Source organism: Calonectris borealis, chromosome 3, assembly GCF_964195595.1.
Source record: "Calonectris borealis chromosome 3, bCalBor7.hap1.2, whole genome shotgun sequence".
Taxonomy (NCBI): domain Eukaryota; kingdom Metazoa; phylum Chordata; class Aves; order Procellariiformes; family Procellariidae; genus Calonectris; species Calonectris borealis.
In genome coordinates this window covers 37,439,278-37,727,635 of record NC_134314.1, presented here as the reverse complement: position 1 = coordinate 37,727,635, position 288,358 = coordinate 37,439,278, and the positions used below count along the sequence as shown (strand labels likewise).

General features: G+C 39.7%; 4 protein-coding genes across 19 annotated transcripts; 3 read left to right on the top strand and 1 right to left on the bottom strand.

Moving 5' to 3' along the window:
* The first annotated feature begins 57,639 nt into the window (after nucleotides 1-57,639).
* On the top strand, nucleotides 57,640-83,575 carry HMGN3 (high mobility group nucleosomal binding domain 3). 8 transcript variants are annotated; one of them, XR_012672912.1, is made up of 7 exons: nucleotides 57,640-57,817; nucleotides 72,423-72,473; nucleotides 78,597-78,626; nucleotides 79,257-79,304; nucleotides 81,631-81,741; nucleotides 81,858-82,043; nucleotides 82,255-83,575. XR_012672912.1 is itself a non-coding variant. In XM_075145360.1 (7 exons), the coding sequence occupies exons 1-7, from the start codon at nucleotides 58,334-58,336 to the stop codon at nucleotides 82,266-82,268; spliced, it is 405 nt and encodes a 134-aa protein (XP_075001461.1). In that variant the 5' UTR covers nucleotides 58,150-58,333; the 3' UTR covers nucleotides 82,269-82,744. The 8 variants fall into 8 exon arrangements, 3 of the variants coding, with proteins under 3 accessions (XP_075001463.1, XP_075001461.1, XP_075001462.1); XR_012672911.1 differs by having other exon boundaries at nucleotides 57,641-57,817; nucleotides 81,628-81,741; nucleotides 82,255-82,744; XR_012672910.1 differs by lacking the exon at nucleotides 57,640-57,817 and adding an exon at nucleotides 58,150-58,381 and having other exon boundaries at nucleotides 81,628-81,741; nucleotides 82,255-82,744.
* A 16,776-nt stretch (nucleotides 83,576-100,351) lies between these two features.
* On the top strand, nucleotides 100,352-220,683 carry PHIP (PHIP subunit of CUL4-Ring ligase complex). Of its 9 annotated transcripts, none has more exons than XM_075145355.1 (40): nucleotides 100,352-100,670; nucleotides 100,809-100,867; nucleotides 101,038-101,067; nucleotides 101,223-101,282; nucleotides 111,636-111,786; nucleotides 111,897-111,995; nucleotides 122,829-122,989; nucleotides 134,786-135,007; nucleotides 135,621-135,721; nucleotides 142,616-142,686; nucleotides 143,491-143,591; nucleotides 143,695-143,735; nucleotides 144,796-144,894; nucleotides 146,940-147,093; nucleotides 148,030-148,164; nucleotides 163,276-163,404; nucleotides 168,437-168,662; nucleotides 171,656-171,793; nucleotides 172,844-173,027; nucleotides 173,724-173,847; nucleotides 184,371-184,511; nucleotides 185,367-185,443; nucleotides 186,178-186,409; nucleotides 189,690-189,809; nucleotides 193,410-193,517; nucleotides 193,926-194,050; nucleotides 194,251-194,333; nucleotides 197,899-197,911; nucleotides 198,224-198,285; nucleotides 199,824-199,964; nucleotides 201,928-202,048; nucleotides 204,091-204,216; nucleotides 206,183-206,255; nucleotides 206,660-206,710; nucleotides 207,012-207,161; nucleotides 208,796-208,948; nucleotides 211,110-211,273; nucleotides 211,748-212,028; nucleotides 212,346-212,507; nucleotides 214,356-220,683. In XM_075145355.1, exons 1-40 carry the CDS (start codon nucleotides 100,625-100,627, stop codon nucleotides 214,997-214,999), a joined length of 5,358 nt encoding a protein of 1,785 aa, XP_075001456.1. In that variant the 5' UTR covers nucleotides 100,352-100,624; the 3' UTR covers nucleotides 215,000-220,683. The 9 variants fall into 9 exon arrangements, with proteins under 9 accessions (XP_075001456.1, XP_075001454.1, XP_075001453.1 ...); XM_075145353.1 differs by having other exon boundaries at nucleotides 197,899-198,010; nucleotides 214,359-220,683; XM_075145352.1 differs by having other exon boundaries at nucleotides 197,899-198,010.
* Nucleotides 220,684-230,361: 9,678 nt separating this feature from the next.
* On the top strand, nucleotides 230,362-241,610 carry LOC142080257 (uncharacterized). The gene is made up of 7 exons (XM_075145349.1): nucleotides 230,362-230,427; nucleotides 232,516-232,683; nucleotides 233,934-234,023; nucleotides 235,953-236,023; nucleotides 236,794-236,957; nucleotides 238,831-238,941; nucleotides 240,925-241,610. The coding sequence occupies exons 2-7, from the start codon at nucleotides 232,559-232,561 to the stop codon at nucleotides 241,018-241,020; spliced, it is 657 nt and encodes a 218-aa protein (XP_075001450.1). The 5' UTR covers nucleotides 230,362-230,427; nucleotides 232,516-232,558; the 3' UTR covers nucleotides 241,021-241,610.
* Nucleotides 241,611-241,668: 58 nt separating this feature from the next.
* On the bottom strand, nucleotides 241,669-254,050 carry IRAK1BP1 (interleukin 1 receptor associated kinase 1 binding protein 1). The gene is made up of 4 exons (XM_075145347.1): nucleotides 253,766-254,050; nucleotides 246,745-246,810; nucleotides 243,008-243,138; nucleotides 241,669-241,990 (listed from the first exon to the last, which is right to left on the bottom strand). The coding sequence occupies exons 1-4, from the start codon at nucleotides 254,048-254,050 to the stop codon at nucleotides 241,720-241,722; spliced, it is 753 nt and encodes a 250-aa protein (XP_075001448.1). The 3' UTR covers nucleotides 241,669-241,719.
* Between the last annotated feature and the right edge of the window lie 34,308 nt (nucleotides 254,051-288,358).

Below are 288,358 nucleotides of genomic sequence, written 5' to 3'. Positions count from 1 at the left end.
CGTGGTCTCCCAGCTTGAGGCAATGCACTGTTCAAGGGGAGTCCACAGTGATGTAAGCAGGATAATTGCGTAAATAAATGTCTGCTCCACAACAAAAAATGAGCTTAATTTTAGAATTGAACCCTCAAAAGGATGTATCTCATTTGTCCAGATAATTATTCTAATTTAATGGAGATGAAGGAACATCCAACAAAATGGTTATTCAGATGCTTACCTTCTCTCTCACTCCTTATTTTCATTGCTTATACACTCTTCTGTGCAATTGCATCAACACGGTCCTGATAATGGGGGGTTATATTTTATACCTATGCAGTTAATTAACTGCAGAGCTGCAGCGAGCCCATCTCTAACGTTGCGGATGACTGGGGACTGTTCAGCGCATTTGCAGCCTCTGAACCAAATCTTTGATCATGCTCTTAACGTTGTCTTCTTCACTGGCTTAAAAGGTACCTATAGCCTACAGTGGGAGCACGCTGAATGGCACAGAGTGGGAGGATTGGGTTGAAGGAAGAAGAAAAGCTCAAATGAGGGTGGAAAAGCCATCCTTCGATGGCTTGCAGAGGGTTTTTGCAAGCACCATGAAGCACTCATAGGGCAGCAGCAATAGCTGGCAGGCAGCCCAGCAGACGTCCATAGGTATGTAATCCTATGAATCTCACCAACCCATCACTTATCTCTTCTTCCATCGCTGCCACAGGTGATTTTCATAACACCCAGCAGATTAAGCCTCCTGGGTGGACCTGATATTCAGGAAACTCAACATAAACTTACCTTGTGTTAGTGGGACTCACTGTTATGGCTTGATCCCCAAAGCTTTGCAACCTCACTCTTGCAACATACTAAAAACTCCTAATCTCTTCTAGAATGTTATAAAATGTCTTTTTTTTCCTAGTTAAATCAGCAGAACCAAGTTGGAAGAAAATTTAGTTCTACCAAACTTCTAGCTTATTTGGGTAGTCCTCTATGGCAGGCATGTTTACATCTCTGTGATCCCAGACCTCAGGGAATTGCATTTCATTTCAGGGCTGCTGAGTCTCTGCAAATCCCATGAGATTTTAAGCTTTGATTTTTAAAAAAACAGGGTGTTTTTTTCCTATGGTTGTGGAGAAAACCTTGAAAGATAGAAGCTAGAGCCCTCAAAGAAAAAAAGAAATAAAAAGTACATTTAAGAAATAAAAATACATTATAAAATAATAAAAGTTACAAGTGCATATTTCATCTTGTACTTTTTTTTTTTAAAAATATTTTCATTTTCACGACAGAAGGCGACAATTCATGATTTTGGATTTGCTCAGACAAACCGTTCTTCAAGTCTCCATTAAGATGACCGTGAGTTTCGGGCTGGTTTGTGCCGTTACACTGAATACTGTATTCTTCCTAAATAAGAGAGGAATTATCCAATTAAATCCAATCCAATTAAATACGTATATATTATCAGTATCTCTGCCTTACAGGAAGAGAATGAGCACACAGAATCTGACTCTTCCAGAGCTGCTGAGAACATCTGGCTCCCAGGTACCTTAAGGGAGGCTTAGCCACTCAGTAACTGTAGCCACTTGGTCCAGGTTCAGACTTGGAGTGCTGTGTTTTAATCTCAGTTCATATGGGAGCCAGTGGGGCCGGTGACAACCTCTTGGTAACCACAAGTTCTTTGTATCTTTGTTCCTCCCTATTCTAAAAGGTGAGAACAGTGATCTGTTTCAGAGGGGTACTAGTTAACTTACAAGTGTTTGTAATCCTTTATGAGATCTTCCTCCTCTCATAGTGCAAGAGTCTGAGACACCTCAGCGTTGAGATCATTCCAGTGAAGTACAACCCAAATTTGAAGAAAATCAGTTACCTATTGATCTAAGATGTTTTCACCTGCTCTGTTTCAAAACCATTTATAAAACACTTTACTCTTAAAGGAAGGTCAAGAGCACTCAGGCACCTGATCTGCAGGGACAGCAGTGGACAGTAGATCCTGAAATACTCCTGAGCATCCAGGCCACAAGTCTGGAGCACCTCCCAGTGCGATGAGCCTGGCAGGCTGCAGCAATGTGTGGGTGGACCAGGGATGCTGTATGGGATATCTCGGGTTTATCTCACTAGCTTGCTGCTTGTAATGATTCTTCATGAGATGAGCAGGCTCCCAGCTGTCAAAAAGCAAAACTAGCAAAGGAGAAGGTGGCCACAGACACAAACTAAACCTGAGCCTGGAGTTGATTCTTGTGCTGACTCACTGCCCATGGCATAAGACATCTTCCCCTTTCAGCGCAGCTCCCTGCCGCGGGCTCAGCTATAGCATAAAAAAGGAAAACACTTTGGACCCCGGATACTTAGGCTCCATATTCACCTTTCTACTGCAAAGCAGCATAAACAATTCTAGACCTGAAGAGAGGTCACATCTCAGTTGCGAGAGAGGCTTTCAGCAGCAGAGGAGGTTACTTCTCTTCTTACAAGTACACTCTTGGCTCTTCTGTTTCTGGAGGCTTGGCCTAAATACAGCAGTACGTCACCTGCTTCAGCCTAAGAGAGGTCTTCTCCAAAAGGCATGTGCTCCTGATCTTCCTCTTTTGAAGGCCAGTTACTGTGAATGCTGCCACTGGATGGTCTGCAGTCATTGATGCACAATTATGAAATTGTTCCTCTGTCACTATGTCTATAATGGGTTCTGCTTGAATTTTAAGCTAGACTTACCTTTCCAAAACACAGTCAACTTCCTCCCTGGAAAGTCAGAATTCAACTATATTTTCTTTATTTAAAGGGAGACTGTAGTTAATACAGCAATAGATTTGTGTCCTATATCAAAGACAATTTACTCCTCGTACTCCGAATGTTGTCCCACAGCTGTTCTGTTGGTCAGAAGCCCTCAGTGAAGAGAGAGCCGTCAGTTGATGAGACTCTTCAGCGTGGGGAAAAATAAAAATCTCTGGGATGGAGTGGGGGTACCACAGAAGTTATAAAACAATCAATGACACGATGTGTCAATGACACAATGACGGTATTATCAAAACTGAGACAATGATATTAAAGCAACATATATAAATCAAATGAAAGGAAGTGGGTTTTCTGTGCAATGTTTGATTAAATTCTAGAATTGTTGCTAAAGGACGTTGGGTAAGCCAACGTAGAATAAATGTAGTTATAGCAGGACTAAATACATCCAAGGAGGATTGGTCCATAAGAGTTATCGGAAAGGCCCTCAAATGCAAAATATTTGGCACAAGGTGCCATAGGAAAGATTATACTGTGGACACAAAGCTCATCCTGTTCCTTGTAGCCTTTCCTGAAGGGTTTGGACAGTGATCGATCCTGCCTACTGCTCTCAATCACTGCTGTCACTGTGGTACTTGGTTTCAGCTCACGTTAGCATTTGTTTGGCTGGGCTCAGTACCAGGGCTTGCTGGGATTTTTTGCATGCCCATAATCTGTGTGGAGCCACCGGTGTGAATTTTTTTTTTTTTATAATGTAAAATCATCTTATTTCTGAAAAATAATGTTGACTTCTCATTTTTCTCTACACTACCAGTAACATCCTGTGTACTTGATACACGTCTTCTTCCCCTCCCCCCCGTTTCCAGTGGCACACCATCAAACCCCTGTTTGCTCAAGCCACTAGCTTTCCCATGGATTGTAAAAGTGATGGTCAAGAGCTTCTGTTGCAGCCACCCCCCATTGCTCCGAAAGATTTAGCTATTGCCCAAATGGAAACATTGGACAATATTCTGTACACTCTTCTGAGGGTTCAACTTCCTTCAGACAGCATTGTATTGTTAGGTGACTTCTGACTTTTATAATGGAAAATAAATGGCTGGTTGGTATGGCTGTACCTTTAGGAAGTCCATTGCTTTAAAGCAGTGCCAGTGTCGTATCTTTTTTTAATCTTTTTAAGCCTTCTGTTTCTCTTTCTCTCATTTTAGACGTTCTCCAGTTCGCCTCGATCCTGACACTGTGCCCCACTGCAGCCATGCAAAACGCCATAGCACTCCAGCCTCCTAAACCTCTTTCACTTTTTTCCAAATATTTTCTTTTTATTCCATTTTATGACCTTCATATAACTTTCATAGAAAGTTCGGATGCACCCACTCCTACCCCCCTCTATTTCAGTGTAACAGCAGAGAAGCAGAAGGGACCTCTTCATCATGAAACCCAGTCCTGCACTCAGACAAGAAAACCTGTCATACAATCCTTGACCTAAGCTGATTTAGCTCAGTCTTAACGTAAGTTGGCTCTTGTGCCCCATGCTTCGTTCTAGAAAGCTATTCTCGATGCTTTAGTGACAAGAAAGCCTCTTATTTTCAAAATTACCCAATGGTACTTTTCTGGTTCTCCACTGGCTCTAAGGTATTTCTGAAAGGAGCTACTCTCGCTTTGCTTCGTGATGCTAAACAAGTCGGGCTCCCCTTACCTCCTCTGGAAACAGAGGCTCTGTAGCCCCTTTACTGTCCTTATACTCTCCAAGTTTGTATGGACCCCTCCCCTTAGGAGCTTGTCAGGCAGAGGTAATTTGGTGCAGATGCCATTATTAGATATTATTCTGAGTTGAAATTGATACATAGATGTGAGCAGCTTCAAAGCTAAGGGAGCTAGGACCCAGGCATATGATCTGTGTCTCATCTCGTAATAATTAACAATGATTATTTATTATTGATTATAGTACTCAGAACATTCGTGAAAATGTGTCTGCAGTTCCGAAAAGCTGATAGCTTGATCAGGAGCTGTATTAAAACTTTGTGAAAGTTACTCAAATGTAATGAAATTTGTCATCCAATGTCATCCAATATCAGCATCCAATGCTGATAACTGATGAGACCTATAGATAAAGTATGCATCCAACATACAGCCACAACCCCTGATATTTTTCAGCTTCACAGGCTAACTGCCTTTACACCTAGCTATCATGAAGACAAAGGACTGATGTGATGAGGGACAATTTCCCATTGTTTCTGCTTAGGCCAGAAATGTTATTTTTCAAGTAACCGGTGTTAAATACAGAGCTCATAGAAGCCCCTGCTCTTACTAGTGTGCCATCCCTTATGCATTTAAAGATCGTGTTAATCCTTTAAGCCAACACCTTGTGCTGGAGCTTCATGATTAACTCACCATCCACTGCGACTCCTCAACTTCTTTTCTTTTCCCCAGGGCATAATCTCTGCTCCCATAAGCACAAATGTTCTTTTTCCAAGTATGTAACTATTTGGCTTCACTGTAAATGAATTCTGTTTGCTTGTTTGTGCTCAGTTTATTGCATCTGCTGGAGGGAAGACCAGTCCTTTTTGTTATTTAACAATCCTCCCATTTTTGCTTTATGTGCAAACTTTATCAGCAGTGTTATATTTCCTTCCAGTTCATTGATAAAAGTTAAATAATGTGAAAAGACACAGCAACACCCTAAAAATGCACTTCCTTAGTGAGGATTCCCTAGGCATGCTTATGTTTGAGATCGGTGAGTTAACTGGATTTATCCTCTACCGTTGTAGTGATGATTCAGCAGAAATATAATCTATAACAATTGAAATTTCCTATATATACATATATCTCATATCATATTGGATTGGCATTTTTGTGTTTTTCAAACAAATCTGTGACATGACCAAAAAGGTACTGAGTTGCTTTGGAAAAAATCTGGTTTTCTTATTTTCTTACTGATATTGGTTGTATGTCTCTGCTTCCATTTGTTTAATAATGAAGTCCTGTATCTGCTCTTTTGTTATATTTACTAGAACTGATATTAGGTTGACAGAAGAATGGTTAATTTTGTAATCCTTTTAATGCCTTTTACATTCTTGTACGTAGCTACATTTTTTTTCTTCCTGCTTCTCTTATTAAATGCCCTTTTAAATACCAAAAAATGTATGTCAAAAGATAGTTGCCATTGGCATAAACCAGCATATTGCCTTCTTTTCAGTTTGTGACAGGATGAGACTACCAAAGTGTTTTTCTGTAATCAGACACAAAAAGGTGAGAGAAGTCTCCAGAACAGACAGAGCGATATGTATTTGTAGACTGAGTCCATCTATTTCCAGGGAGCATCCTTTAGAGATGAGAGAATTAATTCCCTTTGCTTCTCTTCATCTTGTGGGTATGGTCACTGCTGCTGCGCTTTCACACTGACGCTTCTCCACCTTGACACACCTCTTCTTTCTTCATTAATTTTAGGTGACTGCTGCTCTTGTCTCTGTTCTCGGCATCCTTTGTTGCTATTTAAGGAATAGGAAGGTTGGTTTGCTCTCTTGAGGCTTTATTTGTTAATCCTAGACCCCATTTGTTTATCTGAGAAAACAGTTGGGATCTCATTACTTTTCTCATCAACCCATAGCGAGGTTTTCCTTTCACATATAAATGTCTCAGACACCTGATAAGACTGGAGCTAGAGATGGGTAGGAAACAGTTTCCCCTTGCTGCAAAATTATTTCAGATTTCAAAAGCTCTCCTATCATGTTCTGGGACAAACCCAAGACTTTTCCAGGTATTTTATGTTCACACACAGGGCGGGAGAGATGGAGGTGGTTCAGCACGTGGGACATGCATTCAGGCTCTGCAGCCCCCGACCAGGATGGGAATTTGGTCAGTCCTCTGCAATGCCCACATGGCAGCTCTGTGGAGAAGGGGCTGGAGACAGGTACAGATTAAGAAACCTAAGTTTACGTACCTGGCTGTAGGTTATAAATGCACATCAGATGTCTGAGCTTCTTCAGTTGATGAGTATCAACGGAGCCAGTTCAACTCCCCCTGAAGCAGGCGCCTCATGCCCAGTCAGCTGAACTGTGTTGATCAGGTGCTTGATACAGTCACCTACATATGGGGCTTTGAAATGCCATGCGTTGCCTGCCTGGCTGCCCAGCTTCACAAGGGTGCACATCTCTCTTACCTCGTGATCTCAGATTTCCTCCGTGGCAATGTCCTAACTTAGCTGTTGTGATTCTCTATTAAGCAATGATTCCTCTGTGATTTCTCAAGTTCAGCATCATCCTTCATCCCCTGTTGAAACCACTCTGCTTTTGAGGTTCCTGAGTCCAAAATGGCCTTGGTGCTGCACGTTAGGATACATCTCTTTTCTTTTTCTTTTTCTTTTTTTTCCCCCTCCCCTTCCTTGCTGTCTGGGATGACAAGCTTTGGATGAAAAATGTCTAGGAAGTTATCAGCCCAAATACACTGCTATTATACATCCACCTACCCCAGTGCAAGTCCTTTCAGTGTTACTACTTGGCTACAGTTCTCTGTTAACCATCAGAAGACCTTCGTTTTCCTATTTTTGAGGGTTGAATAAATTCATCATCTTCTTACATCTATACCCCAGAAAATCTGGAGTTTCCACTTCCAGAAATACTTTTGAGAGGTCTCAGCTCAGAAAACAGCTTGATTTCTGATTCTATTCGCAGGGAACATTTACAGAATTCCACTTCTTTTATGAGGTCCTTCATTCAGGTTCTTCTTCAATATTGGGGCTTGGAAGACTGTGTGCGCTCCGGGTCACCCAGTGTTCAGAGCAATTGACATCCTTTGGAAATAAGAAATTTAGGAGTTGTTGGTGAATGTTTCTAACAGAAGTATGAGGATCTTTTTGTGTACATACAGTGCTTGTTAAAATTACTGCAGGGAGGGATTCTCTTTTGGGTTGGGAGTGGCTGACAGCAAGGTACTATGGTTTTGGCAACTGTTCTATGCACACCTTTTTTTTCTCTCATTTAAGAAGTATGCTGTCTATATATAGCCTAAGGGCATAGCCTCTGTACTGAAATGAGTTGAATTTTTTCCCACCGTTTTGTTCCTCCCTGACCCCATTCCATATATGCTTTGTCCTAATGGCAATTACCATCTGGAATGTGCTCTGCTGGCAGAACCAGTCCGTAAGGACAAGGCCAAACCAGCACCCCTCCAGATCCACTGGGAAAAGGGAGAGTATTCGGGTCAGGCACAAATATGTGGAAGCTGGTTTAGCAGCTGCAGCACCCAAATGAGATAATTCTCATTGCAGAACAAATACTTCCTTCTACAGAGAGATACCTTCTTGTTCTCCCCCAGCTTCCAGGCCTCTTCCTTCCTGCATCTCCTTCTATTTTTCAAAAACCTTGACATGATTTTCAGGCCATCCTCCTCACCCACTTCTCTTTCTGGGATGCTCCAACAGAGCTCCACTCTCCTTTTCCCTCCGTGTGTGGCTGTTGGCTGATCCCATATACAGCAAATATCTCTATGCAGGTGACAGAGCTGGTTTAACTTTCTTCTGGACCTCTCTCCTCTGTTCAATCCAGGCCTGTCTTGCTGACATGTCTAGGATAATTATCAGGTCCCACAATGACTGACACAGATCTCAGCCAAGCCTTCTCCTGGCCTCCTTTCTTTGTGGGGGAAGATTGTGCTGGCCACCCCGTGCTGCCAGCAGTCAGGGCCCTAGAACTGGGGATATGCCTCAAGTCACGCCTCTCCTCTTCAGACTCTTCCTGTAACTTGCATAAATATAGATATAGACACGTCAGACATCACATGTATCAAATATATTTATTTGTGGCTTAACTCTTCTAGGAGATGCAGTTTCACTATCCACCACTTAACCAGAACTGCTGCCCAGCTCACACCGACCCCTGCAGCACCCTTTTCTCTGGCCTCAAATTATCTGTACCCTAGCAATGCTACTTGGAGAGTGGCTTTTGCATTAATCTCGCCTCCTAGCATCCACTTCGGACAATGGAGGGCCGATAGCGTCCTTTCGTCGCAGGAAAGCCACCTGATGTGAGTGGAAGGGCTCTCAGACCCTCCATGGCGAAGCCGGGAGAGAAGTCACAAACAGGTGTCAAATGAGACTGCCCTTTCTTCCTGAGGCCGTTACGCAGAACAAGATATTTCGTCATTTTCTTACCACTTACAAAAAATCTTTGTGCCAGTTCCGTGCGAGGAACTGGCATGGACCAGGCAGGGCTGGGAGACGCTCATTGCTCTTCAGGACTGGGGAGGCTGTGGGAGTCGGGGCAGAGGAGCACCAGGGGACTGACGCTGCTGTGAGTAACGGGATTGCCTCAGCCTGAGGATTTCCCTGGGGTCAGCTGAGTGAGGATAGCTCCTCGGATAGCACTGGTTCCTAACAGATGTTGCGAGGGCAGTTTGAACGCTTGACTTGTCAGATAGCTTGCCTGGGTTTTGGAAAGGTGAAAATTCAAATCCAGGCTCCTAAGCCAAGCAATTCCACTAACGACCTCAGATCTGTAACAACTAAGGAAGTAATGGCCTTTTTGTTCTGGCTTTGTGCATCATGCAATGAGGTCTTGATCCATGACTGCAACTCCTAAGCAATAAAGTAATACAAATAATTAATAATTATAATGAGTTGGGTTTCATTACGTGTCTTGCACTGCATAAAATCCCCTGTGAGCAGTTACCGCCTGTGAGAATATTTAATGTCTTGATGCAGTTTGAAAATGTAGTGCAAATGACAGCGTAATAAACCAAAGAAATTCATCAACTTCTAATTGAAATTAATGAGAACTGAACTACTGCATTGTGCATAAAAGAAGAGACTTCTTCCCCAGCCTTAAAAGCCGTTGGCTCCAGGGGTGGCGTGGCTCAGTTTGAATTATCTTCTTTTTCTACCTCAAACACTGCTTTTATTGCAGAAAACTAGTCTTACTTCAGACAGCCCGCAAATATCACATGGAGTAAAAAGACTTTTCTCTCGATTCCTGCAGAAGTGTTTTCCCTATATATGTATCAGATCTGTAAGAAATGGTGGCCATCTGTATTTTGGGAGAGTAGGAGCCGAAAATACATTCCCTACCTACAAGACCATTTTCTACAATACTACTTCAGAAATTTATGTATAGACCAAATCTTAACAAAAAAGACTCTGTAATTTCAAGGTCATTTTATACCTCTGCAACAGATGTGTGAAGGTTAGAAACGGCATCAGGCAAACGCGTGGTGCACTGAGGCATGCCGGTGTGTTTGTCAAAACGGCTGTGGAAGCCCTTTTCCCATCCCCTGGCAGCAGAAGTGAATAACAGAGATGGTTGGTACTGGTCATTGCATTTTATTACCATGCCATAACACAGGCAAATATGATTCTCCATGCTAACATTTGGCACCGGTATGATTTCACGGACCCCTAATGATTGCAGTGGGGCACAGCTCAAGCCACTCAGCTTCAGGTAACTGAATTATTCCTTGTCTTCAAAGTTACATGTAATATTTAGTTTTCTAATAACTTTTTGCTATAAAACCTGCTAAAACAAGAATTAATCTTTTTTATTTTTTCTTTACTAGTTTGCGCAGCTTTGCAGAGCTTTAAGAATGTCTAACTTGCTGTAAGCTTTAGCACAGCCTTTTAAATCATTCTGCATTACTATACTGCAGCTGTTTGCGTTACATCTTGTGGGTCACTTGCGAAGAGAAGAGTTGTTATGATGTATTGTACTTGCCGACAGCAGGCACAAATCAGGAGAATTGTACTTGGAGGCATATCATTGAATTTCAACAAACAGGTTTACTGGCGAAGTCATTCTTCTTATGAGATCACTAAAGCTGCCATTGTCCATTAACTATTTAAAAGACCTGAATAAAGGGCTACTTAAGGTCTGCAGCTGATAAGGCTTAATGCTGTGTTTTCTTGTTCCTTTGTTTCTTATTCTCCTACTTAATAGTTGTTTTTTTCTCAGTGTCAGAAAAATTTCTGCTCATGGACACCGACTTTCAGGGTTGTTGGAGAAATAGGATATTTAAATACTAGCTCCGTCTAGTACCTACAGAGAGACCTAAAGGTCTCTTAAGTTTTTTGGTGGCTGCAACATAAATGGATAGTTAGCTTGTGACAAAAGCATGCCACACGAGCCTCTAAGAAGCTGAGTTCAAGGGAGTGTCAGTCTTTACCTCAAATACTGTCGTTTTATTTCTTTACATAGCAGTCATAGCAGTTATGTATACTGCTTCTAAAAAGAATTTTCGTATACCATCAGCCTGCACCCTGGGTCTAATTCAAAGACTGTGAAGTCTAAGCAAAGATAACAAAGATTCTCTAGAAATAGGACAGAACTTGTGATATTTTGTTCTATTTTACTTTATCCAAATGTGAAGACATAAAAACTACAACTTCTGTTTTCTGAAAATGTGGTTAGTCTTCACCTTCCAGAGACTTAGAAAGCAGTGCCCAGAGTCCACATACTCTTCTCCAAAATGTTTACTCTCTTGGAACTAGAAGCACCTCATCAAAATGCCATCTTTCATACTGGAATTTACTACTACTTGGTGGAGAAGGATGCTTTCTGCAGCAGTATTTTGCACTAACAAGGCATGAATCAATTTACATTTTAATCATAGGGGAGCCAATACCATCAATTGGTGAGAGTGCTTTTACTTTACCTGAACTCACAGTCACTGGACTGATCCCAGCAGATTTGCCTTTACAGTGACACTTGCTTAAAAGCATCCCTTGAGTGCCCAGCCTCCATAAAAATAAATAAATTCTTCTGAAACTGTGCTAAATTCATTACCAATGAATCTTCTTTCACTATGTGAAATTCTAAATAAAAAAGACAGGTTTATTTTAAGCTTTTAACAGACTGTTGTAGTTAATCGTGTATATCAGGCAAGAGGCTTGGTTGCTAAGAAAATCTTTGGCATGTTTCCATGAAATTTGTGTGTTATTGACAGAAAAAGTACCAAATGATAGGAAGTGCATCTGTTAATTTGAATAGTGAAACAAAAAAAAAGAACAGAACAATTTTCTGCCCAACTTTTGAGTTAATGCAAGCCTAGGCCAAAAATAACATACTTCCCATCAATTTACAGAGTAGATATTTGGCTTTAAAGACCAGATTAAGAGTAAAAAAAAATTAAATCCCCATTTCTATGTGGATGGAACATATGGACCTCTGGTTGTCAGTGGTTGCCCTTACACTGCTGCGCAGAAGTTCCTCGGATGAGGTCAAAGCTAAAACACGTTAGTTATTTGCAGAAACACCCAGTGTGCTTGTTACTTCCAGAAGAAATCTCAGTTGCGTTTACATGTAATGTTCTCCAGTGTGCAGTTGTCTGCCATGTGATCAGGCAGAGCTTTCTCCATAGTTTTTTTAGCTGTCGCAATTGCCACGGTCCAGAAGAGGGGGAGAAAAGATGGCCTGAGATGGGGAGAGAAGACAGAGTAGGACCTCCTGCTTGCCTCAGGAACAGACACAGCAGTAGGCATCCAGGGCTTTAGCTGAATTAAGTCTGCCTAGAGGAACAGACGCCTGGTACTGGGTCATAGCCTGGAGCTCAAAATGCTGCCAGGAAAGTTCTGCCAGGTACAAGGTGGACGCCGCCAGTGGCAGAGACAGCCAGGATCCCGGCATGGACATACAGCCCCGCACAGGCCAAGGTTTAAAGACTGGCTGACCATGAAAACCATACTTAGTCCACTTTGAAACTTTTAATTTTTGTATTTAAATACAGACTGGAGTCACTTGGCAATCAAGAATCAAGCAATGGGATTAGATCTTATTGATATGTTCTCAGAAACTGTAATTTTAGTTGCTCTGTATTTAGACCCTTGGCTAAGCTCCATAATCAGTACATGACCCCATAACTTACAATTTTGGAAAAGGAATGATTCCCACAGGTCTACAGGCCAAATAAAACAGTGGATGTATTGTGGGAGGATATATTATTTAGCAGGATAGCAGAGTTCAATAAAGTATAAAGTAGCGTGGTGGCCAAGGAGCCTATTCAGAGAATAAAGTTTCCAGGCACACTGAGAACACTGATCTACAGTGCATGGTTCAGAAAATCCTGTGGAAAGTGAATTATTCTGTGAGATGATAATTTTATTTTGACTTCTTTAATTCATGTTGGTTTTAGGTATCATTTTTTATGCCTGGACAAGGAAAATCAGCCCTACGGCTGAAGCCTACAGCCATATATGGCACGTGTGTTGCTCAGGAATTGCCTCCTACAGTGTTTATTTTCCTGGTGAGACAAACCTTGATTTTTGGTTCTCTCTCATTTAAATGATTCTTTCTTATTTCAATTTAAACACAGGAGGATTTTATAGGCTGAGCAACAGGTTCCTGCCTCTGCTTACCGTTGAGCTAATTAAGCAGCAAAATATTACTGGACAATGAGGGAATCCTATTGGAGGTAAGAAAATTGAGAATATAAGACTCTCTGTTATAACTCAATAATAGCACTGGAGAGAATTATTCATTTGCTGTGGGAGATAAGCAGCCAGGTTTTTTCTGTTTTCTTTCTGCTTCTATTATTTTAGCCACTCCGTGACTTTGGGCAAGTCCTCCTAACTTCTTGGTCCCTCAGTCTTCCCTTTCTGCAAAACAACAAATCAAACTGCCTTGCTGGAATGCTGGAGGAATGGATGCAGTGCTTTATAAATATGTAATGAGCTCTATTTTTTGCTAGGAGGCAGAATGGACTTTTCTTTTTTTTTTTTAACGTTTCCCAGTGTTCTTGATATTTTTTCAAGACATGGCAATAAAAGAATAAACTTAAAAGCACTATGACATATCTCATTGAGTATCAGAGGTTTGTATCAAATATTTGATTCAAGGTTCTCTATGAGTCTGTTTTAAAGCAGCACTGAGGCAAGGCACATTTGCTTAGCCTGCATATCCCTAGAAAGAAATAAGATATACATTTTTTAAAACATCTTCATTTACTTATGAGAAAAGTATCTATCTGCAATACTTCACATATAAAATGTTTCATGCCTGCATAACATATGCACAGAGCATATATTTTAATTTTAGTTCAGTACAATATTTCAAATTTAAACAAATCAGCCCAAGGCATAAAGCACGATCAACCATTTTTTTCTGTAGAAGCATTACTAATGAAAAGGGCAATCATATACCTGAGCATATTTTATTTACTCGTCATTAAGGACACGATATACCTGTCTTTTTTATTTAGAATTTCATATAGTGAAAGAAAATTCATTGGTAATGATCTTACCTTGTTATTTCCTCACAGATTTTTGTAATCATTGTTTTAAGGGCTTTTTGAGTTGAAGGTGCCATTCAAGCTTTGTTATTCAGGGCTATTCTCCTTAAGCTTGTCCGGTTTCCATGCTCCATAACCAGGGAACGTGGACACCATGGTCTCTGAACTACTTCTAAGATAGCTGCTAAAGATAACTAGGAAAAACAAGTCAGAAGGCTTAAATCTACTGTTGCAGAGTCCACATTTTTAATCCTGTGAAATGGTATCTATTATGTATGTTGAACATGTACTCCCGTAAACCCTCTTTCTCCCACGGAAGGCTTAGCTTAACACGGGATGGTATTTCTCCAGTTATAAATATTCTATGGCAATGCAACCACCAAAGGTCATTGCATTGCTAGTTATATAAAATTTTATGATGAAGCCCCTTTAACTTAATTCAGAAGTCAGTCGTCTCCTCCTGAGAATCCTCTCATTGAAGGGAAATTCAATAGTTAATATTAGTGCATGTTATTGAATACTCAGCTATTGCAAACAATTGTGTAAGTCATTTGAATAGAAATAATGAACAGACCGCTCTTTTTTTTGTGTACAGCAAAACGGCCATTGCTAGAAAAACATTAAAGACGAGCCCAGGTTTAATGCCCGTGTGAAGCAATACCTTTAAGTCTCCTACCAAAATTTATTTGGATATTCCTTCCTCTGTCCACTCTTTCATCACTGGCAGGGCTGCCTACACAGCCCTCATGCTTTAAATCTTCTATCTGACTTGCTCATATGAACCCTCTTCAGTTTGTCTTAAGTGCAGTTATCTGGGATAGCTTGAGCAGAGTTAATTTAGGTCTTTGCCAGCTTGACTCCTGTGGTCAGGAATGGCTTATAAGCAGCTCAGCTGGGAGGCTGAGGAGGATGGAAACCTCTGGTGCAAAGAGATAGGGAAAGGGAGAGAAAGGGAGGTGTGTCTGCATTGAGGGGGCACGCAAAGGGGAATGAGGGTGGAAGAAGCTAGCTGGGGAGTGAAACCTCTCCAGTTGGCTCAGCTGGAACTGGAGGCAGATGCGTCCATGGCGAGGTAGCTCAGAAAGGGATCCAAAGGATGAACTTGGTGGAACTTGCTTTCAGGCACTTACCTAAAGTTGTCACATTCGGTGCAGCACCAGGTAGCACTAACATAGAGGAGGTGATGAGTACAGCATGTGTGGCTGCAGTCCCACCCCTTCTCTGTTCCCATGCCTCCTGCAGAGATGCAGGCACCCACAGCTTACCCTCTGCAGGCAGACTCCTACACTCCTTTCACTCAAAGAACATCTCTCTCTCTCCCTGTTTCTCACCTGAAGAGGAGAAGGCCGTGGGACTCACCTTTTACAATCGTCTAACAGTGAGAAACATAAACCAAGCGCTGGTTCCAGATCTCTCTCCAGCTTGAGAGAATTTCAACTCCAATCACTCCTCTCAGGACCTTCCAGCCCTGTATGGATAAAGAAATGTTTGAACTTGATGTACCATTTTCTGGAAATCTTCTGTTTCTTTCTCTATAGCAGCACCTGAGTACCCTCCAGCAGGGCTCTGAAGGGAGCCCAGCCGTGTCAGCACGCCTTCAGAATGTGCTGACAATGCCTGACAGACAAACCCCCCCTCAGGGACAAACACTGCCTCTTCCCTGGGTGGTCTTATAGTTGGGCAGACCCCATACTGCTCAGCCTTGTTCAAAGTAGGGCCGCTTTCAAAATAAAAAGGACTGTGTCTTAGGCGTACAAGGAACTGAAAAGCATAACAGGATTGAGGCACTCCTGGGATTAGAGAGAACAGATTCAGATCCTAAATCCTGTATGAATCCTGTTTTAATTTCCCTTTTTTTTTTCTTTTTGAGATCTGGTCCTAAAAGTCTTGCCTGGCATCACATTAAGATGCTGCGATGGAGCAAAGAACTGGAATTATATGTCCAGCTCTCAGACTGTTTGACTACCTAATTTGTGTTTCAGAACAACTGCAAGTCCTCATTTTTTTATTGAGATGCATCAGTACAGCAAAATAAACTGTTCATGTGGGCTCCCACAGACCTGTTCTTGATTTATGGCATTATACTAGAAGCTGAGTCAAGCTAATATTGTTCATCAGATATCAAGGGAACAAATTTTAAGTGCTCTGTTGAAGCGCTTTTCTATTTTGAATTTTATGTGAAAACCAACAGAGTCTACTTCTACTTATTCCAGTGCAGCTCAGAAGATAGTCTACTGCAACTGTGGTAGATCAAAAGCAGTGTTTTAAACAGTCATTTCTTAACATGGCAGTCACTTTCTCATTTCTCTTTGTTTCTGGGTTATAATTAATCTTAAAAAGAAGAATGGTTTAAAATTTAAATGAACTATAAAATCTATAAAAATATAAAACGAAGTATGCAAAACCAGGCACTTGATAATTACATTTATTACTGCACACTGACTGAACAAGATACTGCATTAGATACAGAAGGACAATTGACATCAAACAGGCACTCTACATAAAGTGCAACAATACATATTAGAGAGGAAAGGCATTTGGGGGGCATTTGATTAATGTACTTTTAATTGGACTTTCCTGCCTCATTGGTTTTATTCTCTCAATTTAGCTCAAGCTGCTCAAATACATAAATAGCCAAAGCACCTACTATAATTAACAAAATACACTGTTTGCAAATTACCAGATTTGTCAGATTGTGTATAAACAAATAGTATATTATGCAAATGTTGTTGAACTCCTACAGAAATACAAACAGGCAAAAAAAGCCCAATATTCACTTAAAAAAAGCAAAAAACAACACCCTCCTCTTTGAAAGCTCTTTGGGACACTTGATCTTTGTGGTTTGTTTTCAACTGCAATTTTAACTTTAGTTCTATGTTTCATTAAAAATTTGTAGGATGCTCTGCCAATGCCATTCAAGCTGGAATTTGAGTGTACTAAGTTATGCCCCCCATGTGATGCTCTCTGGTCATATAAAGAATGTGTGAGACCATATTTGTATCACAAAATTCAAGCAACAAAACTGAAAAGCAAACATATATTGAATAAAGAATGCCTACAGCAAAGAAACCCAACAGAAAATCTTAGCTTCTATTGCTATTCATAACTTTGAACAGATTCAAGGATTTTTAAGAATCCCATGGTATGTGCTATAAATCTAGGATGTAATTCAAAGAGAATATTTAAAGTGCACAATTGCTAATAAAACAGATTAAACATTTAACAACTGAGAAAACCATATAGGTAATTTGGATTTGATACTTACATTCTCCGTAAACATGAATGACATCTGGGCAATAAAGCACATGGACAGAAATTCCATAGTCAGGATATAAGTTGAGTGAACAATTTGTTGCGTGAATATTTGGAAGAAAAAGAACAGACTGAAAAATGCGCATCTTCCATGTTTGTTTGAGTGGTCATGTAGTTGTTGCACAGGATATAAAAATCAGTTAGTATAATATTTAATATCTTTTTAGAGATTTTGCACTTTAAATACTCTTCAGTCACCATATTAAAAACCCCAAAGAGCTCTCCTTCCTCAGTAAACGCTCTTTAATTTGCATTTTAGACTATGTACGTTTCTACCCTGGGAGCACCACCTACTGTTGAACATCTACATGTACAGTGTGTGGGGGGAACTCCTGCCAAGCTGATGGTTCTTTCCAAATTTAGATTAGAAAAATACACAGCTGTTCATTTAAAACAAACATAGAAAATTAGAGACACATTCCACAAGTCACCTATATATTATATGAGCCAAGAGGGAAAGATGTGATTCTTTTCATTACATTCTTACAAATTAAGTAAACATTATTCAGGAGGAATCAAATATTGGATTTATTACATATTTACTACTCTCCACCCCTTCTTCACTACATTTTGCTGCAGAAAAGTGTCAAATGATTATTTGCTTTTTCTTTATAGCGCTTTTCCATTTCACCCCACAAATTCAGTCAAATAGGCTTGAATAATTATTAAAATGAATATAGTTTCCCTCATTAGGCACTCACAAATCATTTTACGAACATTATTGGGGTCCTTGCATTTTCTTTACTTCACAGTTACACAAAGCTAATAGTATCTAAGATGTTACCATTTTCTCATGGGGAAGGAGGATTTTTGAACTGATATTCGGTCTGTGATGCTGATATTTCTGGGGAATACCTAGGTGATTTGCAGACTGACTGGGCACTGGGTGCTCCTTATTGCCCCAAAGCAAAAGGCTCTGTAACATACATGCTTAGCTAAAGAATTAATTGTATAAGGGAAGGAATTTAAATTGAATCTCCCTAGCTATCTCACCGAGGAAAACAGTAGTAAAGCAAAGTAGATGTCCATTAGGAGGTAATAGCTGGAGTATGCTCCACCACTGCTGTTTCTGTGCTGATTATGTAAAACAGCTGTCAGTCAGGAAATTCCTTTGGGAAAACTGCTCTCCCTTCTTTCCAAATTAATTACATTAAATGTGGTGAATTACATTAAGGAATGGGAGCATGGAGGAATGGTTGTGGGAAGTTTGCTTCCATGCTACCGAAAGGTTTCAATCAGCTGTTTTCGTGGAGGTGCACAGTGTAACTGAACTTCCCATAATAGTTTCTTCTCCAGCTGGGATAAATATGGAAAACACTTGGAGTTTTTATTTTAAATGCATGCAATGTTGCTTTATTTTGAAGAAAAAATCCTCACCTGCTTCCTTCTCATGAGCTATGAAATGATACATACTTCTGAATGATTGCCTGTAATATGCTTTCAATACACATATTAGCATTGACGTTCCTCATATTTATATTTATAACCTCTTCAGACTCACAGTCTTTCAATACCATTGCCTCCGTACATCTAAGATACATGTTCCTCAATGGTCCAACATCCTTTAAGCTGAGCATAGGACAACAAACTGATACAACTATTTACGAAATATTTAAAAATCTAAATGCAGCTGCATGGCCTGTTATCTCTACATCTAGCTATCTCCTTTAGCAAAAAAAAAAAAAAAAAAAAAAGCTTTTCTTTAGTATTCTCTGTCCTCTTCAGTTCCATGTCTTGTGTCCAAGGAAGATGGTATAGGCTAGTTTTACTCGTCCATACAAAATTTTCCAAACAGATTCTGAAGGCCTCTGAAAAACACATCATTCTGTTTGCTGAGATTTGGGGTTTTTTTCAGTGTACATGTTTGTTTTGAATTCAGATTGCCATAGCTATTTCCTATTACCAATAATAATTTTTATCACTAAACTCTCCCATTAATTTACTCGCTGCTTCGCTTTGTGGTCCAGTAGTTCAATACGCTGAATAACTCCGATTGTATATATTTTTTTAAGTTAGCCATTACTTTTCGGATCCCTGAAAGGCTGGAGGCTGGATCTAAAGACATCGTTGAAATGTATGTCACTGTAGTTATTTAACGTTTATCAATATCATTGTAGCATAGTCTTTACATGGAGGCTGAATTAACTCAGTCAAGTTGGAGGCCAAAATGAGTAGAATTTCACAATGTTTGTCACTATATGTATGTTAAGGTTTGCCATCTTACCAGTCAGTCATTCCAAGCTGTGGATGTCCTAAAGTTATGGCATTAATCTTATGTTATGAATTTTTCTTCTGAAGTTAATGAATATTCAGGAGAAAGGAATGGAATTAAATATTTCAAATATTCTCTCAGTACATTTGGAACTGTCTGAAATCAGACTATTCCTGCTAAAAGAGTTTTAAGTGAGTTCTAACGCTAACAGTTTTCTTGACCACCCTGAGCAAACTCTGTAAATATTCCCTTGTGAGAGATCTCCAGTTTCTCTGCACATAGGTCCCACCCTGCAAGCACAGGCAAGTATTACTACTGTGTTCACCGTAATTATTCAATGTTCACAAAAATCAGAAATAGTGGAGAGAGTGGATGAAAATCCACCTCCACTGAAGATAATGTATTGACTTCAGTGAGACAGGATTTCACTCAAAGTGCAAGAAAGATGGTTTTTTACTATATGGTCTACGCATCTGCAATATGCCTGAGGAAAAGCAATACTCTAACCACAGAGCTAATTTATGTCATCAGAAATATTTAAAGAAAATTGCTGTTTCAGTTAGAGACTTGTAATGACTATACCCAGCTGTTAAAATCGCTTATGATGCACCAAAACCAAACTCACAAAGCATCTGTGATGAGAGATCAATCATTTCCTGGTATTTAATTGAGATGTAGCCAATTAGAACAATAAACAGGATCACACAGATTTTCTCATTGTATCCGCAATTCATCATTTACGACACATAGCTTTGATTCTAACCAACATTTGTTTCGCTGAATTCTGTCTAAATGTTCTCTCAGCTTCTCAATTCAAAACTCCTTTAATGCATTTCTAAAAATGTTCTAATTTACCTGTTTCTGCTGCTGAACTCACCCAAGCCCTTGAAAATAATTTGCAGCGTATTAGCTTCTGTAACACATTACCTTTGCCCTTCATATCATATGGCGGGTGCTTGTGGTACAAAGTACATTAATTTCAATATTGTAAGTTCTTTTGGTCTGGAGGATCACAGACAGCTCCAGGGAACACAGACAACCACTTCAAACCATTTTAACAAGTATTGTCATTTTATCTGGACTAGAAAGAAAGCTTAATCAACTTCAGTGCCAGATAGTCTGATCACCATTTGCACTCAAAAGGATTTGTGGTCTCTAAGTATGTCTACAATTCCAGTTACCAGGCAGGATTCATTTTATTCAATTTTAGCTCTCAAAAAAGAAGGGGCTTAGTCTAAGCCAGTTTCTAGATTTCACTTTCTCTCAGTGAAGAGAGACAGGCTCCTCCAGAACGTGTTTCATCCCGTCTGTCCTAGAAACTTGTTCTGTGTTCTTCCAGAAAGAGTCCAGCACTGATGAGGCTGCTAAGGGTAAAAGAGATACACACCGCAGAGAGTGGGCAGATGAAAGCAGGTTATAGAAAAGCTATTTCTACGGAAGCGAAATCAAGAAATCAAGAAAGGGGGACTAAGCAGTGCAGCAATGCTACCCAAGCTTTCTCACCAGCTTGCACCACGAGTTATGACTGGCCACAGTCAGACTTCATAGTCATGTCTTTGCAACTCCCACCCACCACTTCTTTTCACAGCCACTGCCCAACAGGACAGATTCCCCCATTCTCAAGTGTTGCCTACATTTTCTGTCCCATAGATGTACAATTTCCCTCAGAATGTCCTGAAGCACAAGTTCAACACACTTGAAGAGCAATCCACACTGCTGTCTGCCTTAGTCTCTTTGTTACTTAATGCTTTCACACCTTCTTGTGTGATCTTCAAACATCGTTAGCATCAGAATTTTGTTGCAAGTCTGGGCCCCCCAGCTGAACCCTGTGGCACCTGTAAGAAGCACTAGGTCACTGGTGATTCCAAATTTATGACTACATTTGGACACTGTCAGTTAAACAGTTTATCCTTCTTTTATTACATATCATGTACATATCAGCACACTTCAGATGTGTACGATTTCTCAGTCAAAGTGTTGTGACATACCACGTCATGTATTTTGTATTTTTTCTATTACCTTTATAGGTTAAACATGAAATCTCATTTAAAAAAAAAAAATCAACATAGTAGGATTCAATCTATTTTCAGTAAACCCCTGTTAGTTGGTATTAATTATATTCCCCTCTTTTAATTCTTGATTAATCAAGTCCTGTATCAGTCATTCCATTAATTTGCCCAGGATTGATATCAGGCTGTCAGAACTATAATTAGCTGGGTCATCCTGTTCGGATTTAGTGTAAAAACTGGTCACACTCTTCTAAAGTTGTTATAACTATATTATGCTTATTCTCTTCAATTAAAAAAAAATTCATTAGCTATGTGATTACTTGCTGTAAATCAGAATTGCTTCAAAGCAATCTTACAAAGCAGGCTTTGTAAAAGTATTAAAGTATCACATTAACTCACAGTTTTCTTGCGGCCAAGGGAAGCATTCAGGAAGGATGTTCTCCATGCTTAGACAGACAAGGACTTGGCTGTAGCTTCCCTTCCCAGCCTTTGTAAACATAATCATTTGTGGCTGTTTGTGTGGCTGTTAAGGCAACCTCATCAAGCACAGAGACTTGTCTCCTCAGTCTAATGAGAGTAGGGCCAGTCCCCACAGGCGCAGTTCCAAACTGCAATCCAGCTGCTGCCACAGCTGTGCTTGGCTGCTAAGCAGAAATCAGAAGTTATCTCAGACTCCTGGTCTTCAATGGACAATGCTTACAATATCATAGAATCACAGAAATCATTTAGCTTGGAAAAGACCCTTAAGATCATCAAGTCCAACCATTAACCTAACACCGCCAAGTCCACCACTAAACCACTAAACCCTAAGCACCACATCTACACGTCTTTTAAATACTCCCAGGGATGGTGACCCAACCACTTCCCTGGGCAGCCTGATTCAAGGCTTGACAACCCTGTCGGTGAAGAAATTTTTCCTAATGTCCAGTCTAAACCTCCCCTGGTGCAACTTGAGGCCATTTCCTCTCGTCCTATCACTTGTTACTTGGGAGAAGAGACCGACACCCACCTCGCTGCAACCTCCCTTCAGGTAGTTGTAGAGCGCGATGAGGTCTCCCCTGAGCCTCTTTTTCTCCAGGCTAAACAACCCCAGTTCCCTCAGCCGCTCCTCATAAGACTTGTGCTCCAGACCCTTCACCAGCTTTGTTGCCCTTCTCTGGACATGCTCCAGCACCTCAATGTCCTTCTTGTAGTGAGGGGCCCAAAACTGAACACAGTATTTGAGGTGCGGCCTCACCAGTGCTGAGTGCAGGGGCACGATCACTTCCCTACTCCTGCTGGCCACACTATTTCTGATACAAGCCAGGATGCCATTGGCCTTCTTGGCCACCTGGGCACACTGCCGGCTCATGTTCAGCCGGCTGTCAACCAGCACCCCCAGGTCCTTTTCCTCTGGGCAGCTTTCCAGCCACTCTTCTCCAAGCCTGTAGCATTGCATGGGGTTGCTGTGACCCAGGTGCAAGACCCAGCACTTAGCCTTGTCGAATCTCAACAATATCATGTGAGATGTATTCTGAAAACTGTATCTCATACCAGCACTTTGCAAGTGTGGGACATGGTTTTCAGGTTCCTCCGTTGCTATTGTCCTTCTAGGTATGAACATAAGAAATGGATCACACCAGTGGTCCACCTAGCCCTGTACTGTGTCGCTGAGTGCAGCAGTAGGAGATGCTGTTCAGAGAGTGCACAGAAGCCTTGCCACCTTCTGAGTCCATTCCCTCACACATGACCATAAGCCACACTCATTGTATCACAGGGTACATCCCTGCTCATTTTCTTTAGTATCTGGCTATCAACCCATTGGCCATGAATTTGTCCAGTCCCTTTTGAAACTGCTGATACCATCTGCCCTCACAGCCCCCTGTAGCAACAAATTACAGAAGTTCACTATTGTCCTGGTTTCAGCTGGGATAAAGTTAATTTTCTTCCTAGTAGTTGGTATAATGCTATGTTTTGGATTTAGTATGAGAATAATGTTGATAACACACTGATGTTACGGGGCTTACCCTAGTCAAGGACTTTTCAGCTTCCCGTGATTTGCCAGGTGCACAAGAAGCTGGGAGGGAGCGTAGCCGGGACAGCTGACCCAACTGGCCAACAGAGTATTCCATACCATATGACATCATGCTCAGTATATAAACTAGGAGGCATGGGTCCGGGAAGCAGCGATCGCTGCTCAGGGACTGGCTGGACGTCGGTCAGAGGGTGGTGAGCAATTGCATCATGCATCACTTCCTTTGTATATTCTATTATTATTATTACTATTATTACTATTATTACTGTTATTGTTATTATTACTATTTTACTTTATTTCAATTATTAAACTGTTCTTATCTCAACACACAAGTTTTCTTACTTTTACCCTCCTGATTCGCTCCCCCATCTCCCCAGAGGTGGGGGGAGTGAGCGAGAGGCTGTGTGGTGTTTAGTTGCTGGGTAGGGTTAAACCACGACAATTATCCACTGTGTAAAGATGTTCTTTCTTATATGTGCTTTAAAATGCTCTATCACTTGTTTCAGTGAATTTCCCTAGTTCCAGTATTGCAGGTTTCGGTGAATAACAGTTCAGTTTATCTACCACCTACATGAGTTTTTTTAAATCCCCCTTAGCTTTCTCCTCTCCAGATCGAAGAGTCCTGTGTTTTTGTAGTATGTCTAGCCTCAACAGGGAAGAACAGAAGGTTTTAAGCCTGCCACCCTCTGTCTCATCCTGTTTCCCACTCCAGAATGGCCATCCTTTCCTCTCATTTCAAGTGTGATGGAAAAATAGATAGCGCCGATGCTACTGGAGGGGAGTGGGCAGGGATTGGTAAAGAGGTTTGATTTTGCCTATCGTTGTGGGACAGCCCTGTGTTGACAAGGCTCTTGCATATATCCCAAGCTCTGTACCTAAGCCCTGCAAACAACTATCCCCACAGGACCGCTGCTCTCACAGGATTTGTGACAAAGCAGTTCATTAAACCCATAATATTGACATACCTATGAGTGAGAGGCTCAGTGCACTCTTTCCCCATCCACACTCTGACTGCCAGGGCTGGAAGCTATTCATGATGGTGCTGGTGTAAAGCAGTTTCTTCAAGGGTGACATTGAGTGCTAGTGAGGCTCCTCAGCAATAGATCATCTTTTGAAAGTCCATCGGTTGAAGATGGATGTGCCTCTTTGTCTTTACAATTTTTTAAACTGCTAGTGCTTAACACTGTCTAACATGTGCTTAGTAATATATATTTGGCCAATTTTCTGCTTGTCAGTCTGGAAAATCAGCATGGAGTCATCTTTCAGTATTGAGCTTTGTACACAGCTAATGTTAAGGGAAAACACGGGATTGTTAACAAAGACAAAGAGCATGAGCTGACATTATTTCCTTCAAGCTTCATTCAGCAGGAATACCCTGTCAAGTGGAGCACATTATTCCCAAAAGCATTTTGAAAATGAGTGGGTGAACATCCTCTATCATTCTGTAATACTTGTTAAATATCAACAATTCTGCTGGGAAGGACGTACAGCATTGAAGGTGTGGCTACAGGCCTGACACTCCCAAGCAAAGGGCAATACAACACTTTTGTAATTTTTCAGTTACGTCTTTGTAAAATAAATAAAGAATAGTTTAAGTGGGTGAAAAGCTGGACAGAGCCTGGCCCAAGTTTACAGCTGAAACGTATGCACATGGAAAATAGAGGACAGAGTCTTCTCCAAGCAAAATAATCTGCCTATATTTGTCAATGGATCTGTAGTACATCATTTACAAAAGCAAGAGTCTTACAAAAGTTTCCTTAATGGCTTCCTTAATTATTCTATTTAATGAGTGTCTAGGAGGTTGCTTCAGTCATTGGTGAATTCCAGTGCTGTGTTTCTATTCCTGCCTTGTCTTCAGGAATCCTGTAAGACAAGAAGTCAAGAATACAAAACAGTGATGAAGAAGTGGTCAGTGGCTGGAACTTGAAGGAAAATAATGAATAAAAGAATTACCATGATTTAATATGTAGGTACAGTGCTGGAAAAAGGCACTGCTCCCAAGAGCAGAGGGAAGATGGTTTACTGTCCTACTGCCCGACACGATTAGTTGGGTTGTGGATTTCTTCCTTTTTTTGCTGGTCCTAGTGACGAGAACATACACTTGATAGAGCCTTTTCATTCAGTATATATTGAGCTGTATCCTCACATTTTGAAAACAGCAGAGAATAATGTATTACTAGGCAATCTAATATCAAATGATGAGCAAACAATTCAGGAATAAATTAAAGTCCCACTGAACCCAAATTGCTGCTTAAGCTGAACAAGCTATGAAAATATAATTATGTTTCGGGAGTTCATCTTGTCTTTCTGAATAACTCTAAATATTTATTTCACAAATCTGTTCATAGGTGGGTTTTTTTTAACTTTCCTAAGTCAATTAATACAATATAACATGAGAGTACGCACAGTATAACAGTGCCATAACACTAGAGATGCAAGTTCATGTTTCTTTTGTTAATGCAGCTCTAGAAAGAATACTCTAATGTGTTATAGACTACTAGGGCATCATTGCTTTGCAATGAAATCCTGGTTGTCTGAATCAGGTGACATCAAGGATTTGCAGCTAATTGCAAATCAATACAAAAGTGGAAGATAATAGTAGAAGCAGCAGCTTGTTGGAGAGAGAAGTTTGGGTCACAAGTTTTTAAATACTGAGGTTCTATTGTGTAATTAATCTTTCTCTTCACAATGTAAAACAGGTATCTGCTGTAAAATAGTACTATTCATTTTTTCTTTAGGAAGAAAAGTATTCATGGTGGGAGTCAAAAGAAGCAGGAAAGTTATTAAGAGATGCTAACAAGGTGGTTCAATGGGCTTTATTCAGAACATGCCAGCAGAATCCTTTTTGCTTAAAAAGAGAAATGCTTTTTTCCTACTGACAATGTCTGAGTCCCTAAAAATCATAGACCTTAACTGTACAATCTGATCCATATCAACAGAGTGTTATATGCATGAAAAATGCTCCTGAAATCCATGCTGCTGACAGGGGTCCATTATGCTGATCACCTTAGAGAATCTGCCCACCAAGGTTCATTTCTAGTTCACTAGTTTAGGCATGGAAGAGAGACATGATTATATCTGCAGTCAGCCCAAAAACATTAGCAGCACTGATGCTGTTAGTTCAAAAAGAAATTATTTGTAAACAAAAGTAGAGTCTCTATGATCTGATCATTAATGTCAAGAGAACACAGTAAGCATAGCTGCAATTTTAGAGCAGGCAATAGCGCTCTACAGCTCACTAGCGGAATTATTTTCCTTTTAATGTCAAACCAAATGTGCTGCTAGAGGATGTTCAACACAATAACACAGAGCACTGCATTAATTCTTTGCTTAGCAAAGGTTGAACTTCCCAAGAAAGGAGGACAGCAATAGCCAAGAGCTAGAAATCCATCCCAGTGAACTCCTTCTGTCTGTATTTCTCCACTTCAGCAAGAGCTTTTGAATTTTAATCTCTTGGTCTCCATTCCACATACTTTTTTTCAGATTATAGAATTAATGCAGGAAATGTAGTATCTTAATGGCTCAATGTCCAGATGGAAGTCGGTGATGAGCGGTGTCCCTCAGGGTTCTGTATTGGGACCAGTACTGTTTAATATCTTCATCAATGACACAGACAGTGGGATCAAGTGCACGCTCAGCAAGTTTGCAGATGACACCAAGCTGAGTGGTGTGGTCGACATGCCTGAGGGACAGGATGCCATCCAGAGGGACCTGGACAAGCTCGAGAAGTGAGCCCATGTGAACCTCAGGAGGTTCAACAAGGCCAAGTGCAAGGTCCTGCACCTGGGTCGGGGCAACCCCTGGTATCAATACAGGCTGGGGGATTGTCGCGAATGAGTGGTTTAGAGGCCGCTGAGATCAACAAGCGGCCCAGATCAGCAAGTGGCCCAGGGAAGAAGGGGGGTATGAATGCACCACCACAGGGATGAAGGGATTGAGGGCAGCCCTGCCGAGAAGGACTTGGGGGTACTGGTGGATGAAAAGCTGGACATGAGCCAGCAATGTGCGCTTGCAGCCCAGAAGGCCAGCCGTATCCTGGGCTGCATCAAAAGAAGCGTGGCCAGCAGGTCGAGGAAGGTGATTCTGCCCCTCTCCTCTGCTCTGGTGAGACCCCACCTCGGGTACTGCGTCCAGCTCTGGAGTCCTCAGCACAGGAAAGACATGGACCTGTTGGAGCAGGTCCAGAGGAGGGCCACAAAAATGATCAGAGGGATGGAACAACACTCCTGTGAAGAAAAGCTGGGGTTGTTCAGCCTAGAGAAGAGAAGGCTTTGGGGACACCTTATTGCAGCCTATCAGTACTTAAAGGGGGCTTATAAGAAAGACAGGGACAAACTTTTTAGCAGGGCCTGTTGCCACAGGACAAGGGGGAATGGTTTTAAACTACAAGAGGGTAGATTTAGACTAGATATAAGGAAGAAATTTTTTACAATGAGGGTGGTGAAACACTGGAACGGGTTGCCCAGAGAGTGGTAGATGCCCCATCCCTGGAAACATTCAAGGTCAGGTTGGATGGGGCTCTGAGCAACCTGATCTAGTTGAAAATGTCCCTGCCCACGGCAGGGCAGTTGGACTAGATGACCTTTAAAGGTCCCTTCCAACCCAAACTATTCTATGATTCTATGATTCTTCCTCATAGTCTGTCTAATGATGGGCTGTACATGGCTCATTCTGGACCCCAGATATAATACATGGTCTTAGAGACCCACATCAGTTTTCATTTCTCTCTTTTCCTTTCATAATTACCGCTGAAAATATAAAGTGATCCTAGGAGTGAACAGAATAAACCACTTCATTTCTGCAAGAGGACAGGAGGAAACACTCAGCAATCTTTTCTCCTCTTCTCAGGTTTATGTGTACAGCATTGCCAAAGCTGGAGACTTTCTGTGAGGCATCAGCTTCTAGAACTGAACTGCGATGTCGCAGTTGTTCTTTTTTTCTTTGTTTGTAATGTATATTTCTTATACTCATGTTTGGTACAGAGAAGTCTTCAAAGCAAGACCTGAATGCATCCAGCAGTCTTAGAAACCTTTTTTTTTTTTTAATTTATTTCTGAATGCCACAAATTGGGGGACTTTTACATATGTTTGGTTAGAATTAACTGCTGTTAAAATATATGATTCTTGTTCCAAATAATGATTTCACAAATGTTCCCTAAATCTTCAGACCTCTCCTGTCCACAGTGGTGAGGTCACTGTGGACAGGAACTGGTTAAGATAGTATTGGAAAATTTTGCCCTAGCCAAAAATGATAAAACTGATTCTACAAAAATCAAAACAGAGGAGAGAAAGGGACACCCTGTATCTTCTAGTTCAACATGGAGCACATGATATATGAGGACAGGCTGAGAGACGTGGGTTAAGCCACGGGAAAGAAGGTTTAGGGGACTACTAGGGGCTTATAGAGAAGATAGAATCACACACTTCTTCAAAGTAGTCAGAAATAAAGTTGAGAGGCAACAGGTACAAAATGCCACAAAGAAATTCTCACTGGATAAAAGAAGAAAAAAAAAATTCACAGGAGAACGGCCAAGCACTGGACCAGGTTGCCCAGAGTGGCTGTAGAATCTCAGTCCCTGGAGATACTCTAAATTCAACTGGACAAAAACCTAAGCAACCTAATCTAACTCTGAATTTAGGTCTGCCTTTGAGAAGCAGGTTGAACTGAGTGACCTCCAGAGATCCCTTCCAAACTCAATTATCCTACAGTTCTGTTTGTCTCAATTCTCATTTCGCTAAGCTGCACATGCCAAACTTTTTTGTCTCCTCTCATAAAAAATGAGAACCTCAAACTTGTTTTCATCCAAAGTGGTAGATTATAATCTTTTCCTGTGTCAGTCAAGAATCCATAATGAATGGGGTGTACTAAACTCATGTAAATGTTTGTAAGAAGTACATTATCCTATTTACAGATTGATATAAAATAGAAGCTCAGTACATGGAGACACTTCGCACTGAAATGTACACACAGATTTACGACAAAGGAAGATGTTTTACTCCATCTGAAGTCAAGATCAGCCAAGTACAGAAGACACCTGCTCTGGCAGTGTGACATTTCCATCCTTGAAAAGGTGAGTTTGTTCCTAAACCAACAGGAGGGAAATCATTTCTCAAATAACTAAGTGCAACTAATTTTTTGGGCAGGATGACTGAATCTGAATGGATTCCATGGAAACCTTTGAAAAAAACAGTATTGGCTGTAGGAGTTAGGATGCTATACTAGAATGTGGTTTCCACTGTGGGACACAACACATGAGAAGGGCAGACAAGGAGACAGAATCAGTTGTTTTCTCACAAAGTCTCTGAAATAACTTCAGGACTATGTGGCAGCCTATCACTGTCATATCATTGGAATCTGAAACTGGAGTCTGGAGGATTTGTGTTGTGTTGTGTTCTTTAGGAAGCAAAAGGGTACAAAGGAGACTTTGCTGGAGGATTGGGTAGGGAGTTGAACCTGATCGTCTCTTTCTAACTACCTGCTAGAATTGGTTTCTGGATTGAGCTACAAAACACTGACTGTAGAGAGGGAGAGAGATTTTTTTTTTTTAGATGTTGAGCTTGGTACCAGCAGTTTAAGCAGTTTCTTTTTGTTTCTACAAACTTTTGCAGTTGTGACATCTGCTTTACATTTGGAAATAATATTTTATCTCTTTCTTTTGACTTAAGCATCATCTCAAAGTAACGGGCTAAGTGGCATTGGTCCCAAAACTCTCTTATTTAGCAAGACATTTCTTTAGATTGGCAAAGGGACAACGAATCATTAAATTGGGATTTTAGCAACTGTCCAGCCAAAGGAAAAAGGAGTGTATCCTCATGGTAGCTGCAAGAGCTGCTTTGAGAGTTCACATCACAAAGATCAGGAAAGGAATTAGTGTGTTCGAGTGACAGCCAGAAAAGCTGCCTAGACAGTAGCAAGGTAGTAGATGCTGGTCCTGAATGTCCACAGGCAATTTGTGTGCTTGCCTGTGTCTGCAGGCATCCTCCCAGATGACCTTCAGACACAGTGGTGCAGAACATCCACACTGTCCAAAATGAAACCTCCTCAAGCACAGACTGCTCATGTACACATGGCACAGTACTTGGGTCTAAAACATAAAAATAATAATAACTCTGTGTGTGTGTGTGCTTGTGTATGTGGTGGGATGAAGTTTCAGTTCAAAGTGAATGTAAGGACTGTGCTGGATGGAGCCCACCAGAGTGCTGTTTTTATAGCATGATGGTGAAAGTATGTATTGCTTACTCTGGGGCCTGGCATCAGCCCAGTGGAGTTTAAGGGTGTCTTAAGCCTTCTGGGCTAGTGTTGGAGGAATGTGAAGGCCCAAGGAAACAAAACCTGGCAGCTAGAAGCCATCTCTGTCTGCAGGGAACAATCCCTGGGACAAATGATTGCCAGAACTGCACCAGAAAATGGTGGTCCATCCAAAAGAGAGTCCAGGGATAGCTTTGTGTATGGTACTGACACTTCCTGACAGGTCCTGGAATCACATTTGCCTCTTTCATGGTCATATCATCTTGGCACCACATAGTTCTCCTGTGGTCATCTGATGATAACCTGTGAAATAGCAGAGATTCCTGTTCTTTGTTCCTAAGTCTATTGCTTTGCACTTAGCATTGTTAAATATCATTCCATCTTCAAACTCTTCTCCAATCCTCTTTTATACCCTCTGATTCTCTTTCATACCCTCGATATTCAAATCCTTTTCTACGTTAATGTTGCCTCTCAATTTTGCATCATCATCAGATTTCATTAGGATATGCACATTTTCCCATGACAATATATACTACACGAAAATATTAAATTAGAGATCAAGACAGACCAAAGCTGCTCCTGGAGGAATTTTACTACATACTTCCCTCTAGTATTATGACTGTGTTTTCAGCACAAACTCCTGTCATCTGTGTTCTAACTATCCTCTTTTCAGTTCTTATATATCCTGTTCTTCATAAACTGATGATTCTCTGTGTGGCATAGAAAGTGAGTATGCAAGATCCAAGTTGATTAAAGCTATTGTATTTCGAGGGAAAGATAACACAGAGAAAATATTTTTGTCTTAAAAAAAATTGTGTTGTTATCGTGTAATCTACTTTTGGTGAACACAAAACAGATTTTGTTCCATTTATCCCAGACATACTGGCAAAAAAGCAAGTAATAAGCTCAGCTTTGCTACGTAAGACCCCCTTCTTCTTTTCTGATTTTCTTTTTGTTTATACAGCTAAAATTAAAATCTACTATTTTAATTGCCTTTACAAGATCTAATTCATCTTAAATTTCAGCAATTCTTAATTTAGCTCTACACTTTTTTCCCTCCAGGAAACTGTTCTGTCTCTTTTTGTATTTCACTAAGGGTCTGTATTTGTTTCTAATATCCTTTTGAGCGGTTAATTGTCCAGCTTGATTCTGAACCTTTTCATATCAGTTTCTGGACAAAAATACCATACTATTTTTTGCAGTTTTGACTTCAGAAAAATCCAGAAAAATCAAGCATTTCCTTCCCTAAGCACTTCAGTCCATCCTGCTTCATTATATAGTTTTCCCATCTTATCAAAGATTGGCCATTTAAAATCCTCACTGTAGGTACAGATCACTTTTGTTAATCCTTCCATTTCATCACCATTCTTTGCCAGACAACAACGAGCTCCTTGGTAAATTCTCTTAGTCTAAAAGATTATGAGCTCTGTTAGTTTTGGCTATGGTTTACATGTCCAGATGAATGAGTTTGAATGAAGTTGTTTTACCTGAGGCATTTGTTTGTAGAGAAGATGAATGCAGTGCCCCTGGCTTTCCTGTCCTACCTGCATGTATAAACATTTGAGTGTTTTAAAAGATAAGGTCCTGTGGAGGGAGTCATGTAAATGTATATGTCTGAGATAGTCACTGCAGGTTCCTCTTACAGTCCCTGAAAAGAAGCAAACATTTTAAGGTTGCAAATCAGAAATGAATAATTCTAGTCCTTTCAGTGCCTAATTTTGGATAGGGAGGCTACACAGTTAGGTCAGATGTAGGCATCTACACTGCAGATAACTACTGTTAAAGGAGATGAATCAAACTCCTGCTGTGCTTTAACCAGTTGTTTCTGAAACAAACTATTGCACCCATTTCAGTGCTAATGATGTTGTGGATTCTCTTTGCTACTTATTACCACTGCTGGAGACAGGATACTGGGTTACTGGGACCTTTGATGTGATACAATGTGGCATGTTCTTATTGCAGACATTTTTCAAGATAATTATGTCACTTAGATTTTAGTTCACTGATAATTAATAGTAGTGAGATTCACTTGCTAGATAATAATTAGTATTATCCTTCAATAGTCTTGTATATATTAAGTACAAAAGACAATGCTTGCTTAAAATGAAGTGCTGGTCTGAATATCTGCCTTAAGTTATATGGTAAGTTTTGTACAGAATACAATAGTTTCTGGAGACCTCTACATTAGGTAGTGCATATAAGTTGGTGTATGTTCATACAAGGTTATCTACTAAAGATAATTACTCAGTTATCACGCACTGCAAAAGTGATGTGCTAATAAACATACACATATTTGTCTAAAACTATACAGTTCACTTTTAAATTTGCATGGCCATAAAAGAAAAGCACACAATTGCTTTCTTCACACTGAGTCACCCTGATTAACCTTGCTTTCCTATATTCTTAGTGACGCAGTCAATAAACGATTAGAAATTCAACACGTCTTCCTTCAAGCCAGGAATGGCTTTTCCTCTGATTGCCCATACAAAAATTTACTGATTTATTCTAACAGCAAATAATGCAATTAGGTATTTGCTTTTTTTTGGTTATTTAATTGTTAGGTCCAACATACCTTTTCTGTAAATGTATGTCCTGGTTTGTTATTATATTAATCAGATATGTAAAGTAATAAATTATTTCTAAAGAAATATTTCAACTTTTACTGTAAGGCTAAGGAGAGCAGAGAAAACTGCACTGACTATTATATAATAATGAAATACCTTGACATCTAGACCACTTTATGATACTATTATATCTTCAGGCTGACATATAAAGGAACAATAATACCGATATTAAGCAGTATAAAAATATCTAGCGCTACTGACATTTTGACATAAGAAAGCTTAAGGTGATATACAGATACTCAGTGCCAAAAGATTACCTGATTTCCACAAGCTCAGCTGAGGCGATAGTCTGGTGAGGTGGAAGTGAATTTCCCCTAGAAGGTGGTGTGCAGTGATGGAAGGAAAGAGTACCACTTCCATTTCAGGAATAGGAAGTTCTGCATCAGGAAAGTTGCTCACGGACTACTGAGCTGTACAGTCATGCCATTTTCCAGGTAATCACATTTCATCAGCTTAATCCCTTTTTGTCCTTGGGAATATTTCAGCAACATTCATGACAGTGTTTAGGTTTGTAATATTCGCAGAGGCTACTTATTTTAAAATGCTTACTGATTTTTTTTTGCATCAAAATTGTGTCTGGGTTTTTCCACAGTATTATAAGCTCAGCTATGCTCTGGTTTTCACTTGTGATGGGTAACTCTTCACATCTTTTCTATTTATTGATCAGACGGTAAATTTTTAAAAGAGTTAGGTAGTGAACAATAGATAGTAAGTACTATTTGTGGAAAAACAGACTTTCCTTTTATAAATACACAGCTACATCAATGAGGGATAATCTAATGATTGTGGCGAGCATTTAAAACCCATTACATAAAAAAGACAGTTGGGGTACAAGCATAGTTGTATGAGGCAGTTCTTTGGAATTTGAAAGATACATGCCCCTTACTGTAGTTTTTCATGTAAAACTGGCACAAATTTGAATATTACATGGGATGGAGGTGGTCAAAACAGATTAGATTCTATATTTGGTTATATCAAAAGAGTCTACACTGAATTACCTGGTATTAACAAACAAAATCCAGAAGCTATTTAACATATACATGCAGCAATTCTATTACAGACATTACACTGTATTTGCCAGTAACTGATCTTTGAACATTAGCAGCAAGGGAACTTAACAATCAGATGCATTAAATTCAGCTGTCAAGTCATATAGTGACTCACAAGAACTTAGAATGAATTTAGGAGGAAAAAACCTCAAGTAATTCCAGTTCAGTACTTGTGTGAGAAAGAGCAGACTCCTGCCCATTGTGGCTATGATCTCAAGAACTAGTCTGAAAACTAAGTTATTCTTTATGAAGCTCCTGGTTAGGAACACAGGAGGCTGAGAGGAAGGAAAAATAAATTAATTATGAATTTATGATTTTTTTTCCCCTCTTTCTTCAGGTTTCCTTTGGCTTAAAACATAGCAGAAGAGCCCCAGTGCTCTGAGCACCCTGTCAATTATCTTGAAATCTAATTAAACCAAACTTAGTACAATCAGTTCATGCTGTACTACCAGGTAGCTGTATGCATACTCCCCTATTCATCTGTCTGCGTGTTACTCCTCCAACCACTCTTCAAAGAGCAGCTAACACAAAGAGGTGCTGGACAGGGGGAAGGAGGCAGCATCCCAGAGTCTTCATAGAGAATATATTCCCGACCCACCTCCTTCAATTCTGTTGCACTGGATCTAGCAACAGTACGTCTGCAGATTGCAACCTAGGCTCTCTTAGATATTGCATGTAAAGATATCCTAGGACATACTTGGCTCATGCTACTTTTAATTTATCTTACTACGCTAGTTCAGGAGAGCTTTACTGAAACAGACTCATGTAGATTTACCCCCAGCTGTTTGAGGATAGAAAATAATAATGGAATTGGTAATTAGACAAATGCCAGTTTCATTACTTCTGACCTCCATATAGCAGTTCGAGATAAAAGAACAACTGCTCCATACTCCTAGATGAAAAACCATTTAGATCAAGGCTCGGCAAGGAGCCTTGGACAACCTGATATATCCATTCAGAGCCATGACAGAGAAGACCGATTTATCAACATCAGTAAATCCTGATGAATGCCAAGACACACAAGCCTGCTAAATCAAATAAGGGCCTCAACCAGGTTGTGTCTAATAATTGCTTGCTGAAAGCTGAATGCGAGGTAGGACATAATTGATTGGATTCTCCCTCCTCATAGCATAGCATAGCATAGCACAGCCCTAGAGCGAAGGCTGTGAAGGTTTGGGATGTCGAGCAGGAACAGGAAATTAACTTGCAGAAGATATAGGAATGGAATTCTCACCTTCTCCAGCAGGCAAGATCATGTGGGACTTGATGGATTTTTTGACCAACCTTTCCAAGTCCCACAACCTGTTTTGAAAGTGAGGAGCTCTGCACTCTGCTATCCCTACCTGTCCCATTTAGCCCAAATACTGTGAAGTTTCTGTATATACTTGGCAGATATGAGAAATCTGTATTTGTTTTAGGTACTATATGATACCTAATTTCACCATAACAATGTACTGATCTAGAGACGAAAGGGTTAAGTCGCTATTTTGGGCTTGTTAAACAAATCAATGCCCTATTTTGGCTTGTGAAATAAATCAAGCCTTGCTCTGCCAGGGAACAAATGCGATTTTGCGTGACCATGGATATATGTAATGTTGGGCAAGTCGTTTACACGTTCTTTCTCTGTTCCCATTTTTTAAATGGGAATACCAGTGTTAGCCTGACTGCAATGGATTTATGGAAGATATATATGTTAAAGTTTATGACTATGCTGTAATAGTGGAGCTATGTAAGTATCTTCCAACTAGAACAGTGATGCTAATATTCCTCCCACATTTAAGTGAGGTATAGAGCATGTGGATGAACCTGCAGGACCTGTGGCATCCAGCAGGTAGCAGGAGTAAGTGGCAGAGGGAGAGCCATATTTATCTAGCTTCCTGATGTTTCCTTGAGATATAGGTAATATGAGAAAAGAAAATGCTAGGGTCTGCACCTGATGCGTTTGAGTTTTGCCACTGGGATAAAAGTATCTCACACACACAAACACACACGCGCGCGCACATATACACAGAAGAAGAATTCACAGGAATAAGCGAGCTTCCTTTCTTTTATATCAGTTTCTTCTGTGCAGGGGGAAATAGGATCCTGAAAAACTCCATTTCCTTTAATTTGCCAGAAGACAGCTTTCCCTGAGAAACAAGCTTTCAAGCTAGAAGGCAAACCAACTCTAATATTCATCCATCAGTAATCTCCTGTAAGGATTATACATTTTTAAAAGAGAAAGGGATGTATTCTGTGATGATCCTTTTACTTCTCAGCATTTTTCATAGTTTTTCTGTCAAAAAGTACTGCTTCTTTGAGAACACAGTCCTCGTGCAAGTGTGTAGGTGACTAAGATTGTTGATGTTTTTCAAAACCTACTGGTAAAAATCTCCAAATCTCAGAAAAACTAAATCGCAGGCATCAAGGCAATGATAGCCAAGATGCAGCTTATGTAGTTTTGCTGTCTAACATAGAGGGCTTCCCGTTGTAAAATAAGTGTTAGTCTCATTCTTGTAAGTGATCATCTTTGGGGGGGAGGGGAGAAGGACAGAGGAGATACACAGGAAATACAGCCTAACCTTAACAAATATTGAATTTCCACTGACTTGTGCCAACATGCTGCTTGTGCCAGAAAAATGACAGGTGATATACAACATAATTAGTACCCAGCTAGTGGAAGAAAAGGTAAGTGAAAAGAAAATTTAGGGAATGAGTAACCTGTTTCTTATCCTGTGCTTGAGAAAACCCCATGAAACCTGGATCCTGTAGCCACATGAGAAGTCACTCAAAATTCATACGTCATCAGCTGCCACTGTCAACAACAAAGCAGGGCTGCTATTGACATTTCCACAGCCAGAGTCTGTGCTGTGAGCTGCAGGGCACTGACATCCTGCCATAGTGGATTTAGTGAAACTTATAGTGAGACTGTCCCCCTGAATGGGGAACTCCCCGAAAAGTGTTCGGAGCTCAGCATCATGGCTTCCCCTGCTATGAACTACAGTACCCTTTTCTGGGTTCAGTCAGCTGTAGTAAGCAAGAATGAACACTTCTTAGGTTGAGTAAAACCTTGTTGAAACAGATGAATATAACAACTGCTCTTTGTTCAAGTTCATTGTACGGAACTGTGCAAGGGGCCTCATACCAAAACACAGCCACTTGTTACCACTCTAAACAAATGTGTGCCCTGTGAGATCCCACTCAGGAATTTGAACTATCTGGGTGGAGGGCTTAGATAGGTGGAGCTTCTGTGAGTGCTCTTGTGGATGTGTGTGGGTGGGACAGAGAAAAAGAAAAAGGGAGAGGGAAGGAGAAAGGCAGAGGGAGGAAGCAGGAAAAGAACAGAGAAGATATGTTTACACTTTTTTTTTTTGCAAGCTGATGTGAGCTTGCTTTGGTTGTGCTCCAAGCAGACACAACTTGTTGTGCCCACGCTATCAGCAAAGGCTTAGTAGCTCAGGCTTACTAACCATGGCTACACTGTTTATGATTTGGAGCTGACTCATGCCCATCCAGAGTAAAGGGTCACAACTGTGCAGTTAAAACCAGAAGAGACCAGAAAAACAATTCCAGGCACCGACAGAATAAGCAAGTTGTGTCTCCTCCGAAAAGTATATCGATTTTAGACTTGCAGCAGGGTACTGTCCATAAAAGTCTAAATTAATACTAGCACTGAGCCATGGAAATTCATCTTGCAGTTCTTGTTCCCCAATCTAGCAATTCAGCACTGGGCTACACATACTTTCTGGCAAACTTCTATTCTTGGTTTTGAAACTGGAGGACATACTCAGTTACCTGCTCCATAAGTGAGCTAATCTGCATTGTTAGTTTGCTGACTTCAGCTTTCAGCTGTGAGATTGTGCTTGTCTCATTTTTCTATTCTCTGCCATCTCATCCATATTGTGCGACATTGGCTAAATCCAGCTGATATCCATCAAATCAAATACTGATATGCACATTAAAAAAAAAAAAAAGACAGCAATGATTTCAGGCTCCAAATCTGGAGCCTGAATGAGAGTTCAAAATGACAATCTGAAAACCTCGGCTCATTCTGAACATATCTCTGCAAATCTCTCAGCTCTCTTCTGCAGGTGTATGTGAAGCATCTCAGCAACTATTTCCCACCTGCGCCAGCTGAGGTACCAAAAGATGTTCCAAGAGGTACCAAGATGTTCCTCTATCTCCCTGAGAAGAAAGAGGAAATATACTTGGGAAGACTGGTTGGCCTTAGAGAAACATCTGGGAGCTGAGTTCTTCTTTGACAATTTCTGCATTTTATAAGAAACAGTCCATGAAGAAAATTCATGAACAGTTCTTGGAGCAAAAACTAAAAAACTAGATCTCCCCCCTCCTGGGTAAAGGCCCTAAGGCTGAGAAGCCTAGGATCACATCCTCTTTTCCACTGGGTGGAACTCAAAGACTTTTTTCATTCTTCTGGTGCTGATAAATTATTGGCAGTTGCAGCTCCAATAGGCTGCAGATGTCCAGAAATCCTAGCCAAAAGACTACTGATCTCCAGTTTGTAGATCTGCTTCTATTCTTAAAAAGACATTGCTGCCACATGGCCTGAGGAGAGGAGAGGTCCCTCTTACAATGTTGAATGCCTCAGTCCCAGAGCAGAGCTGGAATTACAGTCAGCATTGGTTAGGTATAAGCCAAAATTTTAGGACTGTGCTGACCGTAAATGCTCTCTTAGTGCTACCTTCCTCTGACCACACATAGTGTAGGGACCTGAGCTGACTCTACACAGAAATTTCATAAATCCTGCATGGGATCAAAGGGATTGCAACTTTCAATGTTGTGATGTTCACTTTTAGACATAGATGCAAGCTCCCAAGGAAGACACTGATTTCTCAGCGATTGGTGGTTGTATTGTGTTTATCTTGATACGTATCATTTCAAGGGCAATGACTTCAGGTCTTTTCATGTCTTGATATGTCCTGTGAATGTGTCTGAACTCCACACTGCAACAATCTTCTCCAAGGACAATAGGATGATCATTTCATGTCTTGTGTTTTGAAATTTTGACCCTAAGTAATTCAATGAAAGGTTTTGGGTGTTTTTTCCCTTAGTTTCAGTAAGGATAAGATTTCATTCTTCATACACATCTCTTTTCTGTGTCTCTCAGTGTGATGGCCAAACCTGGAAATGTTTTCAGTCAGCGGTGGAAAGCATGTCTATAATACATAACGATGGGTGTTACAGAGGGCTACCAACCAGAGCTGACTGAAGCTGGTTGCTTCATGCTGAAGTGAAGCTGTGTGTTCTGTGTGTACTGTGAAGTACATGCTGTGTGTTACAGCACCATTCAGGCACACTGGTTCCACAACAGAGATATTACATCTGCATTACAAGGTAACAGTAATTCTAGCAAATCTCTTTCTCATAATCTAGCGTACGTAGATTTAGATAAAGTATTTAAAGGGAAAGAAAGAAGCAGATGAATAGCAGATGTGTGAAGCTGCAGAGGTGGGCCTGAGGCAGTTCCTCTCTAAGGACCAAGACAAACTTCCAGGGAAGAAGCCAGAGAAACCTTAAATCAACAACGTAACTTTTAAATGTATCTCTTATTCTGTATATAAAATATAACATCATATTTAACATATATTACAGTAATATATTACAATATATAATATATGAGGTAATGTATATTGTCTTATATTTTTTATTATATTATATTCCATGCCTATTTGTCTTATATTTTGTATTACGTTATATTCCATGCCTATTTATACATTTTATATATGTGTGTATATATGTATAATTACATGTATAAGTATAAAATTGAATTTACTTCTTAATTCAAGGAAAGATTTTAACATAAATAGCACCCAGTGTAGCAGAACCACCCCACCTCTCCTCCCCTTCAAAGACATGTCTCTGTATGTCTCTGGCGTATACAGATACTGAGCAAAGCACTGAGGCAGTTTAACTTTACAAAGTACAATGTGGAAGTGTTTTCAGAGTACATTTGTATACTGTGCTTCAGCAGTTTTGATTTCTTCTCACAGGAGTTAAGAAGAAATTCACTTAATCAGTACATCTAGGCTCAGCTTACCAACTTATTTTAATACTTCAATGCTTTCGTTGGAGATATACTGTGAACCCTCAAAAAACAATCATCACAACTTCTGCTGGCAATTAGGATGAAAAAAATGAAACCCAGGAGACACACTAGTTGTATGCACAAAGCTGATCCCCATGGGGGTGATTGCCTCACCTACTAGAGCATGCCAGAAACATCTCTTAAGGCTTTGACATCATCACCATACTGGAAAAAAAAAAAATTACTCTATAAAGTGGCAGTATGTTTGATATATGTTGTAGATCTCTGAAGTTTTCAGTTAGAATGCTCTGACTTTGACATTGCTACACCAGTAAAGGCCATATCAGATACATAGCCTCAGCTATGGATACCTGTTTGGTAAAAAAAAAAACAACAAACAAAAAGCGATCTTCAGTCAACTTCAGCTAACCCTCTTCTCACTCAAGCTCTCTACTGTTTAAATTCCACGTGCCTAAATTAGCACCAATGGGATCCCTTCAGCTCCTCACTGAAAACACTTGTTACTGTATTTGCTGACTTCCACTGTTCACCCAGCTGTACAGGTTCCCCTAAGATAACAATGCATGCAATACTTAATTGTTTATCATTTGGGGATTAGAAGCAGCAATATGAATTTTCAGGAAGATTGGTTTCTTTTTAGCTCGGTTTGTGATAGGGCATTTACAGAGTTAGCCATACAGGCTTATAAACATTTTAAGTATAATACATATTTTCAAATGGTTTTAGTCTTTGCCATTGACAGGGAAAGGATTTGTAGAAGCGCTCAGCTTTGGCCTAACTTGGCTTCTATCAAAGACAATGGTTTCACTGTTTTCAGTGGCAGCAGATAGCTGACAAGCAAACCTTTGGGAAATCCCACCAGTGATGTCTCCTCGGTTTGAAGAGGATGCGTGATGTAAAGAGTTTTGTGGTCTTGGGGGGTGGTGGTGCTTGTTTTATTTTTGTTTGGTTTTACTTATCTTAGGGAGTTAGGAGCCACCTTGTAGCAGAAATGGGTGGACTAGTTATATTCTCATATCTGTTTTTACTAGAGGGGATAATTATAAGATTAATTCAGGGAAAAGAAGGTCTGCATTTAATGAAAAAATATGAATGGGTGCACAAGTACGCTGTAATGAAAAAAAGGGTTTTGTAAATACAGCCGTATATAACTCACTGTGCTGGTTTTGGCTGGGATAGAGTTAATTTTCTTCATAGTAGCTAGTACAGGGCTATGTTTTCGATTTAAGCTGAAAACAGTTGCCAACACAGGGATGTTTTAGTTACTGCTGAGCAGTGCTTACACAGAGTCAAGGCCTTTTCTGCTTCTCACACCGCCCCACCAGCGAGTAGGCTGGGGGTGCACAAGTTGGGAGGGGACACAGCCGGGACAGCTGACCCCAACTGACCAAAGGGATATCCCATACCCTATGATGTCATGCTCGGCATATAAAGCTGGGGGAAGAAGAAGGAAGGGGAGGACGTTCGGAGTGATGGCGTTTGTCTTCCCAAGTAACCGTTACGCGTGGTGGAGCCCTGCTTCCCTGGAGATGGCTGAACACCTGCCTGCCGATGGGAAGTAGGGAATGAATTCCTTGTTTTGCTTTGCTTGTGCGCGCAGCTTTTGCTTTACTGATTAAACTGTCTTTATCTCAATCCTTGAGTTTTCTCACTTTTACTCTTCCGATTCTCTCCCCCATCCCACCAGGAGTGAGTGAGTGAGCGGCTGTGTGGTGCTCGGTGGCCGGCTGGGGTTAAACCACGACAGTCCTTTTTGGTGCCCAGCCTGGGGCTCGAAGGGTTCAAGATAGCGACAGGTTTGATTGGAATGTGCTAGATGGGATTTATAGCTGTTATTGCTGTTTAGCTATTAATTGGCAGGCTCCTGTGCTTGCCATGGGGCTTGCTTGCCTTCCTGTATATTAGAGTCTTGTGCTCGTTAGTGGCTGCTTTTTGCTTTCGCTGCTTGCTGTGCTGCTGCACTGCTGATCATCTTACTGTGCTGTGCCCGGGAACATTTTAATAACAGCAATGGCGATGCGCCTGGGCTGGTGGATGGCCAGTGCTGCTGTACTGGACAGGCTGGAACTCCAGTGTGAACTCGAGTCGAAGGGATTGTGACCTGTGGATTAGTCCACATGGGAGCAGGACACCCCGAAGCGTCTGTGGCCATGGATAAGCCCATGCCAGAGCAGGTACATCTCAAAGCGTCTGTGGCCTTGGTTATGTCTGTGCCACAGCAGGTATACCTCTGAAGGGATTGCGGCCCAAGGGTAAGTCCACGCTGGAGAAGGTACACCTCGAAGCATCTGTAGCTGTGGATAAGTCCATGCTGCAGCAGGTACACTTGAAGCATCAGTGGCTGTGCGTGAGGTCATGCTGGAGCACCTCAAAGCATGTGGCCATGGATAAGCCCACAACAGAGCAGGTACACCCCTGGAGGGACTGCAGCCATGGGAAAGGCCATCTTGGAGCAGGTTTACTTCTGAAGGGACTGTGACTGTGGGTAAGGCCATACTGGAGCAGGTACATCTCTGAAGGCATTGTGGCCCATGGAGAAGGCCACGCTGGAACAGGTGCACCTCAAAGCGATTGTGGCTCTGGGTAAGTCTATGCCGCAGCAGGTATACCCCTGGAGAGACTGTGGCTCATAGATAAGGCTCCACTTAGAGCAGGTACAACCCCAAGGGACTGCAGTCTGTGGATAAGTCCAAGCCAGAACAGGGGCAAGGGAGGAGTTCATTGCAATGTTCAACCCTATAACCTGGACCAAAGGGACCAGGGGTGGAGACTGTAATGGAAATACTTTTAAATTGTTGTAACCTGGGATTTGAGTTACATGTCATAGGAATTACTATAGCAGGAACCACCTGACCCAATGGAGGACAAGCCTTAAGAGAAGCAATGCAAGTGCAGCAGTGACCCGACCTGAGCTGGCTTTGGTGTCCAGTAACTCCATGCAACGCATCACCTCTCCTGTCCTGAGTGACCACCATAAAAGATAGAGCCCAAAGTCATGGACTAAATGAAATCAATGGACATTTTGTGGGCATTTCTGGACATTTTAAAGACATTTTTTAGGGGTGGTCCATAGACTAAGGGAATGATATCTGCATATTATATCAAAGGATGGGAAGGGTGGTGGTGGTGAATGAGGATGTATTGGATAGTGTGGAACCTGAGCATGACGTAAATGATATGGAATAAGGGGTGGAGAATGTGCTGCTTTTGGCTGTGATAGAGTTAATTATCTTCATAGTAGTTAGTATGAGGCTATGTTTTTGATTTGTGCTGAAAACAGTGTTGATAACACAGGGATGTTTTCGTTACTGCTAAGCAGTGCTCACACAGAGTCAAGGCCTTTGCTGCTTCTCACACCCCCCACCAGTGAGTGGGCTGGGGGTGCACAAGAAGTTGGGAGGGGAAACAGCTGGGAATGAATTCCTTGTTTTGCTTTGCTTGCGTGCGTGGCTTTTGCTTTACCTATTAAACTGTCTTTATCTCAACCCACGAGTTTTCTCACTTTTACTCTTCTGATTCTCTCCCCCATCCCACTGGGGGTGAGTGAGCGAGCGGCTGTGTGGTGCTTAGTTGCTGGCTGGGGTTAAACCATGTCACACACCAAAATTTTTAAAAAGGTACCTTATTAGAATATACCATAAACATCCTGCCTGCATGCATATACAGGTTTTGTGATTTTTTTTTAAATAGTGACAACATTTCCCCAACAAATGCTTTTTCAGTACTATGACTATATACTGTTTACTGTACAGACCCAAGCACTCTTCCAATAACAGTTCTATAATGCATTCCTGAACTTTAAGCATTCTTTGAGCATTAATGCCTCTAAATCTCCTAAGTGGTTAGGTCTAATTGAGAACAAAATGTATTTTTCAATGATGATTCTAAAGCACGCTCTGGAAATGTTTTTTTAAAGAAGTGTTTAGAAGCCGTAATTTATAAAATCCATAAAATGATACATTATCTTTATTTCCTGAGTTTCATTAACTGTTCCTTATGCCTTTGTTGACTGCTATGACTAGACTTCGATGTATCAACAAACATAATTTATGACTTTGTGGCTGGTTAATATGTTTACTTACTGGTTAATAAGTTTACTTACTACATTATCTAGCAGTTGATTTAGGATTTCCCATTTAAATTACACTGGCTATTTAAAGGCCTTATTTGACAAGGTTTCCATTGCATTGTCTTTTTCTTCCTGTCAGTTCAATCAATTATTTATTGGCATATTTATCATGAAATATACACAAAACAGGACAAGCACAGTTAGCCCAGGAAAACATATGCAAGGAAGATGGAAAGACTTAATTAATATATATTTACACTACTTCCTTGCTACAAAACAGCTAATAAACAAACCTCTACATCCCTAGTGCAAACTTACAGAAGACTGATTCATATTTAACATCTAACAGCAGATTCTTACCCAGTAGCGGATGCAGCCTCAGTGTAAAGGAGGGACGAGAGCAATCTCATTGCTGTAATCTCAGGAACTCTGTACCAGACCATTGCAGCTACAGTTTGTGTTCTTTTGTATGCTTCCTACCTTTCCAGTTTCAGGAAGATGAATTGATTGCAGAAAAACTCTAAGCAAAGATTGAAAAGAGCTAGTAATAGGGGATGCAGAAGGAGTGCTTGTTTTGTTTAGCTGGCCCAGAATTTCAGCAGAACATTAAGAGCATTGGCTTGAGCTGTTCAAAGTGTTATTAAATGACAAGCTCAGAAATATTATTGTTCCTGTGTTGTAGCAGCATTTTGTCGTGAGTCAAGATGGACTCATCACATCTTCAGCTAAGATGAACTTTACACAGTGTCTACACCAAAAAAACCAATTGCCTTTTAGCAAAGTAAATAAATGTATACTCAGCACATTTAGAGTATTTTTTAAACAACTATTAAATTTTAGCTGATCCAGTTAGGTCCTTTATAATATCCCCCACAGATAAATTCTTACTGATTATTGACAGCAGGGCTTAATGCTGCGGAACAGAAATAAGTCAGTAGTTTTTGGGTTTTGGGGGATTTTTTTCTTATTGCATGTTGACAGAAGACCTATCACTTACCTAAACTTGCCTTAAAAGTAAACTTGATTTTAAAGTTTAAAAGAAACTCTTCCCTGTTTTTGTCAATCAGCTGTAGTATTTCAGAGAAGTGTGCTAGTGATGGAAAAGGTACTCTATACTATCAGGAAAATATTAATCTAGATTTATGAATCTCCTCCCAATATTTATGTGGTTTTTGCAATTTCAAAGAGTGATTCAGAACCTTAGCAGGATGAAGTACCTCTTATAGCTACCCAACTCTCTCCGTCAATTGAAGAGGATGCTTAGGGCAGCCCGTTTTCTATGTTCACACAGCTAGCTCTGGCTGTAACTACGCTGAGTGAAGAACACTTGGGGCACCCCCAGCTGCTCATTACCTCCCCCACCATAGATTTCCACCTCCCAGGTTCTGCCAGTGTAACTTGTCGGACTGCTCCCCAACCTGTGTTGAAATGAGCCAGGCCCACTCACTTTCAATGACAGGTCTTTGCAGGTCCACTTTGGTTTGCCTAAACCGAAATAGAGAGTGACTGTTTGAAAGAGTGGGACAGCAGAATTGAGGGCAGCAGCTTTCAGAGTATTTTTATGGTCAAGGGGGTGGAGGGCTCCCTTGATGTAGCAAAGCTGCAAATGAAATGGGGCATCACCACAGTTAACTGTCTGAAGGCTAGAAGGCAGGACAAACGCTGCAGTACAGCTGCAGTCAGACAGGCTGTTCCAGCAGCAGACTATTGTCCCCAGCTACAGATTACTGCCCTGCCTCATTGACTGGAGGGTAGCATTTGCCCAAATCCCACGCTGCATCTGTGATTGCTTTCAGACTTGGGTCTATTAAATGGTTTTATTAATTAAATATCTCTAATATTTGTGTTTCTAACCCAACAACTTTGCTAAGTAGTGAACTACGGTGTGGCCACATAAGTTGGTATATCAACAGACCTGAGAGGAACCTCTAGCTTCACCTGGTTCAGTGGTAGGTGGAGCAACACGTAAGACCTTCGTTAAAGTCCTCTGAAGATGAGTCAGGTCTACTTTTGCCTGCTTGATGTACACAACAATGTGGAAAGCACTTCAGGGTGCTTCTCTGTTCTCATTTATTAGCTACTTCATTCTAGAAAAGCTTAGGTGTGCTCAGAGTAAATGCGGAAATCAATAGTGGAAAGGAGTGTATTCAAGGTGAGTCTCCCTCATTCCTAAAACAAATATTAACACCACACTGGAAGTATGAGTATATACTTACAGGTATGTGTTTGCAGGTGCTTTTAGAAAGGGCTGGCATAGAATTACAGACAGAGTTCTGAAGACAGGGTTACTGCAAGTAGAATGACTCAGGAGAAGGTTTAAGGTGACAGAATCACTTCTCTGGAATTCTTGTCTAACTGAGACCAGAAAGGCTCTTCCCCTGTCTGTGCAGATTAATTGAAGATTTACTACTTTTAATACTACTTTATCTCAAAAGGTGGTATCTTTCTTGATCTAGCTTTTGTACACAAGGCGATTAGAAGGTAAGAAGCTGAAACAAGGAAGAGAGAAAATACTGTGAAAATATTGTTAGTTGTGACAATTTAGTGTCTATGTTAGTATTTAGAAGGCGTCATGGCTGGAGGTGTTGCTGAACCTGAGACAGATGAAGGCCTTTGCTCTTGCTTCAGCAAGTCACGCAAAACAATGCGCTTGTATAAATAGGTCATAAGTTGCCTCATGGACTTATGCAATAGAGTAAGAAAGCTAGAACGGCAGGCGGTTGCCTGCCTTTGACAATGGGCTGGATAACCATGTAGTGTGCTTCTCATTTAACTTCAATATGCAGTTGCCTCTCCAGGGTGTTTCTACTGTACTACTGCATCAAGGCTTAACAGATTTGTTAGTCATAGAACCCTGATTGTCCCCAGCTTTTTATAATTCATTTTCCTGCAGTCTTTATTTTTTTTTTATAAGTCACAGTGAATGTTGGAGATATCTAACTGATAAGACTTTTCTCACAGCAATCTCTGATATGTGAAAAGAGTTGTTTACTTGCTCAACAAGCCCTCAAGAATTACCTTCTTAAAGGCTTCATTTTTTTTTTCACTATTTCATTTCTTCTTGATTCTCTGGAACCAAAGTAGTTCCAGAAGATTCCAAAGAAGTTTCCAAACAGACTTGCTTTGCTTGGTGTCCTGGTTTCGGCTGGAATAGAGTTAATTTTCTTCCTAGTAGTTGGTATAGTGCTATGTTTTGGATTTAGTATGAGAATAATGTTGATAACACACTGATGTTTTAGTTGTTGCTGAGTAGTGCTTACAGTAGTCAAGAACTTTTCAGCTTCCCATGTTCTGCCAGGTGCACAAGAAGCTGGGAGGGAGCATAGTCAGGACAGCTGACCCAACTGGCCAAAGGGATATCCCATACCATATGACATCATGCTCAGTATATAAAGCTGGGGGAAGAAGAAGGAAGGGGGAACGTTCAGAGTGATGGCAGGCGGTTTTGCTGGTCCCCCTCCTTACTTCACTACATCACTCCGTTACGTGTGATGGAGCCCTGCTTTCCTGGAGATGGCTGAACACCTGCCTGCTGATGGGAAGTAGGGAATGAATTCCTTGTTTTGCTTTGCTTGCGTGCAGCGGCTTTTGCTTTACCTATTAAACTGTTTTTATCTCAATCCACAAGTTTTCTCACTTTTACTCTTCCGATTCTCTCCCCCATCCCATTGTGGGGGGAGTGAGCGAGCGGCTGTGTGGGGCTTAGTTGCCGGCTGTGGTTAAACCACGACACTTGGATATTTTGAGAACTCACAGGACTGGGGTGCTGCTGTGGATGGATACAGGCTCTTCAAGTGGGGCAGGCAAGGATGGCAAGGAGTGGGAGTTGCCCTTTATGTAAGAGCATAGCACGAATGCATGGAGCTCTGCCTGGGGACAGGTGATGAACCAGCTGAGAGCTCCTGGGTGAGAGTTAAAGGGCAGACCAATGTCGGTGACATTGGTGTGGGTGTCTGCTGCAGGCTGCCTGGAAGGAATAGATGAGGCCTTCTTCGGACAACAGGAAGAAGCCTCATGTTCACAGGGCCAGGTCCTCCCGGCAGACTTGAACCACCCCGGTATCTGCTAGAGGGGTGACATGGCAGGGTGCAAGAAGTCCAGGAGGTTTCCACAATGTGTCGATGACAGCTTCCTGGCACAGGCCATTGGGAAGCTGACAACAGTAAGTGCTCAGCTGGATCTGATAGTTCCTGTACTGGGTCTGGCTGGGACAGAGTTAACTTTCTTCATAGCAGCTCATATGGTGCTGTGTTTTAGATTTGTGACCAAAACAATGCTCCTAACACACTAATGTTTTAGCTATTGCTGAACAATGTTTGTAGAGAGTCAAGGCCTTCTCTGTTTCTTACTCTGCTTTTATCCCATGGCCCCCCTGAATAGATTGGGAGGGGACAGAACTAGGCAGATGACTCAAACTAACCAAAGAGCTATTCCATGCTATATAACGTCATACTCAGCAATAAAAAGGGAGAGGAGTAGGTTTAGGGAGGTTAGCCATCTAGGGAACTGACTAGACATCGGCCTGCCTGTGGGAAGTGGTAAGTGATTGCCTTTGCATCACTTGTTTTGTTTTCTTTCTCTCTTCTTCTACTTCTCTTTTGCTTATTAAACAATTCGCATCTCGACCCACAAGCTTGCTTGCTTTTACTCTTCCTTTTCTCTTCCCCTGTCCCACTGGGGTTGAGAGGGGAATGACCAAGCAGCTGTGTGGCGCTTAGCTGCCTGCTAGGGTTAGAATCATAGAACCATAGAATCATTAAGGTTGGAAAAGACCTCTAAGATCATCAAGTCCAACCGTCAACCCAACACCACCATACCCACTACACCATGTCCCTAAGCGCCACATCTACACGTCTTTTAAATACTTCCAGGGATGGGGACTCCACCACGTCCCTGGGCAGCCTGTTCCAAGGCCTGACCACTCTTTCAGTAACGAAATTTCTCCTAATGTCCAGTCTAAACCTCCCCTGGTGCAACTTGAGGCCATTTCCTCTCGTCCTATCGCTAGTTACTTGGGAGAAGAGACCAACACCTACCTTGCTACAACCTCCTTTCAGGTAGCTGTAGAGCGCGATGAGGTCTCCCCTCAGCCTCCTCTTCTCCAGACTAAACAACCCCAGTTCCCTCAGCCGCTCCTCATAAGGCTTGTGCTCCAGACCCTTTACCAGCTTCGTTGCCCTCCTCAGGACACGCTCCAGCACCTCCATGTCCTTCTTGTAGTGAGGGGCCCAAAACTGAACACAGGATTCAAGGTGCAGCCTCACCAGTGCCGAGTACAGGGGCACGATCACCTCCCTACTCCTGCTGGCCACACTATTTCTGATACAGGCCAGGATGCCGTTGGCCTTCTTGGCCACCTGGGCACACTGCCGGCTCATGTTCAGCCGGCTGTCAACCAGCACCCCCAGGTCCTTTTCCTCTGGGCAGCTTTCCAGCCACTCTTCCCCAAGCCTGTAGCGTTGCCTGGGGTTGTTGTGGCCGAAGTGCAGGACCCGGCACTTGGCCTTGTTGAACCTCATACAGTTGGCCTCAGCCCATCGATCCAGCCTGTCCAGGTCCCCCTGCAGAGCCTTCCTACCCTCCAGCAGATCAACACTCCCGCCCAACTTGGTGTCATCTGCAAACTTACTGAGGGAGCACTCAATCCCCTCATCCAGATCGTTGATAAAGATATTGAACAAGACTGGCCCCAATACTGAGCCCTGGGGAACACCGCTCGTGACCGGCCGCCAACTGGATTTAACTCCGTTCACCACAGCTCTCTGGGCTCAGCCATCCAGCCAGTTTTTTACCCAGCGAAGAGTGCACCTGTCTAGGCCGTGAGCCGCCAGCTTCTCTAGGAGAATGCCATGGGAGACAGTGTCAAAGGCTTTACTGAAGTCCAAGTAGACCACATCCACAGCCTTTCCCTCATCCACTAGGCAGGTCACCTGGTCATAGAAGGAGATCAGGTTGGTCAAGCAGGACCTGACTTCCATGAACCCGTGCTGGCTGAACCTGATCCCCTGGTTGTCCCGGACATGGCTTGTGAGCGCCCTCAAAACGAATCGCTCCATAATCTTCCCCGGCACCGAGGTCAGGCTGACCAGCCTGTAGTTCCCCGGATCCTCCTTCCGGCCCTTCTTGTAGATGGGCATCACATTGGCAAGCCTCCAGTTGTCCGGGACCTTCCCAGTTAACCAGGACTGCTGGTAAATGATGGAGAGTGGCTCGGCAAGCTCCTCCGCCAGCTCCCTCAGTACCCTCGGGTGGATCCCATCCAGCCCCATAGACTTGTGAAAGTCCAGGTGGTGTAGCAGGTCGTTAACTGCTTCCTCTTGGATTATGGGGGGTTTATCCTGCTCACCGTCCCTGTCTTCCAGCTCAGGGGGCTGAGTATCCTGAGGATAACTGCTCTGACTATTAAAGACTGAGGCAAAGAAGGCGTTGAGTACCTCAGCCTTATCCTCGTCCTTGGTGGCAACATTCCCCCCCGCATCCAATAGAGGATGGAGATTCTCCTTGGCTCTCCTTCTGTCATTAATATACTTGTAAAAGCACTTTTTGTTGTCTCTCACGACAGTGGCCAGGTTGAGTTCTAGCTGGGCTTTTGCCTTTCTAATTTCCACTCTGCACGACCTAACGAGAACCCTGTACTCTTTATGAGTTGCCTGCCCCTTCTTCCAAAGGTGATAAACTCTCCTTTTTTTCCTGAGTCCCAGCCAGAGGTCCCCATTCAGCCAGGCCGGTCGTCTTCCCCGCCCGTTCTTCTTACAGCACATGGGGACAGCCCACTCCTGCACCTTTAAGACTTCCTTCTTGAAGAACGTCCAGCCTTCCTGGACCCCTTTGCCCTTCAGGACTGTCTCCCAAGGGACCCTCTCGACCAGTGTTCTGAGCAGGCCAAAGTCTGCCCTCCGGAAGTCCATGGTAGTGGTTTTGCTGGCCCCCCTCCTTACTTCACCAAGTATTGAGAATTCTATCATTTCATGGTTGCTAAGCCCAAGCCGGCCTCCGACCACCACATCTCCCACCAGTCCTCCTCTGTTTGTGAACAGCAGGTCAAGCAAGGCACCTCCCCTGGTGGGCTCGCTTACCAGCTGCGTCAGGAAGTTATCTTCCACACACTCCAGGAACCTCCTCGACTGTTTCCTCTCTGCCGTGTGGTATTTCCAGCAGATGTCCGGAAAGTTGAAGTCCCCCACGAGAACCAGGGCTAGCGACTGTGAGACTTCTGCCAGCCTCTTGTAGAATATTTCGTCTGTCTCCTCGTCCTGGTTAGGTGGTCTATAACAGACTCCCAGCAGGATATCTGCCTTGTTGGCCTTCCCCCTCATCCTTACCCACAAGCACTCGACTTCGTCATCACTATCATTGAGCTCTAGACAGTCAAAGCACTCCCTAACATACAGGGCTACCCCACCGCCTCTCCTTCCTCGCCTGTCCCTTCTGAAGAGCTTATAGCCATCCATTGCAGCATTCCAATCGTGAGACTCATCCCACCATGTTTCTGTGATGGCAACTAAGTCATAGCTACCCCGCTGCACAATGGCTTCCAGCTCCTCCTGTTTGCCGTCCATGCTGCGTGCATTGGTGTAGATGCACTTGAGCTGGGCTGCCGATTTCTCCCCCGACATTGGCGTGCCGCCCCTAGGCTCTTCTCTAGTGAGCCTGGTTTTATCCCCTTCCCCCTTCAAACCTAGTTTAAAGCCCTCTCGATGAGCCCCGCCAACTCATACGCGAGAATCCTTTTCCCCCTGTGAGACAGCTGAACTCCGTTTGTCGCCAGCAACGGAGTGGGTTAACCCACAACACTTACAAACCATGAAGAACTGCTTGGGGTTGTGAAGGTCAGGGGCAGTCTTGGCTGCAGTGACCATGAGGTGAAGGAGTTCAGGATCCTGTGAGGAGGGAACAAGGCAAAAACCAGGATCACAACCCTACACTTCAGAGGAGCAGACTTTAACCTGCCTGGGGGCCTGCTTGGAAGAATCCTGTGCGATATGGTCCGGGGGAGAAAGGAGGGGTCCAGGACAGCTGGCTGTACTTTAAGGATCACCTCTTCCAGACTGAAAGATGGTCCATCCTGATGTGCAGGAAGGCAAGCAAAGGTGGCAGGAGGCCTGTATGGATGAGCAAGGAGCTCCTGACAAAACTCAAACACAAAAAGAAGTGTGCAAGAGGTAGAAGCAGGGACAGGTGACTTGGGAGAAATACAAAGGAATATGGAAAATGTGGGCCTGCTGATGAATGGTGCAGGACACCTGGTGACAGAGGACATGGAAAGACGAGATGCTTGACTGTCATCTTTGCCTCAGTCTTTAGTGGCAAGACTTGTCTTCAGGAATCCCAAGTCATGTTTAACATCTTCATTTATGATATATTAACATCTTATGTTAACATTAGATGATATAACAGAGTGTTCTTTCAGGAGGTTTGCAGAAGATGCAAAACTGGGATCAGTGGCTGATATACCAGATGGGTGCACTGCCATCTTTGAAGGATGGCCTCGACAGCTGAAGAAATGAGCAGACAGAAATTCCACAAAGGGAAATGCCAAGTCCTGCCCCTGGGGAGGAATAACTCTGTGCGCCAGTAGACACTGGGGGCTGGTGGACTGGAAACCAGTCTGGCAGAAAAAGTCCTGGAGTCCTGTTGTTCAACAAGTCAGACATGAGCAGTATTGTGTCCTTGTGGGCAATGGTGTCCAGGGCTGCATGAGGAAGAGTGCTGCCAACAGGTCAAGGGAGGTGATTCTTCTCTACTCAGCCCTGGTGAGACATACCTGGAGTGCCATGTCCAGTTCTGGGCTACCAAGTACAAGAGAGACATGGACATACCAGAGAGTCCAGCAAAAGTCCATGAAAATGATGAAGGGATTGGAGCACCTGATGTGCAAGGTGAGGCTGAGAGAGCTGGAACTGTTCAGTCTGGAGAAGAGAAGGCTCAGGGGGATCTTATCCATGTGTATAAATACCTCATGGGACGGAGTAAAGAAGCTGGACCCAGGGTCTTTTCAGTGATATTCAGTGGCAGGACAAGAGGCAATAGGCACAAACTGAACTACATGAAATTCCATCTGAATGTAAGAAAACACTTACTGTGAAGGTGGTCAGACACTGGAACAGATTGCCCAGGGAGGTTGTGGAGTCTCCATCCTTGAAGATATCCAAAATCTGGAATGGGACACAGCTCTAAGCAACCTGCTGTACCCCTCCCTGCTTTGAGCAGAGGGTTGGACTAGATGATCTGCAGAGGTCCCTTCCCACTTCAATCATTCTGTGACCTTAAATGTTCTGTGATTCTGTGATCTTAAATGTTAACAACTCATAAGCTGATCATAGCATGGCAGTGTCCAAAATAGTCCAAGTTCTCTGGGGTATATGGTGTTAGCCAAATTATGCTCCAAACTTCATTGGTGTGGTTCCTGTTGACTTTTATGGAAACTCTGTATACCAGCTGCTCTATTTCTGTATATAATCAGGAGAAATTTATGGCAAATAATGAGAATTATTAGATTTCCAAATTCAACTGCCTTTCTAATATGCATGTGGAACTGATTGTACTTTTACTGATTAGTACGGTAGAAAAGTTGGCGTTGTTTTCTGTTTTGTAGTAGCTAGGGACTTCAAGTCTCTGTTTTCTGCTATTCCTCGCAGTATTTGTGCAGAGCACTTTTGAACAAAAGTTGCCTTCCTTATAGTACAGGAGTGGTTTAAAGTGTGGTTGTAGTTGTTCAAGGTGGTAGAGATATCCCTGAATCAATGGTAGAAGAAGCTTTGCTGAGAACCATGACATGTTCCAAAAGCTTGATAGCTTGGAAACCATCATGATAGTAGTGTGGTGAATGTGGAGTGCTTGAACTTTTTTTCTTGTTCAGAGATAAACCATAAAGCTGTTCTGAAACTAATTTTAAATGCTTTATGGGAATTCCTTCATACCAATTGAAATGCCTGACAGGTTTCTTTTCAAAAGTAATGTCATAGATTGTTTTTGCTTACAAGTAACAATTCTGAAGAAACAGAAATTTCTAAATAGCACCAGATATTAATAACGATAATAAAAGAAAATAATTACCAGACTTCAAAGTGTCTATGTTTGAAAGAGTGGAACTAACTAGAAGTGTGTTGATTGCTTAGTTTGTATATCCATAACCCCTTACCTCCACCATTTTGAATTATTGCCCTACAGCCACATATTCATTTACAAGGAACTGATCACAATAATGTCTTTTTTAACAGTTCCAAGGCTGGGTGGCTCCATAATACAAGTGTCATCCCTTAGACATGAAACGTGATGTAGGGCTACATTACTTTGGTCTGTGTAATTCCTAAATGTTAGTATAGAAAGGTGGTACTGTGTTACAGTTGCATCCCCTATTTACTTACAAATAGAAACAGTTGTGAAGTTAGAATAAGCTATAAACTAATTTCTGTGACAACCAAAAATATGGTCAAAATATGGCTTTTCTGGCATAGCCTACATCTGTGGTATAGAAGTTTTCATTACATATTGGAAGAGAGCATTTTTGCATTTTCCCTACAGATCAGCGTTTTTCTTGTTAGTGACAGGGCTTTTCAGACGAGGCATCTTTTAACACTAGCAGGTCAGGTACGCTCGAAAAAGACAGCAGCAGCAGAAAGAAGAAACTACCAGACAATTCCCATGCTTTTTAACTGAAAGCTGCAGCAGCAGGCCAGCCAGTCTGAACATAAATTCTGTCACAGAAAGAGTGTAACACAGACACAGGAGGGCTTAGTATATGGATAGTAGAAAAACAACTTGCTGCTATTCTCATGTCTCTCCGAATTTCCCCTACAATCTGCCACTGCCCAGAGACCTGATAGGACTTGCAATGACAGAAAGTGACTAGAAACAATTCTGTACTGACCCAGAAAATACTGAGGGAGTGAAGAAAGAGACCAACTGGACTGTTTTACAGAGCAGCAACTTTCCTGAGTGATTTCATCCTGAGGTGCAATGTTTCCATTGAACCTGAGTTTGGTTCAGTGGAGGAGAAAAGACATCAGCAAATAACTTATCAGCTCCACCTGTTCTTTCTCTCACTATCTTGCTGCTAAAGTTTTGCTTTTCCTTCACACTGCTCATTAGTTTTAGCAATTATAAATGAAATGTCAACAGGATTGCTTCTCCCCTTCCCATAAAGCCAGGAAAAATTACCTCTTCAAGTGTACTGGACTTTCTCTCTGCCTGTTCCCAGGCTCCTACTGCTCTCATAGAACTGCTGTTGTTGTTGTCTTCTAGCTGAAAGTTTAAAGAAACTGGAGTAAGTGACTGTGGAAAGAAGGTGAGGACAGTTTTAGAATTGAATTATGCATAACCAGGGAAAGAATCGAGGAGTTCGCGTAGGCTGCCCAGAGTGATCATGGAATCTCTGTTTGCAGAGACATTCTGAACTTGATGAGGCCCTCAGCTGCCTGCTCTAACTGAGCAGAGGGTTGTATTTGGTGACCTCCTGAGGTCCCTCTCAACCTGAATTATCCTATGAGTCTAAAAGTAGAGCGACAAGATGAAACAGGAATATACTAGAATGAGGAGGAAGGTAGTCATAGAGCTAATCAGAACTTTTAATACATCCCCACCCAAAGTTATTTTGGTTTGGAATTAGATGTGCGCTTAATCCAAATTTTTGTGTGGCATAGGAAGAAATATTATGGTTATGCTCATCACTGCAGTTATGTGCAGCTCTCTCAATAGTATCATCTGTATTGAGGTGTAGCTCTGGTTTCTCTTTCTGAACGGACAGCCCACGGCAAAGCTGTAGGGGTTGCTTCCATCATCCATACATAATTAAGGACACATGGGGAAAAATGCTGGAGAACAGGGGAAAAACAAAATAGGGAAAGGTTAAGCTATAGAGTCATTCCAACTTGTTTTCCTTCCTATGTTAATCAACATCTAGGCATTACACTATGTAAGGCGGGACTAAATCTTTGATTAGAACAGGCCTCTCCTGCTGAAGGACGTGTTTCTCAGTCTTTCCATGTGGAACTATACCACTTTGTATAAACTACTTAAATGTATGGAAGTAGCATGCAAACAAGTGGGTGTGACTCCCTAATTTGGTGGTTTACACACTTAACTGGGGGCAAACTCAGCTGGGTTCCTGCCCTGGTGAATTGTTAGTGCAAATTAATACATACAAATTCAACAAAGCTGTTGAAACAGTATCAACAGGAGAATCTAAGCTCTCCTACTCCAGAGATGTTGTAGTTTGTTGTCAAAATAATGTTATGGGAGAACAAAAGGGATGAGCTCAAATCCCCTGAGGTCAGGAGGAAAATCAGGCCTACGGCTGCCACATCCTTGTGTGCATCCTAACTGCTTAGCTCCTGGCTAAAAGGCAGGTGGCCAACTCCTTGGCAAACCTCTGGTTTCAGTTCTGCTTCCTCTGCAGGTGCTCGAGAGGGATCATTCGGTTTCAAGGTGATAGCAAGTCAATCACTTATTTTTCTCCTTAAAATTTTTAGAAAAGGTATTTGCTGGCATTTGAACTTCATTGAAGAATTGATGACACCACCTTATAACTGGAGTGTTTCTCCCAGCAGCACCGTTTCGTCTTGCTCGTGATTTAACAGGGCATGTGGAGAGGAGACTTGAAAAAACCAGCTTCCATTACATTGGAAGGACTGGAGGATAAATGGATTTACACGGCAAAACAAACCCCCGGGTTTCAGAAGGGAGAATGGTCACGATGGGGAAAGGCTGCAGCGGATTTCAGCCGAGGAGGAGAAACCGGAACCGGTGGGAGGAGAAAGTGAAGGGAAATTTAAACAGGTTGAAGTAATTCAGCTGCACAGCGAGCGCTGCAGCTGTTTTGAGAGGATGCTGTTCGCTGCTCGCCGCACGCAACTTGCCCGATGCACCCAGACCCCCGCTTCGCCTTCCCAGCCGCTAATGAAGACCGGCAGCACCGGGCGGATGGCCCCCCCCGCGGCGCTCGGCGGCGGCCCTGCCCCGCTCCCTATAGGGCCCGCGGCCGGCCCCAACGGTCCCCGCGCGCCCGGCCTCTGACCCGCGCGGGCTGCCCCTGATTAGCCCGCTCCCGCCGGAGAGGGGGGCGCGACGCAATTGGGGAGCCAATCAGGAGCCAGGGCTGCCCCGCTCTGCCCGCCCCGTCGGCGAGGCGGGCGCTGGCGGTGGGGGCTGCCGGGGCGCCGGGGGCGGCGGGGCGGCGCGGCGGGCACCGGGCGCGGGCAGAGCTGCGGGCACCAGCGACGCCGGTGTCGCCGCCGCCGCCGCCACCACCGGGCGGATCCGCGCTTCTGCCGGAGCTTCTTTCGTCGCTTTACTTTCGCGGCCCGGAGCAGGGACATTATGCCGAAGAGAAAGGTAAGGCGCCCCGGGCGTGCGGCGGGTGCTGCCTCCGCGCCTCCCCCCGGCAGGGCTGGGGGGCCGAGCGGCGGCCGGTGGGTGAAAGGCGCCTGAGGGGCCGGGGGCGCCTGCTGCTCTCCCGCCGCCGTTCCGTTCCGGAGCCCGCGGATTGCTCCCGAGCCCGGGTATTTTGCTGCCTGTTGCAAGCCCCCTCCCCGCGCCGCCACCCCCTGTTTACTTCCCCGCTGCCGCGCGGGGCGGCGTCGCCCCCGTCCCTGGGGGATGAAGTCGCTATCACAACTCCGGCCCCCCCCCCCCCGCTGCCGGGGAGAACCGCTGCAGCAGCTGCGGCTTCGCCCCTGGCCCCCGGCGGGAGGAGTTTCCTGCTTGCAAACTCCGGCGCCGCCGCCGCCGCGGGGGGAGCGGCGGGGAGGGGGCAGCCCCCACCCCGGGGCGGCCGGATCCCGCTGCCGCCACCTCCCGCCGTGCCCGGGTGATGGCTCCGAGGTAAAAGGAGGAGGGGAGAGGCAAGCCATGTTTAAAACAAACTACACCCTTCTCCTCGCCTCCCGCGGCAGACCCGTATGTACCAACTCCGGCGCCCATCCGGGCAGGGCCCCCGGGGGCGGGGGGCGGCCGCCGGCGCGGGGAGGGGCGGGGAGGCGCCTCCTGAGGGAGCGCGCGCGGCCCCGCCGGGCCGGGGAAGCCATGGCGGGGGGCCACGGCCGGCCCCCGCCGCCGTTCCTTTTTTGCTCTCCGGGCACCTCGGGGCGGGCAGCCTCCTCCGGAGGCAGCCGGTGGCGGGGGCCGGTTGTGAGACCGCGTTCCCCAAGGGCGAGAAACTTAAGGCGGCCCTTCAACGGCCGGGCTCGCTGTTGCGGGGTTTTTTCTATCCCTCTTCTTTCCTGCTTGAACCCGGAGCCTTCGCCGCCCGGCCGCGGGGAGCGCTTGCGGCGCTGGCGGGAGGCAGGCTGAGCGGGGACGGGGGCAGGCGGCCCCCTCCTCTGCAAGGTGCGGGGCGGAGGGGGCGGTCGCCCGGCCCCCAGGGGTGGGCGGCCGAGGGAGGCCCTGCGGGAGATCCTGGTCCAGAACTTGCTGGCGGCCTTCTGCCGGCGCTGATGGAGTATAACGAGAGACCTGACGCTAACACACTGTTAGCTGTGACGAAAAGTAATAGCTGCAGTCCTTCAATTTTAACTAGGTCAACCAAGGCAAAGCAATCTGTACTTTTGGGGATTTCCCAAATGTCACCTGAGCCTCCGAGTCTGGGCTGGGGCTCAAATTTTTTTTTAATAAAGTTACAGGTAGATGATGACTTACAGGTAGCTTTTGTCCTTTCCTTATTCCTTGTAGGAGGTATCAAAATGTCAAACTGTCAAGTATGCTACTGAATTATTTAATTCATAGTTAAGAACCTGGTTCCAGCTCTGAAAATGGAGATAACCATGGGGTTGATTGCCTTCATTGGGATAACTGGGCTTGAAGGTAGGGAATGTTGGGCAGTTTTTCCTCTTGCTCTTCTGTCATTGGACCTTGCGTAGACCTCACGTGCTTCTGCTCTTTTAGTGTCATTGCTTGTCATCAGGAAAAAGTTGAAAATTAGCCCGTGCCCATAGGACTCTCCACAACTTTGGAAACCTTGCAAACTTCCTACCCTGTTTCCTTTGCCCTTCTATGTTCTTACACTATGGATGGTGTTTCAGGCTGCCCTTCCTAAGAGGGGGTAGAGTTAAAGCCACTTATGTAGGTTTTTGTGGTCTGTTGTGAAATGTTTATTAAGAGAAACTATCTTTGAGTAGTAAGTCCACGAGAACGTGTCTTCTTTCTAGAAGATTATAAAAAAGTAATGAAAACATTGCATATGGGATCAGAGCAATGGAGATTAATTTTAATGGCGCAGTAAATTTTAATTCACTTAGCGTTGTATGGGTAAACATTTAAATTTTAAGATTGTATATGAAGTATGGGTTTTGGGAGGCACTCGTTCCAGGAAAAGTGTATGATTAATGGCTTTGCTTTTTGAAAAAAGTGGAATTGCCCTAAGTATTCTACAATAGTCAATTTTATTCCAGAATAACATCCGTAGAGTGAGAAGTTAGTGATACAGCAGTAGCTGAATAATTACACCAATCAGCTTCTGCATGGAGACAAAACTATCATGTGCAGCTAATAGTCAATTCTTCTATCAAAATTTCTAGCTTATAAAAAGGCTGCTAACACTGAAAGTTTTATAAGGAAATAAACATCAAAAGTCAAAATGAGAAATATTCACAGTTATGGGGGTAAGTAAATAAAAAATATTGCAGAAAGGGCATGAATCCACCTGTACCTGTTTTTGTGTATGCCTTAGTTATCTAAACTGGCTGGTCCTTTTTGTTTGCTTTTCTTTTAATCTCTGATTTTTTTTGTCTCTATGTAAACTGAATTCAGTTGCTGAGTCCCTGGCCTTATGTTTATTATGAATATGATGAACAAAAAATGTAGGCTGTCTCCCATTCACTAGAGGGCTGTGGCCTAAGGTATTGTGGTATCATTAGTCATTGGTTGAGGGTCACGGGGGGGGGGGGGGGGGGGGGGGGGGGGGGGGGGGAGGAAGGAAAAACTTATTGTGTGTTGAGATGGTGTTAAATGCTACACTAAAACAAAAAGAGGTTGAACTCTGGACTCCTCCTGTCAGATTTCTGCACCCTTTGTCTGTTGTAATAACATGTTGTGGTGTGAACACGGCCTTTAACAAGAAGAATGGCATGCCAGTGTGGGATAAACCAGAATGCTTGCCGTGGTATTGATAGCAACGAATGCCTTGAAATGGATTGGGATGTTTTGTTTTGTCGCTTGTCTTGCTGGAATTAGCTCTTGGGTCATACTGGAAAACTCCTTGACCTTGAACAGCCCCAGTAAAAACGTCTCAATTAGCCATAAAAGGATGAAGGACCATTCTGTACCTGATGACAAGGAGAATCATGGTATGGTCACATACACCCATGTGCATAAGCATACATACGTCAGCTTTAATGTGATCGTCATTAAGATGAACAGCACCTTTATGTAGAATGTGCACCATCTCTGAGGGATATTAATAGGTCAACTGGTGACTTGTCCCATATTGAATGGGGAGCCTGTCAGTGAGTTGGGGTTGCACTCCAAAATGACCCAACTTGTTCTTTAATCTGACTCTGTGCAATGCGACCTGCACCTCACATGTTTTGAAAACACTTGCAGTTGAATCAGATGTGAGGACTAGATGCAACTTCTTCTTCTTAAGTGTTTTTTTTTTAAATATAATATCTTTGAATATTGCTGCTGTTTCAGAACAAATAAAAAATATCGTGGTCTAGCCACTTCAGTAGACTATTTGCCGCTGCCTTGTAATCAGGTATGTTAGTTTCTGCAGTAGAGTTGATGCTGTGAAAATGTAATAGAGAACATCTGTGGCAGGTTCCTGTTCCATTATGCAAACTCACTGTCTTTAAAGTCAGAGAGACTAGTTAGTTATATTTACTACAGAAAAACAAACCCTCTGAATATTTTGCCTGTAATGCTGCTTCTTCAGTGGAAGTTAGAAGGTGCCATATTCCAGAGTTGTCCTATCGTAATGCATTTAGTTACATGATTGCATGATAGTTTTTTTGTGGGACTCTTACCTTACTAGTTGTTTTGCCAACCAGGTATCTAATCAATGTATTTTCTAATCCTTGGGGTTAAATGCATGTTCTTACATGTACTAACCTAGAGCTGTTAAGTTCTACTTATGCTTTTTTGTCTGGACCTAAAGTCAATTCTCTTTGTGAAATCCGTCTGCACGTTTGAGTTTATGTGTCATGAGTATTCAAAGAGAAATGTTGTTCCTCATCCACTGATAGGGAAATGGGGCACAGAAGTAATAAATGGTCAAGTTGTTGGAGTGGTCCCTTCATCTTGGATTCTCAGGTTAAGAAGTCTGTCCCGATTTTTTATTCCTTCTAATAAGCACCTCATGCACTCTGAGTGGTGCATTTGTTGTTGTTACTTCTCCAAATTTGTATTCTTGCTTTGTGGTGTGAAACTGAGGAACTTGCAATAGTAACTGGTTCTCTAAAATTTTGTTGGAGCAACTTGTATGTGATCATACACCAATTAACTGACGAAGCCAAGGGTCCTGCAGACGGCAGCTGTTTGTTGCGGCTTTGAATGATCCCGCTGTTGGTCTGTGGAATGAGGAGTAGATCTTGTGCAAAGAGTAGCAGGTGAATTTGTGTTCATAATGCAGCAGTATAAAGCACACTCAAGTGTTGTTCATACTGTTCAGCTCCATTTCATGTCCCTTTCCATGTTTTGATACTTCAACTGTGTATCAGTCCATGTCAATTCAACATACCATCATCAATGTAACATAGTGGTTTTTCTGCTAAGGTTATCTTCATTTTGAAGCTACTTGACAGGAAAGAAGTTGCAGTGATGTTGTGGGGACTTGCACCTTGCCAACAACTTGTTTCATCACTGGGGTTAGAAGCTCTTGGTCTGTAGCAGAGGCACTCTTCAGTTTATCCTAGAACACAACTAACAGGACACGCACTGTTAGCGGTGGGACACAGAAATGGGGGAGGTTTGTATTTTATTTCACGCTCTGGAGGTGATTATGAATTAGAAGGGAAAAGAAGGTCAGTACCAGATCCAGATGTCTTGGCTGCTGCCCTCTCCCCACTCCCATTCTGTCCCACTTCTCCCTCCAGACTTTCAATTGAACTCCACCTGCGTTTCATGCTGACTGCTTCCTCCGTTCTCCCCGTGCTACATGAGGACTAAGAGCAGAAGTCAGAGCTCTGAAAAGGCAGGTTCTCTTTCCACTTTTCCCATTAGATCAATCTCAGACCATTCGGTAATTACTGGAAAACAGGGTAGGCAACAGCGGAAGATGATCTTTGCATCTGTGTCCCTGAGGTACCTCTGACTTTGACAAACTCCTACCTAACATGCCAGCAGAGTCCTCAGGTGGGCTTCAACCTTCAGCATCCTTTGCAGGGACAGGTAAAACGATTGCTATGCAGAGATGCACTTAACATTCAACCAAGGCAAACAGAATAGAGGTGCCAGAGCATCTTAAAAGGTTGCAGGAGTCTTCTAATCCAAGGGAAAAGGATGTTTTGTCACTTACCAATTTTAGAAATGGTACCATATGTACTAAATTTGTAACTATTGAGAATTTTAAACCTTGATGTATTTAAACCAGTTGAAAACGGCTTAGTTGGCCGATTCCAAGTATCTGTTGACCAGACTGACCCAAAGGATCTACATCTTTCATAGAAAAATTAAGCAGAAAAGATGAAAAATTTTATCTGCGTATGGTACACTTAGATGCAATATGATGTAGCAGTGTTGAGTGGCACTGAAGAAAAAACACGCTTGAGTAATGCTGCTGTGCCATGTTGCAATAAATTATGTTTACAGGGCTATTAAGTGCATGCAACAAATATTTGTCCATATTTTATTTTAAAGATACACTTTAAAATAGCTTGGAAAAAGCTAATTCTATAATTTTAGCTATGACTGGTTTTTAGAGTTATGGAGATTAAAAGCTCATTGACCAAGGATTTATAGATCTAAAATGCTTCTGATCATTTTATACAAGTTTGTAAAAATTGGACCCATTTATCAGCAATTGATAACAATGCATATAAATTTTCTTCTTAGACCACACTGAAATACAGTTGGATTTAATGAATGGGCAACCTAAAAATTCTTAGGTTTTCGCTGAGTTGTCAATTAAAAATCATTCTTAATGCTCCTTGGACGCATTAAAGTGTGATATCTGATGAGGTGTAGCCAGTAGTACAATCTACTTTGTAAGTCATCACCTCTGAGTTCGAAACTAACCAGGTGCAGGTAATCTTCTTATATACAGTAGTTCAACACGCCGATGGGGGTAATATTATTTGTATTCTGGAGTATCAGTATTGTTAAGTTTAAAAAATAAAAAAGTCCTATGTGTAAATGGAATGTAGCAGGTATACGCTATTTAGTTTAAGGCTGCTTTTTTTCTGTCTTACTTGAAAAACTTCACTTGCTCTGCTGTTTTATATCCAAGCAGTAGCTGTGTATAGGCCTGGTATGTTCCGAGGTGTATCCTTGTTGTTTCAGAGGAATTGTATGAAGTTGAATTTTTCTTGACATGATTGTAATACTGTCTTTTGTGTAGAGTGTAAGTAAACCAGATCCAGAGATTTAGCTTGGAAATTAGCACGTCATATAATGGCCACCATCGGTTCTTTAACTGCATTAAGCTAGCACCATGATTTATCCCATGGACCAGTAGCGAAAAAGGTGTTTTCAGGTGCTGGACTTACATTTCAGGCCATGATCCTCTTAATGGTTGTTTACTTAACAGGTTTGAACGTGCTTTTGACTTTTTTTTTATCCTGGATCATTTTACTGACGCAATTTTAAGATGCTGCACAGTGGCACAATGAATGTGTGGTACCCTGTTAGAAGGGAGTAGGGCTGGGAATGAGCAACTGCCTGCATGCAAAAGTATACAAATTTTGTTGTGGCAAAATTGGCAGTGTGGGGCTTTACAGTTTGGACTGTAATTCAACAGATATTTCAAGCTGGCATGTACAAGCCAAAAGAAACAATTCCAGGTACTCATTCCTGTCCTTTCTCTCATTTAACCTGTGTGATATCATATGTGTTTGAGGTAGTTTTTGGCCAGACCTGTCTGCTGATCTACTTTCCCATACCTTGGCATAAAGAGTTAAGCTGGCTTATTGGCAGGAATGATTAGGTGGGGAAGGGCAGAACTCTTCTTAGCAGCAGCTAGGCATTAATCAGACGGCAGCCTTAGCCAGCTTTTCTTTGATTGTCACTAACTTAGAGTGCATAGAGGAGTATTCTTTAATTCGTTAAAATAATCAGAACAACTCAGTGGTCACATTGGGTCCTTGCACCATTGGGGTGGAGGGGGAGAGGCATTTGGCTTGTTTTTTGTTTTGTTTTTTTTTTCCCCTTGGTGTCTTTGGAAATTACCGATTTTCAATTAATTACTCCTGTAACTTGGAGATACAGCTCCTGTCTTCCCGTAGTAAAGAGTGGGTGTACTTGGTAACAGTGAAAGCTGCAAATATAAAATGCAGTGTTCCCTAAGAATGTTGGGATCTGTCTGCACAAAAAAATTGCGTATATTCCCATCATCACCGGCTTTGTTGGGACTGTTGGGTATGCTTGCTCTTCCCACCTAGCTTTCTCTGTTGTCCTAATGCTACCCGAGTTAGTAGTTGCAGACAGTGCTTCCATAGTTGGAAATCAAGTCTCTAATGACATTTTTACCTCTGCAGTGTTTTGTTCCTCTCAAGCAGAGTTGAGCAGAGGTGTCGGTGCTCTATTTGTAGTAGGAAGACATCCTTTATCTCTGCTGCATCCTTTCTTCCTTATCCCACCTGCACCCTCTTGGAGACATTTTACTTTTTTCTTTTCTTGAAACTGCATTTAGGTTGTCTGTGAAGCTCTCCATTCTGGCTGTTGTAATAGAGCAATACTCCTGTTAACCCCAACTGGAATTATTACCGGGATGTAAAAGGTTGGTGTATCTAAGGCGTTGTACCAGTTGTGCCTTTGGTACATACCTCTTATTTGTGGACCTGCTACCATCTCCTCAGAGGTTTGATATTCTGTGGCACCAGTTAGTTGAAACAATAACAAAAAAGGTTCTTTTCTAGATTATTGTGGTTTTATCACAATTATGTCCTCTGTGAGGGGAGGAATTATACACCTTTTTTTAGTCATTCAGAGTACTTTTCTTTGTCAGAGGTGGCTATTTTCAGGAATCGGTTGTTACTGAAAATAGTTGTCTAAATTTAATCTCTAAGTAGATAAATTTTTTTTTCGTATTTTTTTCAGAAGTACTTTGTGCTAGTTTTGCTTTGTGGATCCGATCAGTTCTATTTAGATACAGATTTCAGAATGTAATCTTCAAGGTTTTAAAAACTCTGGCTCTGTATGTAGACTTGCATGAATTGGTCAGCTTCATCTCACTTGCAGAACTGGCATCAGCTTTGAAAGATCAGAGAAATAATATTAGGGATTGGATTTCATCCATCATATTCTTTGAATCTGCCTTTTTATTTTATGGTGGCAGTAAAATGGTTAAGCAAATACTGAGACAAGAATTTACTTACTACCTAGCTGAATTCTCACGTTTGGTGTTCAGGGGAGACTGAACAATTTCAAATGCACTGTGCTCACTGCTCCCATGGCTGATCTGTATTTTTCAAAATGCAGCTGATTACTTCACTGTCTGAAAAAGGAACTGTCTGTCTAATTTTAAATTACAATGCTGTTTTTTTAAATCTGAGCCTCTAGAAACTGCTCTTACTTCTTCACTCTGCTGTAGGTAGAAGATGTCATATTCAAAAAACTGACTACAGGGAAGACAAACTTGGAAGGAAAAATAAGAGCCAAACCCACTGTAAGACTTTTAAAATGTCCCATCAAATTTAAATGTGTTTTAAATTGTATTGGTCAATCTTTGACCTCTTTTCAGTGGGAATAGCAAAACCTCAATCTACAATGAAGGAATTTCCTCTTTTGGAAAAGCATTTATTCTGGCTGGTTTTGGATATCTAGAAATACCCCAGGCCTAACTTGGTTTATGTCTTTTCTGTCTTGTCTGGAAGAGCATAAAGCTCACAGAAGTTACCTGTTAAGGAATTCAATAAAATGCATTTTCTGAACCTACTGATTTTGTTTATAACCAGGCTGTTTGTATTCTTATTTTCTCATATCTTCTTTGAAAATGCAATGCATGTTAACCAGTCACTCTGTTTGGCTTGAATCTCTAAGAATGGAGAATTTGATCAGGAAATGTTTTCCCTGATTTCCGCCCTCCCCCTCCCTCCAATTGCTTATTAATACCAAGGTATATTAATGGTCTTCTTTATATTTAAACTTCTAAGTACCATTTGTCTTTTCAGAACTTTATGATCTTGACATTCTTCCCGACAGAATTAGAAAATTAAATATTCTGCTCTTAATAGACGTAAGATGGAGGGATTTAAATTCTAAAAATGACATGTTGTATAATATTTCATTGTAATACTTCTTAACAGAAAAGATTAAAATATTATATACTTAAAGAATAAATATTTAAGCAGGTTTTTTGTTGTTGGTTTTTTGGGGTTTTTTTGTTTGTTTTGTTTTTGTTGGGTTTTTTTTTTTTTTAGTGAAGAATATATGTACATATATATACAGTATATACAAAAATAAAACCCTCGGATTTTTTGGGAGAGAGCAAGACAGATGTCATTTTGGATAAGTATTTAAAAAATCCAGCCACTAACCAGATTTATTCTGTACTTCACTCATGGTTCTGGCATAATTACTTGGTTTTTAAATTAGTGGCATGCATTTTTTTTTTCCCCCTTCCAGGATCAGGTTCTTGGTAGAAAAAAGAAATGAAGATGTCTAGTAAGAAGAATATGTGATTTCTTAAAGCATTTATTAGGGAGAATTAATTTTACTTGCAAAGTTCATTCACATTGGCTTGGCAGTGAGCACTGTTCTATCTGCTGAAAACATCAAAGATCTAGCTATAAACAAAGGTTAACAATAAGATGCTGGAGGAGAAACAGTGGTTAGAAGGGTGTTGCAGGAGTTGGTTGGTGTTAAATTAGTCATCAGGTAGTCTTCATTAATCTAAAACAAGAAATAAACAGCATTTTAATTACATTTATGAACTGGCACAAAATTCAGAGCTGCTCTGAATACAAATAATTAGAAGATCTAGCATGTGTGGGGAAACAGTTCAATGAATTAGATTTTGTCTAATGCAGAGTTCTACTCACAGGGAAATGAGGGGAGGAAAAATTTTAGGAGAATAGTGCAGTAAACCCTGAAAAACTTTTCTTGCACTGTGGTTTTGTTGCAAGCTTTTATCGTATTTTGGTTGGTGAAAAAAGTTGTTGGAGGAATGACCAAAGCATTACATCATGGAAATTGCAGTGAGCCAGGGAAGTATCTACAGGCAAATCCCATTGCAGGCAGCGTATTGAGATGTGGCTGAACAAAACAGCTTGCAAAGAAGGGAGGACATGCTGTAGAGAATACTCAAGTGCTAGGACAGTTAAGGCTTTCTGCCTTTCTAACTTCTTAACGTGGTAGTTTGAATTGAATTGACATCTGCTTTTTCATTCTTTTCACGTGGGTATGGAAGGACTCATTTCTGTCCCATCAGAGGCAAGGTGTTGAGTTTTGGCTAGTAATAAGACCCTTCAGAGAATGAACGATCTGTTTCATTTTATAAGCAACCTGCTGTACTGACTGTTACTTCTCACATACTTGTATTCTCGTTCTTTGTGCTTTTTAATGTACTCCTTAAATGAATAGATTGTACTATTACAAAGTACAAACAAAATATTTATACGGAAGCTGGTCACCGCAAGTTCAGACATGTACCTTTGGATCTCTCAAACAGACATCAGTAACTTCACTACTTTGTGTTACTGTACTCTAATTACATCCCGCTTATATTGCGGGGTTTTGATCAGAAAAATTGAAGCTTTTTGTTTTTTCTGTGGAGAATCTCCACCAGGTAACCCAGCCTTAAGAACAATAAAAAAAGGAAATTTGCCCGTATGTTCTATTAAATGTTTCCTTAAAACAGTTATCTAGTTTACTGTTTTCAACTTAACAGTTCTGTAATGGTGTTGGCATTGCAGATACTGCAGTATTGTCCTGGTGTGTGGAAACACCGGTTCTTATGTATACTTCACAGCTGGCGAAATGCAAGAACTGTGTATAAAAAAAACCAAAACAACAAAGGAATATTAAAATTGAGCTTGTTTGTAATGTTCTCTATCATCTATTAATATTCCTTTGTTTTTTCCAATCCTCTCAAAATAATTTTCTAGATTGTCCTTAAAAAGGGGTGGAGAAAAAGAAAAGAAAAAAAAAGCAGATTGCTGATAAATACAGGGAATCTTCCATGCAGCCTTCCATGCAAGGTTAATCTTGTGGTATAAAAGTTATGCAGCTCTGACAGATCTTACAAAGCTTAGCTACACCTTAATTTACAATCTTATTGCCAATGTGTAGTGCTAATTGAGGTATGACACAATGTGTCGTTATCTGAACCTAAAAATTGCTATTAGTTTAAATGTCAAAAGCATATTTAGAGTTAGCCAGTCAGCTTCTTTCCTTCTGTGTACCTCTGTGATTGGGGGGGGGAAAGACCCCACTGTTATCTGTGTCTTTATTTGCTTTTTTATTTTATCTGTCTTGTCTCTTTTAGGCATCCATACAGCATCAGGCATAGCAGGCCTATAGGGACTACTTTGTGAGTATAATACGGGCATATGACGGAGTACAGCTGAAGAATTACTGAGGTTGGAGTACTGCCCTTGTCAAGTGATCCAGTGCTCATGTTGGTCTTTGATTTTGCTGCACAAAACTTGCAGTGTGGACAGTCCCACTGCTGACTAGTTTATGATGTAAGGCACAGTATCGAGGGTGCATTTTAATGTGACTGGGGCGTCATGTGAAATATGGTGAGCCATAGCATTACGTCATGCAGAAAAACGTGCCAAGGGGATGGGTTACTTGGTACGTTTGGTTGCTTTGAAACCAGAGTTCCTTCAGTAGTTTGTCACCAGGACAAAAGATGGGGGAAGACTTCCTGTGGAAGAGTTAGGGACAAGGACTTCAAGGTTTTGGTGGTACCTACATAAAAGTCCTGTGACTTCCAGTTACTAGTGCAGACAGTCGCTGTGTGTGTGGCATGCCAACTTCTTTGGGAACTGTGCTTGGCCCAAATCCATTCATGTACAAATCTCTCTGGTCCCTAGGGAGAGGAGAAAGTACTGCAAAAACTAGCATGAAGATCCACATCAGCTGGGACTCACTGGAATGTCTAAGCAGGACTCACAGAGGGGAAAATAAATTTCTGTTCCTCTTTTAACAAATATACTGTAACTATATCTGACACACATTTTTTTTTTTTTTTGGTGTGTCTATCAGCTTAAAGAGTCCCAGGCTGCTTGCAGCTGCCCCGTGCCACTTCATTCTTGTCTGTTGTTCTGGCTCAATTGTTTGTACAGCTGTGCAGTAAAATGATTCTGCTGGAGCAGGGAAGACTATATATTTATAATTTGTAAAATTTGTTTAAGCAGCATGCTATTTTTCAGCTGGATCAATTACCTTATTCATGACATGGCCTCCCATGCAGCTCTGCCAGCATACTGGGGAGCCAAGGCCCTGGGAGGATGAGCGCAGCCTCCAAACGCCTTGTGGTGACTGCAGAGAGGAGGGAGCAGGTCTGAAATGGAAATGAGAGCGTGTCAGAACCCTTTCCTGCTTATTCACACCTCTGAGATTATTACTGCACGTGTCCCTCCATGGAGAAAGTTATGCGGCCTTCAGAATTGCTGTTGGATTTTTGAGAGGGAACGCTGGGCTAATTAACTAACTTAATTGAAGTATGTTGTGTAATGTATTATAGTATACAGTGGTTGTGGTTGCATTAAGAGAATTTTAATATTTCCCCCCCCGCGGTTAGCTTCATGAGCAGTTTTTAAAATCTCTTGTCAAGCAATAATATTGGCATCTAAAATCAGGCTGCCCTGTCTCTCAGAAATGTAGAATTGTCTTTCATTAGTGCTAAAGAGAATGGGGTAAATTACTGCGTGTAAACTGTGTAGCATTGCAGGGTGAGAGTTTGCTCCTGGGCAATTACTGCAAGGCTGTTGGCATGTGGCAGTGCCATCGTGTGATGAGTTAGCCCTGTTTCAAAGCTCTGTGGTTCCTAAAAGTGAAGCAGGGTAAACCAGCCCGATGGTAGAGTGTCAGTCAGCTTCATTTAGTTTATGATGAGTGTTTTACCCTGGCTTCCAAAGGAAACGAATCATGCTGTCTTTCTGTCCCTACCCCTGTAAATCTTGAGCCTCTTGGCCACTGAGAGAACTTCCTTATAAATAGGTGCCCAGGACAGGAAGGATGCTATTCGAATTCCCTCCCAGGGAAGGTGCAAGTTTGTTAGACTTGAGAAAATTCATGTAGAAGAAGCAGATGTTACGAATTCATGGACTACAGAAAAGCTATTACCCAGAGCTTGTACCGTATTGTGAGCTGAAGAGGAAAGTTGTAGGAAACAAGACTTTGTTACTGACAGTGATCATGGAATTGCTTGTTTTTCTTTTCCTTATCGCTTTTGATGCTCCCAGTATCACACCATCAAGCTGTAGCAACTCTTTAGTAACCAAACTGCAAGGCTTTTAGGAATGCAAACCTGAAACAATCCTGCGAGTGGCTGGTGAGGCTGCAGTAGCGTAGAGAGCAGTCGGGCTCCATTTTGGATGCCTGACTGTTGCTATTCTGAGTTGCTCTACGCTGCGCCGTGCTGCTTAACTTCCTGATGTTTTCTAGCTACTTAGATGATCAGTCCTCGGCTTTTTTTAAACCAGCTGCTTTGGTGGCATGCTTCCTTTCTGTCAGGAGAGCGTACAGTAACAAAGCCGCGTTTTATTCACTGGGGGAGTGTCTTTCTGTAAGTATGTTAGAGCTCAATACCAGGAGAAGGCAGTGGTCAACTGCTGATCTTTTTCTCTGCTCCAAACCATAACTGTATAACTCCGAGACATTCTGTGTCAAAATCTGGGGGGAGGTTTGGGTTAGGATTGAAATGGAAAGGCAAAGGAAAAGATAACTAGCCTGCTCCTTTACTGATTGAAAAACAAAACAGCAACCAAATTGCCTTCTCTGCTGCCTGTTAAATGCCCTTTTGAAACACATGCCATTCTTGTAGTTCTCCTCTAACTGCTGCTGCTTGCTGTTTTTCCATGAATCGCTTGCTCCTAGGTGAAAACCCAGTCATTTGCAAGATGTGAAGTAGTATGTCTTGAGTTGTAAACAAAAGACAGAAGCTTGATTTTTTTTTCTTTCTTTTTTTTTTTTCTTTTTCTTCTCCTGTGGTTTAACTAACGTTTCTCTAGTACCTCTGGAAGACCAGCGTTAGAATGGTCAGGTTGATAGTTTGTTCTTATGAAGAAACATGTTTGTCCTTAGTTTTCCTGTCAATGTCTTGGCGTTTTACTGATTTTTACTGTTCTGATGGAGGAGATGAGATGAAGGAAAGATATTGTTAGAGCTTCTAGCTGAGTGAGCCTGAGGCACAAAAAGGGTAAATGAGGTAAAGAAATCACTCATTTCAGTAATGCTGTGCTTTTTTGGTTCATCTTATCACAGCTCATTACTAGTTAAGTTCATGTTTGGGAAGAAACATGTTAAATTTCTTGGGGATTTCAAAAGCCCTAGTAGAGCAAACCTCAGATTTCCAGTTCATACTGTTGTGCTACCAACTGCTGATTAGATGGAGTTCCCACTGGAGCCTGCGGATGCTTTAGTTAACTGGCTAGAAGGACCACTGAGGGATGCTATGTGATATGATATGTATGTACCTGGTGATGATCAGTCCTTGTGTTCTTGCTTGGAAAATCTAGAATGGCTTTGGTACAATGCTGCTTGTAAATACTAATGTAGATTTGCCAGGCTTCTTTAAGTTGCTGCAACATATAGAAAGAAGAATCTTCACCGTAATCTTTGCTGTTGTCTGGATGCTTTTAAGTCTGTAATAAAACACTGGCTTAATATTTTCTTTCAGTCTCCAGAGGGTGCTGAAGGCAAGGATGCAGCAAAAGTAACTAAACAAGAGGCAAGTATATTTCTTTTTTTTAATTTATTTTGGCATGTAATTATTTAACTGGAGATCTGGAGTGTTGGATATCAGAAGACTTGCATTGCTCTGGCACTTCTAGTTATGCATTTTCAGTCGGAATAATGACAGTAAACCACATTTGTAGTTCACTTGGCATAATTTGGTTTTGGTACACTGAGGATTCATACAACTTATTAGTACACAAAATAAATTTCAGAAACACTTAGGGCTTTGATAGACAAGCTCTGGTGGATCTTGGGGCAACAGTGTAGGATGTTACTGCCTGGAACTGTTGCTCTGTCTCTAGCAGGTTGGCAGAAGAGGGTTAATGTGCACACCTCAGCCAGGCTACTTCAAAACTATTCTTAGCTTAAGTGACTGATGGAAGGGTGTCTTAATTAAGATACCAGACTCTAAACTGGAACAGCTGACACATTTGTGTGTTTTCTCTGTCTGAATTTGTTTTAAGGGCACAGTAACTTCTGTCAGAGAAGGCAAGGAGATAGCTTGGTGATACCTTGACCTCTACAGTAAAGTTTGCTAGTTTGTTTGTCACGGCCCTTAATATGAATTTAAAAAACAGGTGGAGAATTACGAGGATTCATTTTCTTAGGCTGTCATTTTTTGTGGCAGACAAAGTTAAATCAGGACCTTGAAAAGAATGGGTGAATATTCAAATGAATTAACAATTAATTGCTCTTCTTGTAAATCTTTGAGCATATTTGAACAGGAAAAATAGTCTAATGAAGTTTTACACTTTCTGCATTGGGAAGTTGGTTGTGGCTCAGTCTGGCAGAAAAAGATGGTACAGTGGAAATGTCAAAATATTTCAAACAATAGTAAAGTTTACAATAAGCTCCTGAAAAAAACAGGTAGAGTAAAAAGGGGGTCTGAGAGGAATAGATTTTGACACCTCAATATCTTCCTATGGAATTTTCTAGAAGACAAATTAGTTTCTTTTTCATAAAGTATGAAAAGGCTGACTAAATAATAGTAAAAATATAATCTCCTTTGCTCTGAATGAATGTTTTTTTCTGTCCAAGTTTAAATATTATTTCTTCAAGAGCCAGAAAAGTAAAAGTTCCTTCCCCTAAAAATCTGAGACCTCATAGCTAGAATAAAGAAGAAAGACCAAAAAGCTTACAGAAATACACAGGGTCTCTGGAGAGAGCCCACTGACTCTGAAATATGAGAGCTCTTAGAGTAGTCTTCAGTCAAGGTGAGATAATAGTGCATCATGATGCTACAGGGAAAAAAAAAACCCAAACCAAACCCAAATTAAGATACTCTCAGTAGATACACTTGTAGCTCTTAGTGTATGAATGAGGAAAATAGTTGTAGGATTAGATTAGAAACTGTGGGAGCTGTTGGAATAGGTAGAACTCACGTAGGAAGGGTGGCTTCACTCTGAACCAAAACAGACCTATGTGGATGGCATTGAGGAGATCTTCTGAACTATTTTAAACTAAACATCGGAGGGGAGACTGGCAAGTTCTTGAGAGCACATAGGGTGAAGTCAGAGCTCCCTATCAGGCAGAGAGCGGGGGCTAGCACAGAAGCCATAAAAGTTTGCATCCGAAAAGGTAAAGAGCAACCTTGAGAAATAGAGTCCTGTTTAACTCATGTCGATGAAAACAGGCAGTCAAGCCAAAACCCAAAAGCTGCAAACCTAAATCTAGGCAACTTGGACTGTCTGGCTTTAAATAGGGACATTGATATAACGGGCAACTCAGAAACTTGTTGGGATACTGTGGCACCAAGGCATAAATTATACACGGTTGAGAGCTAAGTTGCATTAGTGGTAGAATGGCTTTCTGTTACGTGTCTTTAATATTTCTCTAGATTAATTGTATCAATAAGTACAGCAGAATCTTTTATGGATTGCCAAGCCATGTGTAAATGGGAAGTATATAGTGTAGAAATTGTGCCAGGTATCATCTGGCCACAGTAATAAAAGTGGCAATGGGATGTTAAGGGAGATCAGAGAGGCTCTGAGGACAGAAGTAGTGTTGATGGAGATTTCGGATACCCTTCAGAGATTTGGTAAAAGGCACGGGATGGCATTACAAAGACAAAAATGTTAAAACTATAGATGCTTGCTTCCTGGAGGAACAGATCAAAGGACCAATAAAAGGATAATCAGCTTTTTATTTGGTCCTCAGTAGTATATAGGAGCTAGTTAAAAAGAGAGTTGTCGGAGAACTATTCTGTAATTGTGACCATAATGTATTCAGGTTCATCATCCTTGCATGAATGTAAGTGCAAATAAACTCTGCTATGGTAACATTTGATATCAAGAAAGGGAATTTTAATAAAAATGAGAGCCTGTTAAACGGAGCAGTTAAAAAGTTTAATGGTTTCAGATGGCAGAGAGATGTTGTGGTACACCATGCTAGAGGCTTGCAGAAATGCATATTATTTTTCAAAAGCCCCCCCCCCCAAAAAAAAACCAAAATGGCTTAATAGCAAAATAAGGGAAACTTACGAAAAACAGTGATGAAACTCGTGTTATGGAGAATTCTTTCAGAGATTCTCATAGTGGAGCCTTTTCTCATGGGCGTAGAGTCTGGAGGACATTCTTTAACTGAGTGTGAGTGAGAACTAGACAATATTCAACAGCAATTGCCAGACTGTTAAGTGCAGTATGTAATTTACTGCTTGCATTGGCCTCAGTACCAGAGTAACTGAAGGTGATAAAATGCTCCTGGGACTTTCGATAAGGGATTCTGGAAAATAAAGGCTGTGAGTCTAACTTGCAAAAGTAGTTTAAAAAAAAAAAGTATATGTGGACAAACGTATCATGGGAGAGTTGACATGGATTTTGCAGAAAGAAGTCATACTTCAGGCAGTTGAGTCCTTTGTAGAAGTCAACAGGTATAAGGATGATAGCATGCCAATTCACATCGTTCACTTGTGTGTAAAGAACACTTTTTGATAAGGCTCCCCAAGCAGGTTCTTAAAGAAACTAAGCTAGAATGGATTAAAGGGGACAATCATTCCTAAGAATTGGTAACAGATAAAAATATGAGAAGAGAGTAGGGAAGAAATAGTTAATTTTCATAATGGAGAAGGATTACCAGTGGAGCATTGGAAGGATTGATAGGGGAGACCTTACCACCATGTTCCAGTATTTAAAGGGTGGCTACAAAGAAGATGGAGACTCCATTTTTACAAGGACTCAGATGGAAAAGATGAGGGGTAATGGGTACAAGTTACTCCTGGGGAGATTCCGATTGGACATAAGGGGAAAATTTTTCACAATGAGAACAATCAGCCATTGGAATAATCTTCCCAGGGAAGTGGTGGATTCCCCAACATTGGACACTTCTAAGATTCGGCTGGACAGGGTGCTGGGCCATCTTGTCTAGACCATGCTTGAGGTCCCCTCCAACCAGGTATTCTGTGATTCTATGATATGTGTTTGGGCTTGTGCTGCTGAATATATTCATTAATGATCTAGAAGAGGTACTGGAGAAATGTCAGAGTTTGCTGAAGTTTACAAAAAATTATCAGGATAGTCAGAAGTGAGAGAGACTGAGAAGGCTGTTACATCACTGATAACTAGGTGATAAAATACCAATAGAAATCCAATATGGATCCAAATGCAAATTAATACATGGGGGGAGGGGAAGACAGTGGTGGTCACTGAATCAGCTGTTAATCAGGGGAGATATTGTGAATTCACAGTGAATAGTTACTAGAAAATGTCAGCTCTTCTAAACAAGAGGTAACTAGAATATAGGAAAAAATACTAGAGGACAGGGTGCGAAACATCAGTGTATCACAAGATTAATTTGTTGTGCTCCCAGATGTGGGACTACCAAATGAAGTTCTCCTGACTCCTCCTTAAAAAGGCCATGATAGAATGAGAAGGATACAAGTATAGTGGGACAAACAGAGGATGCAGAGCAGCTTTAAAAACAAACAAACAAAACCCCAAAAAAACCACAACCAACCAACCAACCCAGATTTTCTAGGATTCTTGACTTTTTATATAGCAGAGGCATGATAAAATCATCAGTAACACAGAGAAAGGCAGTTAGGGAATTATTACTTATATAACCTGAAAACAAGAGGAATCTAGTGAAAGTAAGAGGCAAGAAGTTTAAAGGAAATACAACAGAGGGGGAAGGTTTTGCTTTTTCTTTTCCACACAGTGCATAATCCTATTACGGAACACATTGCCACAGGATGTTATGGAAACTGAAAGTGTAAACGGGTTCACTAGGTTATTACACAAATTTATGGAGAAAATTACCCTTGAGGACTATTAAACACATGATGTGGATATAATATCCAGGTTGGAAAGTTCACAACTGTAGATTGCCAGAAGCTGGTGCAGTAGCGAAGTGTTGTTCTGTGTCTGCTCCGTTTCATAGACTCTTTCTGTAGGTGTTTGCTACTGGGCCAGTATCAAATAGACTATTGGGCGAGCTGCTAGTTCCTGGCCTACTACAGCTGTTTGCAAAGGGACAAGGGTTCCAAAAGCACGTTAAAATGTGACCTTTGTTGACTTGACTGCAGTTTCCTCCTTATAATCAGATAACACAAAATACAAACCCTAAAATGACTTACCCGTCAGGCATTTTTAAAGAACTGAGGGCTTATGCTGATTTTCTTACGGCAATACAAGCCTTCTATGAAACCAATCATGGAACAGGAACAGTTGGGGAATATGGGAGAGAATTATAATTTATCTAAACCAACATATTATCCTTTAAAAAGTAGATGCTAACATAACATTCCAATGCCCAAATGCTGAGGAATAGAAATCATCAGTTAAGAGAACAGATTTGTAAAAGAAGATGCCTTGAGCTAGGAGTTCTTTGATTACCTGACCAAACGAAATGCTTTATTTAACCTGTTGTAAAATAGGCTGCTTAACAAGCAGTTGATATTCTAAATTGCCAAGAAAAGAGAGGTTTGCTTTTTACCTTTTGTAATGATGTATAAATATTTGATAGCTGAAAATGTCTTTAGGTGTTTTTGACAAGACTTCTATTATGCTGGACGCAGATCTGAACTATTCACTACTGCTTTCCACTAAGAATACTTAAATGGCTCCAATGAATACAAATTACTGCATTCTTCAGATATTAACAGCAGCTTTCTCCTGTTGCAAGATGTGTGGAGCCACGTTTTTTCAGCTCAACTGAAATGGTTAATATGTTAAGAAGATACTTTTGATTCACTTTTTAAGCTGTGTTACATTGGGTATTTGTTTCCCTTTATTTTGGCTACAAGTGTGATTCCAGTTTTATGACATAGACCAAACTTTAACTCTGTTTGATAACCATGCTGTGTAACTGGATCATGGGTTCATCGGTTACAATGAATACAAAAATACTGTGAACAAACTAATGAGCTTCCAACTATTTCTTCATCTTCATTAATAAATTTATGACAAAGAACAGAGTGAAATAAAATTTAATAAGGAAGGTGTGTTGAAGTGATAAAGAAAGGTGGAGGAAAGCAGACTATCTGACTTTCTTCTTTCCTTTTGAGAATTGTGTTTAAATGGAAGAAATAATTCCTCTCATTCTGCAGCTGTCTTTGTGCACCTGGACTCTCGGATTGAGCGTGTGGGGAACTGAGGAAGTGGAAGGACTTAGTTTCATGTTTTGAAATTTTAGCACTCTGATATCCTCTAGGGAAGGATGTTAACTTTATTCTGCTGTTAATCAGATGGTATTTTTACCCGCTATTACAACTAGCATCTGCTAGATTATAGAAACATCGTTCTAGGTATTTATGAGAAAGGTTCAGTGTCCTGTGCACAGGTAGTCAAGCTTGCTGTACTTGCGAACCTTTCATAGAGCAGCAAGGAACTCAGCAGTACTTGTGAAATAGGGAGGGGGAAGTATTTAACCATATGGAGATTTTTATAATTATTATAATTCCTGAACAATTTTTATTACTGATTGTCACACGGCATTGTCCCCTTAAATTTTTGATTGTCCAAGATGAGGAAGATGTGAATTGTGTTTGGCAACAGAGACATATTTTTGGTAGGGGCATATTTTATGCTGTCACCATAAAATGACTGATATTATGTTGCTTTGGATACTGTTTGCTGTAAGCCTATAAAAATGTTTTCTCCTTTTTTTTCTTTTTCTGTAGCCCACAAGACGATCAGCAAGATTGTCAGCTGTAAGTATGTATAACACCTCTTGGTATATACTTTTCTAGGCACATATGGTTTCTCAGACCAAACAGGTTTGTTATATTTTGCTGGATTCAATTTTTATTCTTGCTGAGGGATATTTAAGAACTCCAGAGCTAAAGTTATCTGTGTTTTCTTGGTTTCAGGTTTCAGGTTGTTCTGACAAAAGATGTATTTCCCCACTTCAGTGCAACACTGTCTGTTATGTGCTGTATTGACTTCGTACTGTTTTGCAGGCTGATGTTAGTTGTGGAAATGCAACTACTTCTCTGGGAAGGAGAAAGAGCTGTCCTTCAAGGACTTCATTTGATGCCACTACTAGTATTTGGTTTTAGTTCCTCTTCTCTGTTAGAACATCTCTGACTTTTTTTTAATAGTTACTACTAATCTCCATGTTTTACTCTTAGAATGCCGCCCAAATTGCTTTGACTCCTAGATGAGCGAGATAATGAAAATGGGTGTGTACAGTGATGAGGTGCATTTGTGCATTAAGGTTTTTCAGTCTTTTTCTAGATGCATACTAATGAGCAGGAAGTAAGGGAAGGTGTGGGGTGGAGGTGGCTGGCTGGCTTCTGGTAATATGTCTAACACATTGTGCAACTAAAAATGTTTTATAGAAACCTGCTCCACCAAAACCTGAACCCAAACCGAGGAAAACCACGAAGGTAAATACCCTTCTTTTTAGATGCCATCATTGTAGCCAATAGTAAGCAAGTATACTCCTTCTTTGCATTGCAAACAGTTCAATTCACAGCGTTTTTTGTGAGGCATCAGCTCCGCAGCCCTCTCCGCTGCTCCCTGCCCCCCCGCCCCGGAAAAAAAAACAAATTAGATCATTCTTTTCTTTCTGTTCCACCCCTTCCTGGCCTCATTACTGGCCCAAACAAAATGTCTTGCCTGTTTGATATGCAGACCATGTTAGTTTGTAGTGAATTCCTAGTTTAAGACGAATCCTTACCTTTCCTACACCTTTCCTGAAATGTACAAGTTTGGTTGAGTAAGCTCTACCTGAGAAGTAGCAATTTCTACAATAAGATTTGAGATGACTCTGTGCCATCCTGTTTCCTTGTCTAGAGGGGCAGTACTTCATTTCATAGTGAGAAACTCTTATCTGTTCTTGGAGCCTGGCCACTGCTGAGAGTGCACAATTATAATTAAAGGTGAAATTAAATATATTTAAATTGAATGGTTTGGGTTTTCTAGGCCAGTTACACTCAAATTAAAATCTTATTAGTGTCTGAAATACCTTTTCAGAATTTCTGCATATAAATCATGCACTTCAGAAACTGTAGATTTATTTGTGCCCAAGGGGAATGTTAAATAAGGGCAATTGCTTTATCGGAAAAAAACATACTGCTGGAAACTGAGTCTAGCATGCCTCACCCTTACGTTCTTCATGTCCTTTTATTGGTATCTCAGTTGGGCAAGTATCAGGATACAAAGTCCATATGTGAAAGTAAAACTCTATGACTTTGAACACTTCATGATTTATCAAATGAAATTACCAATAAAGTCTTGCTGAGCCCATCCTGCTCCCCTCTTAAAAAGAGTATTAATAAAGAAGGGAATATGGTAGCTTCTATAGCTTCCTGTACATGTTGTGAAATGAGCTCGGTGTTATGATGTCAGTCTAAGCTGCATGAGAGACATTTGAAGCTCATTTCAGGCTACTCAAATCCTTTATGACATTATTCTAAGTAACTTTTTAATACCGTAATCTGCTTTTTTCCAAACTCTAACTGGATCACATTTTAAGGAGTATATTAATCTTGGTCTCCTAAACAGAAAACAGCAAGTGTGTACTCTGAACCTGCTAGTAAACAACTGAAGATGGTACAGATTTGAGACCGTTTTTTAACGTTAAAAGCTTGCAAATTATGGATTTACTAAATCAAGTCCTCAGCTTGCTCTTTCGTAGGTGAAGAGTTAGGACTATACTCACACCACCAATAAGCTTGTCAGTTAAGCACCACAGCTGCTGTGTAACATTGAACCTGAAGAGTGAAAGGAGTAATTCAGGCTGCCTTGGAACTAGGATTACTGACACTCCCTCCTCACCATCCCACTCCTGTATGGGTATCGCTGGGGGAAGATAGTTAATGAAGGGAGACTGACCTTAATATCCCTGTTCACAGCTACTGTTGCCATTTTGCATGGAGAATCTGGAGCAAATGATCACATGGAAGATCTCCACAGTGTTTATCAGAACTACTTTAAATACTAATGTAAAATATTCAATTAAATACCATTTGAATTTTTATCCCATTGCACTTAAAATCCTTAACCTATGTCTCTGCTAGCCTTAGATCACAAATATAAATATGTACATAGAGCAACGATTAAAAAAAACTAGACTTCAACATATGGATTGTTTATTTAAGAGCAAATCTCTAAACGAAACTGTAGCTGTTAGAATAGTTCCTTTTGATAAATTCTCTGCTTTGTGTTGCTGCAGATGGATTTTTATCAGTGTTTGCCTCCCTAGTGTGTTGGTTGGTTCTTTCATTGACATGGAATGAACATCACAGATGTTATCAAACTAGCAAAAGGACAGCCAACAAAAATGCTTAATTTTTAAAATCTAGTTTAATATTTCATGTTAATCAAAAGTGTAGTGCTGTTACACAGTGTGTTGTTTGTGCTTAGCTGAATAAGCTTTCGATATACTGTAACTGGATTTGTTCATACAGTTATCTTGTATATACAGCTCAGCTCTACCAAAATGGTTTGAGGGGGGTTTTATCCCTGTAAATTAGCAGAAACAATAAAGAAGCAGACATCAGCATTTTCTGGAAATTTTGAGAGTCTCTATATAACTTTTGTGGATATACCATTCTCCAGGTAGTCTTCAGCTGGTTTTCTGTTTCAGTCCAGCACATGCAGCTTGCCAAGATTTGCTTTTTAGTTCATATGAAGGTTTTTTGATAAAGACGTAGGGTGCTGGCTACTCATACAATGTCCATGCCCATGTTTTTAATCTTCTGTCAGAAGGAACCTGGAACAAAGGCCAACAAAGGTGCTAAAGGGAAGAAGGATGAAAAGCAAGAAGCTGCAAAGGAAGGTACTACACCATCTGAAAATGGTGAAAATAAAGCTGAAGAGGTACTTTCCACACATACCTCCTGCTGATTGAATCAGTGTTTTTTAATTATTCAGCCTTTCAGACATTGATAGCATGTTCATAATGTTTCTTTTTATTGCCCATAATGTTATTGCAGATTCGCATCTCTCGCCCAACTGTTAGTGTTTCAACATCCAGAGGTGCCTCACCCAGCACACTGTCAGTAAAAGGGCAGATTGAAACAGTGAAAGTTAAGGGTACGGTAGAGCATTCAGCATGTGTGCAGTGAATAGAAACAGATAGTAGTGTGGTGCTTTTCAGTATGAACAATGGAAACTGACAGGTAAGGCTTGTATTGCTTTTGAAAAGCTGGGACCAATAATTTAAGAAAAGTGTGTGAATGTACCTGTTTTGTTTGTGTAAATGTAATATGGACACAGGTTTGAAACTGAGCTGTTGCAAATAGGAAATCAAAGGAGTAAGGGTAGTTTGGGTATTTAGGTATGTAATGGCAATTTACTATAGTAATTAATTTCTTCTTTTCTTTTCCACAGGCTCAGAAAACTGAATCTGTAGGTGACAAGAATGAATGAAATATCATGAAAAATTTGGGTTGATTTTATGTACCTCTTGGACAACTTTTAAAAGATATTTTTATCAAGTATTTTGTAAATGCTAATTTTTTTAGGACTATGATAGTTGACATATTAAACTGTATATGAACATTTCCCTTCTCATAACAGTGCTTTTAGAAATTCCCATTGTTGCCAAGTAATATAAATATCAACTTAATATTGCAAGGTATGTGTAAAATTGGATCAGCATTCCATACACTTGCTTTAAGAAATTAAGTCTTGTGCATATGGTGATGTTTTTACTGTGTGTATTTGAATTTTTCATGCAGTTTTTCTAGAGCAATAATCAGTGGTGCTTTTGTACTTAGGGTTTATGTGATTTTAATGAAACATGGATAGATGTGGCCACCTGCTGACTATTTTGGGTTCTTTTAATGGATTAAAATAAAAGGTCTCCTTGCCTGCAAAACTACAGCCTCCTAATGTTTTCTCTAAATCTGAGGAATGCCTTACTCATATTTTCAACTGCTACAAGGAAGACTAAATGATTTACCAACAATTACTTTGCATGCAGTCTGTTTGCTTTTTTGCTGATGTCTGATTAAAAAATACCCACACAGGAGTAGCAGGCTGGGATTTTCAGTGGCCCACAACTTAAGGGACTTAGATACATTCTTCATAGATACATTCTTCAGATATACTGTCACAGGGTGAGTAGAGTTGCCATACTCTATCAGGATATTGTGTCTGTAATGAGCTATCAATACAGAATGAATTGCTTGATTGATAGAGATGTACACTAACTTAAAAGTAGCTTTGTTTCTCCCCCATTCTCTTTTCATTAACTTGCATCGTACTCTGTGGAAACCTTTCTTTCAATCTGCAGCCTCAAATTTAATATAAATAGTAATTGCTGTTCTGCTTCAGCTGAGGACAGTTGTTAATACATTGAAATTGCTGTTAAACAGCGCTATATATTTGGTACCTGGTAGAAATGGAACAATGGAAGTTATTTTTGAGGTGATTGTGGTGATATGGTGGATTAGCTAATGATTTTTTTTTTTTTTTAGTGTCCATGTTTCAACTCTGCAGCTCATTCTAAGCGCCTTTTATAATTTTTCTCCTTCTCTTTTCTCTAGGGGCCCTGGTATTTCTATTGTTACTTCTGGGATGGGAGGGGTGAGAGAAAAGATGTTCCCTGTTCTTCAGTAGCATTGATTTGTATTGCTCAAGTGGTGGCCATTATGTCTGAGGATACCTTTTGCTTGTTTAAGTCAATAAATAAATGACTGTTGCCTGACCTAGCGTTCTATTTATTCTTTGGGAAGAAATCTCCAGTTGCCTTTTTTAGTTAAAACAGAAAAGAAGCCAAGCCTCTCTATACTTAAAAATTGAAGATTGATTACCATACCCTATATGCTAACTAAAATAGTAGTTAAGACCTGCATTGAGATAAATGCCACTGCTGCTCTAGTGATAGGCTTGCTACAGCCAAGGAAAAGTCTCTGCATCACGAACTTAGTTTTGGAAGAAAATTTAAACTACGTCTCTGCTTTTGGTGATGGAAGGCAGAGGGCTGTAACAAAACTTGTAGCGTAATGAGAAGGAAAGCCCATGTCGTTACTCAGTGGTACGTACTTGGTAGTCCTGCACAGTATTTCTGATTTGCTTTCTGATGTTGAAAGTCTGTTAATTTAGACACTACTGTCATGGGAAGTTTAACCATCTGAACTTTTTCACAGAATCATCAAAGTGCTGTTTCTAAGCATTTGTAAATTTATGAGTTTATCGTTCCTGTGAGGAGGGGTTTTGTATACTCTAATCATTTTGTGTGGATAACAGAGATTAGTTACTAATCCTATCTAGACAGTTGGAGTTCTTGAAATGAGCCTTTTAACTTACATTTAATTTAGGCATGAGCATCACAAGACACTGACACATCTCTGGACAGGCTTATTTTAGGAGAGCTCCTTTTACTAAATGCCTAAAAGAAGTTGTGTCCTTAAACTAATCACACAATATCCTAATCTAGTAATTTTGGTACAAAATTCTTCTGTCGCCTTGACCAGATTAGGAGATTAAGCTCAGTGCCGGAGTTCTGTTAGAAGCATTTAAGGACAGAAAATCCGCTTGGGTGAAGTTTAATGAAATGCAGTATCCTGCTGATTCACTTAACATTTCTGTTTTTTCAAAAGTGCTTTGTAAACGTGATGCTTTCCTGTCTTCTTCCTCTACGTGTCAAGTTTTCAGAGAAACTTTCAAAGCACTGTATGAAGTTCTAGAATACATTTTTTAAAATTAGAATGGTCACACATTTAAACGTATGTAGCTATAGTCTTTGTGGGCAGGTGGTGATCTGCAGAGTGCCTTCAGGAAGAATGTGAGTATTTTAGTTTTGAAGTGGCACTTGAAAGTGCCAGGTGCTGCATCTCAGCCATGAAGAAACTTGCATCATCGGTATTTAATGACTGGCTGCTTCACACTTGAACACAAGGTTTGGAGGGATCCCTGAAAGTGGTATTTGTCCTTTGTGGGATGTAACAGATGGGTAGTTCAAAGTACATTTAAAAAAAAAAATTTTTTTTTTTTGTTGGGAAGGATGGACTGTTTTTAGGTGTAGAGAAGGCAGGTACATCAGAAATAAGACTTAATGAATGACCAAAAAAAAGTCACTCTTGAGTAGTTAAAAAGTCACCCTTGAGTAGTTAAAGGTCCACCTTCCCTTAGCTTTATATAATTTCTCTGGGTTGCTACTTTCTGCTGCTTCCCTATCCTTGACTGACCTTGGGCTAATTGCATGTGTCAGCACGAGGTTACACTTGGTATTTTGTCTCTTGAAATGGCAAAGGCAGCTTTTTCTGAATGGAGAACTGTGCAGATGAGTCGCAAGATTTAAGGGGAGCGCTAATGGAAAATTAATCCTTATGCTAAACAGCAGTGAAAATTAATGTGTTTACTACATTTTGCTCAACTGTTTGAGAGTTATTTGGTCTGTTCATAGCTGCAAAAAAAGAAAAAAAAAAGTGGGGAAAGGGAGAAGGAATAGCAAGAAAATAAAGATCCCTTAGAATAAATAACATACATATGTAAGAGTTAAATTTCTAGTGGAATGAGAAAAGTTTTTTGTTTTTTTTTTTTGTATGCTCAGTTCTGTGATTTTTTTTTTTTTAATGTAGTCTTAGAAGCGGAAAATAAGATCAGTTCAAGGGAGAACATGGTTTAAAATCAAACCAGTTCTACAATCCTAAGGTATACATCATGATACCAAGCCTCAAGAGCTACAGTGTTGATTATATTTCTATTGAAATTATACAAAATTTATATAACTCTAAAGAGATTATACAACTGGGAAACAAGTGGCCATTCCATATTCTATAAAGGTAAGGTGTCATCAAATGAGAAGGGGCAAAATAATCTGAAACGTGAAGGAGTCTGTCTCTTCTGAATAAATTGCCTTTGACCTGGCTGCTTTGTTGGACCTTGTATCACTTGTATCATTGTATCTGGAATACTGCTGGGCAGCTGACTGGTATCAGATTTAAAGTGACAGTTTAGCCCACTATGTTAAATTATATTAAATAAGTCAGTAAACTTCGATATTTGAATCAAAGCACAAAAAGATACAGGTGACCGTCTATAAACACGTTCAGTGGCAAGAACTCTGTCATCCTCCTAGCTTAAGGTTTATTGTCATTCTTTTATTTGTAGGAAAACTTGAAGAATACTTTCACTACTGGTTAAATTGCTGCATACATAATGGTCAGGAGAAGCACTAGAATGTTCAGTGCCATTATGTTTTTGTAAAGGCAAGAATTTTCCACTGCTGTTCTTTGTAATAAACATACTTTTTCCTTTATTCAGAAACTCTGAACTTATTGTAACGCTGCTAGATATAGCCAAATTACTTTGCCAAATTGCTACCAATTACCTTCTATAACGTCTAATTCTGCATTTATAATAAATCAGAATGAAATAATGGTGCCTTTCCTGTAGAAAATGGACAAGATGAGAAGTAATTATTTTGATAGGTTGCTTCCTTTGTGATGAACTATAGTACTATCAACAAAGTAGTTCATATGTAACAAGCAGAGACTAACAAGTGTTTGACTAGTACAGCAAAATACTCCCTTCTGGTAAGCACCTTCAAAGTGGCTATAAATGAGTTCTGGTGAAAAATGACTTAACTAACAGTACCTTTCAGATTTGTCTGTTGATACTAATTGGTCTCATTTTTTTCCAAATGTGAGTGGAAAAGCATATTTGCATACCTGCTAAGATAAGGATAAAGCCTAGTAATTTAAATTCATGCTCAAGAAGCTGGAGTGCATGAGGCCGTTGTGCTGAATTTTACTACTGCATTTAAGTTACAGTAGTGTAACTTGTAGGAATTGTTTTATCGCTGTTTTGATTCTCATTCAGAAACAAATTTCAGACTTGGAGCTCATGAAAACTGAATTTGTATTGGATGATTTCAGGTACTAAGCTGTCTGATATGAATCTTCTAATAATGAACAATTTAATGGAAAGCAATATAATTTAAGATGACAATACAGAGACTGGAAGTAGTGATGTCAAAGTCCTCAGTCCATTTCTGAAATTAATATAAAATGTTACTGTAATTCCTCACAAAATAAAGGTTGTAGAACAAGAACTTTTGCCTTATCCTGGGACTTAACCTGGAAGGCCAAGCTTTCTTTAGAAGAATCAGAACAAAATATTTTCAGGATCTAATTTCTTAAAACCAAACAAAACCCCTCCTAATTTCTGGTATTATTCTGTAAGGAAAGAAGGTGGAAGATGATGTGAGCTCTTAAAATAACACCAAGGGATTCATAACCATTAGACATTAGGAAACTGAAACAAATATTCAGTTGCATCTAGAATAACTGAGAAGAAGAAAGGAGGAGCGGGTCTGGAGGATTCTTGTGATTCTGTTCACCGTCATTTTAAAGACGGCTGCGTATTATTCCCAAGAGGGAGGAGCGCTTCTACTGGGGCAGGTGTGGGTTGTCCCAGGATGAGGTTGAAAGAAAGTTCCCTCGTGGTTGGATGTGGGAGAGGAGATGTGTGAATACTCTGCAGGGACTGCAAAGCAGCGTTGTTCTGTGGAAGACGAGCCGGGGCGGGGGGTGGGGAATGGCAAGAGGGGAAGAAGTCTGACCTTGTAATCTGGGTGGGTGGGCGTGGAGGAAGAGATCTCACACAACACAAGGGAAACTGATTTTTCTAGGAATAGGTGCAAGAGAGAAACATAGCAAAATTCTTTGCATGTGTAAGCAAGCCTTGAGTGTCACTAGATTTTATTTTTTTTTCCCCCTCAGGTCTTTTATAAACAATCCAGTTACCAAGTGTACTTTCATTTTTTTGTTCCCTCTGGGATACAGTTCCGGGAAATTTTATAACTTTAATTTTTTTTCTACTTCCTTGAGGGCATTTTTGCACTTAAATATCATTTGTGTATCAGTGCCAAATTTCCACCTGTAGGATAACTACTAGTTGTGTTGGTGAACTTTTGGAGTCTTTCAGGAATCTTTGCCTGCTTCACCTGCCAAGGGAACAAGGTATGTGAAAGTTTAAACCGTAAGGTAATTCTGAGAGACAGCGTCCAGAACCTGTTTATTAAAGTCTACATATTACACAGATTTATAAATATATTATACTCAATTTGAAAGCAATTTTTGTGAGTGTCCAGCCAAGCACATTCATGGTGAGAGGGTTCAGCAAACTCGGTCTCCCTTCCAAAGCCAGCAGGACAGCATCCTCCCTGATGTGAAAGAAAGTCTATGTCAACATTTCAGCTCATCTTAAAATGGGGATAGAAGATAAAAATTTTGATGCCTTTTTTTGGCATGCTGGTGATCATACAAGATAAGTAGTCTGTCTGGCATCAAGATGCTACGGAGAAGTCTGCTGTCTACATCAGTGGCAATAGGTATCAGCCTTTGAGGCGAGATGGAAGATTGCAGATGAAGATGGGAGAGCCAGGGGAAGGCCTTGTGAACTTGGCACCTCTGCTACTTTGAGGCTTCTTTATAGAGTGGCCGTGCACCAGATGAGGGTTGCTTGGCCTCGGCAGCCAGAGGTGAGGTGCGGGCCATGAATCCGCAATGTACGTGTAGTGGTAGTTCATCTAAGGGAACGATGTGACTGCTGCAGATCATTCGGATCCCGAGTAACAGAGAAGGCACGCTTCCAAGAGGTCGCATAAGGATAGATTTGGTAGTGACTTTTTTTGGCAGCTGGTTCTGTTAAACGATTGCAGTGAGTCAGAAAGCTGGAAATAATTATTCGAAGGTAGTGGATGTGGATAATGATAATAGGAATTAAGTACAAGAGACGGTTGTAGAGATGCCGCTAGGACTATGGGAAGTGTATGAAACTGATTTCAAATGTTGAGTTGCAAGCGCCAATTACAGCAGCAGTTGAATATAGTTGTAAAGGTATCCCAAAGGCCAGTAAAAAATGAAACTGTATTTCCAAGTAGATGTCGCCCTCAGTGATGAAACTGCAAGGGGGATCACTGCCACATGAGTTTTAAGTAACTGATGTTAGGACACTTTTCTTTGGCTCTGTCAAGCCACTGCCTGATTCACACTTGCATGATCACAGGGGTGTCTTACTTTTGAAATGCTGGATCTTTTAAGTGAAAACGACAATAACGCTCCTCATCTGGTGAATGCTTCAGTATTAGCATTTGGTTCACCCTTTCATGGTGGGGTGGTGCTTTAGGTCTATACATCCTGAAACACATGAAGTAATTCGTAGAAAGCAGCCTGCAGCACAAATACTGCATTCTTACAAAATTCAATGACTGATTCAATTTATCACTAATAACAATAGCCTTGTTTCATATCAACAAGCATGGAAGATACTGACTGTCCCCTTTATTTCAGAAGCAATTAGACAATGCATTTGGTATCATATCTCTTTACAACAATGCATCTGTCACGTTTAGCAGATTGATAACTTTTATGTTATTGTTGGACCATAAATGAAGGGCTTTGTTGTATATTACTTTTTTTCAAAACTGGGCGTTCCTTCTTCCCCCCAATAGTCCTATTTTCACCAGATAAGAACAAGATAGCAAGAAGCTTTATGCCCAAATCCCATTTAAGGATGCTTTTCAGTGCTTTTCACACACTAGCCTCCTGTTCCTAGAAAGGTCTGACAAAGTCTTTGATCACTGTAGCACCTCCCTTGCCATGTCCCTCAAGCACTTTTAAACAGATTTGCTGCAAACAACTGCAACCAGCTCTTGACTACCTGTAACTATAGGTAGTTACCAGTTCAGAACACTGTAAATGTTTGAGACAAACTGTGAATCTCCCTGGCAGCTGTTAACTTATGTTTACCTCCATTTAATGTTACACTGTTTTCTCTCAACTTCTGGGCAGCTTTATGCTTTCTCTTTTCCAGGTTTGTTTTCCACATCAACTCTTCCTTCAGTGATCTTTAGTGTGGCCCTGAGAAGCCTTTATGATCATTTTATGCATTTCAGAGTTTTCTCATTATTTGCTGGACAGAAAGAAGAATCAAATAATTTGGAGGCTGAGCAAATTGGACTGAGATGTATTCGGGTTTTGTTACAAACTAGCTAGGATTTAGCTCAGCCTCTAGAACTTCCTAACAAAGGACATCTGTGTTGGACGTATTCCATATTTTATGTACTACACCTCACTAAAGCGACATCTGATTTTTTAAAAGTAAAGCACAATGGCAGTCTGTGGTTTTGTTTGTTGGAAAGGCTGTGACACTGCTGGCAAATTAAAAGGTGCCAGGGCGCAGAGCTAGAGACTTGAAGCCTGCTGCTTATGCTGTTAAATTGTCATCAGCAGAGACCCTGCGCTCGGTCCAGGCCAAGCAGCGTTCTCCCAAGCAACCCTTGGCATGATTCAGGGGTTAGCTCAGCCCCAGCTGACGATGCAAATGCAGCCATCCTGTTTTGGTGGTTAAAAGAGTTTAATAATATGGACGGGGCATTGGCATGAGGCAATTGGCCTCAGAAATAGAGTGGGCACTAGTACTCTTCGGTTTACTAGTATGGGTAAAATTAAAAATTGAGGAATACATCAACAAGTACTCCTTACCTTCTGCATACTGGAATTCAAAATGTTATTGTCTGTAAATATGCCATGACTTCTACAGAGTCCTACGCTATTAGGAACATCCAACAGTGAATGAACTGAGAGGCACACACACCACGCGCCTGGAGGCAGGAGAAAAAATCCAAGGATGCTGGCTGCTGAAAAGTTTCAAATTGAAAATTAGGGTTGGGAGTATACGTGAATACCACATTTCAGAGTTAACGCTTTGTCTGGTGAAACGTTGGCTGCCTGAGAGTGATGAACCATAAATCAAAAAGTCAATTTCATTTGAGGGATTTTCTAATTTTACTTGGATGTTAATTACTTAGTAAAAGACCCCAAGAAAGGGGGTTTAGGACTTCTAATTTGGACTGGTTTTGTTAGGACTTGTAAAGGACTTCAAAAGAAAAGGACTTCGGAAAAAACAGCAGAGGTGCTGCTATGTTGTTAGAATTTAAGCAGCGTGTAGTGTTTTGTTTTTAAATGGGATTAGGTGGGTGAATACTTCTTCCTGGTTGTTTTTTTTTGTTGTTTTTTTTTTTTTTTAAATAACATTTACTACTTTGAAAATAAGTTTTCAGTAATAACTTAAACAGCACTGGACTTGGGTCTGGGCATCAGAAATCAGCTGCCTGTGTTGTTAAAATTGTCAGCAACTGCAGTGCAGGGTCTGAGGAAAAGGAGTGTCCTGCTGGGGTTTGAGAACCCTACTGTAATGTTTAACTCTCAGCAACCAGAAACATCGATACTAGAACTTCAGTGGGAACCTCTGTGATTTTAAGCTACTGAGTCTGAACTCTGGCATAAATCAATTCTTCCTTAACTCGGACTTAACTTTCCGCCTGAAGGATGGAAAGCGGATGTAACTTTTTTCTAAGGGACTGTCCAATTTTTAAATGGCTTTCCATCTTGTTCGGGAGTTTGCTATACCACGGGTCACTTACCCCTGACTTCTGCTGGTTTGTCTGCTGCTTTCTCACTTTCTCTCTACACTCCTTGTTCATCCCTTAAAAACAGCAAAAACAAAACTAGAAAAACCTGACAACTAGCAGGCTCTGCAGGAAATATTTTTGGTAACTTATTAGGCAACTCTCTTTTCTGTTTGTACAAAATAATTTTCCAGAATTCCCTGGAACTTAACTATGTCTTGAAATTTAAGCTTTAATTTGAGAGATAAAGATTAAGTTCTGATGAAATTGTGATCAACAGGATCCATGTGATCCTTTTTTTTTTTTTTTTAAAGTCACTATATTCTTTTCAATGTTACCTAGATTTCATGTGGATAATTCCTCTTGTAGCTCAACAGAACACACTGCCTTGTTCTTCTCAAACCCTAATGATATTTATGAATTGTATTAGACTACATGGGAGAAATTTTATGTTTTCTATTTTTATTTCTCAAATTGTGGGAATTTGGTATTTTACTTTATTGCTCAGATCTAGAAGAAAGTCAACTGTGAAAACCTCAGCTTTCATTTCTAATAAATGTCTAACAGATAAAACTTAAAACATGGCCCAATTGTTTAAGAACAAAAATACCCTGCATGCAAATAAAAAGAACCTCTGTATTTTTAGATAAGGATTTTGGAGGGTCCCAACTCCTCAAATGCTGACATGCAGGTTTGGCATGACTTACATTATATACAACTTTAGTGGTATTTAGGTGGGAAGGTCAATGAATCCTGTGCAGTCATTTCCCTTTTAAAGCACTTTCAAACATACATACAAAAAACCCGATACATGGACTAAATAAACATAGCTTTCTTTATAACCAGAATAACCAATTCCAAAAATTAGAACTATGTTAAAAATAAATACCTGTATATTTCTTTAAATGCTCAGTCTAGTCTTTGTAAGACATCGTGTTTCTTTACATTAGTTGATTGAGTTTTAGTGTTATTCAGTGCTTTACTTATAAGGGCCTGCCAAGAGGCAGTTAGTAGTAGTCAAACTTGACACTGAAAGATCAAGTTCAATTCCTTTTTTATTTGATCTTGGAAGTCTGAGCTTTAATAAAACACACACGTGCAGAAGCTAGCAGTGTGCTAATGCTCCAGAGCTTGCTGCAAGAACACCCATCAGTGATGAGTTGACCCAAAGCTGGGTGAGAATGTGTATCACAGTCTAACAATAAAATAATCTTTAGATACCCCCATTCGAAATGTAGGTATTTAGTTTTCCAACAGCAAAAGCTTCTGGGTGTCTAAAAGACTTCCAGGTGTGCCCGAAGCTGCCTATTCTGACTAGCTCAGGATCCACAAATCTTCTGCTTGTCTTGCTTGCGCACCCCATTCATGGAGCATGCTTGCCAAACTAGGTCCCAACCTAGTTGTGTCTTTCATCCAACAACTTTGTAGTTTTCATCCACACTTGTGCGCACGGGGATCCAACTTCAGTTCAAATTCTTCCACAAGGAAGAGAAAACAGTATTCTGTACCTCTGAAGAGAATGAGCTAGCCACCTAGGTGGATACCCTTGGAAGAGGGTTGTTCTTAGCCTCCGTTAAATAAGCTGCTCCACTTTGCATGAGAAAACTAGAGATTAATTGAGCTAATCTTTTAATCTTGTGGTAGGTCCTCACCTGGGAAAAGGGAGGCACATCTGCCAATCTCCATTTTAGAGTAGTATTAGATTAAAAACAAGGAAGCAAACAAAAAACGTAACCAGCATCACATATATGCAAGGGTCATTTACGGTCTAATCACACTCTAATCACACTGGTACTCTAAAACCTGTAAAATCAAGAGATTGATTCAATGATTTTAAATCAGCAGGTACCTTACACAATTTATATGTCAATTAGTACACCATAAAACCCTTCTACAGTTTACCTGGGCAAACTGAAAAAAATAAAAAAAAAAAGCCTTTCAAGGCACTAAGTAGATGTTATAGGGGAATACAAAATATTGAGAAATCTGGATGAGCAGCCCAGTATTTTCTCAAAAGACTGAACAATAAATGGAGATCAGAATCTCAGTGATGTGTATTTCATGGATGATTGACAAATCACATATGCTACACAAAGTAGGCACTGTCAGCCAAATGGTTCCATGCTAACAGCACTAAAATCTTTACTGTAAGTGCAAATATTGGTACTACTCGCACTACATCATTACTATTTTGGGGAAAGCAGATATTTCAACTACATCATAGAAATAAAAATACTTCGCAGCTCTAAATGAAATCAAACACCACTAGAAGGAAACACTCAGGAAAAACTAAGGATTGTCCTAAAGCTAGCAACACAGCAAGGCTCTGTTGGATCAGACTAATGATCCTTCTAATTATGTATGTGTACTGTCACTGGATGTTCTTACCTATAGAAGTGTCAGTAAGACTGCTAAAATCCTTCCTTTAGCGATTTCTGAGGCAAAAGTAAAGCCAGGATGGCTATATTTTGTGATGGGGAAAAACGTAATTTTTAATTTGAAATCTTTCAACTATTTCAGTTCTTGAACTATATCCTAAAGTTTACAGAAGATCCTTCTTTATCTTCTCTGAAACAGAGAAATTTTGTACGCCACGCTTAAATGTTACCTCCTCCAAATATTTTATTCCATTTCCTTGGTCTTTAATATTTTTTCTTGACCCTAACTATTTTCCTCATATATCTCTGAACTCTAATTCTTTGGAGATAAGGTGAAAGACTCAAGCGCAGTATTCCAACAGAAGATTTGTCATTGCTTTGTTTCACTGATTTCATATTAGAGTTCTAGAAAAAAATTACCATATTCTCAATGTTGAGTATATAATAAATAGAATGGTCTTTTTAAAAGATTTACTACTGGTTATCCAATAGAGCTTTTTTCCTTATATTGACTTAGGAGCCCATAAGGAGCATGACTGACTCATATTTCTTCAAATAGATTATTTTGAATGTAACATCATGAAATTTTACCTATATTGTTCTGCTCATCTCTTCTCTGGGTAGATCTCTGATATTTCTTATGGCCTCCTTTGGTTTTATCTAAATTGCACAATGAGTATCTGTAAACACTGAAATATTTTTCCTTCGTCCTTTCCTGTAATTACATATTAACAAGTATATCAGACTATATTTCTGATAACAATATGACAGAATCTCTCTTACAGAGATGTAAATCTTTAATAGTCCACTGTATTAACTTCAGGGAAATTCCAAGTCTATGCCAAAGCTACTGATAACCAGCCCCATTCTGAAAAGTCAGACAAGTGACCCCTCCTCTGTATTTTAAAATGTTGCATTTCTACCAGGCTACTACTGTAACTGAAAAAATCAAATCCAAACCCCTAATCACAAACGGGCCTCAAACTTGGTTAAACAGGAATCTAGCTTTTCATTTACAGAAACGGAAAGATAGTCACTGAAGAACACTATTAAATTGTGTCTTAATAAACTTCATAATTTATCAATATAAATGAAATTTATCACTTAAGACTTAAAATAAGTCGTCTTAGACTTAGATCTCTAATATGAAACCAGTGAAACAAATCTATGATACATCTTATTCTGAGAATCTTCTGCTCAACAAAAATTGCCTTAGCATATCGGGCTACCTTACTAGAAAGTATAGTAATTAGTACACCATGCCTATCTAGCAAACATTTTCAAAGTTTTCTAGAAGTAATAATGTAAGAAAATAATTGTCAATATACAAAGCAACATAGTAAACATTCTTTTTTTCTGCTCCTATATTCATTATGGAGTAGCTTCTCTCTAAAATACACCCTGTATATTAATTTTTTGAAAGCTCCACTTAAAAAAAACCCCCACATAATCCTTAGAATTCTCAGAAAACTTTGGAGATATCAAATGGGTGTGAAACGGAACATGGCAAATATCCAAAATTCTCTGTGAAGAACAGCCCAACAGCGAACAATTAAGTACAGCAGTTTAATCATCTTCTCAAAATTCTATGGATAATTAGGGGATGTATTCAGCATCGAAAGTTGTACTGTCAAACTGATCCAGTAACTTTAATCGAAGGTCTTTTGCAAAATACAGGAGGACAAATCAAATTGCTTTAAAACAAAACAAAAAACCCCAAACAAAAACCCACCGTAAAACAATAGAATTCCTTTATTCAGTAGGAATTACATAGGTGTAATTCTTAGTTTCTCTTTGTAAGGGAAGTTTTTTGTATTCAAAGATGTAATAGTGAAACCAAAAGAATGTCATGGCTGGTGCAATTCATATTTATTTGGGTAACAACAGACTAAAGAGGTTTTTAGGGTCATTGCATGAATTTCAACCAGACTCATTTACTGCTCAGAATGTAAGTGGCATATAGACCTAGTTTCAGAAGCTTGATAGTAGATTCACAGTTTATTATTAATTTTTACACAAAAATGAATGATGTTTCCTTAAGTGACTTGATTTTGCTTTACTCTTCTAGCTGCACACAAGAAGAACACCTAGAAACATGCTTGTAGGTTAATCTATTTGTGTGCTTTTACAAAATGTTAATTTGTCAAAGCTGGTGGTGGTTTGGGTGGTGCAGATGTCTCATTCTACACTACTTTTCACCAACAGGGAGAAGCAAGCGAAAGGTGAAACGGTGTGTTCTGGTTGCTGTGGGAAGACATCTGCGTTCTATGGTAATGGGTGCACTGAAAAAGGAAATAAAGGTAAAGAATAGGAGCATACAGTTCACTATTTAATATCGGATACAGGCAGAATACACAGTGGCTAAGCATTCTGTAGGGAACGCCATAGCTGAAAGTTCAGGTACGTTACGGATGCAGGGTGCAGAAAGGATATATTCTTGGCAGGCATAAACAAGTGAGTATTTAAAAGAATTCTGATGTGAAGCTACTTAGTTAAATTGTAAATTAGTGCTTAGAACTGCAGAAGAAATTTACTCATAGTAGTACAGTATTTTGGCACACTTGGTTCTTTCTGCAGATATTTAATGTACGTGATAATAATAAAAAAAGTTGGCTGGCCTCGTAAGTACCATCACTCACTTCTTGCCCTTGTAAGATTAATGGTTGGTTTCAAGAGTAAGAATCAACAGTTACAAAAAGGCAAGCAAGTAGTAGTGATAATTCTCATTTGAGGTGAAAAAAAAGCCCACCAAAAAAACCCAAACCAACCAACCAACCAAACCTGCGGAAAGCTTAGTCAATGCTTTATGTTGCTCTCCACCAACCTCCCCCTTCTAATATCGTGCTTCAAACATTTAGCTACATTGTTCAGCTTGACAATTTACAAACCCTAAATACTTTCCTTTGTCTATAAAGAAAAGAGTAAATTTCACAAGAAACAGAAAGGATTTTCATATCAAGAACTGCCACCATTAAGTTTCAAGTAAAGCACTTTCTGGTTACAAGCTATTAAACCATACTGGTAACTGATATAAACAACTGTGGGGTAACCCCCCCCCACCCCGAACTATCAAGATACAAAAAATCAAGAAGATACTACATCCTTATCTGTCAAAAGTAACCAGTAATTCAAGAGAATTCTAACACATCTGTGTTTGGATACTTATAGTGCTTATAGCACTTTTTAGGGAAGGGGGGGGGGAAGAAAAAAAATATAAGGCAAGTAGGGGAAATAAAAAAAACCGAAACAAAATAAAAAACCCAAAACCTTGGGATCAGTCCATAGCTGACTGTAAGTTTTATGTATCAACTTTATTAACAGCAAAATCTAATAAACTTTATTCTTGCTTTTTTGTAAAATTATTTTAGTGAATGTGTCCATATTCACATTTAAAAGTCACTAAATAAAATAACAGGACATAACATTCGCAAAAAGAATATGTAAAGCTATCAGATGTTAAAACAATCTAATTCCTAGATTAAAATAATCTGAGATTTTGTTTTTAACTGTAACAATCGTTATAGCTGAAAAAGGAAAATAATTCCATTACTACTACTTTTTTTTTAATGCGGGCCTTTCAGAGTAGAAATATGTCCTAAAAAATATTAAATCTTACTGACAAAGCAGAACTGATATATTTTTACTTAAGGATAATGTAAGGTGACAAGATCACATGAAAGAAAAGGAATTATTTGAAAGCAAAACAATCAATATAGTAAGAATTCAGAGATGAGGATATTTTTCTCCACTTGTGTACATAACAAAAACATCCTCAATTTAACTGCAACAAGGAAAAAAAAAACTTTAAAAATATCTCTGAAAAATTAACAGAATATTTATTACTGCCGCAGGAATTCTTAAAATTCAGTCTAACATGCATCACCAAACAATAATAATTCCGCATCTTCTCTTGTGGCCCGTGTAACATTAAGCCACAAATAAACAAAAAAAACCCATCAGATTTCATCTGTAAAAAGAAGTGGAATGTATGTTTGCAAAAGCTATTTATTAAATATTATTTGTAGCACTGCGGTGCTCAGGCTCCAGTCAGGGACTGGGATGCCATTTTTGCTTGGTATTCCACACAAATAAAAGACACAATCCTTATTTTACTGTCAAAACACCAAGAACATTTTGATTCTGTGGGCTGTATTTTAAACTGCATCAGGAAAAGTTACAAGTTGCCAAAAGAACAGGGAAGTTCAGTATTTCAGGATAGTTTTCCTCTACTTTCAGACTCTTTAGCTGTTAAAATTTCTCTATTCCTTGGTTTATAGTTTTAGTGATGTCATACATAAATATACTTTCTTTTATGTAAATATCAAGGGAAATTAAAATGTTAATCACATTATTCACGTAGCCCTTTGTTGTGAGAACGATCTATGAGAGACATTACAATACATATTTTACATCACTAAGAAAAGACTCAAGTCATTTTATTTTTTAAATCTTTATTAGATGGTAAATATTATTTCATTGCCATTTCAATTATTTTAAGTATGGATTTAAAATAAAGCTGAAACACAGAGTGGTTATTGTTATAAAAACTGGGAAAAGGGAGACACCCGTACATTTTTAAATATATAAAGTGAGCGTAGCTACAGATAAAGTGATCAAATCTAGTATGCACGATTTTACTTCTTCAAAAAAAATCTATACTACAAAATACACTTACCCTAATGATTACAGACCACATGCTAGATTATGATTTTAATGATTTTTAGGACATTTGATAATTGTATGTCAAAATGCATAGCAACTAGGCATCTGCTATATAAATCTAATTTTTATCACTTTTTATAACATGGCTTTATGGAAATATGTGACATTTTAGCCTCCTTTCTCTAACCTTCCACGGTTACGTTTGTGCAATAAAGCAGACGGGTGGCTGCAGCAAGCTTTCTCACCGAGCCAAGCACAAAGCTCAAGCAGTAAGCTCGCACACCGAGCTCGCGGGCCTTGGAAACATACGTATAAAAATGCTCAACTCGGCCTCCCCTCAGTTGCACAGAAATATGGTTTAAATTGAATTTTGTTAAAAGTTCTATTTTGTTAAAAGTTGAGAGCTTCGGAGTCTTTACACACAAAATATTCTTTGTCTAGGTTCTATACAATTTCAAACACACTTTTGGCTTTGCTTCACAAGTTATATTAGTTAATAATTGGGGCAAAATAAATATTAAAAAATGACAGCTTCCCCTGTTTACATCGATCCCTGCTAAATTCATTCTTATTGTCCACAAACACGTTTGTTCTTGCAAGGCCCCAACTCGACCTGAAAAAGCATACATTGCAAACCATGAAGACAAATAACTATGCTCCTGTAAACCCTTTCTTCATCGGACACGGATTGTTTTTAAAGGTAATTATCAGTGGACGTCTGCTTTGTTTTTATTTTCTTTTCCTTTTTGATTGTAAGCAGCAAATAAACAATTACAGCACAAATCGAACGTTTATTCGGTATCGTCAAGCTAGAAAAGCATTAAATAAATAAATGATTTAATCGCTAATCAGGCTCCGTACAATGTTGCAGCCTTTCAGGAACCTTCGGTAGGTTATTGATCCGCTAGTGAATTACCTCCAGTTCAGCCATAGGTTGCAGGCATCGCCATCCCTCGCTTCTCCTCGCGTTGACAACACTCCTCCTCTTGCCATCGCTCCTAGAAGCCAGAAGATTCGTCAGTCCCGCGTGTCTGATTTGGTTGGCGGCAAGAACAATGAATAAAATCGTTATTAGCTGTTTGGGTTTGGTGTGTTTTTTTTTTTTAAAGGGAAGTTCTGAAACCGAGCACCCTGCGAGCCCTTCACCCTCCGCCCCCGTGGCGACGCCACAAGCAGGCACCCGGACCCCAGCAAAGCAGCCTAGGCAGCCGAGCCAAACAACGAAGAAAAGTGTCTGGTTGGTTGGGATTTATCGGGGTTTCCACCCCCCCCCCCCCCAAACCCACGGCACGAACCCGGCCCCGGGCACGGTGTTGCAAGAATAAGAAACAAGGCGTGACACCGGCACTTACACGCAGATGCCAAATCCGCAGCGCCCCGAGGCCCCCGACAGGCTCTGAGGGAGCCCGGGGCCGCTGAAGCCCCGCGCCCGGGAGGGGCCTGGCTACGGAGGACGGGGGGGAGCCGCGGGCGGAGGGGGAGGGGGGGAGAGGGCCGAGCTTCCTCAGCCCGCCTCCCCAGCGGGGCCGCGCTCCCCGGGGGCATTTTGGCTTCGCTCGCTTCCCATTTCTGCGACACTGAAACTCGGTAACTTCCAGCCTCCCCGCTGCCGCCGCCGCGAATAGCCGCTGCCCCGCCGCGGCCCCTCCTCCCCGTGCGTCGTATCCCTCCGCGCTCCGGCCGCCCGCACCTCGCAGAGAAAGCGCCTTTCAGCCGCCAGCCCGCCGCCTTCCCGCCCACCCCGCCTTTGCCGCTCCGACATCTTCTGCCTGAGCCCGCCCGCCCGCTAATAAACACGTAGCGCTCGCCCTCGCCCCTTCTCCTCTCAGCCCGGCAGCGCCGGGAGCCGCCGCGGCGGCGGCGGGGCGGGAGAGGGGGCAGGAGAAGCCAGCTCCCCCCTTCCCCGCTCTGGCCGCCCCCGCCGCCGGGCGCCGGAGACTGAGGGGCGCGGGGGGGAGGGGCGGCGCGCGCGGCGCGGCGCGAGGGGCCGGGAGGGCTGAGGAGGGGGGCGCGGAGGAGGAGGAGGGGACTCTTTCTCCGGGCGGAGGGATCGCGCTCGCTCGCGGTGGCTGGCGACGGCGGCGGCAGCGGCGGCGTTGGCGGCGGGTTGCTGTGAGTTGTTGTTTCCTCCTCCTGCCCGTGGGTTGAATGGTGGAGCCGAGACTCTTCCTGGTGAACGAACAGTGACAGCTACCGGGCGGGCGGACGCGTTTCGCTGGGCCCCGACGCTGCCGCGGGAGAGCGGCCCGACCCCCCCCCCTTTCCCCCCTCTCCCCTCCCCGGTTTTCGCCTCGCCATGTCCGGGGACGGCGGCAGCAGGCACACGGCGGAGCTGCGAGCGGGTGAGTGCCGGGGGAGCCGTTGTGCGGGGCGGCGGGAACCGAGCGGGAGCCGGAGAGGGGCGGTGGGGAGGGGGATGAAAGAAAAGCCCGCAGGGAACGGGCGAGCTGCAGCCCTCACCGCCTCTCCTCTCCCCTCAGAGCTCTACTTCCTCATCGCTCGCTTTTTGGAGGACGGACCCTGCCAGCAAGCGGCTCAGGTAGGGGATGGATGGATGGCGCCGCCGGGCCTGGCGGGGCGGGGAGGGGGCGGCCGGTCAGGGCGGCGGATCGGGCGGCGCGGTCGCAGCCTCGTCCTCTCTCTCCCTTTTTTCGTTTTTCAAAACCGGCCTCCTTTTCTTGTCCCCCCCCCCTTTTGTTGTTGCTGCAGGTCCTGATCCGAGAAGTGGCGGAGAAAGAGGTAAGCGCCGCCGCACACCCGGCGCTCGCCCCGCCTGCGGCCTCCCTCCCCCTTCCCTCGCCCTCTCCCGCTTCCCCCGCCCCATCCCGGGCACTGCTGCGGGGGCTCCTCGGGGAGGGGAGCCGCTCACGGGGTGTCCTCTCTTCCCTCCCCAGCTGCTGCCCAAGCGCACGGACTGGACGGGCAAGGAGCATCCCCGGAGCTACGAGAACCTGGTAAGAGGAGCGGCCGGGGCCGACCGCCGTGCGGCGGGCAAAGTTATTTTTTCCCCTCACTCTCCCTGAGCAGCCCAAAAAAAAAATTGAATTTCCCGCAAAAAAAAAATACAACTTAAAAAAAAAAAAAACTTCAGAGATTTTTTTTTTTTTTTTTTTTTAAAAAAAACCAACCTCGGCCCCCTCCTCCTCCCTCTTCCCCCTCCGCCCCCTGGGCCCCGAGGGCAGACGCGGGGCGCCGCGGCGGGCCGCCGGTGCCGCTCGAGCGGGGCCGGCAGCGCGGGGTAAATAACAACAAGCGCCCTAATGGGAGAGCCCCGGCCTCGCCGGGCTGGAAATAGAGGTACGTCATGGACGCGGTGCGGGCAGGCGGGAGCAGCGCGGGGCGGGGCCAGCGCGGGCGGGCGAGCGGCAGCAGCGGCAGCCGGGCCGCCGGCAGGCGGGGGCGCTCTCCTCCGCGCCGCCCGCGCACACAATGGTTCCGCGGCGGCTCCCTCCGCCGGAGCGGCCCCGGTGGCCCCACGGTGGCCGGGCAGCGGGCGAGGTCTGGCCGGGCGCTCGGGTCCCAGGGCGCTGTGCTGAGGCGTTTTTTTGCCCCTCGCTGTTCTGTTAACTGGGGCTGGGATCTACATCGAGGGTGGGTTGGTTTGAGGTGTCCTTCCTGGTTCGGTGTGTGCCCACGTGTGCTGGTAAGGTGCCTTATGTGGCTTTGCGGTTTTTATATGCTACCTATCTGGTGTGTAGGAATAACTGAGCTTGCCGGCTTCATATCACAGATTTGACTCACCTGTTGTTTTTTTGGGTTTTTTTGTGTGTTTTTTTTTTTTTGATCTCCCAGGGAGTGCTTTTCATCTCAGGTGTAGATCAGTGATTAAAAAGAAGTATTACTTGTAGTGCTGTAGTTCTTGCTAGCGGAGAGGGGCCTGCATATTTTTTTTCCTAAGATGTTGTGAACTACAGTAGTTGGGAAAACAGCAATTAAGATGTCTGATAGCGACTTGTTGCTCGTATTGTTTTCATTACAGGTGCACTGTTATATAATTTAGTCTCTGAATTTCTGACTAGGATTTCAAAGGAAGACTGAGCCCTGTTTGTAATGTTCCTCAAAGCAAGATTTCCCTTCAGGCTTTCTGGTTGGTCATAGTAGTTCTGAACTCCGGTACTTCTGAAACTTAGGCATGTGGACAACTTTTGAGCTTATACAAAAGGATTTGTAATGTGTCCAATCAATGTTGGCGTATACGTTTTTTAGTTATATTACGAATGTTACAGTATGAATCATAGGTATTTACTGTAGTTGGAACAGGTTTACTTACTGCATTGGTTTTCTCTGGAGTAAGAGGTGGATTGTTCCAGGCATTTTAATGCATGTGGTGTGGAAGAATTGATAGCAATTGACTTGTTGAAAACATACTCATACATACTTCTCAATTTTCCTGAAATGAAAGAAAGGAAATTCAGCTGGGAATTTCAAAGTGCTGTTACTTTTACATGATATACTATGCTATTCTTATTTATTCATTTATTTATTTATAAGACCATAAGGCTGTATTATCCATTTCAAACAATAGTCAGAAGTTGCTTGGTAAAACTTACCATGAATCTGTCTCTTTTATCCTATAAATTACAAAGAGTTGGAGGTGCAGTCTTAGTGTAGAATGGATTTGGGTTTCTTCTATGTAGTCAGAATATAAAAGGATGTAAAGAAAGACAAAGTGAGGAAAAAAACTTTAAAGGTTGAAATAAGAAGAGTTGATGAGAAATAAGTTCATTCAGACCCTTCTTTCCAAGAAACATCTCTTGTTTGTTGGAATGCAAGTAAATGCTAATTTAGTCAGAACAGGTATGTAATGACATAAGATGTACTTCCTCAAAATTTGGACTTGGTCCTGGATCCTTGTATTTGGAGATGTGATGCTGACTAGGTCCTTCCTCATTTCCTAGTCTTCTGTTCCTAACAGTTTTCTTAGACTTCCTAATAAACGTTTATCTGCCCTTTTCCATCTTGTCCCTACCTAGATATTGGGAGAGGGAGGGAAAGAAGTTGGTTACTTTGTTCTTTTTCCGTCCTCTCTGTCTGCTCTTGCTTCAGTTGTCAAAGATGTGTGAACTTTGTATTACTTGACATTTTAGGCTTCTGAAAGCTGGCACGGAAGTGTATTTGCAGGGTGACAGTTACATTTCATATGAAAGTGTTCTTCACAATGTCTTGTTTCATTAAACAAAAACTTGCATATCTCAAACCAAAGAATCTTTAGCTTTTGAGGCTGATGATGAGCTAACCTTCTGTTTCTTATTTTTCTTTCATTAAAAAAATATCTAGCTTGAAGATGCTTCTTTCTGAAGAAGACATGTTTTGTCATCTTTTGGTACCACTTCTCAGACTTGAATGCCTTGAGCTTTCACTAAACTTTGTAGAACGGGCTGAAGGGAGAAAAGTTAAGAAATAAAAATACCGGTAAATATAGTGTTAGACATCTGACTTCTACTTTAGGAGGGGATACAGGCTCTGTTTAACAGGGGCTGGAGTTTAATCCCAGGCTTCTGTTTTGTTCTTTGCAAAATCGTGCCTTTTATTATACATCTATTTAAGTGGATGTCTTTTCAAGAGATGATGTTCCTGGTTTTGTCCTCGTTTTGAAAACATTTATTTAGGAATTCTTATTAGAATTAATTTTCTATTATTAGACTGAGATTCACAGCCTTAGACATTTTATTTCTGTAACTTAATTTGTGCAAATAATGTTAAATCCGATGCAATTTTCATCTTGTAAATTACTTTCATTTTTCTGTTTGGTCAGTGAAAGTAAATGTTTCATTTTCTTACAAGCTAACACCATGCTGTGCAGGCTTGTAATGCTACAGGAAAATACATGAGTTCAGAAATGCCATTATACTATGTTTTATATTCTTAAATTATTTTCTTCAAATATTTCTGTATTGTATTTTTCTACAGTCACCATTTGTGGTATAAGCCACTTGAATCTTGCTTTGAGTGTAGTCTTTTACTTCAGAGTGCCAATCTCGTTTTTATATTGTTGATATTAAGATTTGTATTTGTGCTATAACCAAAGACTTTCTGAGAATCGAGTCCCTGGTAGGCCACTTTTAACCTAGGTATATCAAGGATGGTGGGACTCTTCAGTAACAGAGCTCATGTTTTGTTTTCTCTTGCATCAGTTGTGAAAACTTATTAATTGTAAGCCAGCTATTTTGCTTTTCTTTTTGCAAGGCTGAGGATTTCTCATGATGGGGGACAGAAATTGAGGAGTTTTAAGAGTTAACAGCTCACTTTAGCAGAGCAAGGCAGCCTTGTGAATTGTTTCTAGATTGTGGTTAAACATAGTGTTTAAGTGTTGTGTAGGTAGGCTTTAAATAGGGCCTCCACACATAAACAAGCCATGGTGCATCATTTGACTCCAGGGTAATTGTTTTTTCATGTTGCAGTTTCACTATGGGTATAGCTGCTCTAATAGTACACCGTGGATGAAAGCTGTGCATTTCTGCTGCATCCTTTATGTAGGCACAAGCATTCAGCCAAATGTGCGGTCAGTCGGATAAGGGAGCTGAACTGTCTGAAAAATGAACAGTACAAAAATCATTTTTCGGATGGTTCAGCTCTCCTTTGTGTTCAGCAACATGGGTCCTACCACCACCATGAGGGAGATGATAGGAGTGCGCGTAGAGGGCTTGGGGAATGTGTTGGGATGGCTCCTTTCGGGACTTCAGCTGGATCAGGCCGACTGTTAAGATTCACCGCAGCAAGTTAGAGCTACTGTAGAGGGTGGTTGGGTTTTTGTTGTTTGTTTTTGGGAGGTGGGGTTTGTGCGTGGGTTTTTCTGTTTGTTGGTTTGTTGCTTTTTTTTTTATTTTTTCTTTTTTTAAGGTCTTTTAGGGTACAGGCATCATAGTGCATATGACCAGAACCATTGTGTTAACTTTCTTTTTCATACCTAAAGTATTCCCATAACTGTCATTTTCTCTGTTGAATTAGAATTTTGTTCATGTTGGTGGTGGTTGAGGAGGGAGAAGGCAGGGAATTCACATTCAAATAGGAAGATGGTGCGATGGGTTTATGCCTTCTTGTTTTCAGGAACTGTTTATTACTGTTTTGCTAACATTTGTCCCTTCCCCTGCCCCTCCCCACTATTATTAAATGTGATTTAAAGTGAAAGTGACAAAACTATTTTCAGGCCATCTCACTGTTCTTTCTTTTTGGTTATTCATGTATACGTGAAGTTATAAAGAGTATCTGTGGGACTGGGACACTAAGTACATTGACACTGTATTTCATTGTTCGTGTAATACCTAACATAGTAAAGTCTTCTAGGTAGCATTGTGGTTACTGTTTAATAATTCTGTTTCTTAATAAGTAACCAGATAATAAGTGGATTGTTTCTTCAGGAAATCTTGTTCTGTAGAGGTGTTCAAAGAAATAGGGAGCAAAAATAAAACTTGCATTGAATCAGAGAGGTGCGCCATCTTCTAGTTTTCGTTATTAATAGTATTTTGGGGAAAGTCTATACAGTGTTTTGGAAGGTGGTCTGAAAGACTTGGCACTGGAGGTAAGAAAACCTGTGAAATGATTGTGAGCCTTAGCAATGTTTTTGATCTTACTATGAGTGCTTCTGTTGGACACACATCAACTTAAATGATTTCCTTTTAGTTTTAAAAGGCAAGCACTTCCGTTCTCCAGATCATTCCCATAGCTGAGAATTTAGGTGATGTTAGAGCTTCTCTGTTCAAACTATTATATTTTGATGAGAAGGAACTCTCGTTCATTGTGCAAGGTACCACGTTTGTTTGTTCCACAGATAATTGAGAGGATTGGTTAAGTCAACTGTTTTGTGCTAGTTCTTTCAAACTGAGACTAAGAAACACTCATGAGAGGTGGGCTAAAGAGGAATATGAAGTTTCTAAGGTGTATCTTTTATTTAAAAAAACAAAATAAAAACAACACAAAACATTATGAAAGAGTTTAAGATGGGCAAATAGGTACAGGTAATCTAACAGTAATAGATATAGTTGAACATCTTGGTCCATAAGGCTGAAAATGTTACTACTGTTCATACCTTCTCGTATGGTAAGTAGCAAGCTTGCAGCAGTCTGTTTATACTAAGGTTTGAGTTTTTTATCTGGTCTGGCCTCACACCTATTAAAAGCATTAAATAGTTGAAAAGCTAGTATGTTCTTGGGATGGCTGGTTTCATATAGGTCTATTTCATTAGAGGAAAAAGTAATCCCACATTAAAATCATAGGCATTCCTAGAGGAAATAGTGGCTAAATATCCCTATACTTCTAGCTCAAGCATAATTAGAAAGTACATGAGAAATAAACATGCTTTGGGGAAAACAGTTAATTCTCCAATTCTCCGCTCCGTGTTATCCATTGTCCCACCCCCCCCCCCCCCCCAAAAAAAAAAAAAAAACCCAAAAGAATTAGAATGCTTCAGAGGAAAGTAATTGCACTTTATTGCAATTCCTAATTTTAAAGTGATAAGGCAGTGGCTGCTGGTACAGGGTACTCAATTAGATTGATGGTCTGATATAGTACAACAATTACTGTAATTCAATTTGGAGCTTGTTTTGGGTAATATGTTACATAGCAGAATAGTTAAAGCCGGGATAGCTGCTGGTATTAGTAAGATTGAGCTCTCACATCTTGAAACATAGGTAGCTGACTGACTTAGATTTTGGTGTTAAATGTCCTTGTGTGGAAAAGTGTTTTTCTGAAAGATATTTACAGTCAAACTTGTAGTTAAGGATGTTAACTGTTAGCATGGGGGAAAAAAAAACCCAACAATGATAGTTCGGAGAACCTTTCAGTATGCATAGTGTTTAGAGCAGAATCCAGAATAGGGTCATATTTTACTTGATGTCTAAAACAGTGGCAGTGAATAACTGCATTATGTATTACAAATTTAACTAAAGAGTCTAGGTCAAATCATGATTCTGTTGATGCATTCATTGTGATTCTGATGCTGAATTGTTCTGCAGAGTCATGCAGAATGAAAATATAAGCACTTAGGTCTATTTCAAGGTAATAAAGATTTGAATGTTAGTCCAAATAGCTGTGTAGCTGCATTTTGTGTATTCCCATGCTGTTTGTTTGCAATAAGTAAAGTTGGGGGTAGTAGGTAAAGGGTGAAATGGAGGGTAATGCTGCTTCTTATTTTCTAGAAAATATTATTTGTGCTTAAGATCTGAAAATTTTGTACTTGCTAACAGAGTTTTGATTTTTATTACAGTAATGTTTAAGAAATGTTATTAACTTGTCTTATGTGAAAAGTCTGTTCGAACAAAAAGAGAGTTCATTATTATAGTTATAAAAGCATATCTTCTGTGCATTTCCGTTGGAAGAAAAGAGCAGAATTAGGTGTTGCAGAAAGCCTAATAGGAGGGGGAAAGAAACCAGCTGGAACTTCAGCTAGGTGGGACTGGCAGAGAAAAAAAATCTGTGCTGTTTATATACTGCTTAACATCACAGTTTTGGCATAAAATTTTGAAATACCTGTTTGTAGAGTCCAGTTTTCACTCTTCATTTAGAGCTGTATGAATTTTAAATATTTGTACATCTGGTTTTTTTTCCTTTTGCTTTTACTTTCTCCTCTTGGAATCAGAGATTGATATCAAGACAAATTTCCCTCATTCTGTTGAGTTGTCATGAGCTTTTCTGTTTCCGACAAAGCTTGTAAAGTGTCCTTTTAAAAAACAAATTTATTTCTTTTTTTGTCACTTAAATCTGACTTGAAAGTACGTTTGACAGGATTTTTTTTGTTATTATTCATTTTAAGAGGAGGACCAGGGTGGTAGGTGTATTTTATGTTGGTTCTAGTTTCTTTTCACAGTTTGTGAGTGCAAGAATTGTCTCCTGGTAGGCTGCACTTTAGAACAATCTGAATAATTTTAGCTTTCAAGCCACTCTTTGTCATTTAATGTATTAAGTAAACTTCCTTACCTTATCCTTTCTTGAGTTGTTGCTGCCATATTGTGGTTCCCTTCTCTGCATTTTTTTTTCCTTTTTCAAAAGGGAGGAATCAGGGCTAAGGTGAATTTCTGTTACACACTCTTTTCATTTGTGACTTCTACAGTAATGCTAATAGTCACACATACAGATTGGCACTGGAACAGGCTTCCTAGAGAGGTCGTCGATGCCCCAAGTCTGTCAGTGTTTAAGAGGCATTTGGACAATGCCCTTAATAATGTGCTTTAACTTTTGGTGAGCCCTGAAGTGGTCAGGCAGTTGGACTAGATGATCATTGTAGGCCCCTTCCAACTGAAATATTCTATTAATATTGTTAAAAGAAGATTATTATTTTCTTCTGACGGAGAAGAAAGTACTTCACCTGGAGAAAGCTTACTTAATAGCCTATTTTTAATAGATTATTTAAGTTCCACCATTTCCTTCTTTATAGAGGGAGAAAAAGGGAAAGAACTAAGTCCAAATAAAACCTGTAATAAAAGAAGAGGGTTTTTCTCTAGCAGATTTTACAGTGAAATGAAGCTTACTTTTTTATTTTTAAAAGTTTCTTGTGTGTGCTTTAGTCTTATATAGGAAATGAGAGCCAAATGTTGACTGTGTATGGTTCATGAAATAGTTTTATAAACTTTCTGGAACGGACAAGTATTTAGATGGCCAGTGTCACTTTTTTTTTAAGCATACAGCTCACTTAGTATTGTTGAATCAGTTTGTCAATGAGCTGGTTGCAAATGCTGTTTAGTAGCGAACAATGATTATTCAGAAAAATGCTGTGCAGAAGCATCACAAAACTACTGCATAACTTGGCATAAATAGCAGTTTCACTCAAATGGACTTAAATGAGGAGTGTGGATGTAAGGTATATATATTAAGATGAGATCTTTAATAGGTATGATCAAGAATAATACAAATAGATGCCCCTTTTCAAAACATTTGCTTTAAAAACCGCACAAGGAATTGAGCCTACTTAGTTTCTGCTAAAATAAAAAAGTGAACACATGGCTTATGACAAATCATGAGAAGTATGACTCAAGATGTCAGCTAGCTGTAGTTTTGGAATGTGTCAAAACCGATTTGCTTCATTTACTTCAGATTTTGTGCATTTGTGAGCATGTGTAAAAACTGAAGGGTCTTGAGCAGGATAAAATGACAACTGTATTGCGTATCTAGTTCTAATATTTGTGATTAAACCAAAAAATGACTAATTAATCTGTGAGAGACAAGTTCAGATTCTGCAGATGTGAAGTCTGATTTCAGATAGAATTGTACAAAGGGCAGTATTTGTTAAGTTTTTGCGCTCCTTTTTATAGGAGCGAAGGAGAACAAAAGCTAAGGAAATGAATGGATCAGGGCTGTTAATGGCAGAAACTGTACATAGCTTTGTCACTACTTACGGCTATTCTGATATTTTAGGCTCTCAAGCATGTATTTTGACTGTGATTCCTTCTTTAGGAGAAAAAAGCAAGTTTTATTTGCATGTTACTGATTAGAAAAATCGGAATAGCAAATTCTGAATTCAGTGAATTATTTTTTGCCAGTTTTCTAACAGGCTGCCTATCTGATGACATTAAATTTAGTCATTTTAAATTAATTGATCTGTACAATCAATTGTCATTTATAAAAAAAAAATCTAATTTCTAATATTTTTTGAAGAAAAGTGGTTTTTTTAACTTGTGTGAATTTTGTAAGTCATTTAACTTTTAGGCAGTCAAATTCAGACAGCTTGCAAGGCCTTCTACAAATAATTAATACATAATTCACAGAAGGAAAGCCCCGCTTTCCTGGAAACAGCTAAACATTTGCCCGCCGATAGGAAGTAGTGAATGAATTCCTTATTTTGCTTTGCTTGCTGTGCAGCTTTTGCTTTACCTATTAAACTGTCGTTATTTCAACCCACAAGTTTTTGCTCTTTTACGCTTCTGATTTTTTCCCCCATCCTGCTGGGCAGGGAGTGGGTGAGCGGCTGTGTGGGGCTAAGCTGCCGGCTGGGGTTAAACCACGACAGGAGCAAAAGAGAAAAATTCCTCCTTCACTAGAAGGTTTCATTGTTAGTGGTGGGAATTACTGATGTAAGCAAGCCTTTTCCAGAGCCTCGGTTTCAGGTATCAGCACTCTTATGTTAACAAACTGCTAGAATACATGAAGCAATTACAGTGTGTCAGCAAGATAGCAGCATATTTGATGAAGAATGAGGTGTGTTCCTGTTAATTGGGTGTAATGCAGAAGCATCATTCTGCCTAAAATGTCAGTCACCGCCTTCTCTAGTTGCAGAATAACAAAATACCACAAGCTTTTACTGCAGTGCTTTTTTTTTCTTCTGCAAAGTAAAACTGTGAAGACATATTTCAGGTTGTACGAAGTATAAAACTACTACACGCCAAATCCTGCACAAGAACTGAAGAAAACTGACTTTCTATCTTCCCTCTTAATTTTATTATTTTAAATTTTCTTTGTTATACTGTAAGCTGACAACAGCTTATGCACTTTAAAAATGCGATTTCTTAACCAAAAGCTTTATGCTAATAGGATTTTACTGTTGGCACATATGCATTTTGAAGCTTTTTTTCCTTTATATAAGATGATCTTCTGATCTAGAATTGTAGTATTTCAAAAGAATGAACTGGTTTTATCTGGGCAGTCATTAATACTGGTTCAACATTGTTATAATCAAGTGGTGAGAAGATCTGTTTTTGATAGTAGGAGCTTGTTTTGGTACTGTGCAGTTGAAAACTATGAGCAGTTACAAAAACTGGTCATGTTTGTAGCCTAATAGAGTACCACATATACCAATTTTAAAGTTGAATTACTTAAGCCAACATTTTTGTTTAAAAGCTTTAGATGTAAAAAAAAAAATCCAATTGTGGAGCTTTGACAAGGTCTTGTAACTTATGTGATTTGAGGCAGAATGTTTTTGCATTGTCTTCTACAAAGCTATGTTATTTATTTGGTATATGTGAATTTTCCAATAATTCTGTAAATGTTGCTGTCCTTACAATCTTCGTCTCATCTTTATCTTACAGCAACTTCAGTTGGCCGGACCACTATTTAAATATTATATTAAATACGTACTTTACGTTTTTCACTTTGATTATAAAGCAGCTTATTAGTTTATGGCCGACTGTGCCTTAAAGTCAGAAAGTAGTAAATACTAACAGTTCTCTGTACAAAGTGGCATGTGCTGAATAGGAAACTTAATTAGGACCAGCTGGAATGAATTATTGTACTTAAAGGTCATTATTTGTTTTTATCCTTAATACACTATAATTTTCTTACGAATTTGTGTAACAATCTGGAAGGAAAAAAGATTAAAGCAGTAATTCTTCAAAAATATTATGTTCTTTATCAGATGTTTTGTTTGCTTTTTCATATAATAGGTGAAATATTACAGACACTTGGCACCTGATCACTTGCTTCAAATATGCCATCGACTTGGACCGCTTCTAGAGCAAGAAATTCCCCAAAGTGTCCCTGGAGTGCAGACGTTATTAGGAGCTGGCAGACAGTCTTTGCTTCGTACAAACAAAAGTATGAAAATGTTATGAGAATTTTGAGAGTTCTTGATATTTCAAGCCTTTTCTGCATTTTCGCAGGAAAAAACGCTTGCCTACATTTTTTGTGTAATTCTTTTAAAACAGGTTGCAAACATGTTGTATGGAAGGGATCTGCTCTTGCTGCACTACATTGTGGGAGGCCTCCAGAGTCCCCTGTAAATTATGGCAGTCCACCTAGTATAGGTAAGTCAATTTTATTATGGCATTGCCATTGTAATACCTAAGTCCCAGGATGATTGATTATTGTGGTGATGAGAGCTAAATAGTAGTTCTGTTTATATTTGTCCTTGTTTGTGTCATATACCTTATCTTTAGTATTATTTTTATTAAGATGTTGTGCTGTCATATTTACCAGTTTGTATGTGGGGGGAAAAAATGGGTATTGTAAATTCATATACTAGTTCTGCTCTGAAGCTAATTTTGTCTTTGAAGTATGAAATGGATTAAAATCTATTTCAACAGTGAATACATACAAATAAAACTCTTTTTCTTAAAGATGTAATAAAGTTGTCAGTTAAATAATTAGTACTATGTAACAACTTAAAACCAGGACAGCGTTGGCCTGCATCCATTGTTGGGGAGAAGTAAGTCTTGTAGGCTGGTAATGATTTTCTTTGGGAAGATTTGAATGTCATGTGGAAGTTATTCTTTCTGCTCTCTGGTCCATTGAGTAATTTTGTAGCTGTGCTTTAGTTTGCTGTGCTATATCATGAAGCGTGCATGTGCTCTCTGTGCTGTTGAAAAACTGAGAAGCTGGAGGTCACGGGTATTCTTTTTTTTTTCTTTTTAGTTGCTATTTTTAAGCTCTCATATAGTCACTAAAATATGTTTGTTAGCTTTCAACCTTTTAACAAGAAGATACATGTTTTTTTAATTGCTATAAGAATCAAGGTATTTTAGGAGATGGTTTAAGGAGCATCCTTTTTCTTTTGTCATGGATAGGAAAATGTGCAAAATCACTTGTGTCGTTTCATCTGCCTCTGCTGATGTCCAGGGAAGGGGGAACGGTTAAGACCAAATTACCAGTGTGGATTATACCAAAACAGTAGTGGTTTATACCAAAACAGTAGTTGCAGATAGATGTGCAGTGTTGGATGAGAGTGGGCAAAGAATATCCAATTGATTGGTTCCTAAACAGGTGCAGCTGCTGCAAAGACAAAGGTTTCTGTCTTGGCAATGAAGAGAAGACTGAAGATATATTGGGGGAACTAATGAGTAACGATGTACAAATATATAGCCAGGTGCTTTTCAGAACAGAGGCATTTTTAATGTGGTAACTTGCCATTAAAATTTTTCAATCTCTGAATTCCTTTTGTAGGCTATTGGTAGCCTCTAAGTTTTCCATGAATTGGGAGAGATAAAGATATATATATATATAAAAAAAAAATTGAGAGAGCTTAATTTGGGCTATTTATAGTATTTCTAATGTTGAAGAAACTCAAAATCAAATCTCAAAATGCATACCATTACACTTTACCCAGAGAATTATAGTTCTCTCTTAACAGCTGAAGCAGAAGCATGCAACAGCTAAGAAGCTCTTAGGTTGAGCACAGCCAATTTTGAATTGGTCAGATGGCAAAGTATTTGGTGTCCTACTAGCTCTTCCATTTGAAAGCACAAGTTGCATGCTTTCCATGATATTTTTGTAGATGCTTGGAATATAGGAAGAGAACATGATTTTGCTGGGTGTTTAGTGCTAAGTTTTCAGAGCCTCCTCAGCTAGTATGTGTATTGGTCAGAGGTGGTTCACTTAAACCCTCATGTAGCACCTGAGGGAACCATGTAGTTCGATGTGGTTTGTTTAGAGCTGCTATTTTGGTATTCATGTAGAGATGTTTTTATGTTGTGCTCTAGATGTGGGGGAGAAAAGCTTGTTGCTGAGTAGAATAATTCCCGTCTTGAGTGGCTGTGCATTGGCTTGAAGATTGTAAACTTGGAAAATCTTGGGCTAGATTAGCAGCTACTTCTGCAGGGTGGCTGGAGGACTGAGCTTTCTAATGGCTAAGATTTCTTTAGTGGTTGCCTTATCTTTTCCTTTGCTTGGGAATACATTTTAAAACATGTTGGAGAAATCGGAGTGGAAGAGGACTGTTTTGCATTGTACTGTAGCTTGCTCCATGGTATATAGTTTTTAAAGGGAGAAAGACCATTGTATGAAATCCATAGCAGCTGGAGTTCAAAGAAAGTTGTAGAGTTGCTGTGGTATTGGAATTAAATGTTAAGAAAAATAACTTTCAGACTCTCTTTAGGGAAAAACAGGTGAGGCTTTCTAAATGTTATTTTTCTTGAACCTTTTGCAGAGCACTAAATATTTGCAAAATTACAGTTATTTCAACATACCACTTTTTTCATGACCAATAATTTCCTTTTCCAAACATTGAGATAAGTGCTGGTAACTCAGTGTTTTCAACTGTGAGGTGTATTTGGATTTTTTGGATGTCTGGCTCAGAGCTGTGTGTTCAAGCATTTGGTTTTGATTTATCCTATTCTAGTCTGATCCTCTCAATGAAGTCATGAACTGGAATGACACTTCTTTTATAAATTGAACTAGAAAATTTTCTTCTGTTTCCTTAAATAACTTCTCCGTTTTCCTCTGGGAAGGCTGTATCTTAAGTATTTGCCCAAAAAAAAAAATTTGGAACCTATTATTTTTCAGGCTCTGTGTATTTCAGGTGGAGAACCCACTAATGGTTGTGGAACAGAAAAGATACTAAAGTGTTTCTATCTTGTGCGGGAAAACTTAATTTACATTTCACTGAACATACAGAAATACTCATTCCTAGCCTGATGAACCAATGCAATTATGATGCTGATGGGATATTCTTTAGAATTAAATATTTGTGTACCTTGTACCAGCTGCCTTGTAGGTAGCTGGTTTATATGCAATTAAAATACATCTGTACAAGTATGTACTTCTCCAGAAAACTACAGAATATCTGTAGAACATAATAAAGAGAAGCAAAACTTGAATACAGAATAATCTTTGTCTGGTTGTTATCACTTGTGCAACATATCTTATAAAAAGTTGCTGAAGTGCTTAATTAAGAACAAAAAGAGCTATGTCATACATTTGTTTTGTTAAAGGTCCTGATTTCTTGGATGCAGAAACAGAAAACTTTTTCAGTAATTTTCAGGAACTGCTAAAAAAGATAGAACCAAAGCATAAAGCTTTAAGAGCTTTGAGCTCAAAGCTCTTGGAGAAGCTAGTCACTCAGGTGTGAAGACCTGAGTGAGACTGGCCATTCACCCCAGACAACAAAGAATGTTTTTCCTGACCAATGAATATATCTGCCTTTCAAAAATAGTATTTCATAGTCTTGCTGAATAGTCCACTTCAAGGAGGCATTTTGCGCTTTTCTCACAGTTTCTTTATTAAATGATACTGCTGTTTTGGCTGTAAAGAGAATGTGAGGTTCTGAAAGTGGTGTAGATGTCTTTTTAGAAATACAGTAAGTACTTTAGGCCTAAAAGCTAACCTAAGAGTATTTTGTGTAACTATATTATTCTCTTAATCATAGTAAAAAACTATTAAGACCACCTTGTGTTAAAGGATCAGTGTAAAAGTAACATCTCATTACACATGTTTATTCAAGTCTAAGGTGAATTACACTAAAGTAAATGGCTTCATGTTATGCAAGAAGAAATGAGCTGTAGAAGTCTTATGGTACTTACACTTTGAGTAAAATACAAACTGAATAAATACATAGTGAAAGCAAGTGAGATTGCATTGAAGTCGGGGAACAGTTTGGAAATGCTTGAGATTGTATAGCTTTCATTTGTTTTTACCTTCTGCCTTTCCAAACATGTCACCTCCCACCTTTCTCAATTAGTAAGGGTTGGCAGTTACTTTCATTGAGCAAATTAATATTATATGTAAAGTTTTATGTATATAGAATTCTTACATTTTCAGAAATGCTCCAGTGAGGAGTCAGAATACTTCTACCTTCATGAAATGCCCAGAGACAAGTTCTGGCTTGATCAAATTGGTAGGTTAACCACTTTACTTGGTTGACAGTCATCTATAAACGAGGAGACCTGGAGTACTGCATAGAGTTGAGGAGTTGAACAGAAAAATGGTAGGAAGGTAGAAGTCCATTCAGGCTGCTTTTTTGATCTTGGACATCTTTATGGAAGGGGGGAAGAACCCCAACCCAAAACTGGGTGCTTGATACATTTAGTCTTACTGGCTTGCAGAGTGAAAGGAGTTATCTAGCAGTCTCTTTTGTTATTAACATTTCTGAATGCCTTGATATTTGTTAGAGGTGTGTCTGGCCTCTCAAGTTATGAAACTTGATTCAGTATGGGTAAGAGTTGTAAGTGAAGTATATTATTTAGGTGTCCTTCCAGGTTTCTTCTGAATCTAGTTCTATTTTTGTGCGAATGGGAGGGGAATGAAGGTGGATTCTGTTCTTCAGAACAGAACTTTCATTAGTTAAATACAACTCCAGAAAGGAAGAAAATGAAAGATAAGCCATAATGTTTTTTGTATGTGCTTTTTTAAAATGTAACTTATACTTGGTACAAAATCAAATTGCATTTATCACTAGTAGATAAGGCAGATTACTATCCCCCATCTTTAAGGTATATTTCACATTCCAGGATAAGACCATGTAAATAAGGTGATGGAATTGCTCACTCGGATAACTAAAATAAGAAAGCCAAGGGGAAAAAAAAATCAGCATAAATAATACTGCCATTTCTTTCAGACCCCCAAATTTATCTTCCTTTTATAGATTGATGTTTTTCTCTGAGCTGCTTGTCCTAGTTTGGGCGGGAGTAATATAGAGACATTCTAAAACTTTGAAGGCATTCAGTTGATGCCTGTTGCATGCCTTTTGAGTGGGAGAAAATCTATACTCTTTCGTAAGTTCCACTGAAAATTCCCACCACTTTACCTTCATCAGCTTTATATTTATGTTTGGTTTTTAAATTGTTCTGAGGGAAACCAAACAAATAAGGTGATCCTGACTCTTTGAGATGTGTGATTTTCAGATTAAGGTTGTTGGCAGCAATGAATTGTAACAGTAGAAGTGAGATTTTTAAAAAATAAAGTTCCATTTTACTAACTTGTTTAAAAGCCCAACTCTCCATTCACAGTTTAGGTTCCTGAGCAGCCCTTATAAAAAAGGAATTTAAACTCTTATCTCTAGAGCTTAAGGTTAGAGCCTTTGGGTAAAGAATCCCATGTTTCTCACCCTACCCCACTTTTTTTGTCTCTTTATTCTTTTTACTTTTTTCTCCTTTTTAACTCTAGTAAAAGGTCCTGAGCAACTTGTATTTGACCCTGCTTTCAAAGGAGGATTACACTAGATGGTTTTCAGAGGTCCCTTCCAACTTCAACCATTCTGTGATTCTGCAGTAACAAAAGTCAGAGTTCTTCCAGCATTAAATCTGGTGAGGGACATGAAGGAACACAAAAAGGGCTTTTACAGGTCTATCATGAGCAGAAGGAACAGTAGGGCCTGCTGCTGAATGGGGCAGGGGAGACCTGCCCAACAAAAGACCTGGAAAAACTGAGGTATTCAATGCCCTCTTGGCCTGGGTCTTCACTGGTAATACCAGCCTTCAAAAATTTCAGGCCCTGGAGACCAGGGGGAAGGGCTGGAGCAAGGAAGACTTTCCCTTGGTAGAGGAGGATCAGGTTAGGGAATGTTTGAACAAACTACATACGTAAGTCCATGGGCCCTGATAGGATGCACCCCTGGGTGCTGAGGGTGCTGGCTGATGTCATTGCAAGGCCACTCTTGATTATCTTTGAAGTGTTCATGATGGTCAGGGGAGCTTTCTGAGGACGCGAAGAGAACAAATGTCACTCCTGTCTTAAATTAGGGTGAGAAGGAGACACTGCGGAACTAAAGGTGGATCCTCCTTGCCTCAGTCCTTGGGCCAGTGATGAAGCAAATACTCCTGGAAGCCAACGTACTAAGGACAAGAACGTGGTTGAGAGTAGTTAGCATTGATCTATGAAGGAGAAGTCATGCCTGACCAGCCTGATAGCCTTTTAAATGAGTGGCTTGCAGGATGAGCAGACAGTAGTGAATGTTGTTTATTCTGACTTCAGCAAGGCTTTCTGAACTGGCTCCCATAACATTCTCACTGACAAACTGATAAGATACAGGCAGAAGTGCTGGACTCAAAGGGTTGTGATCAGCAGAATGAATTCCAGTCACTAGTGGTGTACTCCAGGGGTTGATACTAGAGCCAGTGTTGTTCAACATCTTCATTAGTAACTTGGATGATGAAACACCAAGTTTTGCAGACAATGCAAAACTAGGAGGAGTGATTGATGAATCAAATGGACTGTGCTGCCATTCAGGGGGGCTTCGACGGGCTGGAGAAATTGGTCAACAGGAATCTAATGAAGTTGCACAAAGAGAAGTGCAAAAGTCCTGCCCCTGGGGATGAATAACCTCATGCATCAGTGGACACTGGGGGCCGACCGGCTGGAAAGCAGCTTTGCAGGAAATGAGCTGGCTGTCCTGGTGTTGAACATGTCAGACCTTGAGTCTACAATGTGCCCTTGCACAAAAAAAACCAAGCGGCATCCTGGGCTGCTGGAGGCAGTGCATTGCCATCAGTTCGAGGGTGTTCCTTGCCCTCTACTCAGCGCAGGTGAGATCACACCTGGAGTGCTGGGTCCAGCTCTGGACTCCTCAGAACAAGACAGACATGGACAGACTGGAGCTAGTCTAGCAAAGGACCAGGAGGATGATGGAGGGATTGAGGTATCTGTCATACAAGGAGAAGCCAAGAGAGCTGGGATTGTTTAGCCTTGGAAAAGAAAGCATGTGGGGGGTGTTATCAATGGCTATGAATACCTGAATGGGAGAGTGTGATGGAGATGGAGCCAGCCTCTTCTCATTGGTGCCTCCTGACAGGACAGAGGCAATGGACACAAACTGAAATAGAGGAAGTTCAATTTAAACATAAGAAAACACATTTTGGGGGGGCGATCAAAGCTGTGGCACAGGTTGCCCAGAGAGCTTGTCAAGTCTCCATCCTTGGGAGATATTCAAAACCTGACTCGACACAGCCTTGGGTAACCTGCTCTAGCTGACGCTGCTTGAGCAGCGGGGTTGGACTAAACCATCTCTAGAGGTTCCTTCCCACCTCAACCTTTCTGTGGTTCTCTGATACAGACCATTTCAGTCTTTGAGGCTGGTCATGTTGTGTGAAGACGAGCCCAGTAACCTAAAAACTAGAAGCCAATTTGTTTTATTTGGAACCAATTGGTAAACAATTGATAGCAACTTAAATGATAAAATTTGTGGCAAGGTGTTTTGACATGTTCAAAACATCAACAAATATGTGGCTTTCTCAGGCATTGGTTTCTACTGATCAGTTAGCTTCATTATTAAATATGAAGAATCCTGATTTTGAAACCAGAATGTCATTTGGAAGTAAGTGGTTGATTGTCATCCTGTGTTGCACAGCCACCACTCAGTAACATCTGCTTTTTTGGTTTGTTTGTTCTAAATTTTATTTATTTATTTTTAAAGCAGGCTTTTATGTGTGAGTAGTAGACAGGCATGTAAAGCTAAGTTAATCTTAATTTCCTTAGTTGGCCAGGTGTTGGATGGGAGTTCTTTCTGTGCAGTGTCCACTTCACAGTGCCCTTCCAGCAAGGAGCAGGCAATCTCAGTTCTGTTGTTTTCTTCTTTCTTCCTTCCAACCCTTATTACTTCTCTTCATGTTGGTTGACTCACAGTAAGGCTGAACCGGTGCCCTCTAACCCTTCCTGGGGTAAAGTCTCATCCTTCTTCCCTCCCTTATTATGTATGGTTTGTGGCTCCCACTGCAGCTGTTCAGTTGCTCATACCTCACCACTCTTCCTGTGATTAACACCATTGTTCATAACTGAGGTCAAGCAGAATTTAAGAAAAGACAGAAAAGTGCTAATATGGCTAAAACAAGAGGGATACTAGACTTGCTGTCACAAGGGTTTCTAAAATCACTTTTTTCCAAATGCAGTTAAAATCAAGCTAAAATAGATTAGAGGCCATAAAAGGTCTGACAAGTGTTGATGCTAGATATGGATAACAATCGTTATAAAATCAAAGGCCTATAATTAGTCCAAAGGCGTTATTGTTATTAACAGTTGGTAGCCTTTCTCACATTTTCTTGCACCAGAAAAATCAATTCTATATTCGGCTGCAGGAATTTATTTTTGAGACACAGCTATTTTTAATTTTTACCTATACTCTGGAGGAAAAAAAATAAATGCTGTTGTACTGGCAAAGTGTGCAGGTGACACATTGGAGTCGTCAGTGTTTGGAATAAAGGGTGGGAATAGGTCGGTCAGAGAAATCAAGCTGAATCACGTGGCAAAATCAATGAGAGTAGCTATAAATGTAGTTAAATGGAAGGCCATATTGAAGAACAGTGGGGTATGTGAGAATTTTGTTTAAAACAACAGCAAAAAACAGTTTGAGAAGTCTTTTAAAAATTACATGTTTATGGACAGTGTTCAAACCTGCAGGAGATTGATTCTCCCCTTCCCCCCCTGCCAATTGCATGATCTTGGTAAAAAATCTTCTTCCCATAGAATGTAAGTTCATAATACTGTTTTTTCCCATGATTTGACAAATCACTTTTTAATTAACTTAATTTTATTTTTAATCACTTTTGGGATTTTTGTATGTTTTAAGTTTTGATCAAGGCCAAAGAGTGAGATAGATCCCGGTTTTCTTGTTTCCAGTATCACAGTGTTGCCTCTTACTTCCTCCAGTAGGTTGATTGTTACTGAACAAGGGGCATTTCACCTGTTGAGTTTCCTAGGGATATGTGAACTAGTAGCAAGTTGCCCATTACCACTTCACATTAGCAACAATATCGTCAGAAATACTGGCTTAGGTTCTGTTAAATCTTCTTCACTGAAAAAAAACCAAAAAAAACCCCAAAAAAACCCCAACGAAAACCAAACTTGAAATTTATCTCAAGTACTTTAAAAAGTTTTTCACAAATTCATATGTGTATTAAAAATTAGATGCTTAAATGAATTCATTGGTTGTTTTATCCTAAAGAGTCTGCTTACCCTTTCAATTTATTGAGAGAACATCTCTGCAAATTAAACTTCTAGTTAAGTTTTTTCCCTTTTTATGAGCTATAGTTTCATTTGAAGGCATTGCTGGAAGCTGATTTCCAACAACCATCTCCATCTTACATTAAGAGTAAACAAAAGGTAACTTCTGAGTAGGTTGAGATTATTGTGTAAGCTCACTTTATTGTTGTGACAAAGACTTTCCTTATTCTCTGTGTGTGTGTGCGCGTATGTGTTTGTTGGGAATTTTTTGTGTTTGTTTGGGGTTTTTTTGGGTGTGGTGGTTTGGTGTGTGGGGTTTTTGTTTTTTTGGTTTTTTTTGGGTTTTTTTTGTTTGTTTGTTTTAAAACTAGGATGATTTGTTAAAAACCGAAACTAGATTTATCTTGTGACTGAACTAAGCTTGCTTTCCTGCTGTTCAAAGTAGGCTGTTGGCAAGGAAAAGCTTTGTCAAAAAGCAAATGCAACTGCATCTTTCTCTTGTATAAGGGGAGGGTGAAGAGGATATAGTAAAACCTTAAGGCAGTAGTGGTGCATTGACTAAAAGTGCCTGGCTCCACAGCTAATGATCCTGCTTCTTCACAAAGCACCTTGAACTAGGAAAACTTCCTTGAATCCTTGGGCTACGTAGGGAGTTAACTGAAATGTTTCAGGGCTGTTCTTATGGCCTGAGGCCAGTGGGCTTGGCAATTGTCCATACCACTAAGTGCTTTTGCTCCTTATAGAGTAGCTAGAATCCAGTTTGCATATGTAATGTAGTTTGACCTGTGCTGACTCACAAACCAGCTTCTGGTTGGTCTGGGCCAAAACCAAGCAATGCGAGAGGTTTGTAGCTGTTTCACAGTTGATGCTAGGAAGTGAATGTTGATTCAGTACCCAGACCCATGCCCTGGTCCTGCTCAGTTCACTGGTACAGACGTAGCCTTGGTCTCCTATAAAGAATGACTCACGAGAGTAGTAATGAAAGTATCAGCTCCCTCTCTTGGCACTGATAGATCTTGTTTCTCGTGTGTGTGTAGCACTGTGGACATTGTTGGGAATTTATGTTATTACTTTTCACATATTCAGAAGCTGGAGGTCTGAATATACTACCTGCTTTATCACAATTCTGTGGAATATAAAATGTATTGCCATTGCCATTCTTTGTTCTAATGATGATACGAGGAGCTGTTTGACTAATGTGTATGTATCCATGCATATAAGCGTTATACTGTATTGCTTTATCATTGGATGAGTAGCAGTTTAAAATTAGTAACACTGAGCTTTATTGTCTTTACTGAAGTTCTTGATTGAAGATTTCCATTTTGTTAAAGTAGATTCCTGCTCCTGGACCTTCTTAGCTTTTAAACTTGAAAAAAATCCCAAACTCTTTGAACCAGGTTCTGTTAGTCAAAATCAGAATTTTCTGTAAGATTTTGGTAAATTTGTATGTAAATTTTTGTTTGGTCGTTTTTTTTGTTTCTTTAGCTGTAGTGGTTAGCAATATTTTTTAAAAAATAAATCGGTTGTCTTGCAAGTGGTGAATAAATGTTTGATTGTATAGAACTCAAAAAACAGGTTGCTTTGGAGAAGATTTGAATGTTTGCTGATCTTCAGTTAATATGTGGAAGCTCTTATGCGTGTTAAGTTCGAGGTAGTTTACTCCTCCATGGAAGCTGCTTAAGTCCTGAATTCTCACAGGAGGTGTAAAGTGATAAGCATATGTTTGGGCACTTAAAGTTGAAAGTTGTATTGCATCTTTATGTTCTGCCTTGCAGTTTGATACTTTTTTGCACATTTGTATCATAGGGTACTTCTGTATGTATTTTTGTATATTTGCCTAACTATGGCAAAATGAGGTAATTACTATAGTAAGCAGTACATATGGCAAGTGGTCCAGTGTTGAAATAAACTTTCCGTCCTGGAGAAGTATTTTAGTTTATGAACCCAACATAAATGCTGTCTCTTCTTTTTTTTTTTCCCCCCCCTTTTGGTAGCGGATACCCTGTTTTCAAGAAAACTAAATGGAAAATACAGACTTGAACGCCTTGTTCCAACTGCAGTCTATCAACATATGAAGATGCACAAACGAATTTTAGGACACTTATCTTCCGTATACTGTGTAACTTTTGATCGGACTGGCAGGCGAATATTTACTGTAAGTAAAAAATCTTTATTTTTGTAGTTGTTTTTTGTTTTTAGAGTACAGATAGCATGTCACCTAATTGTTTCCAAAAGCTAGATGTACTGATGTTGTGTATCAAGAGCAGATAAATGCTTTACTACTGTTACTCTCATATATGCTTTTTAATAACCATGCTGGTTTGCATGTTAAGATAGTTTTGGCATACATGTGTTAAAGCTAGATGTGGTGGTGATTGCCGCTCTGTGTAGTTCAGTCAGAAAACTCAGGTTATTTTCAGTGGAAAGGAATTACCCTATGTAGATTCTTTCCTCTGGACTTGTTATCTCTAGCAAAAACATAAGCAAGAGAACGGACCATCACCACAGAATTTGATTAGGAAGTCAGAGGACAATCAATATGTAATCAAAGATTATTTTGACTCTTTTCTATAACTTTTGTTAAATTTAAAGCATGACTATTAAGTTTAACAGTCTGGTGATACACTTAGATTTGGTACATCATGTTGATGGAAGCTAGAAAGCTGAAAATTCACATGGTGTGTTGTAACAAATGTTGGTTCACAAGGAATTGTCTTTATGAGATCCCAGGAACTTTTTTTTTTTGTACCAGTGTTCTTAGTATTTTTAACTAGTTTAAATTTTTTGTTGGTGGTGGTTTTAAAAAAAAAAAAATCAGATGTCTGATACCAGTACTGAAATTGCAAGTTTCCCAGGGAATGGAAATTATAAAAACACATAGGTGTGAGTGTAACTTTGGTTTCTTGGTAAGTAGTCAATGTCAATAGAGCCAAAGATCTTGTGAATACACATCTCGTCCAGTCTGGGATGCTTTGGCTGCATTTATTTCCTTCCAACAAACACTGGATGTAATTGATAGCTTTGTGGATCCAGGAGCTTGATTGTATCCTTTCTAACCTCATAGCAGATAACTCAGACAATGCAGGTGGAAGTATGGTTCAGTTCTACTTTATGTATTGCAGTCCTAATTTCTAAAATTCTTTCAAGGCAGTTGTAAATATAATTCACCCTTTCGCCCACATACATTTTGCTTTGTTGCATGGAGGGATGTGTGGTTGCAGGGATGGGACACTTACAGTGTTTTGAACATTTGACATACAGTGTTTATTTGTCCACTTGTTACTTCAGGCATAGCAGAGACTTTTTTCATATTTCTTTAGCTTTCACCAGCAAGCTAAGTCCCTCACCAGTCACAGCCATTAAACTCTTATGTCCTGGAGTTTATGCGTGATTAACCTATGAGGAAAAGGGCTCTCTGTTGTGGGTTTATTTTATATGTGACATGGCAGAATGGATTAGAGATTTAATGTGTACCAAGTGTAAAAATCGCCTATGGTCACCCTGTTCACCTCTAAATAAAAACTTCTGTTTGTGCTTCCTAGATGAAATGCATAAAACTCCTTGTTAAGGTCTTCTGATTCTTCATTTTCCTAAAACTTTCCCATGATCCTAAAATCTTTCCTTTTCCAGAGATATAATAAACTTCCTCTTGGGTGCATCTGCAATGATCATTCCTTGTTGCACATTCCCTTGCTTTTTGCAGTCTGATTTAAAAGTGGTTAAAGAGAGAGAATTCTCTTGACTGTAATAATAGTTTGTTTCCAAAAGAAACGTAGAAGACATGGAGGTGTTGGAGCGTGTCCAGAGAAGGGCAACGAAGCTGGTGAAGGGCCTGGAGCACAAGTCTTATGAGGAGCGGCTGAGGGAACTGGGGTTGTTTAGTCTGGAGAAGAGGAGGCTGAGGGGAGACCTCATCGCGCACTACAACTACCTGAAAGGAGGTTGTAGTGAGGTGGGTGTGGGTCTCTTCTGCCAAGTAACTAGCGATAGGACGAGAGGAAATGGCCTCAAGTTGCGCCAAGGGAGGTTTAGATTGGACATTAGGAGAAATTCCTTTACTGAAAGAGTGGTCAGGCCTTGGAACAGGCTGCCCAGGGAAGTGGTTGAGTCACCATCCCTGGAAGTATTTAAAAGACGTGTAGATGAGGCGCTTAGGGACATGGTGTAGTGGGCATGGTGGTGTTGGGTTGACGGTTGGACTTGATGATCTTAGAGGTCTTTTCCAACCTTAATGATTCTATGATTCTAAGAACCTGAAATAAAATGGGAGGAGCAATATTGCTTCTGCAACCCCAGAGCTTTGCTGGCAGTCCTTTGCTGACAGATACACTGGTGTCCTGGTAAGACTGCTTGAAAAAGGTCCCAATTTAGATCATTGTGACTTCAATCTAGTCTTAAATATAAGTGTCCATAGGAATTAATTGTGGCTGGTGAATTTTCATTTTGAAGGGCCTGGGACGGAACTTCTTATCTCAGCATTCTCAGGTAATCCACTGTTTTTTGTGTAGGTGTTTAAGTGGTTGTTGACAAATGGAAAACCAGTGGGTTATATTCCACATTCCAGTAAAATCCAAGTTGCTGTAGCTGGCGTGATGTAGTCAGAGGATAAAGTCATGAACTGTCTTGTTGTAATTGTGTCTGTATAATGAAATGGTGCCAATTCTTTTCAATCTAGACCACTACAGTTTCTAAAGTCTCTAGTGTAGTAAGTAGAAATAGGAATTTATAATCAAAAGTAAGGCAAACTTCATTCCAGACACATCTGTTGCCAGTGTAAATTTGCATGCATCAATAGGGAATTGTTCTTGCTTTATGTTTTTACTCTACAACCTCCAGCATTCATCGTGACATTAGGTAGATAAGAGGTTGTTTTAGATTTATATTTGGTTCTAGAAGATGCATCGTAACTGTTTTCTTTTCCTCCTGACCTGTGAAGGATTGAAAGCCTCTAAATTCAAGTTCTCTTTATGTTCTGCTTCAAATTAAAAGAAAGTGATCTCAGCACATTTTTGAGTCATACTTTTCTGGGAGATGTTATCCTTGCTAGGAAGAAGATGCTCTTCGTTTGCCTAAAGGCAGTGAAAACAGTTTTCCTACTAGCTAGTAGGTCGTGCAATGACTGTTTCTATTTAAATTCTTTTATGGATTTCAGAAGAGATTTTTGAAGATCAACCTCTTACCTGTTGTTTTTCTGAATATACAAAAGTATTCTTAATATACAAACTGTGTGGTCTTGGTAATTTAGTTTTTTTAATCAACTGCAATTAAAGCATGCTCTTTACTTGGAAAGACACAACTAAAAGACCTATCAGCCATCAGTGAAGAAAACCTAGTCATTTCTGAGACTGCATGTTCTGGAGCTCTTGAAAAGCATGACTTGCAGAACCCACTCAGGGTAATAGAAACAGGTATTGTTTTTTCTGGTTCCTGCACTACTTAACTTTCTGAGTGCAAAGAAGGATGGCCATCTCCTTTTTCCCTGCCTTTATCTTCCTGTCTTGTCTGAGATTACTCTTTCTAGGGAATAATAAGTAGCATTGTGTAATAGTCTATGTAAGGTTTCCAACCCAAGATTAATTTGTACGTTTCTTGGCAGTTTCAGTTCAGCCCACAAGTCTGTGTAATGGTAGGAAAGTAAACCAGTTTTACTCCATACCTTGGCAGTGCTGTCATCAGTTCTCTCTTGGTGCTGAACTTGTTCTAGGATTCACTTTTGACAAATGCTTTTTAATAGGCACATAATTCGTAGCAGTTGTAGACGTTTGGAAACATGAGCTGTGATGTAAGCCAGTGCCCTTGCTAGTAGAACTGCAACAGTATTTTAAGAGTTGTGAACTGTCCCATTCACTTCAGGCAGAATCCCATGAATTTATTTGAACTCTAATATTGTTATCTTGCCAAGATGCTACAGAATGTACAATTGTACCTTAGTCTTTTTTTTTTCCTTTCTTTTTCCTTTCCTTTTTTTTCCCTCCTTTTTTGATTTCCTTTTTTCTTGTTGAGACTTGCTAACAGTCATTTAATTTTTCTCTGCAATGATGATGTACAACACATGCCTCTATAGCTATACTATAGCCAACTGGTAGGGAGCAGGCTGGTTTTATGCTGATTTTTCCTTGGTTTGCTGTTACTAAATAGACCTCTGAGAACCCTCCAGGTGGCATTAGGTCCCAGAACTAGCTTTTCTTTTCTTGCTGACCATTTCACATCTTTAAGTTGTCTATGTGCAGGTTGCTCTCCATGAGTTACATTCTGCAAGCAGCATTTTAGGAGTCTCATAGTGCAGGGTTTGGTTTATTGGTTGTCTTTTTCTCCCCCCCCCCCCCCCCCCCGGTGCTTTGAACAGTCTGTTCATCTAGTAAAATGACTGCAGGCTGTATGCTTACTGTAAAGTACAGATCAATATTATGAATAAGCTACTGACAATGTAAGAATTGCAAAAGCATGTTCTATGTAATGTGTATAGTCCTCTAGACAGAGTATTTTTTTTTTTTTTTAATTCGTGCAGCTCCAGGAAAAATGGGACCAGTGGTTTGAGATTTCTAGACTATGATGCAGTTAACATTAATGGCTTGGTTCTGTTCTCATGCATGTACTGCTTTGAGAAAGAGATTAACCACATGTGAGTGATTTCCACTCCCTATAGTGTTTTGGAAGTTGTGTGTTCCCTATTCCTTTCTTCTGCTTTCAGGTCTCTCTTTTGAATGGTGAGGCTATTATTTGTAAACATCAGTTTCACACACACGCATACCCTTTTTGCATCCTCCGCTTTTTTGGTGGTGACTGCACTTTTGAGAAGAATACACAAGCTTCTTCATACTCTTAAGTCTCACGCCATGGTAACAGTAGAACACAATGAGCTGATACTATTTTTCAGATAATCGTTGCATGAAGTAGGTGTAGAATTTGAAACTTTTTGAAGCTTTACATACAGAAGTGCAAATTTGAATCTAGAAACACAGGAATGGTTATGGAAACTTATTAATTGAATAGCATGGGGGAAAATAAAACCAAATCTGAGTGCTTTATAGAGTGCTCATATGTTTGTTTTAAGGAAGCAAAGGGATTAAAACTGAATCTGCTTAGAGCTTTATAAGCAGAGTTTAGAGAAAAAAAGGGCCCTTTTTCTCTAAACTGCTTATAAAGCTCTAAACAGCAAGTTTGCTAATTCTTGTTGTAAACCCGTGTTAACTTGTTCATTGGAATTGATTTGGAAGTCTGTATTGCTGAGCTTGTTTACCAACTTCTTTCCTCTTTCTTTTTCCTTCTCTTTAGCTTCTCAGCAACTTAGTAAAAGTGAATAAATCAAGCTATAAATGAAGTTAGCCTGTGTGTATTCGATTGTCAAAAACATTCTGTGACTGAGCTAATAACATAAACTTTTTTTTTTAACAAATAACACTGTGTGTCTCTTTCAAGGTATTCAATATGAGTATGATTTGGAGCCTTTTCAAAAGCATTAAATGCTAACAACTACACTTAAATGCAGTTAAACAACTGTAAATTTAAGAGATCCTTGAATCTTCTTTCTTCTTGTAGAAGTTCTGGGTAGGTGAGCATCTTACTGGGAGGTCCCAAGTTCTACCTATTAATTAAACCTATTCCTGAAGGTGGTTTACTTTCTTTTCGTACAAGTATTTGAGCTGAGCTAAATATAGCAATAAAGGTAGAATAAGATGCATAGTAGGTTTATTTATTAAGTCTTAGTTCAATAGGTCTGAATCAAAAAAAAAAGTCGGTGATCTGGAAGGAAATGGTTATTTCAAGGGTTTGATACAGATTTTGAGAGAAGACGACAAATAACAGAGTATTGAGCACTTGGGTTTCATATTCATGCAGCCTAACATGATGGGGCAAAGAACAAAGTCTGCAAACACTTGTTACAGTTTGTGAGGATACAATATCTCAGAAAAAGTTTTGAGGTAATTCAGAAGGACTTTTGAGGTTCACGCCGTTGTGGTTAAATGTTAAAATGACTACCAAAGTCCTAGTTTAGATGAAATTAAGAGAAATTACAGAATTTGTGTTGTACTTGCTGCTAAACTGCTCTGATTTTTTTTTTTTTTTAAATAACTCCATAAGTATATTGGAAAAATTGAAGATTAATGCTCAGAAAGGAGTTGTGGCACTGTCCAAAGTTTTGGAAAACGATGCCTGTTAGTGAGGTGCTCTAGCATGCTTGAGGTATAGAACTTCCAGTGTAAAAGCAAAGGGGTGGTTTGATTATTGTGCAGATGTATCTATGGGATACTTCTGGATCCTGTTATAACTGCATTAACAGAGTAACTTCCCATTAGAACAACTTTATCAAGGGCTTTGGTGATTTCTGACTTGTGGAGGAGCTGAAAGTGTGCAGAGGAGAGCAAGCTTTTTGTTATGGATACTGAGGGATGTGAAAAGGAGAGTAAGAGGCAAATACGGGGCAAAAGCATCTTTCTCAACAGGGTGGCCAACCTGGTGAGTGTTAGAGTAGGAAAGATGTGGGAGGGAGATGACAAACTACAATCGTGAGGAAGTGGTAGACCGGGTGGGTGAGCAAAGAATCTGGGGTGATGTAGACAGGAGAAGCCCTGAAAACAACAGAAAGGGCTGAAGGGGGCCACCCCAAGTGTATGCACAGAGATCAAGAAGTGCATTATGGGGAGAGCTTTCACGTTTTGAGAAATCGGCCTGACTAGGTGCCCATCTGAAGTGCCTGCACGTTAATGCATGCACTGTGGAGAAAAGGGGAGGAATTGGAATTCTGTGTGTAGTTGCAAGGCTATGATCTCATTGGGGCCAAAGAGGTGGGGTGGTGTTGGGTAGCTCACAGGACTGGGTGCTGCTGTGGGTGGATACAGGCTCGTCAGGAGGGGCAGGCCAGGATGGCAAGGAGTGGGAGTTGCCCTTTCTGTGAGAGAGTGGGAATGCATGGAGCTCTGCCTGGGGACAGGTGATGAGCCAGCTGAGAGCTCATGGGTGAGAGTTAAAGGGCAGACCAACATGGGTGATGTTGGTGTGGGTGTCTGCTACAGGCTGCCTGATCAGGAAGAAGTAGATGAGGCTTTCCTCAGGCAACTAGAAGAAGCCTCACCTGGCTGGTCCTCCTGGCAGACTTCAACTATCCTGGTATCTGCTAAAGGGGAAACACAGCAGCGTGCAAGCAATCTAGGAGGTTTCTGCAGTAGTGCACTGATGACACCTTCCTGGCACAGGCCATTGGGGAGCTGACAAGAAAAGATGCTTTGCTGGATCTGATAGTTACAAACAGCGAAGAACTGTTTGTGGATGTGAAGGTCAGGAGCAGCCTTGGCTGCAGTGACCATGAGGTGATGGAGTTCAGGATCCTGTGAGGAGGGAACAAGGCAAAAACCAGGATCACAACCCTACACTTCAGAGGAGCAGACTTTGACCTGCCTGGGGGCCTGCTTGGAAGAATCTTGTGGGATATGATCTGGGGGAGAAATGAGGGGTCCAGGACAGCTGGCTGTTCTTTAAGGATCACCTCTTCCAGACTAAAGGATGGTCCATCCTGATATGCAGGAAGGCAAGCAAAGGTGGCAGGAGGCCTGTATGGATGAGCAAGGAGCTCCTGACAAAACTCAAACACAAAAAGCAGCATGCAAGAGGTGGAAGCAGGGACAGATGACTTGGGAGAAATACAGAGCCACGCCCTGGAAGTTTAGCAATGGGGTTAGGGAAGCTGAGGGCAGCCTGGAGTTGAATCTGGTAAGGGATGTGAAGAGCAACATTCTTCAAGTATATCAGCAGCAAAGGGAAGACTATGGAAAATGTGGCCCTGCTGATGAATGGTGCAGATCTGGTGACAGAGGACACGGAAAAGGATGATGAGATGCTTGACTGTCGTCTTTGCTTCAGTCTTTAGTGGCAAGACTGGTCTTCAGGAATCCCAAGTCCTTGAGACCAGAGGGAAAGTCTGGAGCAAGGAAGACTTCCCCTAGGTGGAGAAGGGTTGGGCTAGGGAATGTTTAAATGAACTGGCCATACCCAAATCCATGGGGCCTGATGGGTAACACCAGCAAGGGTGCTGAGGGCACTGGCCAATGTCATTGCGAGGCCATTCCTGATTATCTTTGAAAGGCTATGATGATCAGGAGAGGTTCCTGAGGTCTGGAAGAGAGCAAATGTCACTCCTGTCTTCTAGAAGGTTGTTCCAGGGAACTACAGACCATTCATCGTCATCTCAATCACCTGAGAAGGTGATGAATCAAATCCTCCTGAAAGCTATTTCCAAACATATTAACAAGAAGGTGATCAACTTGATAGCCTTCTATGCTGAAATGACTAAGTTGGATGAGGGACAGTAGTGGATGTTTTTCCTGAATTAGTGAGGCTTTCAATGCTGTCTTCCGTAGCATCCTTACTGACAAACTGATGACAGGCTAGATAAGTGGACAGTGAGGTTGAAAATGGCCTGAACTGCCAGGTTCAAAGAGTTGTCAGTAGCGGCACGAAGTCCAGCTGGAGACCAGTTACTAGGGGTGTACCACAGGGGTTGGTACTGAGGCCAGTACTTTTTAACGTTTTCTTTAAGGAGCTGGGTGATGGGGACAGAGGGTACCTTCGGTAAATGTGCAGAAGATAACAAAACAGGAGTGGTTGATAAATCATCCTGGGCGACCTGCTCTAGCTGACCCTACTCGAGCAGGGGGGTTGGACTAGACGATCTCTAGAGGTCCCTTCCCATATCAGTGATTCCTTGATTCTGTCTGTCCATTGCTGTTCATTCTGCAGACTCCGGTGGTTTTCCCTGGGCAGCACTGTAGCTGTCTAGCAGTTAGATAAGGCAAATGTGGACCACAATCTCAGGATGGAAGTTCTGTGCATAAGTAGAAATAGTATAGGCTGTACCGTTGCTCTTCTTATCCAAGAGGCAGAAAATGTAATTATTAACAAGCTTCCATTACTATCTCCTTTGTCAAGTAGACATGTCTCTGCAACAATCCCTCTTATTATTAAGTTTTTAGAAGTAGAAGCTGGCCGTTGCTTGCAGTAACCAACCAAGACTGCACAAGGAAGCAGTCACACTTGGTTGAGCGTTGAGGTTAAACGTTCAGAGCGCTGCTCTTCTGTAATGCTGATTGCTGCTCAGCCTCCGCGTCCTTGGAGGACCAAAGAGAAATCTGAAATCTCAAATTGTACTTTCTGTTTGAGGGAAGAGAGACCTGTTCTTAATAGAAGTACTTGTTTAAAATGAGTATGCAGTGACACAGAATTTGTTTGACAACCTTCATTGGAGGCTCAGAAGTTTATGCCAAAAATGACTAGGGCAGAGGTATGGGAGAAGTTGTCTTGCCCACATCTCTGCTTTCATGGGTGCACCTGTTGAAGAGTTGGGAAGAAAGAAAAGTTATGCTTTACCTGGGGAAGAGTAGAAGCATGGCAGCTGGTAAATCAAAATTACCTACCAAAGCAGTCCAGAAATCAAATGTAAAGTTTTAAACTACCTTGCTTTTGCATGTCTAGAGTCTCCCTGGAAAACATTCTCCTGGGTTAAAATGACACTAATGCTCCAAAGTAGCCTTTTTGCTGATGTTAGAGATGAAGACCTTCTGTAGAGTAGCAGCCTGTATTTGTGATCTGTAGAAAAATGTGCTCTATCAATGTACCTAAATACAATCAGTTTTCTTTTTACTGTTTCAAAAATAGGGACTATAGTTGTATCTTTTTGTGTTAAGACGTATGTGTCTTGTCTGAATTGACATAAATAAAACGGGAAGAGAGAAACTGGATAACTGCCTTTAAGCCAGAAACAACTTCTTGTTCACTAAACAAAAAGTAAGTCTGAGGAAGTTGCCAGGTTTGCAGGGTATGGCTACAAATGAGAATGGGTGTATAATTGGTATGCTGGTAAATAGGTATGCTGTTCCCCTCCTTCTCCCAGATACTAGTTTTTTTAATCTGAACTAATGTAATGAGTAAAATTTAGCTACCTTTTCAAGTAGAGAACTGATTTTTTTTTTTGGTAGTAATTACATAAAAAAAAGTTACGGGGATAAGGGGAAATAAATTGGCTGTTCATCAACATTAACGTAATGTAAACAGGCTAGTCAGTATTTACTAAAAAAAGGCAAAACCAAAAAAAGCTTTCCAAATCCTTTTATGCGTTCCAGTAACTCCAGGATGTATGTGGGTTCCTTTTGAAAGCGTTTTCTGGAGTGTTTGCCTGGCTCTCCGGTGGGCAGCCCTACTTCACATATAGTGGCTGTGTTGGTGACAAGTTCCCAAGTTGGGTGTTGGTATCCTGGGATTGGGCTGTCCAGAAGAGTAGCTAAATTGAGCCGTGGCAGTGTGGGTTTTCTATAGTTACGTGAATGTAGACTAGAGAGTGTACTAAATATGGAAAATATATGTCATTTACCTGTTTACAAAAGCTGTAATGTTGAAAATAGTATCAGTAGCCTCTAAGTATTTTTTGAGACTTTTGGTTGTTAGATGCTTATGTTCACCGAATGCTTACCAGTATTTTAAAAATCATAGAATCATAGAATTGTTTAGGTTGGAAAAGACCTTTAAGATCACCGAGTCCAACCGTTAACCTAGCACTGCCAAGTCCACCACTAAACTATGTGCCTAAGCACCACATCCACCCGTCTTTTAAATACCTCCAGGGATGACGACTCAACCACTTCCCTGGACAGCCTGTTCCAATGCTTGACCCTTTAGTTGAAGACATTTTTCGTAATATCCAATCTAGACCTCCCCTGGTGCAACTTGAGGCTGTCTCCTTCTGTCCTATTGCTTGTTACTTGGGAGAAGGGACCGACACCCACCTCGCTACAACCACCTTTCAGGTAGTTGTAGTAAGCGATGAGGTCTCCCCTCAGCCTTCTTTTCTCCAGGCTAAACAACCCCAGTTCCCTCAGCTGTTGGTCCCTGTACTTTGGATACCTTTTTTATGAAAGGTGGACAATAGTATTGCCCTGCCTTCTGACTTCTTTAAAGAATAAATACTAGATAAACTTGTGCAGAGGCACTGTAAGTAGGTGGAAGAGGAAAAACCCAGGAAAAATTTTATAGCAATGGTGTCACATTGTAAGTTGCTGTGGCACCTGTGTGTGTCCAGTAGCAGATCAGTGCTCCAGATGTTAAGACCCAACACCCAGCTTTGTATTGCTTCTGAACCTAAGCAAATGAATGAAATGTATACAGGAAATCTCCATCTGTGTCTCTGTGCAGTGTTCAAATGTCATTGTATTGAGCGAGGTGCAAAGATATTCAGACTTTCAAGGAGGTGCAGGAATGCAATGAAAAATGAAGGCCTGAGTTCTGAAATTTTTGCTAGGGCCTTGAATTTGTTGTATACAGGCAAGCAGCTTTAACAGTGATGTGGGAAGACCAGCAAAATCTAAGTTAAGTATGAATAGGTAGATGAAGCCTCTGAAGTTTGTTGAGAAGAGTGGTCATTTCAGTGTTTGTTAATGTAAATATCAAAGCAGATTTATAGTACTTTGACTTAATAATGGAATAGCTGTTCATGCAGGCTCTTTACCTCACTCCTACTGTGGTAAGTATACTACTAACGCTTGTAGGGCATGAAGATTAAATTAGTAAGATAAGGAACATAAGTGGGTGTAATGCTAAATGACAAACATGGTACCAGTTCATAATTCATTTTCATGTTTAATGTAAATTCTCATTTTAATGTATTGCAACAGCTTCTCCAGTTTGTGCTGGAGTTTTGAAAAAAGTGTCTTGCTGAAGAGCGTAAATCCAGCTTGCTGTAGGATTTGTGATCTGTACTACAAATGCATCACGCTTTGTATATACTGTTGAGAATTAATGTAATCTGATGTCGTGTTTTGAATGCAGTGTGGAAAACTGTTAAAAGTGGTGGGGGGGATATTTATCTATGTATGCCACTAGTTCTGTTGTTCAGTTCATTGTGTTAGTTAACTGTAACATCAAAACAGCTAATGGTATGGTTGAAATTATTTCTACCTTCTTCTAGGGGTCAGATGATTGCCTTGTAAAAATCTGGGCAACAGATGATGGAAGGTTGTTGGCTACCCTGAGAGGGCATGCAGCTGAAATATCTGATATGGCAGTGAACTATGAAAACACCATGATAGCTGCTGGAAGCTGTGATAAAATGATCAGAGTTTGGTGCCTTCGAACTTGTGCACCCTTAGCAGTTCTGCAGGGCCACAGTGCATCTATAACATCATTGCAGGTAGGTTTTTGCTTTGCAAACTCACCTGAGCAATAAAAAGCATCATTTGACTGTAAAAGGAACCACCCAAGAATGTCCCATGTAATAAAAATGTGTGCCTGGCAACTAAGCCGTGAAGTGAGAAGGAATTTCCGCAGTACATCTTGTGAAATAACACGTGTTTGTTGTCAAAATGCCTGACCCTTGAAAAATGCCAGACATAATCCTTGTTCAAAAAAAATGCATGACGCATGTGGGTAGTGCTGTTTTGAAGTATCATTCCTTTGCAGGCTGTGATTCTGAGCGCAGGTACATTGAGTAAGAGCTGCAGTCACTGCTGAATAGTTTGGTTTGTTTCTGTTTAGAGTTGCATGCTGTTGCACAACTTGGGTTATGGGGAGGGAGAATGCAGAGTGCTTTGGCAAGTAACCCAGAAGGGTTGTTCTGAAGGAAGAGAGTGAGAAGCATCATGTTACTTTGGTGTTCATTGCAATTTATTGGGGTGTTTTTTTCCTTAAGTATGGTTTGATACATGAATTTTTTTGTGAGAAGTCAATGACTTGAGGATCTTATTAGCACATCTGGAACAGATTAACAGGAGACGTTTTCTTTTTTCTTCCCTCACTTCCCCCAGTTCTCTCCACTGTGCAGTGGCTCAAAGAGATACTTATCTTCAACCGGGGCAGATGGAACAATATGCTTTTGGCTGTGGGATGCTGGCACCCTTAAAATAAAGTTAGTTGCTATTTTATTTGTTGCTATTTCTTTGTTTGTAATTAAGAATGTTGTTCAAATGTTGGAGAAAAATTTGACTAAAACACTTGTCACTGCCTGGTTCACTGTGTGATTGTTGGGTGCGATCTATTTCTGATGTAGCTATAGCTTGCTTGCTTTTAAAGATGAAGTTGATAATATAACTAACTGTTGAGGATTTTGTGGAGTGAAGCAAGTAACTATCTACCCAGTTTTACTGTATCTCTGTTAATTTAGTAAAAAATGTGTAATGATTTTTTTTTTTAATGTGATGTCAAAGTTGTCACTTTTTGGTTCTGTTCTCATCTCTTAATCCCAAATGAAATAAAAGTTATGTTGATAAAATGATTGCACTTTAGACTTGAAAATCCAGATTTTTTTAGGAGAAGGTAATGTCCTAGCAATAAATTAGGATGTGATATTTTTGATATTTGTTCTTTCCTTATTTCTATTACCTTTTCATAGTTGCTCTTTACTGTAGCATGGCAGGAGGCAGCATTCTTGGGCAGCTGTGTTTTGTGGCTGAAGTTGAATCTGAAGTTTGTACCTTCAAAGTGTAAAATATTAAAAATGTTGTCAGGACCCTCAAATAGAGATAGGTTTTTTTAAATTAACTTGTTCAGTGGCTTTCAAATGCTTTTTGCACCTTCTTTTCCTTTATCACAAAACACCTGTAGCTCAAAATTGGAAATAGTTGTTTTGGTAATCATTAGTAATTTAGCTTTGGGGATGGGGTGTGTTCTTACGAGTATATTCTCCTGGTAGGTTGGTTCCATTTTCTTGTAGTTTTGGTATTCGCTGTTAGAATCTCTTTCTTGCAGCATGCCAAGGTTATGCAGGTAGGTTTGCCACTTCTCTGGTTATCTGGACCTTATCTATTTTGATGTTCTGTGGGGATTTTGGTTCTCTTTTTTTGATACTGTAGGTGAAGCTGCTTCTCAGGCTATTAAATCTCTGCTGCCTGGTGCACGCTGTAGTCAGTGACGCTCTCCTCCTTACTGAGGAGGTGGCTTACATGCTTATTCTAATATGTGAAAGGGAGGAATAGCCACCATATTGTTTTTCTTAGGTCTCTTAAGTCTGAGCTCTTGCTGACAAGATGAAACCTTAATCTGCCTGATTTTTTAAACCTTTTGAGCTCACATGCTTCTCTCTTTTTTTCTTCTTTTTCATTTTTCTCCTTTTCCTAAATAATGTTTGACTCTATGGAATTGAATTTTGAAACAAATTCTGTCATTAGAGTATAGGGGAATTCCTGAGACTTAAGTGGGTTATACTATATGAGCTGGAAGGTGAATTTTTAGAAATCATGAATATTTGAATGAATCATGGAGTTGGATGGGATTTGTCTTGAGGTAAAACTTAGGGAGTGAGAAAGCTGGCGTCAGTTATGGTAGGGGATTCTCAACTAATTCCCATCCATGGTGATATGTAAATGTAGAATACAAATTTTCAGTGAGATGTACTTGGCAAATAGTAAAGGAATAAAAGATTTTTTGAGTAATGCTTTCATGTATAAGTAGTCGCAGCAGATGTGATCAGACAGCAGCACAGAAAAAACAGATTAGTTCAGCTGTCTTGCGCAGCACAGCAAGGATCTGGTAACCCAAGTCATGCCAGTGGTTCATGTTGCTTAATGACAGAGTGCAGAGTAAATTTTGAGACTGGAATTGGTACCATCCTTACCTTCTGTTCTGGAAGTATTTTATACGTTGAGTTTGAGAAGACGGAGGGGCTCTTTAAGCTATGTTTCTTCAGTCTGGGGAAAGATGAGTGCATGACGATGAGACAGTCATGAGTGTCTTGAGGAGGGCATGTAATGAGTAATTGCTTGTTGGCCTTTATTGTACCAGAGGGTATATTAAGCGAAGGTAGCCAATTCCAAATTGGAAGGAGAGGGTTCTTTACAAAACACGCAGTTAAGCTATGAAACTCCTTGCCACAGGATATTATTATGCATTATATGAAGAGATTAAAATGTATCACTGTATGGTTTTTCTGCTCTTCCACATCCAGTTTTGGCTACTTTGAAGGCAGGATACTGGTCTTCAATCTTTGAACTTAGTAGAGCAATTATGTATTTGAAGTAATTGATGCTTTTTGATCAAAGCTAAAACTTCATAAAAATATGGTGAAGTGTAAATAAGAAACAGGCATGTCTTTTGGGACTGGAATATAACTGTCTGTCACTTAAGATATCAAAATAGTTGGGACACCCAGAAAAGTCTTAATGTAGCTCTTCCTGAATTGAACAGTATACTAGTTCAGGAGAATTTGTTAGGTATAGGAAGTTTTACTTAATTTGCTAAAGTGTAAACTTTTCTAACTGTGATTGTGTTTATTCCAGTAAATCATATTAAGTGATACTGGGAAACTAAGACTCCAGTGTAATTTTTCACAAGGAGGATGCATTGTGTCTCGGTAATGGGTGTAGGTTGTCATACAGTTTTCGATGAGGTGATTGCACTTCGTACACCTTTAGATCTGGATCTGCTTCCAGAATTGCGGAAACATGGCGGGTTCCCTCCACATCATCCATCCCCCCTTGCTGGGGGAAAAGAAGTGCCAGCGGTATGAGACCATCAAAGGAAAGAGAAATTCCTGTTAATTTTTTTCGTAAGGCCCTTTGTGGAATTATTTTTTAACAAACGTGATGTGTAGGCCATCTGGAAGAGAGAATAACTGGTGGGGTGGGAAGTTTGTCCTTCCTTTTGTTACTATCGTAAAAAATACAGACTTGCTTCTGTTCAGTATCTCTAAAAAGGAGGAAAGCTGGCAGAGAAAATAAGATTTCTTACTACAATTACTCAGGTTCTGAGCTTGCAGCCCTGTATCTCCGTTCCAAGGGCCCTCCCACCACAGGCAAGAGAAATGGGAGCTTTCAGGCAAGACCGAAAGATCTGAGTGGTACAGGTGAAGAGTGCTGTCACATGCTTAAATCAGAACTTGATTGCATGCTCCTCCTGAGCTTGACTGCAGCCTGTCCTTCAAGAATACAATTGCTATGAGTGATGAAAGTGTGTTACTAAATCGACCGATACTTTAAATTGGGACTGGTGGTGAAGTCTTGAAATTTTAGCTGCTCAAAAAAAAAATTTTTTTATATATATATACACACACCCCCCACCCCCTGCTTTTTATACTCAGCACTACTTGAATCATCTGGCAGCGAGTTAAGATTATGAGCTGTTGGGCAGCCTCATGATAATCATGTGGTTGATCGTAGTTTCAAGATGACTGGCACTGCCAGCAGTACTTTGCTGAACTTTTTCATAAAATATGGGAAAGGCAGCGTTTGGATACACTGCTGTGTTCAGTGTGCTCTGGAATTAAAAATAGTCAGTTTTGTTCTTAACTACGCTGAAAATTGTTTCAGTGGAACCCAGCTCGGATGGTTAATCTACTGGATCAACTCCCTGTCTTTAACTGAAAATTGGACTTAGTCCCTCCTGGGAAGAATTCCCCCTGAAGGCAATCTTTCTCTGTCAGCTTCTTCAGGAGGTGAAGAGACTCGAAATTGTTCTTCGTTCTCCACTTCTAAAATTAGATCAAAATATTATGGAGCAATTATTTTATCTCAACAGATCATGAAGAACTGGAAAACTCACTACCTTGAAAACTGTAGTATTTGCCATTAAAAGGAACTTCGATATCCTTTCATCCTTCTAATGTCTAGTGCCCTATCCCAGCTCTGTTTTCTGTTTTGTTTTGTCTTTTTAATTTCTGCAAATGTTTATTTTGTTTCATTCTTAGATCGCAAAAATCCTTGTATTCAGTTTTGCTAGCAGCTCTGCTGCGCTATTAATAGTATCTCTGAAATTAGAGGCTTCCTATGTTGGTCTCCCGATTTTTTGATAACCTTATTAATTGAGGCATGTTCCGTATCTAGGTCACACATATGGCCCAGACAGGAGATGCTTGGTGACAGAGCTCTGTTTTGATAAACTGCAAAAGGACACATTACAGTAGATTTGATGCCATAGGATGAAACACAGACATTGGCACGGCTGACCACACAATTCTTGTGTTGTTCAAAGGATCAGCCTTGTTCATGTGCTTCTGTGACTAGCGTGGATGCATATTCTTCAGTATTACAGAGCCTCCTGTGTGCTCCTCTTCTTTCAGTGAAGAGATTTCTGACCAGGCAGTTAACATGTATGCCTAAAAGCAGTAACATTCCAGGTAGATTAATTTGGTTTCCAAGTAGAGGAACGGTAAGGTTGGTTGTTGATGCAGGTAAGGAAGTCAAGGAATGTGGCCCAAACAAGATGGGGAAAACAATTAAAAAATTAGGCAATCAAGACTTTCCCCATATTTAATCTCCTGTAACTATTCAGGATGGTGATAGAAAACACAAGAGTTGGATCCTGTATCAGTTGACAGTAGGGAGAAGAGAGAAAATCAGCCTTGGGTCATCAGAAATTGAAGAATAATCTGCGTGAAGTTTAAGGGAGAATTGCTACAACTGGTCAGTACATCAAAGTTAAATTAGTTGAACTGCAAAATATTTGCATATGTATCTTCTCTGAGAAACATGCTGAGTTTTCTTGTTATTCTTCTGCCACCTGTTTGGATCACAAGTTTCCAGTGTTAGTCTGTTACTGGCAGACCATATGAACAAGGCAGCAGAACCGTCTCACAGATTTGGGGAGAGGAACTTACTATACTGCTTTTCTTATTTTCTACTTTTTCCCCCCATAATTTTAAAAAGAGGAAAAAAACTTAGGAAAAACACGTGTTGATGATTTGATGTTCCTGTTTTGGACAAGACGTTGATTTCTCAGTTGTCATCAGTGTGGTGTGATACTTCCCATCTGCTTTCTTAAGGAGAAGGCACTTGATGTTAAAGGGGCTGCTCATACATCAGAATTCGAATATGCTGAACCTTGTTTGTTAGCTTGTGAACAAAGGCTTAATTTGGAGAGGTTATATCACACATCTGTTTTCTGGGAAGATGTCTTACTTGAGCCACTGCATGTCCAGAGTGAGGGCAGTCTGCAGGGCTTGGATTAGTTAACCATTCCTGCACTATTGCTGCATTTTGAAGAAGATGAACTTGTGAGATGTTTATATGAGTGAGTGTGTCCCTTAGTTGAGGCACATAGACCAAATTGCTTCTTTGCTGCTCTGAGTGCAGGTTATTTTTTGATTGCAGCCCCTCTCATTTCTGGATCTGTGTTGAACTTAATACAGGTCTCCTGCAGGAGGAAAATGGTTTACCAGGGCTTTTCTGGACCTCTCTATGAAATGTTTATGAAGGTATCTTAGTGCTGTCCAGCCACTTAATAATTGGATTGAGAATGTTTGTAAAGTGAAACAACTAGCTTGGTTTGTGTATGTTGCAAGAGATTATGCTTTTGTCCACTTTCCCAAAAATACTGATTGCCCAGCTCATTTTGCAAAGACCACAGTCTGCTCTAGTGTAAAATAACACACATTAAAGAGTCATAAGTTAGAGAATTTAACTTGGTTGTCCAGACAAGAACGTAAGTGCATGCTTGCTCTATTTTGCAGCTGTCCTAACTCCAAAGGCAGAGTTCACAAACCACAGTGGAAGAAAACAGCAGCCTATTTATCTATTTACACTTACTCCAAATTATGTAAGCTGCATATTGAATCATCCAATAGTTCTTTTTATGTTAGTATCTCAGTTAAGAAGGGTTTCAACTGTTTTGTAGAATGGATCTTTGTCTTGTTTAGTGTATGTTGTTGTGAAGTTTCCTTGTCATGAGTCTGCAGGGAGTTACCTTAAAACTCCTGGAGGAAAGTTCACAGAAACAGCCTGTACTGAATGGACAATTTGGAGAAGGATTTCTTAACTGGTATTCCTAGTGTTCATTACTTCGTTTTATGCATAGGCACCACTAAGGTTTAATGTTTACTACTTTCTTTGAGATAACAGTACCTGATTCGTGGAGAAAGATCTCTTATGCATCTGCCTTCAGCTGAAATGAATTATATGGACCATTTTGCTTTTAAAAGAAAAAGTTTTGGCTAAGTCATGAATATACATTTTTTTATGTTAAAACAAATCTTCAGTGATGACACTTGTGGGTGTAATGCTGCTGTTCTCTAGTAAGTTTATTCTTTGAGAGAAGATTGCAGATGGCATACTATGCAAGACCACCTACTGATTAGAGGTTGCTGCAGTGCATGAGCAGAATTGAAGTAATGATTGAAGAACCAGATCTGATTTGTTTTGCTTTTATACACTCTTAATGTGCCAAATCCATTGAAACTTTGGTTCTGCTTGCACATCAGGTTCTGAAATGCCTAAAAGGAAGCACAGGCCATAAAGTAAAATTCCTTACAAACTTCTAGCCATTGTCCTGACATTCTTTGGGCACTATTTGAAACTAGCTGACAAAGAATATATGTCCTCTGAAGAAACTGGTATATTTTAATACTGTGAAAAACTCTGAATTTATTTAAATTTCTTTTGTATCCTTTTCTATAAAGAGCACTAACCTCTGTTTCTTTCTTGTAAAAGCAGCCGTGTGCTGCAGGAGAAAACCAGAATTCCAGTACACCCAGTGGTTTAAAACTGAACGTGATGGGCAGCTGGCTCTAGTGTCTTCTGTTCTGCTTTGCTGGTGACTTAAGGAGAGTGTTTTGTATAGCAATACTGGGGGGGAGAGGGGAACGGGATTTAAGTTGTGATACAGCTCTCCTTGATACCTGGATTACTTAGTCCATCTGGATGTCTTAGTTTCCTAAAGATCAGATCGTGAAGCATAGTCACACGAGATTGTTTATAGATGGGCAGCCATCTGTTTCTTCATATTTAATTTTGTCCTTCTGTGCTTTATTTCTAAGATATTGACTTATTTTTTGAAGCCCTATTAGGAAATTATTTAACTGTTTCTTTATTTGTAGTCCAAGGCCAACAAAGTTTACAGAACGCCCTCGGCCTGGAGTCCAAATGATCTGTTCTTCTTTCAGTGCTGGTAAAAGACTTTTTTTTTTTTCCCCCCCTTCTTTCTCTCCCTTGTATCGATAGAAGTAATTTGGAGAGTAAAATGAAGTATAATACAGTTACTGTAGCATATTTCTTGTTAATAAGATGGAATTGAGTTAAAGTAGCTATTAAAAAACCCCAAATGTTTAAAGTAGAAATTCAGAATCTATACATTAACTCTTGGTGATTTGAAGTTCTTGAAAACAGTTACATATAAAATGTTGAAAGTAAGTTTCTTGTGACTGCAAATCTTTTAAAACATGATGTATACCTTTTTGTCAGAGTGATTCTGAGAGTCGACTTTATCTAAGATGGAATTTATAGGGATTGGGACAAGAAGGTGTTGATTACCAGGTTCTCACGGTCTGAATTTCATTGGTTCCAGAGTTGGCAATTGAAGAAAGCAACATAAATAATTGGATAAAATATCAAAGTGACAGAAACTTATTTTCAGAAAGTGTACTGGAGCTCTAGTTCCATTCAGTTTTTGTTAAGATTCAAGCTTCTAAGGGCTTAGTTGCAAACAAATTACTGTAGTTAGCTAATCTTTCAGGTATGTCTACAGATGCATAGTTATCTGACAGCAAATGTGAGGTAATTCAACTCCAGTTAAACTTTTGAGTTTCTAAATCTTGTTTTTACGTAAAGGTTCGTTGCAGGCATAGGTGAAATGAGATACAGTTATAAATTTAAGGGAATAAATTTAAGTATTTGATGTTACAGCAATTTGAAAATACTGTAATAACATTAGATTGCCCTTTTTTCTTAAAACTTATCTGTTTGTTTTTCTCAGGTGGAATGTTTTTGGCCACTGGGAGTACAGATCACATCATTAGGGTTTATTTCTTTGGATCAGGTCAGCCAGAGAAGATATCAGAGTTGGAGTTTCATACTGTAAATACATTTTTTAAAAATTACATATGTGTTTGATTAAAATAAGAATTTGGATAAATTTGGAATCATACTTGATTTTTTTTTCCCCCCTTTTTTTATATAGGACAAAGTTGACAGCATTCAGTTTTCTAATAGTAGTAGCAGGTAAGCACACAATTTATTTATTCAGAGCTAGTTTTTTGACCTTATGGACATTTGTAAATAATCAGTTTCTGGAATTAGTTATAAAAAAAAAAATTGCTTTCTGTTTTGAGGTTCATCCAGTAAAATCATAAATACTTGAAATTTCTTCTTAAGAGATGTATGTGTATATATGCATAAAATGTATGTGTGTGTATATATATATAAAAAATACATGCACTTTTAGATATATTTAAATATTTAAACCTTTTTTCAATTAAGAGACTGCTGGATACAGGAAAACTATCAAACTAGATCTAACAATACCTTGTTTAGCTAGCCTAATGTTTTTTGATGTTTCATTTTAAGTTCTGGATGTTGGATGTGAAGGATGTTAAAGACGACAGTTCAGTTTATTATGAAGTTTTTGATGCTTCATTTAATTGATGTTCTAATGTACATTTTTATTATGATACAAATAGTTGTAAACCAAGCTTCATTGTGCTCCACCCACCTTTTGCTCCTCCTCCTACCCCTGCACCCCAAAAAAGGGGAAGAAAAAGGTAGGGGAGAAACTCAAGCTGGGAAACACGCAGATAAGTATCATAATACTCAACACTCAGCATACAGTGCTAGTTTATTTGGAGTGAGTTTTGTTTGTTTTAAATCATGTCTATACTTCTGCTTGCAGGGCTCTCCTAGCCCTTCAGCTATTTTTACCCCTTAAATTTCTTCCTTAGCTTTACCTGGTGTGGTAGGGTCAGTTTCTTAGAAAGCTCGTTGGGTTATGGTGTCCCTCTGCCAGAGCAGTGTTATAACTCAGCAAGGTGCACCAAAGCTCAAAGTACAGTTAGTTCGGAAGGGGCTTGGGAAGCAGGTTCCACTTTTTGCAGGCCTTCAATTTTTTGCTAGTACAGGAAGTGTTTTTCACCTCCAACCAGTCATACAGCATTCTGACGCTCTTTGGACTTCTTACTTACAGCTTCCTTTTTTGAATTCCAAATTCTGGAACTTCAGTTTTTGAGTGTCTTTTCTGTACAGATCTGCCTTTGATCTCTAAGTAATTTTTTTCCCCTTTTGTTAGATTTGTGAGTGGAAGCCGTGATGGAACAGCACGAATCTGGCAATTTAAGCGAAGGGAGTGGAAAAGCATTTTGTTAGATATGGCTACTCGCCCAGCAGGGTAAGTGATGTAAAATGTTCTGCTATCAGATAGATAGTTGAAGGTCATTGATATAATCTGCTGACTTTTTTTTTTTTTTTAAATAAGAGAGAGAAAGGGGAGTGGGGGAAGGCCGCCTTAAATTACTATTGCTTAAATGCACAATATGCTTGTCTAGCTCTTGAAGTCCAATGAAAACAAATACTGGACTACATACTCAGCTGTGGAAACTAGCTTATCCTGATAATAGCTCCACTAGTGTTTTGATTAGATTAAAAGAATAAAAGATACTCAAAACCCATTAAAGGTCAAATTTATATGGCTTTTTACGTAGGTATTTATTTCTGGAGCAAGAAAACCAGGTCAGATCTGTTATTGAGACTGCTTGCATTTTAGTAATACTTAAAGATACTGTGGAATCTGCATGCCCGGAAAAGCAGTATTGGATTCTTTCATACCACGTGCCAGAGCAAATAAATCACTTGCTCTCTAACGGGTTCTCATTTGTTAAAACAATCTAAGAATTTATGAGGCTTTGTAGGTATGGGAAACTTCCATACACTAGAAGAAGCAACAAAAGAGGCTTGAAGATGGAGAATGACTTAGTAGGCTTGCACCTTTTTATTTTGGCATGGAGGAGATGTTTTCCAACTGACATACATTAGAAAGTTTTAAAATGGCTTTAAGGGGTAAGCCTTTTTCCCCTTACTGATCATACTGAGGGGTTTGAAGGATGATATTTAATAAAAAAAAAATTAAAATGGTTTCAGGAGTAATCCTGTGAAAAGATGTCCAAGAGAGGGATGGAAGAGAAGGCTAAATAAGCTGTAATTTAGTTAGATGTTTAGATCAGAGAGTATCTTGTCAGTTTTGGGCAGATGCAACAAAACATGAATATAAAACTGTTGGACAGGAGTGTATAAAATACTGGCACTTTGAGAACAGGCTGAGTTTCTCTCTCTCTCTTGAAAATGCAGCCTCTGAAAATTCTTAGTTTTAACTGATCCTGGAAAAAAATAGGAATGGATTCTTCTTCATTGTGGTCACAAATGCTGAACTACTTTGAGAAACTGCGCTGCTCATTTCAGTGAAGTACCTTTAGCTGAATTCTGTTTTGTCTTTTTGACTAGAGGGATAAGTGCAGTTCCAAACTTGATCTTTTCTGCACTAGCACAATTTTATCAAAGAAAATGGAGTTGCTGTGCTGAAAGGAAAAAGTGACTTCAGTTTATAAAGCCTCCTGGGTCCTGTATTGAATCTAGAAAGGAATCTGGCTATAACATTTTCTATTATTGATTTGTACAATATATACTACTGTGTAATGTATTGTAGTGCTTTCTATATGGAAGATTCTATATTTTGTCTGCCTACTTGGTGGTAACATGCTGTTGTTGCATTTGGTTGATGTTTTCCCAGAAAATAATGTGCTAGAGAATTCAGTGGTGATTCATCTTTAAACCACACTGACAAAAATGTAATTTTGGAGTATTTTGATAGATTATATTACAGATGGCTAGTGGTTGGTTTTCATAGGGATAAAAATAAAATACGTGCAAGGTTAAGCGCCATTATTACTGATAGTAAAGTGATGTAAGGGTGGTGGTATAAGTACTAAGTATAGCCTGAGAATTTAACTCATTTAAAGGTATCAGAATACTTCTCTCCATATTTATAATTACTTATTACAAATATTCTCCAGGACAAATTACTGTTCACTGGTTCACTAGTTTGGATTTTCACTCTTCAAATGTCACAATAAATACTGTAGCTATCAAATTTAATTGGGTCAGGTCATGTATCACAGGGCATTTTCCAGAAAAACAGATCAACATACTCTTTAAGATATTAAGAGGACCCTATAGTCATTGTTCAAGCATCTACAATTTTTTTTGTGGTTGTGTGCGCGACATAATGGAAAACATCTTTCATTTCTCCAGTTTCTTGAAGAAGTAATGCCTCTATTCTTAATAATAAAGCAAAATACAGAGGTATTTTCACTTGTTAGGGACATAAAAATGTTTTGGCAAACTAGGATTGCTTTGAAACTTTTTGCTCTTTTGTTTTAGACAAAGTTTACAAGGAGTTGAAGATAAAATCACAAAACTGAAAGTGACCATGGTGGCATGGGACCGCCATGACAACTCTGTTATAACTGCAGTAAATAACATGACTCTGAAAGTTTGGAATTCTTTCACTGGCCAACTCATTCATATTCTCATGGTAAGGTGTTCCATCTTGATTTGTCGATCTTGAATGCAATATTTATGTATACATCATCAAAATTCTTCTTTATGCATTTTTTTTTTCTGTCTGAAAACTGCCTTAACAAATGTTTCCAGGTAATTGAAATGTAATAGAGATGTCTGTCAGCTACTTATTAGAAAATAAAGCTTTGAAGTTGCAAATAACCATTGCTGTTCAAGATGTCTGAAACTAATTTTGGACTTTTTTTTCCCCTAAAGTGCTATGTTGAAAGAGAGAAGGAAACAGTTGTTTCTTTTTACCTTTATTTCATGTGTTTTGGAATACTGTTAATGGATAAATTTGCCCTGTTTAAACAGAGACACTTCTGCAACCTAATCATTCCATGAGTACAGAAAAAAAGTCTTGTAGCTAGAGTAAATCAAACAATGTTTTTACTAATGTCTGATACTTTTTTTAACTGAGAAAATAGGTAACTCTAGGTAACTAGATGCTCCATTAGAGATGGAAATATTTCATGCAAAACTTTAAAATTTAGTATTAATTTTGAAGATTATGTTCTCTAACTTTTAGTTATATATTTGACTCCTTATGGGTCTAAATTAAATTTCTAACTGCTACTCTACATTAAAAAAAATTGAAATCTGCGGAGCATTAAGACCAAAAATAAAGAATGTTGTGGACTCTAAGTTTTAAAATCATGACGAAAGTATTGGGATGTACTTGTTGTGAAGGTGACATACTTGATATACTTCTTAGGAAGCTAAAATTGCAACTGGAAAGAGAAGAGTATAATACACTGCTACAAAAAAAAGAAATGTGTGGTCAAACTAGTTGTTCTTTGCTGGACACTTTCATAGATTAATGTTGCGGTTGTTAGTGGTATCATATTGAATTCTTGGGTAAGTATTTGAGACAATCCTCTTGTTCATCTTGCTGTATTTTTAATTTCAGGGACATGAAGATGAAGTGTTTGTACTTGAACCTCATCCGTTTGATCCAAGAGTTCTTTTCTCTGCTGGACATGATGGAAATGTCATAGTTTGGGATTTGGCAAGAGGGGTCAAAGTCCGGTCTTACTTCAACATGGTAATTATTGTGCTTTATGCAGATATGTCAAAGCAACCTTTCTAAACTTTTTGCCTTTAGTATGTTCTTATGTAGGCCAAATGAAGCATGCATTTGTGTGTAGGGCAAGATCCTGCATCCAGTGAAGTCAAAAGAAATAGAAATACCTATTCACTTTAGTGGGGCAAAGATTAAATCTGTAAAATGTAAAAAGTTGTTTGGCTGTATTTCATAGTGTCATCTTTCTATATGCTTCACCTACATGAAATTGGAGTGTTAGTTTACATTGTCAGAGATCATGCGTAAGAGACAGGGTGACAGAGACCTTTAGTGCTCTGTTTCCTGCCTGGGGAACCAAGGTGGATCTTGGTTTATTTTTGCATTACTAATTCTTAATCTGGCTAAAGCTCTTCAGGAGTCACCTGATCTCATACAATGTTGTTGTATGCTGCCTTGGCCCATTGGACTGAATACTGTCAGCCCTTCTCTGTAGAGCTCCTCCACATGCAGGTTTCAAATTTGGTCTGTTCTGCACTAAACTAATTCTTCTGGAAGATGGATGCAACAGGTATTTCCATCTGTTTCTTGATACTAAGTGGGTCTTTGTACATATCTTTTTCTCAAAAAGGTAATGATGCTTTGTGCAATTAAGACTTTGTCTGCTGGAGAAAATGACAAAAGTCTTTGTAGAATATGAAGAATCATTGAGAATGCTGAGAGTAGGCAAATGGGCTTCATCCAGCCTTCAGTCATAGTGGAATGGCAGTCTTGAAAACCAGTATAAAGAAGATCTTCTGAAGAAGAGATCTGCCATAGATGTACTCACAAAAAAAAAGGGCATTTAGAAATGACTCAAGCAAGGAAGGTCACTCTGAACCTAAAGAAAGATTTTCAGATGTGCAGCGTACAGTACAGTTCATAAAGTCTCTGAGGAAATTCTTCCAAGCTTAGTGGGAGAGAGAGCAGCCTAGGCTCATTCAGCACTGACCTAGGTTCAGATTGTTCCCTCTGCATTGATTTCTGAAACTGAACTTACAAAGGGTCCGAGACAATCATCTTGGAGCTATGAGTACAGATGTTCATTACTCAGTTGAGGTGTATGTTCTCATTGCATGGTAAGGTTGCCTTTCCACTACTCCTTACGATGGATGCATGATAGTTTTCATGGAATTTAGGGTCAGAAGAGGCTGAGCTCATCTGCCCTTTATAAGACAACTCCATTTAAGAGCTATTGGAATCAAAATTACAAATGCCTGTGATGTTAGGCAACCCCCTGAAAGACTGAAATATTTATTTCAAGGGTACAATGCAACACAAACACCTAAAAAGGGTAAAAATCACATACATTTTAAGATCTTTGGAATCAGAGAAATGTGTAGACAATCAGAAGATCTCAGCAGCTAGTAGTCTGTGCTTCATGCTAGAAATGAATGTGAGAAAGTCTGCCTGCTGTGTGAGGTGAGGGGAATTGTAAATCCGGCGATCAGTTTGTCTCAAACCAATGAATAAGTTATATGAGCCAGGTATGCAAAAGAGGCATCTCTCTACAGTCTCTGAATATTTCACCAGCCAGTTTTCCATGTCTGATGCTTCAAAAGACGTGGGTGGAAATTAGAGGTTTTCTTAGATGATTTGGCGGGGGGGGGAGATGCTTCTAGACCGTGAGGCTTGATTGCATAGTCACCTCTGCAGAGCTGCAAATGTTAATGTTAAGTGTTCTGGTTTACTAAGGGAGGGCATGAATACATACAGAGCTGTCAGTCTTCTCCCAGTGTCCTAACTAGCATACTAGCTGGGAACATAATTAGATTAGCCACTATTAAATTATTCTGATAACTGCTGTGACCTTCATTGACTTTCTCAATATGTCATCTCATACTTCTGAAAAACAGTATATGTATGCAGGGGATGGGAAATTTTTACAGATTGGGTTCTTTTGGATCAGACAGGGAACCAAACCTGAGAGTTGAATGACATGAGATCTGCTTTACCATTCAAGAACCTCTTACTATAATTGCCTGACAAAACAGTGTCTGTGGTATCAGAACTAGCACTGGATGACTTTGTCGTAACAAAAGCTCCTTAAAAAAAATTGCAGACCTTGGGGATGTTGGTTGAATTAGCAAAATCTTAGATGATTCTTAGCTTAATGATAGTCCAGTCAAGTATTCCCATCCTAGATGGATTGCTTGGTACATCTAAAGCCTTGTGGCAAATCCCTAAGGTAGAGTCGGGTATTTTTAAGCCATTCCCCCCCTGTGCCGCCCCTGAATTCCTTCATTGTCAGCATCAAAAAAAATCAAAATCCAAGGGATGCAAGCGATGTCAATCAGTTTGAAACTTAATTCCTTTTATCCAGTCAGTGAATGTGAAATTGCAAAGCCATAGTAACCAAATACATTTTTTTGTTTTGTATTTAACTTAAATGGGGGAATCAAAGTTTATTTGTGCCTCGCTGGTTACAGATAGGTGCCACTAGGAGACTCTAGTGGGCCTACAGAACATCCTTTCCCAGGTTTTTAAACTTAAGATTTGCTATTAAATCAATTGGCACAGTCACAGTTAATTTGAAGCATCTTTAGTCTGTTTGCCAGATTTTGGTCTTTATAATTAATAGTAAACTCAGTCCCATAAGTGACTGTCTACACACATGGGTTTACACTCAGGAAGTACATATATATACCACGTTATGACCTGTAGTCTTCACTTCACTTGGTCTAGTTCTGTAAGTATCGCATAACTCTGTGTCAGAGTTCATGGACGTTCAGAACTGGCTTAATTCAGTGACTTCAGTCAGCTAGACTCAGGGTATTCACTACCCCAGAGAGTGAAATTTGCTGTAGAAATATCAGGAGTGTGAGAGGGTTAAAGCTTTTTCGGCAATTTTGAGATGGAGCAAATAAGTCCTGGGGTAGTTTTAAATTGCATGTGCAAATACAGGTACTTGTTGTTTTGTGGCCTGTGTAATATCCCTGCCAGTCCTGACTTAATACAGCTGCTAATGAAAAACTCATTCTCAGTGTGTTTTTGTCATTCATTTTTCCAAGGAATCAATGAGGTTGTGGCTTTGGTGTTGTAATATTAGGGCAGTTTTACATGCTATATTTTCCAGGTACAAATAAGCATTTAGCAGACTTCTGAAGAAACCAGGGTAATAAACCTTAAAGGGTTGCTGCAGCCAACTGTTTCAGAGCTTATGTATTTCACAAAAACAGTGTTTTAGCTACAGAAGGACAGCACAAACCCTTGGAAATGTTTAAATTGTGGCTCATTACCCAGGGCCTAGATTCACTGAAGGACTTGGCTGTTGTGGCACCTAAGTTATTGGGGACCAAGGTCCTTAGTCTCCAAAGTAGAATGCAGTATCCTCAGTTTACTGAGCAGTATAGGAGATTTAGGTGTCTTAGTGGATGATCCAGGAAAAAACCCACATTGAGTGGTGGGCTGTCTAGCGAGAACCACTGCGTGATAATGTACATAGAGATGTATTTGAAATGCAGTTTCTTACTCAAAGCTGCGATGAGGCATCTGGATCCTTTGTTGTGGTAAGGCATCTTTCCAAGAACTGAGAGGGGTCCCTGCTCTCCTAAAAGGAAGGCACAGGAGCAGGTGGCACTCATCTTTTGGGATTGCCCTAACTATTGTTAAGCTATTGAGCTGGGAAATGGAAGACCTAGATTCTGTTCTCTCCTGAGTGGCAAGGTGTTCAATTACCCAGGAGGGCACCTCAGCTATAAACGTCTAGGCAGGACTTTTTCCAGACTTCTCTTGATGTTGTGCCATTGTGGAGAGGTTGAATCTGTAGCCTGTGGGTTTAGGCACTTCTAGGCTTGTTTTCCTGGGTATGGAAATCATGTTCTAGGTAAATTAGAAAGTCGTAGAAATGGCCTTTGGCTTCAAGCTTCAGGCACGTTCTTGAACTTGCAGGATTAGTGCTCTGTTAGGTCATAAATAAAAGCTGTACGCCACTCAGTGTTGTCATAGGATCTGTTTTCTTTCAGATGTTCTCACTATGTTCTTAATAGACCTGCCACTCTTGGTTTGTTAGGAATGCCAGGGTTGGCACTTGGATGGTATGTGCTGTAGGTTAGCCTTACGCTTGTAGTTCCTGTAGGCTTTAAGCAGAAGTTTCTCCATTGTGAGAATGTATGAGGGAAAAAGAAAACTACAGGGACTGTAGTGATTGGGTTTTTGTTGGTGTTGCCATTTGGACATTAAGCACTGGTGTTCCTCGAGCCTGACCCCGAACAGGTTTGTGGTGTTATGGTGCTGCCCTTGATTTTTATTTTTTTGGACTTATGTAATTTCCTTTAAGCAGTACTTCTCAGGGCTGAGCTCTGCTGAATCAGACTGCTTGCAAAAGGTATTCTGCCTGGAGCCTTAGAGTCTATGTCTCTCCTGTGGTAAAGCTCTAAAGCTCTTGTCCCGTGAGTGGGCTGCCCTGTAGAATAATATTAAAAAAATTTTCCTAAAAGATTTCAGGATATGTACAGGCCTGCAGCTCTGCGCTCTCTCGCTCTCTCTCTCTCACCCCTTCCCCCCCATTATTTGGTTTACAGCATAGCTTTATGAACAGTTGCAGGAACATATGGTGACTGCAGTTACTTAAAAGATGTCGTTGAAAATATGAAAACTGTACTACAGTAGCAAGAATGAAAGACTAGGGGAGAGCAGGCATTTTTACAATCATTGTCACTGTAGAATATTGGATTTTTCTACCATATCTTTGAATGTAATTGCTTTGTCTGAATCTGATACCTGACTCAGCAGATTTTGTAAGTAGGCATTGCCATTATTGCACTGGGAAGCTTGTGTATTAGTTGATGAAGACTAGCCTTACAGTGATTAAGAAATCCTTGTGTAATGTAGAAATTAAGTAGGAATACTGATGCCTTTAAATAAAAAATGGTTCTCCTGGTCATCAGATTTCCAAAATAACACCAAACAAAACCAACAACCAAAAGCTCTTTAATGACTAGGTGTTGCTCTCCTGTCTTACTGGATTGACTCTCGTTGCGAGTTGCATCTTTGAGAAGTCAGGCTTTGCTGTAGCCGGTAGTAGGCTTTCTTATGTCTGACATGATTCGCGTGCCTTGGCGGCCTCCTGTATGCCTGAACGCCTGTTAAGGTCAGGCTTTTGCTTACTTTTAACCTTAATGTGTTCCTCCTAGTGGTTGTGAAGAGTTCATTTGGACTGATTCTTGTTACATTACCTTAGCACTAAGACAGTCTTCCTGAATACTGTCATGTATTACGGTGTTCTTTGCTCTGGGTGGGTGGTAGTTCTGGAACCCACTTTGAACTCAGTGTAAAGGTGGCCTTAGTCCTTTCATCCTATTCTGAAGAATGCTTTGAAATACTGATACAAAAAGAATGTTTTTACGATCTTGTGTTGTATTCACAGATCCGAATACTTCAAAATCCTCCTGCCTTTGTGACTTTATCTGACTTGCTGAAAGGCTAAGCCACCTTAGCCTTTGACACTTAAAGGTCACACTATATATCTCCAGCTGTTGTGAATTTGATGATGAATCTTTTTCTAAATGCCAAAGCACATTTCATCAGAGCATATAGAATACCATGAGTGTATTTCAGAAATGCATTACGACTCGAGCTGTGTAAGCTAGTGATTTGAATCAACCTTCTGATTCTTTCTGAGAGGGAGGAAGAAAAAAAAATTCCTCACGGAACCTGTTCTCCCCCTTTCTTACCTTCAGCCTCCTTTGAAATGACAACTAACTCTGTTACATTTGTGAAAGAAAAGCTTTAATCTCTCCCAGAAACACCATTGTTCTCCTCTCTGTCGCTGAGTAAATGTTGCTTGCCCTGGCAACCATATTGGGACTTCAAGAATAGTGGATGATTTCTTACAGCAGTGTAACTGTTAGGGCTTGAATTGGAGTTTGTTGTTCTTATGCCCTCTGTCCCGCTTTTATGGAAACTATCAGAAAAAAAGAAAAAAAAAACCACCTTTAAAATTGCAAAGCCTGAGGGGGAGGCTGACCTGCCTGTTGCATCAGTGTTGGGGAAGATACAGGGTGCAGTTGCATTTCTTGGCTGTTTTTGAGAAACTCTGATCCTGGGGCTAAGACATGCTTTTTCATTGAGACCTAGAAGGACAACAGCATCTTTGATAGCTGTAGTTGCTGTAAGGTAGGATGAGGCTTCTTACAGGTTTTCAGGTGTCCTAGGGAAAAATTGTGATTTTTTTTTTTTTTTTTTTTTTTTTTTTTAACTGGGGGATATTTTCATCTAGATCTCTGTACCAGAATCCTAGCTGCTTGCTTTTATTCTAGGCACTGTTCTGTTGGAAGCTCATGATGAATAGTCCCACACTTTCATGTAAAATACATTACTTACGTTTTATGTAAATAGGCATTGTATCCAGAACTAGGAAGCTTGTGACTTGGATGTGTTCTTTCCAAGATGCTTATTTATGAGCAACACATGATGAAACCTAGACTTTAAAGATGAACATTTTTTAAACAAAGTAAGGACTTAAACACTTTTATGTTTATTTCACAAAATGTTAAATAGGTTATTCAAGGATTTCGCTAGTGTGATGAGCGTGGTTTCTTCCATCTGTATTAAAAAACATACATTAAAACAGATACAATGTAAGCAGCTGAATTGGAAAGTGTCCATTTTCTAAAACGTTAAAGTTTTTGCAGTTGCAATTTTAATATCAATTTAGTAAGATGTGATTTTGTCCAATTTCATTTAAAATTGTCAGCCCAAAAGCAAATTACTTGAGAGTTTAGGATAAAGTCTGGATTTAACTGCATAAACAAAGATATATTTCCTTTTTTGTTCTTTTTTCTTCTAAAGAAAATTTGTGATAGCTAAAAGAAAAATGGGGACAAAACTTTTCATTCTTGGAGTTCACAGATTAAAGGACATTTTACTGGAACCTTACGTAAATAGTTATGCATCCTTTCAGCAAGATAAAGTTATTTTGACTTTGAATTATATTGCCAACAATATAATGATTGATATTTGTACAACATCAAAACTTAATTGTAATCATTCCCCTTAAGAGGTGCATTAATGGGGAACAGCAACTGTAAAGTTCTTGGTACTGAAAAACTTTTCAAAGTACTTAAATACAAACTGTTGTTGAACATAGAGTGCAAACAGGCATAAGCTACTTTATCAGTGGAACTAACAAACCTGTAGGCTGATCTTTTGCTTATGTTCTTGGTTGGAGTTAGGAAACTACTGCAGAAGCTAATAATCTTTGAAAGGAAAAAAAACCACCAAACCCAAAAAGGCTTGTAGTCTTGCAGCAGGGTAAAAATGTTAATGAAACTGCGAACTTCTTAGCTATAGAATCGTTTGGGCTATGACTTCTTTTGCACGGCATTGAATGTCTTACACTGTCTTACCGAGTTGACCAGGAGCTTGGGTTGGCTTCTCTAATAACGTCTCAAATTTTATTGGACAGTGCTTGTTATCTGAAATACAAAAATGCAGAGCTGTGCTTGAGAAAGCTGATCAGGATTTCTTAGCAAGAATTAAGAGCAGCTACTTAGCATGACCAGCTTAACATATTTTTTTTACCACAAATTAAAGAGAAAATATCTGAAAAGGGAAAAAATACTACAGCTTGTTTATGTAATTTTCAAGCAAACATGCATAATGCTTTTCTCAGTGTTACTTACTTTTTAGAGAAAGGACTATATATTGTTACTTTAAAATTCATTATTAATTAATTTTAAATTTCCTTTTTAATCTCTATACATCTATGTCAGGTACATGAAGCAAGGCAATCATGTAAATAAAGCTTGATAGACGTTTTTTAAAAGCTGTAGTGGTTATGTCTGAGTATTCCTGAAGTAGTAGTTGTGAAGAACGAAAGCTTTACTTCACTAGATGATCTCTGTGTCTATACTTGAGAAAATAAGACTCCAATATCTGCTTTTCACACTTAGAGGAGTACAACATGACCATATGTCTAACAGTTACTAGAAAAGTTAGGTAGAAGAAAAGGTGTGTTGGAAAGATTTTGTGATGATGCAGGACTGCTTATTAAAACCTTATTTACTTATTACTCTGCTGCAGTAGCTTTCATTAGACTATGTTCTAACTTTTTATGCAGTGAAGTATGTAATGCTTTCATATGATCAAAAGAATGGAACTTGTTTGTGAGTACTCACAAACTTATTTTTAGGTCCCCTGATTTCCTGACCAGTCTTTACAGCTTAGACCCAAGCTCTTAAGACTGTGCTGTTTTAAAGAAAAGAAATGTGACTCTCTTTGGTCCTTAGTTTTCTTTTTCAGGTTGCTTCTTTCTTGAGAAGCCTTGGGCTGAGGAAACAAAAAATGGATTTGATATGCTTGTTTTGAAGGTGATCTCTGAAATTCCTTTATTTCATTTGATTGCTTTTGAAAACAAATGGAGTAGTAGAATCAGCAAGCAGATACTAACCTACCTTGTAAGGCCACCCTCTTCTAGTTACATGATGATTATAGTTGTATAGCTCTAAAGTGCTGCTGCTATTTCAAATGGTGTCTTAATGAAACAGGTTATGCTTCTTAGAAATGCTGGCGCAAAATCAGGAAATGTAGTGATATATATCATAACAAAGTAATAGTTGTATTTAAAACATTAAGCTTGGTTTTGAAATTGAAAATGTGCACTGTCACGCATCCAGTGAGAAAGCTTGAAGCAACTGGATACATTCGTACTAGTTTTGCTTTACATTCACTGTGTGAAGTTACCATGGTGAATATGTACCTTTTCATAGCCAGATACTAGTTAATCTCTGTAAAACTGTTAATGCAGATAAATGTTTTATATATTAAAAAAAAACCCTTACTTGTTGGTGTTAAGGTTGAAAGTTCCGGCCGCACAGACGTTAAGAAATAAGGACAAGATTGCTGAAGCTAATGTCTGAGGTTTTTTGTCCCCAAGTCTGTAGCTAGCTGGTTGTCTAATTAATGTAAAGTTGTCTGGCACTATTCCTGATTCCATGCATTTCTTTCCAAGTGGGTCCTTAATTACTTTTATAGGATATATGATAGTTGCATTGCACAGTTCTTTTTCAAGCTTATACATTTTCCCCAACTTTCTGACACTTTATGCATCTTCAAAAATTTTTAATAGAAACACTTTCTTATCTTTGTGAGTTTTGGATATATTGTAGATTTATTTGAAGCTATCAGCATAAGCAGTGACTGGAATAGCCAAAACTTGCCCATAAAAGGTCAAATTCAAGAGCCCATAAGAATTTTCCTGATTTCTACAATGGAAATTGTAGAGGGTGTAATTTTGATCCTATTTGAAGTTAATGCAGAGTGTGCACTACAGTTGAAGAATCAGACCACCTGGATGCAGTGATGTGTTGGTTGTTCCATCCCCACACCCCCAAGTCTCTCTGCCCTCTTCCCATGTCTTATGTTTTTATATAAATCAGTGACACAAATTGGGAACCCCCATGGAGGTGATAGTAGTAATGTATTTCATAATTGCGATGATGTCTAGTTTTTGTGAATTTGGACACACACATTCCCTGTTAATGACTGTTTGAATGTTTTAGTACAGTTTAATCCTTGTTTTGCTTAGAATTCATCAACTGATTCAGGTCAAAAGGGTTTCTTCCTGCAAATTGTCAATCAAGCAGAGGCTACTAAGTTGCAATTAGATTTTTCTGTGTGCTCCTGTTCCTTCAGAGAGCTGGTTGTTGACTCTGTCCTTTATTTTTAGCTTTGAGTGGACACTTCATTACAGGCAATTCCTATGCTATGCCTCTTTATGTCTGTGTATCTTAATGTTTTCCCTACCCCATCTTCTGACGTCTGATCTTTCACTGATCTGTGCGATGCAGTTCCTTACTTTCTAATGCTACTTCTACATTCAATGCAACCTGATAAACTCTGAAGCCCTAATGGCATTATCATATCAGTTACAACATTGTTTCCTTTTTGTTAATCAGTAAATCTGCATAGCCTACCTAGATCTTTGTTGACAACTACTTGATTAGATTTAGCCTAAATGGCATACCAAAAAATTGGAGTCCCTGTCAGAAGAACATCATGGAAGATCAGATTCCATCTAGGACAGCTCAGCAGAATACTCTGTACATGGATTTTCTGCCACATGAGGTGATTTTTTGGCCTAATGTCTGAAAAGGCATACTGCTTGCTCATGTGGAAAATGTATTGTAATCTCCAGTGTTACCTAGAGATTTAAAAATAATTACTTCTTATGTTGTGACCTTCATAAAGTCTGAAGAGGCTTCTAGTTTTGCTGGGATTATATGGGATTTTGTTTGTAGATCAGGTTTTGTAGTCATCTGAATACAGAATGACTTAGAATAAGATTATAGATGCATTATTTTTGAATCAGTGTGTAGTCCTACTGAAATGTGTTTGAAATTTTTGAGAGGTTCCACCTTTGAATAGTACGTTAGACCACATCTTGAAGAGCAAAGCCAGCATAGTGCTCTAGTAGTCCAAGTAGAAGCCAGTACTGAGATTGCAGGATGTTTATTAAGAAAAATTTCCTTAAAAAAAAAAAGGCAGCTATAAATACTTTTCATAAAGCCTTTATATAACTTCAGGCATCCATAGGGTGGGTGATCTGTTGGATCTTTTCATTGATATGTTTATCTTTCAAGACAAATATAGGATTCCTGGATGGTGGATGGTTCCTACTTGGATGGTAGGAGGGTAAAAACATTTTAATAAACATTTTACTCTTAATTTAATTATTTCTAGTCCTCTTCCTACCATTTGATCCTTTATAACTCTTCTGGAAGCAGTGTAGAAGCCCTGTTGATTTTTTTTTTTTTTTTTAAACTGGCTTAATAAAAATTAAAGTGTTCTTTTCAACTCCTCCAAATCTGCAGGGACCTCTCCTAACTTTGCAGAAAGTCTGATATTTTTTGGCTTATCATGGAAGCATGCTGTGATTGGAGATTGTTCCATAAAGCAAAGGAGAACATAAACCTGAAAAGGAACTTCAAAGTACTCAGAGACTGATTTGACTTGAGCAGCTATGATGTAGCTTCATCACTTATGAAAGAGGTTATATGTTTTAATAACCATTAGTTAATTTAGCTTTTTTGCTAGTTTTAGAAAGTTGTTCTAGCATACCATTGTTGTGGTCGTTAGAATCTAAATTTCAGTTTTCAAGTTTGAATGTTGTTTGTAACTAATTTTCCTTTGTTCCTATGCATTTAAGTAGAGTAGTTTTCTTCCTACTAAAGGTCTTTTTGTATATGCATACAAAACAGTCCTCCTTCCTTAGTGTCCATGTGAAAAAGCTGAGCTCTTAGGTTTTCCATTATCGTGATGAGTGGAAATATTTCTCTGTAGCTTAGAATTTACTTATCTTGAACACGGGAAGCAAAAATTAATGTGTATTGCTTTGGAAGAGTTTGTTCTTATCATTTTCTGCTTGTCTAGCATGTGTGCTTTTTCTCTTCTGGGTATACTTCTGGTATATTTTAGGATTATAATTTTCTTTTTGTTGTTGCATTACATGTGATGCATTGCAGTGAATACACAGGGATCTTTCTCCCTGTGTTTCCGACTAATTGCATTAGTCTTTTAATGTGAAGGATGGGAGAGAACGTTATCTACCTCATGCTAGAGAGGCTTAGTTCACTGACTTTTTAAACAGTGCTGATGACTTGTCTTGGAAGGTGTGACAGAAATGCATAGTGTTATTGTGTGTAGACTGAGTCCATTATTTTTTCCAGCAGTAAGTGTGTTAGTAAGTTATTTCTAATAATCTTACTAGGTTCATGGCCTATTGCATTTTGTCCTGTTGGCTTTTAATTGCTTCAGTCGATACCATTTTGTGCTGTGTCCCAAATCTGTTCTCAGTGGATGATTTCCTAATGTTCATTTCATCCACGAGCTCTTATTTTTTCTGTAGTCACTAACAGAAAGGCCTGGCTTGAGGAACTTCACCGATAACATCCTTTTAGCTCCGTATGTCTTTCCATAACCAATAACTGTTATCCTTTCCTTAGCAAGTTTACCTACTCTGCATTTCTCCTACTAATTACAATCTGTTCCATTTAACTAAGTTTTCAGTGCCATGTCATGGCTGTGAAATCTAGCTGGGTTGATTGAATTATATTTTCTTAGTACTAAAAAAATCAGTTATTTTACTGAAGAAAGTGTGCTAAGTTTGTCTGGTACTCTCTACTCTTGATTAATTTTCATTTTACTTGATTTTTTTTTTCTTTTTTTTTCTCCCATGTCTCTTACTTTTCTTAAAAGCTAGGTTTTAGGTCTTTTGTACTATCTATTGATAACAGGTCAGAAAGGCTTACTATTGAGTGGTACTACTCTGTTTTCATACAACAAATTATGGGTCTAAGGCATGTTAGTGTGTGTACTAGTTTCACAACTCTATTCTCCCTGGTTGGGGGGAGAACAATAAGCTCTCTTAAAACTGAGAGGAAAAGAATAACTTTCCTTTTTCATTCTCTTATTTCATCAACATTCCTCCCTTCGTGATGTACCAATGTCCATTTATTTCCTTGCTAATGAAAATGCAGGCAAATAGCTTAATTCTTGGGGTTGAGACTAAAAGTAATCTTAATTTTGTCCTCATTGTATAGCTTCACTGGTTCTTCCCTGTTTGTGGCTGAAGAAGCCTTGCTACTTGCTTTGCTGCCAGCAGTATCTTAACATGTTCACTCTTGGCAAGCCTTTGTTGGGACAGCTCTTAATTGACCAGTGCTTTTTCTGTTCTCGTAGGCAGTCTCTTCCCTTCACCATTGATATCCTTTTGTTCAGGAGGGAAAGATTCCAAATAAACAGTTTATCTTCTTTGGGTCTTCAATTAGTTCTTGCATCTTCGATTTAAAAGGGGTGCAGTGGGGAAAGCAACTTCCTTCTTGCTCAAGTCCCTTGTCTAGCTTGCTGAAGTCACAGCTTCACTGATTTACTACAGCTTCCCCTTTAACATTTAGTTTCTGTTCCAAATGACCAAATCCTCTATGTTAGCTTTATTATTGAATAAATTGCGTTGTAAAGTGTCATTTATTAATCCCAAAATGTTTTTGTTTAAAAAAAATTCTACTGGGTAGCACACTCTGTCAGGCTTTGCCCTTTAATTGGTAATAGTAATTATATCTTGGAAGCTTATCCCCAATAGTAATTTTTGTTCTTACAATATTAAGGATCTTTATTTCCAAGTAATGGCACATCAGATTTGAGGGGTTTTACTAAAAAGTCTTCGTGCTGTCCTTTCCAAAAGCGCTTTTAAACCAGATTCTGGCCACATTTAGAATAAAACTATTTGCACTGTACTAATCACTGAATAGTAGATCCACTATTCTTTTGCTTTACATAAGGAGAGAATGTCTTCCAACTAACACTGTAATTCCCAGGGGCTTCTTGAAAATGGTCCATCCAAACCATTTCTTGCTGGGAAGGATTAAGAAAACCCATCATCTTAGTGGTCTGATTTTTTTCCTTCTATTTCTTATTTTTCCCCTCACCGTGTTAGCAAATAGTTCTTCCCACAACGTGCCTTGTTTTCTTTGTAAAGCAAAAAGTCTTCAAATCTTAGGCTCTAGGAGAGCCCTGCAATTCTGTTTCTGAAGGACTTGAATGTTAGGAAGCTTGATAACTTTCATGTTTCCTTTGTTGGAGGAAGGGGAAGGGAACAGAAATCTCTGTGTAAGTAGTCCTTTTCCAGGTTTATACTATACATCTGCAAAGCTTATTCTTGGGCTGAAGTTCCTTCCCCTTTCCACCTGCCTCCCCAAACTATCTCCCTTTAATACGGTGAGCTTTCTACATACAAAATGCAGCACAAAGTTGTAACTTTGCCTTGGTTGTTGGATCTTGCTTAGCCTAAATTAATTCTGCATTCTTAGCTGTTGTGATGTTAGTGTCACTCACTTGAAACTCTGTTTTTATTTTCCATCTCTTCCTATAGGATACTTCTGTTAATTCATTTCTTCTGGAATAATGGGCAAAATAGAACATAAATCTTGCATTGGTTTATCTTCCTCTTTCGCTAATCCAGAAACTCATTTGACTTTTATGGAAAGTACCTCTAGTAAGAAAGACCTTTATCAAACACTTGAAAGCACTGGTAATAGGTGTAGCAGCCTCTGCCTTTGGGGGGGTGTGCAGGGGTGTGGGTGTGGATGTGTTGGAAGACCGTGGGCAAAAGATTTAGACTTCTTGCCTTTGTCTCAGCGTGTAAGATAGTGAGAACAGTATCTACCTCACAGGTTTTTTGAGGCTTGGTTCGTTAACTTTTTAAAATAATGTTGATGGCCTCTGGAAGGTGCTACAGAAGTGCATGGTGTTACTGCCTGCAGGCTGAATACCATTGTTTTTTCTGGCAGTATATAGGCCTGCCACAGTTAGGGAAAGAATTTTGTTTGGTGTCTCTTTAAAGAAAATGCAAAAGTGCTTTGCTGGGGAGAATAGAAAGGGGCTTTCTGAAGAGGTGCTGAAGACATGAAAATTCAGAGTGGTGATTGGTCACCTCTGCTTGATTGACAGGTTGCAGGGAAAAACAAAAACCCATTTGTTCTGGCTTAATGGAACTGGAAAACAGAAAATGAGTATCAGGTAAAAATTCCTTTTTTAAAATCTTTGCAGTTCTCCTTTAAAAAGCGGAGTTTTTACACAAATCTACACCTCCCCCATTCCAATAAATTAGGAGTAGGAATTCCAGAAACAGGCAGTTGCTAAGTTGTGTAATGTGGGTTGTCTATGTCAGTGCGTTTTCTAGCAGGCAGGTGTTCTGAAACACCGCAGCAGCCAATGCTACTGGGCTAGCTTAGCAAAAAGGCAGAGGATCGAAAGGGTGTAGTGACTAAGCCCTGAACTGGACCCAGCTCTCTGGTTAGGCTCATTAGCAGGACGCTCAAGGGGAAGCTTTTATTTTCACTTCCTATACTGTGCCTGCTTTGTGGATAAAGTCTGTCAGTTTCTACTACTATCAATTTGGCATCTTTCATGACCGTTATTACAAAATTCACTGAAAAGTGAATAGCTAAAAAGTAAGCTATGTAACTTCCATCTAGCAGTATACTGTCTTACAGATTTTATAATAAATTTCAACATCAGCACCACAGTTTTGAGAATCATAATTGAAAATGATTTATTTCTGGTAACTTAATTATTTTGTATGTTGATGTATTTCAGATTGAAGGACAAGGACATGGTGCAGTTTTTGACTGCAAGTGCTCTCCTGATGGACAGCATTTTGCATGTACTGATTCTCACGGTCACCTTCTGATTTTTGGCTTTGGTTCCAGTAGCAAATATGACAAGGTACAGTGCAAGATGAAAGTCAAAATGTTTGTCTGTGTTGAATGCATTTGTGCAAACTTTCCTTCAGTGCTTCATTTCAAGGGGGTGTATCTTAACACAATTTTGAGCCATTAGTATGGGATGTTTCAGATTCTTGTTGTTGACATTGAGGTTTGTTTCACTGCTTTTTTTAAACTATGGAAACTGTTTACATGGGAAGTTTAAAATAATTAAAAAAACAAAACCAAACAATTAAAAAAATCACCCAGTCACCATCTACTCTCTTAAGTGACGAAGTTACAAGTGTCTACTAATGGATCCACATGGATAATGTGAATAAACTGCAGTGGAATCGATAATAGTTAAACATTTTGCTTTAAATATTTTTCTGGTTTCTAACTAAGACCAAAAAAGGCGGGGGGGAAACGTGTAATAGGGAGCATGTAATAATTCCTGTTGTCTGTATTTAAACATTGCATAGCCTGGGAGACAATTATTTACAATAAACGTACTATATGTTCTAGTGTTACAGTTTTATGTCTGCTGTCGTGGATGCCTTGGTGGTTACACAACAATGTTCCACCATTACTGTGTAATTAAAATATTACATCTTTATTCTAATGTCATAGTCTACGTTGTGTATTCTAAGTGTGGGTGTCTTGCCACAGACCCTCATGACTAAAGATATGTGGTGGTGGTTGGTTTTTTTTCTCTGTGGATGAACATGCCCTATGAACCATACAGAGTACCTAGTTCGGAGTGCCCACAAGGCCCTAATTTTTCTTTTACCACCTAGGGAAGGGGTGAGGTGTGTCTCTTCTCCCCCTTTCTAAGACTTAAGGAGACATACCTGCTCCAAGATTTTAATCTCTGCTTCTAGTAGCTGATATTTGAAGGCTGTTCGTGAAGTGCTGGCTTCTGGATCTTGCCTCCTCCTTTGGATCTTTGGACTCAGGCTGGCCTTGAAAGCATTTTGGCAAACAGCAACGCAGAGGGGCCTGAAGGAGGGAGAGCAAAAGGAATTTTAATCTTTGTCTTGTAAGCCACTGCATTTCTTTCTGTAGTTTTCCAGCTCTTATTTTGATGCTAGTTACAGCACCATTTGCATATTGGGGATTTTTTTTTTTTTTCCCTTGTCTCTCAACTATAATTTGAAGTACTCGGTACTTGGCTGCTGTTGCTGTCCCTCAGCTATTACTAGCTGTGCATTTCCACTTCCATTCCAAAGAAAACAAACAAGAGCAGAGACACCACAAAAAAGGAAAACCAGGATTATCAGATCATTTTCAAGGTCTTTGTCTTTCAGAGTTCTTACTCTTTCAAACTTTAAAGCCTGTTTTAATAGCAACATTTTTCTCACGATGTGCATGGATTGTTCTTTTTTATTTTTCTTTCCAATCATTTTGGAAGTGTATAGTCCCCTGCTACTCAGAAATGTTGGAAATGAAATTGAAACGAAGATCCTTTTGTGTCTTTGCTGTGATGGACCGGGAGTTTCCTTTACACTGCCATTTGAGAATTTACCTTGTGAGGGATTAGGTCTGTTTGAAGAATGAAAACTGTTGTTTTTCACTTCTTGAATTCTACAGACCCTTTGTTCTCTTGGGGTTTTCGCTGCAGCCTCTGAGAAAAGATTACGTTTAAAATTTTTCACTTATTGGGTGATTTAAAATTATCCTCTCCAGCTGTTACTGTGCCAATGGCAATCTTGGCGTTCTTGACCGTGGCAGAAATGGGAGCAAATGGGATGTACATTCGTACCTCTTTAATCTCAGTCTTCAACTCTCAGACAACTCAACTTGGACATTTCCAATCTCTTTCTTGTCTGGTTTCATCTCCTCTTTCATTTTTGTCTGACCTGCTTTGTGGAAAAATGTAGCTATAGATAGGTATGTGCTGGAGATTAGGTGTTCTTTTTTTCTGTTCTCCCACTCTTAGATACTTGGGTTTTTTCAGACGTCTTCTGAGAATATGCTCTGGTAGGACCTGCGGTTTTTTGGCTTTAAAGTGGTTTCCATCCATCTTGGGGAATTATTTTTACAGAAGAAAGGAGTGTGGTAACCTGTCCTGTGTTCCTGCATTTGCGAGTTGTGCTCAGGACGAAGATTTATAGCTGAGATAGTGTTAGCTCTGCTGAGAGAGCAAGCTCTTGGTTTTCCACACGTATGTTTTTTTTCGTGTTATGTTCAGATAGTATCTACGTTTCCTACTTGACTGGAACCACTGTCCAGGCTTTTTTCTCCCCAGTGTGATCTTGGCCATTACGAAGGCAATGGGGTCTTTTTGGTTTGTGGTTTTTTTTTTTTTCCTTTTTTGATGATACTTTTTTTTTTTGGTGGAGTAATTCTTTAGTGGGGGGAGAGGGGGGAGAATACAGTTGCTGCTTGTTTGGGGCTCCTTTGTTATTTGACCCAATTAAGGGAGCCTTGAGCCAATCTCAGCTGAGATTTCTGAGTGTGAAGATCATCAGAGATGAGATGAGCTCCCTGTCAACAGGGCATGTGCATTTCATGCAAGAAGTTCTTGCTTAGGTGGAAACTTGTCCAGGAATGCCTAACTGTGGTAAAGCATACGGTACCTTTCTCTTGATTTTAAATCTTAGATTAGACTAGATCTCTGAACTTTCTAAGGCATTAGTTCCTATAGACTGCCCAAACCACAGTTCTTTGTTGCAAGTTGACAGCTCCTGTGTGGTGGACTGGTGCAGTAGTGGGGAAGATCTCTTTGCATTTGTGTAGGTGTGCCCATTTGGAGAAACTGAGCATTCTGAATGTGTAGTGGAGTTATTGAGGGAGAGTCTATTTGTAGCTCACAAGCTCAGACCTTGTGGAAAGCTTTCCCACTGAAACCCAAGCTGGGTTTGTGAAGTCGTGTGTACAGAGGACTGTACGGTGGTGTACTATTTTTTGTCATGAATTTGATCTCTAATAGTTTATCAAGAAATAGGTCTGATTGTTAGTAACTGGTTGTCTGCTGAACATAGCCATTTAAGATTCTCTAAAATGTCTAATTATTTTGATTTTTCTCAGGATTTGTAATAGCCCGAGGATAAGATTGTTGTCCTGGGTTCCCTCAGAGTTGGTCTGAGCCTGCATTCTCCAGGAAATGCCATTCTTATCTCGTGGAGTAAAAAATTGTTGTTTACTCTCTGTACCGTACTTCATTGAGGTACAGAATACACAGAAGGTAGTTGCAAAGAAGTCCTTCATGATCTTTTACCAGAGACTATTCTGGTAGAGGTCGCTAAATTTAAGGAAGGATTTTCAGATCTTCCCTTTGCTTACAAAACCTGGGATGCAGACAACACAGGACATTAGAACTCAGTCTGTTTGATCATGCCATTGGAATCTCTTCTTTCTCAGTGTGGGAAGTACTTAATAGGAAAATATACACTAGGTAAAAGTCCTGGATACTCTACTATTACGATTCTAGGGAAAATCGTAAGTCCTCTTAGAGGACCTGTATCTTTGTCATATTAAGCTATTTGAGCATTTGAGCTGAAGGAACAAAGTTGTTAAGCAGGCCTTGATTCTGTCAATCAGACGCATGAAAGTACTTGCATCTTTCTCATTCAGCCTCTGTTAAGTTAACAGAGAATCTAGCAACAAGACTTCGTCCAGTCAGGGCTTCTTACTGCAGTGGGATATCACCTTGTCCGTACGCACTTTGTGAGGGTAACCTTTTGATTCCCTGAAGTAAATTCTTTGCCATTGCATCTTTCCATGCTTCTTTCCAATTTTCTTCCTGTTGTTATTTTTCTGAATTTTTGTGGGGTCCAGATCCCATGATTGCTATGATATTTTTAATTTTTTTTATCCACCTCACGTGGATGCATGTAGGCACTTTCTGTTGTTGTAATTGACAGGTGTTTGTCATCATCTTTCCTGCCTGGTCTTCTCACATCCAGGACAGGAGAACTTTGTCATTGAGAAACCAGACCTCTGAGTAGATGCTATAACCTCTGCGTTACTGATTTCTGCGTAACAAGTTACTGGAAACTATGTTATGGATTGGTCACGACACAGCATAATCTTCAGAAATCAGAGTATGTTCTACGACAACTCAGGCCTTCCTCTGTCCATGCTCAAATACTTGTCTTAGGTGTTTTTTGAGATCTCTATGCCTTGAGTCAATTGTTTAATCATTTTTATGCTGCACTGGAAATTTGCGTGAATAATGATTTTATTTTTACTTGTTCAAAGTTAAACTGAGTACATGAGCTGCCAAGGGCTTTGCTTGCCAGAGGGTAGTGTTGGGATGTGTAGTATACGGCACCAGCTTGTCTTGTGTTCTCTTTCTCTTTTCTCCTTGTGGTTCAATATCTTTCTGATTGCACGATACTGAGATGCAAGTGCCAGTGAGGGATGGAGCCATAAGCCTTTTTACATACTATGTGGACGAAAGAATTCCTCAGTCTTGAGTGTCTGTGGAAAGTCATCTAGAATAAATTATGAGCAGGTGGACTGAAATAAAAAAGAAAACTTTGAACCTGAAGAATTCAACTTTAAATCAGCTTTATTTTGTCTACTGGAACTTTTTCACATATCTAGCATTATAATAAGAATATATGTGTTTGGCTGCTGGCGTTAAAATATTTGGCAATGACATGATATGATAAATATTTTCCTATTCTTCTTCTTCCTACACCATAGCTCATAAGTCTGTGACACAGTTTTCATTATCAGAATATACATATATTCAGAGTATAGAAGAAAATTTGTAACCTATTTAGTATGTCCATGCTGTGTTCTGTCAGATGATTTCACGTAGTTAAATATTGCCCCCATTTTTGCCCTGTTCTTTAAATGCTCCCCACCCTCAAATGTGGATTATTCTCCTTGCACTATAATATAGAAAAGAAGTACTGGGGAAAAAAGTAATCATGGAGTCATTAAATTTTCCCCTTTAAACTTAGATAAACAGATCAGCTTATAATCTTGCTTTTGCAAAAGTGACCGTGAGTAACAATGTTAAAAATACTTCTGGCAATTATCTTCTGTATGTTTTTTTTAATAGGTTCTTTAAAAAAATTACAAAATGACTTTGTTTACAGATAGCAGATCAGATGTTCTTTCATAGTGATTATCGGCCACTTATCCGTGATGCCAACAACTTTGTCCTGGATGAACAGACACAGCAGGCTCCACACCTTATGCCTCCCCCATTTTTGGTTGATGTGGATGGCAACCCTCATCCTGCAAGGTATCAAAGGCTAGTTCCTGGACGTGAGAACTGCAGGGAAGAACAGCTTATTCCTCAGATGGGAGTGACATCTTCAGGTATGGAAAATTTCGCTTCAGTACACAGTAGCCTGTCTAGTTACCTCCAGTGTTCTACACTTTCCCTTTCACTTCGTCCTTTTTCTTCATTTCTGGTCATAGTAGTTCACATAGTGTGGAAGAATTGCTATGTCCTTGGTACTGATTGCTTGTGACAATTCACTTACAGTATTGTCATCGATCAAGTCAGTACTAGTTGATGCTACAATGCCAGTTAGCTTGGAGCTCATTTCCTTATTGGAATGGTGTATGATGCTGAGTGAGCTTTCAGTTGATCTCTTTGGGTAAGATTTCCTACTTCAGAAAACCTAGGAAATAGACTGATTTTCCACAGATCAATTGGAACAGGTAACACCTATAAGAAGAGAAAAATGAGAGGACACCTGAAACATGCAAAATCCTCCTCTTCAGATGAAGGCAGTCATTCAACTTGAGGTTTGATGATTTGGTTGGAGAACTCTGAAGACTTGATGAGGATACAAAATCTAGGAAGTTCCTTGAAAGTTATGTTCTGCATGCACACAACATGGGAGGAACATGCATATTTTGGGCCAGTGGCTGGCTGTTGGAAACTGCCTAAATGTGGTCCACATGGATGGGGATGTAAAAATGATGCCTACTTGTTACATGTCACTAGTTCGATATTAGTATGAATGAGCAAACAGTGACTGGTGAAAGTAGCTTTAAATGTTTTCAAGATAAGTATTGTTAAGTATTTGGATATTCTTGAAAATACGGGAAAACTGACTGTGCCTTTAGATAGTGGCTTATATGTACACCATACTTAAGCCTGTGGTGTGTCAGACATTCCAGGAAGGTTAACTAACAGTGTTATTACCAAAACATCTCTTTATCCTCGTTTGTAGACTTGAAGATTACAAGCCACTGAATACTTAAATAATAATTTTTAAGGAGCATTTCCATATTTCCTCCAAAATTATAGGAAGAAATGCTACCTAAGAAGCAATTGAAAAAAGGAAGAAATTCTTTCTGGTGAATATATGCCATGTTTTATCTCTAACTTTTTAGCTAGTGGCTTTGAAGCTAAATTCGATTTCCAAGGAAGTATGCGATTTTACTTCGTTGTTACAGCATGGATCCATGACATTCTGAAATTCTCCAAATTTGAAAATGTCCTGGGCACATTCTCCAATATAATACCTTGAAACAAGTCAGACTCTGCACTTGGACCCAACAATATTGAATTTAATGGTGTGGCTGCATGACACGTGAATGCCTATAGGAAGATGATGTCCATAGCGTTTTGTTTAATAGCAGGAAGCCATCAACCAGGCTGACAGAGCACCAGAGAGATTTTGGAGACACAGAAGACATTTTTCTGCCTCTTTACGATTTAGCAACAACATATGCCGTCTTATGCAGCGCTAAGCTGTGTTCATGTATTTTATATGTTCCTTTCCACTAAGGAAGCTCCATTTCTTTCTGAAACTTTATTGTGGGATTTGATGGATCTCCCTCAGAGCACTGACAATTTATTTCTTGTCAAGTTTTCTGTAGGGGCTTATAAGAGCAGGGCGAATTAGATAGTCATGCTTGGTTACTGCTTAGATGTCCTTTAAACCAGATGTTTTGAAAAAATCAAATATATACCAGTGTCTTTATTATTTCATTTTTTAAAAAAACTTGCTGTTACTTGCGGAGGCAAAATCTCACAAGCTAGATACATAAAAAAACATTCATTTTGTTTAGGTGACAGTTTCCTTATTTAAGATCATTCTTGGGTTACTAGTAGTATTTCCCATTGTGTTCAGTAGACAGTATGTCTGCTCATGAAATCACCAAATAAATGTGGCTGTCTCACTACATGAGTCAGAAAACATCCAACTGCTCATTCCATAATTCCAAGCTTCTGCTGCTTTAGGGAAGTTGAAGTCAACTACAATAACCTTGAAACCCTGAGAGCACTATCTTAAATATTTATGTTCTCTCTGCATACCATCATCTATTAAGAGATGGCTGCTTCTGTCTAACCACATAATCAAAGCTCTTCATTTCGTGGCACAATTACTGTAATATCTTGCATTTGATCGTGCAAAGTGCAGTGTATACTATGATATCTCTCGGGAATCACGCTGGAAAGATAATTTCTGTAGCTTGTTTCTTTGAACATTGTCATCCCTCATTACAAAGTTTTGCAAGTTCTGCTTCTTTTGACCCCAGAGCTTCCCTCCACTCCACCACCTAACTATTCTGTGTGGAGGTATCTGACTTCCTTTTCAAATCAGTACTATAACCCTTGCCTTTTTCTCCATACCTCTCTAATTTTTTGTGTCCATTGTGAGTATGAAAAGAGGTTTTGTGTTCGTTATGCTTACATGCTGTATTTTTTGCTTGCTGCACAGAAGCAGTATTATCACCTTGTAATCACTTCTGTGAGAACTATTTCCTGTCTTTTATTCAAGAGGTGTCTTGACAGAACACCCAAAAGGAGGTGTCCTAACTGTTCTACATACCAAAGAAAATTAGCATTACTTAACCTGTGTCATCTTTATGTCTATGTGGAGCTCAATCAAGCATTTTTACTGCTTGCTGTTATCCAGTGTAGATAATTCTTTTCTAATTCAGTTAGACCTTCTTGATGTAGTTCTTTCATTGAAGTTTATACTAAAGTGTTTTATAATGCATTTGGGGCAGGCTAAGCACACATTTGAACAATTTACATTGACTAAGCTGACAGACGACAGTTGTATTAAGCTTCTGTGACTTGCTGGGACTTGATCAAATTTAAACTTTTATTGGGAGTGGCATGTGATCATGTTGACCCTGCTCCAGAAAATACAATGCTCTCAATATAAAGAAAAAAGTTGTCCTGTGTAAAAAAGGGCTGTTACAGAAATATGCATTAGCCCATACTTACACATGTGATTATATACTGTACTTGTAAGTTTCAAAGCTAAAACTTAGATGAGCTGTTTGTAACATTTGGTTCTTCAACATTTGTGTGTTGTTCTCCTGTATATTTTACTTCACAGGACTGAATCAAGTTCTTAGTCAACAGGCAAATCAAGAAGTTAGTCCATTGGATAGCATGATTCAAAGACTTCAGCAAGAGCAGGACCAGAGACGTTCTGGGGAGGCAGGAACCAGTAGCACCAGCCGGATAAGCAGAGGTAGATTACTGGGGGATGGGTGTTGTGGCTTTTCTACTGAAACAGCTGAGAGTCAGAAAACGTAAATCACGTTATTGTGCATGATTTGTGCATTTTGTTGAACTACTAGAAGGGAGGTATGGAGCCGTAGAAAATATACAGCTTTCCCATCTTTTTTTACCTTTCTGCAAAATCTCAGGATTCTTAACATTACGAACGTATCTTTGTTAAAGTTACTGTCTGCTCACTCAGGGAGCTTGCAGCAACTGTGTTCCCTTCGAAGTAACTACCTTACTATTTAATCTGGAGTTGGCCATCTACTTGATTGAAACCTGAATTGCCTCAAATAAGAAAATAGGAGGGAAAAAAGAGGAAGGAGCTGCTTGTTTCTCAGTACAGCTGAGACACGTTTCAGTGTCTTGCACTAGATTACATGGTAGCGTTCAACACTTAAAAAGTCATGGTTGGCAATGAGTAAGCAAGAATAGCTTGTGTGTGGAAGGATGTGGAAAAATGTTGAAATCTTGCTACAGTGTTTGAAGGATCTTGCACGTGGGTGCTTTTGGTGGTTTTTTGTTTGTTTGTTTTCTTTTGACCATTTCAGTTTCTTTTCTGTAAATTTTACAGCTGGGATTCCTAATAATTTCCAGTGTTGTGGCTTCATTTTTTTGAAGGCAGAAGACTGTTTAAGGAATACACTGATTCAGTGAGATAGCTCACTGTTTTATAATAAGGATATAGAATGCAGTAGCAATAGTCCACTTTGCATAAATGTTTTCAAAGGCATTTTTAAAGAAAAGCAAACCAATGAAACATTTGCTTCACTTCAGATTGTTGATATACCTGCTCCTTTTCAGTGTGAATTTTTAAACAGCCCAGTAGCTGTTATAAGTGTGTGTGTTGTGGTAACTATAGAAATTGCTGAAGTAGTTACATTCAGTTAATATTTGATCTCTTTTGAAGTAATTGATTCAGTGAAATCCTTTTTTTCCTTTCATTTTGGTTTTTTCTTTTTAAATGCTTCCCTTAGAATTTCAGATCAGGTACAGCTGTCACTTTTTGACTTTTTAGGATCCGTAAGTTCTACCTCAGAAGTACATTCACCACCAAATATAGGATTAAGACGTAGTGGACAAATTGAAGGTGTGCGTCAGATGCATAGCAATGCACCAAGAAGTGAAATAGCCACTGAGCGGGACCTTGTGGCTTGGAGTCGAAGGGTTGTAGTGCCTGAACTGTCTTCTGGTGTGGCCAGGTAAACATAGGCCAAGTTTGCAGTGAATTTTAGTTTGGTGAACTTAATTAAATTGAACAGTTTTGGAATTCACATTGTCATAGAACTATTTGTGTGGTATTTATCTATTCTGTGGTCTCATATTTCTTATAAAATCAGTTTTAGTTTGAAATCATTTGTTTTTTGCATGTCACTTGAAAAATCTTAGAATTATAGAAGTATTGTGAATAAAAATTGACCATTTAACAAATGTCGGAGTAATTTAACTTGTATATGCAATGGGATCTAGCTGCCTTAATGTTTTCTGACTTGTAGCGTAGGATTACAGTACGTTTTAATTCCATTTGTTCCTGCCATTATACAACATTTTACGGCTGGGACACTGACCTAGTCCATTAGGTGCCTGAGGTGAATTTTGATTTCCAAACTGGAAATTTATTTCGTTCCGTAATTAACTCTTGTGATGAATACTTATATCAGTAAGTCAAAAAACCCTACTAGCCATAATCAAACATAAACTGCTCTAGTTTTTTGAAAGAAGATTGAAATCTTACTTTGTTCAGAAAGGGTAATTTTGAAGCCACATTTGACTTCAAAGAGAAGAACTGCTGTTCAAAGAACGTTATAAACGTTAAACGTTTATTCCTTGATTTGGAATAGATTCTCTCAGTTGTAGTATTTTGCTTTAAAGTTAACATCTCAATTTTCTTTTTTCAGTAGGCAGGAAGAATGGAGAACAGCAAAGGGAGAAGAAGAAGTAAGGGTGTATCGATCGGAAGAGAAAAGGAAACACGTAATGAGTCATATTCAGAGAGAAAACAAAATACCTACTTTCTCTAAGGTAAATAGTCACTTGTACCTTATCGCAGTAAGAAGCATAAAATTTAACTCGATGTTTTAGGCCACATAAATTTACATTGCTCTTCTCAAGTTTAAAAACCAGGGGTACAGGAATTTGTTTACCTCCCCAGAATGAGGAAGCGTGCCTCTACTTGATGTTCCACTATGTTCTGAATAAACAACAGAGATTGCTTTTAGAACCCCCTAAGTGAGAAGCCCTGCGAATCCGATATTAGGGACATGATTTGCTGCAGTGAGTCTGTCATTATTAATCAATACATCCAGCTACTGTTGTCTACTGTTTGACCTACTGTTCGGTGGAAAGGTTTGATTAAAACTCAAGTCATACTTCTTAACCTTAACACATTTAAATACATCTCCAAATACAGAATTGGGTATTTTCTGTCATGGTACTAATAATTATATTGTAGTTTCATATGAGATATTTCTAAGTCATGCTTTTTGATAGAGCTGGGGTGCGTTTTTCAGAAAAGAGGAAAACAGGATAGATGAAATAGAAGGGAATGAGTTGTATTAAAAATGAAATTGTCATAACTGACTTGATGTTTCATATAACTAGCAAAAAAATTTTAATCTTACGCCTTTATGCCAGTAAGAAAGTGTGAAGGAAGTATATTCTATATTTACAAAAATCATTTTATGTCTTGTTTGTTAGAAATTAGTTTTATTTATGCATCTTAGAAGGGCCAAAGCCCAACTAGAACTTAATCTGGCTACTGCCATAAAAGACAATAAAAAATGTTTCTGTAAATACATTAGCAACAAAAGGAAGGCTAAGGAGAATCTCCATCCTTTATTGGATGCGGGGGGAAATATAGTGACAAAGAATGAGGAAAAGGCTGAGGTACTTAATGCCTTCTTTACCTCAGTCTTTAGTAGTAAGACCAGTTGTTCTCAGGGTAGCCAGCCCCCTGAGCTGGAAGACAGGGACAGGGAGAAGAATGAAGCCCCCATAATCCTAGGGGAAATGGTTAGCGACCTGCTACACCATTTAGACACACACAAGTCTATGGGGCCAGATGGGATCCACCCGAGGGTACTGACGGAACTGGTGGAAGTGCTCACCAAGCCACTTTCCATCCTTTATCAGCGGTCCTGGCTAACTGGGGAGGTCCCAATTGACTGGAGGTTAGCAAATGTGATGCCCATCTACAGGAAGGGCCGGAAGGAGGATCTGGGGAACTACAGGCCTGTCAGTCTGACCTCGGTGCCAGGAAGGTTATGGAGCAAATCATCTTGAGTGCCATCACGCGGCACGTACAGGACAACCAGGTGATCAGGCCCAGTCAGCATGGGTTTATGAAAGGCAGGTCCTGCTTGACTAACGTGATCTCCTATGACAAGGTGACCCGCTTAGTGGAGGAGGGAAAGGCTGTGCATGTTGTCTACCTAGGCTTTAGTAAAGCCTTTGACACCATTTCCCACAGCATTCTCCTGAAGAAACTGGCTGCTCATGGCCTGGACGGGAGCATTCTTCACTGGGTAAAAAACTGGCTGGGTGGCCGGACCCAAGAGTTGTAGTGAATGGAGTTAAATGCAGTTGGTGGCTGGTCACAAGTGGTGTTCCCCAGGGCTCAGTTTTGGGGCCGGTCTTGTTCGGTATGTTTATCAATGATCTGGATGAGGGGATTCAGTGCTCCCTCAGTAAGTTTGCAGATGCCACCAAATTGGGTGGGAGTGTTGATCGGCTGGAGGGTAGGAAGGCTCTGCAGAGGGACCTGGACAGGCTGGATCGATGGGCTGAGGCCAACTGTATGAGGTTCAGCAAGGCCAAGTGCTGAGTCCTATGCAACGCTGTAGGCTTGGGGAAGAGTGGCTGGAAAGCTGCCCAGAGGAAAAGGACCTGGGGGTGCTGGTTGACAGCCGGCTGAACATGAGCTGGCAGTGTGCCCAGGTGGCCAAGAAGGCCAACGGCATCCTGGCCTGTATCAGAAATAGTGTGGCCAGCAGGAGTAGGGAGGTGATCGGGCCCCTGTACTGGGCACTGGTGAGGCCGCACCTCGAATACTGTGTTCAGTTTTGGGCCCCTCACTACAAGAAGGACATTGAGGTGCAGGAGCGTGTCCAGAGAAGGGCAACGAAGCTGGTGAAGGGCCTGGAGCACAAGTCTTATGAGGAGCGGCTGAGGGAACTGGGGTTGTTTAGCCTGGAGAAGAGGAGGCTCAGGGGAGACCTTATCTCTCTCTACACCTGAAATGAAAGGAGGTTGTAGGGAGGTGGGTGTTGGTCTCTTCTCCCAAGTAACTAGCGATAGGATGAGAAGAAATGGTCTCAAGTTGCACCAAGGGAGGTTTAGACTGAACATTAGGAGAAATTTCTTTACTGAAAGAGTGGTCAGGCCTTGGAACAGGCTGCCCAGGGAAGTGGTTGTGTCACCATCCTGCAAGTATTTAAAAGACGTGTAGATGTGGTGCTTAGGGACATGGTTTAGAATCATAGAATCATTAAGGCTGGAAAAGACCTCTAAGATCATCGAGTCCAACTGTCAACCCAACACCACCATGCCCACTAAACTGACATGCTAATTTCAATGCTGCAGTCACCGACATTAAGTGTATTTGCCCAAGATAAAGCGAACAAATATTTTTTTCAGTGTATCTCCAGTTTTTGCATGTAGAGGGAAGAAGCTCTTTGCCACTTACGGTTTTGGAGGGAGCCGTGGCAGGGCTCGTTAGTGAAATACCAGGACATCAGAAATCTTGGTAACTCCTATTTTTCTCTCAGGAATAATAGGAAAATGGGCCTCGCAAATTCAGATTTTAACAAAGTTACTTCCTGTCTTGAGGGGATGTATTTTGGTGCTGAATTACAGATTTTCTTTTAGTTTAATTAAACGATTGCACTGCTCAAGGGTTTCTTTGTTTTTCCTTTTCTTCAGCTACAGCTTAGTCAAAATGTGACTGATAATGTGAATTCTTACCAACTTACCCTTAAATTTCTAACTGGGTTACAGTTTTCCTAAAATATCACTAGGACGTAAAAATAGCAGAGTAGGCTAGTTGGTCCAACATTTTGGTTTCAGCAATTACTTTTATTACATCTTTGAAACAAAAAAACTTAATATAGATGTTTTTGGAAATCTTTTCTCAGAGGAAGAATTTTTTAGTCTCCAAACTTTAAAGGTAGTACTGGATTCTTTTGAGCCCTTTATTTGTGTTAAGGATACTTACGCCCTTAAAATCCTTCAGAGCAAAAGCTAGCTTCGGAAAACCTTTCTTCAGTTTCATATATTTACACAGAGAAGAATGTGTCCTTCATTTACCTTGGTCCCTGGAGGGTCTGTGATCTGGATTCTGATGCCGAGAATGTGAGGGAGAGATAACTCGTTAAATCCTTTAGTCCACTTCCCACCTTCGTTCTGAGGAAATAGAGCAAAAAGCAGACAGTCATGGTCTCTGTACTTGAGTATGTCAGTAAATTTTCCATATAGAAATTATTGCTGAATTCAGTAACACTTTCAGAACATTTAAATAAATCCTTCTTAAACCCTACAGGATACTTTTTTATGGCATCTCAGGGCAAAACACTCATATCCTTCCATAGTTTATTCTTCATTAAATGTGTCTCTTTTTGCGGGACTGGGGTTGTTGCAAAGTATATTAATTCAAATTCCTTGAGATAAATCTCAGAGGGATTCAGAAATTAGTAGGTATCAAATGGGCTTTAAATAACCAAATTTACAAGAAGAAAAGGGTGATTGAGTCTCCCAATTAAATGAACTGCTCAGATTTTAGCGATTTTCATTGTTGCTTATGGTTAGCATGAGCAACACTTTTGCTCAGTAGTGTCTGAACAATAGGAATGGTGAATTGGAATTGTTATCTTCTGTAGTGTCCATAATAAAATCAAATAAACACCTGGGAAGAGAAGCAAGACTGCACTCCAAAAACTGTTGTGTGATATTTTTAGGTTTTTTTTTTAAATAGAAATTAATAACTTAATTATAGCAGCTCTTCTGTTGCTGTTCCTCACAGTGACTGTGTGGCTTTAAATACAAGCTGTGTTAGGTTGAAGGTGGAACTGGAAAATACTGTGTAAATCTTCCTTTTCCTTGAGTGCATGTAGTAGGTTTTGATACTGATACCTTGTAAAGACCTCTGCATCCAGACAGATGTTTGATATTACAGTTATTTCCAGTCTCATAAATGAACTTTGCTAGCCATCGAGAAACCTGCTTTTTCTTTTCATGAGACTTCACGTATCTATGGTGTTAAATGCTGGAACAGTTTTCTGTTCAACGAGTAGTGTTGCGAGACTACAGTCCTTTGTGTTGCATAGTGAATTCTTAAGGGCTTAATGAGAGAATTTATGATTTAGGGGAAATGGGGAACACCTCAAAATGGAAGGGAAAACATTATCTTCTAGTAATCTATAGACCTAAGAATTACAGCGTCAAGAATTCTGCAAAGTGTGTTGTTCTACAGTACTGTCAGCTGGTCGGGGAACAGAGTAAACAGGGCTTGTATTAAAAAATTGTCCTTATATGCAAATTCAGTTATGTTCATACCAGTAGGAAATACTAATTTGTGTATCAACTTTTGAAATTTATCAGTTCTGTTCATCTAATAATGATAAAATAATATTTTCTTCTGAAAGGAGTCAAAAATACAGGAGTAAAATGAAAAGGAGGGCAGGAACAAATGTTAGCATTTTGGATTACAAGCCAAAGTGTAGGTCAGTAAGGAAGAACACAGAGCAGCTGTAATTACTTTTTGAGGAGATTCCAAAGTCCTATTGCTAATTTTTAGTCCAGGGTCATTATAGGGTGTGTTAAAAAGTAGTACAGAATTATGGCTCAGGCTTTCTTCTTTAACAATATTTGCAACTTAGATGGAAGTCACATAAGCATTCTGATGTTTAAAGGTAGAAAACCCACATTTCTTTGACACAGGTCATACTGAGAAGTGTTTGTGCGTGATTGCTTGAGGGACTAATGGAGTTGTGTGGGAGAACCTAAAAGCTTGGGTATTGTGACCTGAATAGTATTTCGTATCACTGATCCACATGTCGAATGAAGAACTTGGTTTGACTTTCAAAGTCATTGGTGAGGAATAGGGTTTTCTCTGATTATTATGAAACAAAAACACTTTAAAAACAAACAAACAAACAAAAAAACATAATGACAGAGGATAGAATGTGACATTGGAATTTTTGTATTTTCAAAGTGGAACTGTATTTCAAATTTTTTTTTTTTTCAGGAGCATGCCAAAGATGAGACTTGAGATAAATAACATGCTTAGGTAAATGTTCCCAGTCCAAGTAATTAAAGTATTAGTTTATTAAACTACTGGGATTACAGAGCATTTTAATAAATACTAAAGAGCATGAAATTCCTGTACACTGGAGGGTTGATGTGGTGTGTGTCCTAGTAAAAAAATGACAAAAATGGAAATATTTCTAATTACCATTAAGTGGAAATTATAAGCAGAAATTTTAAAGAATTAAGGTTGGAGATCTTTACGGATGGACAAAAGTAAGCCCAGGTCTCTGTTGTGACAGGTGCAAATGACTGTTGTAAACTAACAGAAACCAGTGAGGAGAAATGTGTGCATGATTTTGCTGAAGGTAGCTTAGTTGTGTTCCTCAAAAGAAGTAATTTTTCCACTTACATGTTATTTAAACACTACTTCCAGGGAAATCGGCAAGTTTTTAGGAGGAAAATAATCAAACCCGAAAGACTAGCACTTAGTGTTTAGTCTCCGTTATCTTCACTGCTTCTGGAACAGTTCTCACTAATTTCTTACTCGTATGTGATGTGGTAAGAGTGAAAACTAAGTAATTACAAGCACTGATCCAGACTTGAGGAGAATATGGAAGGATGCTCTTTAGCCAAAGAGAAAATGACAGGACAAGAGGCAGTGGGCACAAACTGCTGAAACAAAGGAGGTTTTGCCTGAACGTAAGGAAGCACTTCACTGTGAAGGTGACTGAGCGCTGGCACAGGCTGCTCGGAGAGGCTCTGGAGTCTCCAACCTTGCAGATGCTCAGAAGTTGCCTGGACATGGTCGTGGGCAGCTGGCTCTAGGTGGCCCTGCTTGAGCAGGGAGGTTGGACAAGATGATCCCCAGAAGTCCCTTCCAACCTCAACCATTCTGTGAAATAAAAACTGCTTTATGCACTAACAGTTTGGGGGATTTGTTGTATTTATCATATGGGGAGAACTCATGGTCATTGAAGAATGTTAAACTTGGACAAAGGTTTATATTAATGACCTCGGTAATGCAAAAATATCCCTCTCCAGAAAAATAAGAACTGAAATTCAGTAAGGACAAACTTAAGTTCAGAGATAAACGTTGGGTTGAAGAATTTAAGTAGCATATCTAGTCAAGAATGAAAACAGTTATGTAGGCTACTTGACAAATTGATTTTTTCAGCATACCTTTTCAAACGTAATGTTGTGAAAAGCATATGCAGACAAAAAAGCCAAAGTTTCGTTTCTTTGTCTTAAAGAGGCTGTGAGCATCTATTTAATGTTGGGGTTCTGATAATGGACATAATGCTTGTGCCCTACCCCTATTTTCAACTTTCTAGTTGAGGCTAATTCCTGTTGTCTTAAGGAAGGAGGAACCATTTTCAGATAAAGAATAGATACTGCTGGTGAAGAAATACTATGAAATTGCTACAGTCAAAGCTTTCCAAAATTACTGAGTCTGAGTTGTCAGGACACTGCTGAGTTTCCAGTCTATTTTTCACAAATGGTGTTACAAAGACCCTTAGCAGTGTCCAGATGACGTTTGTATCTATCCCTCTCAAATACAGGAAATGCCATCATTTGTATTTTGCAGAAAAACTGTTCTGACAGCAGTTGTAATTTCTAATGTATCTATAGATGTTCTCTGATACTGTCTGGAAGTCTTGAATATGATACAAGGTACTTGTCGGCATATATGACAGTTCACCAAAGTGTATCGAGAGAGAGAGAAGAAGTGATGATTGAACCTCAAATCATAGGTTATCTTGGCTTTATTTTCAAGCCTCCCATTAGAATTGAGAGTCCAATTTCAAGCTCTTTCTTTAGGATATATATTGGGGGGAGCTGGGGGAAGACCATCAGCTATGTTTCCTCAGTCATTGTTGAAAATGTTGGTGATAGATTCCATTTTGTTAGAAAAAGGTTGTAATACTTTTATCTTTTTAGTCAAACCTTCACACTCGACCCCACCCCTCCTCCAAATAAATAAAGATCTGCCTGACCTGCAGCTTCTCATCAGATTATGGCAAAACTGTGTTGAATAGGAGTGATGTTACATTGTGGTTTAACCCCAGCTGGCAACTAAGCACCACACAGCCGCTTACTCGCTCCCTCCACAATGGGATGGGGGAGAGAAATGCAAGGGTAAAAGTGAGAAAACTCATGGGTTGAGATAAAGACAGTTTAATAGGTAAAGCAAAAGCTGCGTGTGCGAGCAAAGCAAAACAAGGAATTCATTCCCTACTTCCCATCGGCAGGCAGGTGTTCAGCCATCTCCAGGAAAGCAGGGCTGCATCACGCGTAACAGTTACTTGGGAAGACAAACGCCATCACTCCGAACGTCCCCCCCTTTTTTCTTCCCCCAGCTTTATATGCTGAGCATGACGTCATAGGGTATGGGATATCCCATTGGCCAGCTGGTCCAGCCATCCTGGCCACGCTCCTTCCTGGCCCCCCGCGCACCTGGCAGGGCATGGGAAACTGAAAAGTCCTTGACCAGTGTAAGCGCTGCTCAGCAACAACTAAAACATCAGTGTGTTATCAACATTATTCTCATAATTCAAAACACAGCACTATGCCAGTTAATAGGAAGAAAATCAACTCCATCCCAGCCGAAACCAGGACATGTTAAAATACATTTTTTGGCAAGATGTGGAAGATATATACCTTCTGGTCCCTTTTCTGGTCCCTCTTGAGCAGTGGGGTTGGACAAGGTGACATCCAGAGGTCCCTTCCAACTTCAAGCATTCTGTCATTCTGCTACTTATGGATGACTACTTGTGGTTTTGTTGTCCTTTTTTTTCCTCCATTCTTGTTTTGGTATTGCATCTTTCCCAAAGCAGTTTGTTACCCTTTGGCATCACCATGGCCTGATATTTGTACAGTGATGTTACTTGCTTCCATGAAGGAATGATTTTGGGGGGGGAAGAAGGGGGAAGGGGGTTTCCTCAGGCTTTGAACTGCCAAAAGTGAAGTCGTCTTTCCAAAACCAAAGAGTAATGCAAAGTGCTTCAGTTTTGCAAGGTTCCGTAGTTCTAATATAAGTAGGGAAAAGCTACATTTATAATAACCATTTGAGAAATCTCACCTCTGAATAGAAATGGGGATGTAAATTTTTAGGACTTTTGTTTCTAGAGAGGAGATGTGAGCATTACAAAGGGGCTATAATGTAGCTTCTGCAAAATATGTCCTCATTATTGTAAAGGATACTTGACTAATTTGTTTTATTGGGCTTACATGATTCCATTTCTGTGGTCCATTCTTCATCATACCGTGTTTCATGATGCTAAGAGTCAGATGGACTTCATAAAGAAAAAACGTTACAATTCAGTAGCAGAAGCAAGTTGCTATCACGCTGGCTTTTGTGACCTCTCTGCTTCAGCAATGAATCTTGAGAGCTTGACGAGAAGTGAGCAGTGACAGAAGGCTGAAAGACAGAAGGCTGTGTGATGGGCTCAGCCACTAGTCTTAGGGCTGCCTCGGAGCTGTTCTGTGTCAGGTTGGAGCAGCTTGAGGAGCTCTGATATGTGCTGCTGGTTTGAATCCAGAAGCAGTGTCCCAGGTCTCGAAAGTCTTCGGCAATGTTAAAATGCTGATTGCTGAGCAATCCCATTAGAAGTGTCTCCAGTAGATGTGCTGTCAGTTTATAGATGTGCTGTAGATGTAGATGTGCTGTCAGTATATTTCCAGAATATACTGAACTGCTTGGTGCTTACATTCAACTATGCATGTGGAGTGTTTTCTTCAGCAGCTTTTTAGTTTTGGATTTGTGGCCTGTTTTGGATTTTGTGATGTTGAAACTTGCAGCTTTTTGCTACTGCAGAAGTTGCTTCCTGGAATACTATTATTAAAGAAAATTCTCCTTCCCCAACTTGAATGCACCGGACAGAACAACAGAAACACAGTGCTCACTGAATAGAGCATAGAGCAGTTTCGTGTTGGTCCCATGTGCTTTGGTGAATACTGTAACAAAATTGTACAAATCAGCATGCTGGCCTGTGCTACTGAACTGTTGCAGTCACGCCTGAAAAAGGCGTGTATCTTCTAACAGGGAGGGTAGGAGAAAAGCTCTAGCTACCAGAGTTCTGCAGTTTAAGGAAAATTGTTGCGGCTAAGGAAACCCAAATCTTAGCTACTGCTGCTTAGGCAAGTTTTAGCAGTTTTCACCAAAAAGTGTTTTGTTTTTTTTCCTCAAGGAGAAAATTTAACCTCATGAATGAACTTTCATCATAAATGACAGGAAAGATCTCCTCTTTCCTACAAAAGAAAAAAGTCTAAGAGGAATAGGTACAAGCAGTCTGCACTACTAGAAGGCTCTGATGATAATAGTACTTTTCTGTGGTTTGCTCCAGTTCTGTTTTCTTCATCTCTGGGACTCTTTTTTTCAACCATATCAGCACGTAATAGATTAGGTATCTGAGGTTTCGTTTATGGAAGAAAGAGAGGACTGGGGAAGTGTACCTCCTTTTGTGGCATTTAGGAATGTGTCCAGAAACTATTTTATTGGGTCTGAGCTAGGCTGAAGTTCAAATATGTGTGCCAAAAAAATCAGTGCAAAACTCTTGAAATGACATCGTAGCTCTTGATATTTTTGCTGGAGGTTGGGGACTAATACAAGGTTACACACGTCGTGTTGAGAGCAAGAGTTTGCATAATGTATATTCTACAGGAGGAACAAAGTCTCTTTGTGATGGAGTGTGAAGTATTTATTAATGACATCCTTATTTCATTCTTCTAAGCTTCATAAGAACTCAGATTCTTTCCAACTGACTGATTCATTTGAACTCTTCTATGCATTATCTTACCATTTAAAGGCCTTTACTTGGTAACAGTCTCTGTATTATTGTATGAGTCTCTCTTCTAATAGATCTGACTCCTCAGTTGCAAAATAACGCGCTCTGGAGTTCTCTGCAAGAGTCCCCTTTCCTCTGATGGCCATTTTTAGTGTAATTTCGAGCTGTTACAAGCTCTTAGCAGCCTATCAGCAGTTAACTGATATGTACCTTGTAGAGAATGATGAGTTTTAATAATTCAAGATAAGAATTTTCTATTATATCTGGGAAGAAATTTTAATTATTTCCAGAATATACTGAACTGCGTGGTGCTTACATTCAACTATGCATGTGGAGTGTTTTCTTCAGCAGCTTTTGAGTTTTGGATTTGTGGCCTGTTTTGGATTTTGTGATGTTGAAACTTGCAGCTTTTTGCTACTGCAGAAGTTGCTTCCTGGAATACTATTATTAAAGAAAATTCTATGTATTAATAAAATGTATACTCAAAAATGATGTATTTTGACTTTCGTGTCTTCACAGAACCATTCTCATGATCATTTACTAGACACTAGTGACTCAAGAAAACAGCAAGCTAATCAGCACAACTACCGTACAAGATACGCAGTAGAAGAAACTGCAAGGCCTGCTGAAGAGTTAGAAAATGGACACAGTTCCTCTGATGTAAGATCCTTATTCATGAGGCAATCTTATTCCATTTCTAGTCGTTAAGCTCCTTTGTCAGCTAATAAAACATTGTTTCTAGTGGAAACTCAGGTTATGTTTTTCATTGTGCGTTCTCTTCATCTCTTTTAAAAATTGATGTTGAATTAGGTTTTCACATGCTGTTTTAAGTGTTTACACGTTTTGACTAAAAAGTAATTGACAAAAGGGAGAAATGCTCATTTGTAAGAGCATTTTGCAAAGTAGATGTGTGCAATGTTAAATCTTCCCTATATTTGTGAGCTTAATCAGTATGGCCCATGTGGCCTATCAGTATGGTCGCTGACTCTAAGTGACCCTGCTGGAACAGGGAGATTGGCAATATGACCTCCAGAGGTCCCTTCTAGCCTCAACCATTCTGTGCTTCTGTAGCTACAGTGGAGAAATTAATAAGAAGAGTGCATAAGGTTCGTACTGGGGGTTTGTTTGATATTAATTGAAAAGATGAGGAAATACTACATTAAAAAGGGCTGGAAATAATTTTCGAAAAGGTAAGCTAGCCTTGTTAAATGGAGACTGAGAAGCACTCAGGTCTCCACTGGCTATATGTTAAAAAAAAAATTGCTCTACTCTGTGCATCTCTCCAGGCATAGGTGTTTTCTTTCTTCTTTTCATTTAATTAAGTCCGTTAAAGTAAGTAAGTATCTGCAAACTAAAATGCCTTTTTAACAACATAAAGCTTTTTATAATGCTGTAAGTTTATAACACATATAAAGCCTAGAAGAGTCTTAGTTATATTGTCATGTATTATAACTTAAATTTTGAGTTCCAAAGAAAACGCTTTCTTTTTCCCTGCCTACCCTCCCCCGCCATTAGGAAGGGGAAGTAGTTGTTGCCAGTGGTGGAACATCAGAAGATGATGAAAGAGCATGGCACAGTGATGGCAGTTCTAGGTAAGTGACAGTATACCTTACAGAGAGCAGTCCTGCTGACAAATTTTAAATAATCTTCTCTATAAACAGTTAATTAGTAATAACTAAAACTTGTGCACGTTTAGAAGATGGAAAAGAACTCAAAACTTTCAGGATTTCATTTTCAGCTATATTACTAACCAAAATTTAGGGAAGGTTTCATCCTTACTTGCCAGAAGCAGAATTGGTTCCGATTGGTTTTGCAGGAGGGTTATTCTTTGCAGGCATACGCATGCTTCAGGCATGTGGTAGCAGTTTCCTATAACTGTCAGTCTGAGCTGTGTGATTGCCTCTGCTGACCCTTGGTTTGAAATTAGAGAGCAAAGATTGAGGTAGCTTTAACCCATCCGTTGATTCCTCTTTAGCAGATTTTTTTTGTTAACTTTTGTTCAATGCTATTCAAAACCAGAAGCCCTGAGAACAATATCCAGACTTCAACGTGTCATCTTGAATTGACAAGTGAACAGTGGATTTATTTCTAGTGATGCTACAAGTTAGCCTTCTTAGAAGACTTAATGATCTCAAGGCTTTTGGTTTACTACCTTTTAAATTGTAGATAGAATATAGGGGTTTAGGTGCTGGTTTTAATGATTAAAGTATTGTAATTATCTAGACTGTTAACTATAATCTTGTATTGGGTTGTATTCTATAATCCAATGGACTCTGAATTGTTTTTTAACTTTTGTTTTTTTTTTCCTTTGGTATGTCATACGTAGTGACTACTCTAGTGATTATTCTGACTGGACAGCAGATGCAGGAATCAATCTGCAACCACCAAAGAAAATTCCTAAAATTAAAACAAAGAAAGCAGAAAGTAGTTCAGAGGATGAAGAAGGACCTGAAAAACAAAAGAAACAAATTAAAAAAGAAAGGAAAAAAGGGATTGAGGAGAAAGATGGACCATCAACATCACCAAAGAAGAGGAAACCCAAAGAGAGAAAACAAAAGGTTAGATGTTCTTTGTATATTACAGGATGCTCACTCCTATTGTCTTAGAAAGAATTAGATTAATGATTCAGTTATGTATACAACTTAATATTGTCTGATTTGAAAATACATCATGACTCTTGTAAGTCAAATGATAGATTGCTATAATGATACACTTTCTAAATCTGATGCGTTTCACTTAAGGAACACTTTTAAAGTCCTTAACACAATCCTTTCTCAGACCAGAAACTTCCTTTCTATGGATGTGTTGAGTATTGGTATAACATATGCCTGTATTTTTTCAGCTGTACTGACTGTCTTCCCGCTTAATTGCTATTTGGTTTAGGTCTGCACAATCATGTCATTTTTTTCTGTCAATTCCATGATGTATGGTATTTGCATTGTGCTTGCCACTGTATTTCCAGCAAGGGCAGTTTCGCTTGATCCAGGGTTTTGTTTTTGTCTGTTTGTGTTTTGTTTGCTTCTTCATATAACCATGCCATTCCAGTTTAGATCAGTACATGGAAAATTTCAGTGACTTTTGTTATTTTCAGTGTGTTGTGGGTTTTGGGGGGGGGTGTTTTGTTTTTAATTAAGTGTCAGATCAGAAAACTTAGGTTCTTAATTCTTTCTTCACAGACACCAGAAGTGATCTATCTGGTTGATGCTAATTGCTTTCATAAGCTCATAGCTTCTATTTTTGCAATACCCAAGGAAACCAACTTTATCATCTAAGTAATTAAATAACTGTATTTTGTTTATTTATAAGATTAGGAGTCCTCAGCATTCCTTAAGATCATTATTTCAGCATTTTGGCCCTCATTAGAAGGTAGACTGACAAAACAGCCGTTTTACTATGCAGGTTGGCATTGTATCAGCTTTACTGTGAATCTTTGTAAGTGATTGATGTGAATCTTTACTGTGAATCATGTAAGACATGGGGGGTGTTAGATGGTAGTCTTTACTCTTTGAGGTTACTTTTTGCTTATTGTACACAGTCGTTGGCTGTATTGTCAATACTAATAGTATCTTGTTATTTACACAGTCTGAAACCAGAAGAAGGTATGAGATCAGGAAAATAGATGGTGGGTTGTTTTTTTTAATGGTTGAAAGCTCTAGTTTAGCTTTTTATTATAAAATGTAAGATTGGCTGATAGCCTAGTATTTCCACTTAGATTAAAGCTGAACTGAGTGTTTTGGGAATCTTGCATCCATTTTGGTCCCAGTTATCGAGATGCAGGAGGTCTTTGATTCCAAAAATATCAGACTTAGATATTTCAGATTTTTAAAGATGTCCTGCTCCATTCGTGAATCACAATAAAATAAAGGCTGGAAGGAATATCAGAACATCATCCCTTTTCCCTCTGCCCCTAGGTAGGATTAATTATACCTGTCATTCCTGACAGATGTTTGTCTTTGAAATTTCCTGTGGAGATTCTACCTCCTTCCTGGGCAGAGAGCCCACAGTCCTTTCTGGTAGAAAGTTCTTCCTGTTTGCTGAACCTGAATCAAAATTAGGGCCTTCTGTTGAGGAAAGAAGTTTTGGTGATCTTTGTAGCCAGGCACAGAATCTTAGGAATTAAGAAAGGAGTAGAGAAAGAATGTCATTCTCTCTATTAATGCATGGGCTGTCGAGATCTTGAATGGTGCTTACATTTCTAATCCTCCTCCACCAAAAATCAGTCTAAAAAATGATACAGCAGTGAAGAAGGGCAAGAAAGGAGTCCCCAGGAAGATCAAAGGGTACGAATATTTTTTCTTTGGGGCAGACACAAAGAGGCTGACTCTTAGAAGGGCAAGAGTTTCGTGGAAATATGATAAAAAAGCTTTATAAAACTATGAACAGTTTAGAATAAATGCACAATGATTTCCTTCCTTATTTTGTTACAGTGAGATGTAACACCCAATGACACAGACATGAAGCTCAAAAAAGAGCCCTTTCCCCATTCATCCCCCACCCCCCGAAAGCAAACAAAAAGCCCAAACCACCTGAGCCTGTAATCAGGTTGTGGAACTAATTACTAAAGGATTTAGTAGAGTTTCAGAAATGATTAGACAAATTCACTGGGACTGGTTCTCTTCCTGATGATTAACTGGGATGACCTGAGTTCAGGCTTGGCTTCTAGAGGGTCTTAAACTTATTATTAATGTGTGAAGTTATAACAAGGGAAGATTTTCTGTTTAAAGGCTATTTCTTACTACCTTCCCATAATTCACCAGTAAGCTAGACAGATTTTGCTCTGACACAGTGCATCAAGACAGACTTGCTTGAACCTGAAAATCCAGAATATGCTTCTGTGTCAGCGATTTATTGCAATGGAGAGGTTCTGTTTTGATTTTTTTGTTTGTTTGTTTTTAACTGTGTGTATGCTTTTTGCTGTGGTACACACGGGCGCTCCAGTGGTGCACTCAACAGCAGTTCACATGCTGGGAAAACCGCATTTGAGTTTGTGCAATGGTGTTACACTTGGAGTATCCCATTTGCAGTCTGGGGATGCAGAGTCTTCCATCAGTGGCTCTATGGAGTGGATTTCTATACAACTGTCTAAGGTTGCTTTCTGTACGTGCACAAGATTCTGTTAATAATTTCAAAGCAACCTTGCTTGGATGGTTGTACAAAAACTTGCTTTATCTGGCCTATTAGGTATAGACATGCAATATGCACCTAGGACCAGCAACTGCAGTGAGCTTTGTTACTTACAAATACATGATGCGGACATACAATCTGAAAACGCAGTTCCACAGCACGTTATAGTAAACATGCCAGTAGGTAACATGGATGTACCCAATCGGGTACCCAATTGGGTACCCAGTCATTTCCACATGCTTTACCTCTGTGTATGTTCGTTAATCTCTTCCTCCTCATTTTGCAGGGTTCCTTAATTGGAGGCAGCGGTATAGTTGTAGTGTCTTACGGACCAAGGCAACTGTGTGAATTTGGTTAGAGAATGGCATATTTCAGTTTTATCTTTTTGGGCATGAGACATAGTTGCTGGAGTGTTAATAAATTCAGTCTTTGTTAGAAGACACACATGCACACCCCCCATACCCCACCAAACGAACAAACTAAAAAAAAAAACCCTAAAAAAACCCACTTAGTTTTTCAGATTATTAATGGTTTTGGTCTTGGTGTTACTATAAGCAGTTAAGTAAGATTTATCTTCACACTGGCAATAATTTCCTTTTCACATTAAATATACTTAAGAAATGACAATTGATTTTAATAAAACACTTCCCAAAATACAAGGCTTCCCCAAATGTTAGTTTATGCATATTAATCTTCTGCGTGCATTTTCTTCAGAGGCTGGCTGTAGGAGTTCTGGCAGAAAATGGCTTGACACTGGAAGAATGGCTGCCTTCAGCATGGATTACAGACACTGTTCCTCGTCGGTGCCCATTTGTGCCACAGATGGGGGATGAGGTATTGCAGTTTTTCCCTCTGTGTTCTTGCTTCTTTCAACTTGTTTTTGCCTTTATTATTTTCATCTGTGCATTTTTTCCAGAGATTTAATACCATTTATTATCACAATATTTTGGATTTTCTTCAAAACATTCTTTGATCTGGTTAAAATTTGCTTTTGTTTCCTTTAGTCTTTCCCATACTTAAAAAATACTCTGCACAGTGTTGCTTTGACTTTTTTTTATTCCATGCTGTTGCAGTAACATTCATTCTTGTACTATGTTCAGTGTGTTATATGACACGTATATACAAGCTGTGTGAGATGCTTTATCTAGTGAAACGAGTCCTTAGTTGTAGAGCATCTTGTATGCTGAAGAGAAATAAAATATGAATTTAAGTTGTTTGGAAAACTTCGGGACTTGATATCGAAACCAGGAATTAAACCTTTGGGGGGAGGGTGGTTTTCTTGTGTTATTTCTTTTTTAAACTCATTTATTCTGAAGGAAATCTCTGATATTGTCCTTTTCACTTGTGTTTCTGATATCAGAAAACTTCTGCTGGTCTCCTACAACAGAAAACCACAAGAGAAGTTTCGTATATGTGTATTTTATACGAACTGTACTGTAAACACTTTGTAAACATGGCCCAGATGTCTCAAAATACAGTGGCAAAAGGACACCCACCAATTTTCTACTTTGAAATATATAGCATGTGAACATTACAGTGAATTGCATGAAGTAGTATCAGATAGAAGGCAGTCTTGTAAACCAGATCCTGTGCATGTTTCCTAAAATCCCCTCAGGTTAAAATAAGAGGAAATAGCTGGCTTATGCTGTAATGTGTAGTCTGTTGGCTCTTCAGGGAGCGGCGTGTTTCTGAGGTACTAAACAGAGTTCTTATATAGCTCACACGGTCAGAATTCAGTTGGAGAAATACTTGACACGGTGGCAAAGTTGATTAACTTTGGTCTTGAGCTAGAGCTGTTTGTTTGTAGGTACCATCTTAGAAACTGAATCAGGAGCAGAGGTTGTATGTGCAAGCAGTTTTGTTTTTACTGGATCACTTCACTGATACAGTTCACAGCTCAGCTATGCAAAAATTACATCGGCATTGCTAGTGAGTGAGGGAAGGAGCACTTCAAGTTGAGAGTTACAACTGGAGAAAATGCTTACGTATTTATACCCTCCAGCAAGCATGTTTTGGAGACTGTGCCGTTCAAAAGATCAAATCCAAATAAATATATTTGGTGCCTGATACCATCTGGATACAGTGAAGCAGCCAAGGATTTATCTGCACCATATTACCCAGGAGACTTCAACATCGTATTGGTTTATTAAGATAAACTGGTGTGTTTGGTTTGGCACCTGCTGAATAGCTTGTGCAGTGTGTACTAGGAATATCTAAGTAGGCTGCATTCTTTTGCTGAAAAATGCTTTATATTGGTGAACAGGAAATTTCCTGTCCTGTGCCTAGAAAGTAGGAGTAGTTGCACCGATAGAGAGTACTTTTGTAATCAAGCTGCTCTGTCTAAAATTCCATCTCTGATACTTGCCCTCCCCAGATTTGCTTAAGATGTGAAAAGCAGTTAGCTGTTCATCTAGAAAGTTACTTTGAGACCCACAGAAATAAAAGATCGGTTTAATTAGAGAAATATGATGAGAAGAGGTCTCGTGTGGCCTTCAAACATTTTGGTGGACAGTTGGTATGTTTTATAAGATTTGGGAAGAGAGATACTTCAAATTCATTCTCTTACAGCTGTACAAACAAGTAAGAAAAAACAGTTGTGCTATATTTAGTTATATTCGGTGCATAAGAATAGCACGTACCATCTCTTTTCGCCGAATACTGCCATTTACAGACCTTTGTCGTGTGTCTTGAGGAACAGTGGAAACACACCAGAGAGATGGGACTGCAATTTCCCTGTCTGATTATGGAAATACAATGCCTATTCTTTGTAGTATTGTGCCGTTAACACAATAAAGAATGCTTGTGTCTGGATACTACAGCAAACATGCAGAAGCAGGAATTTATCAAGATTAAAAATACAATTTCCTGGAAAAGGCACAAATTCTTTTTTCCACAGATATCTAATTTGTTCTTCTGACAGAAGATGCAATACTTAGAGCCATTTACAAAATAAAAATGTTTCACTTCTGTAAACAGAATTTATGTAGAGGTTTAGCAGAAGCAGTAAGTGTAGGAGGAATTGTTCGTAGCCTGTGCCACTAAGTTGATTTCACTGGAAGGTACGGGAAACAATTGTCACAAACTTGAAAGTGTAATTTAAATTGGCATTATTTTAGATCTCTCAGTAGCCTCTGTTCCTTTTCCTGCCAGTTAGATTCTGACAGTGCATAGGAGCTTCTCACGGCTTTCATGCCTTCTGTAACTACTGTGCATTTTTTCCCTACAATGATATTGTGCATGTCGAATCCTCTGAAAAACAAGAGTTTAAAAAAATTGTGGTGTGGAGTGAAGCTGAAGAACCCTTCTCCATTTAAGAAAAAAAATTTGCCATGTGACATTAAGAAAGTTCAGTAACTGTTAATGTAGAAACTTGGCAGACGCTTGTTTATAACGTTTTATGATATAACAGTTTTGGAAAGCATGTGGAAATACAAATATTAGTGTGTTTATTTGTATAAATGTATTTTAAAACTTACTTTCACTCTGCTTTTTTTCTTGTGTTAGGCCTTTACATTTAAGCTATTGTTCTGTCATCCTACTTGATAGAATCCCATGTTTATGGCTTGGGGCACTTTTAGTAGATTTTTTTTTTTATTTGGAATGCATCATACCTAGAATACAGCTGTTTATCAGATCTTTGTTCTAATTAGTTTGAGAAACCTCTATTTTGCATTTCACATACATTCCTTGAATATATGTTTAAGGTTTTCAGCTTACTACTTCATTACAGTGATGGTTTATAACAAAAACATTCATCCACATGGTATCATATACAACAGGATCAAAGTAAAACTAATATACACTGGGTGTCTGAACCATGGCAATTTATAGTGGAAGGATTTGAAAACTTTTAATAGGCACTTGAAATGTCTATTTTTAGTTTGTTTATATCTTTGTTAGGCTGTTTGTTTGGTGATAGGGAAGCAAACACCAAAATCTTACCAGAACAATAACGAAGAGCTGAATTTTCCTTCTAGAATGTATTTCTTGTTCAAAAAAGATATGATTAGCCAGGTAGTGAATTTAGTGATACTTGATTGTTATCTTAGGGCTGTCCTACAGTGATGAATAACCAGGTGGATTAGTGGAATTCGTAGTACTGTCATTGAGTTGTTCTACAGTGCAATGATAAATAGATGTTTTTGTTATTGATTTCATTTTGGTCTCACACGTGTAATTTAGGATATTTTGTTCACAGGGAAAATGTGAGCAAAAATAATTTTAAATCTTTCCTACTTTTTCTGTAAACGTTTATATGATACCTGCTTTAATTGTCCACCACTTAATTTTTTGAGAACCTGTGACTTTTGCAGGAAAATAGAGAGAAAAAAAGTTGATGATAGAATAGAAAGTACATGCATTGTATGGCAGCAGTATGCTAGCATTTCACCCCCTCCAAGACTTTGTTGGATAACTGTCACATTTTACTTTTAGGTCTACTATTTCCGACAAGGTCATGAAGCATACGTTGTAATGGCTAAGAAGAACAAAATCTATAGTATTAATCCCAAAAAACAACCATGGCATAAAATGGAATTACGGGTATGACTTCTTTTTCATTTTTGCTTGGTATCTTAATATTTTAAAAAATTTGGAAACTAACTGAAAGAAGATTCTTGATACAGATGTTTCCAATGTTGTACTCTTAATATTTTAAGATAAGGGGAAGAAGTTAACTTAATAAATAGTCAAATGAAATCAGACATTAAACTACTTCTTTTTGCATCTGCTTGAGCAGATGAGGTGGTTACACTTCATAGCAAAATATTTCTCAAACAAGTTACATTGTGAAATAATAGCTTGTTTTGAAAGACTAAATTTCAGATACTTGATTTTGACATCTTCTGGCAGAAATCTGGTCCTTTCAGTATACCCCTATTTTCATGTTTCAGAAAGTTGGTACAGTCATCTTAACTTCAGTGGTGGTACATAACATTTTGTTTATTCCAGGAGCAAGAGCTGATGAAAATAGTTGGGATTAAGTATGAAGTGGGATTGCCTACTCTCTGCTGTCTTAAACTAGCTTTTCTTGACCCTGATACGGGTAAACTAACTGGAGGATCATTCACCATGAAGTAAGGAAAGCAATATTATATTCAAATTGGGGGCTTTCTTGCAGGGGGGAGAGGTCTGTGAAAGTTAAGAGATACCATGTCGTGACTTGAGCTTTTGCTTTTGAAGTGTTGAATTCAAAGTGTTAAATTTTTATGTAAGTGCTTTACTTTGTGCTTTTGCTGTTTTATTGCTTAATAGTTGTGTGTTCTGTTGCAATTAGGTACCATGATATGCCAGATGTCATAGATTTCCTAGTTTTGAGGCAGCAGTTTGATGATGCAAAACATAGGCGATGGAATATAGGTGAGTTGTGGGGGGAGTTTTTTAGTGTGTTTTTTTGATTGTTTTTTTTTTCTAAGTGTCCACCTGTTTTCATGATGACTTATTAAAAAGTAGGTTACAGTAAATAAATCCTAATACTGTGCTGAAATCGGAGAATAAGCTCTGTCCATATTTGGATGTGAAGTCCTACTTTCTCCTTGACTGAAGCTAAAGCAAGCAACCAAAATACTGAAGGTGATCTGTAAAAGAAAGTGCAAAGAAAATCTCAGTTTTGCCTTTGCAGAGAGGAATTAAGAACACTTTTTAGAAATACGGTGCTTATTGGTAACTGATAACTATATGGTAGCCTATATATTGCTTGTCTCTCTTGTTTTTTGTGATTGAAGGCCCTCTTCCAACTGCATTGCTACTAGAATTATTTTTTTTTTTCTTCAATGTCTGGAATTTCTGCTGGAAATTTGAAATTTATGATCTCTAGATTGTACAAAGAGAATGCCCTTCCCATCTCTTTTTACTTGTTTGAATTCTGTTCTAAATCCCGTATGGTTTAGCTTCTTTGAAGCGTATATAATTATAATTCACTGTCATGTGATGTAGGGATGTTTTTGATTTGTTTTACTTTGCCTGTGCTTAGTTATTTTGAAGTGTTGGATACTGGACAATGTCCATGACAGGCATGTCCTCCGGTCACATCTCTTTCCTAGTCATCTTTCCCATATGATAACAAAGGTCACCTTTCAACAATGAAATTTAACTAGGGGGAGAGAAAGCTGCATTGTGACAAAATGTTTTCCCACAAGATCATGGCAGCAGTAGAAGAATGACTGCCATAGCTTGTATGTGAAATCCTAGCCAGAAGTCTTCTGTCAGCCATCGTGATAGAAATCCAGAAGTAGAGGAGGGACTTTGAAATGTTACCCTTGCTGCTGTTAAGACTATAAGCACAGGTAGCATCTCCTTCCTGGGCTGGCAGCTGTATTTCTAGAAACTTGCAGAATCGGAGCGACACAAAAAGTACTGAAAGTGCTAGAACCTTTTATCAAGCCTTCAGCGTAAATAATGTGAGTTTCAGGCCAGTGGTGTCTAATACCAGCTTGTAGCTCTGACCAACGTGTGTTAGAGATCATCCCTCAGTTCCTCTTTCGGGTGGTAAAAATAATGGTAAAATAGTCTCCTTCAAGATCGTATGCTAAAGCAGAGATAGCAAAGACACTGCTGTTAAAACTGTTACAGCTCTTTCAGGAGCCTTCCAGAGTGCTACCCTGCTCTCTACATTGACACTTTGGATATGCACTAGTGTATGCTTATGTACTTGGAACCAGTTGTGCACTGTTCTGTTGCAGTATGGAACGCAATATAAAAACGTTCCTTGAGGGTAATTCATGCTTTCTACCAGAATAAGGAGAAAAGCCTTAGAACTGTGCACGAAACTGTTCCTGAGTATTTAACCACATGAATCTGAAATCCCCAAGATTTATCTGACATGCTCAGGTCTTCTGAACTTTCACCATAGCTCTTCATCAACAAACTGATATTTTTTTCATGTCATGTAGTTGCTGGTTTGTCTTCTCAGGAACTACTGTTACTATCTTTTCTTATTCCTCTATGATTTCTGGGACTTAGCCTACAAATCAATATTTTTATAGTTACTATTTCGAGAATCACTGGATATTAAATTTTCTGACTCCACTTTAAGTCATTAAAACATTGATCTTTTAAGCAATAACAATCCTTGGTGTTTTGGTGAGGTTTTTTGTGGGTTTTTTTGTGATGTGTTTTTGTTGTTGTTTGGGTTTTGTTTGTTTTAGGGAAGAATATTTGTTTATCTATGATACTTATATTTTTTAATATTAACTGTATATTAATGTATGAATCCTTTCAGAAAGAACAAACTTACAAAGTTTGAGAAGTGACAGGTTCTTATTTCTACTTAGATTCTATTTATTGCATATCCATGTCTTATTATAGTTTAACTACAAGATTAATACTTGGCCTAAAAGCTATTCCAGTAGGATTCCTGCAGCTTTAGCTGTATGTCTTAGACAGGTGTGCATACCTATCTCTTACATAGCAGCCACTTTAAGTTCAACATACATTTTGTATTTTCATCAAGCTAACATTACCTGGTGATACACAATTCTGGAAAATTATGCTAAGTACTTCTTCTAATAAGAATTTTTGGTCTGCTGTCCGCATAGATGAGGTAACACAGAGGACATTGGAAAAACAGTGATTCAAGAGATAGTTCTGTGGGCTTTTTCAGTCACGTTGTTTCCTCCTTTAGCATTCTGTCCATAGGAATGCTATGGCTCTTGAAAAATTGGAAGCAGCTGTCAGTATACACTTCTTTAAGTGGTTTTGATCTGCTTCATGTTCAGCCCCATGAAGGCACGCACAGTTGTACCTACACACTTTTCTTTGTAAAAGTGATCATTAGGGAATGCCATATTGGGAGACTGTACAAGAGCTCTTCAGAATAATTTATTCCTTTAAAATAAAGTGTCAGGCCTTATTTACATTTTTGATCTTGCATTTCAGATATTTCTGGTATGCTTGGTTCCATTACATTCAGCACAATTAGTGCTATTAATGGAAGCTTCGTAATTGTCCTAGAATTACTTGCAATCCATTAAATTTAAAAAAAAAATGCAGTAAAGAAAGCGGAACATTTTTGAGAATATATTTACTTCCTATTAATTCAGACAACTGCAGCAAGCATTTGGGCAGAGTGTGGATGTATTGAAATAGAACAAACATTGCAGCAGTTGAGAAAGTGTGTGTATATTCAAATCCCATGAAAACAAAAATGTGCAGTTCTTGGAATCTCAGACTTTAATTACATTTGTATTGAGCGAACTGAATACTTCACTAAAAATTGTTTCTAAATTCTGTGGCATGTGTTATAGAAAATGATAGCCTTTGTGATGGCATGTAATACAAGTATTCTCACGTGTAACTTTTTTTAATAACACTTCTGACCTTTTTTCTCAGCTAGGCGAATGCTTTGCAGTAGTGAAACCATTTCAAGTCACAGTAATTTACTTTGCTAACCTTTTGAAGAGGCTTTAATAAGTTTTATTCTTTTGTCAGCCAGATTGCCTGCATAGTAAAGGGAATGAACCTCTGAGTTGCATTTAGGTAGCTGAAAAAGTACTTCAGAAACTAAGGAGGGGGAGCTCAGCAGCATGTAAAATATTCCCCGTACAAAAGTGTCATAGTGCTCAGATAGCATGTAGTGTTTAATGCAAGTAGATTTGAGTCTTAAAGTTACAGCATTGAAATCTCTTACCTTTTATATGAAATTAAGAAATAAATTAATATATAAAGAGTATGTAGATAGATTTGTGAATCATTAATTGCTTTTTTAATGCCATATTAACTTTCATTTTGGTTTAAAAGCAGCCTTCAGAAAGAATTTAATAATGTTTTTTTAAAAACTGAGTATGACTCATGTTTGCCTGTTGATGCTACAAGTGTCCAAAAGGATTTCCGTATTCAAGATCAAGCCAAAGGTATCTAAAAACTGCTTTTCTTGGGAGGAGTAAGGTGCCTTGTATTGATGAAATTATTTTGTGTTCTTACCTAGGTGATCGTTTCAGGTCAGTGATAGATGATGCTTGGTGGTTTGGAACAATTGAAAGCCAGGAACCTCTTCAGCCTGATTATCCTGATAGCTTATTTCAGTGCTACAATGTCTGGTTAGCAAATTTATCTTCAAGCTTTTATTTTAATTAGTTATTTCATTTGAAGTACTGACTGAGCAACTTGCTTTCATTAAATTCAGTCCTGCATCTCACTATACCAATTTATTATAATACTCTGTGGTATATAAATAAGTCACGTTACAAACATTAAATAATTACATCTTTGAAGCAATATTAGTAGATAATTTAAATGTGGTTATTTTTAAGCTGGGACAATGGTGATACTGAGAAGATGAGCCCTTGGGACATGGAGCTGATACCAAGTAATGGTATGGTACATTAATAATATAATTTGCTTTAAGAATGTATCTAAAGAAGAAAAAAAATGTTGTACCATTTTACCTAAATAATCCTGTTTCTCTTGGGGAGTGGGGGAAGGCCCACAAACCAGTTGCATTTGAAGAACATCCTTAAATCAATTATTAAACTAAAAGCAGATCAAGATAAATGAACTGCGAAAAAACATACAACCATACTTAGACTAAGTGTCTATGTTGGAAATAGAAATGTTACGAAAACTTGTAACAGATGATGTACAGTTAAAGTTAACTTTTTGTACAGTTAGGCAGGATTGAAGGTAAACCTGTGCCCTATGTCAGCTTTGAGGAAACTGGCTGCTCTGAGACCTGTCAGCATGCCTGCAGATGTTCAGTGCGTTGAAGACGCAACATGTGCCTGTGAGATAGTTTGATAATAGTAGGATTTGCTCCCTGTGTGGCCCAGCACAGGTGGCAGATAGACATGCTGCAGAGTGGACAGCATAGCATAGGCACTGTTCACAGACAAGAATGTAGTATTTCTTCTAGTAGTTTTTTTTGAAGATTTCATAGAAGTCTGGTTAAAAAATGAAGTGGAATCAGCATTTTTTCCTTCTGTTTTCTAGGAAACGTTTGATAATATTGTCACTCATAAGTAACCATATAAGTAACTTATAACAGTAATTCTTAATTCTTTTAAGTTCTTAATTCTTTTTCATTTCAGTTCAACCATTTTTTTTTAATGGGTACTTTTTTATCATAGGTAACAGAAGTTAGAGTGGTAACATGACTAAAATAATTAATTAAAATAGGCAGATAACCAAACCTGAACCTGATTTTTTTGCTGTATCCACAAATACTGACTTTTGCTTCACCTTGCTTTAAAAAAAAAAATTGTTCAAGAGGAGCACTTTGCATCATACTCTGAAAATCTGCTGTTACATTATGAATTGTCAAAATTGGTAGGTCCTCAAGAATGCTAGGGTGATGGCACTTTTAATTTGCTTGCTCAGGAGCTCTGGTTTTAGCATTTGACCTCACAAAACTCTGACAAGGTGGAACCACTACCTGGAGCATGTTTTAGTGTCAACATCAAAGTCATTATCTTAAACTCCATCTGAAAATCATCGACCATTCATTAGCAAAATAATTTATTACCAAGAATTTTGGGTGTAAAAAAACCAAAACCAAAAACAAAACCCAAACAAAACAAAAAAACCAAAACCAAACTTCAACCGTGATAAGTGAGTGTCTTAGTTGGTTCTAAAATAAATTCTACAATTAGCTATTTGGAAGAGGATAAATCTTGTTTCATGGAGGACTTGTACACCAAACTGCATTGTAAGGATTTAAATTTAACATACAACAATATACAGCAAGGATACTGGATGTATCCAAAATGTCTTTGAGCAAATCAAGAACTATGCATTTGTTTTGGTTAGTAAAAAGATGTTATATATCTTTGAATTACAGGTATATGTATTACACAAGATACAAAGATTTATGTTTTATTTAGTTTTCATGTTACATTCTAGCTGTATTTCCAGAAGAACTGGGAACTAGTGTTCCTCTAACAGATGATGAACGTAGAACACTGCTCTACAAACCTTTGGATGGAGAGTGGGGTTCCAGGACCCGAGATGAGGAGTGCGACAGAATTATTGCAGGAATAAACCAACTCATGACTCTAGGTAAAGCCTGAATAATATGGGAAACATTTTTGTGTTGTATTTTTCAGACTATGCTTATGTGTAATTCTGAAATTACCAAAATGAATGTGATAAAATACACCTTTTACCTCTTGATTAACTGGAAGAAAACTTTCTCATTGCACATTTTTAAATTTTTCTTCTAGTGAGTACATATAAAACCCAAATTTTCTCCTGTTTTCAAAGGTAACTATTGCTTTTTGGTAGATAATTTGACATATGCTAGGGATTTGGACTTTACATGATAAAAACAAGTACTTGATTTTTTACTTTAGCTACCAGAATCTCTTGTTGGGGTTAAAATTGCAAACTTCATGATGAACAGAATATTAACTCTATTACAGGCAGATAGGGGAAAAAAAAAACCTTATATACTCACTTAGAGAATGGATACCTATTTGTAGATTTCCCCTATATTAGCCTTTTCTAATTCCTGTTTTCTTCCCCACATTGCCTTAGTTGTGCAAAATGTTGAGGAAAAAGTAATTGATTAATTTATGAAAAGCCGCTTGCTATTTGGTTGTAGAGCAATTTACAGGCAGCTTCTGAAAAGGTCATCGTTAAAATTTTTAACGCATCACTGCAACATTTACGTGATCAAAGATGGGTGTCTGAGATGGAAGATCCATCAGTGAAATACAAACTGAATCATGTCTTTTGTATGTTTTGTGATGAGCAAACTGTGTTAAGTCAGCAGTCTTAGGTTTTGGGGTAACAATGGTCATAAACTAAATACATAAGTTGTCACAGATAATTTTTTTTTAACTGATTTTTGAAATACTTGAAGCAAGGTGAGACACATACGTTTCAAAAAAGCCAGAAAACTCTTAACTCTCGAAATACTTCTAATACCTAAATGTCTCACATTATGGCTTCTTTGGTGACATACTGAGTAAGAAGCTTCCCTTTGCAGAAAAGAAAGGAAATATCCATACAGTGTAGTAATCAGAATTACATTAAAAAAACTTGTGAGGAAATGAAATTTTAGTTGTTTCCACTGTGTCGTCTAAGAGTAATGGTTTTACATTTTGCATTACGTTGTGTGGCATACTGCTTAGTTTGGGGTTTAGCTATAGCATATGTGGTACGTATCGGTACAAAGTAGCAGTTGCTAGAACATTCATAAGAGTAAGTAAACAGCTTTTAGAAGAAGAGCAGTCTGTTTAGGAACAACATATTTTCTGTTTTTAAAGACTTTCGAGAGAGACTTTAAAGGTTTTTTTATATTTTTGTGTTACGGTATTTTCCCTTGAGGTATAAAATGTTCAAATGATGTGTCTAAGCACTCACGATGCTTCTAAGCACAGGAGGGAAAAACCAAGTTTGTGTAGGTGCGCAGACCTAAATTGCTCAGCAGTCTTCTAGCATTATGGTGGATTGGTTTTAGAAGGCTTCTCTGCTGTTAGGTAGGGACAGGAGATTGTGTTTCTATTTTATTTTGAGTGTGGATTTTCCCCATATCTTAATGAGATTGAAATAGCACTGTAACTTTTATGGTAAGAATTTAACGCATTGCTTTGTTTGAAGATGAGAGAGTGGCAATAAAAAAGGAAATGAAATGAGCCTGCGTTGTAAATAACAATACTGAGTTGCATGTCTTCATATATGTATAATTTATACCTTTAAATCTACTTTTCAACTGTGTATATTTTGCGTGCGCTTGCCGTGTCTCTGAGGAGTGTGGTGCTTCATGCATAACAGAATGGGTAGTCACTGCAGTGATTGTACTTAGAGCATACACCTCAGCAAGCACTTTTATATGTAGAATATCACAAATTGTTCAGAATATCTAGAGTAGTTACTGTTATTTTTGGGAAAGTGCTATGCTTTTCAAACATGAAGAAATGGCATATGTTGCGGGGGGTGAATCTTGAAACTGCTAAGGGACTTTTGTGGTATATAGCTTTGTATAACTTTGTTGTTGTTTTTTCTCCCACCCCCCTAGATATTGCTTCTGCATTTGTGGCACCTGTGGATCTTCAAGCTTACCCAATGTATTGCACTGTTGTGGCATATCCCACAGACCTCAGTACCATTAAACAAAGACTGGAAAGCAGGTTTTACAGGTTAGATCCAAGTCTCAGTTCCTGCTGTGAAATACTGCCAATCATATTTTTGGTAGCTCTTTGTTTTGTAATACCCAACTAGGAGATGGGTACAGGTGTGCACTTTCTGTTTCTCCCATCTTCTATCCTTGATCTAGGTTTCCATTTTATAAAACTTTAAAAAGGATCGAGCATCTCTTCTCCAAAATATATTTTAGAATTACATGGCATTCAGATTCCTGCTTATGCAAATGACTTGTTCCATGTGAGATTCAAATTGCAGGACTCAAAGACTAGGTCAGTAAAATGGCTTCTAGTCAAAAGGATTAAGTTTCCACTTTATAACTTTTTTAAAAAATCTATTTTTTAATAAGAGAAACCTTAGAAATATGTCAAGTGTTTTTGTCATAATGCGCTTTAAAAAAAAAAAAAACAAATCTTGCATTATCATTTAAGAAGCTACACAGAAGATAGCTTCTTAAATTATTGGCCTTGAAATCCTAAATTGTTGGACAGCAACAAAAATAAGTTTGAACTTTTTGACACTGTTCTGACATTTTTACAATGATTGCAATTGCTGTATTTTTTTGCAGTAAATATCTGTGTAGGAGTATGCTCCTTTAAATTACTTCTGTTTCCTTTGGTTCTTGGGATATTTCTGGTTTGAAAATCAGTGTCCCTCTAATACTTATTTTGAATAAACATGGACAGTGTTTTGTTTTGGGCCAAGTTTCAAAGTTAATTTGTAGTACTTTATGCGGACTAACTGAATATTGAATTCTAAATGAAAATCACTTTTTCATTTTCAAAAAAACCCTGTTTTTTTATACATTATAACGCAATAATGCACATTTATTGCTCCATGCTTATTTTGCGATACAAGGTAATACAGCTTTCACTTCTATAATGTACTACTTTGCAGTCAGAGGTGGCGAGGACTTTTTGCTGGATTTTGTTTCTCTTGTCAAAAGAGTAAGCAGTTATTTTTGGTAATCAGCATACCTTCTTCAGTAAATCTGGTTTTATTAGTTTGTAGTATTGCCAAGGTCTGGTTAGGTAACGAGCAACCACCTTGTGTTGTGCTTTCCCGTGAAATTTTTTTCTTTATCTTCTGCAGGAGGGATTGTTCAGATCACTTTTGATTTTGGTAGCTTTTCATGAGGCTTACCTTAAAACATACTTTTTCTCTTCTGAATCATGAGTCTTAGCAATGCCTGTATGTTTTTAAAAAATGCAAAAGAAAACAGAAGAAATATGATCTTTCCTAGTCACTACTGGCATTGTATAGAACTAAATGCTGCACCCATAAACATGATTAAATTGCATCTAAATGTTTATGCTACGCTAAACATGTTAAATGATCCCCTGCTTCACTCTACAAAACACTTGTGCAGCATTTCTTTTCATCATGTTTTGCTAGTATGAAAATAGAAGATTGTATATATTCGTAACTTCTATGCTGTCAGAGTTTTTATCTAAAATAGTATGTTTTTTGGGGTTTGGTTTTTTTTTTCATCTTTTTTAGATTTGGATTTAATTTTTTCAGTTAGTTTTGCTTTTGTGTGTTATTTTTCATAATGTGGCAATTCTATAGTTAGGTCATTAAATCAGAGCTATGTGAGGAATTCTGATCGTTGTCTTATCTGTCAGAAAAAATGTATAATTTTAATAATTTTTTTTATTACTGTTTTGCTAATCCTCAGCTGTGACTTAAGAGGGTGATATAGGGTGGGTTATGTATATCATAAAAGAATAATAAAAGCTGAAGCATCACAGCTGAGTTTTCCCGAGGAGCATCAGCTGTATATTCTTAAAGGTTTTGGCATAAATTACTGCAGGACATAACACGAGAGCAAGAAGCCTGAGGAAGCTGCCTTCTGCTAGTCACATAGGGCAACATATTGAAGTATGCATGTTTTCTGAATTAATGTAAAAAAATAATGAATGGGATAATACATTGGAAGAAGGATGTAAGGCTTTTTCTCCTGTTTCATATACATTGCTAGAAATTAAGTCTGTCTTTCTCTGCTCCCCCCGCCGCCCCCCCCCCCCCCCATATACAGGCGTCTTTCTTCATTAATGTGGGAAGTCCGGTACATAGAACATAATACTCGCACATTTAACGAACCCGGAAGTCCTATTGTCAAATCTGCCAAATTTGTCACAGATCTTCTGCTACACTTCATAAAGTGAGTTGCTTAGTAGGTCCGTTGTTATTCCTGTCTCTTACCAAGGTATTTAGCCTTTTTTAAAGTGAGATAGTTCTGCAGCTTGAATAAGCCTGTTGTCTGCTGTTGGGGCAGAAAAGAATAAAGCTTATCTTGACAAAGAATACGTAAGTTTGCAAAACAAGATGAAGTTTTACAATACATTGATTGGCATGGCATTTCATTTCAAGAGATTTTCTGCTAAATAATAAAAATGGGTCTGAGTATCTTCATGGAGTGATAAATATATTTATAGGTAAGTTAGGAGTTCTAATTTTGAGTTTGAATATTGCCTATGTTAACATGATTGTGGGCATTTAATTCTAAAGTCTTTACAGTTTATAATGTGATTGAAAATGGTGTTTGATATGCAAAATAAAAATTGGAGGCTTTGTAATCAACAGAAATAGTAATTGTCTTTCAGATGTTCTTTTTTATTATTGTCTATAGAAAAACTCAGTGAGAAATGTTTCAGATTTCTCACAGTGGGTTGACACATCTGCAGACCTAAAGTTTGTAAGAAGAGCTTACCGAGTGTGTCCACTGCCTTGATTTGCTTGTACACAGTGAATGCTGCTGTTCCCACCTTGTAGAAACAGCAAGATACTTCATTAGTTTAACAAAAATAATGACATTTTTAGTGATTTAGTTTCTCAGTGTTAAATTGAATCTTGTTCTTTTTTATTTCGTGTGTTCTTAAAAACATGAGAATTGCATTATATATTTGGAAATCTAGGACTTCAACTCCATATATAACTCTTTGATATCTTCAGTGCCCATGATTTCTGATATTGACTGGAGAGTGAAAAATACTTAACTGTTTGAGGTGTTAAAAGTTTTAGTGAAATACACCTTTAGGAACAGACATGTATCTAAAGGGCTTCTCTATTACTAATTTTGTTCTTTAACATCTTTGTCCTATGTGTTTTTTCTGATTAATTAAGCAACTCAAGGTTTTTCAAAGTGTGTGTTTTTAATTGGCTTACCTAAATTAGTGCAACACGTATTGCACTATTCTTATTTAATAATGGCCTGTAGCTTGTGTCTATTAATAAACTCATTTAAGTGAACTAGCAATGCATATAAAGCCCAGACTTTTTTTTTTAGGGTTCTAACTGTAGGGTAGAAGGCCTAGGCCATGGAAGGCAAACCCCGTGGTTCTACGAGAGTGAAACGTCTAGATGCCTCTAAAAATCTTAAGGCTTAGTCTCTAAGTTACCTAAGTCTTTTAAAAAGCAGAGGATGGCTGGGGGAGGGGGTGTTGTTTGATTTCTGTTTGGTTTGTTGGTTTTTTCCCCTTTCACCTTTTCCTCCGACTGTTTTAGTGATGAATGCAGCAGCCTGTATAAGGGATTACGATTCCAGCGTAGAGTTGCTGAGTGTTTACTCCTTTTTTTCTGCTACATAGTAGAACACCTTTGGGCTTTCTTTTGTGCAGGAGTTTGCTATGTTATACAAGAATTGAAAATTGATGTTTGTTTTGCTGATTTAATTATGCAGGTTTTTACAATAACAATGTTAGTCCTTACACAAATAAACATTACGTTTCCAATGTCTTACATTGTGGATGCTAATGTATTAAATTGCACTTTTGTATGCTAAATCCACTGTAGTGTTTCTTACAAAGCTAGATGGACCCCAAAGCCCTTTATGTGCTACAGTATTAGATTTTTTTCTAATGCTAATAAATTCATGGTAAAGGATTACAATTTTTAATTTTAAAACATTGACACTGTTAAGTGGTCTATATTTTACAGACTGCAGATATTTTACAGCTTTTTGAGCAGAAGCTTAGCTTTTCTTATTACTGCAGTCCTCTTAGCATTCATATAGCACTAAACACTTTATCCTTTTATTTGGGAATGGCTTCCTTATCCTAGGCAACATACAGTTGATTCCATAGGTGAAGATGGAAAATAAATGTTAGTGTGTATTTCTTTTTACACAGAGACCAGACTTGCTATGACATAATTCCATTATACAATGCAATGAAGAAGAAAGTGTTGTCTGACTCTGATGAGGTAAGTGGTTATGTCTTAGATGTTGGCATTGTTAGGCTGGAGAAATGGGATCACTATCTCTGTCCTACTGGACATGAAGGTACTGGTTTCAGTTGCTGTAAGGGAGTGGGGTGTACTTTTCTGTCAATTAAATGTTTCTTTTTGTCAGCTGGGAAACTGGGTAAAAATCCAGCCTCCTCTCCTCCTTTAGTGCAGAGAGAGCTTTAGCAGTTTACTGGAGAATTTAGATGCTTCTTAGACTTCTGAGAGGTTCTCAAAACTGATGGTCACATGAAATGCTTCCTAGAGGGACAGGGATAGAACTGTAAAAACTCAAATTACAAGTGAAGTATAAAAGAACTCACCTACTCATATGTGCTTATATTTTTTTAACCTTTTTATGTGACTCATTATCTTGCTCAAAGGAAGAAGAGAAAGATACAAATGTGCCAGGAACTTCCACTAGAAAAAGAAAGGTAATTTTTTTTTTTTTAAATGATTTATAGTGCTATAAATAATTCGAAATGCATTTGTAAACAAAGGAATGTAAAACTGAAAATGTTTTTATTATCGTGTAATATCAGCTTTCGGAAAGTCTTGAACTTAAAGTGATGTGTTGGTCTACTGAGCTGTTCAATGTAAAAGCATTTCTGTCTGTGCTGCTGCGTGTTATGAATTCATTAATTAGAATGTATATCCTGCAGGGTACCTTTTCCACTAGATTTTGTAAAAACAGCTAGTTTATTTAATATATACCAGACAATATTGTCATTTCAGGATCATCAGCCAAAGCGGCGGCTACGTAATAGAGCTCAGTCATATGACATTCAATCATGGAAGAAGCAATGCCAGGAGCTGCTGAATCTCATTTTTCAGTGCGAAGACTCTGAACCGTTTCGACAACCAGTGGATCTTCTTGAATATCCAGTGAGTATTTTAGAGCAGGAAGGCTTGTTATAATCCAGTTGTTAGGTGGTGATTTTTTTCTCCAGCTGTGACCGTTTTTCCAACTCTTTTAATTGAAACTTCAGGCAGCTCTCTTGACAGAATTTTTTTCAGTGCTTGGTTGTCACCTGATAATAACGTTTATTGTCTTTTTAAACTAATATCAAAAGAAATTGTACTTCTCTGCTCTCTCAAATACTTCAGTTGCAAAATGTTTTATATTCAGGGATGCCTATGTTAAGTAAATTACAGCTTTTGCAATTAAGATGCATCTTTCCTTTTCTGAGTGAAAAATGGTCATATATGAAGGTGCATGTGTTTGGTGGTTGCATGTGACAAATGTCATGGATCATTTTTTGTTTTCATTTCAGAAGTATAAAAGCTAAAAGTAATTTTCATATCACAGTCAGCTGGGCCTGATGCAGAAAAAGTACCCACTGAAGAACTGTAGTGAACCATTAACTGTAGTAACAATGACTTTCCCAAATTTCGCTTTCTGCCTGGGTGATTACACTGGAGTTCAGATAGCCATGAGCAGCCATTTGTAACTACAGAATATTTTATCACAAAATTCTTGTTGCCTTGGATCTCTTTTAGCCTTTTAGGCTAGTTTTACTTTTAAGTAACAAAGCAAAGGGTTTGCATGCTTTCCGTCTAGCATCTTAAGTTTTTCTTAAAACTATCACTCTAAGGTGATTAACTTGAGGGAAATTAATCGTCCCAATTAGAGAAGAGAAATGCTTCTCTTTTGCAAGTCACTAGTAGGTGACTTTTGAAGTAACTTAAACTTTATGCTGTGGCCAACTACAAGTAGCCCTTTGTGTTTGAGATCCTCAAATGAGCTGATACAGAGCCCCTTACTAGGCTTGGGCATGAAACACTCTGCCCCCTGGTGTCACAAACGTGTTTAATGTTCAGAGGCACTCACACAGGTTCTATTTGCTCTGATGGATTAAGTTAACTTTTTGGTTAATTTTGGTATTTAAGCTTTTTGTATGGGTATTCCTCTGTTTCTTCCATAGCATAGGAAAAAAGCTCTGTCGTTGGCTTGAACAGGGTCCTGTTTAAGCCTGTGGAGTTTTCATTATTTTAATAGTATTTTTCGAAATTGTCAGGTCTCCATTTGGGAAACTGCTCAGGTTTCAGCAGGGGTGTGCTAAGCCTCTGATCAGGTTCAAGTATTCAAACTTCATATTTTAAAGCTAGTATGTAAAAACAGTATTAAGCTTAGTACCAAGTTTGAGCTGTTGAGCCACCCAGAAAGCTTGCAGTCACAGTTTCATATCATGGTTATCTTCATGACAGTATGTCAGTAATATAACCCTTAGGACACAAAATCTTGAGCTCTGTATTTCAGTAAATCTGTTTACAAAATGAATTAGATCTTGTATCAGTTAACTTCTAACTTTGTTCCTGTCAAGTATGTCTGTGAGGAGTTACGTTGCATATGAGTAGAAAGGAGGAAAATGTCTTTAGCAGTCTTCCATACCTATTTAAAGAGGACATTTGGTTTAAACAGGTTTAAACAGGTTTATCAAATGCATCCTAATGAAAATGATACATTAAGACTTGGGGAAAAAAAATCTGTAATACATTGCTGTGCTATTTCTTAACAGGATTATAGAGATATTATTGACACTCCTATGGATTTTGCTACTGTTAGAGAAACACTGGAAGCTGGCAACTATGAGTCACCGATGGAGTTATGTAAAGATGTGAGACTTATTTTCAGCAATTCCAAGGCCTATACACCAAGTAAAAGATCAAGGGTAAGACTTTATTTTCTTTTTTGTTGTTGTTTGAAAGAATACTTACATCTGAAAAATACAAGACAGAAAAACAGAGAGTGTAATTGATTACTTTAAAAACAAGTTTAATTATTTCTGATCGCCAGACATGAATTTCTGGGAAACTAGCATAGCTTTGTATTTTAAAGAAAAGGAATGTATACTGTTTAAATGCTTAAAAGTTCTGATGTTCTGCAAGTGTGTTTCAAAAGTAAGTATTTGCAAGTGGATCTAAAGGGAGAGCCACATTGAAGGAAAGCTCTGTAGAAATGTGATTGTGGGTGCAATAGTGGAACTTAACTGATATTTTGGGGAAGAAGCTAGATTTTCAAAACACACACACACACGAGCCCCAAACTCCCCCACTTTGGAGGTTGCCCAAACTGAAATATCCAGGTATAGAGAGTAGAACATAATGAAATTCTATGCAGTTCCCCAGTATGCACTGAGATTAGTAATGTATCAGTAATGAAGCACTTAAGATTTCTGAGAAACAGAACTGTTTACATAAAGCATGAGTCTACAAAGCCATTCTTACTGAGCTGATACTGAAATGCCCTGCCAATGGTAGAGTTAATAATATTTTCTCTCAAATTGACTTGTAGGTGCAGTATCTGTTAGCAGTGAAAGTTATAAATATATACTTACGCATGTTCAAGGCTTCTGTGTAGCTTTTCTTCTGCTAATAACGCATTAGGTGTCAGACTAGAATTATTAATAGCTTTTACGTTTGGCTGTTGTAAATAGCAAATTAATCATCAGGACTTTATTGTCTTTAAACGCAGAGACAAATTCCTTAGTAGGAGACTAGCAAGAAGGACTTATCAGTGACTGATCTCTCTTCAGTCAGTAATAGACAATCCCACTCACTGTTTGGGCTGCCTAAGAATCAGTCTGTTGCCTTTCGGTTGCATCAAAGGGCAGGGCTTTTTGGGCAGGTCTGGATTCTTTTGTGGTTTTTCTTTCTCTTCTTGATCTCCTCAAACCAAAATAGGAGGATGCTTGACATTGTCTTAGCTCTGTGTTGTTTCACGGATTCTTCTGACATTTTTGTATTTTTTCATTTTTCTTCTAAACAGAGTGATATAGTAGTAAACTTGTAGCTCTTATTTATTTTACTTAGAAGTAGAAGTGGAAGGTCTGATGTCAAGAATTTTGACAGAACCTATGTACTTTCAGTGCATGTAATGCATAGTTGTTGAATGGTGATGTTTTTACTCTGACTTGTCATTTAGTGATATTTTTAGCATCTTACTTTACATCACTGATGCTTACTTGAAGAGTAAACATAAACCTGTCAGCTTTTTTTTTCCTTGGCACATTAGATATACATTTTAATATAGTTTTTTACATATTTTCTTATGAAATTTCTTTGGATGTGCATGCAGATGTCACACTTACTGTTTAGTCTGGCACTCAGATAGTTTGTCTGGTGTATCATTAGGTAGGCAACTGTTTAATATTGCCTTTGCGTTTCATATTCTAAGAAGGTGCTGTGTCCCCTTTTAAAGTATCTAGACAGTTCACTTCTGTGTTTTTTGTTTCCAGAATTAATAGCAATTGTGCTCAAATAATTAGTTTTGATCTAAACTGAGTTTGGTTGGGTCTCTCTGTAAATCATCCAAGGCTAGAGGAAAAAAAAAAAAAGAAGAAGAAAATTCTAATACATTTATTGTACCTGTTGCAACCAACTCACTGGTAGTATCAGTTCCTCCATAAGAGGAATAGACTGATGTTCAAATATAGGATATAAGGATGCAACTTAATACAGAAGAAAACTAGGTTTCTTGACCCTAGGTATGATACAGTAAAATTCCGTTAAGGATCTCTTTGTGGTTTCTGCAGAAGCCAGAAAGGGATGCATTCCAGAAAGGCAGTTGAAAAGGGACAGTTGGAAGGGTGGCTTTTCTAATTTTTCCTTTTGTGTGTGATCTTCAGTTGTAATACACTTAAAAACCATGAAAATAGTTAAAGCAAACCTACACATGGATTAGTGTAAATTTGTTGAGACAGATCGTAAATTTCCTTAAAACATTTCCATACTAATCAGTTTCTTTTTCAAGCTATTGTTCAATGATAAATAAGTAAAATGATGCTTTGGAAAAGTATAAAACTTGCTTGTTTACTGGCTTTTCTTTTTTAGATCTACAGCATGAGTTTGCGCCTTTCTGCTTTCTTTGAAGAACACATAAGTTCTATTTTATCGGATTATAAATCTGCCCTACGGTTTCATAAAAGAAATACAATAAAGAAACGAAGGAAAAAAAGAAGTAGAAGCAGCTCAGTTTCCAGTAGTGTTGCATCCAGGTACATTAATTCCTTCACAGTATTCATGAAAGGCTGCGCATGTTTGACATACCTAAACAGCAGAACTTAGCATGGTTTTTTTCCTTAATACTTCCTTTACTATTCCCTATATTGCAGAATGATAGCTTTGACATGCAAGTCCCTATGATGTGGAAGAGTTTTAAACTTTACTTAGAGCTATCCTAGTGTAAGTGCTTAAAATTCAAATAACTGCTAAACATGTACAGTAAAACAGCATCGTTAGAATAGTGATGGCATTATGCTTTGTCATGTAATTATAGCATTTTTTGTAAAGATTCACTTTTCAGAGGCTCACAACTACATGAATTTCCACAGTAAATACCATATTTTTAACATACTTCATAGAGATGATTGTTTTACTCCCACGATCTCAGACACTAGCATTTAATTTTATTTATTCCTGTAAAATAAAAAAGTGGTCATTCAGGATACAAATTGTTACTCTTTTTGCAGTCCTGAAAGGAAGAGGAGATTAATAAAGCCTCAGCTGAAGGCAGAAACTTCTGCCATCTCTTCATCTTCTGCACCTGCACGGTCAACAGCACTGAGACATGCTCCACCTCAGATGAATGGAAAAGCGGCTGAAACATCTTCCCTTGTGCGGACTAGAAGCAATAGGGGAATAACAGATGTGGCTGTTACAGAGCAACCATCTACTTCTTCAGGAGCAAAGCCTTTAACAATAAAGCCTTTAATTACAAAGCCTAATACTACTGCAGGGTCAGGAAAGTCAGGCAAGTTGTTTTTTTGATTGTTTTTCTTAAGCTGTGAATGTTTTTAAACATAAAACTTACTTTTTGGATATCTAATGTGTGTGTCTCAGTTAAGACTGGTTCTGTTTTCAAGCTGCTGGGCCTTTGTGGTTCTTCAGAGGAAAACTGAATAAGGCTATGTTGTTTTATCCAGGAAGCTTTCTCACTTCTAGATTAGTGATTCAAATTGTTTGTGACTTGTGACATGTGAACATGACTTCCTTTTTAGCCAGGTAAGATTGAATGTGGTATAAACTACTTAATTTGAATAATTTTTTTTTTTCTTGTTGTCCTTCTAGTACTGGAGAATTCAACCAAACATTCCAAGAACCAGAATATTTTATCAATCCCTAGTCAATCTGATTACAGTCATAACACTAGGAATAACTCCACAAGAGAAAATCCCGAGAAAGAGAAGCAAATCAAGCGCAAAGTAAAATCTTCTACCATTAATCAACAAGGTATGGAGTTTCTTTGGAACTTCTCCCCGTCCCCAGTTATTGATGTGGTGGCTGTAGTGTTGTACTTCAGTTGTGATAATTTGGGGATGGGGAAATCAGTATGCATTATGATTTAGCAGAATAGGGAAGTCTAATGGAACAACTTAGTCACAGTTAGTTTCCTTCTTCATAAATTAGCGTGGTTTTGACTACTCTTAACACCATTTCCATGGTGTGATAACTGTGTTGTCTAGCCGATTTTGATATGTTAACATATCTGTACCTTCATTTAAATTATTACAAGGGTCATGCTATGAGTTCTCAGATTCCGAAGCGGACTTTTGCAGGGTCACATTTTAAACTCTGTGGGTTTTACCTAATAAAACTTATGTGGGTTACATTTGGGTCAGTAACACTGAGTGTGATGACACTCTCCACAACCATAAGCATAAAGATCGGAGCATCCCAGCTGCAACTTTCTTCTTTGATTTTTTTGCCACAGCAAAATAGAACTATGCAGTGTTTACTGCATCTGTTTAGTATATTTGTATGGATTGATCGGACCTAGTTTCATGTAATCTTCTGACTGAACTTGCTTGGTCTTTTGATGTCTGGATACCTTAAAACTCAAAGCTTCTGTGGAGACTGAAATAAGACCTCCTAGTCATAAAAGCTTTCTTGTTTATGAAGGAGCTTTGGACTGTTAGGAAGCTGCTGTGAAGCAGCTAGATCCATTAAGCATCTTTTCTCTGAAGATGGAGAAGCAGGAGTCTGCAAATTGGGCCCCACCAAATTAATCTAGTTAGTCCTTGTAGTCCTCCTCTCCCTGAGGATTATCTGTTCGTTCTTACTCTTCCATACTTCTGAAAAAGCAGCTTGTGGTCTGATAAGTTAAATCATCTGTCCATTCCTTGCAAGCTTTCTCATAAAGGCCTCAGCTGTTACCACATTGCATGGCTAAATATGCACCCATTATATGACTGGATGTCATGTCAGAGGCGTCTGAATGTTGTTGACGTGATCCTTTCTCTCCTGCGTATCCACTCATGTGACAGTGGAGGCCTGTGCTTCTACTGCATGATGGGCCTCATTTGAACACAGCAGGAGCTGTGCATGGATGCTCCATCAAAGGACTGGATGAACGATCATGCTGGCTATGAGTCTGTTCCTGGTCGTGTTTTAGGCAGGGGCTGTGGTATCAGAACATCTCTGTAAGAGGTTCTGTGACGTGCCCCACTGAGGAAGTTGAATACTACTCACCTAAGAAAAACTAATAGCCCATAAAAGTCTCCAAGCAAATACCTTCTGCCCGTGTGTCTCTTAATGTGAGAAATCTGTGCAAATTGTGTACTCCTTTTTTTTGTTAGTCTCCCACGTTTCTACCCTTTTCCTTGCTTATTGTTGAAATAACCCTGGTCTAATGAACTGGCTTTAAAGCTTGCTACCTCAGGCTGAAGGGAACTTTTTCATTTCTTCAGAGATGGCCTGCTGTGAAGCATTCCCGATCCTTGCAGCAATGCTTCTTGAGCAACTTTTTGTTGTGGCAGATACCAAACAGGAGTTCTTGTCCACTGGTGTTGTATCAGCCAAGAAAAACACTTGAGCTGTTCCCTTTTTTCTTTTTTTTCTGTTTTTTTTTTTTTCTTTTTTTTTCTTCAAGCTATCTTGAGCTAAATCCAACTAGAAGTTAGTCCTCATTGTATACTGGCATGAAGCCCTTTGAGCTCTACTTCAGGTTTTTTAGATTTTGACAGATTGGCAATCACTGTGAATCCATTCAGATATTTTAGTAAGAGTTTTATTAAGGCAGTGTGAAAATGAATGTAAATGCAAATCTGTTACGTGATAAGTACTCTCATTTCTTTACAGCAGATTGCAAGAATAATGCTTTGGCATCAGGAAGCATTCAGGTAAATGGACATGGAGGACAGCCATCAAAACCTCCAGTTAAAAGAGGTCCCGGACGGAAACCGAAGGTGGAGACTAATAACAGTAGCTGTGAAGTGGTGCACAAGAAAAGAGGCAGAAAACCAAAAAAGCTACAACTTGTTGAACAGCAAAAGGTTGCAGAGCAGAATACAATCCAGACCGCAAGGGATACACCAGAAGAAGCCTCTGCTTCTACTGCATGCAATTCTCTTTCTGAAAATAATATGAAGGAAGACTTGTTACAAAAAAAAGGCCGTGGGGGTAGAAAGCCAAAAAGGAAGATAAAGACCCATCAGCCAGGCTCGGACCTCTTAGTTCCTGTGAATGTTAAAATGCAAACAAGAAGCAGGAGGAAAAAGATAGATGAGCCTATGGAGGAGGGGTCTGAAGAGCTTAAAGATTCTGAACCTCACATGAGAACTAGAAACCAGGGTAGGAGGACAGCCTTTTACAATGAAGATGACTCTGAGGAAGAGCAAAGGCAGCTATTGTTTGAAGACACCTCCTTAACTTTTGGAACATCTAGCAGAGGCAGAGTCCGAAAGTTGACTGAAAAAGCAAAAGCTAATTTAATCGGTTGGTAATTTTTACCAAGGGTTTTACTTCAGAATGCTATGAAGCAGGTACAGTTAAGGAACAGCAGAACAGACTTCTGCTTCCCTGCTGCTATTATGGGTTAGAAGAATATGTTCTGATTTGGGGAGAAAAATTTAGCAAAAAATAAACTGAAAAGAACATTCTTTGAAAGAAATATATATTTTAAACTTTTGCTATTTATTGCCCTCCAAATAGGTTATGCATTTCAACAGTCATTTTGTTCACAGTTGAGAATAATTGAAGCAATTTCTGACTGATGTACAGAGAACTACTCTGCTCGAGTAGTACGTAGTATCTCTACACAATTAAAAAAAGGTGATAGAACTTTTAATGCCACAAACTGAAAACACAAGTCTATTTTTGACCAAGCAAGGTACACTTCGATTGTAAAATCAAGTTGCCTAGGAAGGCAGATTTTGGCAAAAAGTGGCAGTAAATTCACTTACATTTCTATTAAATACAAAAATACCAAACTTTGCTAATGTGAAAATGCTTAATTTCAGTAGTGATGGAACGTTCAACTGCAAAAGAAGCCTAGCACAGGCTGTTGGTTTATCCAAGTTCTGCCAAACATAGCAAAAATGTAATCACAAATATATATATATATCCACATTGGAAAAAGTTTGACTAATGTCTAATTTTTCAGACCTTGATTCTTGTATCAATCACTAAATCTCTGTTTATTGTGCCAAAGACTGAGAATCAGTGCAGTGGAAAGCCTTTTTTTCTTTTTGAGTGTCAGTACAGCATACCATTTGCAGTGATAAAAGCTGTGTATTGTTTTAAATAGTAAGTTGTTAACATTGTTCTGAAATGTATCCTTTTTGGTACTTTTGGTAGAGAATAATGCACTGGTGGGGTCCTTTGACAGAGATGTTTTAGAGAAAATGTATAATTGGTTAAAGGATTCAAGGAAATTACAGGACAGGTATGGAATTACGATGTTTACTTTCTGATCCAGATTGATTGTTGTTTCTACAACTTTAGACATGCTTAAGAGGCTAAAATGACCTACAAAGAAGAGTGTATGTGTATATATTAATATATACATAAACACATACATACAAAATATTACCCAGGTATAAATTTTTTTCAGGATTTTTTAGATAGCACTAGAATTGAAAATAAATTTTAAAATGTCATACTTTATAGTTTAATTTTAAGGGGAAGATTGGTTATTTTCAATTATTAAGGTTAAAAGGCCAAATCACTTTTTATGCAATCATGTTTTATACAGTGGTCTCATTGCACATTGTGTTTTTCTGCACTTTTTATGGTATATCACGCTGACATAAGTCAATATACACCCTAAAGAAAAATTCCATTTAATGATTGTGCCTTGTATTCTATTATTTCTTGCATCCTTAGTAAAATTAAGTTGTCTATTGTAAATGATAACTATATGACTTAGGGGAATGTATTGTTATATGTACTGCTCTGGAAAAGAAAAGCAGTTATTTATTTGTTTATGGTACATTTAGTTATTTTATACCTTTACAAACAAACTTTAATACCATTTTCTATCACTTAAAAAAGAATTGTCCAGTTTTAAGGAAAAAAATACAGAAGTAGTCATATTTTCTGAGATCTGGTATGGTACAAAAATGTAACCAAACTTTTCTGGTTCTACGTTATTTTGGAAGTTTGGGTAGTGTGAAAGATTTTTTTTGTGTGACCCTAACTTAGTTGAAAAAATAAACCTGAAATGAAACCTCAATTCTGTACACCCTTACTTTATAATAATTCTTTTTTTTTTACAAACATCTGCAATATCTGGAAGGGAGGGCATACAGAATTAAGACCTTAAATTTGCACAGATTCTGTATACTTATTTGAGGCCTAATTCTTCACTCTTTATTTTCTGTTACAAAAAAAGCTTAAATGGTTGAACAAGTAACATTGGTATCTGGCACTAAGAGGAATAGAAATATGCTACTGTGGATAGCAAGTTGGTATCCACCATACCTAGTTTTCTGTAGTTCATTATGCATTTTGCTACAAAAAAAAAAGACTAAAATATTTTCCAGATCCTTTTTGAATTGTTATGGATATGAATTTGGGGAGCAGAGATTAGTTTGCATTTCATTTGTTGGTATATTTATTTTTTCTAACAAGTATTTATCATTCAATTAAAATGGAGTCACTAAACATAGTAAAATAACAAGCTATGGTCATACCATTGCAATACAGCTTCACAATTCAAAGCTAATTGATTCTACTTGTTAATTTTGTCAGATCTCACTGATGAAGGCAATCATTTGAAAATGTGTAATTTCCTGATGTTATCTGCATTGTAATATATGAAATAGATTATATCTAAAATTCAACTTCTGTATTTACTCCATTTGTAATAATGTTTTATATGGCATGTTTATGTATATATTTATATATCGAAAATACCTTGTATGTAAGTTTCAGAGACTGAAATAATAGGCGTTCCCTTAACAGTAGGTAGAAAATTGTACATCTTAATTTTACGAGAATAGAAGGCCTTACCTGCAGAACATGGGTATTGCTTCCCACCCAGTAATATCAGTGACTTTAGCCGGTAATTTTTTAATTCATATTAGACACATTAATGTTTTTCCTTTTAAAATAAATTGTGGATAATTTGGGTCAAATTTTTTTATAGAAGCAACACTAAAAAATTTATTAGAAATTAATACCAGATTTATTTTAAAGTTATATTTTTATAATTTAATTTCACTAGGTTGCAAACTTTATTTATGAGACTTTAGTCGCCATTAGATTGTGCATTTTGGTTGGGGAAAAAATGTATTATTTGAGGTTGTTGTGACATACTGTATCAACACAGAAAAAGAGCTTTTGATTACAACGTCTTAAGTTTTTAAATGTGAGCAATAAACTATTGGTCAGTGTTCTGAAATCATTTAAGAACTATAGTTATATGCATGTTTTATAATGCCATCTCAAGTACCTAACAACTGGTTCAGAAAATGGAGTATCAAAATCTCATGTGCTTGTTTCACATTTGCATTGTAAATAACATAGGTTCATAGTCATATACACGCAAACGATCTTGCAGACTTGGCAGCAATTAATGCAGTTTTATTAATTAAATTCATTTATATTTGACATGGATATGAGGATACTGTTCTGGTATTTCTGCTCTATGCTGGGAAACGTAAAAATTGGTATTTAATATTGAGTGGTATCTTAATAACAGCGTGTTCTCTAACTACCGATGAGGAAATAACTTCTGTTTCTGTGATACCAGTGTGCTCTAAATGTTTAACAGAAATCATTGTACCTGTGCCTACATACTTAACAACTCTTTAGCCATTTTTTTTCTGTTGTTAGTGTGTTCTCTGGGAACTGAACTTAAATTTTATCACTATAATGTTCATTATTGTCAATATTGAACTAGAGCTCTTTGTCACTCGGCAATGACCAGTGATACAACTTTACAGAAAAATGTCTTCCTCCAGTGATTAGACTGCTGTGATATATATTTGCATATGTTTATTTGTACAGTGTCCGGTTTGTACATGTGATCAGTTTGTTGATAGACTTGTAAGATTGAGTTGGTTGAGTTAAATATTACTATGGCTTAATATTTGTAAAACTATTAATTGATGAAGGACCCTGATGCAGCGCGTAGGATATATTAATTAATATCTATAAAAAAAATAAACTGTAGTGTAGAGACAACTTATTGTATTGCTGTACAAATATTTTTCAAGTACCAATTCTGATACTGTGCCAGAGGTTTTTGCCTTACCAAAAAATGACTACATACAACACAAAAAATAGTCTGTCCATTCGGTAACGTCAAGCTTGTTACAATTTTTACACCACATTGTTAAGTCTTTTGCTCACATTTGTTGGATCAAGGACTCCAAGTAAATGCTTTAGAGTGTAATTTGAGTTTAGGCACATGTTAAATGGTTGACTGGTTCTATAAAAGCAATAGGCTTAACTGGATGGGACCCTTTCACCCCATACTTACATAGTAGATTGGAGGTTAGAGGTTTTTAAGCTCATTTTCATCAACATTTGCATTTAATTTGAAGCATACGAATCTTGCTGAGGTAATTTTAACATATTGCTGGTCAATCAAGATACAGCCATACCACAATAATTACATTGTGTCCCGAGTCCTCACCTTACTCTAAAGTAGTGTATTTTGTCTACAGTAGTTTTTCAAAGGTTTTTTCTTTTTGCTTTTTTTTAACACAGTTGAGTGTTTAACAAGAATTTAAACACAACTCTGCAACAGTGCTGTGATACAGAAGGTAGAGGGCTTTAAAACCTCGCCTAGAAACAGCAAAAGCTCATTTTCTGTTTACTACCTAATGAAGACAAATTAACTGTGTAAAATTACTACATAATGTATTTTCTTTTATCCCTGAAATTCTTGTAACAGATTGGTTTCCAAGGGGACCTGGATATTCAACTGATAAAAGGGCTGTTAGTTTTCTGTAAATTATTGTATATACATGCTTGTTCATATGCAGAGGAAAGTGTATTAAATTTCATAAAATTGGCCAAGGCTTGACAATGTTTCCAATAACAAATCTGGTATTGACAGCTTATGTAGTTTCCTACACTTTCTACTATGTCTGGGGGAAGTAACAGGTAGCTTTTAAACTAGAGCTAACCTCTAGGTGCTCTTGCATTTGTGCTAATTTTAATGTGGGAATTTGCCATGTCGTTTTACGGTGTGTTAGAGGAGGAAACACGCCAGGAAAGCTAGATTCAGAGGCATCTCAAATTCCAGAAAAAGGCGATCAGCTTCCCCCGCCCCCCCCTCCCCCCCCAAGGGTATAACAGCCTCAAGGCACTCTAGAGAGAAACCTTATATGCTGCAATAAAGTAAAGGTGAATAAATTCAGCTTTTAGGGGGTAGGTAGTGAGACAAGTAGTCATTTGGATCCTTTTTAATGCAGATAAATACATCAGGAAATTCACTTCAAATAATGCAAACTACATTTTAGGGAGGGAAAGCAGTACTATATTATGAATTTCTACCCTGAAGGAACAAAGAATGAGGTCATACAAATTAGGAGTGGAAAGAAATATAAGTACCTATGATGTACACATGCCTGTATGATGTACGTGTACTACTTTGTGCTTACAACTGCGTGTGTTAGTTTGCTAATACATTGAGACTGTAAAGAAGTTACATTTTTGGACCATACTAAAACTGCAGAAGTGTGGCGGACAACTGGATAATGATCTTGCGTGAATTAAATTCTGTCATAATGTTTAAATATGTGTAGAATGGAGCTCAACTTCGAGGAAATTACCTAGAAAGGTTAATTTTGAAACTGACACATCTTCAGATTAAAAATTACGCTTATTTTGTACAGAATTATGTAAAACACAAATCTGTTGTATGTAACGAGTAACAGTTTTGAAAACTATAATTCTTTAGCTTTATCAAGGTTTTTTTCCTTCCAGAAATCTGGATTATCATGTTAAAACCTGAAGTATCTCACCAGGATAACAGTGCCCTTTCTTTTTGTACATATGGATTGGAAATTTCTTTACTGTTATGTGGACACTTTCTATGTTAGTTTTGATGCATAATACTTTGAATCCTTTTATACAAACTAGAATGTATGTGTAAGAATTACTGTCACTGCAATGTAGTAACTACAAACTTATTTTTAAATAAATAGAAAACATGTTTTTCTAAGCTGTCCAACAGTGTTTCTGTCTAGTGATTTACTGTGTTTGTGACTGTGATAATTGCTTACGTGTTCTTCAAAACAGCCTAAAATCAGCTCATTTTGATTCCTCGTGGAATATGGTATAGCTGTATATGGTAGTATGGTATAGTGTATCGTGGGAACAGACAAAATTACAACCAAAGCACTCTGATAGAGATAAAAATTTGCTATTTTGTAGGGTTTTTCACTAAAAAACGCAGTTTGGGAGGCAATATAAAGGCACTAGCATCTGGCCCTGAAGACGCCATGTTGCCAGTCCTAGCTCGCTTTCACGTGTGCAGCAGGGTACCCCTTCTCCTCCACGAATCTTTCCCTGTTCAGGTGACAGCTGTTTGTACCAGAGCTACGTCCAGTCTAAGTGGAAATCTCTGCTTCCCAACAACTCTAGAAGAAGCTAGAAACAGCTAAGCAGAGAGAAGTCCCCCACCTCCCTGCATGTAGAGTACTGGTCTCCAGTCTAGTTGCCCTGAATGGTGATGCACAGAGGAGTCAATACAGGATGTGTTTTCACAACACTGTGGGTTTGACTTGTTTATCTCTACATGTTTCTGCCCAATAGATGTAAGACAAAAGAAATGTTTGGTACTTCATATAGTGCGCCATGTGGTTTCTGTTTAATTTCACGTGGTTTTTGCTTTATCAGACGATCTTTTCCTCCACGCGTACCTTACCTGAAATCACAAGGAAGTGGTAGAAGAAACCCTGACTCGCCTCACAGATGCAGGTATGTGTGCTGCTGAGCAATGGGATCAGGGAATGGTCAGAGCAGAACAAACTAGTTCCCTGTAGCTTTCCAGACATGTCCACTATGGAGTCTGTGGCAAAAGCAAGACTTATCCTAGCGTATGAGGAAAAACCTCTGGTGTCTGAAGTATCTGTGTGAACTCTAGTAATTGGCGTGTTCTGCTTGGAGAGAAATAGTTGTAGAATACTGAAAATGCAACGCACTTCCTTCCATGTTTGTGTTAAGTACTGGAGGTGGTAGTTCTATTGTATATGCATGTCCAGAATGACAGTATTGTAATAGTAGTGGTGTGCTCTTCTAAAAACAAGCCACCCCATGTCCAGGGCTTTAGTTTTAGGCCTGGTTTTAGTTTTGTTACTGTGAATAGTCTTAAACAGTTCATGATTGATTGATTGTTTCTTCTAAGGGAAATTTTATAAGTCTACAGTCTTTTCTTTTTTAAAAGATCTTTTTCTGTGTAACTTTGTACAGAACCCTTAAAATACAATGATATCCCAGTTCTCTCCTCACTGGTGACAGGTGTCTTTTTGAAACCTACTGTGGTTATTCTACTTTGAGTAGGAATCAAGACTTTGCTTAGGATTAACAGATGTTGGTATCTGACAGCTAGATGCCGACTGTGCCAGTGCTAATGCTTCATTACCTTGTTAATACCATTTACTCCTGTTAGATCATAATGCCCATTAAATGAAGGAAATGATGTATGGTCGTTGAAGCTGACCATTTGGTTTTCAAATTGAAAAGTTCTTGTACCAAAACCTGTGTCCTTTCCTGGTCTGGCAATCAGTGTAACTTCACAAAAGAGTATGTTTGTCATTTTTCCCAAAGACAAATGAGCAAAGTGTAATAGCTTTAAAAATTAATCAATGTTTCTATTTGAAGCACATGTGAAAATAAAGCAAGTGCCAGAAAACTAAAACCAGCAAGCAATGTAGAAGGTGACTGGAATTTAAATAGCATATAATTGAGTTATTGTACACAAAATCAGGATGCAAAATGTAGTTTTTGTGGGTTTTACTAATGTGGAGAGAAAACTCAAAGCGCAAACTGGCAGGTTGTTTTTCTAGCTCAGAGAAATCTTGTGTGTTAGATATCTGCACAACAGGCTTAACTGACTCTTACAAGAGTGTAGTGAGGATTTATGAATCCTCTCTTGTACTCTGAAATCTGTGTGCACTGAAGGAAGACAGGCAGAGAATTCTGGAATGCTGCTTCTAATCTGGTAACAGCCATACAAATTTCCTTCATGCTTCCTTTTCTTGTCTCAGAAATGGGGAGGTTTTACCTAAACTTGGTACTATCTGCCTCTCATTTTACTTTAGCTGGTAGGCACATTAGTGAAAAAAACAAGAGAAAGAAGAAATGAGCAGTGGCAGGTAACCCGATTCATTCAGCATCAAATTTCTGCAGAGGCATATTCCTGAAGATACCAAGTGCAAACTAAATGTTAGTGTTCAGGGGCCAGACAGCCTTATCTGTTAACTTGTGCTTTGTTCAGGTCTCTGAATTTTACTTTGAAAAAGAATATTCAAAATAATAAAGACTGTAACTGAAAATGTAAGCTAGTTACAATATGACTAAAACACTAGAAAGAATTACTTTACTTACATTCTACAGTAGAGGAATCTAGTGGGGTTATTTTTCTCATATTCGAGCACCCTAATTCAAAATTTGAATTCTCTTTACTATTAAGAAGGGTGGTGTAAGCTTCCAGGAACTAAGAAAGGGAATACAGCTGTCAAAACCTTCCCATTCACCAAGGTTTTATGCTGACGACATTTACAGAACAAAATTACTTAAACCAGTCAAACTTTAATTAGTGATCATGCCAGCATCTTTCAATACACTGCATATTTTTACCCAACCAGAATCTCCTCATGAAGAGCTGGGTATATGTGCACTCTGCGTTATCGCTGTCTTTCACTGACATCGGTTAATCCGAAGGCATGAGTACATTGGGAAGGATTAAAAATCTAGCACTCGAAACTTTTATTCTGTTTAATGGTTGTAAAGGGTTTGAGGTTGTAGAATGTCTGTTAATACTAAACTCTTCTGATAGATAAAGTTATAAGGGAAATGAGAAGTTAAATTATTTAGGAAAATGATTAGAAAAATCATATAAGCTTTGTCTTAAGAAAAGTAGATCAACTTGAAATATAAAACTTCTTGTGAGCTTTGGACCTTATTTTTGCACTTGTTTTGGTGCCCTTGACTCCCTGTCAAGCCTCCTCTCTCCTCCTTAGGGGACTGTTAGGTCGGGGAAGACTCATGGCAGAAAATGCAGTTTGCTGAGTAACAGTTCCCTTACCCAGGCTTCACAGACCTGCTGAGAATTCCAGTTTCCCTCTGTGTGTGTGATTTGATTCTACCGGGTTTATGGAGAACTCTGTCTTCACAAAAGAGGCTGTTTTGAATTTTTACAGGACAGAAAACAGTTTTCCTAGTTTTCTACAGCTTGGTAATTGCTGTTGTTCCACAGCTCTGCGAAAATATGCCTGTCTTACCAAGTAAGAGAAATTTGGTTCTTTTGTACATCTGGAAGTTCTTGCTTCTGCATGGAGAAAAAGAATGGTGGAAACCATGAGAATTCTACGCATGTAAGAAAATTTATGCAACTATTTAAGAAATAGTCTCTTAAACTTGGGATCTTCCCCCAACTCAGAGCATCCTAAATGGATGGTAGCTCTTGACATGTGTCATTCTCCCTCCAGCTGTTCGAAACATCAAAAAAAAAAAAAATCTGCTTTCTGAGCGTTTGGTCTGAGGTTCCCTTTACACATCAGGAAAACTTCTCTGACTTTTTTTTTCCTGTGGTATTTTAATAAATCAAAAGGAATTTTACTTCCTTAAAGAGATCACAGTACAGCAGTGTTGCAGCTGGTCCCATCTGAGTTCAGGACTCTGGGAGCCAAAATGTCAGTAGGCGATGGGGCGCAATCATTTTCATAATCATTTCTTACGCCCCTGACACGGCCTGCTTTGGCAGACTGAAGCTGCCCTCACTTTTAGGGCCCTTACAGTCCCGCTTTTGTGGTCTTCTGTGGAAGGCCGAGAGCTCAGTTTGAGTCTGCTAATGCCAGAGGCAGCTCTGACCACTGATGCCTTCCTCTTCTTGCAGGGACTGTGTGTTGTGTGTGCCTCCATTTTGGGGGAAAGAAGAGTCCGTTTAAGTAACTACAGAATGTCTGGTGCTGGTACGTGCTGTCATATGCAAATATATCTGGTTAAACTTGTGTGAAATTCAGCTGCACAGAACTTTAAAGTTCTTCACGGACATAGTGATAGTGAAAACTCTGGGCTTGAAAAACATCCGGCATTTATCTTCGGGAAGATCTAATACAGACTGTACAGCGCAGGCTTCTCCACCTTGAATTTGTAAGAAAGAACATGAGAGACATTGAATATTTAACCACTGCAGCCCTCAGAGGTGTTTGTCTGAGTTACCAGTTAGTGACAGGTAGAGCTGGTTGCTCAAAACTTCCTTTAAGTATTTTGTGTTGGCTTCTCCGGGATGAAACAGAAGTGGTTCGGGAAGAGGTCTCTCCCTGCCACGTGGCTGCACTAATCACAGGGTTGCAGCTGGGCTGCCTCTTCGCCTGTGCTTGCTCTGCCTGGGGCTCTTGCACGCCTGGCTGCATGGTGGCCCAGCTGCGGTACGGAAGTTGGGGAGCACTCCTGCTGCGGTAACCGCTGCCTGGTAAGAAGGGAAACCACTGTGATCCTGTGCAGAATCCCAATGCAGTCAGACCATGAAGATCCTTTTAGGGAGACCGGTACCAATGCCTCGCGCTTCTCCAGTGAATGAGGAGGAGCTTGGCCTCTTCTCTGCCCACCTCTGAGTCACAACAAAGCACACAGGGTTGGTTTCTGTCTGGCTCTTGCACCACAAACCGCTGCTGAAGCACGTGGGGAGCAACCTGGTTTGTAACAGAAGCATCTTGCAATTTGATTTACTTTGTATTTCTGGAAGGTATCTTAATGTTTGGGAGCAGGTTGCCTGAGTCACACTTCGAGACCTTCAGCCTCCCTAAGGTGGGATCAGGTATTTACAGGGCTCCTGAGGTTTTGCCCAAGGGAACACTTAGGTCCCTCTATTTACTGCAGCCTGGGCTGGCGAGATGCAAACACAGCCACAATGGCCCCAAAGAATCTGTTCTCCTTGGGGTGGGCTGTGTGGGGCAAATAGCAAATTGCTGTGGACCACAAGGCATCTAGAAAGGTTCCTTACTTCGCATACCTTAGGCTAACAGAGATCCAGCTCTCTATTAGCTGAGGCTCGTTTTTCTAAGTGGTCACAATTCCCTGTACCCAGTTGGGCACCACAGAAATCCAGGTGTCTCATTGTGGCTTAAAGTTATATCCGAGTTTTAAATCTGAGCTAACAATTTTTGAGATGCAAACCATAGAAGTGAGGAAGACACAGGATGCAGGAGTATTTTTATCTTAAGGTTGATAGATAACCACGTGGTGACCCAATAACAGCATTGACTGCATCTCAGAATGGTCGCAAGTCACTTCAGTAGACAAGCACTTCAGACAGCCCCTTTCTGCTGCCGGAACAAAAAAGGGAACGTAATAGATGTAGGGACGGGGCTGGCCGAAGAAAAGATGAAGAGCAAGCACATCAGGCTTGTGCCTCATGTTACTGTAATGACAATCTAGTAAACTGCCAACATCTGGAACGCAGCTGAGGTCTGGGATTTTTTGCCAGGCCCACTAGCAATTACATTACCCAGGCACTCTGGCACATGTAATTTCCATTCTACTAATGCAAAGAGCACTCTTAAGCCGCAGCTCCTTTATCACCTGGCTTGTATCTTGTTATGGGTGCAAATTATATGAAGTAATGCTGAAAGGAGGCACTCGAGGTGAGACAGCAGCCAAGCCTAATGGCTCATCTCCTATTGCAACCACAGCTCGGTCCATCCGCTCCAACTTAGCTTCTCTACGTGCTGCAGCTGGGGTGTTCTCAGACAACTGTTCTACTGGGGCTATGCCTGTTGGAATATGTACTTTAAATATCGCTTCCTGCTTTTGGAACTTGATCTTCCATCAGAAGAGCTTTAGCTCTCCATTAATGAAAATTATTTTGCTGCTCAATCAGTCTCGTGCTTGAATCTGTAAAACTTGGCCAGCAATTACAACTGTGAACTGCAGCCAGCAAAGAAGCGAGACTGGAGGGATGGTGAATGCAATACTGGCTTGGCTTTTGGTGCCTCTAAGATGATAAGGTTGGAATTGCTGTCACCGAGTCACAAGTTTGGGTTTGGTGTTTGTTTTTTTTTTTACTTGATTGACTTCTATTATAGCAAATTATTCTCATTTTGTTTTCCTCAATCTTTCTACTTTCTGTGTACAAGAACCTGCTAAACAGCATCTGATCTTTACAATAGTACAGGGTATGTTTTGTTCCCATGCTGGGGAAAAAAAAAAAGGAAGAAAATGTTTTCTAATTTTTGAAAAGGTACATATTTAGTCCAGGACAACAAAAAGGTTGACTTTAGCAATCTTAACTTGAAATCATACCATTGCCAAGAACACACAAAGACTTGATGCTGAGAGAGAAAAAAAAAAAACTAGTTCAGCACCTCTTCACCACTTTATGTATCATTCACAAAAAAGTGTGTGGATTTAGATTGCTTTCCAACCACCGGACACCCCACTGCTGTCAAGTCAGAAAAAACAGCTGTTTTTTCACTAGAAGCCAATAAAACATAATTCAGCCCATTAGATGAAGTGATGTGCCTGTTCCTTAAAGGAAAAAGTATATAAGGATATATATAGGGTAATAAAGTTATAGTGGAAGCCTTGCTCCTGCCCTGCTAGAGAGACTCTCATTGCTCAGCAGATGACTGCAGAGAACTCTAACGTGAGCCAGAGAGACATGCAAAAGGATTGTAAATGCTCCTTTTTGAGGAGCTTCCTCACTAGCTTGCTGATAACTATGATTTTTTTTCATGTCATGAATGTATGGAGAGACTTCCCCACTGCACAGATAACCTTTCTACCAGTAGGTAGGAATATGCTGTCTTGCAGGAAATTGTCTCTATTCAAGTAATAGCAAAAGTATCACCTCAACCACTCTATCACTTCTTCCTCAAAGAGTTGTTACCCTTGAGGTAGCCAGATATGCTGGCTAGCCCATTCAAATGCTAGAAACATGATTCACAGCAGTCTGAGCACCAAGCATCCACTTGGAGAAAGGCTTTCCAGATACCAAGTGTGCTTTTCTGTCCCTGTTCCTCTTCCTTCCCGTTATTCAAAGTTGTTTTGCCTTTTGATGCTGACTGAGCTGGAAGGAAAGTGGGGCTCTTAGAAGAAATAAATTCTTTCAATTTTTTCCTATTTAGGTCCTAAACTCATTCTTCTGTCACTGCAATGGCAATGTAGGAGATAAACAGGCATCTTCTCTTGTGTTGATGTGGCCATGGTCTGTGACACATTTGTGATAAGCTATTCCTAAATACCTTCAGAAAACTTAACCTGTTATGTTCCCCCTATAATGAAATTTTAATTGGGTTGAAGAATAACGGTTAAATTGTCCAACTGAAGCTATTTCCACTATATTTTATCTATAGAGAAACAACTCGATTGGTTATGTTTTAAAAACATATTTTTAAATTGTTTAAATTGTTAAATTTGTATTTCTAGTCCAGGTCAGTATTTATGTGAGTTTTTAACTGGGCATATGTGCCATGTTGCACAGGTTTAAAATCCATCAACAAACAAAACCCTAAGACTGGCTACTTTGTATTTTCCACCAATGCTGTCTTGAAATCACTCTTGTAATTTTTGCCAATCCCTCATCATCTTTGTACAACTTTACAACTGATGGAGGCAATCCCCTAAGCAAGGAGGGTCTCTGGGGAGACCCTGAGACGGTGGGAGAAAGGAAGAACATCAAGTGGCAACACAAGCAATGGAGAAGGGAAAGCAGCAGTGCCAAATCCTGATGCTTTTTTTCCTTAGCTTCCTGCCTGGCCACTTATGCACCTTATGCACTAGAAAAATGGGTTATCCTTGTTTGACCACATGCCCTAGGATGCTGCATGTAAGCTTCCTGATATTATGCTTGCTTTTCTTAACTATCTTTCATGGGCCCTGGGCTCCAAACCACTGCCCACGACAACTCAGTTCAGCCCAAGCAACAAGTCAAACTGTTCCAGCCAACAATGTGCTCTACTTAAAAGCCAACACCATTCCTCTGCTCTGTCCGACATGGTGTAGGAGACGTTACATGATTTTCCCCATCTATAGAATCATCGAATGGTTTGTGTTGGAAGGGACCTTTAAAGGTCATCTAGTCTAACCCTCTGCCATGGGCAGGGACATCTTCAACTAGATCAGGTTGCTCAGAGTCCTGCCCAGCCTGACCTTGAACGTTTCCAGAGATGGGGCATCTACCACCTCTCTGGGCACCCTGTTCCAAGGTTTCACCACCCTCACTATAAAAAATTTCTTCCTTATATCTAGTCTGAATCTACCCTCCTTTATTTTAAAACCATTATCCCTTGTTCTATTGCTACAGGCCCTATTAATGAAGAAGAGACATAATGACTTCTTAGGTGTCTAATAATATTGTGTATTGGGCCACTATTTGTACTATAAACTGTTGATTTTATCCACAACAGAAAGCAGGAGGTCTTTCAGTCTGTATCATCACACGGTGTAGACCTTGCATTTTTCAAATTATTTCTGAGACCATTTTTGCTTTTAGCATGTGCCTGCAGGAAAAAGTACTTTCTGAAGTTTTTCATTTGAAAAGTGTAACTATCATTATGTTACTGAAAAAAACATGGAAAGTAAGCTACATTATTGAACTAGGTACGGCTCGATAACATTTTCCCTTTTTTTCACAGTACTGCCCTTTACAGAGATGTGCTCAGTAAGCGAGAAAAGACGGCTAGAACATTTCCTCTCCCTCGGTAAGACTCAACATTTGCTGCTGCTGAATTTTGCCTGTTGTCTGTAATGTTCCCGTTGCTCTAATCTCTCTGGGTCATTTGCAGTTTGAGTCTATCCTCTTCTGTTTGCTCCCACCCTGATTTGGGTGTCAACAAATTTGATCACCAAAGAAATCCCTGACAAAGAGAAGACTCATTAACAGGCTTCGACCCCGGTGCAGCAGCTCAGCAGTGACAGGCCCAGAGGGAGGCTCGGCTTGACGCCTGACGCGTGCACTATCGAAAAGCCTCAGGAGACTTTTGTTTCAGCTACGCCTTCGTCCACCTGTGACAAAACCAGGCCCGGGGACCGCCAGCGAGTGCTCTCTGAAATACCAGCAGGGTGGTTAGACGCATACGCTGAGGCTGGGTTAAAAGTTTATGATAAAACATGACGCCTTTTGCATAAACTTCACACTAGAGAACTTCCTCCTGACTTCTATTCATAGCAGGTTAAAGGCGCTTGTCCACCTTCACAGAAAAAAATGACTTAAATAAGGGAGTTGCAAATATAATTTACTTAAAATTAACCTGCAAAAATAAATAAACCCCTTTTCTTTCTTTCTTTATAATCTCCTTAAAAATGGTAAGGGTGTACCCGTGTTTGTATTGTTGCGTTTTGAGAATAAGAAATCGGATCCGATCCACGCCGGGAGCCTTTCCACGCAAGGGGAAGACGACCGCCAGCCTGGGAGAAGTGGGGTAACCCCTCGGCCTGAAAACCTGACTCGGGCGTCAGGCACGGCGTTCACCACTGGTTCATTTTAGGCGTTAAAACGTTTACGCCGGGGAGGGCACGAAGCCGAGAGCGGCCCCGTCCCGCCGCTCCCCTCAGCCGCACAAAATGTCCGCCCGCTAACGGCCGCTACCTGCCGCCAGGCGCCGCCGGCGGCTCGCGCCCCGCCCCGCTCCGCCCCGCCCCGCCCCGCCCCACCTGGAAGCTCAGCCCCCCGCCGGCCCCCGGAGCCCAGCAGAGCGAGCGGAGCCGAGCGGGCTCGCCACCTGCCGCCCGGAGCTGCGGCCACTGCCGGGTGAGGGGCTGCCTGCGCTGGAGCGCCCTGCGCTGGCGGCTGTGCGGGGGGTCGGGAGGGAAGGGAGGGTCGCGGGGCGGCGCCGCCGCCACCTGCCGCCGCCGTGCAGCCCCGGGCCGGCTCCCCTCAGCCGCCGGGGCGAGGGCTGAGGGCTGGTGGTCCGGGAGGGGGAGGCTGCGGGGCTGTCGCGGGCCGCGGCGACCCCCTCGGAGCGGGCAGCCCGCCCCGCCGCCTCACCTGCCCGCTGGTGGGCTTCGTGCCGTTGGTCCCCGGGCTTGTGGCAGAAATACCGGCCGGGAGCTCGGCGGCTTCCCCCGGCTGCGTTGAGCGCTGCCGGCGCGGGGGTGCTGGGGCTCGGCCGTGCGCTCGGCTCCCAGCTGGGTGCGCCCAGGCGGTTATCAGCTGGGGTAAAGGCATGGCTCGTTTCTGACAGGTTTTCAGGTACTTCGGAATGCGCACAAAAGTATTTTGATTCTGTGGGGTTCCAGCTCTGGTCCAGGCTGTCTCTCTTCGTCTGCTGCCGCATCCTTTCTGTCTGGTGGGTCCAGCTGCTCCAAAAGCTGCTTTCAGAAATGGCAGAAAGAGCTGCAGCGGCAGAAGCCGTATGGTCGTGTTGTATAAACGCTGCGGGCAAAGTGGTAGCCTTCCCCGGGGGTCCCGTCCAGCTCTCCGGCCTAGCAGACTGCTGATGGTGATTTTGTTGAACTGATACGTGACTCTTCCTCTCCCCCCGCTATGCATGAGTAAACAAATACTCTAGATGTACAACTACTGATAATGTCTAAAATTAGGAGGTGTTTTTTCTTTGCTGTTGGCTATAAAGCAGGTAATGCAGAAGTGAAAAACACAGTTTCTGGTAACTGTTCATGATACGCGCAGATGTTTTCATATTCCTTACAATATTCTTTGGGCTGCCTTCAGCATTATTTGGTGATCTCGACTACCTTTGCTATATGCAGTTTTCATAAATCTAACTTCCCACGTACACATGTACTGGATATATTACCCAAATTATTGTGTAAATGACCTAAACTAGGATAGCAGGAACTGGAAGCAACTCAGAAACAACTGAAACAATTTGCTTCTGCTTGCAAGCTGAGTACTCCACTAGAGAGTAGTAGCTGTAACAGCCACTACTGGAGACTAATGAGACAGAACGGGGAGTGGATGTAGATGACTCTTTGAAGGTTGCAGTAAACCTGTGCACTCTGGGAGCCTTTGTGTAAAAGATTCAAATCTTGAATTTCAGCAAGTCTTAGTTCTCTTTTGAAAAATCCTCACAGATGTAAAAAGACAGTAAATGTGCTCCTCATCTTGAAGGTGAATATCTTAATTTGAAGAGTCAGGAATATCTTAATGCATTGGTAAGGTGTGGCAGGTGCCTGTGGAATGAATGGTGATGTCAAATCCTGTTGTAGTCTAATGATGGGACTGTGGCACACGTTGATATCATCTTGGTATGGTGCTGTGCATGCCTTCAATCTGAAAGAAAAATCTCTTAGTTCTGTCGTATGTGCAATAATCACTGCATCTAAATACATTTTTCTTGAGGCCATCAGTCTGATATGTCAGACATGTTTAATACACTTAATTAGATGATAAAGCAGCGCAATGAATTTTGTTCATGGAGAGCAGCTTTTTATCGCCAATTGGACAACCACAAAACTTCCCGGTTCCTTTTTTTTCTTCTTTCTATTTCCAGATGAAAGAGATGTCTGTATAACTCCTAACTAGGTTTTCATTTTCTTTGTCTTGTGAAGCTGTCTACTTTAGTCTTTTATTAGTTTTTATAAATAAATTTATAATTTATTACATATAACCCTCATATACATATAAATGTATAATTTATACATATAACCTCATATACATATAAATGTATAATTTATACATATAACCCTCAAATTTAATGCAGTTTGACCTAATATAGGTCTGCTCTGGCTGTAACTGAAATGTGTGTGTACAGATTGTATATTATCTTGTGAACCAACAAAGCAATCTGAAGGAAACTTTTAAGTACTACACAGCTAGCAAAGCTGATGGCTACATTTTTTGTCTCTCCTTTTTTTTTTTTTTCCTTTCTCTTTTAAGATTAGGGAGCAGGGAAGTGTCTTTGAAGAAACTTCCTGTTGGAATGCCTCACATCAATGCAGCTGCAGCTCTGCAGATTTGCGTGCTGCTGACTGCGCTTCCCGCACAATATTTCATATCCCAGTGGTACGGAACGGACTCTGCTCAACGCATCCAAATAACAGAAAGGTTGTAAGTCTCTCCTTTCCTACTGGATTAATAAGAGAGTTCTCTTTCTCATCCCCAATGACACTTTGTCCTGGGAAGTTGGAGTGTGAGTGGAACACACTGGCCATTCCTACACGAAAACAACATTCAAATCATACCTCAGACGTTTTTGTGGCTTAATGTGACTGTATTTAGTTGTTTGAAGATGTCCTTCAAAATTTGAATAACAACCATTGTTTTCTTCACATGAAAATCTGTGTATAATCTGCGTGAGTGCACGACTGTGTCTTAATCTCATTCTGCTTTTGGACATTCCAATATACGTTACTATGGATTATGTCCCTTTAAAAAGGGGGAAATAAAGTGTTTGGTTAGTAAGACTATTTCTAACTTTCCATTACCTTTTGACACTTACTGTTAAAACAGATTTTCTTGCATAGTATGACTCAGCACAGAGTCTTAACCAACAAAAATTCATTCATAGTAAATTACTTAAGGCAGTCATAATGATAGAGTTAAGTAGTGCCATTTTGTATATGAAGTTATGTATTGACAGGGTTGCACGTATCTATCTCCAAATGTAAAGTGGAGGATACTACATCAGGTGCAAATATTTGATAGTGGTAACCATTGGCAAATGTTGGTATCTTGAAGATGAACCATGTGAAGAGAGACTTCTATGACTTCGTTTTAACAGTGCAGCCTGTGTAGTGCATTGGTTGTGTGGCTCATCTGTAGAACTCAAATACATGAAGTAATGAGAGCAAAAGATTGGCTTGATGAAAAAAGAATTAAGTCTGGCTTTGTGTGTAAAGATTTAAAGATTTAAATATTATTTAAATAATAAAGGTTTCATGGCATGAGTCAACTACTAACCATTTAGATTTATGCAAAAACTTTTAGGCTATTTTTAATAGTCTTGATTATTTTTTAAATGCCTCATGCTCACTATTCTCAAGTAACTGTTAAAACTGCAGATTCTGATGTAATTTAGCAATTCCTATGGTCTGAGTACAGAAAGCAAGCAACCTTGTCATGAAAAATGACATTTTCCAAAATTTACATATGGTTTGCTGGTACAAGTGATGATTGAAAGAATATTCATTTGCAGTCTAGGTATTAGTCTTGAGGAGGACTTGTTCCTGGTCACTGACTTTTTTTTCCTGTTTGCTACAGAAGCAAAGCCTTAAAGTTTAAATATTAAAAAAAATTATATACAAATACTATAGAAGGTTTTTAAAACAATGTGATGATCATTTTTACTACTAAAGGATAATTGCCTCTTGGAGCACCTTTACAAAATCTTGCTTGAGTCTGGATGCATGGGCAGATCGTTTAAAGCTGTGGCTATCAAAGACAAGGTAGGATGTTACATACTGTCTACATTTACGAATAAATTTCAAACATAGCCTCTTCTTAACAGGAAGGTATGCTGTAGGGGTGAAATAAATAACAAAGGGGAAATGTCTCTTATTTTCTTGTTGAGACTGATTTGGGACTTTCCACCAGGTTTAAGAAAACCTTTTGCCTATATTCTGTACAAACATGCAATTTGAACTCCATGCAAAACTAAATATAAATCATGGTAGTAATTCTATATGTGTTATCCTGTACTTTAAATTTATCTGATTGTGAAGTCAGGAGGATTAACCATATTAATGATTGTAAGCAGCTACATGTTTGTAGGATCCTACAACAGTGGATGGACATCTTATGCTGCATATGGTAGTTCAGGAAAACTTGAAATTGAATTAGAAAATACAGATGGGAAATCTGTGGGTTTAGGAAGAAGGGGAAACTTGATTATTGGACACGTGACAATGAGTCGGTCTAGAAAAGTAAGATTATATCCATTTATATATATGCCCTTTTAATTTAAGACAACTGTTGCTTGGATGTGTTTGGGGAGGTTAAAAGGCTTGTTTGTGAGATTTAATTCTTGTATAGTAGAAATACTTCAAAGATTTTACCTTGTCTGGACCTTCAAAGATCCTTTATTATTGATCCATGTACAATAATCAAGGATGTCAAGTCCTCTGAACTGTGGAAGATTCAGGCTTAGTTTTGCCCCCAGGAAAGCCTAGGGGAACGGTATATGGATGGAAACAGAAACTGTGCTTTTCTTAGGTTCACCATAAATTGCTTTGCAACTTTGTGGAAAGCTCCAGGCGTATCTAATGATAAAGCCTTCAAAGACCAAATGATTCTTTGGAGCTGTTTGTGTCTTCCGAATATGTCATATTATAAAGAATTGGTTATCCTAAAAATATGTTGACATTTGAGAGCTTCCAAACCTACTATATTAGCTGCTGTTTTCAACAATGCAGTCTGACAAGTCAGGATATTTACCCATTCCTGTTCCTGCTAAAAAGTATTTGTCAACCTTAAGTCTTCCTACAGATTTAAGCTAAACCAAGACTTTTTAAAAAAAGTATTGTTTGCACAGTTGTGGAACCTGCTCTTACTTTCTTCCAGGCAGGGTGAAGGGAATAAGACTGAAAGAGGGAAGGTGGTGAACACCATAAAAGAGGAAGGAGACTAGGACAACCTATAGTTCTTTGGCACCAACAGGTTGCTGACTGGTATGGATGGAGAATGTTGACCCAAATACATTTGTTCATAGACCACTCCTGTTACATTGCCAGCAGAAGGAATATTTGAAAGCTCCCCCCACTAAATGTTGAGTTTGCTTATTGTTTCTTTACACTTTGTTTTTCACAATGGCAATGAAAACGATAAGTTATTTCCCCTTTTTAAAGATGTCCCTCCCCTAGTCCCAACTCTTTAAATTCACATGAAATTCAGGCTAGTGCAGAAGGAGAAGTTATACTTATTGTAGCCTTAAGCTGGGACTCATTGCCAGACACCTTGTCCTTACCAATGTTAACCAATCTTTAAAGATTTCACAATAGAATTTACAAAAGATACTGAAGAATCACTCTGTTAGAGTTCAGAATAATATTTGCTCACCTATAGAAAATAAGTGGGTTTCCTCTGATATAAAAATTATAATGCAACTGTAGAGTTACATATCCAAAGAAATTAGGTGCATACTCTTTTCTCCTGTTGGAACAAATTCCTTTGTCTTGTGTATTCCTTAAAAGCAGTTTTAATGTAAAACTCTCATTCTGTTTGGGCTTCAAATTGTGAAGAATTTTGTATCAAAGGCTTTGCTGTATCCCTCTATTCAGACAAATGCTTAAGATAGTAATAATCAGAAGGCTGATTATCCTAAAACTCAGTTTCTGAAGAACTTGTTTGAATGTTGGGTTATTAATTTTACATTTTAGGAATTGGTACTATGGAGAAAAGAAAACTAAAATTGGCGACAATGAAGCAGAAACCCATTCTTATTTTGCAGGTATTGGAGTCTTTGCAATCCTTTTGGATTTTGCTTGTGATATTGTCTTCGATAAGGTCTTCCATAGTGGATTTTTATACTTGCTTTGTAAATGGTAGTCTTTTTTTTTTTTTCTTCTCTCTAAACATTATTGATAATGTTCAGTAAGCAAAACAGAAAATGTAAAATCCAAGGCCTTTTCACCCTGTGTTGTGTAACAGTATCAATATGATATACTATACGTACGTATCTATTTTATTGAATAGATCCAAGCGTGCGTATTTTGTATTGATGTATGAAACAGTGGTATAGCTTTCACTTGATTCAAATGAACTGATTTAGATCAACTTCATAAAAGGAAAAAGAAACAGTTGATCAGTCTGCTCCTGGAAAGAAATTCCCCACAGTCAGACTGAATAGAAGAATTCTGTGACCTAAACTAGAAAAAACTAATGGCAAAATCAGTTAGCATGTGTAAGCACTGTAAAATATTGTATGTAAGGCTTGAGTGATTGTCAATGTGTTTATGCTTTCCAAAACTGTTAAGACCCCTATGTAATATCAAAGGCATACAAATAGAAAAATGTGTTCCTTGGTGGATGCTGCTTTGTCAAATATCATAGTAAAATTCTGGGGGGGGGGAAACCAAGGTGCCTGTTCCTTTGTTTACTTTGCCTATTAATCTAACTATCATTTCTCTTCTGGTAGAAGTCAGAAGAATGTCTGTTTAAATGTTTAATATACTTGATCAAACACTTATCCTTGCTAAGTCTCTTTCTTTGTTAAATTAGAATCAACTCATGTTCGCAGTCCAAAGCCTGAATATATTCAGTTCAGTGTGGGACAGGTAATAGTTCACAAAAGATTTGGCTATTCAGGAGTCATTGTTGGATGGGATGTAAAAGCTAAAGCTCCAGAAGGATGGCTACAACACAAATATTCTCCAGCAAAACAGGTTTGAATATATTAAACTCTTTCTTTATTAATACATACATAGAATAACTCAGGTTAAAAAAAACCCTCAGAAACAGTTACAGACTTCCTGCTACCCTAATGGAAAATACGTAAGAGTTCCATATCACCTGTGCAGCTGAGTGATACCTCTGCTGCTTCTGTACTGTTCTCCCAGTAGAGCTTTGCTTTTGCACCAATGATTGGTTAAGCTTCACTGGTCAGGGCTGTACCGGACACGTCTCGAATTCAAATTCAAATTAAAATTACACAGTGTTGCATTTTAAGTAGCAGTGTCAACCTATAATGTTTGAACAGATTTCTCGTGGCGTATTACTAAAGTTGAGAGGCTGTTAAATCTTTTGTCTGACCTTCTGGTGTAGGTATAATTGGTAACATCTTCATTGCACCTAAGAAATGCAAGTAATCCTTAGTGTTTAATCAATTTCAGTTAGAAAGCAATGTTTTTGGGGATCTGGACACTTGGAATGTAAATCTATTTAACAATGTATTTTTGTTAGAATTCTGGAAGCTTTTGAAATTTTCTAGCCTAAGTCCTTGTTGTATTTGAAAATGAGATGCTACATCTTTGTTGACAGTGCTGCTCTGATAATACAGTGTTGCATACTCTGTGGGTTGGCTGCTGACATGCTGCTTAAGTGGCAGGAAGGCACTAATCATTAAAGAGGACTGAAAAAGAGAAAAAATGAGAAACTCTGCCTGTAGCAGAGAATTCATGTTCAGCTGGGAGCAGACATTCAGTCCTGTTTTGTGTGTTTTGTTCTTTCCCCACTGTAATTTTACCCACCTGCCACTCATTTTTGGCTTCTAAAGCACCTGCATCCTTGCTTTCTTTTCTCCTCTCAGTATTGTTGTCGCCAGCTGAATGCCCGTGAATTTCCCATCAGGCATTCTGATTCTTTCTATGTACCTTATATTGTTCTGTTCTCCCAGTGACCTTGTGTTCATCTTTATTGTTTTAATTTCAGTAACGATGACATGTAGTTTAAGTGTGTGGTTTTTAACTTGCCTTTGTTTTTTCACGTTACATGCATCAGCTGTGCAAAATGCCTTCTGACCATTGCGAGCCAACTACTAAGCTTGGTCCTTGCAAATCCCCTCTAAACATTAGCCAGGCTTTCAGCCCAACTTTGCCTTGCCTTTCTCTGACTTTCAGTTCTTTACTATATTGTTGAGCAGAGGCCGCTGCCTATCACATTGATCGATACTAACTGCTTCATAAACTCCAGTTATCTGTGTGTATTCATCCATCACTTTTTTGTGTTTAGATTGTGGGTTACTTTGGGCAGGAATGTTTATGGATGGTAGGGAGCACGGTGGGACCCTGGCCCATGATTTGCGTTCATAGGTGCTGTAAAAATAATAGTAAGCCACACTTCTTTCTTGGCTGGACAATTTTTATATATACGTGGAAGTTACCTTAGCTCTATCCAGGATTGGGACCAAGATTGTCAGAGGTGGTATTATGCTCTGAATTTGCCTCTTTCTCTCTGGTGTTCTCTGTTGCCACTTGTGAAGGAAGAAGGGTGACTAACAAATTGTTATGGGACCTATGTACAAAAAGCAGGGATATTCTCAGTCGTGTTTCTTGCAAGATCTATGGGAGAAAAGGTTAATTAAAATCTTGACTCTTAAAAATTGTTTCAGATATGCCAAGAACTTCATGTATTACGGTTTTGATTGCTTTATATTTAATTTTCCAAAGTGACGTTGGTAAGATCATGAAAATGACCTTGCTGTATGTATATATTGAGTGGTTTTAGGTTCTGTAAGCCTAGTGAGCGTTAACATTATATAATGCAATCTTTAGTCATCATCTCCCCTTGAGGCTATTTATTTTCCTTCTATTTTTACAGGATCTAAAAGATACTCCTCACTATCGAATTCTAATTAACAAAGCAAATGGATTTGGCAAATCTACAGCTTACATTCCTGAGGAAGAGATAACAATTATTATGGGATTAGAGGTAGTATTTATTTTTTATTCAGTTGCAACTTGTTTGTTATCCAGTATGTTTAAAAGTTGGCTGACCTTTGGCTTAATAGATACTATCTATTTTGCAAAGTTAATGAAAACTAATAGAGAAAGCAGATAAACAAATTACTAAGGTACTTTCAAGTATGTGTTTTTGGAAGGTGATAAATGACCAAACCCAGGCACTGCCTACTTCAGAGTATCCAACTGCCTAGTTGTGTAAGTCTTTTAGCAAATTGACTTCTGTTATGTACAGGCTGTTGCAGACATGGACTTTTGTTTTAGGGTTTCACTGACCTATCAAAGTTGGACGAGTCATTTAATCTCTTTCTACTGGATCTAGCAAAGTATATTGGTTTCTCAGTTCCACTCTGAAAAATCTGCATTTCAAACAGCTTCTGCTCAGCTCTGCCCAGACTGAATAATGCCTCCCTTCTTAACTGCAAAACTCTCTGGGTGCCAGAAATTCTGTTTTGTGTATCACAGTCTTGGTAGCTTTTGATTTCTAGCTTATGCAAGGTGCACCTGATTCTTAAACTAGTCGGAGTCTGTGATGCAGAAAATGGCCTTCAGGCATGCATGCCACACACAAACAGGAGCGAGGGAGCCAGTGCTATCGTGGATGCCTTCTTTTAAATTGTGCGTAGTGGAGTATCTGTATTAAAATAACAGCAAGCAGCTGAACCATCTACCAGGATTTGCTTGGTCTAGTCAAACAGAGGAGATTCAAATAGGCATCTTTTGCCTTTCAGGGGAAACCCCCAAAGGAATTGTGTAAGTTAGGCTGGCCTGAAGACTCTCCACGCTCTCTTGAAACTGTGCCACTGCACATAAAGGACCCCCCTCATGAGACCCATGGGGCCGAACAGTGTGGGAGAAGCCTTTGTTCCAGTCCTTGTTTCTGTTTTAGCCACTGATTGTAATGTAAGATTTGCTAACGTGCCTGAACTTAGGAGCAGGAACTATGCTATCCCAGATAAGTGTCATCAGTATTTAAAATTGGGTTCTGACCACTCTAACTTGTGTGTCTAAAAAAGTGCACCTTTCATTATGTCAGTCAGCTGGCTACCTTTGGTTACCTTTACAGTCCATGGGCAGAAACAGATACCTCACCTTAAACATTTACCTTGTGTAAACTAGCCTTTAAGATACCAGATTGCTTTATTCACCTGCATGACAGGCTAATTCTCCCCACAGATTCTTAGGGGAACTGATGGTAACAAGCTCACAAAATCAGATATTTGAAAGTTGTCTAGTTGAGATTTAATTACAAAGGGTGAGTCATGCCTACACCTCAAGTTCAAAAGAAGGTCTGTGGGTTGCCCTCACTCAGCCTTTCCTACAGCCTAATAGGCAGAGTAATTTCCTGAAGAGTTGGGACTGATGAGAACATGCTTAGGCTTGTCCTGACCCTTTCCCAGTTGACAGTTCTAACCCGCTCACTGTAGGCTTTCTGCATCATGACAAGGCATGTAACTTGGATTGCCCTTTGTGGGTTTGCATCTCCAAGCTGGACATTGCGGTACATCGACTTGGTGTGTCTTCACCATTTCCCTGACTGCTGCTTTACTATTCCTGCTGCCTAATTGGATTAGATAACTGATCCAGCTGAAAAAAATAAGTAGCTCTACCAGCAACAAATGAGTGGCAACTACTTCAATAAGAAACAGTGCTGACTTTAAAACATCAGTGCCGGTGCAGATCTAGCACATAGTATCTCATGAGATGTGTTCAATGTTTGTAGGTACTTTGACAGTTTGAGAAAGCCACTGTTCTGATGACATAAATTAGGTTGAGGTACATGGAAAATCCCCCTGAAAGATCTCTATCTATCTACATTATGTATTTAAAAACTAATCAGTTTTCAAAAAGTCAACTGTAGTAACTTTAATGATTCTTTTAAGTATCAGTTTGTATTTATTGCTAATTATTGCTAATTCTGGTGCTTATTCAACTTGAAATATTATTTTCTCAGGTACATCACCCTGATATGAAAGCCTATTTCAGTGGATATGATGGATCAAAATACATTATGCAGCCATGGCTGAAAAAAATCTATCCTCATGACTGAAGTACTTAAGTGTTTGTACATGTAATGTACATCCAGACAACACCGTTCCTTTTTAAACTTCAGCAAATAGACACCAGGATAAAACTCATGTGTATTTTTTTTCTATGACAAAATAAAACATTCCTAAGCATGTTTTATGTTGAACAATCCATTTCATTAGAAGCGAACACACTGCATGTTCAGTTTACCACGACTTGGGTCAGGGATTAATTTCCTTCCAAATTGGGGAGGAAAGGTTTAAATATAGCCAAGTTTCAGCTAGGAGTACTACAGGTTTTGCACATCAGATATCTTGCCCTGCTACAAGGGGCAGAGGAAGAAACAGAACAGTTAAGAACTGTACTTTCAGAATTAATCGTAACCTTAACTGTAGGGGATAGAGCTAAATAAAGGCCAACAGGAACTGAAATATTTCTGGGGAGAGCTGCAGTAAGTAAATTCCTGCAATACTTTGACTACTGTCTTTACAAAAGCATGCATTGTGCTGCTTTCAAATGATATGTGCAAAGGAGGAGTTAATCTACTTTTTTGCACCTAAAGTGATGTAAGAAACCTTCTATGTTGGCTCACTACACAACCACGTTCTTAATTTCCTCTCTTAACTCTACTTGCTATCGTAAGAATAAAGTGAAAAACAACAACAAAAACTCAAGAAAGCATAAAAATTTTATTAAGAAAATGTGTAGGATTTGAAAGTTTCTAGAGCAACTTGTTTCTTCTGTTTTCTTTTCCCTTTATCTCAAACACAGCAAACACTCTACAAGAAGCATAAGCAGTAGCATTCTGGATTCTTTCCTGCAGAGTCAGTGAATCTGGGGAGTTCAACAGATGACTGTCTATGTGGCCTCCCCATTCTTTTGTTTCTTCTTCTCTTATTAATAAAGGTTTTCCCAATGACTGACCAAACAGTCGACAGACTTCTTGAGCTTTCCGCCGTGTGTTTCCAACAGCAGCAACACATACTTGACGGCTGAGAGGTAGAAAAAGCAGCACAGTAACAAGCAGGGCTGACTGATGCACAAGCATACCTGGCAAGCATTTTCTTTTTAATGCCTCAGCTTTTGTAACTGCATAGCTGTAAGGCACATCACCTTCCCCCAGGTTCTGGGTGATAGTTTAGGAGTTTGAGGGGGGACTGTGCAGAGAAAATATCAGCATCCTCATCAGCTATGATGAAGCATCTCTAACACCTATACACTGCAGGCATCCGTGGTCTGTGGTGCAGAGCAAGAGCTCAACCCTTGCTCCAGGCACTTGGGTGGCCCAGCTGTAAGGCACACTAGCACCTGTTTGACCTCACTGGCCTGATTTCCAGGCTCCTGTGTGATACACTTCTGACATCTCCAGAGCCGTTAGCACAGCTAGTTGAGCTTGCTTCTTGGATCAGGCATAAGTCTTTTCTTTAAAGAGGCAAAACCCAAACGAAGATTAAACTTCCCTCGCCCCCACAATGTCAATGGGAGAAGCAGGACTTTCAATAGTTAACGCCTAAAATATCAAGACCGTGAGCTTCAAAGTAGCATGTGTTGATGCTGAGCAAGCACCATACGTGGTTCTTTTCAGATGATGTCAGCAGCTAAGAGTAAAGGGAATTGGCAAGTCTACTTAGAATTATCAACATCTGGTAACACACTTGTACCTTCATAAATAAATACAAATGAAATCTACATGTGCTTATGTAACGACAGTCAAATTCTGTTGACCTAATATTCACAGTAGATTGTACTTCCAATAGAAATCAGTGGGAAAATATTTTTTACTACATTCTGCTTTTGCACAGGGACACTGTAGAAAGAATAAGCTGTATCTTCTCGGCTGAATGGCATTAATTTATAAGTTATATTTAAAACAAATACTGAAACCTTTGAACATAAATTTTAATAGGTACGAAGGAAACTATTTGCTCCCATTACAAACAGTATAAATTATGTATCCATATTAACTGTTATCTGAGGCTGTAAAATTTGTGGCGTGAGAGAGAACTTACCGAAGGGTGTCTATAGCTTCCGGTGTATGGTAGAAATGAGGTGGACTGATGGTAACAGAGGTTCCTAACTTTTCAATGAGCAGATTGCAAACGTTCTGCATTTTTCCAAAATCGCTGAATGTAATACAGACCTGGGAGTGAACACAGACCACAAAAGTAATTTTCTTCATTTTTCCTACGATTCAACACTTGGATTTAAATCAGTATAAAGCCACATATGTACAAACTAACTGAACATACCAGTCCTGTATATAACTCCAACATTTATTTACTTAGAACATTTTTATACAGCCCTAGAGACTATCATTAGGTTTGCAACAGAAAGAAGTTCATAAAATGGTTTAAAATTGAGCATTAAGAAATGCTCTTTTGTGAGGAAGTACGGCATTCTTGGTATGTAGACAATTTGAGGAATGAACATGCTCTTTGGGACACATGACTAGATGCATCCTGCTTCTTCCCTTTTTAGATTACTAGATGTTAATTATGCAGAAGCCTAAGCAAAATGATGTGGAAAACATTGTGCAGGAAGGAAAATTACATTTTAATTCCAAGCGTTAGGTTCAAGAAACCTAAACTATGAGATTAAACTAAGCCTAGGCCAGTCCAGCTTGCAGTGGGCTCAAAACCCTGTGTTGGCTGAACAGAATCACTCCTGTGCCTACAGAGAACTGGGCACTTCAGGCTTGGATTAAAAACAATTTAAACACCTAGCTGTCTGCGGCTTTGGCAATAAGAAGCATTAAATACAGATGCATCGGGAATTCAAGTGCTTTCCCAAGTGCTGCAAAGCAGGCATCACTATCAGCCCCGGGTCCAGAGCCCTACAGCCTTCCTTGTGGGGAAGTGCCAGCCAGGGGGCAACTTTCAAGGCAGGAGCCAGCCTTTTTCTGTGGCAGAGCACAGTCGCCAGGAGTGAAGCAATGATGCCGAGCTGCTACAGCTTTCAGGAATCAGAAATCCTGGGTCCCAAACTCTTCTTTAGAACAACTAAACACTCATCATCAAGGACAAAAGGTCACACGTGTGATGCAAAACTGCACCAAGTCTGCACCTTAATATCAGCTGCGCACCCTTTATATGTAACTTGGGGGTTGGATCACTTTCTGGAAGGTGCAGTACCAATTTGAAGAAAGACTGAAGATGAGACTAAACCTAGAGTTCTTTCTTTAGCGGGAGTTCTTGCCATATATAAAAAGCATACACCCTCTTGTGCTGTTTTGCCAAAAAGCTGTCATAGTCGTATTTTGTGGAAAGTTGAAAGTCTCACTATGAGGACTGTCATAGTGTTTCCCAGATTGCTATCAGTGTTTACAAGATTAGTTCCCTCAAGGGGATGAAACAAAAGCATGATCAAACAAAAGCACTGTGGGTCTTAAGCAAGAGACCGCTCAGACTGGAGCAGTTCTGGCTCTCAGGAACTTCGTTTGTTAGAAAAGCAGCATGTAATCAGGTACCCTCAGGGGCAGAAAACAACTGAGCAATAGCTGTGAATTTCGTTGGTTTTTTCCCCTAGAAATCACAGTTTTCAGTTAGAGCTAGATGCAATAAATTCCACTTACAGGAAGAAATTGAAACTCTGCTTTGCATTTTAATGCTCAGGTATTCCTGATTAAGGTGAAAAAGTGTGAAAAAGTAACATGAAGGTATGCAAAACCATTGTGGACATTATAAGGTTTGGGTAAGGCTGTAAAGGACAAGAAGTTATGGTTTATAAGGAGGAAAGTATATTAAGAAATGCACAAAACCACCATAATCTTCATCCCATGAGATCATCATGCAATAAATGAACTATTATGATTAAGATATTATAGGGTTTTGGGATCTCATACACAACTTCATTCTTCTGCCTATTTTCCTTTGTTATAGAATGAATTAAAATTTATCTCCTTACAGTTGAAAGCATATCTTGAGTTCTTAATTGTACCTTAAAATAGCTATTTGTCTGGGAATTTCTTCAGTCTTCTAAAAACTCTTACAGTAGACAAATGGTAAAAAGAGTTTATAGAATGAATGCACAACTTCCATGATTTTATGTATAACACAAATGTAATGGCAAACTCTTTAGTAAAAGAAGTGAGTGTAAGTTAATTTTAAATTCATTTATATTGCTGAAGCATGCAACCATGCTGGTCAATGGAACTTCATTGGCTTATGAAGCTGCACTAATGAAACAAGTACATACATAAAGGGGGAAGCAAGGAGAAACTAATCTCTGCATAAAGAGCAACCACACTGCTACGTAAGCATACAGGGCAGCCACAACAGCAGTACTACAGCTAGATTTTTCAAGTTCTGACACCCAGGTCGTAGGCAACCATACAGCTTTTGAACAGCAATTACAGCTGGTCCAAGCTGCCTACAAATGAACACTAAATCCATGTAATTCACTTTCCACGTACAATCTTTGTTGTATAAAAATTAATAGCAGAAGGGAGGTGATTGGTTAAGTTACCACTTAAGACTGAAGTTGTAAGCCTAAGCTTGTCTGTAGCCTAAATTCAATATAGTTTTATTTAAGTACAGCTTACCTAAAAAACATGGTGATTTAAGCTTTCATGATAGTAGGTGTCTACTTTATGAAGTTAAAGTCATTCAGAACATGACACTGATGCATACCATTTAAGTATCTAAAGACTCATTGTAAAATCCGAATTTTGTTCTCCAAATTCTTGATTATTTCTGTATTTATTGCTGTTATTAGGTGAGAATGTGCCTTAAAGCAACCAAGCAAACTAAAGAGGCTGAACCTTGTTTTAGGGGATTGTAAACAACAGCTCTATAAAACAGCTATCATTTTATCGCAGGGTTCCAGGTTTACTTCATAAGAATCTGTAAATTTGCTGGGTAACGATTGAAGTTTGATGCTCTAAAAAGATCCGTTGACTGAAGACATATCATTTCCCTCAGCGAATGTTTCCAGCACCGCACTTATTTCTTACTATAGCATGAACATGCAAAAATATACTCCCCTGAACCGCTTCTGAAGCAAATGGGATTATTCCCATAATATTTAGCTTTCACACAGCAATTTTTACCTACAGAATTCCAAGTCAATTACCTAGGAAACAATTAGTTTTGCTTTACTTGCAGCAAGCTGATGGCAGAGTCACGTAGAATAGACCAAAGTCCAGGTGCTGTTCAACTGTGGCTTAAACAGATCTAGATTAGGGCTGCCATGCCACTGTTGTCCCCCATCCACTCTTGTCCTCTGCCTTGCATTGCCTCCAGTTCAGGGAGCTAAAATAATGGAAAAAATAAAAGCTAATCTGGAAAAAAAAAATATTAACTGGAGCAGTTTTCTGAACTGACCTATCACCTGATCACCAAAGTACAACTCCTCGCAAGAAGTAGAGGGCAGGAAGGGCTATGGGTGAAGGAGAGTGCAGAATCGTGGGTTTGCTTACACTGCCACAGAACGACAACCTTAGAGCCCCAGAACCAAGTATTCCCTCTGTAGCATTGGGTAATATTTAAAAAGCACACATTCATCTGAGAAGAAAATAATTCTTTCTATATTACAGCAGCAGAAAACAAGTTCTGCACACAACAGAAGACTGCAGCTGAACTCTGCTTTAAACTGCAGTCCTTCAATAGTTTCTTTGGACTACACTGCCTTCACTGTAGAGAACATCTACTCCTCGGTATGAGGAAAGACAGTCTCCAAATTTTCATTGGTCCTTGCCACATTTCTTATTCTTTTTTTATTATTATTTTTTGTTAGGTTGAATACGTACCTCTGCTTCCATTTGGTAAGTATTTTCTACTCTACTAAAATCCTCTGTTACAGTCATATTTTCTTCCTAAAACAAAGTACAAAAATATAATCTTAAAAGACAGAAATTAAGCATCTGTTGGAAATGTCTGTACATTGTGTCCTGTAAAAGTTGAACTGTTTTGGCTTATTACTTATGACTTAGCAACAGAAATTTGGAATTTTCCATGAAAATCTCTTCAGTTAAAAACTAGCTGGATGTTAAAGACTTCTTGACATTATTTAAAGTAAATTATACAGTAGCTTTATAATGTAATTTCACTGCTATTCACTTGAAGAGAACAATTAGGTCTTAAAAGTGACTGCTAGCTAGAAGCTGTGTGTATCAGCGTGTAACTGTAAATTCACCTGGTTCAAAAAACTAGAAGCTTCAATTGTTTTCAGAAAATTAGTATGTGAAAAGTGCTTTTCAGCCTGTGGCAGGTGCACCCGCCCTGACAAAAGACTGGGGGCATCAGGACCGCTGTGTCCTTACTTTCCAGGCCCTTACTTTCGTGCCTTTAGGGTGGCGAGTTCCGACTGTCACGTACACACCTTGGATGGCATGTATACACCTTGGGCGAGGCAGAAGAAAGTCAAGGCCCTCAGCCCATTAGAGTTGACCGCAGGTCAGATTAGACTGGGTATAAATGGAGCCCGCCGGAGGGCAAGAGGAGCCGGCCCTCCTTGGAGCAGCGGGTCTGCCATCGGGGACTCTCCCCTTGGGTCGGGACGCTGCCCAAGGAAGCTCCTGGAGGCCGAGAGCCCTCATCTTATGGGTGAGTGATTGTGCGCCTCGTGGATCCTCATTTCCAAAGCGGCTGAGCAATATTAATTCCTCGTACACCATCCTGAACCTGTGGTTTACCGATGTTGTCGGAGTGTTGAACAATTTTGATGAGCCTCATTTCTAGTTCGTTTTCTGCTAAACAATTTTGGTTTAAATAAAGTTTATTTTTAATCTACCACCTGCCTAATACGATTTTGTGACCCTCCGCGATACAAGCCCCTGTTTTAAGATATTTTAACAATAGCGGCTTGTAGCAAGGTGACATGACTGAGCACTGGTTATTCTGGCAGAATGGTAACCCTTAAAAGAGGCTATTCCACCACTGACACTTTTGTATTAACAGCAGCTACGTTATTCAACATAATGGCTGCACAGAGCACTAGCAAATCCTATGAGACTTATAAATAAGATACTGAAGTAACTAAGATACAGAATAACTCCAGTTACATCTGAATATTTGACCAGCTTGCTAGCGGTCTAACAATCACACTTCTTTCACCCACTTCCCTCTTTGGTAAACAGTTTGGATGAACAATTTACTGTAAAATTACTATAACACAACAAAAAGCACAGTTTACAATTTAATTGTAAATATAATTTTGCATTTAATACCCAGGAACTGTAGGGAAGTAGATATTAAGCCTTCCAATTACTGAAAAAGTTTTACTTACTAAATTTATTTGCATAGGAAAACAATATTTGCTTTCAGTGTTGACACATTACAAAAGATGCTTTGTGTCAGAATATTTCCTACGAAAGCTCAAATCTTCAAGTTTATCATGTAGCATGCATGCATAAGTTTACATAAATGACATTAATCATGAGAGGCACTTTCCTTTTAAAATACCATATGGAAATTAGATCCATAATTACCATTGCACAGCAGCCTACAAGAAACAAATTTTGAAATTTGAATTTTATGATTGATTCAAATTCAAGTGCTCAAATTCAAGCACAACAGTCCTATTTTTTGGATGACTTCTTCCAGTAAGGGCAAGGACCAGGGCCAGTTAGTCCCTAAAAAATGTATTTCCCCTTTTGCAGTCGTAGGTTTGAGGTACTTTGGCAGTGTGGCTGGCTGTGGTTTGCTAAAGAGTACTCAAGTCAGTCCAGCACCAACACCTCATTTAATTTACAAAATGGAGCAAATCTTACTATTTATGATAGAATCCAAATACAATAAAGGTTATTTCTAGAGCTTTTACATATCTTATAGAAAGAACGACACAGAAAAGCTTTCTTCTACAACTCATATTTTACAGAAATGACTATACTGTAATAAAAACTTCAGAGTAAACATAGAAAAACTGCATTAGTTTTTCCTTGTCCCTGTTCCATAATCCCTTCTAAAAGAAGTTCTCTTTCCTGCTGAACGGATTCAAGTCTTCTAATTTGATTTTGCCCTCCACAAGCTTCCTGTGTATTTAAGGACAGTGCCATCCTGTGGCTCCAGGCACTATTGCAAGATCAATGCAATCGGAGTGAAAGATCATTTTGTGCCATCTATTATAGAATCTCCCTCACAGCTAATTTTTATCCCACCAGATTTGATGGTAGCTGTATGCGTTATTGAAGATAAATGGATGAAATAATTGCTGAAGTTATAACAAGCTAGCCTCCTGTGATACATCTTCTGTTCGATACTTTGTTCCAGTTCAGGAGTGTGTTTGGACAAAGATAGGAGAAAGACAGGTAGGTGACAATAGAATTTTAAATTGGAGTGAGGACTTTGACTACATCAAAAGCAAAAGGCTTTTTTTCCTACTGCTTATGTCTACTGTTCATATTTTGGCTGAGGAACCATCCATTTGATTGCAATAGCCACAGGGAAAGAAGTTTTCACTGTGGCTTAGTGAAAGCTTCACTTCCGATATGTCAGGTATTCTGGACTTCTGGAATAACTTTCTCCATTTTCTAAATCTGTGGGCCAAGAATCACAGTAGAAGAAATAAATGAATATAACATTATTGTTACATGATAACTCAATTACCCCAGAAGCCATTGAACAATTCTTAAAAGAACCGCACTTGCATTCTGCTTGTACAGGCTATTTTTTGAGCCAGCAGTGATATAAACCATCACTGTTGCCGGTACTGTAAACACAAAAATGAAAGACAGTCATTGAGCTTACATTATCAAGTCTAGAATTGTGCTTTGCCTTACATTTTCCTTCTTTTCAACAGAAAAAAAATCTTATATAGCCCCTCCTCCTACCTATCTGCTACTTCTGAACAATTTCTTCTTCACAGAAACGTCGTGTCCACCCTCATGACACCATCGCTGTTTACAGGAATGACTGCTCCTTTCCCCGGAAGAGAAGAGGGAAAAAACTAAATAGATAATCAGCAAAAGCACACTTCAAGGAGACAGCTATATAACAATACAGTGTGAGAAAAGCCTATCTGCAGATAAAGTTATGTGTTCTGCTCCTGGTTACTGAGTTAACAAAACTGTGAGACCGTTTTATGAAACACAAGACCAATCTCAGTAAGGGAAAATGTTTATAGTTTGGAAATATGCGCTAATGCACTGTTGTGGTAAGCTACACTGGTATGTGTAGTTACAAATAAAAAAATCTGGAGACACCTGGAAATGTCTCTTAAAATTTATTTGTACATTTGCACTGATATATCCAATATAGCTTTACATTATGAAAAATAAAGATATTTAAACAACCAAAAGAGTTAGCTTCCTCCACCTGAACATAGCATTTTTGTTCTTAGTACTAAAGAAATGGTTAATGAGAGTCTTGATGTGTCTTGCTCATATCTCCTAACAGTCCATCCATCATAGTGTTCCCGGACAGTTAAGGGTGATAAGCACCTACAGTCAGCTCGAACACCAGCTAGGCATCTGGTACCTGTGCTCCTGTCTCTCATCCCCTCACTCTGTCTGTTCTGTTTGGCATTAGATGGACAGAACGACACCCTAAAAATCTACAGTGAAGAAGTTTCTGCTGCTTAATGTCCATTCAAGAAATAACAGAAGTATATGTCACAGTTATTTTAAGGTAAAAAGCAGATTTGTACTCAGCAAATGTAAGGATACTTTGGGGGTATTTCTTAAAATACGTAGTAGTCTAAAAAAGGTGATGCCTTATGCAGGTTTCTACCTTTCTTATTCAAGGATATATTGAAATTGGAAGATTTTGTAACTGAGTGAGCAAAACTTAAAAATCTTTCTTTTTAACTGACTGTATGGATGTGGATCCATAACTGTGACTCCTAAATAACAGTTTCGAAATACAGAGAATATCGCACATATATCCAAGGATATATCCCAGTACAGACAAACTCTAAGGCAGAGCCCACTGGATATAGTTTGTCAGCTGGTTTGTTTGTTTGTTTTGTTAAATAACTCTGACCGGTACAACAAATATTATCACTGTTATTTTTAAACAAGATGGCCAGTGCCAGTTTTTAGATACAGTGATTAAAGAAAACAAGTGTCATCTCCACACCACTCCCCAAATAAATCTCAGGTGGTAAATATAAAATCAGTCTACTTCTAGAGAAAGAGAAAAAAACATTACTTTTGAGCAGCTGGGCTGAGTAAGAGAGATTGGTTTCCCCACTGATTTTACTTTCCCTGCAGCCTTCAAAGCAGATTCTGTGCTCTGAAGTGCCACATATACTTACAGCACTCTATAAATAAATGCTACTATGTGCATCTATTTCTGATTAAAATCCTGTGTAAATATATATGGAAATTAGGTGCTGCCCCCAGGCATCCTGACAAGCTGCTAATGCAAGCTTCTACTGCTGCAAAGGTTATGCGCTTCCGATCTCACAGTCTTCCTACAATAGCAACAACAAAGGTTAAGGAAATTGTTCTGTGGATTAATTAAAAATAAATATATAGAATAGCCAGCTGATTTCTAAAGAGGCCTTAGATAAGCTAGAACCATATGGAGATTGTGAAGAGATACTAATTTTACAGTGGTCTAGAATGGTACTAACTACAAGTGATGTTAGCAAATGCAGTTAAGAACAAATTGCCAGCAGTGAGAGTTGTTAGTAGAAAAGCTACAAGGCAAATAAAAGCTCCAGCTGTGGAGTGATTTAAAATTGGATGGAACAAAGCACTAAAAATTATACCGCAGGGAACTACTCTGGAAAAAAAAAACCTTCATGTTGTTTTTCTCAGAGTTCCCTAGAGCTAACACTTTGCTAACACTGAGAAACCCACAACTTAAGCAGCATTTCACAGTCCCTCAAGTAAGTAGGAAGAACTAACATTTCCATTCTCCAGCGCATGGCATCTCTGAAACAGCAAAAGATTACTATGAAATTATTATAACTATAATAAGACACTGAATGATCTCGTATTGTAAAATCGGTCCACTCTCCACCTAGGTTACACCACCACTGCTTACCTGCTCCCATTACATTTCTGAATCTGACTGCATATACCCTAATATAACCATTTGTTTGTCCAGGTCATACTTCATTTTGCAATTATTTTTTCTAGCCTGCAGTAGTGCACACAGCTCCTCTAAAGCACGCTCACTTATTTAACACCCTGCCTATTCCTTTTGTGTGCCATCCGCCATGTGTCGAATGCTCCACGCTATCCTAATTCAGTCAGGCTCATGTCAAAACTGGAAGTCAGTTATTCAGATTCACTGTCGGGTAAACATCTGTAACTATCTTTTCTAATCTATCCACACACTGAAGAGTTATTTAATTGCAGCCAGGATGAAAATACCCCATGATCTGATAGCTCACCATTGTGGTGGGTACAAAGCTTATAGTTTTCTCTACTAATAAAAATGAACGTATGATGAGTTGCTTTGTCTTCTCCCATTCCTCTTAAAATCCTCCAGACTTTAAACTCCTATTAACTCACTTAATAGAAACTGAAGGCATTCAACCTGTAATCCCATACAAAAAAGCACCATTTCTGACTGAACACGCCATTCTGATGGCAGTGGAATCGTGCTCCCTGTGACAGACATGCACCCAGCCATGCGTTCGGGAAAAACATAGGTAGCAGGATCATGTATCTAGCCCACAGCAGCCTCCATGTCTCCTTGCCACCTAGTCCCATAGCTGCAATATGAGCTTTTTCTAAATCAGGGGTTAAGGGTTCTTTTTTATTGCCTTCTTTATTCCTGAACAAATGCTTTATTTAGCTACTACAGAAACAGAGACAGCATCACTATCAGTTTTAAAAGAAAACAGTAAATCCTATTTTGTTGGGGGAAAAAAAAAGCTGGAGTCAGCACTTATCTTCAAATGCATCAGCTTTGTTCTGTTTTTGAGAGTCCTAGGTGTGGAACACTGTCCAAAACCGTTTTATAAAATCAAAAACATCAGCAGCACAATTGCTAGGACAAATATCACCCTTACGGAGCACGTGCAGTGTGGACAAAGCTCTAAAGGCAAGACTATGCTTTTCTCATCGTCATAAAATGACTTCCCGAGGCCAAAAAACTTATTGTGGTAAAGGAACTTTTTGAGTCCACAAGGGCCTTCTGTCACTTCAGCTGTCTTGATCACGTCTCATGTTTTTTCACACCTTTCTACTTAAGTGGAACAAGAAAAAGAGAGAGGAAAAAGCTGTGTAGGCTTTTATCGCTAAACTATGGTAATCACATAGTTATGCTGACATTTACACACATGTATAGGTTATGCTGCTGTGTACCCCTTTATCAGTTTCATCCGTATGCACGTGAGGATGCTGTATTACATGAACAGATGAAACAGTCGAAGCAGGATGGTTTTCACATGCAAAACAAGCAACCTGTTGGAGCGCCCGAGTAGCGACATTCTACCTTTTCTGCCGAGGCTGGCACAGCTGCAACCTCCCAAAGACAAACAGGCTTTCACAGCAGTGCCCCAGGGGCCAGTGCATCCCCGAGGCAGAGGGCCGAGAGCTCCAAACCCCGTTTACTCCTCCGCTTCCCACCGGCCAGGCCGATGCACGGACTCGGGGCCCTTCAGCGGGCGCCTTTTCCCTCGGGGCTGCTCCGCCCGGCCGCCCCTCCTCCCGTCTTCGGCAGGAAGGCACCTTACCCCGCAGGCTGCCGAGCAGGGTAGGGGAGGCCCCGGGGACCGGCAGGTGCCGGCTGGGCCCCGCAGCTGAGAGGAACTGCCCCGCCCGCTCCTCCCCCCCCGGGGGAACCGCCCGCCCCCCACAGCCCGGCGCCACAGAGGACCCCCCGCTCCGCCCCCGGCGCCGCAGGAGGCGGAGGTCGGGCGGCGGCTCTCACCGGGACGCCGCGCTGGCGGGCGCTCTGGGCGATGTACTCCAGCCGACGGGCCACGCTGCTCCGCGCCGCCCCGGCCGCCCCCTTCCGGCTGCCCAGCCGCAGCGACACCCGCGCCCGATCCGGGCCGGCGCTCAGCTCCGCGCTGCCGCTGACGTGCAGCTCCCGCCCGGACGGCGCCGGGGGGCCGCCGCGCCCCCCCGGGGCCGGGGTTGGGGTCGGGGCCTGGGCCTGGGCCGGGACGAGCTCAGCAAAGACGCGGGCGGGGGGCGGCGCGGGCAGCGCCATGGCGGCGGGCCCCTCACGGCACCATGGCAACCAACGCCAGCGCGCTCGCTGCACCCTGGGAGGCGCCCACGTGACATCCTCCCTTCCGCTCCCTATCGCCATCACCCGGCCGCGGCGCAATTCTCGGGCGGACGCCAGGCCGAGGCGCCTTCCCGCCATGATAGGTACCGAGGCGGAAGTTCCTCTGCCTCCCGCCGATGGGGGTCCGCCATGACAGTTACCGAGGCAGGGTGCCTCCGGCGGTTGTGGAAGGGGCTTGAGGTGGGCAGCTGGGCCGCAGCCGTTAGGAAGGCCGTGGCAGGGGAGGTGTAGGTGCACATCCTCTGAGGAAAAGCTGTCCCATTTCTGCCATTTTTGACCTATTATCATATTTTTCCAGCATATTAAGGTCTGGAGGAACCTGAGAGTGTGAGGAGGGGCGCTGGAGAAAGGGCTGTAGTCGCTGTCTGTGGAGGGAAGACTGCGTTTTGTTGTGCCACGGCACGTCCTCTGCTGGTGGCAGGGCCTAGGCAGGGGTGATTAAAAACCATTCTAGCGTCAATGTTGCTGGTTCTCAGTGGAGGGCTCTTGCAGCATACACGTTGGCTTTGCTCATGTCTTTGGCTGAGTCCTGCTGATGCTGCCCTCTCCTTGGGAAAGGCAGAGGGGTGCAGAGTGTGGCTTCTCAGAGAATCATAGAATGCGTGAGGTGGGAGGAGACCACCTGAGAGGGGGTCCAGCCCCTGGCCCAAGCGGGATCAGCCAGAGCAGGTTGCCCAGGACCATGTCGAGTTGGGTTTTGAATATTTCAAAGGATGGAGACTCCACAACCTCTCTGGGCAATGCATGCCAGTGTTTGACCACACTCACAGTAAAAATAAAGTGTTTTGTTATGTTCATATGGAGTTTCATATGTTTTAATTTGCGTCCATTGTGTCCTGTCCTGTCACTGGGCACCACTGGGAAGAGCCTGGCTCTCTTGTCTTCCTTCCTTCCCATCAGGCATTTATATACATTGATAAGATCCCCCTGAGCCTTCTCTTCTCGAGACTATACAGTCCCAGCTCTTTCAGCCCTTCCTCGTAGGAGAGATGCTCCACTCCCTGCCATCATCTTCATGACCTTTTGTTGGACTCTCTCCAGTATGTCATAGGATCATTAAGGTTGGAAAAGACCTCTAAGATCATTGAGTCCAACCATCAACCCAACACCACCATGCCCACTAAACCACATCCCTAAGCACCTCATCTACACGTCTTTTAAATACTTCCAGGGATGGTGACTCAACCACTTCCCTGGGCAGCCTGTTCCAAGGCCTGACCACTCTTTCAGTAAAGAAATTTTCCTAATGTCCAATCTAAACCTCCCTTGGCACAACTTGAGGCCATTTCCATGTCCATATCTCCCTTGTACTGGGGAGCCCAGAACAGGACACAGCACTCCAGGTGTGTCTCACCAGTGCTGAGCAGAGCGGAAGGATCACCTCCCTTGACCTGCTGGCAACGCTTCTCCTAATCCAGGCCCGGATGCTGTTGGCCTGCTTTGCTACGTGGGTGCATGTGATCTGCTCGTTGCCCACCAGGACCCCCAAGTCCTTTTCTGCTTTCCAGCCAGTCAGGCCCCCGCGTGCACTGGTGCATGGCATTGTTCCTCCCCAGGTGCAGGATTTGGCGTTTCCCCTTGCTGAACTTCATGAGGTGCCCTCAGCTCGGTTCTCCAGCCTGTCCGAGTGACTATGAAATGACTAGCTCAGTGACTAGCTCTGTATGTCTGGTCTTGTTTGTATGAGGATTTGTGGGAAGGACTCTAGATATGTCATTACTGTTTACATTCGTGGTACATTGTGTTTTGATTACTTGAAATCTGGAATCTGGCACAGAGGCTGGAAGCTGATGATACTGTATGTTTATGCAAGGTCTTGCAGCCTTCAGAATTCACGTTGCAAATGTGGCAAAGTCTGCGTGATGTGATGCAGATAAATATTGCTATACTCTCCTTCTAGATAAAAACATGACATGTAAAGACATCAAGACCTGATTTTACAAGTCAGGTGCAGATTCCTTGGAGGTGGCAGGAAAGAAATATTAAGGAAATTGAAGCCCTGTCTTTTTTCCCCTCATTAATCTGCTTGGTGCAGTGTGTGCTTCATGTCCCATCATTAGGGGGATTCTGTACAAACTTCCTTTCCCATCATTAATATCACATCTGCCTTAAGAGGTATCAATGACTTTTGCATGCCTCATGACTTTTTGAGTCTTCTGCCTTTGAATCTGGTTTTCTCTCCAGATTTGCTGAACACTTAAAGCTTCAAATGAAATGGATTGAACCTGTTAGGTATTCATTACCTCTGGAGATGACACTCCATGTTTCTCAACATGAATAACCAAAAGTAGACACCTAAAATTTTGAGTGTAACTGATCAAAGTTATATGACAAGACAAGGTAGAAGCTTGTAACAGAATCCAGAAATACTGATGCCTAGTCACTTAACATAAATCAATTTGAGAGCTTACATGAATAAATTCTGGGTACTGCTGACTTTTTAAGAAATAAAATATAAAAGGAAAATGAGTACAGAGGAAATTATAAATGTATATTCATCTGAAATAAATTCTTCCATTAAACAGGGAGTTAAAATGCTTTTGAAAATAGTCTGTCACAGCAGTACTTTCTTTTTTTTTTGTTTAGCCAAGATGTTTGTAGAGGATTTACTTAAATGTGTAACAGTATCAATAGACACATTCTAAGTATTGAATGCTGCTTATCAAGAAATCATCAATAAAGCTTTTAAAGAAGTGTTGGATAATGTAATGAGGCCAAATTGTGTACTCTCCAGGTTGTTTTTGTGTGTTCAAGACTATTCTGAGTTAACCATTGATTAAAAGTGATTTGCCTTTTTACGAAAGACAGCCTGTATCAGACAAAATCTGTTGGAGTAGTTACACGGATATATGTAGATGTGCAATGAAATCTCATACGTGCTATGCACTTCATAATTCAATGCTGTATGACCTTTAACTTTCTGGGAACACAGTGTATCTTGTAGAAATATTACAAAAAGTATCATAATTAAGAGCTTAACTGGATGAATCCTAGAAGACCTTTTCTAAGGCCAGTTATAAAATTACCTTAGATGCAAATTAATTTATGGAAAAATACTTTTCTGTGAAACAAGGTCAAGCATTATTGAGTAGTTAGCATACACTATTAAGAACATCATACACTAAGGATAATTTAATAACTATAGCCACATTTTTACTTTGCACTCTTGAAGAGTACTTTCCAAAGCTCCAGTTTAGGTATATTGAGAGTCTGTCACTCAGAATTTGAATATAAAGCCAAATCTATGGATAATAAGCTTTTTCTGACTTACAGTTTGAGTAGGAGACATTTTTGAAAATGATGGATTAAACTGTTGTTTCAGAGTTGGGAAAGCTAATTTAGTTGTGAATATCATTCTGCTAACTTATAGTTGAATTAAAAAATTGAAAACTTAACTACAGACTATGAAGAGATGGAGAAGGTGCTAAATTGTGTGTGGGATTTGTTTTTTTCCTTAGGAAACAGATGGTTTTATGTTTGGATCTATTTCTGTATGGTAGCAGTGAAGTGTAACATTGGTTATGACTTTTAGCAATGGGGCTGGATTTATTTAGTGAGGTAAGATTTTTGAGGTTTTTAGTGTGTGTGACAAGGAAATCTCTGTTAAAGCTGCTGCCAAATGCTTTTTTGTGAAAGGACAATTTGCAGTAGCCCTGTTGACTGACGTCTTTCTGTCATCATCTCAGATGCTGACTTACTGTACTGTAAAACATTTAATGAATGGAGGCCCTATGTCATATCTGTGTATTACTTGGTTATTCCTTACAATGTTTTTATGCAAAGTCGGTCGATCACCCACTTCGTACATGGTGTTGCCAGTCACTCTGTAGGGCAAATAAATATCCACTGTAAGCCAGATTTGTTATCTTTTCAAAACCGTATGAGATGGTTAGAGAAGGTTAGATCCAAGAAAATAGAAAATTCTTCTTCAAAATTTAAAATTAATTTGTCAGAGTTCTAAATTACTGAATTCTTTTAACTTAATAACAACCACCAAAGAGTTCCAAACTTTTTCTTGAGCATATTTTATGTTTTAAGAAGAAATATACATGGAAGAAAGAGAGGACACAATTAGTAGCCCTGCCCCTGCTAGTGTTTTATTTCCAAGATCAAAATTTACTGGATAAGCTGGAGCCAATGTAGAATTTAGACGATTTCTGTGAAATCTCCTATTTTAAGGAAGTGTGTTTCCTCAGGAGGCTTTTTTCCTCTCATGGACTAATGAGACTAACTGAGACTTGCTGAGGCTTGAGGGGAGCATACTAGGGCTCACAGGAGGTGCGGCTGGTGAGAATTTTAGATTAAAACAAAGGTTTTCCCTTTAACAACGTACAGAGGTCTATAGAGAAAGAGAAATGCCTCCAGTCTTCTCCCTCTGACCTTGCCCACAGAATTTCCAAGGGCTGTTAACAATTTCTGTAGCTCAGGAGGTTGGTCAGTGAGCCTCTGCTCTAGATTCACTCCTATGAGTAGAATTTGCAGCCCAAGTATGGGAAGTGGCAGTATTGCTGGAAAATATGAATGGATTCATCACGTTTTTGCTTTCCTTTAAACAGTTTAGCATCTCCCTGATTCAGAAAAGACATCAGTCATTTCTTTTCCTCCCAGGCTTCCTCCTAAATAGTGATTTGACAAGATAAAATGTTTTTAGAGGTAACTCCATACAAAACCACTGACTCAGGCTGGGCTCAGATGTGATCTGACTTTTTCTAGTTCTAAATTGGTCCTGTTAATAAAAGTGGAGATTTCTTTACTCTGTTTTTCTAAGTCAACTTTAACATATAATGTGAGCAACAAAATTGTTCTCTGACTGTAGCTAGCTGTTGATGAAGTGAGCTGGTAGGTTTAGTCTACTGGTTGAAAGCCCACAGTACAGAAAAACATTGGAACATCATTATTGACCATTTCTGTAAAACTGTAAAGAACTTAATACAGTTGAAATCAGTTAAGAGACTGTGCTTGTCTTTGGTCACAACTGAATGAAGCCCTAAATCATGGAACATACTGATATTAATAATGCCATCAGAGAGAAGTTAGGTTAAGACTAGTAGAAATAAGATTTAAATCTGGTATCTGCGCTAGATGTCACTGAAATGTCTCGTGTTCTGTGCTCAGCAGCACCTAAAAGTGAAAAAAGTCACAGTCTCTGTTCAAGGGTGTGAACATTACAGAAAGGCTAAATGACTCCTTGAAGTGGTCTTCAATATTGCATTTGTGAGGAAATGGCCTGGAATTATTCTCTGTAAGCAATAAATCTTTGCCAAAAATTTATGTGTCAAAAGAAGCAATACTTAAAAAATAAATTATAAATAATTTCATAACTTAAAGATAGTAATCCTGCAGAATCTCATAATTAAAGTGTAATTTAAGATACTATAAGCAACTCAATTAAAATTTACATGCTTAACAATTTTAATACTAAGTCTCGGTTTGTTGTTATTTAAAATGTCATCTGAGCTTTCATGAGTTATGAAGAAAATAATATATATTTTCTCCACTCTATAATTTTATATTTTCTTAGAAGTTCTCAATAACTGTGAGTGAGCATATATGTGTACTTTTCATATATAAGCACTGCTAAACATCTTAATGTTAGCTGCCCACAAATACTCCTTTTTAGCAAGGCAATATACCTCTGTAATTTCACCACCGGGAACCTGGCAGTTATAGCAATTACATGTTCAGCAGGAACACTTCAAAGAGGCTTTGTGGAGGCAACCATACAATTGGGGAGAATTACGGAACGCTAGATTTTAAGTTCAAAAGAAATCCCTGTGTCCTGACCTCCATAAGAGGCCATACGACTTTCAGAAGTTTAGAAGTGAGCTGACCGAACTTTTAGAAGACTGTGTCGTCTTGGTGGATAGATTTTGTATGGAGATCCTCTTGCTGTTCTTGGGCAAATATTTATTGATTAATTATTCTGATTGCTAAAAAAAAGATGACATTATATGCCACCTAGATTAACAGAAAATGCAGATTAGAAGAGACTAGAAATTAACAAGTCTGTTCTTTTCCAAGCAGTCCTTGGCAGATTTTAGGCTACCCACTTCTAAAAAGACTCTCTGATATTAGAGATTGTTTTCACTTCCCAGTGCCTTAGCTGTCCTCAGTGTCTCTTGTTTGCTTCTATCCTTTCTGCCAGGAGATTCAAGGAATGCGCTGACTCAGCACTTAATTATAATCAGCAACAGCGAAGAAACACTGCTTCAAGAGACCGTAGTCTCCCTCTTTCCACAAGCACAGTTCCTTAATTTCAGACGAGGTTCCCCATGCACCATCTCTTTGACTTCCCTCTCTCACAACTGATTGCAGAGACCTTCGTCCCAGCTTCAAAGTGCAAAGGAAAGGAGTTTTTATCCCAAGTGGATTTCTTTCTGGGACTCGGTTCTTAGACCCTATTCTTTTCTCATGGGTATGGTCTGATTTGTCAACAAGCCTTAAGCTCTTAAGTGTGTGGGCCCAGGGCTGTTTTTTCGCCAGGGCAGCTTTTATCTGTCCTATTCCTGCAATTTGTCCACTCGCTCGCATTTCTGTTAATATAATGGAAATTACACAATGGAAAGTAGATGACTTTTAAAACTCAATACTTAATAATAGTCTATCTAAGCTTGAATTAGAGAATATTTTTTAAAATTAAAAAATAACTTTCCCTTACTTGTTATTTATTTATTTAACTGTACTGAACCTATCCCAGTGTCACAACACCATGACATGGAGAAAAAACAGCTTCTTTGTCAGCAGGGCAAGTTACAGTTTAATGTCTGGAAGCACAAGATTAATTTGGTATGCAATGCAATGAATGTTAGCTTTCATAAAATTACCCAGGCAATCATTATTAGACTTGACACTATAATTTGAATCTCCTGCATCAAGGAAATCCATAGTTTGACTATACACAGACTGAAGCTTTCCTTTCCTTAGTCTTTCATTCCCAAGCTATCAATTCACATGAGACCTTGCTGCTATCAATTCAGATGAGATCTTACACAATTGGTGCAGGAAAGGGTAAAGAACCGATCACTTTAAATCTAGGCCGGTCGCTGGATGATCTAGGCCGGTCACGTGAATGAGGGAAAGGCTGTGGATGTGGTCTACCTGGACTTCAGTAAAGCCTTTGACACTGTCTCCCACAGCATTCTCCTAGAGAAGCTGCTGGCTCACAGCTTAGACAGGTGCACTCTTTGCTGGGTAAAAAACTGGCTGGACGGCCGAGCCCAGAGAGTTGTGGTGAACGGAGTTAAATCCAGTTGGCGGCCGGTCACGAGCGGTGTTCCCCAGGGCTCAGTTTTGGGGCTGGTCCTGTTCAATATCTTTATCAACGATCTGGATGAGGGGATCGAGTGCTCCCTCAGTAAGTTTGCAGACGACACCAAGTTGGGCGGGAGTGTTGTGGTGGTGCATTCTTCCCTCCTTCTTTTCCTCTGGGCTACGATACGATCTTAGACCTTCTATTAAGCTTTAGCCATTGTGTATGAGTCAGGCGGTTAAGCGTCCCTTGACCATATCAAGCGCTCTTGCATGGCTAAGGTGGGGAGCAACACTGATCGTACCAGGGACACGAGCTACATGATCAAGGTAGGGAACAGAAACAAGAGATAATTCGTCATCTCTGACAGCTCTGAAGTTTTCCCTACCTGGATCATAGCTCAAGTGGAACAATACCATTGTTACCGTGGAACAATACCATAATTACTACCCTGGACCACCTCAGATAGTGGCCAAAATGGAAATTTACTGATGACTAAAGCCAATCATCTTGCAAACCTATAAACAGCGGTACCAAGTGAGACCCTTTGAGCTCTCCTGGACCACAGCGGGCTGCATCCAGAATCTCCCTCTGAGTGGGACGCTTCTCAGAGTCTGCAAACTCGAATTTGCGATACTCGGAGGATCACCGAGATTTTGGGCTGAGACACTCCTCCCAACTCTTCGCCCGTTGGGAAATGCCAAAGCATTTGACATATTTCACGGTACTCAAGGGGAATTTTTAACAGGTATACCTTTATAAATTAACTAACTCTAGGCCTTTCATTTAGTTTTGGTGCCATATACATATGCATATATATATATATGTATTGATTGATCTAGATCTTTTGCGCGCTTACAGTTATAATCTGTAGTTATATATGTATTAATTGATCTAGATCTTTTTGCATGCTTATTTGTATAGTTACTAACAAGTATAACCTGTAGTGAAGTTGTTTTAATCTTTGTAGTATTTGTAGCAACTTGACTAATCCTTGTGCAGCTGTCAAATTGATCAATGTTTAAGCATTGTAAGACTCTAAGTTGCTGCTAAAAAAACCCTTAACCCTTTAGTCATAAACGGTTGCCCAGGTTTGAGACTAAGATTGGGTCCAGCTGGATCTCTTCTGAACCTCGTGACTCAAGGGGAGGGTCCCCCTTTTGCCTTTTACCTTTTACCTTTTTACCCTTTTACCTTTCAACCCTTTTACTCTTAATCTCTGTACAAATAATTCCAACACAATTCTAACATGATTTTCCCCTGTATAACTTAATCCATGTAATAAGTAATAGAGTGAACCTTGCCATCAAATTCTGTTAAGTCACGTTTCTATAAATTTCTATTAAAATCACCCTTTGCCAATACCTTGCCAGTGATTCTTTACGCGGCCTTAAAACCACTCATTCGTGACAGGTGTTGATCTGCTCGAGGGTAGGAAGGCTCTGCAGAGGGACCTGGACAGGCTGGATCGATGGGCCGAGGCCAACTGTATCAGGCCAAGTGCTGGGTCGTGCACTTGGATCACAGCAACCCTATGCAACGCTACAGGCTTGGGGAAGAGTGGCTGGAAAGCTGCCCAGAGGAAAAGGACCCGGGGTGCTGGTCAACAGCCAGCTGCATATGAGCCGGCAGTGTGCCCAGGTGGCCAAGAAGGCCAACGGCATCCTGGCCTGTATCAGAAATAGTGTGGCCAGCAGGAGCAGGGAGGTGATCGTGCCCCTGTGCTTGGCACTGGTGAGGCCGCACCTCGAATACTGTGTTCAGTTTTGGGCCCCTCATTGCAAGGAGGACATTGAGGTGTTGGAGCGTGTCCAGAGAAGGGCAACGAAGCTGGTGAAGGGTCTGGAGAACAAGTCTTATGAGGAGCGGCTGAGGGAACTGGGTCTGGAGGAAAGGAGGCTCAGGGGAGACCTTATCGCTCTCTACAACTACCCAAAAGGAGGTTGTAGTGAGGTGGGTGTTGGTCTCTTCTCCCAAGTAACAAGCGATAGGGCGAGAGGAAATGGCCTCAAGTTGCACCAAGGGAGATTTAGGTTGGATATGAGGAAAAATTTCTTTACTGAAAGAGCGGTCAAGCATTGGAACAGGCTGCCCAGGGAAGTGGTTGAGTCACCATCCCTGGAAGTACTTAAAAGATGTGTAGATGTGGTGCTTAGGGACATGGTGTAGTGGGTATGGTGGTGTTGGGTTGACGGTTGGACTCGATGATCTTAGAGGTCTTTTCCAACCTTAATGATTCTATGATTCTGTGATTCTGTCTTTTTTAAAAGAAAAAAAAATTGCTACATGGCATTGCATCTTTTAAATATTTTCAGGAAGGTTTGGTTTTGTTATGGATCTTAATGACTTTAAGATTATTGTTAATTATGCCTATTGATCTGAAATGATGAATATACAAAACAACTGTAAAGGTGCATGTAACAGATACTTGTTTTAAATATACACATCCAAAGATTAAGCTGCAGATGCTGGAAGCAAAAGATGTAAGAATAGTTATGGGAGGGTCTGACAATTCAGAAATTAGCTGAAATATGACGTGCCAGAATTTGGATGAGAAGAGGAAGCAGAGGTGGGAGGCTCAGACTGGGGCAGCTGACAGCAAGAGACTGCCTGTGCTTTCATGGGGAATGAAAGTTAGAAAGAAGCAGATAGTGACACACAGTGACAACCTTAAAAGGTAAGTGAAACAGCGTTAGAAATGTCTCCCTAACTTTTGTGCCAAGACTTTTTTTTCATACATAAGAAGTTACTGGAAAAGGCAACAGAAATTTATGTTTTCTCTCTGTTTTTGGCAAGCTTTCATTTGTTACCCCTCAGATTTTCCATGCTGAGAGTTCGAATTCTTGCCTTTGAAGACCCTGGGTTTTGGCTATATTCTGTGGGTTTTGCTTCCCTCCTTTTCCCAGCTCACTCTACTCAATCCAACTGATGTGTTTTTCATCTTCTTCTCTACCTTTTACAGATTTCCCCCACATTTCTGGAATTCCTTGGAGGATTAAATTTACTGTGTTACTGCTCTCTTCTTCATGTCCTTCCTCAGAAAAGGTTTCCCTAGAAACTCTAACCCTGTTCCCTAAGAAAAGGCTATAAAGACTTAGAATATCGCTCAGACTATACCCAATGGTGCGGTTTGGAGTGAAACCCTGTAGAGTGATAATACCAGTGTTCACTGCCTAATATTCATCTTCCTGAACGTTTTTTGTGTATGTTTTTAGAGGCAATTTCTCTGGCAGAAAAGACAGTTCAGCATGGTTTCTAAATGGAAGGGGAGGTCAGGTGCCTGCCACCAAAAGCTTTTCTCTCTGAACCCATAGGCTCCCTGCAAGGCACCGCGGCTCCTGTCCTCAGCACCTGCCCCAAGTACCACCCTGCACGACACAAGTGAAGAGGTGATGTTCCTGTTGTCAAAGGGTGTCTAAGGCGTCTTTACATTCCTGAGTCCAGAGCAGATGTGGCGCAGCAATGTGGTTGCTCCCAAGTACAAATGCTTGTTACAGCAGTTACCTGTCACTGGGGCACCTTGATCAGGCAGCCTACTGATGGGTCCTCAAACCATGCAACTGCCAGCGGGTAGAAAAGTTGGGAACTATGTCTCCTGATCTTATTTTTGGTTAGTGGAGAAGATTTTTCTAGGGTTTGAAATAGAAGAAGTAGTGTAATGTGACTTGGGAATGAGTAACTAAACACACCAAGTCGATCACTTAGTAACTGAGATTTAAACAAATGATATCTCAACAATTTTGCAGGAATGTCTGAGATGATAGATAGTTTTAGAATAGCCACTGCAATTGCAACAGCAGCTGGATTAGTGGAAATATAAGTGATACAGCAGGAGAAAAGCCAAATCACAGTTCAAAGATCAGCCAAGAGAAAATGTTCACAGGAAAAAATGCCTATAAAAATGCTTTTGAAGAGCTCTGGAGGCTCCCTAATCAAAAATGGCTAAGCGCCAGAGAGAGAAAATGGAACAGGTAAGACCTGCAGAGACAGTAGGACAATGCTTAGCAAATGCCAGAAAAAGGGGTGACAGAAGAGCTGTCAAAGCAGATGGTATCAGGGCGATAGTTCTAGCAAGGTAGAGGGGTCTGTTATCTGAAAGCTGTATCTCAAGAGAACGTTTGTGAGCATGCTTGGCCTATGAATCTGGAGATTTGCAATATTGCTGGTAAGTGTAAAATTAATTCAGAAGTAGAGGCGACTGATTTGTAAAGAAACTTTTAAGCAGTTGTAAAGTAGCTGTGAAGTGGAGCAGACTGGCATTGTAGTTAGTAACCCTGAGGGACTAACATTTTTAAACACTTACGTAAAATAACAAATAATCAGGATCAGTTCAAAAGCCTTGCAAGATACATAGACTTGGGTGTTTTTTTCTTTTTTTTTTTTCAAACGATAAATTGTGTTTTCTAAAGTGCAATAGAGAGACCTCTTTATTTTTCTCTGTGCTATGAAACTTTTTTTTTACCTAAAATTTCCGTAGGCACTTTCTGCATACCTAGGGATGTGTAGAATACCCTTCAGCCTTACAAATGCATTATCTTTGGTTTAGAGTATGTGTTTACTTGCTATTGAAGTTAAGCTGGCAAGTTATTTTATTGTAGGTCTCTGTATTATAATGTCTATGGACCTAACTTGAAGTTGAATTCCCCTCTGAATAATCTCTGTCCCCTCAGCATGTAAAAATATGTCATATATATCATATCAGGCTGAGATAGTTGGGGTTGATCAGCCTGGAGAAGAGGAGGCTCTGGGGAGACCTCATTGCGGCCTTTCAATACTTAAAGGGGGCTTACAAGAAAGATGGGGACAAACCTTTTAGTAGTGCCTGTAGTGATTGGGCAAGGGATAATGGTTTTAAACTAAAGGAGGGTAGATTCAGACTAGATATAAGGAAGACATTTTTTCTGATGAGGGTGGTGAAACACTGGCACAGGTTGCCCAGAGCGGTGGTAGATGCCCCATCCCTGGAAACATTCAAGGACAGGTTGGATGGGGCTCTGAGCAACCTGATCTAGTTGAAAATGTCCCTGCCCATGGCAGGGGGGTTGGGCTAGATGACCTTTAAAGGTCCCTTCCAACCCAAACCATTCAATGATTCTATGATATTGCATTTTATGTTAAAAATTAATTATTTTTTGCTATTTTAATATTAGCTGAACTTCATACCTGCTAACTGTACTTCCTGCAGTTTTCAGACCAGTGTTATCAGTAAGAAATAGGTTGGCCTTGTTAATCCACGCCACTCCTATATTTACTCTTTCTCTTTTTGTAGTAATAAGATCTTTAATTAACTAGGTTTAGATTTGGGGAGGGGGAAAAAACCCCACCAATATTTTTCATGACCTTGAGTATGACTCTAATATCCCTTTTTTACACTAGGGGCCCTATTTTGCACCTGAAATGGTGAAATAAGGTCTCTTATATTTAAAAATACAGTCCACAGGGAGTTATACAAATACTAAGGAAAATAGATAATTGCAAGATTAACCATCTGATTCTGTTTATACCAATCTGGCATGTTTTGGGAGTTTTCAAGGTTGGATTCTGCACTCTTTCTCCTTGCAAGTAAGCAGAATGCAGCAACTTATAACTGTTTAGATTTCCCCACACTGGAGTATGCCACAGAGCAGAGGGTTGTGACAAGGGCCAAATTATATCTAAGAGTGGAGAACATCACATCAATTTGTCTTTTTTTGGGTAATATTAGTCTCTCAGGAAACTGAGCACAGAAGAAGATAGATAGTTTTGATTTTAAATGGTAGGGTCCTACTGCATTAGTTGATTCTCCGGTGAATGTATTATTAAGTGAGGTACAGGAATTGCTCCAGCATTAGGGAAAGCAAAACAATGAAATACTTTGCAGCTCTCATTTGATTGCATTCTCATTGAGAGTGATCATTGAAGTGTGTTTAAAAGGAGTTATTGTAGCACATATTGAAAAATCAATACAAATGTTAGTTGTCTTGCAACATTGTGCTTTGGGATTACAATAGCTGGGAACGGGTGAAGTCAATGCATTTTACTAAAACAAAGTTTATGTGGCGTAAAATGTGATTGCAGAATTTGCTGTGAATTGGAAGGTTTGTTTACATGGGCTGTATTGAGAGGCTGAGCTCTATTTTAATTTTCAACAGTGCAGCAACAAGAACAACAAAACCACAATTGAGTGGGAGAAGGGAATGGGAGAGAAATGAATCTATTTGCTCTAATATATTAGCCACAAGATACTGTCTTTACTAAACTCTAATCATCATTGTCTAGAGCAGAACTAAAATGGAGTGGTTTTTACTGATAGTGCTGGGGAAATATCTTGGCTAGTGGAAAATTTGTTAGAGTTGATGGGACCAGAAAAGGAGAAAACCCACTTTAAGTCTTAGAGTTTAGGTTGAATTTTCATGCTTTGCTGGTAAGGTGCCCAGCAGTGTTCCTTTACCCATAAACTGGAAACCTGATGTGGAATTCAAGAAATAAGACACCCATAGAAGTCCAAAATGTCATTTAGAGTAGTTTTTGAGAGGAAAAAACCCTGTTTTAAAAGTAAAGCTCATTATAGACCACTGTTTTTTCTTGTGCCTCACTCATTTTGGTGTTCCGTCATTTAATGCTGTTTAAATCAGATATTTTTGCAAATTATTTTTGCGTGAATAATGTATACTGTGAATCCGTTTTCACCATTTATAGGCATCTTTTTTACAGAAGGAAAAGTACAGGCCTATCTTCATTTACTTTGTAGTCCCTGCGCAGTGCTGGAATGGGAAACGTGGAGTCACTCAGTGCAAATGAGAATCAAGCCACATGTTTGAAAAGCGATGAGCAACTGCAGAAATTGTTTTGAAGGGGAGAGCTTGTTATTAGCCTTTCTAACACAATCCTCAAAGGTGTTGGGGGTTCTCGGTTCTCATCAACTTCAAAGAGAATTCAGTGTTCAGTATTTTCTTGCAGAATTGGGGGTGCAGAAATGAGGGCCAGATGATAATGAGCTGTTAGGATGGCAAACACTTATGAAAGGAAATGCTGTATGTGAGAAAGCATTTCTTTGGCAGTTTTTAGTATGTCATGGGTTGTGCAGTGACAAAAAATGGCATAAGATGGCAGTAAGAGATTGCAAAATATAGTGGTTTGGAGTGACACATTCCACTGAATCAATCCCCTGGCTTGCAATAAACATGATTGTATAACAAGTGACAAAATGGGGGTTGCTGAGCTCCATCTAGGCACTGGTTTCTAACTTTTTTGCATTTTTCTTTTCCTCAGAGGAAAATCGCCAGTTTATTTGACATTTACACTTTCCTATCTGAGTGTGGGAAAATGGAATAGTATTTCGCACTGCATTGCCATCTGTGTGAAAGCGCTTGAAATTCACTGCTCATACTTTTTTATCTGTGCTGTATGAAAGTGACTCCAAATTTAGAGTCATATTAAATATGGCATCGTGTGTTGATAGGAACAAAGTAGGTCGAAACAACCACATCAGTAATGCACGCGCAGCTTTTCAGCCTTCCTAGTGAAGCACTGGCAACGTGAACACGAGGCTATTAAGATCATCCGCTGCTAAGCTCCGTTGTGGAGGACAGGTTATTGTGGGCCTAGACCCGTGTTGGCAGATGTAGCCAAAGCCCATGGGCTGTGCTTGGCCCGAGGAGGGTAGAGCTGGTGAGCCCTGCGGAGAGTTTTGTTAGGTGCTCTAGTGGCTCCTGGGCTCTAGGGGCTTCTCGTAACCTTTCAGTCCAGCGTTATGACCTGGAGACACACGGCTGCCTTTTCTTGGCCAGAGAAGTGAGATTTGAAAATGAATGTAATTACTGTTTGTGATAACTATATGAAAAGAAGCTGGGAAAAAGAGAGGTCTATATTTCTGGAGACTGATTCCAGTAGGATTTCTCCAATTTAAGCATTGCTAAAAAAGAAAATGTACGGGTTACTGGCAAATTATAGGTGTGTATTTTCTCAGTGTCAATGTCATTAGATTTGTGCTGAAATTTTCAGTAATGACTTTACATTAGTATTTGAAGCTACGTTCTATAGCCCCGGTGTATACTTTATGTTCCTCTCAAACAAAAAGATTCACGTTTTCTGAATCCTTTGCAGTAGAAATGAAGATAGCATTTTTAGCTAGTGCTTTTCATCCTTAGATCTCAAAGTGCCTTATAAATGCACATACCACTTACCAAAAAGGGCTTTATGTGATCAAAGAAAGTAAAATTAACATAAAGCAACAATGAGGAATAAGCGTTTTCTGAAGTGACTAGCAATGTATTGCCTAAGGTCTGTTTTAGCAGGGAAGGGTAGATGTGGAAGAAATTTTTATGTTTGCCTAAATTCATGATGACTTTTACTCAAAAAACTGATTCTTTTCAGCATCTGCATTAATGTAATTTCTAGGAGTTGTATGATTATGTGTGGTTTTTATCTGATAACCAAGCCAGAGGTCAAACCACAAAATTGGCATTTAGAAAGATGATGTGGATTTGTCCTGCTCCCCGAAGGCCTTGGTCCGTAAGCCGGGAGATGGATTACAATCAGATATGAATATTTTCATCTTTGAAGTATAAGATCATGTTTCACTGTAGTTCATATGTACCTGATTCCTTCCAATCAAGATTTTAACATTTCAGGAAATAAAAAGCAAAAGTCAATTGATATTACTCCAGCATTTTTTTAATAATGATGCTTCTGGGAAGGCCAAGTGGGCATTTTATCGTATGTCTTTTCAGCACAGTGTTTGATCACATGTGGCGTAGGCAGCTTCTCTGCATTGTAGACCATGATGCAGCATTTGTGGCTCTATATCAGTAATGCCAGTCATGCATATGGCTGTAGTAAGCGTCATCCCAGTGTCCTGAGGGAAGACTAGCAACAATCCACAGACAAAGTGGAAGTATGGATTATACTCTCATTTCACTGATAAAAAGGAGGGCTTCAACTCCTGATTGCAGTCGGAAGTATTACCAGTATTGGACTGTATGATCCATTATTTAAAAGTCCCTTTATAATTTTTGTAATGGGATCTGGAACTGGCCAGAGCTCTGGAATGGATCTGCTGAGGATTTTTCTGTATGGTGAGCTTCCCTAAAGGACAAAAGGGCTTTTAAACTGAAAAAAGACAGTTTTTTGAGAATAAAACTAGATGAATTGATCTTTTTTAATAAAATAAATTGGCTGGGTGAAACAGAATAGAAAAAATACCTGAAGAAAAAAAACCTTCGCTGCCCCGTGCAGCGTTGAAGGCAGGTCATGGCTTCCAAACACAGTTTCGGTGAACTCAGAGGCATTGCGGGTTGTAGCGTAGTCTGTACAGTCCTTTCTGGTCACCCTGTCACCTTTGAGGGCTGGCTGTGACAGCCTCTGCTCCACTCGGGAATTTTTCAGGCTACATCTTCATAGGCAAGTAGTGGGAGCCACTAGCTGTATCTGTGGAGCAGAGCAGCTGCTGCTGAGGACCCAGTGCCCTCACTATGCATATATACTTCAAACAAAGTCTGGTGTGGTCCTGTACACTGAATGCTCCTCTGAGGCTGGGGTTACAGTCCTGGAGGGCATCTTCCAATTTATTTTCATTCAATCCAGTTAATATGCTCAGAGACCACTCCATGATGCGAACCAAAACACACCAAGTGACGACAATTGGAAGATTTTCTTGAAAGCACGCTTCTGGCCTGAACTGACTCCCTAACATAGACTTGTCCTTAGTCTTTCTACTGTGCCATAGGCTCCCCTTGCTGAGCATTCATTCTCTTGCTGTTGTTGTTGTTCCTTGTTCTTGGTCTTGTTCTCCTTATTCGCCTTTCTCCTTTCTCCTTTCTTCCTTGTGCTTTCTTTCTTCTTTCATGTTCTTCCACCCTGCAGTCTCCTCTCCCTCCATGGCATACCAATGCTGGAGCAATCTCCTTCTCCAAACAAGTTAACCTCACCCAGTCATTCTGTAGAGGTGTGCTGTTATTAACATGAATTAAGGAGTAAATGTTGAACAAAAGATACGAAATCCATCACACCTGTTATCTGCATTTACACTGGGATAAATGGATTCATAAATGGGTTAATATTTCCTTTTATGATAAATTAATGGAGGACAGGGTCTGGATATGACTTCCTGCAGAGGAGGTCTCAAGAACTCTGCTGGTTGCTTGAGAGGTGTAGCATGGAGAAATCACTCATGCCCTGTATTTTTGTTTTTTCTCTGAACAGTTGCTATGGAACACTGTTGGAGAGAGATATTTAAGCTAGATGAATTGTCCTAGGGTGACAGTATCTGCTGTAATGGACGTGGACTATTCTATTGACAAAAGCTGTGCAAGACTTTTTAAACTCAACTGCATGGCATAGAGTGACACAATATTGCAGTAACATAATTAGCCTTCATACTAAAAACGCAACTGAGTAGTATAACAGTTATATATGTAGGAGAGCAAAGTAATAAATACATCATAAGAAGTACTTCACAGTTATTTGACTAGGTTTAAGCTTTAATGTTCATTACAAAAGTACTAGTAGGAAGAATGGAGTCCAATTTGAGATTTAAATTATCCATTTACTCCATGAGTAGCTTTAGAAATAATAGCTTACTGCTTTCTGTTCCTTTCGCTAATATTTTTTATTTGTTGTTAATATCTGTGTTGGACCAAGAGATTTGAATGTTATTTTACATTATAGTAGTAAACACATGGCGCTGCATAATAATGAAATTCCAATAATGGTACATTTTACTGTGGCTGTATCCTCTTAATTCTGATGAGAAAGTGATAAAGATCCCTGGATTTTGATTGAATTATGTAAAGAACATCAAAGTTTGATTTAATGAAGTTCACATTGGTGTGTTTAACTCACATGGTTTCATATAGATAGATGGGTAGGAGCATGCATTGGTAGATATACCTGAACTAAAAGCGTGAATTGTTTTCCTTTGGTCTGCTTAGAAATGATTTTAAACTGTAGATGGGTTTTGTACATAAACTTGTTATTATTTATATGGTAAGTTTTTGCAAATTCAAGTACAATGGTGCTTTTTATTCCTATCCTTAGCCTTTTAAATCTGCAAAGTTGGAAGCTCTCAGGTAGGTTCCCATAGTTTTTGAGGATTTTGTTGTTTACGCAACTTTACCCATTCACTTCAGGTGTGGGCCACTTTTGACCATAACTTACAAACAAGTTTCCAGATTTCAAATTCCTGTTCTGATAAAAGCTGCTTTTCAATGAGAATTCTGTTAATATAAGGAAATAAGTAAATTATCTGTATAACAGATTTGTTTTTCTCATATATGCAGAGAGAATTGATGCTCTCAAGTCACGGTCCATTTTTTGCCATTTTTGTATGTACCGTGCAGTAGCATGATTGACAGCTTCTGCTTGTTAATAACATGTTTTCCAGATTTTTTACCTTCTGGCTCCCCTTCCCCACAATTCTGAATAATACAAGCTATTTTGATGCACAGCACAAACTATTTTTCATTTTAGTAAGAAATCTTTACTATTAATCTTAGGGTGGAAAATTTGAGAAAAGTTTCATACATTGTCACTGAATGCAAGCTCCATTGTATTTGCTTTCTTATGATACTTTTGCATGATACTAGAAATAGTTGACTGTTCATGTGCTCAACTGATCCTCTTGTCAGGAGAAAAAAAATCACTTAGTTAATCATGTGATTTTGCCTCAATGACAATCATAGACCTATTTAAACAACAATATTTTTACATGTTGCCCAAATCTAATAGAATTCTGATTAACTTGAGAATAGAGGGAATTCTAGAATTCAGACTGAATGTCCATTTTTCATCAGTCTGTTGCAGAAAGACTCTTGCAATACACATTTCTGAGTCTTAACCTCTCATTGGCCTTTCTAACCGGCCAGAAGTGAATGACAACCATATGGAGCAATTTTGATGCAATTTATCAAGTTATGTATGACAGCACAAGATATGAGGTCAAAAAACTGCTGGACCAAAGTGGGCTAATCAATACATTGGCCCTGTCTTAAAGATTCAAGGGAGAACTTTTCCTGCAGAGACTGGAGTAAACCAACTTGCTGTTCTGTAATAATCTTGATGAGAGCCTTTGCCCTTATACTGCTTTTCCCTTAAGGTCTGATCCAAAGATCATTCACAGCAAAGAGGGTCTTCCGGTGGGCTTTGGCTTGGGTCAGTGAGTGAGGGCAGATCAGGCATCATGAAGCTTGGCAGCAGTGGCAAGAAAGGGAACCAAGACCCAAAGACCACAAAGGTGAAGAAAAATCCAAAAGTGAAGTTTCACAGTGCAGTGAAAAATGACACTAGGGCAGGATTCATCTTACCAAACTCAGGCATCTAAAAGTTACTTGTGACATTCCCTTCATAGCCATAGGATAAGAGAGAAATGAGATAGTGATTCATTGAACCTGTCTTAGATACCTACTTTAGGATGAGATGAATTGCCTTCTGGAGATGCCTCTTTCTCTCCTTTGACTATAAAGGAGCCCAGGGGACTAGCCGACATTTAGGCAGCTGGCTTTTAGATGATAAAGTTAGAAAATCCCTGTCAAAGGAACCTGTAGAAGTAGCTGTTGCTACTGCTCTCTCCCCCTTCCTCCTCCTAGTCATTAAGACAGTATTGCAGGTAGGGCTGCTGGCTTGAAAAGGCACCCTTCTGATACTCTGGTATGTCTAGACTATGCTTTCCTCTAGAAAATCTAAGCTCGGAAACAGATATCTAATCATTTTACCTGAAATAAGTTCTCCTTTCTCTGAAAAAATCAGGATTTTCTGATTCAAGAGTAATAATTCCAGTTGAATAAACTACTTCGATAACTTGCCGTGAGAATACAGCTCAAAGTTCAACTTCACCTCTGTTTTCCTCCTGAATAGTTTAAATATCTCCTATTATTCCTTCCACCCCTTCTAACAATGTTAGCATTAATTCAAATATGGTTTTCCTATGTCCCAGCTGCTGCTCTTAAGACTTGATTAAAGGAGGCGTCCAGGTAATGCATTCTTGTTGAAATCAGACTGACAAAGTTGACTTGGATTTAGTGCATATCTTTAGAAAGCTGGCCCAACATTTATTCAGGAGAATATGTACAGAAATAATTTCATTTCTTTCCTCATATTATTATAAAGAACATAGTATAGTTGTATCCTTCATGCAGAAGGAAAGCATTTAAAAACAAAAGGTACCCTCTATTTACTGCCATAGAGGAGAAAAACTGGCACCTAATTTGTTCAGACAGCTTAGTTACTGAGTTGGTCTGAGTTCATTTTCTCACATTTCCAAAGGAGATTTTTCTACTAGTAGCTGGATTCTTAAAGGTATTTGGCTTCTAAAAATATGTGTGGTTACATAGTGGGGTTTTCCATAATACTGTATTTTTTAAGGACCAAAATCTTCCTACTGGACCCTCAATCTCATTGATAGTCAATGACATTTAAGCTTCTAAATTTAATTAGAAAATATATTTGGGCTACTAGGGTGGTTAATCTTTAGATGCTTTTGAAAATTTAGTCTTGGATATTGAATTAATTTATGGTTTTGTACTCAGTTTTGAAACAAAGTTATTTGATTAGAATAGAAATACTATTATTTTTAGTGGACCGTATCTCTTCATTCAAGTGCTACATTTTGGTTCATTACAAACAAAAATTCTCAGGAAATTAGTAGTCCAAATGGAGGCATCTCTAATAAGACACACATCTCTAATAAGATCTGTTTTGGAAATGATCATCACTTGAGAGACAGACTTTGGTTTCTCTGCTTTTTTTCCTTTTTTTTTTTCCCCCCCTCAGAGAGAGTACAACGTGTTTGTTACAGCAAGGCAAGAAAAGAGAAGAAATAACTGCAAATAAAATAGATCTGCTCATGAAATACTGGGAACGTTATGGTGGGACATAATGTAAGTTGAAGTTGACAGTTGTTTAAATACGGAGCCAGAATCAGATACGTAAATTAAAGTCACTTTCGTTGTAGCAAGTGGAGTTGAATCCTACTTATACTATTTATTAAGAAAAGGTCAGCTCTGTGACAAACAGAAATTTTACTTTTATTTTAGTTACATGTTTAATGTTTGATTCTGCACTTACAGGTATTTTAAAAAAATTTAAGCCATTTGGTATGATTGCACAGACATGCTTCTTACTGAAGTTAATATGAGGTGTCAGCAAAATGTGAAAGGAAAATATGTAAAATAATAGAATAGTCCACTGTGTATTGTAAAATATTTTAAAAGATTATTATTAATTAATTAAAATGCTTATTAGTAAAAACATTTGCCAAATATAGAAATTAGTTAGTTTCTTTTCAGTGCAATTCTCTGTTGGGTTAGCCAGAATTTTAAGCACTTGCAGGAATGCTTTAGTGTTAAAATTTATGAAGGTAAAATTTTCTTTATCTGTTTCGTTGTCTTAAGAAAATGCCTAGATTTCTGGTCTTCAGAAATATTTTGACTGGTACTCATCAAAACAGTCTTTCATTATCCTTTCTGAATCCCTGCACTAATTCCTCCAAAGCTTTAGGATTAGCTGGACTAATAAACTCAGTTTTGAATAAACTTAACATTGTTCTTCGTTGCTTATAAACATATCTGTGTACAGCAATGAATCAGCCAAAAGCAAGAACACCAGAGAAAAATTAAAATCCTGTTTCATGTGTTTTCAAGAAGAAATAATCTTTTCCCTTCTCTCTTAAGCTGGTTTTGAGGCTAGTGCTTGAGAAAGCGCCAACAATTCTCCTCGGTGAGCAGGTTCTTCCCCATAATCCGTGCGGTTTCTGAGACTAAGAAATACAGAGGAAAGAAGAACATATTTCAGAAATTTAACTCTGCAAATTACATACACATTTTCCTCCTTAGGTTTAAACAGGAAGCTAGAAATACTTCTATGTAAAGCATTTATATCCATTCCCGGGTTGATCTGACACACTTTACCTTTGGTATAGCTACAGCCTGTAGTTCGTGTTGTGCCCAATGAAAGGATTTAAAGAGTTTGCAGGAGTTGTCTTCATGGATTTGGATCACAAATGCAAACATGCAATTCAAACATAGACCTGGCACATATCCTCTGCGCGAAGGAAAATGCAGTTGAATAGTTTATTAATAATGTGAATACACAAAGTAGAACTGATCTCAGATGGTTTTGTAAACTCCCGTAACTCAGCAAACATGTTAAATAAAGCGTGCTGTTCATTAATCTCATTAGATGAACTAAGTTATTAAACATGAATATATAAGTAAAAAAAATCTATTATATATATAATTTTGATCTATTCAGAATTTTAGGTCCTCTCTTATGCTGAGACATTATTTTAATGCAGGTACGATGTTCTGGTGAGGTGGATAGAAGACTGGCTCTGCTGGCTCAGTTCTGGATCTCAGACTGATACGAACAACCCTGGTTCATCAGGATTAATAACTGGGAGTAAAAGTCATAAAACAAGGTATCTGATATTGTGAATATCCCCACAAAACACACCATTTTTCTTGATGTTTACAAAAGCTGGGGGTGAGTTTCCTGCATACAATTTGCATGAGCAAACATAGTCACCGAAATATTGAATGGGGGTTCATGAGCTTTTGTGTCCTTAGTCAAACGCTTGATATAACTCCAGAAGTGGCTTCGCAGATGAAAGGTTTCAGCATAAAAGAACGCTTCACTTTCTGAAGGTGAGAGGAGCTGTGTTCCCTTGTGCTAGAGCACATTCAGGCCTTTGAAATGCAATTCTCATCTTTTGAATGCATAACATGTCTCCCTTTTTCTTTGATGATGTATATTTTACCTTTTACAGACCATAGGCTGAGGAATGCTGCTCTGTGGGGATTTCTCAATGCCAACGTGGGTGCCCGATTTCAGCTACTTTACGCTATTCATTTGTAGATTGTCAAATTCAGATGTTTGAATAAAGATTTATGTGTTTGGTCTATTTTATTGATCACTCTTGAGCTGTGCCCTGGGTTAATAAAAGTGATGTTATATCAAGTTTCCGGGAGCGAGAGTAAGTTCAAGTAGGCAGAACTTGGTAAGAGTCTGTGTCATTTACAGCAAGCGATCCTGGCTGGTTCTGTCCTTGCTCGTCCAGGAGATACCTCCAGGAAAATTTCCCCCTGTGTGTACAGCTTTTTTAGGGCCTCTTGTTCTCTGCTATCGAGTAAGAGAGTTTGTGGTGGGCTGACAGCTTGTTCTGGGATGGTATCATTTCCCCTTCCCTTATGGCTGCCTGTACTTCCCGCAACGCTTAGGGTCCGTGCGCAGGGCACAAAACAGTGTTGTGCCAGGTAGCCCGGGTGAAGGGCTGCAGTTTCCCGAGCGGGATAGCTGGGACGATGCGGGAGCCGTTCTCGCTGAGGAGCAGAATATCTAGGCTATGGTAATGATAATATGATCTCGCTGTTTCCAGTGAGAATAATTTGGGTACTATTCACTGTGCTGAATAGTGCTGTAGACATACCCATCGGGCAGGGTGGAGGAAAACCTTGTGTCTGGTGCAGCAGGATCCTCAAAAGCGTTACCCATGTTAAAGGTTATTTTATGCCTTAATCTCCCTTAGATTGTACTGCAGTGAGCTGCCTAACACCTGGTTCCTGGGAGGGTTTATTACTACTGTTTTGTAGGTCTCTCTCATGAATCTTTGCCTGTAGGCTGTCTGGAAGAGTGATCAAATTATTTTCCTTCCCTCTGCCAATAGACCTCCTCAACAGACCCTCCAAATTCCTTTCCTAAGACTCATGCTAAGTTAAAAAGCAAAGAAATTCACTTACCTGGTATGAGTCTCTTGCAGGGTAGTGAGCATATCCATCTCAATTTGGATGCTTATGCTTTTTCTTTAGTATGGCTGAAGGAAATTCCTATTGAAAAATCCAAAGATCAGTAGGTTACCTACACAATAATGCATCTACAGAAATGTTCTAACTATGAAAGTCAATCCTTTGAAAGTATGGTTGCTATGGCTTCTTTCATGGACTTTGCACTTACTGTGTGTAAAAGGGATCATCAGTACCTATCTGTGATCTCCACACAAGATGTCTCCAGACTCCTAGGGAAGTGATATTCAGCAATTCGGGAACAGGCCAGGCACCCAAATTCTGTACCATGTTTTACACTGGACCCAATGTTAAGCATCTGTTCCGGAAATATAATTTGTAAGCTCATGCTAAGTACTTGATTTCCTTCTGAATTTAATAGGGACCGTTAGGCATGTAGGATTGGTGTTAGCAATAGACAGCCCACGGGGATACATTGAAACAGCCTGTGGAAACAGAACTGTCTCACTGCCTCCCCATCCTCTTGATGCTTAGGTGGGAGTGGGATCTGCAGCCTAAAACTATTTCATGGACTCAGGTCGTGAGCCTTTGGATAGGAAACTAATGTTCTTATTGGGGAGTAATAGAGATGTTTTCCTTTTTGTAGTGATTCAGCTCTCAACCAGGCAAAATGGCAAGTGCCTTTTAGCTGGGCCAGTAACCACTCTAAGCAAATGCTGTCTGCAGTCGTCCCACTGCAGCTGGACCACTGGGTAGCCAGGAGTGGAAGCTTCCAGGGACACAGGGAAAAAGGGACCTGACACTGTTGGGTAGTGGTAAGAGCCACAGTTTGGGAGAAAGATGTCAGTCCTATCGCTATTCGTGCATTTTACCTAATTGCTTTCTAGTTATAAGTGCATAAATGGTGTTGGAATAGAGATTAACACCTAGGACTCTTGGACTCTTGACTCTCACAGGAGTGTTACTTTACCCACGTTCCCTGAGATTTATGTTGTAGTGTCATTCCTGACATAAAAACAGTATCTGAATTGAAGAAGGAAGATTTATTTGGGGGTAAGATTAATCTGTCCTAATGTTAATTGCTTTGAAGTTAACTGTTTAATAAGAAAATGATCTAGGCTTTTCATCAGTGGACAGAGAGAGACAGCCAGAAAGTGACTCAGCTCATCCTGAAACCAGAGATGCTGATGAATCACTGACCAGAAAGATACCTATATCAAAAAATACTCCTTTGAGGATGGAGAGGATGGAGAAGACTTGCTTACCCTAAGTGTTAATCTTGTGGACAGCTGAAGTGACAGGAGAGAAATCGCACTCTAGGTCTGCTATAAATCAGAGTTCGGGTTCACTGTGAATCACACCAGGAGTTCCTTAATATGATTGATTTTGAAGCACAGATGGGATCTCAAAGGAGGAGTCCAGTTCTGTGAACATAAATGTCTGTCCAGTCTTCCTCCTGCATGTGTGAAAATTAAATGATTACATGTATATGGAGGAGTTACACACCAAAATAACCTGAACAATGTGGTAAGCAGTAACTCTTTGTGTGTATACAAAGAAGCTGCAACTGAAAGCACAGGTGGCTTTCAGAGATCTGGAGAGTCTTCTGAAATGTTAGCCCTTCATGTAAATTCAGTGTAGATATTTGAGGTGAAGAAAGCCATTATGGACATGTTTTATTTATATTTCTTTTCTGCAGAAAGGTAGCAGAATTTTAGGAAATGGGACGTGCTGTGCCCACAGGGGAAAATCTTCTTGTAGATATGTCCTGTACAGGCAAGGACAGAGCAAGTCATCTGGCCAGGCATATTGCGTATGTGCTTTGCTCCGTGGAAAATTGCAAGTTTAATTGGGTTTTTCTCCTGCTGTTTTTTAACAATACTGAACCTGTCACTATGCAGGGAACTTTTCATATGAAAAATGTCAAAAAAAGATTAAGATAAGTGGCATCTCAGTGAGTTCTTTAATGCTCGGGGCACAGACGGCAAATCTCAAAAGACTATGGCAACAATAGAAATACTATGTAAGAAAACAAAGCAAAAATTACCACACAATATAGTTTAGTTATATGCAAATCAGGGAGCATTAAATTTCAGTATCCTAATACTTTTTAAGAAAGAAAACACAGCGCTCACAAAGAATGTTAAACTGCCTGGCCCCAGCGGTGACAGGAATCCTTTCAATCCCCGTGGCACCAGCAGCAGTGGTGCAGGTTTCTCTATGCTCTACTCATGGTGTGTCAATGCCAACCTGAGGGGTTCTCCAGCAGACACAACGCAGCGACATGAGCCTAGGTCCACCAACAGATTTAGGTGCTGGAGAGCTGAGTGTCTCTGTATGTAGTCTAGCTTTAAGGTTCTACTGCCATACAGGAATCCACAGTGGAGGGCCTTATAGTGCCTGTCCTCTGCCCCCCAAGGGGTGGATGCCTCGCAAGGGATTCACGGTCACTACCTGGAGGGGAAAGTTCTCTTGAATCGCTATGAGGAGCAACCGGGAATAAGCTTCTGTCTCACATCCTCATCCTTCCCTGGACTCATAGTCATCCGACCTGTGCCTCTGGGAAGGTGCTTGCCTCCAAACAGGCTGGAGTAAGTTGTTTGTCCCACATCATATCCTATAAGACATAACCAGAGAAAGTAGTAGTGTCTTCTTTACATATAATCTTTTTTGTGTAATTCTGAGGGGCAGAATACTCCACGTGGGATGCAATTCCATTCCCTTCTCCACCTGAAAGGATTCGGACCACCTCCCACCGCCTAGGTGAGTGTCCCAGTCAGCAAGGCATAGATGCTTTGGCACACGTGAAAGGGAAGAGAAGGAAGAGGGGCAGAAAGAAAAAGGCTGCTATTTACATCTCTTTTAAAGGTTGCCTAAAATTGAATGGGACTGACTTAATCATTGAGATATTTCTGTAGGACAGGGGTCCTGGGAAAGAGCAAAACAGCTTGCCCACCCCTGGGGTGTCCAGCCTGGGGCCAGCCAGCCGGGAGTGTCGCTTTTGCACGAAAGGCAGAGTTCCTTCACGCCGTAGTTTCATCTGCCCAAATTAACTGAAAACTTGTGAAACACGTCCGCTACTTCACAGTTAGAGATTGCCAGAATTAAACCTCTCCTTTGACAATCCTTCCATTTTTCTGCCACGGGTTACTTGGAGATACATGCTGTTTAGGTCTCTTCCATATCCTTTCTTCCCCTTTTTTCAGAGTGTCGCTGCTGAAGCTTTTAGCTGTTCTTCTATTCATGGTGCTGTCTTTGATTTCTGTTTATTCCTGGTACCATGTGGTGTCACATAATCAGACTGCAATAGTGTCACTGAACAAATCCTTCCTTCCAAGCAGCAAATATATCATGCCATTGGACCTGAATAAAGGTAGGCTCTCTTTTGCAGGACCCATATTTCCAATGTCATGTCTGGGCAGCTAATCCCATAAGGTAAGTTCTAACCACCACAGGAGTCATGGAAATAGCCCCAGGTCGTTTCTTTTTTCTGAAGTGCCAGCAGTCTTTTAAAAAACAAGCTTGCAAGTCTAACGCTGAACTAAAGGAAGAGGTACTAGAGACAAAAGTAATGTTTACAACAATTGTTTTCAATTTTTTTATCTATCAAAAAAACGTTACTCTTCCTTTACACTTTTATCTTTATATTTGTAACTGATGAGTATCAAAATTTTCTTATTTAACATTTAAATAGCTGCTGTGGCTCTCTTGATGACTTCATGCCTTTGACTTATCCACAGACCAGGGCTTCGTGGTATAAAATGATAGAAGATGTCACGAGCAACCAACCCCAAATGTGTGTTTTGCTCCAGAGAGCTGTTAACTAGTGCCTAAGAAATAACACCATGTTTTGACCACACATTCTGCACAAAGTTAAGAACGTATTTTGTGAGTTAGCTGCAAAGCACCTGTGTGCTTGGAAAGCTCTATCATTCACAAAGTGCTCTGCAGTGGGTACAAGCATGCAAGAGAAATGGATATATGGATATGATATAAATTTTGCATGAAATTCACTTCCGTGTAGCAGCCTAATGAAAAGTCTAAACACCACTCCTTGTCTGATTTTAAGGAGAACTTGAGCTTTAGGTTTGCTATGTGTTTGCAATTTTAAGTTTAGCTAAGTTAATATACCTACTGTGTGCGATATCACAGTAATGTTAAAATGCCAAAAATTTTCTTCTGCTGATCTCCCTAACTGTCTGACTCTATGTTTATACTCATATGGTTCAGTTATCTGACTGATCTACTTACCGCTGGTTTTGTTTCGTAGACAACATGGATTAAGTTTGGAATTTTACTTCCTTCTCCATCTCGTGCTGTTTTCACATGATGAGGCTGCGTTTGGCAGGTGCTGACAGCGCATGCATCCTATTTCAAATGTCCCAGCACAAACGTAACCATGCTTTGGTTTACGAAGGAACTTCTATTTCTTTATATATGACCCCATGAAACAAGATACTAATTAATGGATTTTTTTTTTCCTTATTATTGCATTTCTTTCCTGTGTATTTTTGTCCACTTGCTCTCTTATATATCAGCTATAATCTCTGTAAGGCAGGGAATAGTAATTTTTTTTAGGCTGTGCACATCTTGAGATCTTTATCTGTGACTGTATTTTTGTAACCCTCAAAATAATAAGCATAATTAATGGTGCTTTCCTCTTTTGTAATGTGGAGTGATTCCATCAGATCTCAATGTGAAAAGTTGCTTCAAAGGGAAGCTACTGGGTATGAACACAGAAAGTTGTCCACTTGCGAAGTAGTTTGACTCCTGAAGAGAATGTTCCTGTTTAAAAATACTTATATCTTTTTGTAGTAGTTTTTAATCTTATGTTGAAGATTTTAAATTGGCTTTCAGGCCTGTGTTCTGCATATTATAGAGTTGAGTTAATTGTGAACTTTATGGGGTTCTTTTCTTGAAAGATCATTCAGTTCTGTTTTCTCCTTAGAAAAATGTTGTATGAGGCTCCCGTGAAAGGAAAAGAGAGAAAAGCAAAGCTTACAGTTAATAAAATGCATTTACCTGTGTGTAAGCTGTGACTGACTGAACTGAACTTCCCCCAGCACTGCTGTTATTGTATGCCATAAGTCTCTCGCAGATCAAGGTCAGTGGGGAACAAAGTTTTTTGTATAAATGCTGGTATGCAAGACTCCTTCATCTTCTGAAGCTGCTGTGCCCGTAGAAGTGTGAAATAGTGATCAGAAAATTTGCTGAAAGAGCTATTGTTTGCCTTTACACTCAGCTGCTTCTCCCAGATCAACACTTGCAGCTGCAAAGCACTTCTCTGAACAGATGGACAATGGTTGTGGTCCAGCCTACAGAGATTTTATAGCAGAGGGAAGTAGAGGAAGGGAGGGAGGGAGGAAGGAAGGAAGGAAAGAAAAACTCAAGTGTCCTCGCATGCTGAGAAGGTGCAAGAAGAAACGTTGTTCTCTGCTGCACTTCAGCACTGTCATGTGCTGTGACCCATTTCCTCTTCTGGCAGCTCCTACACAAGGGCTGATTTGAAACTTAGCTTAGAGCTAAGCTGAGCTAAGCTTTGAAACTTGGCTTAGAGCTTTGCTTCTCTTTTCTAGCTCAGGCCACATGAAGAGCTTGGTGGCAATGCTGAGTCCTCTGCTGCAGAACACTGGCAAGACTTGACAACAGTCTCAGATAAGAGTGGTGGGCTTGTGTTAGCTCTAATGATGTATTTGGGATGTGGCAGTCAATTTTATTATATTTGTGTTTTTGGAGCCAAACTAAACCAACTTTTTCTGGAGTATTCTATCTCTCGTAAGAGAGGGGGATGCCAGTTTCTGGAAGAAGGGAAAAGACAAAGCAAGATGAGGGGAGTTGAAAATACTGTTACGATGCGGCCCAGCGTAAATATAATAAACTGAAACTTTCAGTGGCCAATCCATTTGGTTGAGTTGTCACCTCTGACTTAATCAGCAGCGTTATATTTGGTGTATGAATAGCTGCAAAACAGGTGTCATCATGACAAGCAGTATTGTTGTGTTGCACAGACACTTACAGAGTTTGTTAAAAAAAATCCCTAATTTATTGGGATCTTGCATTAGGGTAATGCTGTCATGGAGAATGATTTCTCCCAAACAGGAGTTGGTTGTTGCCCAGTGGTGACAGGAGTCTCCATTGCAAAGGTCTTTGCAGCAGTGCCTTCAGGTGGGTGGGGTGAGACTCTCTGGACTGCAGTTCTGCTCAGTTCTAACCCAGCTGGCCCATGGTCCTACGTGACCACTCCAGCACATGCATGATCCATCACTATTATCTTAACAATGTACAGGAGACTGTCCTATGTGACCATTTCTGCATCTGCAGAGCAGTGTTGTGGTTCAACCTGGCAGGCAGCCAAATACCATGCAGCCGCTCGCTCATTCCCCCCCTTCTCGGCGGGGCGGGGAGAGAATCAGAAGGGTAAGAGTGAGAAAAATTCATGGGCTGAGATGAAGACAGTTTAATAGAACAGAAAAGGGAGAATAATAATGATAATGATAGAATATACAAAATGATTGATGCACAATGCAATTGCTCACCACCCGCGTTGACCGATAACCAAGTAGCGTCAGTACTTCCTGGAACACGTCCACCATTCATATACTGAGTATGATGTCACATGGTGTGGAATACCCCTTGGCCAGCTGGGCTGGCTGTCCTGGCTGTGCTCCCTCCCAACGCTTGTTTTGTTTTGTTTTTTTTTTTTTTTTTTTTTTTCTTGAGCTAAATGTTCTTGACTAGCAGGGTACTTAGCAACAACTGGAAACATCAGTGTGTTATCAACATTCTTCTCATACTAAATCCAAACACAGCACTAGGAAGAAATTTAACTCTATCCCAGCCAAAACCAGGACAAGCAGTTTTTGTTAATTACCATGTGGACAGTGTGATCCCCTCTACAGCAGGAACTGCCTGGTAGTCGCGGGGTCACCCCATCCAGGAGATTAAGCCACACTTTCAAGTACACAAATTGGACTAGGCAGAGCAGAAGCTGCCTGGGACTTGCAGCTGTGCTTCTAGAAGTGTCCAAAAGCCCCAGCTGGAGAGCTTCTGAAACGGTCAGTTGAACACTTAGCTGTGAGGGCGCTGGGAGTTCAGTCAGTCACCCATATCAAGTCGGTCCCTTGTCTAAAGCCAGTCCGGTGTCTCGTCTATGTGGATGACTAGCTGGGGAGTTCATGGACCACACAGGGACTTAATGACTAAATGCATACTGCCGGGCATGACTGGGTGGAGATACAGACACAGCCTGATCCCCACCTACAGCACAGTTATAAATAAAGAAGAAACTTGAGGTTTCATACTTATAACTTAAGTTCTGTAGCTTTTTCCACAATTGCTTATCTGTGAAATGTCTGGGACTGCCTCTTGCCCTGTTAGTTTTGGGACATGCTTTTGGGCCTCCTGTATCTTCGGTCTGGCTAGGGGATACCATGACTTCCTTCTGACCCGTGCACCTGGGTTTCCCCTGTGCGGAAATCAGCTTGTGAGGAGGCATCACCATGCACTGCAATCAGTGTGTCACTGGACCCGTTCCTGATTCCACAGCTCAGATGCTTCCCCAAGAAATCGTCCCTTTGCTGTTTGCTGGCAGGGTACAGCTGCAGAGGCATAACCTGTCAGAATAAATACCTGCATAGCAGTTGTGTATTAAAAATAAACCAAGCCAAAATGACAGTATTCATAGCATCACAGAACAGTTTGGGTTGGAAGGGACCTTAAAGATCATCTAGTCCAACGCCTCTGCCATGGGCAGGGACATCTTTCACTATATCAGGCCTGACCTTGAACACTTCCAGGGATGGGGCATCCACAACTTCTCTGGGCAACCTGTTCCAGTGTCTCACCACCCTCATCGTAAAGAATTTCTTCCTTATGTCCAATCTAAATCTACCCTCTTTCAGTTTAAAACCATTGCCCCTTGTCCTATCACTACAGACCCTGGTAAAAAGTCTTCTTCCATCTTTCTTATAAGACCCCTTTAAGTATTGAAAGGCTGCAATAAGGTCTCCCCAGAGCCTTCTCTTCCCCAGGCTGAACAACCCCAACTCTCTCAGCCTTTCTTCATAGGTGAGGTGTTCCAGTGTTGACTTGTGCTTTTGCAGTGATCACACAAACTGATGTTTTCTGTGAAAGGAGATGGGATTCTCCCATTTTTCAGCTGAGGCTTGTTTTAAATTGCTCAAGCTGCTCTTCAGGTATATTAAGGACAGGACAGCTGGTGACAGTGCTTGCTCTTACTAAGGGCAGGGTGTTCCAGTGTCCCTTTGTCTTAGAAATGATAACTATCTGCTTATGTACTTACATCCTTTTTAATTCTTCAAACCTCCTTCAGACTTGGTGCACCTGAACATTTTTGTGTCTTCCAAACAGACTCCCAGCAAATCATCTCCTGATTGCTTACTAATAACTTAAATATACTAAATAATACTGCCCCTCTACAGCTATTTTTAAATTCTCACCATTTGCATGCCTAAATTCTCTACCTTTGTATCCTTTAATCAGTTTCAAATCCCAGGACAGAGGTTTGACATTTAACCCTTGACTAATTAGTTTCCTTAATAGCCTTAAAAGGAACTTAATGAAAATCCGAATAAATTATACCTTACCGCCCTACTTTACCTATTAGTCTGCTGACAAGAATTCTAATATGTTAGTAGAGACACAATTTTCTCATACAAAATCTCCTTGTCTCCATTACCTCTAAAACACACAAATAGTAGGAGCCAGACCTTCAGCATCACTTAACTAATTTCTTTGAAGCTGTGCTAATTTACATCAGTTGATGACTTGACCAGAAACATGCAAGTCTAAGAACCTCATCAAGCAATCCCTTCTCATGCAATTAGTCCTTAATTGAGTAAGTAGTCCTACTGAGGTTAGTAGTGAGAAAGGATCATAGATTTTGGCAGCTAGGGGCTTCTGTACTGAGGTAAGTCAAAAAACGGTGCTCACATCTGCAAGAGCATTTACTTAGGTGTGACATCTCAGTACTGCTGCTTCCCCAGCGCTGGTCAATGCGGTAGCTCTGTGGCCTCTCAAAACTTTGCAAGCTCAGTTGTTGTCTGCCCGTGCTGCAGAGGAATGAGATCCCCAGAGTGGGCACCCTTCTCCTCCCCACCTTTGGCCTTTCTCCTGGACATTCATCTCAGTCATGCAGTTATGCTAATGTTCTTCATAAAGAAAACGAGATTCCCCTTCCCAAATACCAGCAGCTGGGTAGCAGAGCTACCCTCTCAGTATGCACACAGCCTATGGCAAGTCTCTGACCCACATCAGGCAAAGTGAGCACTTGAACCTGTGTCCCCGTGATGCCCAAGTGCGTGCACTCTTTCCATATAAACTTGCTGACATTCACATTGGCGTTGTGCTGCTGTTTCGTGGTTTTCTTGTGAGCTGCCTGAGAATTGTGCGGGCACACAGTAGTTATTATGGGTGACCAGACTGTGCTTGCTTTCAAGATACCTTTTCTCTGTAATAATTGAGAAAATATTCTTCAGGGCTTCATCTCAGGCCAAACCTGCAAGCAGCATGTTAGTTGTTGGGTTGTAAGAGTAATATACATATACATGTATATATATGTGTGTTCATACACACTTTTTTTTCACTGCTGTTGTCAGATACTTGGGTGTGTGCAGGGTAAGAGATGAGCAGAACAGTAGTTTTGAGTTGCTGATACCTGGGTGGTGGCCCAGGTGGTTAAACAGCTTGGTGGTTGTGTGCTGAGGCAGGGGAGGCAAAGAGCAGCCAGGCAGCTCAGAATCAACACAACCCCACATGGACTTCTTGAGCGGGACCCAATTAAAAATCTTTGTATTATACAACAATATTTCAAATAGAATACCAATGTAGGCCTGTTTAGAGCCAGAAGTTTCTCAATAAATACTCATAAATATGTTTGAAAAGCTCACCGTCATGTTTTTTAAAAGGCCTGGTTAAGATTGCCGTTAGAGTTAGTAGGTCTAGACATAATGCTGCTAGGAAATATTTACTTAGAAGTAAGGAGAAGCAAATGCTGCTGACAAATATTTGGGGATGCTGAATTGTAAATAGACATCATTTGTCAGCTTCATCATCAAAGCAAGATCCAGTGTTGAAATCTTGTGAAAGAAAAAGTATCATTGGAGAGAGATAACGCTGTGTTTCCTTTTTGTAAATGAGCACTGAAATGGTGGTGTTAATTTTAGCCAGGGTATTTTGTGTGGTTTTAGAAGATGGTTTAATGCTTTCATTCCCTTCTACTGGTTTGCTGTACAAATGGCAGCTTAA

Bases quoted from the DNA above. Each gene is read 5' to 3' on its own strand.
- HMGN3 (XM_075145360.1), top strand. From the start codon at position 58,334: ATGTTTAAAACAAACTACACCCTTCTCCTCGCCTCCCGCGGCAGACCC. The intron at 78,627-79,256 runs GTAAGTATGTAT...AATGTTTTATAG, and splicing joins GATCAGCAAGATTGTCAGCT to AAACCTGCTCCACCAAAACC. The intron at 81,742-81,857 runs GTACTTTCCACA...ATGTTATTGCAG, and splicing joins GTGAAAATAAAGCTGAAGAG to ATTCGCATCTCTCGCCCAAC.
- IRAK1BP1 (XM_075145347.1), bottom strand. From the start codon at position 254,050: ATGGCGCTGCCCGCGCCGCCCCCCGCCCGCGTCTTTGCTGAGCTCGTC. The intron at 246,811-253,765 runs GTGAGAGCCGCC...ACTTTGTTTTAG, and splicing joins CCCGCCAGCGCGGCGTCCCG to GAAGAAAATATGACTGTAAC. The intron at 243,139-246,744 runs GTACGTATTCAA...GTTCACTCCCAG, and splicing joins CTTACCAAATGGAAGCAGAG to GTCTGTATTACATTCAGCGA.
- LOC142080257 (XM_075145349.1), top strand. From the start codon at position 232,559: ATGCCTCACATCAATGCAGCTGCAGCTCTGCAGATTTGCGTGCTGCTG. The intron at 234,024-235,952 runs GTAGGATGTTAC...TTTACATTTTAG, and splicing joins CTGTGGCTATCAAAGACAAG to GAATTGGTACTATGGAGAAA. The intron at 236,024-236,793 runs GTATTGGAGTCT...TTGTTAAATTAG, and splicing joins AACCCATTCTTATTTTGCAG to AATCAACTCATGTTCGCAGT.
- PHIP (XM_075145350.1), top strand. From the start codon at position 100,625: ATGTCCGGGGACGGCGGCAGCAGGCACACGGCGGAGCTGCGAGCGG. The intron at 142,687-143,490 runs GTAAAAGACTTT...TGTTTTTCTCAG, and splicing joins CTGTTCTTCTTTCAGTGCTG to GTGGAATGTTTTTGGCCACT. The intron at 206,256-206,659 runs GTAAGTGGTTAT...TCTTGCTCAAAG, and splicing joins TGTTGTCTGACTCTGATGAG to GAAGAAGAGAAAGATACAAA.